The 288,358-nt window shown below is 43.9% G+C and overlaps 3 protein-coding genes and 1 long non-coding RNA gene across 6 annotated transcripts; all 4 read right to left on the bottom strand.

Moving 5' to 3' along the window:
• Nucleotides 1-61,066: 61,066 nt before the first annotated feature.
• LOC108493824 lies at nt 61,067-73,480 on the bottom strand. Its single transcript, XR_001873613.1, has 4 exons — nt 73,270-73,480; nt 71,960-72,082; nt 66,316-66,432; nt 61,067-66,227 (listed from the first exon to the last, which is right to left on the bottom strand). It is a non-coding gene; the product is annotated as an uncharacterized LOC108493824 (long non-coding RNA).
• Nucleotides 73,481-81,758: 8,278 nt separating this feature from the next.
• SYT16 (synaptotagmin 16) lies at nt 81,759-191,472 on the bottom strand. 2 transcript variants are annotated; one of them, XM_017807704.1, is made up of 7 exons: nt 191,405-191,472; nt 138,713-138,892; nt 126,915-127,451; nt 106,391-106,647; nt 101,996-102,439; nt 100,727-100,916; nt 81,759-89,141 (listed from the first exon to the last, which is right to left on the bottom strand). In XM_017807704.1, the coding sequence occupies exons 3-7, from the start codon at nt 127,378-127,380 to the stop codon at nt 88,828-88,830; spliced, it is 1,671 nt and encodes a 556-aa protein (XP_017663193.1). In that variant the 5' UTR covers nt 127,381-127,451; nt 138,713-138,892; nt 191,405-191,472; the 3' UTR covers nt 81,759-88,827. The 2 variants fall into 2 exon arrangements, with proteins under 2 accessions (XP_017663193.1, XP_017663194.1); XM_017807705.1 differs by lacking the exons at nt 138,713-138,892; nt 191,405-191,472 and adding an exon at nt 127,703-127,725.
• A 5,006-nt stretch (nt 191,473-196,478) lies between these two features.
• On the bottom strand, nt 196,479-205,525 carry SNAPC1 (small nuclear RNA activating complex polypeptide 1). Its single transcript, XM_017807689.1, has 10 exons — nt 205,324-205,525; nt 204,509-204,668; nt 203,320-203,460; nt 202,942-203,046; nt 201,886-202,044; nt 201,369-201,443; nt 200,636-200,698; nt 199,591-199,720; nt 198,852-198,932; nt 196,479-196,981 (listed from the first exon to the last, which is right to left on the bottom strand). Exons 1-10 carry the CDS (start codon nt 205,449-205,451, stop codon nt 196,947-196,949), a joined length of 1,077 nt encoding a protein of 358 aa, XP_017663178.1. The 5' UTR covers nt 205,452-205,525; the 3' UTR covers nt 196,479-196,946.
• A 3,802-nt stretch (nt 205,526-209,327) lies between these two features.
• HIF1A (hypoxia inducible factor 1 alpha subunit) lies at nt 209,328-243,728 on the bottom strand. 2 transcript variants are annotated; one of them, XM_017807587.1, is made up of 15 exons: nt 243,592-243,728; nt 228,894-229,084; nt 227,997-228,142; nt 227,811-227,895; nt 224,545-224,657; nt 223,238-223,440; nt 221,675-221,781; nt 221,341-221,488; nt 220,254-220,474; nt 219,788-220,068; nt 219,154-219,276; nt 218,531-218,925; nt 217,578-217,686; nt 214,705-214,831; nt 209,328-214,541 (listed from the first exon to the last, which is right to left on the bottom strand). In XM_017807587.1, exons 1-15 carry the CDS (start codon nt 243,624-243,626, stop codon nt 214,390-214,392), a joined length of 2,436 nt encoding a protein of 811 aa, XP_017663076.1. In that variant the 5' UTR covers nt 243,627-243,728; the 3' UTR covers nt 209,328-214,389. The 2 variants fall into 2 exon arrangements, 1 of the variants encoding a protein (XP_017663076.1); XR_001873605.1 differs by lacking the exon at nt 217,578-217,686.
• Between the last annotated feature and the right edge of the window lie 44,630 nt (nt 243,729-288,358).

Genomic DNA, 288,358 nt, shown 5'->3' with positions numbered 1-288,358 from the left:
TATTTGGTCAGGCAATGATCTGATTTGCATGTGAAAGCCAGTGTTTGTAGGAAAAGGCATAGGACCAAACATAGTTGTAGACTTCAAAAAACCAAAAGAAACTGTAAATATTTCTATTAATCCAACAACGAAGTTGAAAGGTTGAGAGGGACATTAAGACACAAATCAAAATCCAGAACAAACTGAAAACAACACCCTCAGATCCTACTTTTACTTTGAGGAGGGATACTGGATTTGTTTCAACTAGACCTTCAAGAAAATGATCCCAACTGTCTCGTGGTGGGATGGATATGGGAGGGAAGGGGATGCTGTGTTGTCAGAGGGCTGCAGGAGTACAACCCAGCATGTCACAACCCTTTACATCTTCCAGGGAGAGGAGATTCTTCTCTGAGTATATTCTGCTCTAGACTCTCTTCTCTCCAGTGAATGACTGCAGGGCAAACATAAAAAAATTCTTACTTGAGGTTTTTCAGTATCCTCAATGGTCTTGATGGTGTTTGTCGCTTCTGGGCTCTGAAGCACCAACACCGCTTCTCTCATCTGTATTTTATTCTCTGCAAAGCTGGGCATAGAAAAGAGGAAAAGAATGGCTTTGAGATCCTGATGTATTTCCAGATCTGACTTCCCGGTACTTGGCTGTGCATCCTGCAGCTAGGACAGTCACTGTTGTCCCTTCCCTGCAGCCCAGTCTCCTCATCCACTGGGCTCCTGTCTTCAGTACCTCTGCTTCCCAACTGGGTAGCAAGACATTTTCTTCGCCAAAATACACAGAAGCACAGTGCAGACACCTGAACATTTAGAGATGACCCCACAATTTCATCTTAAAATTCAGATCAAGCTGTCAAGACTGTCTGGAGTCAGCTCACCCCAGACAGCGCTGCGGGAACTTGGGAAAAGCACCACTAACATCAACCCATCCAATAAACGAAACCCTGGGAGTCAGCAGCAGCTGCTCCTGCAAGCTTCCAGCATCACCGTGGACCTGCTTGTGCATCTAAATGTTCCAGGGCTGCTTGGGAATGGAGAATGGGATAGCATCCACAAACAACTATACAGCCCCCCTTGGTGCTCTGAATGATGATGCACTTTGCTGGTGTGTTCAGCATCTTATTAGTGGTGCACTAGATTATCTCCTCAGGGGTAACATCCAGTCTGGTCAATAACACCAATAAATCCAAGGCTAATGTCCAGAAACTGAAAATTTAAATGCAATGGCTGGTATACAAATTCCCAGTGACACCTCATGATACTCGGTATGACAGACAGGCACAGATGAAAAAACAAACTCAGTGCTACCAAAAAAAAAAAAAAAATCATGATTAGGAAATGTCTTTCCACCCTGATCTATGGAGCATACATCACTTCTTAAGAAAGAGAGGGAAGATGCAGAAATTGTAAATACAGTTTTGGCTCAAAACAGAGCCTTTCCATCGGGTGTAATTGTATAGGATCAAACAAGCAAACAAATAAAAAAAGTACTTGGAGAACAAAAGCATAAGACAAAATCTAAAGAAAAAAAACTAAAAGAAATAATGAATCAATCCCGGAAAAATATCTGAAATACAAACTAAATAGATACAAAAACTGAATAGAAATCCTGAGCAGGAAAATGAAATCAATGTTATTTCATAAATGATTCTGGTTTTCATTAAATAATTTCTTACTTGAAAACTCTTTGTTATTAAGAAAAAATGTCTCATACATAGGTTTTTCTGCTACTAAGATTTAGACAAGACCTCTCTGTAGCTCTCTTACACACTAATTTCACTGTGTGCAACACCAGATTCAAGAGATTCAGATTCAGACCTATTTTTGTGTTGTGTGATGCAACAAGCAATGTCATCCTGTACAGCAGAAAAGGGAATTTAATCTCTTTTGATTTCCACTGCAGATCACTGAGTCATTACTGTTCTGTTATGTTTTCAGGACAGTAGATTAATAGAGTTTAAAGCCATTATATACTAAGTCCATGAAAACCAATCTGCTGTCTATGCCATTTCTTACTGTATTAAAAAGTCTCAAAAGGTAACTGAATGAAAGCTCACACTGAAGAGAAGAAAATAGATCGAGTTGTTTGCTTAACCCTGCTTCTGAGTTTCCAGTGGCTTTTCCATATTTATGATAGAAGCAGGTGACATAATGCACTATGTATTTCGAGTCCTCTGCTGTTACAGAACCAAAGGATCAGGCAACCCTTTCATCCACTGCCCCTGCTCAAGCAGGGCCAACATAAACAGCTGCCATGCTCAAGTAGTCTGTAATTTTGGCAAGTCCCTACACCCATCTTAAACCAATAAAATTGAAATAGTTCTAGAATAATTAAGGGTAAAATATCTTAGTGCAGAACTCTTACTTGCTGTCTCCATTTGAGACTCAGCCATGCAAAGTTCCACCACTGATCCCTGAAATCCTTCCTAACCTGCTATGGGACTTCACTTTCCCAAAATCCATGTCTGGGAGAACAGAACCAACCCTTCTCTGCAGTAGCAGGTGCCCTTGTCACTTCATGCCACATGAAGAAAACGTAATCTTGGAATATCACTGGTGCTGGCCTTCCTTACCCACAGGAAGATGAGCTTTAGAATCCATAAATTCTCAGCCAGGATAAAGAAGAATATTTCCTCTATGACAAACCATGCTCATATCTTTCTGGTTTTCCCAAAGCTCTCAGCTTCAATTTTTCGAGGTAAACTAGGAGACTCACATTGACTCATCAATTTCATAATAACTTCAGATGTATTTGTAAGAAAGAAATGCATTAACTCTCTTCGAAATGGATTAGGTAGACCTTGAACAAATTGCTAACACTCTTTAAGTAACTCTTTGCCATTGGTAAGAAGCCAAATACTCTCAGTCAAAAGCACCTTTACCTAGACCACTTTTTCCACTAAATGAGAAGTCTTACAAACCATTAGCTTCCATTTCAATTATTGGGCAATAGGAGACCTTCATTTAAAATCCACCTGCTCAGGAAGCGCCTAGCAGAACCACAGCACTGTATATGAATACAAAAGGAGTGAGTGAAAATAACAGAACTGAAGGATGGATCATACTATTGCTGTCCAAGAGTAACCTGTACCACTGTTCCACTCCATGTAACCTACACAGCATTCATGTGCTGTGAAAGTGAAATGAAAATCGATTAATGAAGTGAAAAATCACTACAAGTCTGCCCACGCCAATCTGACCTTTTGTTATCACAGATCTGGCTTCTATTCCTTGCATGATGGGATCCTAGAATTGGACCAAAAATCCGCAACCAGGTTTGAGATGCTGCAGGTCTTTTCAGAGCTGGCAATCAGCTTCTCCTTCTTTATAGGTAGGAGCCATTTGTCAGAAACATTATAGTTGATGTATATCAGAGTTTGAACTTCTAGTACAGCTGAAGCTTGAGGATATTCATAGCCAAAGTAAGGACTTTATTTGCAGGTGAACTGTTACCCTGGCATCTGTGGAGTTTTGATTGATGGAGTAAAGCACATACATGCAGTCACATTCTGCTGGCTGCGGGTTCTGAATTACTGACGCCACTTTTCTATTCCTGATGCATTCCAGATAGAGGCATGAAGGATGTGGCCACTGGGCTAGAGAGCGAGAAAAAGGCTGTGGTCCCTCTGATCCCTTTCCCTTCAAGTCATCTGCCTTCAACCGGGAACCTCATTTCAAAATTCCTGATGGGAACCAGGCAAGCAAAGTTCTGAATCCTTCTTCATTCCCACCCAAATCACTAGGTCCCTTAGGCAAGGGGCCCTTCACATCTCTTTGCTATGAAAGCTGCGTTACACCATCACAGCTACCACTTCCCTGGTGCCTTGCTACAATGTGTATCCCACAAAACAGTGCCAATTTTGTGCCAACTGTGGTCAGTACAGATTAGGGCTGGGGGATGGAGGGAAGGACTGATGAGCTCTGCTTTTTCCATGGTCATCCATTTTTTTCCTGCAGTCCTCATTGCAACACAAAAGGTATCAAGAGCTTTAACCACTACATCTTTAAACACACAAGTTAGTTCTTTCTCTCCTTCCAGACAGTAGATTAGTGCAGCCTGGCTGCCAAACATGATTAATAACTCTGCAAGGGCCTTTGTACTGCCTGCAGTAATTGCCAAAAATGGCAGAAATCAGAAAAGAGGAGGGTGTACTGCAATGACAGTTATTTCAGAACCAAATGACTGGTTTTTTGTGATTAAAGAACAAACTCAATTACATGAAGAAAACTCAGTGACATAAGCCCTCCTCTACTTCCCTCCTCCCCAGGCCCCATCACCCCTCCTTCTTTAAAGTGCTGCTTGGCATTCCTGAGATTAATTTCAGGGCCCTAAAATAAACACTTCCAAAAATAGTAAGAGGAAATGGTAATCTTGCAACGTGGAGTTTGTTAGCTTATTTTCCAGAAACCAGAAGCCCTGCCTGCTTGAAACCCTTATTGCTCTGCACAGCAAGACACAAGAAGATAAACGACTTTCTGTATCAGCAAAGACCAAACACGCTGCTGTGCTGGTGCAGAGGCTCAGACTTCAGGATGTGTGAAAAACCAGTGAGCAACACAGGGCTGGGGGGGCTGGGGCAAAACCCCAACACAAAAGACAGTCTCTAGTCTATGAAACCCCAGTTCTGCTTGATGAACAGGTTGGCTACTAGGAGCCCAATCTGTTTCTCAGAGGCATAGATGGTCTCTCAGAGCCATAGGTGTTCCTGTCAGAGTCAGCACCAACTTCACTGGAAACATCCCCAAGAAACCTTTTAGCTTAGTCTGTGAACACCAGTTATACAGGTTAATACTCTTCACAGTCACATGCACATCCTCATTCCCAACAATTTTTGACCATTTAAACTCTGCCTCTCTCTGTAATCAATATCCTAGCTCTGCCTGTCACCCACAATGTGAGTTCATTATGTCCAATGTGGGAAAAGGACTTCACCTGTGATGCCAGTCATTCTATCCTCCAGGATATCCAGCAAGAAGGCAGCAATCACTGCTACAAAGGAAAAAGGTGGAGTTGAAAAATATATGGTGACACTCCCTGGGAAAAGTGCAGCTTCCCGACTCCAGTGGTCAGCTGCCAAAGCCACTGTGCACCACACAATTCCTTCAATCTGAATAGTGGAGATCAAAAACAAACAAACAAATAAAAAGGCAAGGCTTTCTCGAGGCTGCAATTTCTAAATTGTCGTGTTTCTGCCTCGAAGTACACACACAGCAGAGCTCAGATAAGCTGGGATGATACTTGATAAGCATCAGTGTCTTTCGGGTGGGGGCTTACATTTTTGTCTGAAGTCAAAATAACTGTACAATTAATTCTTTATGACAATCTGAGACAGCAGAGAGGATCGGTTCTGTCAATGGAGCATCTCCATCTACTGTTGGAGAGTGGAAAAGGAGCAGCACACCCCCCACAGGGAAGCAAGATGAGGGATTTGCCAGCCAGCAGAATTGCCAGGAGCCCCATCCAGAGGCTGAGGGAGCATTTGGGACTTAGAGAGAAACTTTGCTTCCTACTCTGAACTCTATTCCAGTATTTATTAAGAAAAGAATTTTATAGAAGCCATCGTTTAAAAAAAACAAAATTTTAGGAATAAATTTGCATGTGAGCCAATAAAAAACCATTGCTTTCTTAATCTTGCCATCTCAAATAATTATCTAAGGAAATTAGAAGTCTCTAGGTGGGATATTTGAAGGTGACAGTTTAGATGCTAAAACAGATTTAAATCTTTCACTGATGACATGAAACATGCAATAGCCAATAAATTTTAAATAATTTTTTTACAATATTCATCAAGTTTCAGACATTTCTAAAATAATAAAAAAAAAGCCCTGTACTTAAGTTCCAAAGGGATTCCAAAAGATATCTAAATGGAGATAAAGGATTTCAAACTTTTCAGGGTTCTAAAGTTTACTGAATTCACACTCCTATCTTTGGTCATCTCCTAACTGAGAAGGAGAACATAATAGATGATCATACTCAGCACTGCACAGCAAGGTATGGATTTAGTAAGGGGCAATAGCAAAACTGAAATGAAGACATTAATAAACCTGCCTGTCAGAGAAGATGTGGAATGATTCCAGACTAAAAACTTCAACACAGCTTTCTAATTACAGATTATTCTTCATCATAGCAGCATGATGAAAACAATCTCGATAAAGTTACCTATTCATAAGCTAACTGTCATTTCCCCATAATAATAATCCTACTTCTACATAGAAAGCAAGAGCTCGATATCTATCACTGGTACAGAAACAGCTCCTGAAACTCGAGGGATGGATTAGAAGAAAGTGAGCTATTTGTCACTTTTATATGGCCTTTTTTTACTGTGCATGTGATGTAGAAGTGGGCTAAAAATTAATGAGACACGACTGCTCCCATGCTGCAGAATTTAAGCACCCACTTTAAACAGGGTCCAAAGAAGAAACGGAATTACTTGCACACCTGACAACATTTGCTAAATTCAATGTTTTAATGCTGAAGTATGACTGAAAGCAGCCCCAGAAGATGGCATATTTTCATGATTGATTTAATTCAGAAAATAATATTTTAATCTTGAAAGTGACCCACTGTGGTTCAAAGGCTGCAATTGCTGTGCATGTGTGCACAGCCCCAGCTTGCAAAGGAATGAGAAGGAGAAATCCAAACACCTTTTTTTACTGTATAGACAGCTCTTAACTTATTCCAAAACCATTTTGGACATCTGTGTTTGGATTAACATTTTTCTTCTCCTCATCCTTATCAGGCATTCTCCTAGTCAGAGCAGAAAAAAAAGGGAAAAGAAGAAAGTCAGACCTACCTAAGGCTATTCCAAGGTCAGAAGACGACAAAGACCAGCTTCTTCGCTCAATGTTCCCATCTCTCAAGGATGGAGGGTTTAACCAACTTTCTCAAAGTGACCAAGGAACTTCACTGTCACTCCTCTAGTAAACCAAAACCCAACTGGGATCTCCTTCCACGTGTAAAATAGGGAAATAATTACGTTTCAGCTCTCTCAAGAAAGAGCATTGAATCACAGTTTGTCTTTGGGCTAAAAAGATTGGAGGCCATCTACTCAGTCTGCTCTGGTTTGTCTCCTCTTGAATTCAGGGTTTCAGTGGAGGGAGATGAATCCTTGCACAGGCTCCACGGGTCATCCTCATTACAGCTCTTCCTCATCACAACCCCTTCAGGTCTCCGAGTTCATCCTTTGCAACTGATACCTCTCTATCTTAGAAATCCTCCTTGCTGCAAGGTGATAGAATCATTAAAGTTGGAAATGCCTCCAAGGGCATCAAGTCCAACTTTCAAACAAATATTACCATGCCCATTAAACCATGTGGTCTACTCAATCTTTGAACACTTGCTGACTCCACCACTTCCATAGGGAACCTGTTCCAATGCTTAACCACTCTTCGGTGAAGAACTTTCTCCTAATATCCAACGTGAACCTCCCCTGGTGAAACTTGAGGCCATTTCCCCTTTGTCCTATCTCTAGCTGCTTGGGAGACAAGGCCAATCCCCACCTTGCCACAACCTCATTTCAGGTAGCTGTAGAGAGCAACCAAGTCCCCCCTAGATCCTGACAGACAGCCCTAGCTTTAGTCATATGTGGTTTCTTCTGCTCCAGGAAGACTTCACCTCCTCCAGGTCCAAATTACTATTTTCATTCCAAGGATCATCCTCACATTCCTCGGGGATGGAAACACCTCCGCACACCACACAGGTTGCCCAGAGAAGTTGTGGATGCCCCATCCCTGGAAGCATTCAAGGCCAGGTTGGATGGGACTCTGAGCAACCTGGTCTAGTGGGAGGTGTCCCTGCCCATGAGAGGGGGGTTGGAGATAGATGATCTTTAAAGCCCCTTCCAACCCAAGCCATTCTATCATTCTCTGATTCTCTGATCTGTCAAGTTCCATGCACTGAGTTTCCCACAGCAGAATCCTCACACATTCCTCCTGGTCTTGTAAGTTATTGACTGGTAACTCTGGACTGCAGGAGCACAACACGAAGCCCCACATTCCTGGGTGGTCACCTGGAGAGCCAACAGTTCCACCTCTGCTCTCCAGGGAACATAAGACCGAGTCTCTTCAGACGTCCGCCTGTAGCAGACTTTAAACAGATCCTCTCCTTAAAGACATTATTAGATGACCTCGTAGTAGAGAGGATTTGAATGAAAGGAAGGACACAGCATCAGAAAGCCAGTTAAGGCTTTGATTCCTTGAAAGCTTACACAGGGACAGTCCCAATGAAATTAATTTGTAAAATTAAACACATGCATAAGCGCTCACAGAATTTACGCCTGAGAGACAGCAGGCTCTCACATAGCCTGGGAGAAGCATATCCAGCAAAGGATATCCTACTTTTGAGTCAAAATAGGTTTCAATAAACTTAACAGCTCCATATAAACATTCTTACAAGACCATATCCATTTACTGCTGGAAGGATATAAAAGCATCGAAATAGAATTGAAAATGATTATTACATCCTACACTGTAAAAGTGATTGTTAAGGGCATCCAAGAAGTTGAGAAAATATTAAGTTTTATTAAACCCTGAGGGGAATTCAGGAGACCAGAAAAGACCAGAACAACTGCACAAAGGTATTGACAAATTTCTAGAAACACAGAGGCTGGAAATCCAAATGAGTGAGTGTCAGGTTAAAATAATCTGATAATCTCTTTCCACTGGCAAATAACAAGGGGCAGGGGTAGAAATTCCAAGGTTTCCTGAAAACTGAAACCCTTTCCTCCTTTTATTTTGGGAAAAAAAAAGTAAAGATAAGCTTTTTGCTAGGTGGGGAAAATGGGACTTTGCTATAGAAACAACAAACCTCCAGCAGTGGCAGACCGAGAAAGCTACTAACACAGATGGTGAAACAACAGAAACTTTTCATTCAAAAAAGGAAAGATAGAATACATTGAACCTATAGTGGGCAATATATATACATAAATACATACATACATATCTATGTGACCATATATATATAAAATAAATATATATATATATATATATGGTCACCAATGGCAACCATCTAAGCTCCTGCAAGAGGACTGCAAACTAACACCATGCTTAGGCCAGCATGGTTTTGACAACCAGATGATATCACTTTAGCAAGAACAAGCCATAGTGAGAGTGGGGACCAGGGAGAAGAGCCCCAGACATAAGGCTGCTTACAGGGGTGTTATGAAGAATATCATTAAAACCAGACAACAGATGCTTCCAGCACCATGGGAGGTGCCTTATGCAGCACAAAAGTCTCAGCATGGAGGAGTTGCCTCTCTGACTTATGAACACTGCACAAATCAAAACCCTGAGCTCTCAGATATTAACCAGGATCAGATGCCTTTGCTTCGTGTGAGCATACGACCAGTAAAGCAGAAAGGAGACTTTTTTCTTTGCAGGAAACTACCTTACAGGCCACTTAAAATGTAAGATATCTGCAAAGAGCTCTGAGCAGCTGGGATGCATTTACCTCCAGGTAACTGCAGAAAACTGTGCAGACAGGTGACGATCTCCTTAGGGCAGCAATTTGACAGAGTGCTTAACTGAGAGTGCTACTTGATGACTTCACACATCGGTCCAAACCACAAACACTTTTTAAATCTAAGCAGTTTTACTAATGAATAATGAATTAATTTTCATCTTATTCTGAGTATTCTTAGGGGAATTCTTAATAAATCTGTAATTTATTAGACACACACTGCATTTCGTGATGAGAAACTCTGTCTCTCAAGGAAAAAAATGATGGTCCTACTCTCCCTTAAACCTGATTCAGGTCATGAACGGTCCCTACCAAAGCCTACACTCATCCCAGCTAATTTACATGTGAATTACAGTCGGGGGCACAGGTAACAGAATTTCTTTTGCTGTGGCAGCAGACTTATTTGATAAAATCTACCATTTTGATGAAAGCAATTTCCTTGTTGATGAGGATACTTTGCTGCCTTACACAGTTTTCCCCCATCTCCTACGAGGCAGAGAAGGAGAGTCAGAGCAATTAGAAGTACAGAGATGTCAGCATGAATTAAGTTGCCATCAATAACACTTGTCATGTTTGCCTTCTTATACATTTTCATCTAACTCGAGCCCCAAAAGAACAGAGCTACTGCTCCTCAGGGTTCATATATGAGAATAATGGCCAAAACAAAGCACATTTATTTTGGAATAGAGAGTGCTTTTAGGAATTGGATCAAAACTAGAGGATTATTTTTTCCAGCATCCTGTTGCTACCAACAGCAGGTACCAGCTGCTTCAACAGATGATACAACAGTGTTAAAGTCATAGAATAACCTATCTACAGAAAAAAAAAATTACTGTTTGATACATAAACAAGTACTATTCTATTATTTTTTGTCCTGCCTGCTGTAACACTGGTGGTCTCTACCAGTGATGTAGCTGTCCCCTATGACTCAGAAAAAGATTTAAAAATTATCTTGTCTGCATCCAAGGGTTATGTGGAGTTTGATATATTAGGTGCACTGTGTAATATAACTAGTATTCTCAACAACTACAGTATTGTGTCGAACATGATTTCTCTGTAGGTAATGAAAGCCTTGAAAACCAACAGCTACAGCAGCAGAGCAAGATTGGTTTTCTAAATTACCAGAAAGAAAAGGCTTTAGATTGTTATGGATTCTGTGGAGTAATTCACCTTTAGGGAGCTCTGCTGGGCACATTAAAATTCACAAACCACACAACCTATGGCATTACAAACATTAATATTTATTGCTGCAAAAGCAGTAACAATGCTCATATTTAATACAATGATAGTGGTTACTGTGACCTCCAACAATTGCCTCTGGCATTAGTGGGAGATGGAGGCTTTTCTTCTCCACATGGAGAAAGGACCAACACAGATCTTCCCGTTATTTTCACGGGAAAAAACTTTTATCAGCTGTGCTGTGGGAAACAGGGAGGGCAAGTTACAACAAAACCTAGATAGGTCATTACTCATGGCATGTAAGCCATGACATCAGTCTGCCAGGCAAAGCAAAACCTGCTTCTCCCTCCTGCATCCAGCCCCTCAAACACCACCACAGTATTCAAGGTAGGGATGCCAATTCTGGTGTATCCTAATGTAGGAACCCATCCAGAAAGGGTCATGGGATCCTGTCAATCCCATTGCTTCTTGATTTCAAGTGGCTTTCAGCAGCATTTAGCAGAGCAAGTTTACAATGTTCAGCAGCTGAGGTTCAGATTATTTGATTTATTTAGTGTGTTTTCACTGATACAGGCATGTCACCAACACGTTTTCATTCCAGCTGATGAATGTTTTTTTCTCTTGCCTGATCAGATCATCTTCTCCTTTTGAAAAGACATTGTTCCTCAATAGTGCAGGGACCACTCCAGCAGTTCTTTTTTTGTCCCTTACATCCCTATCTCCATCTCTTTTTTTTCCAAGACTGTCAGTCATCCCCAGTAATATTTTTAGGGGCCTGTAGACATTCTTCAACAAAACTAGGATCAGCGCAACTTCTACCACTCAGAGGTTTTAAAACAAGATTTCACCTCCCAGGTAAAAAATCACCCAAAGAGAAAAACAATCCTGCATTTAAAGACACGGTAACATTAAAAAAAGGTTCCTTAAATCCCTTGGGAATTGTCACTTAATATCAGCTGAGGAACCGACTCACTTCATCTGCAAACCTGACCTCAAAACAAGACAATTTTTTCATTTATTCCATTCAGGAATCTTAATGGTAACTCAGAGTCCACCCCGAGGCCCTTTCTATGACCAAACCACAGCTCAGGCCCAGCAGCTTCCACCCCTGAGCCAGTGCAGGGATGAGCCAGTGCAGGGATGAGCCAGTGCATCTTTACAAAACAATGCATGTTGTCCTTCATGAAGATTTTTAAGGTATGTACTACAGATAACACTGGCTTTTCATGAGGATTTACATACATGGATACAGTTGCATACTGAGATAGAGTTGCTTTTGATGTTCTCCTCCCTGGTTTCTTCTCTAGATTCTGCTTAGTATTTTGAGATTTCCGTTCACTAATTAAAATGTCTTGCCAAGCAAAAACACCTCCCAGCTGCTTTTCATTAGCTATGTTTCACAGGCTTATTATCCTGTACCAACAAAAACAACTGACTGTGTATTAATGCTTGTATGCAGAACAACCTCTGGACTGGATTTTTCCTAGTGCCCCACAATAAGTACATGTGAATAGTGGGTCAGCTTGAAAATCTTTTTGACCAACTTTTCTGACCAACAGAAGCATTTTCCTTGTCTGGGCACTCCAAGCAACACTTTCACTGTAATCAGAAGCAACAACAACAACAACAAAAAGGGGGGGTAAACTTTGGAAAGTGCAAGTGCTCAGTAAGTTGCCTGGTGGGGCACAGTTTCTGGGCAAGTTCACATGGAGGTGGCCTTGCAAGCAGTCATGAATTGCTGTTAGAATGGGATGTCCATTGTTAGGTACCTTAGATTTCCCTGGCCTCTGTTTTCCTGGTGTGATGGTGATTCCCTTCCTCAGTTCTGGTGAAGGTCATGGCTGTCTGACATGGTAATTTTGCATCCATTGGACAGTGACATGTAAAGAGGGAAAACCTTCAGAGAAATGTTGCAGGATCCAAATGCCTGACACTTGCCTAATACTTAGGTCAACAGCTTCTTCAAAGAGAGTGAGAGGAACACAGGCTGCCACCACTTCTCACTGAAATATTTGGCCCTACCTCAAAGGAATGAGGGATGCATGCAGTTAGAGATGGTCTGACAACCAAATATGTTTCCTTAACAAGCCAATTTCTGAGTGTTTTCCTGTGTCTGCTTTTCCTGTATTAAGTATATTTATTAAGTATAAATATACGATGCAAAAAGACGTATTTCTGCACATGCACATCTGTAAAACTCAGGATCATAATGTGGGAAAAGTGTCATATCTGTTAGTAACATTCTCACCACATCTAGAAACTGTGCTGTCATTAAATGGACATTTCAGCAGACAGCAATGGTTGTTTCTTTCCTTTTGAGCAGATATAAACATATCCATGTAGTTATTAGTGCACAGTAGAGCACAATCATATATTTGAGAGTTTATACATGCTGTAATATCAAAGTGCTCATAAATGTCAGGTTTAAGTTTTGCTTCATTTTTTGTTCCTAGAAAATTAAGAACACAGATATTATTTTATTTCATTAGCTATTGATAAAAGACAATCCTCATTTGGTCGTATCTCCAAGAATATTTGAATGACCATGCATTTTTTCCTCCAACAAGATCAGTTCATTTCTTGCTGAGTAGTTTGAGACACTGGAACATTAGATGGGGTCCCATCAACTTAAAATTTTTCAGTGCCTATTGTTGTCTCTGTAGGTGATGAGATTTCTTGTGCTCTCTCTGCTACACACTCTTCCACTCCTGCAGACATGTCCTTTTCAACACTTTCCACTTGAAATACTATTTCAGGATCTTCTCTGGCACTTTTCCCATCCATTTTCACTCCTGAAATATCTACTATTATATCTTTCAGCTTTGTTGCAGTATAAGCAGCACCTTCTGATCCCCTTCTTGTAGACTTCTTCACACCTAGGCCCTTTTTATAAACTTCCTTGCCTAACTTCTCCTATAATTTTAATTTCACCCATAAACTTTGCTATTTTAATAGCTTCCTCTTTAAATGTCCAGCTCTTCCTTTGGAAGCCAAACATAAAAATATTTTGTTTTCCACCTGCATTGATTTCAGCTAATGATCATTTAAATTCTACTGAATTGTCTAACTCGCTAAAGATTTCTACTTTGGAGATCTCTATATCCACTGGTTTAACTTTGTGCTATTGAAGAGTCAGAGAACATGGAAACTTTTGGTAAGATTGTTTTTTTGTCAGTTTTTGAACCCCTTATTTCTGGTTTCAGCAGCTCTGCTGAAGGCACAGTGAATTCTGAATTATGCAATCTTGTCCTTCAGCACCAGCCTTAACTATATCTCTACATATGGCTATATCTGGTTTTGCAATATTCACTCCCATCCTGTTCTCTTTGCAGGTAATGAAATATCTTCTCTCATCTTTGGCAAGCTTACACCAGAACTCCTCATACAATCTCCTAATTTTGAAATACCTCTTTTTCCGATCAAAATTTTGAAGCCGGCATAGGGAAGGTATTTTCAGGAATACTTGTTTCAATTTGTATTTTGGCAGAAGGAACGTCTACCTGAGACTTTTCCAGACTTCTTTCAACCTCAGCATCATCTTTTTTTTTCCTCCCTTTAAGGTTGTCCAGCCTAATGCAGGTATTCTGTATTTTGGCATATAAAAACATCTCTGGTTTGTCTTGGTCTCAACTTCTACACTTTTTATCTCATGTTCTCCTTTTAATTTGATTCCTTCTTCTCGGGATTCTCAACACCTCCTTCTCCTCCAGGATCTGACATATCAAATTTAAGTTCTGATGTTGGAACTTGCACAGAAGCGTCAGCAATTTCCAGTGACATTTTTAGCTGGGCTAGCTCTGCTTCTGGCTTTGGAGAGCAGATCTCAAGCTCTAGCCCTTTTGTTTTTCTTAGGGAGATGCCAAACTTTTGCTCCTGGAATATGGAGATTTTAATATTTCAATTTCTTCTCTCTTCCAACCACAAAAATGATCCTATGATTCCTATTTCAAAACTCCTTAGTTCAACTGAATCATCTCCTTCGGGTTTTAAAAAGATGTCTTCATCAGCAGATTTTTTTTCCTAGGCAGTTGCAGATTCCATTTTAGAACAAATGTCACTTTCTGACAGTTTTCCCTTAAAGCAAGAAATTCTAAATTTTGGGTTTCGAGTTTAATGTATTTTAATTGTACATTCTGTGTCACCTACAGGTATTTCAGGAGCTGATGTTTTCCCTCCTGGCTTCAGATTTTTTTGCTTCAAAGAATCGTCTTCATTTAAAATTTCAAAATCTCTTGCAGATTCATATCAGCAAGAGCTGGCATATTTGATTCAGATTCTGAAACATTCATTTGATATTTAGTGTTGCATTCCCTTTTGGTAATGCAGATTGCTGTTCTATTTTGGAAAAATGAGTATCAGTGTAGGGCAAACCCAAGCCAGCAATTCTAAATACAATATTTGTAGAGGCTCTATCTCCCTTGCAGACAGAAGGAATTTTAGATCCAACACTCTCTGAAGGAGTAATAGGAGTCTTCTCTCCTTCTGCATAAGAAAGATAGTCTGAAAAACTTCAGTTCCCAGCGTACTGGAAGGAGATGTGAAATGATGTTTGAACAATCTCAAATGTCCAGTATTTTCAGTTTAGAACTATTATCTGATGTGTAAGCAGGCTTCATGTCTTCTGGAACTTCCTCTAAAGATTCCTTCCTAACTTTTCATAGCTCCACAGGCGTTTTCCCCATCCCAAACATCCCAAATTTTGTTTTGCTGCTTGTTTTTCTCATTACCAGTGTGTCAGGTGACATATGTAATTCTTTTTTACCAGTGCCATTTTCAAACTTTCTACCTGTATGGATCCTCGTGCTGTGTGATCCATTACATCTATTTGGATTCTAGCTTCTCCTTTTCTTTTGTCTGCTGTTCATTTCTGCCTCTTTTGGGGGAATTCTGATGAGGCCTGTGGTGTTTGTTTATCTGGACTCTCTTTCAGATCAGGTATTTCTAAACTGAGCTTTGATATCTGTGTTGTTGTAGCTGGCACTTCTGGTGCAGTAAACTTTGATGTTGATTCCTCATCTTTGTTTTTTAATGCTTTTTTTCAACTTCAGGGTGGTTTTTTGCATGGGTGGGAATGCTGTTTTTCATTTCTTTCAAGTCTTTTGTTAAAGTTTCAGAACAGGGCTCGGACTGCTGAAGTGTTTACTTTTCTGTGCAGTACTTAAAGGCTAATTAGCACAGAATCTTAGTGGTTGGCACTAGTTCTGCAACTGGAAAGAAAATGAAGAAAGAATTACCTGGGAAGATTCTTGGGTTGGTTCTCTAGTGATTCTCTGGTTTTATTCTTGTGTATCTTCAGTGACAGATCTTCAGTCTAGATCTGGAGCAATGCAAATATGAGATGCTCCATTCTCAGGAGTGGAATGTTCTTGTGTGATTTGCGTGGTTGATTCATCTCACCATCCAGTGAGGCACAGCCTCTGTGTCTAGAATAGTGCAGCTATTCAGAATGTTGCAAGAAAGATAAAACTTTATAAACCATATCCTTTAATCAAAGGATAGTTACCTGCACTGGCATATGAAATTACCGTCATCTGTGTGCTTCAAAATCAAATTAAGAAAGATCAGAAACTGGAGTTGTTGTTAAAAAAAAAAAGAGGCTATAACATCTTTAATTAATCATTCTCTTTGCCTTGCTTACAAATTATATTCTTCTCTCTGTACTTCTTACTTTTGGCCTTCTAGGATTCAATACTGAAGATGCATATGAAGGTAGGGAATTTAAGTAGTCTGTCTTATCTTTAAGGATGTAAATTTTCATTCCATTACCAGGCCTTATCTTTCTGGCTAAAAGTTGTTCTGTTTCATTTTATTTTTATTTATTTTTCTATTTTTGAGGGATAGAGCTAAAACCCTGCTGTTGTTTTCCCTAGAATTTTGATGTAGATCAATTTAAATTGACAAGAGAAGCAATGGTTATACTTGCACATATTTTTGACAAAGATGCAGTCTAAGCATAGATCACACTCAGGCAGAGAGAATCTCTTCTCACCAGAATAGGTTTCCTCTTGCCATGTGCAGGCTGGAATGAACTATCTAATTTCACTTCAGCCATTTTTTTTTTAACAGACAGAAATTTGAGCTGCCATAGACCCATGTGAAAACTTGTGTGCTTTGCTCATGCTTTTATTATTGTTCGTTAATAATAGCAAGGCTACGAATTGTGTCTTTGCTTTACTAGGCTTCTGGTGTTTGCTACTTACCTTTTCTTAGTTATCACAGTCACAAAATCATAAAATGACAGAATGGTTTGGGTTGGCAGGGACAGAATCAGAGGATTACAGATATGCTGAGTTGAAAGGGACCCACAAAGATCATCAAGTCTAACTTCTGGCCCTGAACAGGACCATTCCCAAGGGTCACACCATGTGCCTGAGAGCATCATCCAAACACTTCTTGAGCTCTGTCAGGCTTGGTGCTGTGACAACTTCCCTGGGGGAGCTGTTAACTGAAAAATAAGTCAACAACACTTCTACATTTGATAAATCTGTCGTGTAAAGTAGATAAACATGTCAAAGCATACAGCTTTATCAGAACATCCGCCCTGCGTAAAGTAGTAGAGCTGTGAAGGGGAGAAATAACGTAGGTCAAGTTTAGCAAGAGATTATTTTATACAATTCTGAACCATTAAGAACAGATTATGACAACCCCGAGCGCACAGCCCGTGACAAGCACCATAGGAATTTCACAGTCTGTGTGCTCAGAAGGATGCAGTGACAGCTAATACTCCAGTATGTAAAATTATTGTTCATTTGAAAAAAAAAAAAAGGTCAAAAACCAAACAAATTGCTGGGAGGAATTAATTCCGTGCCCTGCTTGTTGAACAGAACTCTGGGAGTGGAAATGAGAACACAAAAGCATCCGTGGCTGCTCAGTTCCTGACAGTCATCGTGGCATTTATTTTTCACTCTCACATTAGGATCCCTCAGAAAAGGGAGTGAGAGGAATCTTCCATTTCAGTCTTTCCCTCAAAGCAAGGTGAACCAGCGAATAGCCCCAACTTCTGGCCAGCTGAGAACTGCAGTTTCAAGGGACTTAAATATAATTTGTTTCTCACTGAATTGCCTTTTGAAGACAGATATGCAGATAGCTTATACTCGTGCTTAAGTATGCTTATACTCATGCTTATACTCATGCTTCTTAAGCACAGCCAATTTTTTCTGGCTAAGGCAAACACCAGGAGAAATGCTAAATGCTTGAAAGTGTTTTTTATTCACAGGGTCTGATGTTCTGAATGGTGATAGCTTTGGAGAGAGCCCCAGACGACTCCCAGGTTTGACAGGGAGAGCTGATTAACAAGTATTGCAGGTTTGACTCAGAACAACTCCTGAGGATTTGTTCATCAAGGATCTGATTTCTCTGCTTATTTTCCTTTAACAAGTTATGCTCCAAAAATCATTTGCTGTTATTCCTTTGCTTCTGAAGGTATACAATCTGCTTGGAGACTTTTTTTATTGGTAGCACACTGTGCCACAGAGAATTAAGTACATTAGTGATTTTTCTTTCTTTTTCTAAATGCAGTTGGATTTTACCCCTCTTAATATCCAAATTCCGCACTCTATTCCCTTATTTACACATCTCTGCCACAGACTCTAAGGATTTGCTTTTATGAAAGTTTAAGGCTCAGCTAATCACAGAATCACAGAATATGCCAAATTGGGAGGGACCCACAAAATCACTGACCCAACTCCTGGCCCTGCACAAGACCATCCCCCAGAGTCACGCCGTGTGCCCAGCAGTATCATCCAAATGTTTCTTGCACTCTGTCAGGCTTGGTGCTGTGACCACTGCCCTGGAGAGCCTGTTCCAGTGTCCAACCACCCTCCGGTGAAGAACCCTTTCCTAATATCCAACCTAAATCTCCCCTGACAGAACTTCAGGCCATTCCCTGGGGTCCTGCCACTGATCACCACAGAGAAGAGATCAGTGACTTGCCTAAACTTGGAGCCTGAAATTAAGAGAGAAGTGACCTGACTTTTGCTGCCCCATCAGCCCTACTGAGACTTGCAGCCAGACAGCGGATCAGCAAAGCCCAGCAATGTGTACACAGCAAGGATGCAGATAGAACAGAGCACTGCAAAATTAATGTTTTCTAATAAGCTACCATGCCATTGCAAGGGACTTCCAGTTGGTCAGATGATTATTTCATTTATATAACTGGTATGGGACTAATTATCAAACAGAATTCAACCAACCTGCAAAATAAACAACTGCCTATCCAGGAGAAGGTAAAAAACCTTTTTGAGCAAGACTGGAACCCCAAATATTCCATAAATCTGGAAGATGAGAATGGACACAGAGACTAACTGAAGAGATAGACTCTGAAGTGAGTGGAAATACACATTTAAAACAAAATGTATATTTGAATATTTTTCCTCATGCAAAGCAAGAAACTTTAATTCCCATCTCACCACTGGGTGCCCAGTGCTCAATGCTCCACTCCCTGCTGGGGTGGTGGGACAGTTCCTGGCTGTTATGACCTACCTTGTCATTCTAGAGAGCTCTTAGCCTTCCCTGTGCCCTGACAATCCCCACAGTAACCTCCAAGTCAGTTTAAACAACCTGTTTTGGTCAAGGTCAAATCCAAACCGAAGTTAAGAATCCCCACCAAAAGAAATAGAAACAAATCTGTAGCCTTCTAGGCACTTTTCTGCTCTTTGATGGCAATTTAGTTTTTCTTTGAAGTAAAAAAGCTGAAAGAAAACCTTCTGACCAGATTTCTTAGAATGCAACTGAGTTCACATAAATTAGGGCTAAACTGGAAGTTTCCTTTTTTTTTTTTTTTTTTCAATCACAGAACAGCAGAATGGTTTGGGGACCATGAAGATCATCTTGTTCCTACCCCTCAGCCACAGCAGGGAACCTTCCACTAGACCAGGTTGCTCAGAGCTCCCCCCAGTCTGGCCTTGAACACTTCCAGGGATGGGGCAAACAGTTTGGGTTATATATATGGATTTGCATATATTTATTTATTTAATATTTGGATTATGTGTTTGGTTTTATACCAGTATGGGGGTTTTTTTTAAGGCCCTGTTTACAAGAGTATGTATGCAGACCTGCCCCAAACTCCTTCTTCCCAAAAAAGAATTTAAAATGATTTGTTAATTACTGAAGCTTTATCATTTGCATCACTCTCTACAACTCTCTGAAAGGAGGTTGTAGCCAGGTAGAGGTTGGTCTCTTCTCCCAGGCAACTATCAGCAAGAAAAGAGGGCATGGTCTTAAGCTGTGCCAGGGGAGGTTTAGGTTGGATATTAGGAATAAATTCTTTACAGAAAGAGTAATCAGGCATTGGAATGGGCTGGCCAGGGAAGTGGTGGATTCTCTGTCTCTGAAGGTTTTTAAGATAAGACTGGATGTGACACTCAGTGCCATGGTCTGGTAACCACAGTGGTAGTGGATCAAGGGTTGGACTTGATGATCTCTGAGGTCCCTTCCAACCTGGCTGATTCTGTGATTCTATGATTCCATGTTCACTTCAGACCTTCTTTACCCTGGCAACAAAGGGACCTTTGAGAAGCTGGGAATTTGCCCCACCGCATCTTGTTCTTTTACACCACACTTTCTACAGAAATCTGTTACAGAGGAGCCATCCTAAAATCTCCCAGGTTACATTTGTGCAGAAGTCAGCAGAACAAGTTATAGCAAAAAACTTGGCAACTCTTTCAGTTATAGATGGCATCTTTGCCAAGTGCCTCCCTGCTGCACAGAGCAGATTGTTGCTTCTCACTTCAGTTCCTTGTGCTTTGTCCCACAGCTTGATAAGCATTTCTGCAAGTGTTACAAGATGGGATCTAATCCCTTCAGACAGACATCTCTTTCACGTGCAGAGCAGGATGTGAAGCGGAGAAATCTCCACAGCGAGGACTGCCAGACTAAAAGCAGATGTTGAGTGAAATCTGGGGTTTTGGATACCACAGGAAACCACAGGTGCTCTTAGACCCTTGCTCAGCAAACAGAAAACAGGGATCAGAGGGAGAAGACACTAAGTTGTCAAACTTCATGCTTCTTGCTGCTGCCACTATCATGGCAACCAAAAGTTTTCCATGCACTAAGAACTAGATAGTCAAACTGCTGTACTATTTATATGGGTCCCTTGCTTCTTTTTCCTTTGTCCTTGGCAAAGCTTTCAGTGCCTGAAAAGGGTGCCTGATAGCGACAGCATTGGAGCAGAACAGCTTTAAATCAAAGGTTTTGCAGCTTTTCTCGTGGTTATTATATCACTGCCTCAGCTGCTCTCTACTTAAAGCTGGTTCCAGAGGTAAATCCAGGATAGCTTAAATCCCTTGCTCTCCTGTTCCAATTTGAACCCTGTCTGAGAAAACCTCCTTGTTTCTGCACAGTCCTAGTGAAATATGATCATTCCCCAAAAGAGGTCTCACTTTGTATGTGCCTGCCCTCTATGCAAAATCTTGATTCTCTGTTATTGTCACTGTCAGGTTTTTTTGTCCCTGCAGCAGGAGAGTGTTCTTTTTAGTTTCCTGCTTTAAACAGGTGAAGACAGAAGTGCTGCCTCCTAATGTGCCCAGAGAAAAGTCTTGGAGTTTGCTTGGTGATGGGGAAAAAATTGGAACAAAAGAGTCACAGGGGTTTGAATTCTGAAAGGGAAAAGTTGTTCATAAGCTTATAGAAATGTCACAGGAATTAATGGATTTGCACAAGGACAGACCAACTAAGAATAGAAATACTTCAGTGCTTGTCTGTAGGGGCTCAGCCCATCCTGCTTTTTGCATTCTCCCCATCTCAGCTTCCTCACTGCTTAAGCTTCAGTACCAGGGAAAACAGATGCTAACACCACAGACAGACTGACACTACAAAGTCAGGAGCAGACCAACACTTCTCCAGGCTAAAAAGCTGTTCCCATTGCCACTTTCTGAGACATGGAGAATTTTGAATCAAGCCTAATAGTGTGTGTGTTTAAAAAAAGGCACCTTCTACTTCAGTATCTGAAAACCCCTGGCACAGTGTGCCCCTGGGACCGTTTTTGGTACTTTGATAAAAAAAAATAATTCTCATCCTGTAGAGCTTCCAGTTCCTAACAAAGGAATTTGCTAACTCTCGGGGGAGAGATGCTGGAACATGTCCAGAAAAGAGGGCAATGGAGCTGGGGAAGGGTTCACAAGTTTTATAAGAAGTAGCTGAGGGAGCTAGGGGTGGTTAGTCTGGAGAAAAGAAGGCTCATGGGCACCTTAGTCCTTTCTACCACTGTCTGAAGTGAGGTTGCAGCAAGATGAGGATCAGTCTCTTTTCATAAGTAACAAGAGACAAGAGGAAACGGCCTGAAGTTGTGCCAGGGGAGGTTTAGATTGGATATTTGGGAAAAATTTCTTCATTGAAAGGGTGGTCAAGCATTGGAACAAACTGTCCAGGGAAGCAGTGGAATCACTGTCCCTGGAAGCATTCAAAAAACATGTAGATGTGGTGTTTAGTAATGTGGTTTACTGGTGGACGTGGTGGTGTTAGGTTGGTGGTGGGAATCAATTATTTTAGAGGTCTTTTCCAACTTTAATGATTCTATAATTCTATGGAAAGGAAGGGAACACCAGAAATTCAAGTGCAGTGCAACACTTCGCTGGTAAAAATTACCATGAACATCTTCAACACAGATTAGCAAGACTTGGATGCATAAACTCCATCAGGCAGCAGTTGTGTAGCTCCAGCCCAGGATTCAGCTGTGCTCATTTGCAACTGTGCTGAAGTAGTTCTTCTTCCCTGGAAAATTGTTGGTGAGCTCAAATAGTCTGCATGTTAATAGTGTGCAAGGAAAGGACGGGAGAGGGACACAGAAATTATGTTGCTGCAATGATAACAGTAACTCAAGCAAACAAAAATTGCCGACATGAGAAGGCATAAACCCTAAGGGCCGCACCAGGAGACAGAAATTGAGCAAGACCAGGGATCTACCATTCCAAAAAGCAGTACATTCCCACCTGACTGTCAGACTGCCTGGCCAGCAGAGACTCATCAGGGGGCTGCACATCTTCCTAGCACACCATGGATATACTGCCCGCAGAGTAAACAGTGCCATTTCACAACACAGACATGACCAGTGACATTTCTGGAGTGCCCAAGAGCAATACTGATGAGGAAACATGACTCAGGAGGGGCTGCAGTAACCAGGTAGATTGAAACAATTTTTCAAGGGAAGAGAAGTCAAAAATTTTAGGACAGCAATGAAGACAAATGTTGTCTCATTTTCTGAGCCAAAATAAATACTTTCTCCCCTGTAAGAACCTCAAGCATTATAAAGCCCTTTTTTTGCTGACGTGCAACCTGCTGCAGCGCGTAACTCCCTGCAGGGGCGTTGTGTCTCATGCAGGGGACTGTGCTTCCCAAAATGAAGCCAAACAGGTGCTAATTCCTCCAAACCTCTGTACTGCAAGACCAGCAGGCTGCACAGCATGGTACCAAAACGCCTGCCAAGGTCTCACCAGCACACACCTACCTTGGAGACACAAAGAAAGCCTTGGGCTTGTGTGAGTGTGTCCTTCTGCATTAGTTCCAGAGTGAGCTCTCTTCATTTTTTTTTTTTTTCTGAACTCTGTAAACATATTACTACAGGATTTCATCTAGTAAGTGTTGTCTGGGAGCTTTTTGTATTTGTGTGACATTGGTGATCCAAGATTTTGACAAGGGAAGGTTATTGCCTATTGCAGTCACAGGAAGGTTTCACGTGTGACTGTATCTCCACACGAGGGGCAGTAAGAGAAGAAATATTACTTGTCACTAAGAAAGTACAATCTGCCCTTTTCTCTGCAGGATAAAGATTACTGTCCTCACCTGGATATGCTAAGGTGCGTTAGAGAGTTATCCAAGGTAAGACAAAAAGACTGTCACAAAATCAAGATCATGTCTCCAGTCAATATAAAGTAATTTATTTCCACTTCTCTCTAAAGGAAGATTTAGACACTGTTTGCCAAAAATCAAAGGAAAACTCCAAAATTTACAGTTTCAAACTAAATAAATAAGTCCTTTGCTCAGCTGAAGGCTGTCATTTCAGAGCATGACCCCACCTAAATAGAGATTATTTGAGGAAGAACAAGGTAGCAAAGCTGAATCTCAGTCTTAAAGAGCAAAGGGAATACAGATATAAATACCTTGTTGCTCCCCTACCAACCAGCAAAAATAAGGCCAAGAAAAAAAAATTAAAATCTAACTCTGCCTCAGCCATCCTCAACTGATTTTGTTTGAAGATTTAGGGACAGGTTGAATAACAGAGGCTCCACCTTCTATTCCAGTTTTTTTGCTATACTTAGAGCCAAAATTCTTATGCTAATTTAAACCTCCCTTGTTTTAATTTAAATTCATTATTACTGATTCTACCCACCATGTACTTGAACAGATTATTCCCCCGCTCTTTGAAGCCACTTACACACTTAACACAATTAAGGACTGCTTCCCTTCTTCCTCAGTTTTCTCCATTTTCAGGAGACCCCATTCTTTCCATCTTCCTATACAAAAAGTTCACTTCCTACATCCATCAGCAGCACCAGCTTCCAGCTGAGACCATGTCTCACTGATCACATCCCTCTTGAATTGCAGTGCCCACTGGGTTTGTAGGGCTTCCCTGATTCCTACCTGCTTTCCCTCCCTTGTATTCATGTAGCTGAAGGGTCCTCATCTGAGTCTTTTACTTGGAGTCTTCTCTGCTGGTGTATCCCATGGACCCCACAGGACATCAGCATCAAGCTTTTGATGTCTTTGTTTCCCACCACACCAACACACCTCAGTAGTCCTGGCGGATCCGTTGTGTTCTTTAGTGGCCCACACGCAGGAACCTCCAGCCCTGCTGTGACTCCTTTGCACATTAATTGAGAGAGTGACAAGCAAAGTTACATGACCCCTTCGGTCCCTGTGCCAGCCCGGATGGGTGACATCCCCAGGGAAGGAGATGTGAGCATTTCAGACTCTGGATCGGTGCTTTAGGTAAAACTGGCTTCAATTCCAAAAGGTTGGCACACACGGGGATGCTGCGAATGCTCTCCAACTGTCAGTGCTTTGGCAGGGGCACCTCTTGGCTTTCAGTGCCAATCTGGCTTTAAACATCACAGTCTGCAAACCTGCAGATGGAGTTTTCCACAAGCAGAAGCTGACATGTCAGAAGCTTGACGGTGGGATCCACTGGCCACTATCCAGCAGCAGTGTCTCTCCCTGTCAGTGGGATGTGGGCTGAGCAAGCAGGCAGCTCAGGCCGCATCCTTTGAGGGTCTGGGCACACCTCAGCACTCCTTTTTTCCCTCTTCTCCAAGAGAGGAAACTTAGCAGGCACTTTGCAGGAAAAGTTAAGAGCACAGAGGTGTTTATTGGCATGCATTTATTGGTGCCATAGGCAAGATTACATCCTAGTCTGCAGACTCATTCCAGCCTGTTGCTTTACTACACTAGCTACTAAAACCAAGTGTCCTAGTTTCGGCTGAGATAGAGTTAACTTTCTTCCTAGTAGCTGATGCACTGCTGTATTTTGGATTTAGTATGACAATAATATTGATAACACACCGATGTTCTAGTTGTTGCTCAACAGTGCTTACTCTGAGTCAAGGATTTCCAGTTTCCCATGCTCTGCCAGCAAGGAGATACACAAGAAGCCAGGAGGGAACACAGTCAGGAAGCTGACCTGACCTGGTCAAAGGGATATTCCAAACCACAGAACATCATGCCCAGTGTATAAACTGGGGGAGTTGGCCAGGAGGTGCTGGTCACTGTTTGGGGACAGACTACGAATCAGTCAGTGGGTAGTGAGCAGTTGCACTGTGCATCACTTTCTCAGTTTATTTTCTCTCTCTTTTTTTCATTAAAATTATTATTATTATCATTAGTATTACGTTATTATATTTTATTTTTTTTTTCAATTATTAAACTGTTTTTGTCTCCATCCGTGAGTCTGGGGGTTTTTTTCTATTTTTCTCCTGATTCTCCTCCTCATCCAACCACAGCAGGGGGAATGAGCAGCAGCTGTGTGGTACTTAGTTGCCAGCCAGGGTTAAACCACAACACCAAATTCAGTGGGTTTATGTTTCTTTCAGTGGTGTTTTTTTTAATTAACTTTATACAAATTTGGCCTTAATACCTTCACTCTGCTCAGATCAAGAGCAACCATATCAGCTGCTGTGCACAGGTTGTGCGTTCCTGGTGGCAATCAGGTAGTGGTGTAAGTGCCTCATCAGCACAGCCTCGACATTAAACCTGATACAGAAAAGTAAACACAAGAGTTTTGAATAAAGTCAGCCTAGAAAATCCAAGACATTGAGACCTATCCTGAAAACTGGCAACAGGACAGGGACAGAGCAGCACATTTACCTTGCTCTCCTAGACTGCCTAATATTGAAGCCAAGCTTAGTACAGACCAAGCTGTAAAAAGGATTGCTGAGACATTTATCAATTTTATTCCAGACTGCAAGAAAATTAGTTTAGAAAATGCTTACAAGCATTCCTGCAAGAGTGTCTTATCCGTTTGACTTTTGAAAAAAGTCAGATACTCTGAAACACCTATATTGTAGCCAAGAAATAAAAACACCTAATAAGTATCACTACAATAATAGCATTTTGGAACACACATTTATATCTCTCCTTTCTAGTTACCAAATTTACACTCATGTCTAAATATTCAGCAGATAATTTGATGTCTCTGGATGTGACATTGTGAACAATATTCCTCTCAAAGTGGTGGGAATACATTATGACTCACACATGACATATGCCTTATGCCTAAGGAGTTATTTAAACAAGAGTATTTTATCAGGAGATTATTCATTTTGGAACCTAAATTAATGAGCATTAACCTGAGTGAATATCTAGAAAATATTACAAATGGGTAGGAGGGGAGAAAACCTACTTGATGACTCAGAGCAAAGTTTAAAATATCGCTTAAGGGGATATAATGAGTACAGTAATAATAATTTAAAAAATTGAATCAGATTATATCTGAGGTAAAATCTGACAAGGGTAGCAGCAGTGCCCCCCATCAGCACAAAGGGCCTTGTACCAAGTCACCACAAGCAAGGAACAAAAGCACCTATTTTCCATCAGCTCAAGTTTATTGTGATCTGAATGAGAGATAGACACAATGCAAACAATTTAAGGATACAGAAGCACTGAATTTGAGAGTTTGAGTCCATCAAAATGATTTCTTAGGTTTGAAGACAACACTTCCAACTGTAAAAGAAGTTTGACTCAGTTGTGTATCACTGCTGTAAACATTATACTGGAATGCACAAATGGGAGCACCGCCTGTAGGATGCAAATTATTTTTCCATTCCATTCACCAGTGTAAAGGCCATGCTGGGATTTTCCCATGTGCAGCACTACAGCACAGTTGGGATGTTGGCTGGCTGAAGAAAAGCTGGAGGAGACTGCAAGACTCAGATAGGTAGAAAATATTGACCTCTGAAGAAGCACAGAGAAAGTTTAGCCCAGAAAAGAGAAACCTAAGAGTACACAGAACCATATATAATGTATGTAAGGGCAGCAAACAAGACAGTGGAAATAAACTGTTCTCCACATTTGGGGGGAGGGCAAGGAGTAGTAAATTTAAATTATAACAGAAGAAAATTCAGGCTGTCACAGGTTTAACATTGTTAACACTCAGCAAAGCAGCTGAAGAAGAAATGTGGATGGATGGGGAAGACATATTAGGGTCCCTTTGAAGAAGGAATTTAAGCAATGTGTCAAATTTCATACTTGAGAAGGCTTTGAGGTGACCTAATTGCGGCCTTCCTGTACCTGAAGGGAGCTCATAGAAAGATGGAGATGGACTTTTTACAAGGCCATGTATTGACATGACAAAGGGAAATTACTTCAAATTGAAAGAGGGTAGGTTTAGATTAGATATTAGGAAGAAACTCTCTACTGTGAGAGTGGTGAGGCACTGGAACAGGTTGCCCAGAGAAGCTGTGGATGCTCCATCCCTGGAAGTGTTCAAGGTCAGGCTGGACAGGTCTTGGAGCAACCTGGTCTAGTGGAAGGTGTCCCTGCCAGCTGCAGGATGGTTGGAACTAGATGGTCTTTCAGGTCTCTTCCAACCCAAACCATTCTGTGATTCTATGACTTGATATGCCAGGAATGAGAAAAGCAGAATTGATAGACTTTGGGGGAGAAGGATGCCCTAGATAGCTGTTTGCTAATCTTGAGAGATAAGGACTTCGAGGAGCCATTTCCTATAATTAACCAATGGGCAGAATTCCATTCCTACTCATACCAAAATCATTTCAGTTGGCAGCATGAAGGGACCTAAAAGAGGACCTGGACTTAAGAATCAAATGTGCAGCTTGGCAGGTGGTAACAGGTAGCAAATATTTTCCACAGTCTCTAGAGAATTTATGAAGTACTCTGTCAGAGGGAGGTTATCTCTCTCAGATATGGGAATATGTCGCATTAGAAATGTTTAACTTTTCCATCTTACAGTTGGAATAGGCCACCCAGGGCTCAGAGCATAGGCACCATCTGACAAGCTTGTAATGGGAACCCAGTAAGCCCTCAGTTGTTTAGAAGCATGACTACTAATCTGAACTTCCCAACTGTATTTCTTGTCCTTTATGAAAAAATAATGAAGTTTTTCTCTGTGAGTATTTATAGTACTTCATGAATTTGGGATGAGTGCTAGCAAACAGTTTAACAGCCAGTGAAACAATAGTAAATAAATGCATAAAGGCTTGGACTTAAACTTTTGATGCCACGGTTTCTCCTTCTTTGGCTCTAATTAGCAAAGGGCAATTCACATGCCAGGCCTTGAAATGGGTGGTCTTTTACATGACACAACCATTCAGGGAATAAAAGGGAGCTCCCACTCAGTGTTTTGCCTGCCTTGATACTCACTGACTTATACAGCAGTAGCAACCACGTTGGTCATCCCATCTGACCTTCTGCTTAATGCATCTGGCACTAGAATCCCCAAAACTCAGAGGTGGTGGGGAGCACTAGTGACCACAGACCATGAGGGCCCTAAGCAAGGACATGATCTCAAGGGAGAAAGGGAGGAAGGAAGAAAGGGAGAAAGACAGCCCTGACAGGCAGAAGAGGGGTCATCACAGTCTTCTCCCACACAGAGTTGCAGCGACTGAGGAATGAGGTCTCACCCTTGTCCAACCCTTCCTCAGCATCACTGGTTTGAATCCCACCATGGAAGGAGGGCAGCAGCCCTGATCTGAACAACCCCAACCCAAAGCCTGCCCAAATCTCCACAGTGAGCACAACATCAGTCACAGGACACCTTTGCATAAGCACTTAGAGGAATGAAATTCATAACTTCAGCTGCAGTGTGCAAGACACTGATTTAGACTCCAAAATAGCCCATCTCAAGTAGAAGCAGACACAGGTGGTGCTTGCTGTGCCCTGTCCTCCTGAGTGCCTTCTTTATTGGCACAGAAAAAACAACAGCCTATTTGATTATTATAAACAAGATTTGTTTGCGATATCAATGGTGATGCCAAACTTCCACACAGCCTTGCTTCATTTATGAAAAAATATTGGTTTGATTTGGGCTTACTATTTTTTTTTTCTGTGAGTCATGTATTTGCAGCATGAGTAACAGCAAAGCCTTCTTAGATCAGGAAGAGGACAGGAACTAAAGTGCGAGGTTGTTGACTGAAGACAATTTTGATCTGATGATGCTTTGCCGAACACAATTATTCTATAAGAAAACAAGGCCTAAGAAAATATATTTTTAAAAAATAATACCCCAGCACTCTCATGACGGAAGCAATAAGTGCATGAAGAGGAAACATGCACAAACATCTTTCTCATACACTTTCAAGTATGTCAGAGTTCCTGGGGTAAATCTTCCTCTAAAAACACACAATTATTTTAACTGTGACAGTGTAATGATTAAAACCAAGATGAGGGCAGGATCCTTGTAACTACCTGTCATGCAAGGCTAAACACTCAAATTCCGTTCTGTAGATCAGCTGGTATAGAGGGAGAAGGAGAAACAAACTTCTGAGACCTGAGCCTTTCTCCAAAACAAGTAGCAGGAAGCACTGCCTGCATGCCTGGGACATCGCTGGGTCCCCTTATTCACTGAACAGTAAATCCTAAGATGGAAACATTCGAGGCCAGGCTGGGCAGGGCTCTGAGCAACCTGATCTAGTTGAAGATGTCCCTGTTCTTTGCAGGGGGGTTGGACTAGATGGTCCCTTCCAACCCAAATTGTTCTGTGATTCTATGGAAAATGTTGCTGTTTGAGTATAATACAAAGTAACTTTATCCAGGTTAAGGGACAATCAAGTCTGCACAAGAAGCATCTTGCGTACAGCATCGTATTCACGACTGGCATCCCAAAGGAGAAAAACACAAGTGTGTTCCATGATTAGAAGAAATTGATAGTATCTACAAGACTGACTCTAAGCACTGCTGGTATTTTGGTAGCTTTTCAGCCTCCTCTCCAACCTGTGGGCATTGTAGAAGTCACTCTCTGGTTTCAAAGTGCTGATGGTGGCAAGAAGGACTACTGACAGAGCTTTTCCTTGGTGAGAAGCGTTGGGTGTTGGGTAAAGCTCTATCTCTCCTTTTTGCAGAGCCATGGTTGGATGTTTTCACTGATAATTTTCAACCACTCGTTAATATTTTATCTGAAAGCTGTACAGCAACACTTTTTTAGCATTTCACAGCTTGAAAAATAGGAGGTGAGTGTGGAAGAATGGCTGAGTGCCAGGAGTTGCAGAGAGCTAGTGGGCAATGCCTTTTATTACCCTGACATCTTTAAGCAACCTCAGCAACCTGAGAAGGCTATGAAAACCCTGTGGCCAAGTCAAGTGCATTTTTGTGGCTTACAGGTATAAGAAAACTCTTGCCTCTCCTTAATGACCCGGGAGCAATCCATAACTAGCAGGGCCTGGGTTTGGTGTCAGGTTTTGAGAATCTTGATGGAAAACACATGAAAACTTAACAGCTCCAGTTAGGGCTCAGTATGCAACACTGTTTAGTCCTAAATGATCTGGAAAACTGAGGAGTTCAGGTAATAGAAGGAACAGGCAGAAAAAAAGATACTGTTATACGAAGGAGACTTTCCCCAAACACTGCATGCCACCAGTCTGATACTTCTGCCACAGCCAACTTCTATTAGTTTAAAGGAATAGTCCAGGCAAAACAAAGACAAGCAAAGCCAAGCTAAGCAAAGCAAATGGAGCTGGCAGAGCTGCTGACAGAGGCAGGTGAGTCCCAGCACTGTCAGCACAATGCTGTGCTGCAGTCCTTGCTTCCAGAGCAAGCGCTAAGCTTGCTCTAATTTTTATACCCTTTATTTTCCTTCCCTTCTCCTCGCCTGGCATGATTTGTTAAGTAGTGCCCCATCCAGAAGGAAGGGGAATTAATAAGGTGTCAGCTTTTCCAGACTCCTTTTTTGAGGCAGTCTAAATTGCAAAGCTCAGCCGAAGCCCTCCATCCCACCCACCTCCTCCCCTGCCCGGCTGATCCAGCTTACGAAAGCAGAGAAGCCTGCCTTCAGCCATTAGGCTGTTAAGAGCCCGGCACTAACACTATAAATATCTCATATTCAAACATTATCATTGAGCTCCCAGAGAAGAAACTACCTTGATTGAAGAATGGACTCATTAAGGGAGGGAAGTGACAGCTCTCTTTGCAGTTTCTAAATGCATCTGCTCTGATGGGATTAAAGATGCGTTTCCCACTGGGAGGAAAGAATGGCCTTAATGCCCAGTCTGCCTCTGGCTACATCATTAAGCAATAAGACGTGACAGGCAGTACATTTTCAGGGGATTTTTTGCATACTTAGGTATGCAGTGTGGTGTGACGGTCACGGCAGAGCAATCTTAGTCCCCAAGAGCTGCGTTCACTGCACCAGTACATGTTATACACACCCCTCAGCCAGCCAAGCCCTAGGTATTTCCAATGCAATAGTACTGGGAACCAATCAGAGAGCACCACTTTTTGCAACCCAAACCATTTTTGGGTGCAATTCATCCCTGCTGCCTAAAATCCAAGTAATCGGGCTTTAGACTAAATACACACGCGTCGCTGTATCTATGAAAAAGGATTTGTGAGCAATCATCATTAGAATTGCTAATAACAGGCCAAATCCTGGAGAATTCCCTGAGCCAGTGTCATGCCAAAATATTCACAGATGGATGTAGAGAGCCAGCACTGGTCCCACAGGTTTTTTGTCACTAAGCACAGCTGCAGGAAACCAAGGTGTATCCCCTGGTGCATGACTCTTCAAAGTGCCTGGGAGACTAGTACACATACTGGTGGGCAACTCCACATCATCTACTGCCACCTTGATGTAGGTTTGCTCTCAGTTAACACAATTTCTGTGTAAGTGTCCCTCCCACCTATTATCACTCAAGCAAATAAAATGGTATTAGAGCTGTTCACTTTCCACCACTGGATACAGTAAAAACATGATGAAAAAGCTTGATTTTTGTCCATGCAGGAGGTACAAGTGCCCTGCCTAATCACTGCAGAAGATAGCAAGCAAGCCCTACAACTAGGGAATACCTACATCTGACAAGACCAGGATTGCCAAATAGATCAAGGCAGATCCTAATGACTGACTTAAGGGTGATAAACCCACCTTAAAAAGAATAGAGTGGTCTTGAACCTCACAGATCCCAAATGATGGTGAAGAAATTAATGTAACAGGGTCCACCTATTACTGCTTCCACTGTTTCAGTACATCTCCATAAGCCAGGTCTTGCAGCTCTCCTTGCCTCTGGACTCTGAATTGCTGAAGTCACTACTGACAGAAGTTGCCTGAATGTACTCATAACCTATTGCTTACTCAAATAAATTTTTCAGAGAAGAAATCCTCTAAAAATCCCTCAAGCCTGACACCTTAAAATGAAGATGCCGAAAAATACCTGGAGATGCTTTCCAAAAGCATACACTCTTCCTTTCAGACTGCTGTGAATGCAAAATACAAGTTACATATTTCATATCTCCACAAACCAAAAAGCAAGTCTGCTCTACATGCAGTTTGGTTGTGTGGTTTATACGCACTATGTGAGCAATTCAGGAAAGAAACACTACACAAGAAAGACAGTCAATGTGGAAATTTTTCCTTGGCTCACAAAAGGCTAGTCATGTGATCAAAACACCATACACTGAAAGAGCCAGGTGCTCACAGCTGCTAAAATAATCTGACCACAGCAAATGTTCTCACCAAGAAAGCCCCCTTACTTCAAAGCAAGCTATGAAATATGTAGGGGTTCTCTTACAAATCTGGGGATTTTTCTAAGTTGCTTAAATGAATTCATGTGGATGGGCTTAGGGCTGGCCAGCCCAGCACAACTAGCAGTGGTCAGCTTTAGACTCATTTAATACAGGAAAAGACCACCTGCGCTATCTGGGGGCTTAGTACTCCATTCCTGAAAGAGGCTTAGCCAGAACACACAAAGATTATTTCTTTGCTGCATCTGAGATTTGTAACGAAAGTGTTTTCTATCAGTAAGATATCACATAAAATGGGAAAGAAAAACAAAAACGATGCATTAGCCCTTTCTCTTGGACGGAGCGAGAAAAGGGGCTCAGACCATCAGCATCATCTCTCATTGCTCTGCTCAAAAAGAAAATTTCACTCCAGTGTTTTAGTCAAAAGGTTTCTGTTTCTACCTTCTACCTGGAAAGGACATTTCCATCCACGCAGTTGATGAACTCAAATGACACCCTGGGAAGCCTCCCAGCCTTCCCCTCCTGTATGTTTTTATCAATTACCGGGGTTGGTGTTCAAGCTCCCAGCCTAATCCCCTGCCATAGTGCAGCCACAGCCTCACATTAAAGCATGAAAATTTAAACTCCTCATGTTTTGCAATATTTACAAATCTACGAAAGTAATGCAAGCAAATGGCAGTTGTCTGGGGCTGAGAAAAGGTGCTGAGCTGGGACACTTTCTTCTAGCAGATCTGTTCCCATCTTTTATTTACAGGAATTAAAGAGTTCATTAGTCATAGAACAATTCATATTTCAAGACAGGTGAGAGCCACACGAGTGTACTACACTCAGTATCTCACTAAATGCTCCCATGTTTTTGTAGGAAATGCAGATGCTGGAACTTTTCAGGCTAGAAAGCCCCAGTGAAGAAACCCAGCAAGTAAGTCTGCTGCTGTGGATCCCATCCAGGCTGTGCTATGCAAAACTCTGCCGAGTGGAAGGTGTCCTACTGTAGAGCCAGGAGCTGGCCCTGCAAAGGAATCTGCCTCTGCACCATCATCTTCTGAAAACTCTGACAGTCCCTTCTCCGACACACATTTCCTACAGGTCTATTCCAAGAGAGATACAGCCTGGCATGGGAACCACTTTGCTAAATTCATATCTGTCCAACCTTTTCAAGCCCACACAATACTGGATTATCTTTCAGGTTTCAACATCAGGTGGATTTTTAAAAAGCTGTTTAAATTCTGTGCCATTCAAACCTTTTTTACACATTTGCTGTAATGTTCCTAGAGACAGAAGGGCCACATTGCAAGAATATTCCCATTTCTTTTATTCATAGGTAGCTTTGTGCTACAGGTTCATTTGTCAAGAAACACCAGTAATATACTTCTATCCTGAAAATATTCAAGATCAGGTTGGATGGGTCTCTGAGGAACCTGATCTATTGGAAGGTGTCCCTGCTCATTGCAGTGGGCTTGGACTAGATGATCTTTAAAGGTCCCTTCCAACTCCAACTATTCTATGATTCTGTGCTGGGACAGATTCTCTACCACCAAACAGAAAAAGGATTTTCTTGGTAGCCATCACAACCCATCCCAACATCACTTTTTCTGTAAACATATACCCTTTAGAAACCAGGCAGTGGAGAGAATCTGTTTTATCCCACAGGCAAACTGCATTCCTGCAGATTGCCTTACTTGTCTGGATGACAGTTTGCTGTTAGATAGGATGAAGCACCCTTTGGGAAAAGGATGTTGATGAAGAGAACTACATAAGGAGCTAGATAAGTGTGTATTTACCAATAGCTTGTGATTATTCTGAAAATCTTTTTGTCTGAGAACATTTGTAAAGTCAGGCTATATAGACAAGGCAGATGATGGAAACTCAGGAAATCTCCTTAACTTCGGTTGACTTTAGCTTTCTTTCTAGAGTTACCAAGGCTACTCTTCTTCCTTCTTGTCTTCTACATCCTTTCTCTCTTGAGAACTCTTCAGGACTCTTCAGAAATGTCTTGAGAACCTAACACACAGTCTATACAATTCATAGCACAATGAGCCCTGTTCTTAGTTCACCCATAGATGTTACTGGAAGAAAACAAAATATAACATCCTCATTAGCGTATAAGTTATTCCTGGAAGGCTCAAAGATTTTCCCATCAAGCTTGGACTGTTTTGGTTTAAAAGGTTTCAGCAATGTTCTTCTGCCAGCTTTTCCCCAGCCCAGTCATAACTTATTAAATGAGACTGCAAATTTACTTTAATCACTGTTCCTTCCCCTCATCTACTCCTCCTTACGGGATTTCAGAATAATCATAAATTTAATATATTCCTGTTTAAAGGCTTAATGCTCTTTACTTTCCTGACATCAGAAATGCAGGTAAGCACAGTCAGCCTTCAGGAAACCATCTGAGATGGACACAACTCTCTCGGGTTGTCTTGAAGGATGTACAAAACAGTGCAAAATGTTACCTCCAAGGGATAGGAATTGCCCTCTTGTGTCCTTGGCATGTTAACATGAACAGATGGCAAGCACTGCCTCTGGTTACACCTTTAAAAAAATATTACCTTGTTTATCAAGGAGATGCCTTGAAAGCCCTTTGATATGGAACAGAGTTGCCCGAAACCTTTCCCTCCCCTCAAATAAAGATCAGTCTTGCAACATGGTGCACACAGGTCATAGGGCTGTTGAGAGTCCCATAACAGGGCTTAGAAAACAGTATCATACAAGGGGAAATAGTTGACTTACTCTAAGAATACAGTTGTGAATACAGCAGCAGACCTGAAACTCTGGTGGTGTTGTCATTGTTGCCTATTTCAATACTATGGGAGACTTTCTTCCAAAGCACAATCCAGTTGTTGTGTTTGATGTGAGTGGACATCCAAGCACTTGTGATTGTCACTAACACTACACTGGGGAGGCCTCAGACTCCAAATCAGGCTGGAAATTTCAAAAAAGGAACTATTTTGAGACTATTTTGAGATGCATCTGGACAGTGCTAGAAGACAGCCTCCTCTCTTCCCGTCTCTATGTACTGGTGGACTTCCACATGAAGGTCTCATTCCACCTTTGGATTTCCTGTGTTCAGGAAAATTCAGGGTTTCTACAGCTCTATTAGCTCCAGCCAAGTTGTCAGAAACCACATAAAGAAGAGTTCTGGCCAGCACTATTGTGCTTGAAAACTCACACACAGAGCCAAAATCTGGCACTCACAAAAGTCTGAAATTTAGAAGACTGGCAAATCTGGACTTGAAAACAGTCATGGTTAATTAAAAATGGAGACATGTTCCTGAGCCAAATACTGAGGTGGAGAGGCATTTCTGTTGGGTGCCTCATCCCTTCCTGCACCCAAAATGTTTCCACTTTATTGGTTGTAAAAGAAAAAAAATGTCATCCCTTTTCTCTCAGTTTACCATTAGTTCTTCAATTTGTTTACAAGGCAGCAAGTGAAAGACTTTTTCTATGAGGAGCTAAAATGCTTACAGATCACTGTGAGTTCAAAAGATGTGTCATGGAAATACGTTGGGGAGAATTACTATTTCTCATCAGTGGGATAATTGCAGCAATCCATCTGAAGGTTATAACACAATATTTGGAAGAAGTTATTGCTTCTACATTTCTTTATAGTCTGACATGAAAGATCTGAAACTTCTTCTGCATGTGACTCAAATATGAATAAAGCTCATAACAAAACATAATAGAGGAAAATGAAAAATTCCTGGCTGATATAGAGGCATCTGCACTGTGGTTAAATTATATTTCGATTTTCAGCTCATTTGTTCATTCCTCCAGACAGCTACTGACCATGTTCTAGAGGATCTTAACTTTGTTGAGGACCCCTTGACTTTGCTGACTTTTAATCATGCATCAGGGAGACTTTAGATAAATCAGGCACTGCTACTGGTCAATAATGAAAAACTTATTATACAAGCAGGATCTACAAATTGCTGAGGACACATACAGAGAGCTGTATTCACTATCCATGGGGCAGATAGTTCATCTGCAGAACCATAGGTTTTTACTGCTAAAACCAAGGGTCCTGGACTACTTAAACTGAGTTTGCCAGAAACTCTTACAATGTAGTGTGGGAGTTCCTACAGTGACTGAGCCAGCAGTAACATAAGCAGATTGTTGTTTTGCCAAACTCTTCATAACATAGGACCACAAACTGAACTTACCTGGGTAGAAGAGTAAGACAGTATTTCCTTCTCACGTCAAGAGATCATCTCTTACAGTTCAGGTTTGAAAGTCCCTTGCTGGAAATCTCTAAAAACAATTCTGTCACTCATCTGAGATTTCCATCCTTCCCTCTTCGAGCACGTGTAGGAAGTCTCTTCATCTTAAAACCCAGAGTGGTTTCTTTACTCAGACCTGGCCTCTGAGCACAGAAGTCCCCTTGAAGTTCACCATGTTTAGGAGTCAAAATGCCAGGCTGTAGAGAAAGGCCCAGAGGAGCTCTATTTCGCTCTCTGATGCCACGGTAAAGCTTGGGTGGCAAAGAACAGTCAATCGTCTCAGAAATGCTGACCAAGAATTTGGAGATCTCAACAAAAGCATGTCCAACACAACTGGTTTTGAGTAGATTTAAGCAATGTCACATCCTCCCCAATCTTTACTCCTCAGCATTTATTGCTCTTAATTGGTGCAGATTCTTGCCTTCAGCAATTTCTCACCCAAGCAGTGCAACTAAAGATACCGACTGTGTTGTGGGAGCACAGCACAGCCTTGGGCACTAAGTGCTTCCCAAGAACATCTCCTAGCAGATGGCATAAATTTAGTGAGCTGTGGATGGGAAAGGGAATCCCCAGGAGATGCAGTGACAGTGACACCGCAAAGCAGATATTATTTCTGTGTCCTCACAATTCATTTCCATACAGCTCCCTACTTTTCTCCGCGTAGCATCTGGGACCTGAGCATCTTTAATGAATCACACTTGACTGAGACAGGGATGAGGAAGAGAGGAATAAACAGCATTTTCTAATCTTGAAGAGAGATCACTGAGACACCCAGGGCCTATCTCTAAGATGTGGAGTGTGAGGTGCTGGCTCCATGTCAGTGTGTAGATGCACCAGCACAAATGTATTGGCAGCAGCAAGGAAATGCCCTAACTTCTGCTGCCTCCAGGCCTCTGTTGCCTCCCTGCTCATCTCTGAGCTCTGCAACAGAGATGCACCAGCTGTCTCTGAACTCCCCTGGGCCCTGCACACTGTGCTGCTCCAAGGGCTGAGACACCTCCAGCAATTATCACAAAGTACCTCTCAAGTACAAGATCACATAGCAGGATCACAGTCATGGAATAAAAAAGCTTTCTGGGCCCAAGAAACAACAGTTGGACTACATCAAACAAGTGAACTATGTTTAGAAGATGTTTGCTGTCCCCATATCCCCAAGCCACCTTCGCACATCTCCACGCACGTGAGCACAAAAGGCCCCAGGACATGAGATATGTAAGTCACTGGCTGGGTATTCACAGCACCAACACATCAGGCTATTGTATAACATACCTGGTCAGGTGTGACAAAGCATGAGGCAACCTAATAGCAAACAACACAGCCCTCAGGATTAAGAGAAGGAATTCTTTCCTGTACTAGAAATGTTCGTGGTTTGGTTACCAGACCACCTTGGTGAGTCATACCTTTCAGGAGGCTTTCACCTTAACCAAATCCTTAAGCATCCCACAGCACCAAAAATCTCATCCAAAGTGAAACCTGGATGAACGACCAAAAAAAAAAGTGCTGACACCAGAAGTGATACACTGCAGTGAGTCACTCAATTAGCAACCTCTGGGCAATGTTCAGTAGCCAGGGAAGGGCTGTCCTGTCCGGTAAGTGACTCACAACATGAAAGAATGTAACCCAGTGGTGATCAATCACAAAGGTGAATAAGCAGCAGCAGTTTCGTCCAGAGGCTGAGTAACATACACAGTTGCACATCAATGTGATCCATGCTCCTGCTTCTTTCCACTTAGTTAAATGAGCACTACTGAGTGTAAGCCGATTGAATCATGTGGTTTCTTATCTAAAGGGTGTAGATCAAAGAGCACCAGGGAGAGAGGTTTTCAGACACATAACTTTACTATTGCCAAACCCCCTATTGCAACAGTTGTCTGACTCCAGATATGTTTCAGAAGATCACAGGAAATGAACTGTACAAATTCTACCTGAATAGAGACTTGAATCTACTGGGAAAGCCAGTCAAACTTAACTTCAATTCAAGATAGCATTTCTTACCATCTTTTCTAGAGATAAACCCTGTGCTTTCTCCCGCCCCTGGATGCTCAGTCCTATCAGAGAATAACAGAATGGTTTGGGTTGGAAGGGACCTTAAAGACCATCTGATTCTCACCCCACTGCCACAGGCAAGGACACCTTCCACTAGACCATGTTGGTCAGGGCCTGATACAACCTGGTCTTGAGCACTTCCAGGGGCAAGGCATCCATAGTTTCTCTGGGTAACCTGTTCCAGTGCCTCACTGCCCTCACAGTCAAGAATTTCTACTTAATCTTTAATCTAAATCTACCTACCTACAGTTAAAAGCCATTACCCCTTGTCCTACCAATACATGCCTGTGTAAAAGTCTCTCTCCAGCTCTTTTGTAGCCCCCTTTTTAGGTACTGGAAGGTGCTCTCAGGTGTCCTTGGAGCCTTCTCTTCTCCAATCTGAATAGCCCCAGCTCTCTTAATCTGTCTTCATAGGAGGGGTGTACCAACCCTCTGAACACCTTCATGGCCTCCTGTGGACTTTTTCAGGTCCATATCCTGAAATAGTGTGGCTACATACTAAAGGGAGGATGTCAGGAGAAGACAAGCTTACAGGGGATCCAAAGAAAGGCTTGGGCCTTTTTCTTCTTTCCCATGGAGCACAGTCCTGAGTCCCTTTCCATCCACAGGCATTAGAAAGCACAAGGAGACAGCTGAGATGGTAAAATTCATCTCCTTCCAGCCTTTGCCCACTGTGAGTGACAACCTGTCTCTGCTACCTCTTACTGTAACTCAAGATCTGAGCAGCAACATGAACTTCAGAACAACATAACCAGAGTAAGTGGGGAAAGTGGTAGAGTTTTCTTACTTAAAAGGATAAAGCTGTCACACACCCTCCCACACTGTAGTTTTCTTAGTGGCCCTGAAAGCTGAGGACAGCTGGTGGATATTTGGAAGAGCTGGGTTTGCACAGCATCACATAGGAATTCACCAGGCAGACAGAAAGTTTGTGGTACCAGGGCACCCTCCAATTAAGCCATGAAATCATCCTCTTTCTCTCATGAAGAGCAGAAAGGCTTTAAGGATCACACAACATATCTGGAGAGGAGAGGGGTGTCTGGGCAGGTGGGCACTGCCATGAGCAGATACAAGTTCCCTCCATGGTGCTCAAATACTACACATTTATCATGGCTACATGCAACACAGAAAGACTTATCCACAGAACAGATACGGGGTCAGTGCAATGTTACCAAATTTCTGCTCTCTTCATAAAGGAAAACTCAGCATTCCATACCCCAGGCAAGCAACTTAAAAGAAAATAAAATGCAGAACACAGAGCCAAGTTCTTTAGTGCTAGAAGTTTGACTTGTACCTTTATTTCCTCCTTTTAAGACATGCAAATACAGACAAAAATATTCTAACAATGCTGATAAACCCTTTACAGTGCTGTATCTGGGGTGATCACATTATTCATAGTTTAGAAAGCCTTATATGAATAGTGCAGCTCATTTGGATGATTTTTTATTCAACTTTCATACAGTGGTACATAATGGCACAGCATGTCATAAACCCTCTAGAATTCTATTTTAATGTCTTCCCCAAATATTTCTAACTTAGCATTACGACAGTTGCTTTCAACTCTAGAGACAAATTCTTTGGAATGTATAAAGGCAAATGGGCAGAACTCGGGAACAGCCTCAAGATAAACTAAGAAGCAAGAAAAATCCCTTTTCACGCTTAAAGACTTTGTATTCACTCAGAATTTCCCAGGATAATGATGTTTTTCCCCCTTCAACGGCACACAGGGGCCAAATCCATCTGCAGAGACGGCATAATCCAGACCAGCTGATGTTGCAGCCTGGTGTTCTGGGGGAAACACCTCAAGGTCTCTTTTCCACTCCCCCGTCCCCATCCTGTAAATCCATTCTGATGTGAGGGCACAAAATAAGGGCTTATTAAGCTTTTTTTATCAATGCTGGAGGCAAGTGAGAGTCTGTAAATCCCGTCGTTTCGTTATTAATGCAGAAGTGTTTTCACATACAGCAGTATATTAGCTTGGAAGTTAGCCCAAGCTCTTCCATTCCACATCAGTGCCTTCAATTCATTAGACAGGAAGAACCCTAACTACTCTCCTTTATCCAGACAAGCTCTCACTTTGATAGATTTCTGAGCTAGCTTTAAAGAGTTGCACAAAAGACTGCTCCAAGTGAGGCTTCCTATCTGTCTCAAGAGTAGTGCCCAGTACGTATCTCACACAAAGATGCAGGCAAAAGACCGAACTCAGAAAGAGCTGCCACGACTTAGTTTCATGTCAACCTTCAAGAAACCCCAACATGTGCATTATTTTTACATTCTTGCTTAATTCAGAGAAATCCAACAGTTTACTTCTAACCCAAGCTTAAAGGCCGAGGCAGTTTTGGGTTATGCCCTCACGCTAGAAGGTACCGCAATATAATCTCCCTGTTAAATGATGATTTGGGTTCAAAAGACACCGGCTTTAGGGCAGTCTTTCTTTTCGTGAGCGCAGAAGGAATCGTGTCTATAACACTACAAACTCTCCTAGGCCTGTTCTGCTCAAACTCAGATCACATTCAGCCTTTGGAAAAATCAAGTTGTCTTCTGACCTTCTGCAATGTAATGAAATCAAGCCCAGAGATTTTTAGCAGACCGTGCCTGAAGAAGACCTATGTCAGATCAGGATCTCCAGAGTTAAAATATTCTAACTATATTTTGTCTTCTCTCTTGTTAGTAGCACCATCTCAACTCTTCTGCATAACAAAACACAAAAGCACTATTCAGTCAATTATTTCAGGACAATAAGGCAGGTTAACAGAGAGCATATCTAAGCAGGTTATCCTCAGATAGGAAGAGTTTCACTGTATTCAGTTTTTGTTGGCAAAAGCAACAATCTGTAGACTTATGAAGCACCCCCTCCCAATTCTTCCTACTAGGAACATGATCATTTGGATCCCATATACCATTAGTCTGAGAAGCAACAATCCCAAAAGAAGTCAAAGGGAGCATAATACTTGTGAAATAGCAGTCAGACCCATCATGTATCAGTTGCTCATTCAGCATGAGACAAAAATATTTGAGTCTTTAATGCTTTGGTTATGTTAATTCTGCCTTCAAAAGATCCTTAAGCTACAGGGGAGAACACAGGATACTCGCATAATGTTGTAGCTTAAATCTTTTAATCTCTTGCTTAACACAGGCAACATAATCACCAAAATGCAGTGCCATGTCCAAAAAAAACCCCAAAAAAACAGTTTGGAGAAAAACCTTTCCAGAAAATTTTAGTGACCTTCACACAAGTATTTACGTTTTATAGGAAAAGATCTGATTAAATAATTTTTTGCTTAGCCTGCCCCGAAGAACACAAGTTTACAGATCCACTTAAACAACCATTTCAGTCCTTATATCCTTATACCTCTGATCTAACAGAAACTTCTCGTAATTTCTCTTCCTTTTTTAAAAAATTAGATAGTGAAAATAAGCATCAAAGTGTGAAGACTAGTCTAAATGTATTTTAGCAGTGGTATAGGAGGAAGAAATATAGAGAGGACCGTGAGCTTGTGCATCTCAGAAATAATCTGCCAGTTTAAAAGTCACCATTACCTCGGCCACAGACCTCCTGGGGTTTCCACCCTTTTCTGAATTGTTGCTTTTCCCTTGTTCATTCATTAGAACCAGATCTCTGAGTCAGCTAAGAAAGAAAGAAAGAAAGAAAATGTGAGTTTCAGCTTTCTGCAAATCTGATTGCTGAATATTTTCAGCTGATCGCATTATCCCCTGGCCTAAGCCGACTAATTGCTTTGGCTCAATTGAACGATAATTGGATTGTTCCCTATAGTTGTGGTTCAATGCCGCAGCATTGTGCTATCGATAATACAGTAAAAAGCCTATTAAATCCATGGCCTTGTTGTGGAGAATGGTACTTTTAAAATAGATATTTGCTCATATTGTGCATATTAATTCTAGTTTTCTTCTTACTTAAATCGTTGTAAGGGCATTAAAAATATATTGCAAGCTGCAGCAGAGTGAAAGAGCAGAAACTGGCCCTGAGTTTCCTACCAGGCAATAACTTCAGAAGACTCTTTTCTGGGATGTATCTACCAAAAAGTTTCAAAACCATATTTTAGATCCTTTGCCTGGAAAACTCACATTTAAGGAGTTGCATTCCAAAATTTTTCCAGTTTCCCGAGATAACTCTGATAATTACAAGAAAGGCAAGTCTCCACAGCTTCAACTCCAGCACTCTCTTCGATGTTTACCAAGACAGTGGATTTCCCTGAGTGCTCTGCAGCATGCAGCCATGTCCAGAGGGTAAACTGTGCAGGTGAATGCTGCTAATGGAGACCTTTCTGTAACAAAGGAGCAGAAACTGACCCTCAAATGACAGCGATTCCAGCAGCTGCACAGCCCAGGTGCTCTGCTGAACGCTGTCCTCACCGAGGTGTGATGAGCAGGAGAGCTCTCTGCTCCTGTGGGTGAAGGTGAAGCACCCCTTGAGAAGATGAGCTGTAGCTCGAGTTGAAGAGCCAAAAGGCTGGGTGGGAATTCACAGCCCACATTCAGCAGAAAAGCCACTTGCCGCTTTTCCACCCTTTACCCACAGGCAGCTTCTCCTTAACGAAATGCTAAAATGGTCAAAATGGGGCTGAAGCACACGTTCAGCTCACAGCTGTACTTGGTCCTAACAAGGAAACATTAATTTGGGCAAAAGAGTTCTCAAATACAGACAATTTGAATCAGAAAGAGTTATAGATATCTGTAAGTCAGGAGGTGGCCTGGGACAGCCTTTGTCATCAAGTTTAATATAAGTTAACCTCAAAAAAAGTCTCTAATGTTTCATAATTTTTAGGAATCATCCCAAGGCAAACGTGCCTGGGTTCGTATCATGGCTGAGAAGAGTCTGCCTTTGTAATAAATGAGAACTTCAAACCTCCTGCACCACCTGAGATGAAAACTACATCCTCTCTGAATTTCTCTTGCCTCCTGTTAGCGTGCTGTGGCACAACTGTGCTTAGACCTACGCCTTTTCCAAGAGCAGGGACTGAAGGGTTCTAAAACCCCTGCATGAGGTGATTAATTAGATGATTATTCACACACAGAGCTTAATCCCAAACCCAGGGAGACCTGTGGGAGTTCACTGACTAACAACCTGCAAGTTGCTACCCAGAGACTCCCCAAAGATTAATTATGTGCCAGATCTGCTTAGATTATAGGCCTGATTTACAACACCGTTTGGTATTAAGCTTGCCCAACTCTTTTTATTTTTCAGTTTAACATTAAGTGTTTGTGCTGAAGTGTTGGTATTGTAGCTTCAGGGAGCACTTTTGGAGAACATTCAAAGCCAAACAGCTTAGTGGCTTCCAAGGAGGAAAAAAAAAAAAGAAAATAACATAAAGACATTGGTTTGGTTTGTGCCAGACCTGGGGAGAGAGGAAGGGATTTTTAGGCTTTTATTTGAAAACCTCCAGCACACTAATGCTGTGGGATGTCAGCAAAGAGAAAGGGGTTAGCAGTCACCAACAGCCTGTTCTTTCTTTCACCACATGAAGACCCACATTTGTTATTTTTGTTATTTCAACTCTTAAAATACCCAAGGACCCTTCTCAGCTCCCACGGAAGATGATCATTTCCCTGCCAGTTCAAGTGGACATCACTGTGGGCAGTTCTGGGTCTGATGGGAGTGATGGACCCATTCATAGCATCTCCTGCTGGGCCTTGCCATGCTGGAGGAAAAGGGTGCACCTCATCCTCCTTCACATGTGTAAGTGGCAAGAGATAAGTGGGGAAAAGTGAGGGATTAACATGCAAAGGGACAAATTACAGACAGGGATGTAAACTGGTTGGGAAATATGAAGACTGAAACCAGGAGGCAGAGAAGATGAGGAATGAACTGGAGAGAGAGGTAGGAGATCAGGTGGGGATATGAGGGAACTTAACACTTGACATCTTTAACACAAGAACCCAGAAATCCAAATATCTCTCACCATTTTGCTATTTGATATTATAAATGAATGTGCAGAATAATTAGCTTCAATGTTTGCCCTGTAGTTCTGTCTTCCAAACTCTCTGTTCAAAAAGTCTTACTATGTTAGCTACTGTCCTCTTTCACCTGCAGAAGAAGGGTGAGGATCTTCAACAAAAGACAGACAAACAGATGGTTTGTGCTTGTATCCATGACCCACATCAGAACTGTCCTTCTGCCTGCATGGTGTGGCAGGAAAGAAGGTAAAGCTACCCATGAAGGCCAAGGTAACACATCAGGACAATGGCACCCGGTGTCACACAGATGTGGAAGGAAGGACGTAGGGAGATGGGCTGGAGCAGTGAGCCTCCTATACACAAATGAGGTTCTGGGTGTATAGACCACTGGAAGGGTTTTCATATGAGAATTTCTGAGTGAGTTTAACTCCCTAACTCGCCTTAATTGGGTCAATACACCAGGATCAGGATCAAGGCATTTGCTTGTTTGTACCAGGCATTGGGGCATGGGTTCATTGCTGAGTGGTTTCTGCTTCAGCCTGTGCTTGGCTTGGGTCCACACACTGGTCCATAAAATACTTGCAGGGGGAGGACAGTCCAAGCTGTTAGAGTCGTCCCTTGGGCTGGAACCTGTAAGTGAAGGTTACCTTTCTTTGGAAAGGTAAGATAGCATCTGTAGAACAGAGACTGCTTCACTAATAGCATGGATTACAGACTGTGGTGGCAGTCATTTATCACTTAGGAGTTAGGAGTCTGCAGTACGGAGCAGTCTGGAAAGCCAGACACAGATGTCAGGGATTTCCCTAATAACGGGGTTACTCATCAAAACAGCACAAAGGAACTGAGCTGCCTATCTTCTCCCAGGCAGAAAAAAAGGAAGAGTGACAATGAGGTAGTAAGCGTGCACAGGTACAAAACTGGGGCTTCACCAAAGATGCTCTTTCCAGTTTCTGGGGGATTTTTCTGGACCTCTGCTTGCACTGTTTAACCACAGCATCCACCTCTGCAGAGCTAAGGAAGGCAAGAGGAGGAATATCTAGGAGACAGACCCTCTGTTATTCCCAAGTAAGTCAAATTCTATCTGCAGTGCAAGGCAGAGATAAAGGTCTTCCTACAGAAGACCATTTAGTCTGTGAACAGGATTCCTTCAGTTGTACAGGATGGTCATATTGAGTCTACATGCTGCCACCAGCCCCAGAAGACACAAGCCAAAGTACTGAAATTAGTAAATAGAGCTGTGGTTATTCCTGCAGTTCACATGAGATACAGCAAGCAAACACAAGGACCCTCAATTCCTTTGCTCTTCAGCCTAAATTATTCGCAAATCCCTTTGGTCACCAAGGACTGTTTTCCAAAAATATGCTGCAGCATTACTCACTCAAGTGTTTTTTTTCTGATGTCATTTTTCAGACTCTGTAGTGGGCAGGTCACAGGACTGGGCAGAGTCCTCACCCAGCAATAGGCACCAACTCCTGCACAGGCTTCAAATTTGCAAGTTAGAAACTGATTTGAGGGGAAAGTGGCTTTACTAGATTGTCTTGCTGATGATCTCCCCGACTTCAAAGCTCACATCTGTCTCGTGAGGTGAGGATGGTTTCTAACTTTAGTTGACCCAAATTACTTCCAGCCCTCCTCTGCAGCACACAGCAACACTGAATCTTTGTATTATGCCTTTGATCACTTCATCTGCAACATAAACTGGTCTGTGTGATTCTGCAAAGAAAGCTTTACAGGCAAAAGGCATTTAGGTGAAGCCCATCAGTGATTCAGCAATGATTCGCTGTTTTGGAGAGGCAGCAGGGGTGACCTGAGCACAAAACACACTTGACCTGCAAGGTGCTGAGCTTTTGTGCACTGCCATCACATCTAAGGGTGATTCCACACCCAAGGGGAAGAGTCACAGAATCACAGAATGTGCCAAGTCGGAAGGGACCCACAAGGATCATCGAGTCCAACTCCTGGCCCTGCACAGAACCATTCCCAAGAGTTGCACCATGTGCCTCAGAATGTCATACAAATGCTTCTTGAACTCTGCCAGCCTTGGTGCTGTGACCACTGCCCTGGGGAGCCTGTCCAGCATCCAACCACCCTCTGGATGAAGAACCTCTTCCTAATATCTATCCTCATGCTCTAGTTTTCCATAAGGTGGTCCTGCAGGTAGCAGAAACAAGCTTTTCTGAAGCCTAAGTTAGTAAAAAATGATGCAGTGACCTATAGCCTGTCTCAGTCCCCAGCTTACTTTTACCTTCATCAGGGATGGGAAACTGGGACTGCACAAGAAATTTCCTTTGCATCCTGAAATCTTTCCCATTCCTCCTTGTCTCAATCCCCTCAACGAACACACACGCTCTGTAAATGCTGAATTAACATCAAGTTACATATGAAAAAGATCCTTAGAAGTAGAGAATTTATATCAGAATTTTTATTACTCATATTTTTCTCTCAAATTAATTTCTAGTGTATTTTGCAGTTGTATTCCTGCTGGGCAGAGTGATTGGGGTTGTTGTCCTTCAGTACTGGGATGATTTTTGGTCATCCTCTATACTTACAACTCCACTGATTTAGCTGCAATGGCAGCAAAATAGTTAAAATTCTCAGGGATATCTGTGACTTTCACTTCTGTTGTTTCAAAGAAAAATCAGACTCAAGCAAAAAAACACAGCATCTTAGAAAAGGGCAAGGCCATTTTTAAACACTACGAATTAGCAGAACATAGCAAAACTCAGGCTTTTGCCTATTCATAGATGTGACCCTTCTAAAAAGTGAGAAAAGGGAGAAGAGAATTTTTTGTTTAAAAAAAAATGTTTAAACCCTTAAACAGCAGGATATTATGTACCTGCTATTAAACTCCATCTGGCACAAACCATGCAGGCAAGTGACAAAGATAACCTTTTTTTCTGGGGGGGGAGGTGAGTGGGTGGGGGCAAAGACTGATTTTAGCAAAAGCTGTAGAAGAAAAATTTGTTTGAACTGTTTTTTGCACATCTTTTCATCATGCACTTGCAATTCTTGAAACTATTTTAAAATAGAGTGGTAAATGTGTTAAATAGGTCACTTTCTGTGTCCAGCACAGAGATACGAGGCTGTTTATAACTCCAACTGCAGAACTTTGGCTTTTGAGCTCAACTGGTAACTGCTTACATGGCAGGTCCCCAGTGCTTGCCCAGAAGCAAATGTTACAGTCAGAGAAAATAAATAAATCTGACTGCTCTCATGTTTAGCCTTGCTCCAGCACACCAATACTTCTATATATGGCAGCCCTGGAGCTCTGGTGCACAGACATCACAGAGCAGCACATGATGAGTTGGAGAAGCAGTCCAAAAAAGTTAAAGCATTAGGCAAGGAGGCAAACTGGATGGTTCTGCAAGAATAAGATGAGAGAAAGTAGGTGACGTGCCTGCCAAAGAGGACTTGGGTCCTGCAGCTGCTCCCAGAAGTGACACGCAGTGACAGTGTTTGTTTGATTCAAAAAGGAGAAGCTACAGGAAGGGTCTGAAGGAGAAGAGAGACACCCAGGAGACACATGAAGCAACGTCAGCGTTGATCCAGCACTGCCTAGGCCGTGACAAAACTGAAGTCAAGAGCTATGTGACACATAACAAGGGTGTATATTGGGATAGGCACAACCTCGGGAAATATTCTGGCCGATGCACGTGATGAAGGAGCTGGCAGGGAGGGTAAATATGTTAAATGGGTTGTTCTCTGTGCCCAGTACAGAGATAAGAGGTTCATTATAACTCTAACTGCAGAACTTTGGAGCCCAGAGCCACATTTCAGGAGGGTCTACTATCCTGCATAAGAGCTTTTACATCCCCTTGGGATTACTCCTAAGTTGTACTAAAGCCTCACAAAGACTGACTGAGACCTGTAGAGAGAGAATTATAAAACAAGGTCTCTGCTTTCTCTCTCCTTGTGCCTCCTGGAGGCACTATTTAAAACAAGAGCCCTAAGTCCAGGTCTGGCCATGAAGCACCCATGACTCTCAAGGCTTTACAAATTTCCAAGACTTTCTCAATATTGGTACCACTTAGTAGTAGACCAGTAGTGCATCAGCCTGTCTGTGGACTACACTGCACCTTGTTTGTCATTCAAGAGGAGGGGTTAAATCAACTCTCTGATTGCGCAGAGATTAGCTAAACCACTACCTGCCTCCTGTGTGGGCTAGTTGTACCCAGAGGAAGAAAGGAATCCAGGAAGCTGTGTTGCACCGAAGCTCTAAACACGATCTCTGGTCCAGAAATACCTTGTTTAACAAATAAATTCTGTTAGAGGTTGGAGAGTTATTGGGGAGCAAGGGCAGAAATACTTCAGATACTGAAAATGAAAAGTTTCAGCTGATGGCTGAAATAAGCTTGTGAGACATGTTTTGGAGAAGCAGGAGACCAAAGGATACGGTGACTACGCAGAAACAAGGAATTAGAGCCATAAATCCTCTCGTCACATGCAGCCCTCCCTGACATAAAAATATTATGAAAAATACCCAAAAGTAAGGCCTGTGGGTGGTGAATGATCTGGGTCTTCACATTTCTGCTGCTCCTCTGCCCTTTTGTTCCTGCTTTTGGGCACAGCAAAAGGAGTGTGGAAACAAATCAAGAATCAGTCGTACTCAGGAGGAGCAAAATCTCAGACAGCAGCTAACGGGAAGCAGAACATATGTTTACTGTCATCATTTCTCCCCACATTTGAAAAGTTACCTTACTTCCAAGGGGGAAAAAAATCCTTTTGCAAGTCTCTTGGAAGTGAGCAGAGCACCTCATCAGCCGGCTGCTGGCTCAGCTCTCAGCGGTGGCTCATTTTCCTTCATCTGTGCCACCCTCCCCAGCGCTCTGATGGAGCCTGTGATTAATTCAGCTCTTTACTCTAGTTTAATGCTGTTCCACAGTCGTTTTGTGGAAGTCATTTCTCTCCCGTGGCAGAGAGCGTGACATTTTCATGCGCGTCTGTGGGTTGTTGTTTCAGATTGATGGCTCGTACTGCTGTCACTCGCAGAAACATCCCTTCCACATTCCACGTCCTGCTACAGGGCAGGGGATGGCTCAGTTCCCATCCTACAGAAGGGTCAAGAGCCCATCAGAGGAATGGCACTGACCCAGGCTGGTGTGGGGCAGCACAGCCTCCTGAACTCAGGCTACACAAACCAGAGCACAGCTTGCAAGCACAAACCAACCTGCACATTGCTACCTGGGGAGAGAGGGGTGGGGGGAAGGAGGAATAAATAGGAAAAGTAACAATTTTTGCTTCTGACACTCTCATTTAAGCGCAGAGGCTGCCATATAATCTTTTCATTCCACAATCAAACCTTATCAATAACCCTCAATTTATCCCACAGAGGTGACCTCTCCTACCCAATTGCAGTATGTGCATCTGGGTCACCTGCACAACCAGCTTACTGGGAGACCACAGAGTTGTTCAGATCTGGAACTGGACTCAACTGGAATTCATTACAGGCTGCAGGACAGGGAGGATTAAAACTGGACCATGCACAAACTATGACAAATAACACTGCTGGGGCTCCTGTGTATAACACAGCACTAGACACACATACAAAGCGAAGAGCACATTTATGTACTTTATTCCTTCACCAAAAGCATAATAAACAGACTCTCTAGGTTTTTACCACTTGATTCTCTGCTTTGTTTCATTTTTTCCCCAAAGGGTTCACTTGGCCCCAAGCTGAACTTATCTGTGGAATTAATTACCTTGGGTGTGACAGCAGCACAAAGAAACAGAAGTGTAGAGTCCTAAAGTGCTTCAAAGATAAGTAAAATTAAACGAATTTAAAAACTGTCAGACTATTTATCACATATTACATATTAAGATGAGGGTCACTGTCATGCAACAATCACCTCAGAGAAGAACTTACTCCCATGAATTACAGATGCCAATCTTTCCCAAATGTAGTCCATCCGTGTTTTCTCCTGTCTGCTTCAAAAGAGCATGAAGGTTTCAGTTTTTAGTTGAGTAGTTCTTAATTTGTGTTCTGGGTACTACTGTCTGCTGGACAGTCCCATTTAGCAGCTCCACAGCACTGCCATGGTCATTTCTGTGTGAGATCAGAACAGAAAGTACAAGGAATACTCAGCACCATCAGGATGAAATAAACTTGCACACCTGGAAATTTATCTCCGGTGATGGTTTCAGCTGGGTTATGAACAACAGGGTCATCGGGTCATCTTTTTGCACTTGCAGGTAGATTTCATGGCATGACTTTCTGAAAAAGCTTTCTTTTCTACAGGCTGAGATTGGAGAGGTACTTAAAAGTTCCTCAGAGAGAGCAAGAATAGAGAATTACAAAAAAAAAAACCAAAACACCTTGAGCTGATAAATTAGTGAAAGTGTATGAGACAGAAAGAAAAACAATGTTTAATGAGTTGTTATGGGACATTCTGTTTCGCACAACATTCATGGCCACATGATAACCGTGACCTGTCACAGCCAAAGCATTCACTTGCTATAAATGTTTGACTTCATCTGCTCACCAGAAAGATGGAAGGTGCTCTCATTAGAAGGACCATCACTAGGAAATCAAAGCTTACTAATTGATATAACTCATGAAGAGATGATGAGTTAGTAGTGAACAGTGATATTTATACATTTATTTTTGAAGTGCTCAATTTCATAATTTTTATTATTTCCTTTGTCTCCAGAAAGCAAGCTCTCCATTTTATTGATCCTTTCAGAGAGGGGAAGCATACCTGACTTCCTACTGGTAATTATGCAGCTGTACATGCTTCCTTTCCCCTCAAAAAAGCAATGACAGTGCCCTTGGCTTCATTTGTAGTCTTCATATTTCTGGGTTTTATCATTCAGTCCTTGACCTCTCCTTAATTTGGACCCTGAAAAATAAGTTGGAAGACACAGATTGTTTGATGGCTTTTCTCTCCCACACAAGGAAATTTTGAGAGTTTATCTTTTTTGTTCCAGAGGAAGGCAGAGGGGTTACTAGGAAAAAAAAAAAAGAGGCTTTGCCTGTTCTGTTTTTGATACAGTTATGAAAAATCTTGGAGCTTTTTTTTACAGTTTATAAAAGATAAACAGCAATATAAACCAGTAACTAATTGGAATGAAAAAAAACCTTCCTGGTTATAAGAGGAAATGTGACATGCTTCCTTGAATGCTTAGATACTGTCAAGAGCATAACTAGACATACACCACATGTGTATGCATATTATGTACCACCATAATTCTTATTGCACAGGGCAATATTCTGCTTTTCCTCCCTCCCTGCATTTCCCCTTCATCCTCATGAATGAATTAGCCAGCAACAAACCCATCTGCACAAACTGATCATGTGACAAGTTGCCATTAAACCGGTTTCTGGTCTTCCCTTGCTCATGCTTTCCCACGACACATCCCAGTCTCCATCCCACCACTTGCACTCTAAGTCTGAGCTGTGTCAGTGGAAATTTGCCCCAAAAGAAAAAAAGGATCCAACATGCCTCAATAGCTACTTGAAGTCATCTGAGTTTTACACACAGGAGGTTTTCAACATGGGGATTTTCAAATATGGGCATGTTCTGGGCAGCATTATTACAGGTCATTCTGTGGGGAGCAGATCCAGCTCCTGCAACAGGAATCCGAATAAATTTTAAGTATTAATGTTAAGGCAGATTGTCTTCTCAGCAGTCATAGCACTATAAATATTAACGTAAAGTTGATTTAACAGGAATTGCTCCTGTTCTTGATCTGTTCTTGATCTGCAGTAGCAGCTTCTAGCACTGGCTACAGAAGCGCTCAAGAGTTTCTGAGGTTCATATTACAGGGAGAGAGTAAGATTTCCCAGGCTTGGGATTTCCTGATTAACACTGATCCATAACACCTTGGTGGTCTCAGAGTGCCCTGTGCTGACTGTGAGGTCTGAGGCTTTTGGGACTTGCATGATCCACTGAGCTCTAATGCTCTCAAGACACCGCAGGATGGATTACAGACAACAGCTTGAGCAACACTCAAGGGGACAACGCAGGCTATTTCTCCTGCTTTTTTTCATTCCTTTGTTGTCCATGTTTTTTTAACTGGCTTTTCCCCCTTTTTCTTTTGATATGCAGTAATTTTTTTATACCTTTGGGTTAGAGGGAGAAACAGATATCTGTGGAGAATTTCATGTCAGAAATTCTATGCTAGGAAAACGTCATGTAAGGCAATGAGGCACCATTATGAACCCCCATGGGGAGTCAATACAACCCTTGTCTGGTACCTCCTGTCCTGTAGCCATCACACTGGCACTTGCAGCAAACTAAGCATTGGGCTTTCCTGAGTTCCAAACTTGCACTCTCAATTTCTTTGTCTCCCAGCCCCCTGCCAGCAGACGTGTCTTCACCTTCTTTCTCCTGTGCGATCTGGAATTAATGAGAACAGGTAATATTCTTGTCTTGACACAGGGATGTGCACCCCAAGCCAACAAATTTGTCTGCTGGCACTCTAGGGTGATATATATCCAGAATCAATTTTGCATCTTAGAGTCCAAACCACTGAAACAAACATAAAAAGGCAAGAGTCAAGAAACTGGATAAAAAAAGACTACACTCTGTGTAGGCCAAGAAATCCTTAATGCTTCATATCATACTTTAGAAAATCACTTTAGTCCAAGACTCACTTAGTGATTATGGTCCTATTTCAACCACAGATATCCAAGTGAAGCTCTGATGGAAGGTTTAGAAAAGGCCTTTTAGCCACAGACAAGGAGATCAATCTGTTTAGTCTCAAAAGAGAGAGAGTGGGAGGCAACTTCATTACACTGTCTTCACATGGAGAAGATAACAGAGAACTTAAAAAGGATTCTTAATCTAGGAGACTGGATTAACAAAACGCTCCTGGCTAGAAGCTGAGTCCAGACCAGTTCCAATTAGAAGCAAGAAACTTTAAAAAAAGAACTGAAAATTATGAGTCACCTATTTAAGTGGTTTTGACCACTGGGAGAGGAAAGGACAGTCTGCTAACCAAGACTGGATACTTTCTGGGAGTTGTCCTGCAGTCACCACATAAGGAGCCCAAGAGGGAACTCAGTTAGAATTAACCAATTCTAATTTACCAATTCTAATTTACTCACTACCAGCTCCTTCTGAGCTTATCTAAGCCTCCAAAATAGCTGCATTAAAAGAGATAAAATATCCCTTCCTAACAAGGACAGTGCAGTGCTGTTTTGGTCCACATTCACCTGGACTTTAGCAGTGTTTGTGCCTCTACCAAAACTATCCTTCAGATGAAGAGACCACCCAAAACAGACAGTCCAATGCCTTTTTCACTGTGATAATACCTTATCCCAGCTGGTTCTTATCTGCTGTCATCCCTTTCTGTGTGTGTTTGAACTGGAAGAGAAGCTGCCTTTTGTAGAAAAGCAATACATTTACAGACATTTACAGAAGGCTACAGTACAGCCTTCTGCACTTCTCTCCTGCACCCACCATCCCATAGGCAGGAAGGGCAAAAGTGTATTGACTGGACACATGCATGATGGAAAGACTTGTATTTCACTCCATTTATGTAAATTCATAGAATCACAGAATTGTTAAGGTTGGAAAAGATCTCTGAGACCACTGAGTCCAACCATTAAGCTAACACTGACAGGTGCATCACTAAACCTTGTCCCAAAGTACCACACCACACATTTTTTTAACACTTCCAGGGACAGTGATTCCACCACGTTCTTAAGCAGACTATTCCAATGCCTGATCATCCTTCAGTGAAGAAATTTTTCCTAATATCCCATCTAAACCTTCCCTGGCACAACTTGAGGCTGTTTCCTCTTGTCCTCTCACTTGCTAGGTGGGAGTAGAGACTGACCCCCAGCTGGCTACAACCTCCCTTCAGGTAATTGTAGAAGTGATAAGGTCTCCTCTCAGCCTCCTTTTCTCCAGGCTAAGCATCCTCAGTTCTCTCAGCTGCTCCTTATAAGACTTGTGCTCTGGAACCTTCACCATTCATTCCTACTTCTTAAATAGCAAGCACTGCTGGCATTCCTCATACCAGTGTCCATCATTATGCAGTATGGAGAGAGATTCTACCACCAGTCACAGGTCTATAAAAGCTCTAAGTGATGCAGAAGTGGTTCAACAGAAACCAACAGGGCTGCATGGCTCTTTCTCCTGGCACATTCGTATCCAGCTTCTCTATACTGAAAAGAAAATGGGTTCCCAGAGAAATGAAATGGCTTACAGAATCTCAGAATGGTTTTAGTTGAAAGGGACCTTAAAGACCATCTAGTTCTGAACCCCTGCCATGGGCAGGGACACCTTCCACTAGACCAGGTTGTTCAAATCCCCATCCAACCTGGCCTTGAACACTTCCAAGGATGGGGCATCCACAACTTCACTTGGCAGCCTGCTTCACTCCAGAAATATAAATGACAGGAGGACACAAGATATCTCATACAACTGGTTCCCTTTCTGCGAGAGTTTCAAGTGGAATAGTTTGCTGGCTGACCAGTGTCAGATTCCATTAGTGATTCTGAAGCACAATGCTGTTTGATTTATTTATCAAAGCTGTTATTTTCAAAGGCATTTAAAGGGAACATGGTCATCTGGGAGGGGAGGGAGAGAGACAGAAAGATGCAGCACAAAGAGCTGTCATCTGAAAAGGCCTTTTAAAAAATTTGAAGTTCCGTGAAAGATTTCTCTAAGAACTCCCCAAAAGTTTTTATTGAAGCAGTTACACACTTCCATGCCCAGCACCTAGAAAGAAGCAGAAACACCAAGGTGCAAAGGGGTTTATATGCACATGCAACCCCTGCAAGCAATGCAAAAGACTTTATCTGTGGGTGGTTTTAACCCCAGCCCTTCCTTTCTTGCTTCTCTCACTTTTCGGGGGAGAGCACATACCTATATGGGGTGGAGAGGGGGGGCCGGAAATCAACACTTTAAATATCACACTGTAATCCGGAAAAGACAAAGCACAATTTTCCACCCCAGGTAGTTTTTACTGGCAAACATGTTTCCTCAGGAGTTTGTGGAGTAGAGCAAAGGTACACACCAGCCACCATCAGCAAGGAGGGAGGCCCCAGCTGCTCTGCCCACGCTGGCTGTTTCTTGGTCCCTGCAGAGGAGCCCCACTCTCAGCTGCAGGGAACTTCTCCAACAGAGCTGCAGCTGCTAAAATTAGTATGGGATTAAGTCTATTGAATTCTGAACGATCTGCTGCCCTCTGTAGTCCAAGAAGAGCTTTATTCAATCCATGGCAGGAACATTACTGCTTTTAACTGAATTCCTCCACCAACCCTTGGAAGCGTGAGCCCAAGATGGCATGAGAAAGAGGTGGCAAGTCCAACTGGGCAAGCAACAAAGTCACTCTGGTAAGTGTGAGTCGCCACTGAGGCAGTCATCCCAAGGGAAACACTTCCCAAGAGTCAATCACCAAACTTCACAGACACCACCCTGCAGCTAAAAGGGGACAGACATAGCTTGAGGCAATACCTCGCTTGCTGCTCTCATGTTTCTAGCAGCAATGCTGTGTCTCCAAGCTATAGAAATTCAAAGCTGGAATAGAAATCTGCAAAGTCTGTGTGAAGCTGGAAAATAAAACCCCACAACAGCCTGAGCAGAGACCCCTGGAGAGACACAGCTCCTCAGCACACTGTAATACATCTGCAGATAAGACATTTCACTTGTCAAGCTCTTGGTGCTCAACTGCACACTTTGCTCCTCTGAGTTAACCAGAAAAAGGGAGCTCAGCCCATTGTGTGGGCTCTGCACGAACCTGCTGAGCCAAAGGGGACCAAGAAGGGCTTGAGTTTGGAGACCAGAGGGGCTGAGCCACAGGGTACCACTGTCCAGTTCAGGCACAACAGAGAAATAAATGGCTTGGGGCATGTTCAGGAGATCAAGGACCTTTTTGACTCCAATGGCATATGGCCCTAATATTTAATTTATGAAAGAGGGAACACAGTTCAAAACAAACTAACGCTCCTATTTTCACAGCCTGACTATCCTGAAGCAATATCCCTCTCTCCCTCCCAACCCACTGCCTTTTTTAGAACTATCCACAAAGCTTCCAACAGGGAAAAAAGCACTTTCACTGCAAACCAATGAAGTCTACAGTCAGATTTTTTCCCCAAAGAAAACAGTTCCTGCTTTTCAGCCTTCCCCAATTACGTTAGTACAAGATATCTCACAAGGTGACAGGTGCTGTGGGTTTAATGTAACCTAAATAGAGTCTGCAGGTAGATGCAGCCCTCCAGTGGTCAAGATAAAGACAAACAGCTATGAATTTTTATTGTGTGTGCATAGAGGCAGTCATAGTAATGGGCAAAGAATGCTGCTGCTTCTCTCTCTTGCTGCCGTTTGGGGGTGCCAGTGTACAGAAAACAGTAAATCCAGACCCACCCCGAGTGGGCAAGTGGGCTCCATCCCACAAGGACTGCGGCTCAGGGGCTGAGGACAGGCAGACCTCAGCACAAAGCTGAGGCACAGAAAGCTTTAAGAGGAGCAAGGCTTCTCCATTTTCACCCACATCTGACCCGGGATGGTGTCCTTCTGCCCAGGAGCCCTTCAAACCAATTGCAGGGTGTGCATCAGGACACCCTTCCATCCTAATTCAGTCCCAACCCTGCCTGCTTGGTCTCTTGGCATGCAGGTAATGCCCAAACCACCAAGCTCAGGTTGGATGCTGCCTTTAGGCTACTTCATGTTTACGATCCCTAGAAGACATCACTGCCACTTCAACCTGATTGCAATCAGTCTCCCATCACCTTTGCAATGAAACAGAGCCAGTGTTGATGGTCAGACAATAGATCTGGGACACCTTGGGCATCCAGGGGCCAGTGGGGGTCATCATTTCGTCACTCTATGGTCTAATTCTTACCTGCACAACACAGGGATTATTTGCTGCTACATCAAATTGTTCAAGAAGAGAAGGAGAGAGGGAGCAGGACATGAGCATAGAAAAGACAGCTTCGTTTACACCTTGTGGCTCTGACCACCCCTGTTTTACTTGAAATGAGCACCTGGGCAGAGCCTGGGTCACACTCCCATCCGCCTTCTTACCACCAGGACAAGAAGGGAATCATCCCTCATGAATAACTCAGAGCAGCTCCCTGCATTTTGTCATGCTCCCATCAGACCTCTGTAGAACTCAGCAACCAATACACACCCTACAACTTCTTAAGAGAGCAGAGGAGAGAGTTTACACCAAACTAGCAAGATTTGGACGCTGTCAGGGGACAAATGCTAGGAACGCTAAGGAAAAACTCAAAATATTTCAAACAGGTACAGAGAGAGCCTTGGTTTGGGGCTGCTGTCATGGGAAACGGGGTCCTTCGAGTTCAGACCCAGACAGCGCCGACCGCTGCACCCATCCCTGAGCTCGCCTCAGCAGCTCTGGTTTTACGTGCAGCTCCATCACAGCAATTTTCCTGAAATCCTTCAATACAGCAGTGCCATCTTCAGGCACAAAGCCTGCCCTGCACCCCTCGGGAGGAGTAGGAAGGACAAGATGTGCTGCAGGGTTGACTCAGTCACCAGGGGTATCAGCATTTGACTTGCTATTGCCCCTTGTTAGCCGCAGCTTGCCCTCACTTTCCAGGTGATCCCAGCCTTGAGAACTGCAAATGCAAGATGCATGTGAGCTTTTTCAGCCTTGTGGCAAGTCTCCCTCCCAACGCTCACAGCACTGATTTTTTTATCTCAAGTGGAACTAGAGCAGACACCGTTGAGCTGGTCCATCAGCCCCTGGTCACTGCTTCACTCAGACCCATTTCCCAAGACACAAAAGGTAAAACAATTCCAGGAGGAGAGTAACTCCTTGGTAGCAAGTGCAAGGCTGCTGAGACCTTCCACCTCTTCCAGCACAGCTTTTTTTGTTTTAATTCAAGTGGTGCCACAACAGCCTTTCCATTCTGCAGCCCACCTGTCTATGTAGCAACCAGAGACAGTCTCTGGTTCTCCTCCAGAGCAGACACGTCTTCACCTCATCTATCTGCATATGGACCTGTGCCCCCAAAGGGTACCAAGATGCCCACTGGCCTTAGACTCAAAATTTTGCAGAAAAATAGCTATTTACATTAATGCTGTAAAAAAGGACCCAACTCATTGGGATCATCAGGAACAGCACTCTGATTCCATGAACCAAAGGCTGCAGTTGTGGTGGGGCATCACCCTCTAGAACTGGCCATGCAGGACCTGAAATGTCTGCATGGTCCTGAGCTTCAAAGGACAACATGGGAGAGCAATAACAGTTCCCCACTATGATCAGAGGATTCTGGCACCTTACAGGGAGAAAGACCTTTCCCTTTCCAGCCATTCTTCCTCTACCCTGACAGCAGATGTTACACACAAACCTCCTTGCAGCAGATTGGCAACAATTTCCACTAAGTTTGTGTCAGGAAAAGCCACCTTCCACCAGTAAGAGCTACAATTTGGCACCACTCAGCCCAAGTGGGGATAGTTTCCCATCAATGGCACATCAGCAAGGCAGAGCAGGACTCCCAGCAGGACTAGGAGAGCTGGGATGCTGCAGGGCTTTGCAGCACTCTGCAGTCAGGACCTCAAAGCATCGCCTAGTTTGACTGTCGGCACTACTTAGCTTAGGGCCTGAATTAATTAAGCCCTGACATGCACGGAGTGTGGGATGTAATGGTGAGTTACAGCTCTCAGATGGGTTCTCTGGGTCCTGTGTCAGCTGTTCCATGAGTCTGGGCTGGCAGTGCCGAGGCAGGACAGCCCAAAAGCCGCTTCTGTTCAAAGTGGCTGCAAATGGCTGTAAAGAGCTAAATAAGAAAATACAGCTGAGAGCAAAGCAAGCCCGTGGTGGTCTGAGCACCACCTCCTTTAGCAGCAGAATAATTGGCATAGAACACCCCACCTTCAGTCTGCAGCTGAATTTGCCTTGTAGCAGGATGATTCCTAGGACTTTGAAAATACCCATGGTGGGAAAGGACTTCGAAAATACCCACGGTGGGAAAGGACTTTGAAAATACCCACAATGGGAAAGTATTTGCATGTGTTGGACAACATGGTATGTCTGTGCTGGGAGGTGTGAAGCTGCTCCACTGTCTTTTATTTCCACACTAAAGCAGTTCTTTCCGTGGTTGAACCAAGCAAGGCCCAGTATCTCCTACCAGTGTGGTGAATCCTCAGAGGTGGCTGCTCCCACCCAGGATCTAGGAGGAATTTTGCCCATTTGAATATATTTCTCTGTGACAGGGATATGTCACTCCAGAGACTCTTGGTCATTAACACACAATATGGGGAGAAAACAGGCTAAACCTGTTGGCATGGAGCAAGAAGTCCATTCCTCTAAGTCATATACATCCCCATGCCAAGGTCTAGATGCAGCTCTTTGGTTTAAAAGAAGAGCAGTTCAGAGACAGGAAACATCTCAGGATTTGGGTGGTGGCTGCTAATCCTGGTAACACTACATTCAGATGAGGTATGTAGGGGACTCAGGATCAGTGATTTCAGAGCTGTCCTCAGGTTGACAACACCCAGCTGTTGTCTCCTAATGCAACACCATCATGGGAGGTGACTGGTGTACTGCTGTGCCTATGGCACCTGGTTGCAAAGCTTTGTCCTTAAAAAACTTGGACCTGCAGCCCCAAGTGGTACCCAAGTCCTGGCTGGAGATGGGAGCTAAAGCACTTACTTGGCCCTGGAAAATGTCTCCCTGTGATTGCTTCAAGAGGCTCCTGCCCACAGGGGAAAGTTCCTTTTGTAAATATTTCTCCTTTTCAGTATCTCTTTAATATTTTCAGTGTTTCATTTCAGCTTCTTCAAGAAAACAACTCTAAAGAAAATCCCTGAGGAGGAGGAAGATGGTGATCTTTCCATTATATTCAGGATTTTTAATAAAAATACCATTTTCCTGAACTGCTTTGATAGCTAACTATGTTTTTCTTTCACCCTCTGACAGCATCTGAAAGATGCCCTGCAGAATATCATTAGAAAAATGGTTTCTTGCAGATTTTTAAATTAAATAAATAAACAAGGAAAAGAGGAAGGGCTTTGTAAACCCATAGGCAAGTTGGGATGCAGACAGTGGGATCAGGACAGGACAAGTGATTGCCAGAGTTTGCAGAGCATCCAAAGGAGTAGCCCCAGATTCACCCTCAAAGAATCTGCAGCTTATGAGTTTTTCAGGGGATTAATGGTGTTAGAAACCTTTCTTTAGTAACATTACATGTTAACTTCTAAACCAAACAACATACATTCAACAAGAGTCCATCTTGTTCAATAGAAATAGATCTTTATTAATAACATGCACATCATACGTATATTTAAAATACATATACATTTTTCTACTATTCACTTTAGAAAACAATTTCATAAAAACCTTCAATCAGGTCCCAGGTAATTTTAAACATTAAAAAGCTGTTTTTTGTTACAGAACCAGTAGGTGTTATTCCAATTACTTGGTGCATAATCACCATGTATTTAACATTATGCAGGCTCATGCGTTTCAATAGAAATAGGTGTTCCCTTTTCTGCTCTGTTAATCATGTCAAATATATGATGATATACTTGACAACACCTGCCACAGTTGTTATATGCAGCTGTGATTCCCTCCTGAGAGCACGCCCACAGGTGGCATTTAAAAGCTGGAGACAACTTTTTTTTACAAATTTCTGAGTTCCTGCAAGCGGCTCCTGGTGCTGTAGGTGACCCAGAACCCAGCTATGACAGAAACCAGAAAAACAGAATTTCATGAACAGCGAAGAGGAAAGCAATCTGAAAGAAAAAAAAAAAAAAAAGAAGAGGAGAGGGAATTGGCATATCCCCTCTGTGTTCACGGCAAACTGAGGTCAGGGTTGGGTTTCCCAAGGTCCTGCCAAGTACCAAATCAGATCTGTATAGAGTGCACAGAGTCATCAGCGATAGGCGGTTTGCAGATTTACAGAACATTTACAAAGGCTCGCATGAGGATGGGACTTTAAGGCACAATAGTCCATATACTCAACACATTCATTGAAAACAAAAGTTCAATTTACAGTGCAATATAAATGTAGTCAAGAACTCAAGCGGCAGCTCAATAATCACTTTCACTGATAATGAGGCAATTGAGGAGAACCAGCAGCCCCAGCCCTGCTCAGGCTCATAGACATGCTGAGCATCAAGCACACGAGGAGCCTCTTGGGCTTAGGCAAGAGGGTCTGTGCAAGGACACTGGATGAAAACTGAAGCATTTACAGGATCAGGGCCCTAATATCATGGAATCATAGAATCATGGAATGGTTTGGGTTGGAAGAGACCTTAAAGACCATCCAGTTCCAACACCCCTACCGTAGGCAGGGACACCTTCCACTAGACCAGGTTGCTCAAGCAATATATTGGGGTTCATCACTGGGTTGTACAGGCAGAGACATGACACCCACACTGTGCCTGCCACGGAGCCACCCCACTATCAATCAACATGTCCAGTCAGGTAGGGAAAAGCAACACAAAGAAAACTCACAGAAACACTAATTACAGCCCAGTGTGCTGCTATTCCAAGGTGAAAATGAATCGTCCTAAGCCAGTCATTTTCTAAATGATCAGCTCTCATCACCAAGTCTGTCCTTGTCACCCAGCTCATTTATATTCTCTCCGATGAATATTCTATCTCCAAGGCAACTGAGTCAAAGGGAAGGAAGGACTTTCTTTACATCCAGTGCAAACATAGCCCATATGTAGGAGTTCCTAATGCAGTCATAATAGAACATATATATATATATATATCTCACTGAAAGTTGACCACCTACAGACAGATTCACACATCAGAAGCCAGAAGAGCTGAATTGTAGCTACATACCCCATAAAGAAAAATCACTGTATGTAGCTGTATTAAAGTGCTGGTACCCAGTAACTTGGTAACTAAATGTTAAAATCAGTATACAGTTCAAAAGCTGTACAATTAAATATTTTGGGAGTCACCTGCAATGTTATTGCACCTCTGTACTTCTTTATCACCCCATAAACTATGTTTTTTAAGCACTAAAGTAGAATCTTTCAAATCCACTTTTCAACAGGACCAATCACTGGGCAAAGTGGAAGGCAGTAAAAACTAAAGTAGACTAAAACCATTTAGAATTGGGGACCTTTGACTCAATTTAATATCAATAAGTCAACCAAACAAAACCAATTTGTTCTCTAGAAAGAAATAATCCATTTGAACAGCTCCAAGAGCAAGTAAAAGTTAAGAAATCGAACAATATTTTTTGTTCAAGAAAACAACACATGAGAGAAACAAGAGTAAAATATCATCCTTTGTCCTAGGAGTTTTGTGATCCGATGCAGATTTTTTGTCTATTGTGTGTGTTCAGTTATTTTAACACCTCATCAAAGAAGCTTTCAATAGGCAAGAAAGTATCTGCCTCTTCCAGCAGGCAAAGAACCTTTTCAAAGATGAATCTGACAGGGCCAGTGTTTGTTTTCCAAGTGAGGTTAAAGACTTTGATCCTACTGAGCTTTTTTCATTTCACTGAAACATTACTAATTTTAATTAAAAGTTTTGTTTATTCAAGCCAGAACCATCCTACAAATATAATAAAGTCAGTCAGTGAGAGAAAAGAAGCATTTTAGCATTTCATGTAACTGCTAAATCATCATGAGTTCAAGTGAAATGGACATAAGGAGAAAAAAAATGCATAAATCGGATCAATTCGGAGTGGAAAATTACATGGTTTGAAAAATCAGAAGACAGGAGCAATTTTCCTCTGCCACCATCCCAGCCCTAAAGGCAGCACGAGGCGTGTGAGGTGCCCCCAGAGGCCAGAGATCTCCCTGGGGGATAATGGCAGCTCTCACAACAGCCTTCCTCTCGCCAGCCCACAGCCCACGCAGCAGATGGGCTTCTCTGCCAGCTCCTACTGGTGGTACTGGGGCTGCTCCACACACCTGATCATTAGCCCAGCCTCTCTCAGTCCCCTGTTGAGGTGGGCACGGCTGCCTTCAACTGGAGATTTCTCAAAGCACACCAAATGAAAGCTTAACCATTCACATGATCTGGGGCTGCTGCAAGCCCAGGGGCGGCAGGAATCAACCACACACAGCCAGGCACCTCTGATGGTGAATTGCACTGACCAAGGATTTAAAGATACCCTCTTGTACAAGACAAGCAAATATGCCTTGTCTCAAAATAAAAACTAAAACCTGAACATTCATCATGACTAACAGCACCTCCCAAACAGCACAGCCCTGTTTTTCCAGCCTTCCCACAATATCTGTGCTGTTTATGTTCTCCAGTTTGCAGGTTATCCTTATTTTGAATTGCACTGCTGCCTTTTTTTAATTATTATTTAAAAAAAAAAAAATCCGGATTTTACTGCTTTCTTCTATCTCTTATACCTCTACCGGCTTCTAACCACTGATATCAGAGTTGACTTTGTTCTTCACACCTCTTGCTTTTGCCTTCCTGCCTTTTCTCCTGCACTAACACGTGCCTGAGAGCTGTGATGATATGTGCAACTCACACAACTAGGATGCTCTAAGCAGGGTGACAGGAGGAATCTGACACAAAGCACGTTCCTGGCAAGCCATGGTATTTGTTCATACTGTATAATGCTTCAGAAATAGCATCAGCCACATCTGCACGAGCAAAGCCTTTCAAAATAATAATAAAAAAAATTAGTTTCTTTTATATATATATATATATATATGTATATCTGCCTCCAGCTGAGTGTGCGCTATTATTTACTTTGCTTTAAAGCTTTAAAGTGGTGATAGCCAGCGAGGCAAAGCCAGTTTCTTTGCCGTAAGCCAACAGACCTGCAGGACTTTGTCAGGCTTTGAATCATCTTGTATATTTGTTCAGCAATTCTGGGATGCAGGTCACCCGTGGGTGAACTGCAGGTGTATCGCTAACAGCTAATTTACAGGCTCATTAATCACATTTCCCCAGATTATAGTGCAATCTTTGCTTTTGACCCCATTGCTGGAGCATCATCTTTTCCCTTATGTTACTCTTTGGTATTTTCATGACGTAGCTTTGGCAGCTATAAAACTTTCCACTTGTAGTCATTCCATTTGCTGAACATCTCGCATGTCGTAGCTTGTGAAATATATATTTACATCTTCTAAAGTTAATTCCCAGATTGAAATTAGACATTTCACTTAACCTGAAACATTATTACTAATGCTGAGCAGTTTCATCAGAACCTCTGAGGTCTTATCAGCATCTGTCAGATACATTCATTCTCTATCTACGAGGGTTATCATTGCTTTTCTGCCTTTTATATTCCACATAAAAAGAAATTGCTGTCTATTCCCTAGCACCAGTGTGAACCTCGGGCCAAACAGCAAATTAGCATGCAAAGAAGTATCAGGGAAACAGCTAGGGAAAGAGGCAAATGAAGTTAAGGGAACACCAATGATGGGCTGAAGAAACAATCTTTCCTGTGAGTCATTCTGGTTCTTATTAAAATAGCAAAGTAGATACCAGCTAAGAGATAATATAAGTAAAAGGTGATGCAATTATTTTAAAAAAACCCAACCCACAAACCCTTGCAAATCTCAGTATAGAGTGTCTTGTAAGTAGCAAGTGAGTTCAGTCTCTGAAAATCCTAAACTAAAGGCTGATTCCTTTGGCACTGACTCCTTCATGGTCAAAGCATTTCTCAAACAAACTTTCTATCTGTATCTTTACAGTAGATAACTTGTGTTTTACTCCTCACTGTTAGACTACTCCACAGCTTTGGGCAGTTCCCCTTTCACCAGGGATGGCATAATTTAACTGTAAAAGTGATTTGGAACATCTGTATCTACACACAGGGAACTTAAAAATGCAGCTTTGTTTCTACAAAGCGTGCTGCACGCAGTCTCTGCGGGTAAGGACCTCCGTATTGCACCAGCTCTCTGTGTACAGCAAGGTACTTCACAACCGGGGGGTTTAACAGCGGGGGCTGCAGAGCATTATCCAAAGTACCTTCCACTCAGCTCCCAACGCATCCGCCTTTGATCTGCAATTAGTACCTCACCTTAACACCTCAGTAAGCAGTTCAAGCATTCAGAAACAAACATCAGTGGGTCTAACAGCTACTTTTAATTCATTTTATAAATAAGCAACTGAGAATTTTGCTCCAGGTGGCTGCCCGTGTAGCCCATTCCGTAAACGGCGTTCTCTGCAGAGTAAGGCACGATGCGATACGAGTGCAGCTCTTCATAATAGAGCGACTGGGAACAGCACTCCTGCACCATAAACTTCAGCCGTTTTCGTGCGTCAGAGTAAGCAGTCCTATAGCACGGAGCCTCCTTAAAGTATTCATAGCTCTCCCTCTCTGTCTCTAGGTGAATCTTCCTCAACAGATTGTTAATTAATACAGACCTACGGAGATAGGCTTCGGGGTCGTCCAGGAAGCGGAGTTTCTGGAGGGATAGTTTTAGGATACAAGTCCGGTCCTCTGGTAATATCAAGTGCTGGGGAGTAAAGAGCAAGTGAATGGGTCTTTAGCAGCAAGGAGTGAAACTGGGGGAGGATGGGGTCTGGAATCAGAGAGATACTCACTTTTGGACAATACTCATGGTAATCTTGATGTAAATGTTCTTCTTCTGCATATTTTCTCTTAAAGTAGGCTACTTTCGACGTCGTTAATGTCTTTGGTAGGCCCTGATCAGACCAGCTCTGCACAAAAGAAGAAGAAAAAGAAGGTCAGTACTGCTTGCTGCCCTGGTGGCTGTAACGTCACAGTCTGGGGTGTGTAGGGGAAGGAGGGGTCCGGAGGGGGGATGCAGCCAGGGCGACACTCAGCCTCGACCTGCAGTCTTCAACACACTGGAAAAACAACTGAGAGGCTGGCAAATGTGAAGGCATTTCCGAAACACCCACCCTGAGGCTTATCAGCACAGCAAGCCCCTCTCTGGACTGACCACCACAGCACCAGGCACAGGCCGAGTGGGCTGTCCTGGCCAGCCAGAGCATCACGGAGCAGGCGAGAGATGCCCAAGGCGGGAAGGTCACCATAAGGAGTGACTGGGATGGGACCATCCGTCTGCAGGACAGGACCGTGTCCCATGCTGTGGGGTGTGCAGGCCAAGGGATGGGTTTTGATTTCCACACACCATGCACAGAAGCTCCGTGGCTTCCCTGGAAAACCAATACAGAGCATATTCACTAGATGGTGGTATCGTCTCAGAGAAGCAGCAGAGCCTCAGTTCAGTGGGAGGGTGATGGAGTTGGTTTGTTCTCTGTATTGCTTCAGTTTTTCAGGGCACAGAGGATGAAGACTCAACCTTTGGACTAAGAGAAGGACCTACTGGGCTTTTCTTTTGTCCAGTGAAAAGATCCCAGTGGAGGTCTGGTTCCTCACAGCAGAGGCCTGCAGAGGACTAGGGCACCCTGTACTCCTGCAGGCAGGCCTGGCTGGCCGTTCTGAGCTCTCTCATCTCTATGGAAATGTGTCATGCTGTTAATTCAGCATCTTAATGAAGTCCATAACTCCGGTGGTACTGTCTGGTGAACACTGGGTCCCTGTGAGAGCCAGGATTGGTCTTTGCTTTGCTATTGACCAGAAAATAAGAGGGGGCACGTGCACTTGCGAGAGGCATCAATTCCCACAGTCTCTCTTTTATAAGAAAATTGTGTTGTTTACTTTTAAATGTACCATTTTTTAAAACTTATTATGTTGATATCTAAAGTCAATTCAGGGAAAGTATCCAGACCCGCTTCATAGAATAACTCAAAGTCAGGTCCTACAGGAAATGTTTTCTTCCCCAAATTGAGATCTCTTTATTACAGCATTTGAAACTTTTCTGAGAAAACAAAGGATTTGGTTCTGGACAGCTTCCCTGTCACAGCAGAAAAGCCAAAGGATATTGCACAGCTAGAACACAGACCTCACATCATTAGAAGGATCCTACCATGGGGTATGAAGGACTCCTTGAGTCATAGCTGCAGGTGGGAGTAATAAGATACCCACACAACCATTTCAAGGACTGACAGAACCTCTCCTTCACTAGCAGGAAGGATCAATGTGCTCTTCCTTCCTCTACATCAAAAACCCACAAGAAGGGGCTGAAGAAGAAATTCCCTCACACGAGACTCTTCTTGTGCTTTCTCACTGAATTTCAAGTCCATGAGGAGGGAGGTTTCTCATAAAGTATGTTACAAATCTTTACAGAAAACTCCTGACTGGTGGATTAACAGCCCATTTGGAGTGGAGACCCCTCAGCCCTGCTCTGGAACCCATCCCAACATGGATTGAACAAAACAGTAGCATTTCTCTGGGTGATGGACTATCGCTCTTGCAGTGGAACAACACTACATTCTCATCACCCTGCACAACCACATACACCAGGGATGCTCCCTGCATCCACCTCAGCTCTCCAGGGCAAGGGCACAGTTGTGGTCTTCACCACTCCATTGGCATTGAGCAGCTGCAAACACTGGTTTAAATTCATATGCAGCAACCTTCACTGCTTGCAGGTTTTATTCCAGTATTTGAGTTGCACCAGAGCCCTGACAGCCTGGACATTTAATTACGCTGATATTAGGTTCCCTTAGGTGGAAACCCCACTGCTGTCTTATCTGAGCACAACAACAAATGCGTTTATCTCCCAGTGCCATGGGATGGGAGAATTCTACAGTTTTCCTCACACTTCTCCGAGACAGACAAAGGTACAGACAGATGAAGTGACAGTCCTGTAGCCACCCAGGCTGTCAGGGCTGGGAATGGAGCCAAACCCAGCACACAGGTAGATGAGTCAACCATGGACCCATCCTTTCCCTCAAACCAAGACTTTAAGTGCTCTAACTTGCTCCCTAGAGCTTCTCAGGGAAAAAGCTGGGAGTGTGGCCCTAGTACTGCCTGTGTGAAGCATAAACAGAAAATCAGCCTGAGTGCAGGGGCAGCACAGACAATCACAGTGCACAGAGCACTGTTGCTCAGTTCCGCAGCTCCGCTAGCTCCGTACAAACCTCTACTTTGCTGCTCCATGCCACAGGAATTTCTCTCCCTGCCCTAGAGAATGGAGGGTGACAGTGTGAAACTCAACATCCCCTGAGCACAGGTGGTCCTATAGATACCAGCAAAGAGCAGAGAACAGGGACAAAGGAAGGAGCACTGGCACCCTGACCCTGGGAGGGAGAGAGAGTGAGGGAAGGCTGTGTTTAAGCACATGCCACAGGATGGGGACTGTTGCTGGCTGGCAGGAGCAGACAGAAAAATTGTATTTTGCTGAGGGATATATATGACCATCCTGGCAGTGAGTTCATTGAGCATCCAGCTGGCACCCCTTTTGTGGGGTTATGTTCAGCACCAGCCTGGGATGTACCCACTGGGTGCAAAGTGGTTGACTGTATTTAAACTCCTAAAGATCTTACATAAGCTAAAGCAGCAGAGTTGTAACAACCTCCTCACAACTTGGTTTAGGAGCAGGGAAGGGAAACAACGACCAAGCAAACACCAAGAGCATCTCTAGGCTGTAAATTCGCCTTTAAATGTATTCCCCCTTTTAAATGAAAGACTACACTCTAGGAGCAAAGTACCCTCAAGCTGCTTGACAACACACCAGCTGTTAGCAAATTCCAGCAGTTCCAAATCTGCAGTGCCTGGAGCACTCAATTCCCCACACCAGCTCAGCTGCTCCCTTCCTCTCTCCAGGAGGGAAGGGGTGCTGCCTGCACACCTGCAGCTTTAGGGTGAGAAAGTGAGCTGAAGGCAAACAAGTCCCATCCCAGGGCTGCTCCACAGAAGTTTGAGGTCTGCTTTTGTGCTCAGTGTAGCTACCATCCCACCACCAATCTCATTGTCACCATCATGTTTTGTGGCTGCTGGTGATGCCCACACACCTGTCTGCAGGTGCAGGGAATGAGAGCATGAACTGTGCCTTGCACTGTGCCCTCAACACCAGCACGGATGCTAAAGCCTTCCAGGGGCCCCTCTCCCTGCAGGATGCTCTCAAGGACCAAGCCTTTCTCTAACACTTATTGAAAGTCAGCGTGCACTGGGTCTGTGCGTGCCTGGGAGCTGCTTGGCTGGGGTTACAGGCTGTAGTAATGCCGCAGTGAATCAGACCCTTAGTGTTTTGTTTAAATATAAACATATTGAATCAGTGCTTTTTGTGTAGAAGGCTATTCTCGCGAGCCAAGTGTTTTGACAGCTACAGCAAGGTGGTATGAGTCACTGCCTCTGCCTCACTCAAGCTCAGAGACAGATACATCTTAATCACATTACGTTTTTTCTCAGCGCTACACCACAAGTCAAGGCACGGGGCCAAATTTCCCCGCGGGGAGACTAACCAGCGGAGCGCTGAGTCCTGAGCCTGGGCTTTGTCCTTCCAGGCTGGACGAACCTTGGAAAAGCGCATTCAGCGTCCCGGCAGCGTTCAGCCGCAAGCCCTCTGCTGCTCACCAAGGACTCGGTGCAATTTGCAACAGCGGGAAGTGCTGCCGAGGGCTCGGGAGCCCCAGGGCAGGCGCTGCTGCTCACGCTGCCCGGTGTTTACACCCCGCCGGTGCCGTGCCTGCTCTGCATGCGCGGCACATCAGCACATCGGAGCACGGCGGCTGCAGCTGCCATTAGCGCTAATGGAAGTTTGAAATATAAATCCCATGCGCGGCAGTGAGGACGGAATAGGCGCCTCTGTCTCGAGCTTTGTAGCTCTCAAACACAGCTTCGCATGGGGCTTTAATTGTACTTTCAAAAGAGCAGAATATGTCCGTTCCTATTTGTTTCTCAGGGAATAATTATGGTGCTCGATGGCGTGGTACTCACAGAGTTATTAGGCATGTTTGGACAGAGGGTTATCTTATCTAAATTGGGTTGGAAATAGATTTATAGCATGGCAACTTCCCAGTTGAACTGCAAATTGCAAGAGATTTACTTCATCTGGCCCCTGTGCTCCTGCATTGCCCCAGTGACAGGAACCCCTCTTTGGCACGAATTAATGCCGGGTGATTTCCACAGGGCTGCAACCCTGCCGAGACAGGAGCTAAGACAGGGTTTAATAAATGATTGAACAGCCAGGAAAAAAAACCAACCAAATCTCGTGCTTTTTCATCTCAGGCAATGGAGAGGAATCTGGAAGCCCCGGTCTGCACAGCAGCTCTGTCCCAGAACTTGTACGTGAGCCCTTGGGAGCATCCCCACACCTGCCTGTGCCTCCACCTCCCCTACCTTTTCTCTGGAAGAAAATTCATCCCTGCCTGCTCAGTGCTGCAGTGAAAGGGGTTGTACGAGTCGATACTATTTGGTGTTGATGCAGACATCTGCAGGGGGTAAGCACAGAGCCGGCTGGCCGAGCCAGACCTGCCGCCGCTGCGCACGGAGGTGGTGACTCAAATGTGCCGGTGCCCTGCAGGGTTCCTATCGCAGCCTAAGGAGGGTAATCAATATACAAGCTAAAGCTGGCTGAGACGGAAACCATTTCTGAGCATCTCTTGCATGCACAAATAGAAAACCTCAGGCTTCTGAGCACACAGAAATTGGCCTTTATTTATTGGCGGGAGATGTGACTTGGACATGGCAGGACGTATCATCATGTCCTTGCGACTGCTGTCAAACTGCCGTGATAAATTTCCCCGTCTCTAACCTTCAGAGCACTTGCAATTAGGGGGTGCTCAGCTGAAACCTGCCTCTGAATTTGCGCGCTCCTGCTGCAGCTTTTCCCCCTCTTCAGGGGAAGCATAAGCAGCTGGTCCCACTGTGGGATTCCCAGTTGATAACGCAAAGCTACCAGACCACAGGCAGATGAACATGTGGATTGAAAACACATGCCAGCCCTAGGATTTCACACGGACTGCCAATCGATTGCAGTCCTTCCAGCGTATCGAGCCTTATCCCTTTCTCAGACAGAGTAAGCCCCTTTCATTGACTCACGGAAAGGTGGGGACCCACAGCCGTACTGTTGTCTGCTGGCTTTGCACTTTAAAACTACCTTTTAGTTGGCTAATTGCTTTGCAGATCTCCCTAATTGCAGATTCTCCCTCGGCACACGTGTGTACAAGGCACAAGCATCTGAATAGCTCTCATGAGGGCATGAAGGCACGAGACTTAATGGCTGAGTGACTATTCCTGTCTCGATTCCTACACTCCCACTACTTTTATCAGTAGAACAAAATAATAATTCCAGGTTCACCCCCTTTCAACACTAATCTCAGTAAATTCCCTCACTCAGCTCGACCAGCTGAAGTCTGCAAACTTGTTAGTTACCTGAGGATGCGGAGTCAATCTGCAAAGGGTCTTTCTGGGATAATCTCAGCAGTTCTGGTAAGATTTCCCCCTCGCACGGGCTCAGCGAGCATTTCTGGCAGAACGGCACTGCTGAACGGTTACCTGGGGTGGTGCATCAAGGAGAAACACACATAGCTCAGGTGGCAAAGTCAGGACAAACACGGCAAGTAGCTGGACCACACGAGAAGAAAGTGCGATTTCAGCATCCCCACAGGGCTTAGTAGCAGGAATAAATAAGGGTTCTGATGTCACACCCGATTCTCTAACTTTGACCTTGCTTCCTGGAATCCCTTTCAAACATCATCATAAAACATTAAGAAAAAACATTTCAGTCCCTCAGTGGTATATCCTCTCAGAGCAAATGCTGCAAAAATACAGCTTGCTCCTCTAAATATCCAGACATTTCCAGACCTAGAACATGAATTCTGCCCTGACCACCTCTTAAATTGGCACATTATTTTCTCCATTAATTCTTGTCATCCTCGGAGGACAGCTAAAAGGCTACTATGAACCAACACCATTATTTTGAGTAGTAGCATTAATTTCCTATCATACACACACTGCCTGCAGAGCAATACAGGTCCGGGGAAAGTCATATTCCCGTTTCTCTTCAACAGAATTATTGCAGGATGCATGTTTCAGTGTTTGCCTGACATACAGTGCAGCTTCCAGGCTGATGCCTTCTCGGGGAAGTATCTGGCATGTAAGAATATCTCCCACTCTGGGGCAAAAATTATCACAGATATGTGGGAGTTTACCTAAACTCTGCACTTTCATATGTGTGTGAAGAGACACTCACGCTTGTTTATGCACATGAATGAAATTAGACTTGTCTAAATCCTACAAGAAAGAAAGAGCATGTATGTGTGCATATTCATGCCTCGCAGCTATAAGACAACTATATTTAGACAGTTGTGTCATCCCAGAGATGACACCATTAACAGGCAATGAAAGAAGAGCTATGGTTACTTTTCAGAGTTCAGCTCTGACCGTAAAAAGAGGACTCTGATTGAAATGACCTTTCGTGGAGCACGCTACAGCCCGGCAGAGCAGCAGCACCTCTGCCCGTAGCCCATAGCACTGCGGGACGTGCGTGAGCCTCCCTCTCAGCTCTCTGCCCTCTTTCACGATGCAGCAAAGCCGAGAGCTCACAAACAAACACAAAACTTACTCCTCGTCAACAGCCACCTGCTAAACCCGCTGGGACAGATCCCACCAGCAAAGCCCCGCGCCACTTCACTGCCTCGGACAACCCCGCACTTGCTCTCCCCCGGCTCAGCGCCACTCACCCAGCGAGCCCCGGCTCCAGAGGGAGGGCTGCTCCGTCCTTCCCTCGCTGCTCCTGGAGGAGGTGGTGGCGGTGGAGGTGGTGGTAGCGGTGGTGGCGGTGGTGGCAGCTCCTGCGGGTCCCTGCAGCCACTGAGGAGCGCATCACCTCCCGGCCGCAGCCCGCGGAGGTGGGTGCCCAGATGTTCCCTGCGCGGATTGGTCCAGCGGGAGCAGATGTTGCCCGGTTGCTAGGAGCGTTGCTAGGAGCGCTGCTAGGAGACGGTGACGCTCTCTCCATCACTGGCGCGACTCGAGGCCGCGGGGAGGGAGGAGGAACGGGGAAGGAGGGAGGAGGGAGGGGGAGGTCCCGCCACCGGGATGCTCCGTGCTGCGCCGAGCCAAGCCGAGCCGTGCCGTGCCGTGCCGGGTGGGCCGCCGGGTTGCGGGGTGAGCCGGAGGATGGAGCAGATGCCGCGGCTCAGAGCTGGACAGGCGGTGAGGAGCTGCCTGAGACTCGCGGCAGAGGATGGGGATGTGAAACACCAAAACTGGGAGGGGGGTAGCAGCCCGAGGGAGTGGGAAGGGGGGGCATAAAACCTCCCTTTGGGGCGGACTGAAGGAGGCACGGAGAGGGTCGCCAGCCAGGGAGGTGCTGAGTGCCCGTTGCGGCACTGAGAGGGCGAGAGCTCTGCTTGCTTCAGGGCAAGACTGGGAAAAACACAAGTCAGTGCCTAGAAAGGCTGGAGGGAGAGGTGAGTCCAATTTGGTAGTGCTGGCAGAGAGCCGAGCTCTTCTGCTCTCTCGCTGGGTCACGCTTCTCTTCCCTCCCGACTTACATTGCTCCCTTCTTCCTCCATTCCCACATCAGATCCTCACACACTCTTTTTCCCCTGAGCTTTCGGGATGTTCCACCACTGTGCTCCGGGTCTCACCCTGGCAAATACACCCGTGATCCCAAAGCGGCACTACGGCACTCTGCAATCCCATGAGCAGAAATTGGATTGCTGCAGGAATAAAAGCTGCAGAGGAAAACAACCCAAATCTCCTCCCGAACAAAACGGCAGGTCACTGTGGGGTGGGACAACTACTGTGCCTCACTCAGACAGCAGGATTTTACTGCTGAGCACAATCCTTGTGGCAATAGGTAGGATATCAGGCTCAGCCTACCCTCATAACCGAGGGTCCAGCCAGCAAGGCCCAGAAAAAGTTTAAAAGGAATAAATACAATCTGAAATGTGTAAGTGAACAGAGGGGAAATCCCTTTCCCGAAAATACTGGCAGATAGAAGAATATGAAAAATATTTTTTTTAAAAAATTCTTTTTTAAAAAACAGTACAGCCAACTATGCATAGGGAACTTCCCTGGAAGAAGTGAGACATTCCCAGAGGAGTTGTACAAGTTGAAAAGGAGGTGTACAAGATGAGTTTTTCTGGAAAGCCAGATTGGTGCCAATGGCTGCAGTGAAGTTACCAGCACAATACTGTCTTAGATCAGTCCCAGCACCAAGCCTGGGCTTTGCTCAGGACTTTTCTCCAAGAGGAAATCTTCTTAGACAATAAATTTTCTTCTGTGCTTCCCAGTTGTGTCCTTTTCCACACAACTAGCATGGATGACACCGTAGCTCCTGAGAGGCTCATGCTAATACCACAGCCATCCCCATCACTCCATCCAGCCCATAAATTGTGGAATGGTTGGGGTTGGAAGGCACCTTAAAGATCATCTTGTTCTAACCTCCCTACCATGGGCAGGGACACCTCCCACTAGACCAGGTTGTTCAAAGCCCCATCCAAATTGGCCTTGAACACTTCCAAGGATGGGGCATCCACAACTTCTCTGGGCAGTTATGTTCCATCTTGTTACTGAAAGTGACTCAAAGTCCCAGACAGTGCCTAAACCAAGGCAAGGTGCTATGGGAAAACATTCATTTTAGCAGCATCTGAAGGTCCTGGGCAATCCCCTGTGCTCTTCTGATCTGTAAAATGGTGTCCCACACACGTTGTAACTTGGCATATCACTGCTGGTGGGACACATGGACTTCCCCTCCCTCTGGTTGCTCCAGGGTCTCCATGAAGGCCCTGCAGAGGAGCATGCACCAGCCTTAGTCCTCCTCCCTCTTACATGGTAGGAATGGAAGCACACTTCGACTGGCATTCCCCTGGATCAATATCTCATCCAAATTTTAACAAACTGAGTCTTGGCAGGCCTGAGTCCCAGCTAACACATGTCAATGCCACAGACTCAAACCAGTTACTCCCTTGACTCTGAGCATCTGGCTGTGTTTGGTACTCAGCATGCATGAATGTGTGAATGCACTCAGCTCTCCTGGTCTTTGCAGTTTGAGGAAAGATCACTCACAGCCATATACTTACTTCAAATTATCCCCGAAGCTCTGCTTCTTTTATTGAGAAGTCAAATGAACTCCAACTAATTTCAAATTTGAATTTTCTAGGACAATAGGAAGGCACTGGAATTTAATTGATTTTGATTACCTACCTTATTATTATGCTGCCAGTAGCAGTAGTTCAGGTTGGTGTAATTTTAAATTTACTGTGAGATGAACCTGACATTTCTCTACCGCTGAATAGAGGACTTGAGCGATTCGTCAGCTCTTCACAAAGATGTCATAATTAATTCAGTAATATCACTTCTGTAAGCAGAGACAGAAAAGGAAGACACAGAAGCACCTACTCCGTGCCTAAGAGCTGAATGAACGACAGCCCCACTTACTCCAATCTTTGTGAAAATTAGTCTTTTTTTTTTAACATTCAACACAACTTCTGCTGCAAAGATACATCTTCCCCTCTCCTCTCAGCACACAAGCAGGACTTATTAGCAGGCAATAATTTACAGCCAAAAGGTCAGCTATGTTTCCTCAGCTGGCTCCAAGAAGTATTTCCAACTCCTCATCAGCCCGGAAGAAGTTCTTCCGCAATCCAGATGTAGCTGCTTTTCTTTGTCCGCTTTCCCAGGGGGCAGAGAGTGCGGGGAAACAGATCCCTGCCAGTGTAAACCAGCATTGCTCTGCTGGCTGAAAGGCATCTCCACCAAGATGAACAGCAGATGCTCCATCTCAAACCATCCCATCCCCTCCCTCCTGCCATGGGAGCATGAGAGATCACCTCCCCTCCTTGTCCGAAGAGGAGTTTTCCCCTCTGCCAGGGATGCCTGGTTGGGAATCACTGTCCAGCTGAATTGCACAATGTTTCAATGCAAGGGAAATTAAACAGACCTGTGAACTGGGATCAAAGTCCCTATTGACAGTGATATTATTTGAGAAGATAAGAGTTTAAATGTGTACTGCATAAGATAAAACCCAGACAGGCAGACAACAGAAGAGCAGCTTTTTTCTTTTAGTTTAGTCTTTTAAAAGCAAGATTGCCTGGCATAGTCAGTGTTATAACATATGTATATTTTAAAATGGTTTAGAGCAATTGGGAATATAAAAGCCCAGAACATTAGCATCTACTTTACTTTAACTGTCTCACAAAATTAAAAAAAAATCAGTTCCTTCATTTCAAAACAGTTGTCTCCCCATGTCAAGTGTTAAAGAAAAGGTGAATTAAAGTAATGAATTCAAGCACCAAACATTCAAAAGATGTGTGTACAAAAGCACCAGTCCTCTCAGGCAGCATATGCCTACACAGGTACCATATTTCTAAACACAGCATGCAGAAGTTATTTTCAAAAGATAAAATATACCCAAAATGTTCAGCATTTGTATCTGAAAACTTTCAGATGTGAGGAGCTACATCCTGGACCAGGTTTTATCCCTGGCCTGGCATGCTCAGCTGCCTCCAGCAGACATAGACTCTCAAAAGCTTTCCCAGTCATTGGCTTGTCACAGCAAATGAAGATGAGTAGCTCCAGTTTCTGGACCCTGTTTATGCCTCCCAACAGTTGGCCAACCTCACAGGGACTGGATGCCTAGGGAGGCTAATTCTGCCTGAATCTAAAATGAAGCCTTTGCATTTCATTTTAAAATACTAGCTCTTTCTCTTTCAACTCTTCCAGTACTAGAACTCTATTTTTTATCTCTATCTCCCAGTTCATTGTACAAGAAAATTTGTTGGTATTTTAAAATTTGAAAACTTATTTTTTACCTCCTTACATTTTAAAAAAACTTAGAAAAACCTTCTGAAACAAGCTGGGGAAGAGCAGAACTAATGAAGTTCATTTTCCTACTTATTTGTGCTCTTTATCCCCTACATCCTCCCCACCACCCCCAAACAAATTCCACTGTGTCCGCTTGGACACCCACAGCTCAACCAGAGACAGGACCAAAGTCAGCACATGCTGAAGCTTGTCTGGAGCTTTACACTGTCATGATGGACCAGCTGACCAACCCTTGGCCATCAAACCTACTTCTTTCTGCTTCCCTGTAAACGATCCTCTGCCAGCTGACAAAATTTGCAGAAGCAAAACTGCCTTTGAGACAGTTACCCTTCGCTCAAATGTGATTGAAATTGGCCAACCTGTTAAAAAGTGATGATGGTGGAAGAGAGACTGGCGAGGAGACAGATGGCAGACAGCTCAGCTTTAGCCTCCACTGAGCTGATTGAGAAGTGGGAATGCTTTCACCCTCTCGTGAAAAATGATATCACTCTTTCGCTGAAATTCAAAACTTAGTTTCCTGACATTAAAAATGTGACTTTTCCAACTGGTCAAAATTAGGATGAAAAAAGGGACGAAAAAAACATTACTTGGTGCTTTGCCAAGGAACGAAGTCATTCTAAGCAAGGAATTAAAATGCAGCTGGAGGAAGAATGGGATAATGAGAGCGATAAAACATAACACAGCCGGGAGCCGGGAGCCCAGCGAGACCCACACGAGCTGATGCTGAGCAGGGCCGTCCCAGCAGGAGCAGCAAGTGGATTGCTAAGCCCATTGCACTTGCACTAGTTGTCCACCAAGCACATAGAAATCCTGAGTCTTTTATTCCCAAATTTATGGGCAGCCTCACTAAGGCCAAGCTAACCAAGTGTTGGCACCAAGACATACCCCCTCTCTCCCCGAGTTCAATGCCAGCAGCTTCATCATCACATGTGCCGAGCTTGCACAGGGACACAGGCAAGTCTGCCCAGAGGGGTGAAACAAACCCCATGCTGGTTAGCCCTGCACTGGGAACCAGCCTGAGAAAACCCGCCCTGAGGCTGGGGACATTCCCAAAAGGACATGGTGAGGCTGCAGGAACAGCAACACAAGTGTGGTCCCCCCCCCAGTGCTCGAGTCATCCAGAGCAATTGCTGGCACCCCTCAGTGCTGGGTTTACACGGGAGGAATAGGGTGAGTTGGTGGGAGGATTGAGGCTGGTTGATTGGGCAGGGAGAAGTTTAAGTGGTTTTCAGAAAATGCGTGGGGTGAAGCAGTGTTATGAATAATCAAGCCAGAAAAACTCTGTGCTGGTACCGACTCAGACCATGTCACCACCTTGGCAGCAGTGCCCACCTGAGCTCCCAAACCCCTGAGCAGCTTGCAGATGGTGCCTGATTCTGTAGATCCTCCTCTGTGTCTGGGGGAGCTGCTGGCTGCCACTCCAGAGCAAACCCCCAGCCTGCCCTGCAGCCCCACCCAAGCACTCTCAGCTGAGCCTGGTCACCCATGAACATCAACAAAACACGTTTTTCATCCCCAATTTACACCAAGGAGGGTGAGTTTTCCCAAAATCCCTTGTTTTTCTCTTAGCCTCCCAGCATAACCCACTTCCCCACTGTCTTTCAGATGAAGGGCTCTGGGCTGGGTTTTCTGTGTCCCCAGACATGTCTCGTACTGGCCGCCTTTCCTGGGCTTTCCAGGGACTGAAGCTACCAACAGTTGCCAGAAAAAGAAACTCTATTTCTGGGCTGGTCCTGGAAAGCCAACCCTGTGGATGCCAGCAGGGATGCAGAAATCGTGGTTTCTCATGTCTCCCTCAAAGGTGGCACTGCTATTCTGAGAGGAACAAACTAACCCCAGTTCAAAATCACCAGTTTGGAAAGTTTTTTTAGCTTCTGTCTTTTTCTGTCTTAACGTAGGCATGGACTACAACTTCAACCTGCCAGAAGTAAACCACTCACACAAATAGATCACGATCAAAGGTAGATGTAAGCAAAAGTACTCACCAGATACAGACATATCCCTCATGCTTGGCTTCATGTCAGCCCAGTTTCAGCTCTCCAGCTCATCACTTGAGCACTTACTTCTGTTTCCACCCTGTGGCCAGCCTAACTGCTATGGGGGCATCCCTCAGTGTCCCAGGATGTCAACAAGGCTGGTATCTACACACAGGAGACACAATGGTGACATTGACCCCCGCATGCCCTGGTGCAGATGCCAACATGTCATTGGTGTATACGAGAAACCCGGTGATTGGGGAACCACCATGGAGAGAGTGGGAGGGACTTCTCCCCCAAATCCTGGTGGTGCTGGATGGCAGAGTGGGGAAGAGCAGGCATCAAAGGCATAGCCAGCACTTCTCCTTCCCCACACAGAGCTGGCTGAAAGGAGGTGTGCAGGGGGAAGCAGATACACAGTGGTACATGGGACCCTCTCCAATCCCCCAAAGCCCCCCCAGCCTGCTGCCACAGGGCCCCTCTGTCAGTGTGGATGGACATGGGGACCGGGTGGGGGGCAGATACTTTCCATTCCTCCCAGTTATGCATTATGCACCAGGCACCTGCATCCCAGTTCCGAACAAAACACATCCACCTCTCCTAGATGCATATTCACTCCGTTCAGCCACAATGGGAACAAAAAGGAAGATACGTCGGTTTTGCATGTCTACATGAGCCATCTGCTTCTATTTTATTGATAAAAACCTGCAACAGCAGAGTTCGCCGTAACAAAATAAGACTGTTTCTAAGGTGTGGATGGCTGTATGTGTGTGTGGGTAATTTCAGCCCAGAATTTTGCAGAAGCTGGGTTTGATGCGTTTTGGGTTTTTTCCCCCAGTCAGATATCATCTAGACATTAGTATTCCTAACACAGCATATAATTAGCGAGAGGCAATATATTGTATGATCATGCACGTTAGCACTTAAATAGAATAAAAATGTTTCATTGTCAGCTGCATGAAAAGCTAAGAATAAACCCGTACCACTCTTCCTGATGAATATCCAAACATCTTTTCATCATATATTTCATCATTTTGTCACAGTTTTGCACTGCAGATATCTCCTTCAATCACGTACCCAGCAAGTGAAACAACAGTCAAACCACCCTGGTGGCCTTACCAGTCAATACCAGCTGTTTATTAACTAGATTGAAGGTACAATTTTCAGTGCAAATCTTTGAGCTTTACAAAAGTGAAAAGAATATACGAATTCGTTTCTTATAAACTTTATGAACAGTTCTCCCTCTATAGATTTATTTATCATAAAAATAATTCAACAATAAATGCAAGCTCTAGAAGCCTTGCTTTTGAAACACCAGAAGTTAGAGACCTGGCCTTTTTTGCTAATTTTTCTGTATTGTTATTATTTAAAGTGATTAATTTATAGATAAATATTGTGTTTGCCCAGAGAATCTGTGGATGCTCATCCATGGAAGTGTTCAAGGCCAGGTAAGATGGGGCTTTGAGCAACCTGGTCTAGTGGAAGGTGCTCCTTGCTACGGCAGGAGGTTGGAACTAGATGATCCTTAAGATTCCTCCCATCCCAAAACCATTCTGTGATTCTATGAGACATTTTTGTTTCTCTGGGAATTCATGGTAACATTTTCTTTTCAATATGTGAAAGCTGGATACAACCGTGGCAGGAGAAACAGCAATGCAGCCTGTTGGTTCCTGTTGAAGCACTGCTGGATCATCTAGAGCTTTTATAGACCTGTAACTGGTGGGAGCATCTCTCTATACTGAGTAATGATGGATGCTGGTATGAGGAATGCCAGCAGTGCTCACTATTTAGCAGTAGGAATGGATAGTGTGTCCTCCTGTTGTTTATACTTTGGGAGTTGGCTGCACTGGTTGCTCAGAGAAGCTGTGGATGGCCAGGTTGGACTGGGCTCTGAGCAACCTGCCCTAGCAGAAGGTGTCCCTGCCCATGGCAGGGACTTTGGAACAAGTGTGTCTTTAAGGCCCCTTCCAACCCAAACCATTCTGTGATTCTGTGACCTCAGGCTGCAAAAGGGGAGCTGAGATTTCTATTACTCCTGATGCAGCCTCATCCAGAGGGCTGAATCACTCTGAATACCAACTGGCTCACTACACACCCATGGGATGTACTTAGGAGACTACAGCAAAGAAAGGAAAAATCTTCAAGGCAGATTATTCTACTAAACTCCAGGAGGGAAATGCAGTAAGAGGCTTACAACACTGTCCTGTGTCAACACACCCCAGGAGTTATATCTGTGTACTCACAAAGCTGCTGGGGGGGGAAAGACTCCCACATCACAGGGCACACAGAGGAAAGAGGAGAGGGACACCTCAGTCTCCGCATCACCAATGTCCAGCTGTGACTGCGACAGCGAGACAACAAAAGCCTGCCAGAGGTGGTATATTGTTCCAATATAGAAAGAAGTCGATACACACTAAAAATAACTTATTATATACAGTATATTTAAATCAACAGTCAAATATACATTGAGATGTGCTTCATGCAAATGCCTTGCGGCACTCTACCATAAAAAACATTTTTATATATACACATATAAATGTCACGCAGTATTTAAATGCTAAGTCTACCGAATGATTACCTCATTTACTCTTCTTGACAAACAAAACTCTCTGCTGGGAAAAAGTCAATGAAGTTACAGCTGAGAATACAGCCCAGCAAAACACAAAACATGGCAACGTCAGCAGAAGAATACAGGAGAGATGTGGTACCAGTTTAATTGGAAAACTTGTGCTTGAGGTGCCACGTAGTGACAGCAAGAGATCAGAGGATAGGTTTTATCCTGAGCACCATGAACATAAAATATTGCTACCAGGTACAGACCTGTGTTGGAGCAGACCTCTGTAGATATTAATGAGAGGATGGGAAACACAGTGATGGAGACAGCATGAAGGAAAAGCACCTGGAAAGTGTTAACAAGACACAGGGATGAGGAAAGCTGGCAAAATTATATTATTTATTTCCTGGCTGCTAATGAAGAGAAAATTTTGCAATGTTATCCTAAGTTTGAGAAATTAAGGGAAAGGGAGGTATTTGGCACAACAAAATGCCTTCCCTGGAGGTCACAGCTCATTAATGGTTGTGGAGCTCAGGAAGAATCTAGCTTTTGTCTGGATCCTGAATCTTTGTTCTTCACCCATGGCCAATATCAGCTTTCTGTCTCTTATTACTCAATAAGATCAGCCCAGGTTGGGTATGATGGTACAGAGGACAGACACCTCTGGAGTATTTGATGTTTATTTTATGTCACCCATTACAGCCAGAGGAAATGCAAGAGCCAGGAGGAAACATCCTTACTTCCTCACACCTGCAGCTGCCCAAGCAGCTGTGATTTCTGTTAAACCACTTCTGTTAAGTAAAACCCAACAATTTGCTTTCCAATTTTCTACAGAGATGAGCAAGTAACAGGTCTAAATGGAGCTTCACAGCTCCCATCTGGTTTTTGTGTTTCTTCTTCAACTTTTTCCAACCCCAGCCTGCCTAATGTTCACTGGATGTAACACGGTGACCGTATAGGTTTTTGGTGAGATCATATAGACTACCACAGCCCATCTGCACTGCTGCCAAGCAGCAGTCTTCCTTCTGCCTTATCAGTAGTGATAACTTGTAGGATTCAGGATTTTATGTTCCTGTGATGGGCAATACTCAATTCCCACACAGGTTCCCAAATTAGGATTGAATAAAGCATCAATATTGGACTTTTTTCTGCCTTCTACAAGCATTAGGTTTTTTCTGCTCTGTGTACAAAACCTGTCTAGTGACAGAGCTTTTCTCAAGCTGTTCAATTCTGCAGTAAAATCTCAAAATTCATCCTCCCATGACAAACTCAGGAGCAGAGGGGAGGGAAAAAAATTTCACCTTCAACCTTCTGTTTTGAGGGAGCAGCTCAGGGAGAGCCCAGCCTGCAGCTCTCCTCTTACTAATTTGTACAGATGGCTTGTGTGGAGAGGAGAGGGATTGTAATGCCAAAAGAGATGAATGGTATCTACCAAGTTCTTTATCCAGGCTACAGTATTGACCTATATCTGCTCCATAAAGGTGAAAAAACATGGATAGCTGTGTGGGTTGAGCGGGAACATCTTCCTGCTGCCAGCTGGCAAATAGCTTGGGGATTACAGCATGAGGATTAATAGCCTTTGTCATTTGTAAGTGCAGATGCTAACCTTACTCCTATGACAGACTGATCTTCTTTGGATTCTGTGCCTGTTTGCTGTTCCAGAAAGATGACCTTGGGCTGCTGCGAGAGACAAAATACTTACACATTCATTTCTTTGGGCCCACAGTGTAGGCTGCAGGAAGACACAAGCTCACCCTGCACTGAAAAAAAAGGCTGTATGCCTTCAGCAGATCTGGAGCTCAGGAATCACGCAGAGAAACTGGGTTTCAGCTCAGGTTTGATGCCACTGCAGCCCAGCTGTGCTGCTTTCTGGAGTAGAGAGTGAGCAGACTCCCAGTTTTACAGCAGCATGAGCACACTGAGAGCCTTCCCTGACTCCCTCCCTCCTCACCACCTTCCCACCGCTGCTTGGGGTTTTCATTTTTTGCACGACATCTTGTTAAATCTGCACCAGATCCCAAATAAACACCCAAAACAGCTATGTGGAATTATCCTGGATGTCTTTCCAAGCTTTAGGATCTGTCAGCTTCTGGCTGCTTGTATCACAGAAGCAGATGAGCTGAGAGCCAGCACCGCTTCCTGGGATATGAGAACGTATTTGTTGGGGTAGCACATGCTGAAGGGGAAAACGTGCCTCATTCGATGTGTGAGCTTTTCTACAAACCCTGGATGCTTTGTTTTTCCCCCTCAAACCATAGCTGCAAACATCACAGTACATTTTAAATGGAAAGCGGATGTTCCTGCATACTAATTCCTTCAGGCTCTGTTGTCCTTTCACAGAACACAATGCCCATGAGAAAGAAGAAAGCAAACACAGAACAGGTTGTTTCTTCTGTCATTAACTTGGTCCACACTGAGGTGAACAGGTGTCACTACTTTGTAAATATTAAAGTATCACAGCCCAACTAACAACCTTCAAAGTCCACAAGTGGATTAGACAGCAGGGATGCATCGTCTTGATCATGAGCATCAAGACTTTAAGACAACCCCTCTAGGAGTCAGCTTCCCTCAGGCCCAGGGATAACGTGATGGAGAAGGCCATATTCTCTGCTCAGCCTTTTTGTCCACCTTTCGTGCTGAAGGGCAGAAGGCAGCTGAGAGGCAGAGAGATGAAGCGCTGTGATCACACAGATTAAAGATGATGATAAATATGGGAGTGGAAAGCAAGCTCTGCAGGCACGCCAGCTCCAAGGTCATCGCCAGCTCCAACTGAAGGGGAAAACGAACTGCCACCAGAGGAAACGCCTGCTCCTCTGCCAAGCTGCCACCTCCGGCTTTATGCTGGAAAAATGATCAATAGCAGCTGGCAGCTTTTGGTTCTGCGCATCCAGGAACATCTAAAGACATTCATGACTGAAGATCAGTCGACTATGTAAAGCACCAAACAACTCCTCGGGATCTGCAGCCGCTAAAAATATATCTGAGTATTGTCCATGTACCCCAGGAGCCACACAACCCACATTATCTCCAAAGGGAAGCACAGGCAAGGCAGAGCGACAGGAACGAGCAGGCCACAGCAGGGTCCAGCTAATTAAAGACACTGGTAAAAAGGAAACCCAAACAAATCAAAGGATGCAGAAGACCATCCAGACAAAGCTTTTGCAAATGGACACTTCAGGGAGCCAGCACTGCAGCTCAGTGGGCTAAAAGAGGTACTCATTTCTGTGGGCATCAGCTGAAGATCACATCATGGGGAATATAAACATGGTGAGATCATTCTGTTCTGTTGTCGACACACATTAAAACCAGGAGATAAAACAACAGCAGAGCTTAGCAGGACAGAGCAGGACAGCTCCAGCTGGCTGGAGAGAGACCAAGGAAGGAACAGACTGCAACCAGCTGAACGATGCTGTTCAAGATACAGAGCTGTATGCAGGGCACTTGCCCACAATATTCCGGGCCTATGCCAGTGCAGTTAAGTTCCTTCCCACACAATGGTTTTGTGGGTTTTCATTTTTTTTTTATTTTCTGATCCTGATCCTTGAACTTCCCATGGCCCTCCCACGGGAAGCTCCTCTCCCCACCTTGGAACCCCAGAGAAACAGAGAGGAAGCATCAGCATCCACATGGAGGAAGGCCAGTGAAGCACAGGGCCCAGCCTACCACCCATCACCAACTGTGAGCCAAGGGAGAGTCAAACTTCCCAAGGAATGGAAACCTTTCTGCAAATTCAGTCTTGTCAGCCACTTCCAAAGGAAACAAGGGGTTAAAACACCGACTGAAAGGGCAATGGTATTTACATAAGAAAGACCAGGAGTACAAGCCAAGCCTGTATCAATATTAGCAATGACTAATTCAATCTGTCAATGGGAAGAATTAGAGGAGCTTTGGAATATGCCAGGGCTGGTACAAATCCTTCATTTCACAGTCAACACCGAAAAGAAAAATAAACCACGAAAGCAGCAAAAATATCAAAATACAACTAGCAAGCACAAGCACCTCCAGCACCTTGTTCATCCCAAGATTCAAAAAATTCCTCCATTGCTTTAGTAGGAACATAATGAACCCCACGAATGCACTGCTCAAGGCATGGATATGCCAACAGTTTTGGCAGTAGCTCCAAAACCCCAATGGTCCATTTGCTGCATCCCTTTTTACCCCCACTCCAAAATTTTCCGGTAAAATATAAGGCCAAAAGATTGCAGCAAGAATGCATCAACCTGCTTCCCTTGGACAACTAAGTTTTAATACATGCTCAGATATTAACTTACTCTAAGTAAGCTGTTTTCTCTTGCTTTCCTCTAACTCCCAATACTCTACACTGAAATTATATATTAAAATTCAATTCCCATAATGCTGTATCTTTGGAAAAGATCTTACTGTGAAAACAGCATGGAAGTCCAAAACCAGTTTATTACATTGCTTTTTAAAATGATCTTTTTCAATAGTTTTTTTTTAATCATACTGTTATAAATCTGGGTTATCTCCAGTTCACCGCTGAAACACATTATCAACTTACAGTTTTCCCTTAGCTAATCATGAAGCATAAGCAACACTTCGCAGGTTCAAGAAGTTATGGAGAAAATCTCAGTGAGTTTATCATATATTCACATTCCAGGTAATAAAATTAATTATAAACACTTGCACATACATTTTATGCAGTTCAGGGAAATAAAGATGCCGAGATTGGAAAGCAACTGGAATCAGCAAATGTACCTTTTCAATTGGGTTGTTTCCTCTACTTTTTTTTCCCCAGAAGAAAAGTGTGTGATAAAAAAAAAAATCTATTCTGCTGGTTACCACTCAAATGTCCTTTTTTTTTTTTTTTGCATTGGTAATACAGCAGCATTAGCAGTGCAGTCAAAAATATATTTGTTTGCTGAGCTGAATTTAGATTGTATCCTGTTTTGTGACAGAAAGCCCCAGTAGTGCAAAGCAGATATGTCAGCTTATCTAGACAGGAGAGGAGAACACTCCTGCATATGATACCCAGAAGTCTCCCTGAAAAAATGATACTCAGACAGGTGATAAGAATATACAAAAGCAGGGTCTGTAGAATAACTTGTATCACCTGTACCAGAAGCCCTCCTACATGCAGATTATTCTGTCTGCCTCATGAGGACAGACAGAGCCTGTGTGTATGACACCAAGTGATAACCTGTGACTGTCACAGCAGTGCCCTCAGGGCCTGGCTGGCCTGGATGTGAGCCAAACCAGCAGAGAGGCCCAATTTTGGTCAAACAGCCAGTGCCAAAATTTGCATTAGTTAGATTTGCACAGCACCATTGAAGGAAGGAGATGGCTGCAGTGCAGTAGGAGGCAGAATTTGGTGCCAGATCTCAGCAAATGACAAAACCAAAACACGAAGTGACTCAGTACAGACAAACCTTTTCAGCAAAATATTTCCTGTGTCTTGCTGTCATCAGCAGGAATGGAGAAATGCCAGTCCTCTCCTAGAGAGCGGGGGGAATGGGAGATTGGGTAGCTGATAGCATTTGAAGATCTCAGCACCTCACTGCCTACATACCATCACTGCACTTGAAGATGAACATCCTCCTTTGTGTCACACACGGCACTGCAAAAACAACCACTTAGTCAAGCAGGAGACCGAGACACGTCCCCTATCCATCATCTCCATGGCTTCAACTTGCAAAGACAGGGAAAAAGAACAGAGCGGAAAAGGACAATATAGTCTGAAAAGTTACTACGTGAAAGTGTCATCACCTCATCCAGCAAGCCTGCTCCTTGCATTGTTTTCAGTGAGAGGCAGGAAGCACAATACTTTTCTCCGGTGCTAGTTCAGCAGAGCCCCTCTGGGGGGTCCCCTGGATCCTATTCCTTACCTGCAGGAGAGCTTGCCCCCAAGATGAGGTGACATGGTCTGGCATCCTCTATGGCTCAGTATGCCAAAACTAGTCCCCTGTCATATCCCAAGAAGATATTAAAGGATAGCCCTCAGCAAACTGAGTAGTGCTCAGCTGAATCACAGAGAAACCACAGATCTGAAGCCTTCACCTGTAATGCTCACAGAAATGCTTTTCTGAATGAACCTTGCTTCTAAAAACCAAATTAACACATTGGCAAAACAGTGATGCAGAAAAGAGTGATTCAGGCACAAAGGTGGATGTGCAGCTTTTTCTGGTCTTTTTTTTGGTATTTGTGATGACAGAAGCCATAACTTCAAGTAAACATCTAAACATGCATTGTATAATGCAATAGAAAACTGATGCTCATTATCTCTTGTGCAAACCTATGGCAATGCAGGCTAACAAGTGCGCAGGGTGCCTAATTAAAAATATCAATAGTGTTAAGTCCTAATATCAACTGTTAGTACAGGAGAACAGTAGTAATGTCTAGGCACTTTAAAGTTGACAGAGAATTCAAGAGTGCTTTCTCATGCTGCTTGAAAAATATATCATCCAGTCTACAGTGGTATCAAATGCTTATTTCTAGGACTTAGAAACACGATAATAAAAGGGAGAGGATGTGATCTGCATGCAGGTTAGCCTTTCTGTGAGCTATCTGCGTGTGAAGAATATTTGCAAACTTCATTAATATAAATAAGGGGAGGGAGAGAAGAGAGAGTTTAACCCAGAAGAAAACAGCATCAGAATCAGCCTGTGATGATTAAGCCTATGACAAAATCAGCAAGACAACGACCAAGGAAAGGATTTTGTAGGTATTCCCACCGCTTCTCGCCAGGGTTAATTATTTGGATGTAGAAAATGCAGGACAACCTGGAAAGACAAGAACTGAATGTGCTTCCAAGGCCTTGCCACCTTTAATACCCATGACTGCTGACACCAAGCAGCCAGGTTAAAGCACACATGCCCCGTCAGAGCACAGGGCTTGCCACGGGATAGCTGTTTTCTGCTGGCTGAGAACAAGGTAAGACAGCCCTTTGTCCCAGGATCTGCAAGTTGCCCTGGTAACCACTAGGACTCCAGCAGCGTGTGCCACCTGCAGACCTGCGTCCCCTGCGATTCCTTCATTTCCTGCCAGTGGCTTTGCTCCTCCTCTCCGCTGCTGTTCTGACCCATGGAAATCCAGCCGATCATCTCCTTGCGCTTCATGCTGCGCCTGTTGTATATGGAGATCATCAGGGTGACATCAGAGAGCTGGAAGAGGGCAACCTGGAAGATGAAGGTTTCCTTGTAGACAGGGTTGGGCTGTCCTCGGCGGATGGAGGTCTTGCAGCGAGACATCTCCTGACCCACAGAGTTGCGCAGGCAGAGCTTTCCATAGGTATCTAGGACAGAATAAAAGAGGAGACAATACCTCTGGCACAGGTAACAGACCCAAGTGGTCAAAAAACACCCAAAACCCCTCCAAGTAGAGCAGCTTTGTCTGCAGTGAATAACAGACAAGGGCTGGACATCTCTCAGCCATGGTAAAATCCATGGGATGAGAAGCAGCAGATGAAAGCACCTCTTGGATTTTCTCATATTAAGCTGTGGAGAAAAGGAAACTGATGTGTGTTTCAGCCCTACTCTCTTGGAAAGAGCAGGGTACCTGGTATCCAGTCCTAACAAACCTGTCTACGATTAACTGAACCTATGAGCATCTCTATGGATTCTCCACATCAAATGGTGTGTTTCCATCTTCCCTTCCTCTCCCTCACAATCAAGCTTCATTTGGGCTCTCTTACCCAGGTTTCCTTTGGCTGCCCTTGTCTCTCCACCACTCTCTTTTGGAAGAATGCCTCTGTGACCTATTGTTTGAGATACCAAGCAAAAGGATGTTGAAAGACAGGGAAAAGAAACCTGCATACACAGTGGAATGATTTATCTCCCATGATAATTTCAAGTTTTTTCCAAATTCTCCTATTACTTTTTTGGTGGACTCAGGGTCAATTTTATTCACTATCTAAATCAATACAAGGAGTAAACATGCCTAGGAAGGAATGGTCCAATTTAGTGTTCCTGTAAATCTGTTCATTAAACTCTTGCTGCCTCCTGTATTAATTAGTTCACCTCTGTTATGTGCTTGTTAATATTGTGGTCTCAGAGCTCCCAATGCTCCACAGATCCAGCTCAGTGTAAGTTTTCACCTTGCTCTGCACGTGACAGCGACAGATTGCTTGGCTAGACAAGTCCTCTGCTAACCCCTTCATAATCTGTGCCTGGGTTCCTGCAAGTGAGTATTATTTCAGAGTGTGCTGAAGATAGGAAATAAATAACAAGCCTCCGTCTCTTGTCTACAGCATTTCTATCCTCTTCTGTTCCCGTTTGATGTGCTATTTTACGCACTTATCTACTGAGCAACACAAGGTGTGAAACTACACTTCAGGTGTGAAAACACTTCTATGTCTCCAAAGCAGGGCTTTCCACTCCTCTCAAACTGTTCCACTGAAAAAGCTGTCAGGAGACTGACAATCAAGGAGCAAATTGTGAGCCTGCACAGCTGTACAGCTATCGAGTTACTGCGGGGAAAGTTCAGCCCAGTCATTAACTGGGGGGGCCAGCTTGGCTCCCCTCGTAACACTGGCGATGAATTAGATCTTGCCAACAAAGACCTACTTGTTGCACAGAAAAGCAGAGCTTTGATTTAATTTCCTGATGGTATCTGGAAATTAAAAAAAAAGGGCAAAAAAAAAGCTTTAAGAGGTGGACTAATTTCCACCTTACTATTCAGTGTTGGTGGTGCTGAGGGACTGAAATCTGTAACAACTTCAGATCCATCAAAAGCACAAAGCCCAAGAGAGGACTCTCTCTTCTACCTCAACTCAATGTGGAACTCTGCAAGACAACTACCAGACACAACTCTTGCAGTGTTTGTAGAGATGTCACTTTGTTTTGGACTGACAAACCACAACGTGCACTGAAGCATTCCTCATGTGTGAGTCCTGGCTGCTGGTCTAGGCTGCAAGGAACTCCCTGGAAATAAAGATAAGTGAGGAGAAGAGGTTTTATAGATGGGGGTTTTTTTATGTACTCATCCTCTTCTTCTGAGAAGGGGATTTCCAAATAGTAAAAGATCTCCACCAGGCTAATTTTTAAATACAAACAAACAACTAACTAGTACAGTTCCCTGTTTGAACTTTAAAATTTTTCTTTCTTTCGAATTAAAAGCTCACATCTTCACATAATTTTATTTTTTTTTCCAAACCAATTCCATTTACAGGCAGAAAGATGAAGTATCTCACTTCTGCTGGAAGAGAAGTTAGTGCTGAGGCCTAAGAATTCACAGAGATGAGACCCCCTCTCTTTGCTCCTGGCCCAGTTCTTCCATTATTCTCTGGATATGTCCTTGGTGTCACATTGCTTTTCCCTCTACCCTCTGAAAACTGCTTAGTTGAGGCCATTTGATTGGGATCACAGTAGGAGCTGGGAACAGGCAGGGCAGAGCTGGGGCATGGAGCAGCACTGGAATGATCCTGCCGCTGGATCCCTTGGCAGTTCCTGGGTGTGTTTCCCTGCCTATGCTGGGGTAGGGAGTGGGCAGAGTGGAGAAGCTGTATGCAGCCAAGAACTGCTACCAACACCCTCACTGCTATCCCACCTGAGCATGGCAATGTACCACATAACCAACAGCAAATAAAAAATTTTTTAGATTATTTTCCCATGTTACTTGAGGGAAAGGTCACCCACAAATGCCTGTATCTCTTGTAAGAAGACAGGGAGAGGACTGAGGTCTAGAATTCACTCCTAGTGTGCCTTCATATCATCCCTCCTTCTGAGTTTCACCAGTACCAGTGGCTCAGGTGGGATTCATCACACCTAACTGCAGCACACTCATTTGAACAGCCCCCAAAGGAGTCAACCCATTTATAATCAAAGAAGCATATGGCATAATTCAGCATCGATCTAGTAGGCAGTGCTGCCATTATAGATGATTTAGTTTTTAACACTAAAGCAAGTGCCACAGCTAAAGAGCCCCATAGGATACTGTTTCAGGATGCCCTGCTTAATTCTCGAGGCTATGAATGGAGGAGTTTCTTACTAGGATGTTACATCCCCGACTGAGGCCTCAGCTTTTGCACGTGTGGGGTAATATAGCTGGCTTTGAAGAAAACTGAGCAGTACACCAACAGTGACTTAAACCAAAGTCAGAAAATGTGGCTTTTTCTTTAATACACATCAGATTTTCTACATACTTCTGCACCAAGACCCTGCCTGTACAGTACCAAGGGTGGTGGAGACCCTGCACGTATCGTCTGGATCAGGCAGGGACATGAAGGCTGGAAGGAGACTGTGCTCAGCATAGAGATAATATCAGGAGCCCTATTCATGCCCATGAAAGCACAGGCACAAAAACAGTGCAAGTGACAACTAAATCAGGCTGCTAATTCTCCTAAAATTTATTCCACTGAGTGCATTTTACGAGGCAAAAGAATCAAGATTGCCCGAACAGAAATAAAAGAGTAGGTGTGTATCATATATTTAGCATCTGAAATTTGCTTTGCAGAGTTGGTACATATGAGACTGAGCTGTTATTTTGCTTCACTAACTACATTTAAAGATTGTAGTTTGCCCTTTCTGCATTGCACTCCTTGCAGCATCTTTTTAGGAGTCTCATCAGAAAACATTTCCTAGTCCTCCTTGTGGTCCGGTCTGGTCCTCTCTCCCCTCCTGTCGACTTTGCCAAAGAAAATCCATCCCCAGATACACAGTGAAATTATTGAAACTACAGAAAGGATGAACTTGACAATTTACTGAGGAATGTATGCGTAAGAGCATCTATTCATTATGAAGGCAAACATTTTCCATCTAATTACATGCTTAGATTCAGTAATGGCCTCATTACAGTGGTGTCTCAGCACTCTACACTCTTCAAAGTGTTTATTTTCATGCCACCTCTGTCAAGCACAAAGGGAGAAAAGAGATTAGGGCTCACATTCTTTAAAATGCCTAAGTGCTCACCTATTTGGGCACCCATCTCACTGACATGAAGAAGAGCAAGACCTCTTAATATCTGGGAGTGTCTGAGACTGCAGCTTGCCCATGGTTACACAAAAGTCTGTGAAGATTCAAGAACGAAGTCTAATTTTGCCAAGACCAATTTTAGCACTGCATCTACCAGACTCTCCCTTCCATGCAGCTTTTGGAACAGAAGTTCTTGCTGCAAATCATTTTCACCCTAAACTTATCTTTCATCTCTGGTATGAGTAGATTGAACAATGTTCATGTATACATAAAATATCAACACCTCTACATTTAATACCGGTGTGAAAAGAGCTAAATCAAGGAATGCTGCAAGGAGCCAGACACATTTCGGGCTAGCACTGCATCATCTTGCTCCAGAGGTCTGGGCAAATCTCTCCTTGTGCAGACTGCTCTGTCTCTATCAACACTGCCCCAACCATAAAACACCTCTTGAGAGCTCATCTGCAAAGGCAATCACTTTATCCACGATTCTTCTAATGACCCATTTCTGTCATGATCCTTCTCAGGGAACTAACTGATAATGACAACTCAGGGGAATAATCAGCTCTAATTTATGCATTCCCGCTTTTGGAGCAGGGACCATAGCATGCATTCTGCTTTCATTTACCCTAAGCACTACCATTATTAATAAAGCTGACCTGTGAGCAAAAACACTACCAGTACAAAAGCATCTAACCCCCCTGCTTGAATTTATATTTAGAAAGGAAATAAACAACCAAAGACTCCTGACCCCTCACGTCTGTGGACTGCAGGGTACCCCACGGTGCCGCATGGACTTTCCCACCCGCGCTCCAGGCAAGCTAGCTCATTTCCAAAAGCAGTATAACCATGTCAGCATGCTGCAATCCAGACTAATAACAGCCGCAGCAGAATAAAGCCTTAGGCCTGGAGCTTAATTTCCCCCAGCTGGCGTGCCCACGCTCCCAGCCTACATAATAAACGGCAGCACCGCGCGGCGAAGCAGCCCCAGAGCTCAACTCTGTGCTACTCTGTACTGGCAGCTCCATGCCAGGTCTCAGTTTGAGACCCAGAAGACCATTAGTCCTGGCTTTACCTCCCCGTTAAACCAGCAGTGGGGCAGAAATACTCTGAACTGGGCTCACTGCAGTTGGATCAGTAAAAGAGCAGGGAGAAGAATTAGACCCAAGCTTTTGGTCCCAACCCCACATTGTGAAAGTCTGGATTTTAGGCAGCTTGTGGCCTACTCTATAAATCATACAAGAGCTGAGAACTGCCTACTATGTTGCTGAGAAGCCAACTTTCCTTCCCCTATTTCACCAAGTCTCTGCTGCTCAAGTCTCCTCTCCTGGGGCTTACAGCTCTCACACAAGGGAGAGGCTGGAATCTGGCAACCTTCACAACATGTGAGTCATCAGAGAACAGACCAGCAGCACCTCTAATTTAAAATGCAGCAGAAAGGAATGCACTGCTCCCTGGAAGCACTTCTTGGCCTGAGGGAGGGAATTGCAAGCAGCAGTGACATGCAAGAGGGGCAGGAGATGAGGGCTCCCTGAAAGCAAGGTCCAGGTCTCTCAGGAAAGAAAGCTGTTTCCAGAGACACCTTAGAATCACAGAATCATAGAATCTGCTAGGTTGGAAGGGACCTGCAAGATCATCAAGTCTAACCCTTGATCCACTACTGCTGTGGTTACCAGACCATGGCACTAAATGCCACATCCAGTCTTACCTTAAAAACCTCCAGGGACGGAGAATCCACCACTTCCCTGGGCAGCCCATTCCAATGCCTGATTACCCTTTCTGTAAAGAATTTCTTTCTAATATCTAACCTAAACCTCCCCTGGCACAGCTTAAGACCATGCCCTGTTGTCTTGCTGATAGCTGCCTGGGAGAAGAGACCAACCCCCACCCGGCTACAACCTCCTTTCAGAGAGTTGTAGAGAGTGATGAGGTCTCCCCTGAGCCTCCTCTTCTCCAGGCTGAACAATCCCAGTTCCCTCAGCTTCTCCTCATAGGACTTGTGTTCGAGTCTTTTCACCAGCCTTGTTGCTCTTCTCTGGACCTGCTCCAGCACCTCAACATCCTCCCCCTTGGAGCTCAGTTCCTCTGTGATCCTTCTCTGCCGCCTCAGCACCCCATGTCCACCCCATTTTACAGCACCAGCCCTCACCTGGGACACCTGTTAGGCTACAGAGCCAGCTTACCATCTGCCTGCACTACCCAGCCCTGAGGAGGTGCAGCTTTAGTGCAGGGTGACCCAGCTAAAAGAGAACACAATCATCTCTCCAGATGCACAAGGTGACTCTCCTCTAACAAGGGCATTTCAAAACTTCCCACATTTATGCATTGCTGCTGCCTCAGAGAGGAGATGGAGAACTCTAAGAGCAAGCTTATCAGGAAGAATGGTTACACACCTCAGCAACAGCAACGGCAATGGTAGGGGCATGATGTAAGGATGCTTAAGCCCGGCTTTTGTCACCTCCAGCAGCGGTGCCCACAGGCATGGCTTTATTACACATCCTGTCATCAGATCTCCTGCAAACACTGCTCTGTAAAGTCACTGCAGATTTGCACTTAACATTCAGCTCCAACTGAAACTTGGAATGAGGAGAGTTCTACTCCGGTAGCAATGGCTTTTTCTTCTGCTTGTTTTAGGAGGGGGGAAAAAAACGTTTTTTTTTCTTGTTTACAGCTATGGGAGTGGGAGAGCACCGCCATACATCCACTTCAAATGCACTCCTTTGATTCAGAAATATCTTCATTTTTATATCCTGTAACATAGATTATACTTTTCATATACCTTTTATAAATATAAAGCTATTGAAAACATTACTGGATAACCATGTGCTATCCTTGGATGTCTAAGTATCATAGAATATCCCCCACAAAAATCTCACAATTGCTCCTTGGAAGTCCATTGTTCTGACACTTGTCTTTCTAAGCCTAATCAGGTCTCACATGTGGTGGGAAGAGCTGTGCCCAGCCAGTTCATCCAGCCAACAGTACCCCAGTACACACACCTTAGTAAAGCTATAAAAATACGGCATATGCTGGTTCCCTCCCAAATACTCCCCCAGTATCCAGCAATTTGTGACTCAAGAACTTCCTCAGTCAGAGGCAGTGTCTTTGTACTTAGTGATCCTCTGTGGAACTTTGAGAACTTCCCCTGTGTTGCACAGAACTCAAGTAGATTTCCACCATCCATGACGTTCTGCAGTGAGGAATTCAACAGTGTAGGTGAAGAGCTGTCTCCTCTTCAGAACCCACTACCTCCTCGCTTCCTTTTATGATCCTTTGGTTTTGTATCAGGAGAAGACAATGAGTAAGTGCTGTCAATTCACTTTCTCAATGACACTTGTAGACCTCCGTGAAATCTCCCCCCATCTCCCTTTGTTGTAACATCGTAGGAGGCACAGTCTATTCAGCTACAGCTCGTTGGAAGCTGTTCCCATACCCCTGATTGTCTCCAACACTCCTCACCACATCTTTTCAGTTCTATCATATGCTATTTAAACAGAGGGAGCCAGCACTGCACACAGTATTCATTAGACCACTGACTGTGTATTTACAATCAAATATCAATTTTTCATTTTGTCCACATTTGTTTTGGGTTTTTTTCACTGCTGTTGCTGATCCTTGAATTGACATTTTCCTAGAGCTATTTACTGTAAGACTAATATTTCACTCCTAAGTGAAATATTGAGTCCATCCAGATTAAGTTTGAATTCCACATGTGCTCCCATGCAATACTTTACATTCATCCACACTTCATCTTCTGCCTCACTGCCTGGCTGCTCATTACTAAGACATCCTTCTGGGGCTGCTTGCATCTGGCCTCATCTTTCTCACCCAGAACAAAGCTTTCTCAGCTGTTCTTATTGTAAGCTTATTTTAGCTGTTCAAGGATGGGCAAAAAGAAGGTGCAGAAGGAGAAGTGACTTTCCTACAATTTTACTGTGACTGACTGGCAAGCACTTGGCAGCAAGAAGCTTCCCAGAAAATCCCAACTCTGTTAACCAAGCTCTCTGGAGGACTGAATCCACCCCATCTTGCCCTGGCGAGGTCCCCCTTCTATTACCAATGACATGGAAGCATGAATCACAAAGCTTTAGGAGCTCAAGCAAGTTCCTTGTTCAGAGCAAGATATGCAGGTTAAACGTTAATTTTTTTATTCAGCTTCTTGGTCTGATTTGGAGTAATTAAAGGAATTAACCTGTGCCTTAGTTCTCCAGGAATGTAACATGGTTAATAACTTTAATTCTCTCACAAATAATCTGATAAAATAAAATCCACTAATGCCTTTCAAGCACCCTGATACCAGAGCAATGCAGATCCTAATGTAAGGATCTTAAATTTTCTGTGGGAGCATTTTCTGTGTTTCCTGGATATTGTTACCTGTGGCTCAGGTAAATGTTTGTTTTCAGAAAAGTCTTTAATTCAAGAACTTTCTCCTGTTACCAACAGAAATCCTGATAGCTTGTTCTCTCCCTCCTGTCTTTTCCAGCATTAATGCTATTGTATTTGTTTAATGGGGTTAATATGCTGCTGGTATAATAATGATCATGTACGGATGTAATTATAATGTGTGATTAATTCTGCAGCTGTTGAAAACCTTGGAGGACTTTTCTTAGGCGATGGAATAACTTTACAATAGTTCTTCTCAAATTGCACTACACACAGACATAAACCCCAAAAGAAATGCAGAAGGGAAAAGAAGGAAGGCTGGATTAGAGGAGAGAGAGCTGCACCCAGCAGAGCAGCAGATGAAGGTTTAACATCACATGGGCAGGCATCTCTCTGTTTTGTGTTTATACACTGACTAGTTCAAATGATTCCTGTTCCATCACTGTGATCCCAAGGTATTACTACCATGCACATAGTATGTAACTGGTTATAAATTTTTAAAGATGTCTCTGACAGTGGTGTAGGTTTCTCTTGTTACATTTTTTATAATAAACACCCTTTAAGAGAACATGCTGTGTTTTGTTCTAAGATACAAGACCACAGAACAAAATATGAACTCCTACAAAATGTTAGCACAGGTTAATGTTTTTTTTACAAGAACCAAATAGAATGAGGTGCACAGCACACAAGCCATTAGCACTAAAATACCAACAGTGTCCACATCTGACAAAACTGTAGATGCTTTCCTGCATGAGGCTTTTTGGCACACGGATAATTTACGGTCCGATGCTGCAGCCATACTCTTGAGTGCTCTTAAGTGCTCTGAATTATAATGGATCTATTTATGTGATCAGGGATTGTAGGCTTAGGCCTATAACTCAGCATGTTACCCAGAACAATACCTGGACACTTATCCTTGCCCAAACTATCCTTAAATCGCACAAATGTGACCCGAAGAGAAGACACAGATTTAAGTTTCTGTAAGATGTCCAGCTGTTTTCTAACCTGGTTATTACTCACGTAAGCACCCATGACTTTGATATTTACCTGACTCAGTTTAAAGGTGAAGGAGATGATGTGCCCAGGAAAAACTGAAACATGCACTATCCTCCTTTTCTTCTCCAGAAAACCAACTCTTTCAGCCTCTGCAGCCTTTAACACCTAAAATCACCAGTGCCCCAGTCCAGTTCCTTCTCCTGCTCACAGTGAAATCCCTGTGCCAGGATGCCAAGAAGGAAGCATGCATGCTATAAGAGTACAGGTGGCAGAGAAAAGGATAAAGGTGGGCAAAAAACACAGCTGGAGACTTTGCTGTTATTCAAGACTCTCCTGCCATTCTCCACAGCTGCAGCTGGCAGCAGCAGCAGCCAGTACTAAAGCCACTGGGCTGCAACAGGACTACATATGGGTCCTGTGTAGAGTCTGTGCTTGCAGGGCTGGGAATAGAGATGGATTCTGTCCATTGCCTTCTCCTGGTCCTACCATAAATGGCTGCCCTGAATAGCAGTTTGAGCTTGGTATTTAAGTGCCCCAAAGCACTATTATATCTGAAATTTCCATGATACTTTACAGAAATCACTCCCTTTGAGCCTCAAACGACAGAACCAAAAATAGGACCTATTTAAGAAAATGCAAGGGCTCTTTCCTCACCCTCCAGAAAGCGGGATACCACCTTTAGTTTTCACCTCTTGAAGGACTTATTGAGCATCTCATTCAGCCACCAGCATGTTTCAGACAGTAACGATCGGACCTCACAGCACTCCCCTGCAGTGCCTGAGGAGTTATCAGTGAAATGCTGCTCCAGCATCTGAGACAAGTGCTGGTTTTCTTCCTTCTTTTTAATTTCCTTCAGTTTCTGCTTCACTGGGTTTTCCTTTTCTCACCACACCGCTGGGAACTTTGTAGGCACAGAAGAACAATTAAGAAAGCAGAAGCAACAATGCAACTTGGAATAAAAGAAGCAGATTGTGATAGGTTCAGAATTTGCCTATAATCATTTATGGATCTCTGTGTTTCACCTAAAAGCTGATCTAACACTGAGAGACACTGGTCTGACAATGTTAAAGTTCTTTTGGATACAGAAAGGATGAGAAGAAACAACTCGAGATAGTCTTAACAGCAAACATGAAAGAACTGCTATGAAACAATGTATGCACTGTTAGTTTGGCTGACAGAAGACTTTGCCCACCTCATCAAACAGAATAAATTAGATTTATCTGAAGCCCCACAAACATAGAAATGGAAAATTCAGTCAGAATTTAAAATAAAAAGTCCCTCAAGGAATGCCTCCTTTGCCCATATCCTGCTTCTGTTCTTTTGTCATCAACAAACACAAAATGTTTTTAATAAAACATGTAAATGTTAACAAGAACATGCCTTTAAGTAACTCACATAGAGACCTATGTTGCTACAGATAATAAAAGATGAGCTAGGACTACACAGACTGGGGTCAGGTGTTTTACTGCTGCACAGGCTTGCCCTTAATTCTCGAGGGACTAAATGATGACACATTATTTTTGTAATATACTCCAGTATAGTTTAGTAGAAACTCGAGTTTTCACATCCATACACTGAAATATTACATAAATATTTTGCTAGATCTGGGCCAAAGAGCAGAGTATCTTGCAAAAGCAATCTTAGCATTTTGCAGCTACAGATATTATGTCAAATCCAGCGAAGGCAAGGAACCGTCAAAGGTTATTATCTTTGACAAGTAGGCAAACATCACGAAAAGCAAACACACCAACAGACAAACAAAAAACACACATTATTTCACATTGCCATCAGTTGCTGGTGTCAGACAGGAGGCAAAAGGACAACACAGGATGAATACAGTGCTGCCATTCAACCCCTGAATGAGGCATCCCAGTGGCAAAGCAAAGATCAGGTGCTATGGCTTTGTGACTCCATCTATATCATGGACAGCAGCACTATCCATGTCAAGGACTAACTACAGCTCAGGCACTAACTAAACCTACTGTAAGGCAATTTCCATTTTTTCCTGTAGGACTGGAGGAAAGGAACTCAACTATTGTGACCCTGTTGTGACAACTTTCCAATTTTCCTTCTGCAGAAGATTTTCTTGTGCAGCAGCCGAGAATTCACAGCAGGAGGATCCCCAAAGGGCCCAAAGCACCAGGTCACCCAGCACTCAGCAGCACAGCAAGGGGACTAAACAAAGTATAGCCCTGGGAAACACTTAATGGCATGAGGCAGGGCCCCTGTGGGTCACATGGTAACATATAAACACTTGGAAAGTGCTTCTTTCTTTTTATGGATCTGCTGAGAATTACCCTGTGCTTTGGGTATAATGACACTTTTGCCTTAATCTGATGTTGTAAAGGTATATGCAATAAAACAGACATTCAGGTATTACCATCCCATCAGCTGTGTCTTCATATGATTGCCTCCAATTACCCTGTAACATTTACCAACACGCGCATCTGAAATAAAGGCTTTTAATTTTTCATCAGGTGCTCTGCAAGGAAACCCGGCTCAGAAAAGGCATAATTGAGTATCTCGAGGAAGAAAATAAGAAGCAAATTTTGACTCAATGGTGTTATTTAATAGCAGTGAGAGTACTTACCAGGTGGCCTATTAATTGCGAGGTTTCGGAAATGACTGCCTTTGATCATCTCCACCGACAGCCGCCCCGTAGTGGCATTGTATGACAATCCCACGAGCAGCTCTGGCACCCCTCCATGCGACAGGGACTGTGTTGAAGAAGCACTATCACTGTGAGAGATTGCTGACAGACTAAGCTGAGAATCTGCACTCTGCAGGGAAAGAGCACCGAGAGAATCATCAGGACATTCACCACCACCCTCCCCCAATTTATATCTTCTAGTCTCATTTGGTAACAGCTCTCTTAAGAAATTACAATAACTAAGAATTAATTATGCTGGGGCACCAGGAGAATCAGAGCGTCACTTTTACAAAAACACATCTCTGAACTTTCTCTTTAAAGATGAGGAACTCTGCATAATGTGTTATCACTACTGTAAATCAAAGCCTCTGAGATAACCAAACATCCTACTACATTAATGCTCAGTCAATCTCCCTGATAATGGCTTTTGGATGGAATACAGTTTGCAGTTTGGGGTTTTTTGGTCTGTGCATTTTCTTACTTTCTTTCCTTGCTCCCACAATGCTCTCTCTATTCCCTCTTCACCTGGAGTTCGATGTTTTATTCATTTTGTGTGCACAGCCTCTCACTGAGCTTTTTGTAGACAATGAATCATGACAGAGCTCATCTACACAAATTGATTGGCATAGCCAGAGCTGGATACAACTGTGATGTGCTTGGGAAATTAGGAAGCAGCACAGCCAGTTCCTCTTCCCGTGACCCACCTCTCCAATTCCATCTGTCATGTAAAGGAACATTACTAAGCATTTCTGGCAACATGGAAACTGCACCATGTGGAGATACACAAGCTAGTAGCTAGGGCCAAATGAGGTAGCTCCTGCACTGGCAGTAGTACAGGTCCACCAACACAAGAATCACAATGGTGCACAAGAATCACTGTCCTTATTGAAATTAAGACATAATTAGCCTTGGTGGTTCCTGGATCAACCTACTATTTCTGAATGGCACAGCATGTGATGATTCGTGTAGATGTAGTACATACACATGGTTTGGTGTCAGCTTGCTAGCTGATCTGTTGTTAATAAAGCACAGCTTTGCATAGGGAACAAATATCCTGTGCTTCCCCTTACTGATAACTTTTTAAGTGACAGCAGGACAGATCCACCAGTCACATGCTAACAGCCCTGAATGAAAGACGTCAGGTAAGGCTGGTCCCCGCTCACCAGACAAACAATTTTATGGATCCCATATGTCTTTCATCAAACTTACACTCAAGTTACTTCTGGGCTCCAAGACCAGTGTCACCTTCACTTCCTCTTCCTGGCTGATGTTGCTCAGGTAGAACAGCTGCTCTCCCATCATCTTCTCTCCAATCATCTTGTGCACCGCGTAGAGGCGGAAGCGAACGGCGTGGCTGCTTAACTCCTGTGGTTCCAGCTTACCGAAGGCAATTTTATCCTTGAAGATGGGGATGGGTCCTCTCTGAACGCTCGTTTTACCCCTCTGTTTCTTGCCTGGCATCAGAACTGTGTGCACTTGCCAGGTGTTCACACCGCTGCGGTCTTTGTCTGGGATATCCCTGGCCTCCAAGATAGTAACCACCAGCTTTTGACTCGAGGGTTTATAGTTGAAGATGACATCTAGATCACCACATTTGCAGATGGGCTCATGAGTGCCATGATGAGCTGGTACACTGTTCACTTCATTATGTTCCTGCAAAGAGAAGGAAGAAATAACACCTCCACTGGAGTTCAACTGTCTCTGTGATCTGAACTCCATTTAAAAAAGATTGTTCTTCCTCGTGCCTGCAAGTGTAGGCAGTTCCTGTGCAAAATAAAGACCCCACTGTTTCTTGAAAGGGCAATGATTGTTAATTGCCTGATTTTGTGTAATATTCCCCATGCACTCTAGTAAGCAATAGCACTTGTTGAAACATTTCCAACAAAAAGTTTCATCAATATCTACATGTTTTGCAGGAGACAGTTAATTTGGAAAACATTCCTCATAGGAAAAACTCAACAAAGGTTTTTTTACATTTCATTCACAGCAATTTTGAGGCATCAACAAAATGTTTTGACCAACTTACTTATGTAAGTAAGTTTGACCAACTTAAATGTTTTTACTAACTTACAATGTTACTTTGAACGTACATTGGAATTTTTTGTCAAGACATATTTTTTGCATTAGCAAAATCAAACAATTCAGCCAAACCTGCTAACTTTTTAGATATTTTGTTCTGCTATAAATTAAAAAAATTAAGCACTGTGGCTCAGTTTGATGGGAGAGGAAATCACCATATCAGAATTTCTTGCAAAATTGAAATTCCATTTCTAGATGCTACCCTATATTTCAATACTTTTCCTACAGCTAAGGCAATGATAATGGAGAAAAACAGTCTGAGTAAATACATACTGACTCTTTATACCCTTTTTAAATCTCCCAAGAGAAGCATCTGTTCCTTCTGTTCTGTTTGGATACTAATACATTCAGAATAAAAATTCAAAATAAACAAGCACAACATGTGCAGACCAATCCACACACAATCTTTTACCTACTTTTAAAACAAAAATCATCTTGATAAAACAAGATAAAAACATGGATGCTCACCTTACCTTTTGCTGAGTGGGCGTGTGCATTTCTGTTCAAAAGTGCTTTTTTATCTCAGAGCTAGAATGTGCTTCATGTGATAAAGGGGTTGCTATAGTGATCAATGATTTGTATTTAAACATGAGTATACACTGTACTAGGGAAAGATTTTCAGTTAATAGCCAGAAGGTGAATTAAGGCCTGTCACCAGAATCTGAGTCACCCTCCTCCTCAAACATTTCTCTTCTTTCGCATTTCAAGTAACACTTCTTTTCAACACAGGAATCTTATTGTTCAGAGAACAGATGATGGGCCTTGGGATGTCTGATGTAATTCCCTTCAGAAGTGCCTAGGGTGGTACGTGTCTCAAACAAGGCCTCAGATAAACATCAAAATTTGTGTTTACTTCCTGCCAATCTACTTTTCCTAGTGCTCAGATTAATCTGCCATGACGTGCAAAGCTCCAGCTCTCCATATTTTCAGAGGTGTTTAAGACTTGTGCACGTGAATACAAAAGTTCAAGTGTGCAGACTGAGGCTGGAGACCTGCTGTCAGACGTCTTGCAGAAGTAATGTCAAAGGGAGAAAAAAACACCGCTTGGGCAACACCTAAAATGACTTGGTTGGCCACAAAAATACCTTTCTGTATGAACAGCAGGCTGCAAAAAAACAAAAATGCAAGGTAGGCCAGGTTGCCTGGAGAGAGCGTGGTGTTATGCAAATGTTAAGTGCTGCTCTCTGTAGCTGTCAAGTTATTTCTGTCTGGTTGATGAAATAATATTTAAGAAGGAAACGTAATGGGATTGTGCTTGACTCATATTTCCCTCCACATTTTCATCCCTTCACACTTTTATCTGTGCATTTGCTACTGAGGAGATGGAATCAAAGCACATTCAAGGGCTGCTGCTAAGGTGTGGAGACAACTGTGCTTGCAGCATAACTTTGCTTTCATCCACATGCCTGAGCTGGAGAAGGTGAACTCCTGGGCACCATCATAAACCCACAGGCACGAAGATCCAAGAGGCAATTTCCCATCCCAGCAGGGCTAAGTATCTCACCTTCTGGCAGCGTGTAGGGCAGGCTGAAGGTCAGAGATCTGGTTTTTGACTGAAGAGCTAGATAGGATTTGGATTTCAGGAAATGTCAAATCGTGCTACTGGAGCTGCAGTCACATCCACTGCAGAGAAAAACTACGTGAACTGGAGGCAGAGAGGGAAAGAGAACTGCCACACTCCGTGGCAGTAACCTTTCCATGGGCAACCAAGCTTTAGAGACCTCACAGGGTGGCCCTTTCTGTGCTATCCAGGACTCAGCCCTGTACAGGTTTGCTTCACACACAGTAATCTCCCTTCCGTGGAAGTCATTGACAGAACTCCCCTCAGCTCTCAAAGCTCAGCTGGGCTACAAGTGCATTGTGAACATATTGATTATACAGACACTTAAATTGGAATCCAAGGAATGACTGGGGTTTAGATATTTCATCTGAATTTCTTTCCCTCTGCCCAGCACAGTTGTTGTGAAGTCAAGCCAAATATACTGATTGATACTGCATGTCTAACCTGGTCATTCAGGACAGCCAATATCCACTTCACTAAGTAAAATAAGTCCATTTCTGCCAGAGAAACCTGAAAGAACAGCTAATCATGGATAAGGATTGAAACGGTACTTGTGGTTCCACTGCAGGGGCATAAAATTACCATTTCCGTCTCTAAAGAGAGGTCCTTTGAGTGGAGCATAATAGCACTTGGACATTTCTGGCATGTCAGAACATTTAGTTCCTGCAATAAAAAGTCTTTCATTAATGCACACAATACCTTCAGATGAGAAGCTGCTTGTAGCAGATAAACTGGGTCTTGGGTATATTTGCCCCCTGATGCTAGAATCATTCTTTGCATTTGGAAAATGTAGATACCAGGAGCAAAACAAGAGATGTATTCCAAAGAAATACAAGAGGACACTGGAGACACTGAGGCACATGTGAACCACAGAAATGCACATCAAATTTGGAAAAGGATAAATGAGCCTCAGATGGGCAGACAAACAGCAAAAAGAGGGCAGAGCTGCTGCCACACAGAGTTTGCATGTGATGAGCAGTGTTTTGTGGGACTGGATTGTTCAGCAAACAAAAATGCTGCTCCAAACACCCCTTAGGGCTTGAGCATATGCCCCAAGGAGCTGCCTTCCATCTCTTTAACTGGCTGCAGGCAGCCTGCAGTGAGGATAGGAACCTTTCCCTCAAAGCCTTGTTGCTCAGAATGTGATGGAAGTATTAATTTCCACAGCTGAAGAGCAGTCTCTTTTAACTCAGGCAAGTGTGACCTTTGTGCTGTTCTTTTAATATGTCTGATGCAGGCTGATATTTTTTCAGACATTTTACCCTGTGGTAAAATAATGAAAATCAACACATCAGGCAGAGAGATTAGGAGAGAAAAGGGAGATGCTAAGTAATCAAGTGTTTACAATGCCTTAAAATCCAAAATGTTTTCTTGAGGCTTCAAAATAAAGCTGCAGAACTAAGGGAAAGCAGCCTTGGGTTCCCTCCTTCCCTAAACAGTTGCCTGGTATCAGTGGGGACCAGAGTGATGGTCACTTGGCCAAGTCACAGGCCACCCCCACCAGCTGTGTCCAGCTTTCCAGATGCTTCCCATTGTCTAAATCATAGAAAACACCTGGAAAAAGAGGCACAGATCTGACCCAGTGACCACATACCACGTCCCGAGACGCACACCTTGCATGTAGAGCCAGTGACAAAGCCCTGGGCCACCACAGAGTGCTCTTTGCTAAATGACAGTAAATGCTGTCAGGCAGCTAATGGCTCCAATTTCAGCTCAGAGACTGCAGTCAGAAAGCAGGCAATAAAAGAGCTTCTGTGAATTAGTGTTAGTAGCAAGAGGTAAAATACCAGAAAGAGGGGAAACACAAAGGGAGGGGTGTATGTTCACGCACACATGCACACAGGAGTACCATTATCTTGGGCTGCGCTGATCAATTTTTCACTTCATTTCTCCTCTAACACTTTTTGGCCCCCAATATCCTCCGAAAGCTTACACCATGTGTGATAAATGACAATTCACCGTACCTCAGGGCTCCAAGCCGATGAGCTGTCAGTAGCATCATTTACTTCCAATCCCTGGTTGGCAGGTGCTGTCTCCATTTCCAAGTGTCCTTCCGTGGCTGCTCGGCTAATGCCATCCCCGATGCTGGGCTCCATCCTGGGCCCTTTATTCTGCCCAGTGCCCCTATTCCCAGTTGTTGTTCTTGAATCAACAGATACATGGTCATCTCCACGATAGGATAGGTTGTCTTGGTAACTCAGTTGGCTTAGTCCATCCAGATCTAACAATTTTCAGCAAGAAAATAATTTCAGAGGGATTAGAACAAATTCCTCCCCCTATAACTTTCAAAATGTGCCTTTCTCTCCTTTCTTTTCTTTTTTTTTTCCTTTTTTTTTCTCTCGTTTCAGTTTCTGAGTACTGCAGCGCTGAATCTATAAAATAACAAATACTGTTTAAATCAGCATTTGATGGAGGGGACAGGGCTGAACTGAGAAACCAGTTGCCTTTACTTGACAAAGTTAACCGCCAAATGCAATTATCAATGGAGTATCTGGGATATTCAAGTGCCTTGGAGCTGCTTTGCAGTCCCAAAGCAATCTCTTCCATGAAAACACAGGTCAGACAAACTACAGAAAAGCACAGCATAGGCCTGATGAATGGGTATCACAGTCTCCTTCCATGCAGGAGGAGAAGGAGGAGGAAAAGAGAGCAGTTGGCATTGTCCTCAAGGGCATAGTGCTGGTGAGGAAAGGACTTTCACAGAGATAACAGAGTGCCACCATGAACCTATCACCCCTCTGAGAGCTTGGGTGAGCGTGACCAGCCCCACAAGCCAAGCAGGAATCTCCAAATCCCATGTTTGAGCAAAATTGCCCAAAAGACAACTGAGAGGAGATGTGTTCTGTTCCCTAATTTCCTGCCTGCTTTTATTAGTTTTAATTCATCTGTTCCTACACACTTACTCCATGGGCTAAAGTTAGGCTCATTAATGAGAACAAAATAATCTTCTCTGGTTCACACCACAGATTCATTTTCTACTACCATTGATATCTCTATTTTGAACACAGGGATCTTTTCTCCACTTGAAAGCACCGCTGAGAGCTCTCTGGATGGAGCAGCACAGATAATTACATGTCCAGGGACAGAGATGGAAACAACATCATGATTTGGCCTTGGATGTGGCCTGCAAGCACCTTCAGGAAAAAAACAAGGTCCTTCCTTCTCCTAATGCATCTCCTGATGGGCCTTGCTTTAGGAGCACAAAGAGCAAGATTCTGCCTCCATCTCTTTCAAAGAGGCAAGGAGCAGTTACAGTGAAAGAAAACAAGTTGTGCTTCCAGACAGCTGATGACAGCAATGAAAACAGAATTACCTCCTTTGCAGGCACAGCTATTTGGGGTTTAGACTCACAGAAGGAGTTGAGGTTGGAAGGGACCTCCAGAGGTCATCTTGTCCACTCCCCTGCTCAAGTAGAGACACCTCCTTGTCATTATTACAGAACAATCTTTTTCTTTCAAATTTGGTCTCCAATTTAAATCTTAAAAAAATAATATTAATTACTGTGTTTAATAGAAAACTATTAGTTTACTTTTGTTTAGATGAATCAACGGTTTTATTCCCTGACAAATTAGACAGGGACCCTGGTGACAGCTGGCATGGAGAAGGCTGAGGTACCCAACAACTTTTTTTTGTCTCAGTTTTCACTCTCAGTTGCTTGTCCCACACCTCTCAAGTCTCTGAACATCAAGGCAGGGACTAGAGGAATGAAGCCCCACCCATCTCAGGAGAAGATCAGGTTTGAGACCTTCTGAGGGACCTGAACACAAACCCATGGGACCTGATGACATACACTCCAGGATCCTGAGGAACAGGCTCATGCAGTTGCTAAGCTGCTCTCCCTCATATTTGAGAAGTCACAGGAGTCAGGTGAAGTCCCTGGTGACCAAAGGAAGGCAAACTTCACACCCATCCTTTGAAAGGGCAGCAAGGAGGACCCTGGGAACTTCCAAACTGTCAGTCTCACCTCTGTGCCCAGAAAGATCGTGGAATAGATCTTCCCAGAAGATATGTCAATGCACATGAATGTCAGGAATGTGACAGAAATGTGACAGGAATGTGACAATCAATATGGCTTCACAAAGGGCAAACCTGCCTGACCAAACTGGTGGTTGCTGTGATGGAGTGATTGCATTGGTGGATACGGGAAGAGCAACAGATGCCATCTAATTTGACTTCTCTAAGGCTTTTGAGATGGTCCTACACAACATCCTTGTCTCTAAGTTAGAGAGATATGGATTTGATGGATGAACCAAAAAGCCAACTGCATTCTGGACTGCAACAAAAGCAGTGTGGCCAGCAGGTTGAGGAAGGGGATACTGCCCCTCTACTCCACTCTCATGAGACCCCACCTGGAGTTCTGAGTCCAGCTCTGGGGTCCCTACCACAGGAAAAACATGGACCTGTTAGAGCAGGTCCATAGGAGGGTCATGAAAATGGTCAGGGGGTTTTGTATGCACCTTTTGTATGAAGAAAGGCTGAGAGAGCCTGGACAACAGAAAGTATCAGAAAGACCTCATTGCTGCTTTTTGATACTTAGAAAGAACTTATAAGAAAGAGGGAGAAAGACTTTTTACCACAGTCTGTAGTGACAGTAAAGGGGGTAATGGTTTTAAACTGAAAGAGGGTAGATTGAGATCGGATATAAGGAAGAAATTCTTTACTATGAGGTGGTGAGACCGCTAGAACAGGTTGCCCAGAGAAGCTGTAGATGACCCACCACTGGAAGTGTTTAAGGCCAGGCTGGATGGGACTTTGAGCACCCTGATCACAGCAGGGGCATTGGACTAAATGAACTTTAAAGGTCCCTTCCAACCTGAACCATTTTATGATTCTCTACACATTCCTCTGTCCAGAACAAAAAGCCCAAATCTTTCTGAGAAAAAAATTCTGTGTTTGGCCTTAGCAGCAAATGTGGTGTTCTTAATGCATATCTGCTACACACACACACAAAATCCAACAAGGGGAATGGGGATTATACTCAGGAAACATTTCCTGGAGGTGTACAGAAGTCCTTGCCCCTCTCCTTGGCTGCCCTTTCAATTTAACAGCTCAGAAATTAGGAGAATAACTTCATCCCCTTTCTTCAACTATGAATGGTCTCACACTCTCCCTCCCAGTAAAATGCTTCCAGAACAAGCACTTCAACAGAGGAGTATGAGAGCATCTCACAGCTTTGTAATTATCTCCTCTTCCTCATGGGAGATGGTCCTTCAGGAGCAAAGAGGGATCCAAATTCATATCTCTCAAATCCCAGGTGAGTGCTCTTCTCACTCCCTTCTGAAATGCAAACCCTGTTTCTTCTCCTCCTCATCCTCCCATCTGGCAGACCTAGTCCCGAGCCCAAAAGCCTTCATTGTTTTGCCTCTGCCCTAAGCTGAAAGTCTTGAGTGAGGGTAGAAAGTAATTTGACTTTTTGCTATTCTTCTCTACAAAGTCAGAAAACAGGAAGAAGTAAACATAAGAGCGTAAGCAAGAAATAAAAGAACAGAAATTCCACACATTTACTGAGACTGAATGGATACCAGCGCTCCTTAAGGCATTTAATTAGCAAGCCAATGCCTAACACACATTTTAAACAGTGGGTCATCCATCAAAGCACACACCACACAGCAGGCTTTCAGAATAAAATGCTTCTGTAGTAAGAAATTATCCTCACACAATTGTCTTGTGGGTTTGACTCCTGCTGGGATAATATCTAGATCAATAATAGAGGAATTTTCAAAAACTACATTAAAGCCATAAAAGTCTATTCATAACAGGAGAACTCCAGAAATATATTAATAGAGCAAGCCATCTTCCTAAGACTCAGGCACAAAATGCAAAATGAATGTGTTAGGAAAGCAAATGTAGCATTCAGGGAAAGGAAGGGAAAAGGTGATTCACCAAAACCATTCAGAGAAGCAGTCTGGCTTTTTCTTTAAATTTAAAGTAATTTGGTAAGAGATAATCACGTATAAATACCAGTATTAGAGGATCATTACAGGTAATAGCCCAACTATACAGGCTAGAACAACTACACCTCTCCAATTACATCCGTTCTAACATTATATTCACAAAATAAACGGTGAAAACAAAAGTTCTTCCTGTAAAGGAAAAGGTCAGAGCAGTAAAATGCCTGTAATTTACCTGAGAGATCTTTAAGGAAGAAAATGTCAACTGTCTTATGAATACCTGACATGAATAAACAGCACAGCATCAGGGATATAGGTTGAGACAGCATTATCTAACCATCTGAACTTTAATTAGCCAAGAGTCCCCATAGAGAAGAGCAGCCAATTCTAAGATCAAGGGCAGATAGTACTGTACATCAGAAGAGTGTGACTTTTCTTAAGAATCCGGTCCCCCAAACTTTCCCTGTCGTGTCATATGTGTCCACAAGAAAGGAGCAAGGGGAATGACTGGGGAACAGAAATTACCAATAAATCAGAAAAGTCTGTATTTAAGGTTGGAGAACTGGCCATGAAGAAACTGTGACTTTTGTCAGATGAAAGAATGAACGTCGCCTCCTAATCAAGCTGTAACAGGAACTGGGATATCTCCAAAGACAGAGGGAAATACTGGCGCATCAAACACTGAAAATCAGGCTAGAAAATACTGTGAAGTCCACCCTCACATTGGCAGGTAAATGTTCTGGCTAATCTACAGCATCTTTCTTTTTTTTAAATGACACAATCTCTCAGTTTTATGAAGCATTACAGTGTGCCAAAGAAATGTCCTGAGAGGTCTCATCACTTCCTAAAACACACTGCCAGAGCTAAAATACAGAGCCTGGTAGATCTTACTAAATTGACACCACATAGGTCATCGACCAACAAGAAACACATATGAAGAGCTTATGTGTCCCTATTACCTGTGCTGACCGAGGCCATGTTTCTCTGTGAAATCTTGGGAAATCCTGTCCTTTCACACACACAAAAATAATAAAAGTATGTCTTTTCTTTGTGATTTTCCAAAGTGAAAGAAAAACTCGTGATGAAAGGTAAGAACTTGTTTAAATATGGTCCAGAGGAGAAAAGGATTTCAGTATGGATCTAGGTACTTCTGGACTTGAAGTACTCCTAGCTCCCAGCTTCAACCCTTCACTTCCTGAAAGACACTAACAGCAGCAGAGACACAAATTAGTGAGACTGAGGCATATTTGTCCTCATACAGCAGCAGTCCTCTTGCCTGGCCCCTGCTACAGCCCCAGTTCCAAATGACTGCAGTACCCTTTGCACCAGGTGCCCCCTTGCACTGAGACAAAACAAACCTGATGCAGGGAGACCAAGCAGTGCTCCTGCTCCTGGTTATTTTGAGATGAGCCACCATTAAAGTGCTAAAAAACTTCCTAGAAGAGCCTCGAAGGAGCAGAATCATTATCTAATTACAATAAATCTAAACAAAAATGGCTTGTAAATTTTAGGGGTTAAAGAGAAAAAGGATCTTAAATTTCAAGTGACATTATGCAATCAGGCCAAGATTGTTTAATTTACCACACGCTGGGTAATAGCCTGAGAAGACTCCATGTTTCCAGAACTAAAATAGGCTCTTTATTAACAGGGTGATTTGCAGAGAGGCTGTGGGCAGAGCTGGCATTCACGCCGTTCATCTCCCCAGAGCATCCTACAAACATTTCCTTCCTGCAGCGTGCACTCCTCTTTCCAAGATCTATTCAGGTTACTACAAAGATTTTTTTTTAACAGGTGAAAAGTTAAAGGCAAATGAGACCAAAGTGCAGACTGTCACGACATCGATAACAGACACAGAGGGTCAAGGAAAATCTCCTGTAAGAACATGATGTGAGAAGACTTTGCCGTATGTCAAGGCTGAGTGGGAGAGAAGCTATTCAGGGCTCTCCAAGATGCTCAACTTCACTCTGTGCCTAAGTTTGCTATAGATTTCTGCTTCTGTAAGAAATTAAAACTACCAGCAATACGTCTAAAAGGTCTGTTAAAAGAATATGAGGAGAAGAGAAGTCTCAGGCAGAGTCTGAATATGCCATGATCCCAGTCTGGACTCAGCACTTTCCAAAGATCCTTCATCCCTCCAACCCCAGACAGGCCAGAGAATCTGCTCCCCTGGGACGGTGTTTGATACACCCTTGGGGCACAATGATGGCTTTATTCCCACAAGTCTTTATGTTTTGTGATCACAGCACCAGCCAGGGGGCAACATGGACTCTCACACATATGAAGTTCTCAGATCAGTAACTGGAGGGCAGCAGGATGTCGGGTTATCTAGGATTTACCCCAACCACTTTTCTCCCAAAGGAAGGTCTCATATCAGGAGCTGTAGGTGTGTGCACATATCACTCTACACGCAGTAACAGCAGCTCTACATGCTCAGAAGCCTCTCTGGATTTGAGGGTGACTTGGCACGCCCAAGGATTAGTTTATAGGCATTTGTCTGTAATGAAAGGACTAATCTTGAGCTTAGTGAGGAATGGGTGAGAGTACCAAATCTCTCAGTGAAAGCAGGCTTCAATACCTGGTTTCATCGAGTTACTGAACAGCTATTTAACTAGTATTAATATTACTTCCAAAAAGAAAAGTAAGAGCAACCCTGCACCATGTTGTACCAGAGGAAGAGTTTGATGGAGAGACATATCTTCAAATGATCGCTCCAATCAAGCAATTATAATTCAAAATTAAAACATTTTATGGAAATAAAAACAAAGGGCACTTTCATGGCCCTTGCCTCTAATGAACTTCTCCAGATTTTAGAATGTGTTGAGGCCAATTTTCTAAATGGCTATGTTTTTAAATGCATTTCATCTCTGTTTGTATAAAAGAGTCATTACATTAATCCATGGAAGATCATAAAACTCCTCCCTTCTGTGCCATAAATTTTTAGTTTCTGTCATTGCCTGACATTTGGCGTATGCACTGGCAAATTATACAGCATAATTCATTCACTGTTCACCTTGTGTTTGTAAAGTTGTTACAAAAGAGGCATTTAACTTCTGCTAAAAAGCTTTCTAAAGAGATGGTGGTATAGATGAAAAATAATTAGAACCAAGTCCTGCAGTCTTTACTCTGCTAAAATTTCCAGTAAAAATCCATGAAAATCCCTGTGGGTTAAGGAGACAGAATTCGATAACTGTATACAATTAATGGAAAGATCTTCGTGGACCTCAGCAAGCCTTTGATTCAGACTCTTCCCTCTAAGTATTTTAGCTGCAGGTTTCCAATCGGGAAACCAAGTTTAGCAAGAGAGAAAGCAAGAACCAGGACTTGTTCTCTGCAAGAAAAGAACCTCCCTGTGTTGAGGCTACAGATCTTAGAGTCCAAGTTCTTCAGCCTTTTTCATGCAAACAATACCTTTGCATTCAGATACCTCTGTACTGTTCCCTTGTGGCTGGAGGGCAAGTGCCTGAACTTGAGTCTACACTCCACTCCTGCTGGTGTTGCTTTTTCAGACAGTTCTGATCGAAAACGTTGTGAGCGTGACACAGAGAACTCAAACTGCTTAATCACCTCATCGTTGTTGCCTGAAGATGCTGACTGTTCTTCATCCTCCCTGTAACTGGTCACTGGGAGAAAAACACAACTCAGGCTTTGGACAGTCTGCTGCCCTCGGCTAAGAAGCCAGAGGACATGGCAGACTTTTGGCTCTCAGGTGAACTTTCTGGGGAGAAAAATGGGACCAAAGGCTTAGGGAGGTTTGCGGAATGAACCTGAGAATCAGCTACTTCTTCAAACCTCTGGAAAGTCTGTGAATGTCATATTGTGTACATATTATTAGACCTCGCCCAACTCTGTATGTTAAACTATTTTTTTTTTTTTAATGAATGAAGACATACACAGAGACAAACACAAAGACACAACACACAGAAAACCACTTGTAAAATAACTGGCAGGTGCAAAGACAAAGTAGCAAGCAAAGGACTTGAAAACTTTTCCACACTTCCATTCCCCTGCAGCTCCTGCTAAGGTGGAGAGCGAAACTTCTTTCGCGCAGAAAAAGCAGCTCAGATGTAACCTGCTCAGGGTAGTACCACGAACACACAAATGTGGCACGTGGCTAACAGGCACCGCCGACTCCATCTGCCAGCAGCAGACGAACTCGGGAGACCAATGTAAATTATAACCTTTAAAAGTGAAGATACGCATTTGAGCACGTCCCTGTGATGCCCTTCCCCTCCTGCTGCCAACACGTGCTCTGCATAGGAGATGACTGTACCCTCATTAGTGTGTGAATACCCGCCAGATGGGGGAAGGAGGGTTCAGTACTTACTATATATACACTTGGCCTTGCTCTGTCAGGATGGAAACACAGAGGCATTTTGCTGATCTCCCTGCCAGCAGCATCAGGGGCGCACAACAGCAGGACATTTTGACCCACCAACGCATGGGGAAGGGAGCAGTGGGGTGTTTGTCATGTTTGTGGGCATGTGAGTTAACAAGCCAGCTGTCAAGTGTGGTCAGGCCACTGCTTGGTCTTGAGCATGGAGTGTAGGATATGGTTGCCAAGACCCGCTTTGATAATCACCACGGCAAACCCCAGCAGCTGAACAAACGGGCGCTGCAGGCAAAGGGGTGGAGGGCACCTGTGTCAGGGACAATGCCTGGTTTGGGAGGGAAAGCAGCTTTTTCCACCTCGAACCTCACATCAACCACACAGCTACAGGCGGGGAAACTGGATCCTGGTTTTACACACTGCGTTGGGTCTGTTAAAAATCTGCAGCATAAACTTAATGACAAATGCTGTCACAGCTCCACAAATTTTCCTGCTGCTGCAGAGAGGACAGCACTCCCTGGGCAGAGAGGACAGAGCAAGGATGCTGGGAGCACCAAAGCCAACTGCTCCCAGCACCAGGCTGGTACATCTGACCCTCTGGTCTGGTTTGCCAGTCTGACAATAAGCCTGCTGTTCCTTCTAAGAAATTGTCCTCAATTGAAGGAAAAAGCTAAGTGTTCCTATTCTGATAGAAAGGAAAAACATTTTAGACATTAGTTTGTAAATGGTCAGTGAACAGCTACCATAAAAAATGATTATTTTTATGTAGGTTGTTAAAAATAAGCTTCTTTGAAATTTTCTTAAATAAAAGTTATTTCAAGGTGTAACAACCCTGTGGCCTAAATGTGCTATGATCTATTCAAATAACCAAAGCACATAAAACTGAGCATTCCTTTTCAGCCAACTACGTGCATTTCACTACCTGAGGCTCATGCAAGCTCTACAAAACTTATTTAAATGCCTGGTAAAAGCGGTTAAGTTCTATTTATATGTGCACCTTTGGGGTGGTTAAGATAAAAAAAATAAAAATTATTCTAGTTTAAACCAAAGTATGCTTTTCACTTAAACAGCTTGGCAAAGATCCTGAGTAAAATAGCATCTTTAGTAATTAAATCACATCTTTCACCATTTTCTAAACAACTGTAGCATTAAAATCCTGGGTCCATGGGCACGAGGCTGTATAGTTAAATAAATGTGCCTTAACATGGTGCACAATTTTGACTATTATAGGAAATTTTGGAAAGGCCACATGGATACAGCACCCTTGGACTGCTCATGTAAGGGCACTGACCCAATTGCAACTCCCTGCAAGACACAGCAGAGGCTTTTCCCTAGGACAGACAGGTAAGGGTGAAGGGGTGGAGTAGAGGAGCTTGGCCTGGTTTGATATATTATTGGCTGCTTGACTTTGACTTCAACTTTACCAATCCCCAAAGCACGACTGCATCACATGTTATGAGAGTGGCTGCTATTTCTCACAAACATTTGGAAGCATCCAGGCTAATTAAACGGTGGCACTGGGGAATCTGTAGCAAATCCTTGATACGTCTGCTACTGATTCGGTGCCTGAGCAGCAGACAGCTCCGTGTCAACTTAATATCTCTGTATTAATAAAAGTAACTTTACCCAGGGGAGAGGAAAACGATCACCGTTCAAATACACAAGTGTCCTGATTAGCAAAGGACAAGGGGGAAACATTTTCTGTATCACCATGGAAACTTAAATAAAGGACCCATCATTATGATCTAAATTCTGGAAAGATAATGAATACATCTTGAGATCTGCAGATGTTGTGTAGCATATACATATTTCTAGCAACTTCAACTCAATTACTTCTATGCAGCATCTGTTTTATAAATCAACTTCCCACTGCTCATAAGGAGGCATGTGGGATTATTTTTTTTCCCCCCAGAGGAGACAGTGGGGGAGGAAGGAGGGTGACCTCTTTTTCTGGTAAGGTATTTCCAACTACCACTATTTATTCAGAAATTTCAAACACCCAAGCAGTTACAAAGTTAGCTTACAGGCATCCAGATACACTAAGCTAAAATGCATGAAATAAATAATTCAAGATTTCTCTGCAGTGTTCCAAGTAAAAAGAATAACTTATCATTTGCTCCAAGCTTACCTAAGGAAAAAAAATTACTGAATAAAATACATAGTGTAGGTGTGAAGTATAGATGTACTGCATACATCCTGTGTGCTTGTATGGTAAAAAAAAACAAACCAGCAACAAACAACAGTCATTTTGGCTGAACAATGAAAACTGTGCAAATGCCAAATTTCTGTATTTCCTATACATTTAACACTGCCCTTGTGTGTCCACTTCAGTCTTAAAGGTTTTGATTCTGCTCTACGGAAGTCAGTGAGAGTTTCAATGGGAACATCACCAAGCCCTGAAGGAAACAGAAATACTGTACAAAAGAAATGTATTTGATCACATAACCAGACAATATCTGTGCATCTATGCATAATGCATACACTCAGGGCATCCCAGGAGCACTCATTGCCATGTTCTTTCCTGTTCGAGAACAGTCACAAAGGCCTGGCCTTAAAATTTTCATTATCAGGATGACAGAGAGAAAAAGTGATCTGTCACAGCTCCCACTTCAGCAAAACCCAGAACCACACAAAGAAAGAAAAGGGCTTTCCTTCTGGAAAACTGGAAAGGTCTGCTGCAAACTAGGGGTTTGTTAAAGCTTCTCAGAAAAAGAAGGAACATTTTGTACAGGGAACATGCAGCAACACAAGTGGAGTTGCTCCTACCAATTCCTGTGCAACTACAAGTCTGTAGTTGTTGTCAGTTCGGAGTCTTCTTTTCTTGCTATTGCTGTCACAGCCACATGAACTGGGAGTCCAAACTGAAGAACGAAGTAATGCAACTACCTGATTTACAGGCTTGACTGAGGAGAGCACCCAATCCAAACCATTCCCCTAGACTCCAAATTTATTTAAAATTTATGGAGTAGACCCATGCCTCTATACACATGCCATTATGGCCAAAGAGACTGAGCACAGTGACCAGGCACCACTGAATAAAACCTACCGATTATTCATTAACAAGGAGAAGACAGTCTTCAGATGAGCTTTCTCCTTGCACCCACCACTACGTGTTTTTGTCCCTTCCTGCTAAGTATAACAACTAGGGAACCATTTGGTGTCCAGTGTTACAGGTGAGGTTTGCCCCTCTCTGCTGAGTGTCAAACTGACAGTGCCCTGCTTTCTGCAACACCTCTTCATTTGTCTTCACCCCATGACCAAACCAACTGGGAAGCCCTTTGAGGCAAATGCATTCAGGTGTTTGCATGCAATGCAGGCAGAGAGAATCACAACTTGGAAGCCTTCAAACCAGGGGATATTTCCAACAAAAATAATTTTAAAAAAAAGAACAAAACAACAAAAAAGTCAGAGAGGAATCAGAAAGAAGAAGACATTATTTCTCTCTGACCATCAAGCACCTCTATAGCGGAACAACACACCAGTCAGAGCAACACGCTCCAATTCTGTGCACTGCTGTGCAAAGAAATAGAGAACTGCCCACAGAAAACAGCATGAAAACCAACATATTTTCCTGTTGTTTTTTTCCTACTTCCAAATTTGGACTTCAAAATTAGGCACATGGGATTCAACTTCAAACTGTGCTGTCTAAGGTTCTTCTGTGGCTATAGGAAATGGCAGCCAGGAGGCTGAACCACAATCGTCCCTGATATTCCCAATCACCTACTTTACATTTTACATGTGGAGTAAGTATGAGTCAGGCTTCATTTATGCTACTAGGTTCTATTAGCACAGGCGCAGGATTTGTGGAGAAGTGGAAGAAAAAAGAGATTACACACTATAGGAGACACAGCTAAGCCAGGAAACCCCCTGGTGTGGATGCAGTTACATCCATGAGTCAGCCTACACCTCTTTGACAGCACAGGTTAGGTTGTTTGTAGAAAACATGCAGCTGCAGAGGCAGAAAAGCACCTTCTGTCAGCAGATGTCACGTCTACACCGGGGACACTGCAGGGCACAGGTGTAGCTGTGTCTGCTCTGGGGTGTGGGGCAGTAAATGCTCATGGACTTGGAAACTAAACAAACTGCTGGATGCCAATGGCTGATGAAGTAGAAAACACTGTCCTTTCTTTCCAACAAAAGAAATAACTTTCACTTTTATCAATATTATTTTTATGACAGTTTTCCAGGCAGCTTTTGCACCACAATGGGTTGAATCTTTTCAGGTTCCCCATCCATCACCTCTTCTATTTGTTTGCTTGACTTCTTATAATGCAAGGGAGTCATTTTGTAAGCTTCCTCCAATACATTTAAGGAAGTTTCTCTGAATGGGCACTAGGTCCTTTCATCTAGCAGGAATCAAACTGGCCAAGGAAACGTTTAGGAAACACAGGTCTTGTTCCTCTGTAAAGCTGTTTCACTACTCCACACTCACAACCTGTGAGACTCAAGCGTATGCACATACCATTCATAGCACCCAACCACCAGCTTCACACCCACAAGCCTTTGCTGGCTGACTAACAGGGTGGAAATGAACTCCCTCGAAAGGATATCTGTTTGGATTTGCTACAGATAACAACTGCATTGCAACAAAGCAGATATTTATTTTCCCACTGATTTTTCTAATTGAAACTTTGTTTCCTGCCAGAGGGTTGATTCAGCACAGTCCCCCTTTACCACTGCTGTAACACCTCTGATACCACAGCACTCCTGGGAAAATCACCAACTTTGGGAGCAGCAGAGGGTGAGGATGTGGTGCAACAAGACTCACATGCCTTCAGGACCAAGGCAGTCATCCAAAAGCGACAACCCTGTCCTGCTCCCCTTCCCCTCTTCCTCTTGTTTCAGTTTTAGCAATCATAGGGCCAACTCACCTGATTCAAAAGTAATAGGGAAGGGGTTGGTAACTCTCGGCTGGTCCAGTTCACCACACAGTGGCTTGTTCATGGGGCCGGGCATGGGAAGCAACGCTACTGTGTGATAGGGGAAGGACATTGTATCTCAGCTGCAGTTTTACATCAGTTACTGGCAATTGTAAAACTCAGGCCCAAGGGTTTTATAGCTACATTATTTACGGCAATAAGTCTAGACCCCAAAACTGACCCTGCAACATGAAGTTTCAACAAACCTCAGTGCTCTCATTAATCCAAATTCAGGGCTTTCTCGTCAGCAGCACCACCACTCTCATACTATTTGCTGGAAAATACTCCCACACAGATTATGCTGCTGCTGTATAGACAGTATGGGCTTGAATCTCTCCCAGCCTGAGGAGAGAAATGCCTCCAAGTGCTCAGCTTGGGGTGGGGCAAATTCTCAGGCACAGTCCAATGAGTCTCTCCAGGGATGCTTTATCTCACATGGGTACTGAGCTCTCTAGATAGGGGAGCACCTGCCTGGACATTAGGGAACTTTTAGGCAGGGCGATGATGCCATGAGACCTATTTTCATTAGAAGGGATTTTCTACAGATTTTGCTATAGACTGACCCAAGATTCAACCAAAGTCATTCATGTTGGTCCACAAATAGGTACTGATGAAGCCTCCCTAAGTAAATCTGTGAAAACTGCATGAGAATCACACAAATACCATCTGCAGAGGTACAGTCCAAACACACCTTCCTCATTACCTGGAAGGCCCCCACAGCCCAACAAGAACATCTACTGTCTTTAAAACTGCACAGTTTTACCTTCATGACTGAAATCTCCCCATTTTCTTTCATTGCAGTCTTCCCCCTGGGTTACTAAACCTATTTCAGGAGCCTATGAGGCCATACAAAATGATGGCTGCTACCACCAGGTCCTCACAACAGCCAAAGATTAACTGGGCACAAGAAAGTCATATCCACACTCCAATCTGGCAAAAAGTGGAGGTCGACACCACCTCACCTTTTGGCAGAGTGATCCTATCTCATCTAAGCTTACATTAGTGGCTTTTGTGCTGTTAAGCAATGCAAAGAGGTCAGGAGGGAACGGGAGATGAATTATCCATGCTTTCACTAAGCACATGCAGGCCAAACTAGCAACAACTGCAATGCCAAAAAACCCCACACACACATTAAAAAAAAAAAAAAGACAACCAGTACTACTGTTTGTATCAGCACACAGAAATACTATGTCCCAGCTCTGCACAGAATGCTGCTAGTATGCCTGCACGTAACCACAACACAATGAGATCATTCACACCTGCCTCGTCTGTAGTAGGAGATGGAAGGTGAGGAGGTAGGGTTTCTAGGAGAGAGGCAGCATTTCCCAGATGCTGCCAAGATGCTGTTTATTGGTAAATGAAGCCTCTTGAGTCCTAAACAACCTTCCCAGAGGAAGATAGAGTCGCAACTGCCATATGGGGAGTGGGAAGAGGATGTCACTTAGCAAGAGTGGATCAGAAAATACATGCACAAACACACACACGCTCACACACACAATTTGTTCTGTAACTGCTCTGAACAGCAAAATCCATTTCATCCTCCCAAATACATCCTTCTCCATACAGCTTATGCAACCTTCTAGATGACAAGAGGAGATGACAAGTACTCCTGAACAGATCATCCCTTCTCATGCCCCTAGGGAGATAAGCAAGAGAAACCTCTGCCCACCAAGCAAGGAACTTGGTGAAAGCCCATACTACTGATCTACTGTAGGCTGACAGAAGTACTGTGTCCAAAATCCCTGACTGAGGATGAACAGCAATGCTGACAGGCCCAAGACAGAGCTGGCAATGGTACCACCTTTGAAAATTTGTGGTTTGAACCACTCTTTGGCTTCGTTTCCCCAGCTGTAAAGCTGACACACTGCAACCCACCCTCCTTTCAGGGCTGTTGTGTAGTCTCATCACCACTCACTTCTGGTGTCATGGATGAAGATCCCTTATACTTTGAAACACTGAAGAGACAGAACGGCAAAGGAGTACTTCAAATATAAATAGGAACACTGTACCACCTTCACAAGGACAAAAGTCTGTGCACAAACACTTTGAATGGTTCTGAATTTCCCAGAGAGAAGGCATTGAATGCAAACTCACGTCTGCACTTCACTTCATAAAGCTGCAGACTTGTACCGCATTCTTCAGAGACCAGATGCATGTCCCTAGTCACATTTGTGCTTCACCCCACTCGAGCTGCCAGGAGTATCTTCTGTGAAGTTTTTTTTTCTCCACTGTCTGCCTTTGCCTTCCTTCACTCAGTCCTTGTGGTGCTATTGACTCAGTGTAGCCTCTTTAAGTGTCCTGCTTGGAGTACAGGCACTGATTTTTATAGGGCTACATTCTGGCTAGAACACTGGCTGGCTCCATACCCAGACAGGTGATAAAATCCATAAACATTTCACTTCTTTACATGGAGATTGGTCATCTACCTATTTTAGTCTCAAGTACAAGCAGAAATTTAATTTATCACATAATCAGTATCTTTTTTTGTGGGTTTATTTTGCTATATGGGCTTATAGGACCTAATGAAAATTCACTTCTTGCCTAGGATTTCCTGCCCACATGGAAAGGTCATTTACTGAGGTCGGGAGTGTTCATATAGAGCAGAAAGAATAATTTCCTTTACCACAGCAATTAGTGGCAAAAATCAATGACCCCTGTGAAGCTGGAGGCCAAGGTAACTAGATGCAATAGTGCTTTCTAGTTTTAAAAACTTCTAGGGCCTCAGAGGTGTGCCTCTCCTTGCACATGTATTGAGGAGCACTATCCAACCATCTAGGTAAGATTCCTATTAGGATGTCAGACTTCTTAGCATTCCAAGGTCACAAAAATTATTTTAGTGCAACTAAAATGCCATCTTTGGCTAGCATTGAGATTGTCTAGTTGATGGGGGAAAATCTCCAAGGACTTCTTGCAGTTGAAGTGTCGTGCTCACCTATATATTACACCAGTGTTTACGAACACAGTGTCAGACAGCTCGGGAGACTCTTCCATCACAGAACTTGCTAGGCAAAAATAGTTCAGCTCTGATTCAGAAAACTCAGCTCTGCTGCTGTGTCTGTCCCCATGCCTTTTCAGGGCAGTGTCTGCTGAAATTCCTAACTTATTGGTCACTTTGGCTTTTTCTTTGCAAAGGACATGGGCCCTGAGGAAGAAGTGGGCTAAATCCATTTATTTCATGGCACAGTTAGTGCTGTTCTTCACCTTTCTCATTATTACTGTTTTTTTCCCCATAGATTCATGCTGGGAAGAGGATGGACTGGCCACATCTACCCCTCTACTTGCAGTGCACTACTTTTTGATGTGGTTTATTGCTCTGCTGTTGTGCTTTTTTTTTTTCTCTCAATTTTTTAAGCCAAATGTGAAATGATGGATTTGGCAGCCACACTCTTGCCAGCCACCCCCAGTCAGCTGAGCAGCAGGATTTAAGCCACAGGGGGATGCAAAGGCTGGTCTCTCTCTGCTCTGCAATGTGAGACAGTTTATCAGAAACACTGAGGTCAGACAACGGACACGGTCTGCAAGAGCAAGTTCATCTGTATTTGCAAAATTCAGAACTACGTAATTTGCAAGTGGTGGCAGGGATCTGCACGCACTGCCTTCCCATCACTAACTTCTTAAAACGAACACCAGGCATTGCAATATTTCCTGAACTCCCTTCATTAATAAGCTGTGAATCAAAAGCACCCGAAGGTAAAAACTTTTCCTGCGTTTGTTGGAAACCTTGCTACAACTTTACTAACATCATTTAATTACAGACCAGGGCTCAGTAGCAGCCAAACCCGCACCCTGTGATTAGCATGCCTCACAGTGTCTGACAGAAGTTTTACTCAAGAACCCAAAAATTTCATTGCTCAAACACTTTATTAAATCCCTAAGACTAAAAATGGTTTTCAACAATGTGCATGCTGCTTTAGAGCCTAAGAAAATCTACTCTGGGAGTTAGGAAACATTTCCTGGGAGGCAAAAATATGATCAAAAACATATTTGGTAAAAAGGAGAAGGGGTAATGATGGTTTTTAGCTACAACTTTATTTTATTTCATCTCAGAAGTATGCTGTCAGTTTAACAGAAGGGAACATCTATTGGATTTTGGTTTGCATCTCTTTTAAAAGAAAATTATTCTCATCTAGAGCTGTGGGGTTTTTTTCCCTAAACCCAATAAACTATATATTGGAATGACCTTGTAACAAGTTTCTGTGGCTCTTTAATCACCAGTGGCTGCTAAATGAAGCATATCTATTTTCTCTGTTACATTACTATTGGCAACCAGGTCTTCAGTAAGTGCCCAGAAATATTTCCATGGCAACAAAAAGCATTGAGTTTTGCTACTGTTTTGTGCCAATTTAGCTTTAAAATATTCTATTGTGGAGAGAAATGTGGTACATTAAGTGAAATAAAGTCAAGATGCAATGTTCTGAAAAGAATATAAGGATAAACAAGAAACATGTATTTTGCAGAAATGAAGGGGGGGAACCACCAAATGAAAGGGAAAATGTTCAAAGCTCGTTCTGATGCTACTAAATGGCTTTGCTGAATGTCAGCAAGTCCATACACTTGCTTACATTGTCACTCAGGGTTAGGTAACAAAGCTAACAGAAATAAGGATACCTCAAATATCTTCTCTTGATCATTTTAATCCATGACTGAAATTTTAAGTTGCCAGGGTATTACAGTCCCTCTGCATGTCTAGGTTACCATCAGAAGAGTTCACACTCTTGATGTTAGAGAATGAATCTAAAGGGAAAAGAGGAAATAAAGAGTTGAAAAATAAAATATAAAGAGCATGTGTGTTTTGGAAGTGAAAGTTCACTTAGAAGAGCAAAACGAGTTCTTTCACATCAAAGAGTTTGTGGAAGACATTTTCAAATCACAGTTCAGCACTTTCTCTCCCATTATACAACTTAGTTCTGAGAAAAAAAAGCAACAGTTCCCAGCCCTCTAACCCTCAAACAACCAACTTTATGACTATGAAGTATTAAAACCATTGGATGGTGTTTTGTGCAGCGCATGGCAGAGATTAAAAGATTAAAGCCTTTTTCAGAGCATTTGGAATGATGTTCCTTCTGGTGTAACAAGCTATGCAATGCTCCCTAATGGAGCTATGCAATGCTCTGTGTGGAAGCAGAGAGCTCTAGGAAGCAGCAAGGTAGGTGCTGGGGAGCTCTGAAAGGCCAGCCTTCCAGTCCACAGTGGCTCCAGAGAGCTTACTGAGAAGGAAAACCAATAAGTATTTAGAGGGACTTCAACAGCAACTCAATCAGTACCTGCTCTCATTTGGGAGAGAGGTCCAGGGAGGCCCTTCCCTTTAGCTGCAGTGATGGGTTACTCTGGCATCTGTCTGTCACTCTAAATCTCTCTCACCAGGAAACTTCATCTGGTCCATCACACACTCCTAAGGACCCTCTTTCTCAGATGTCCCTGCAGACAAGCCTGCAGGTGACAACCAGCTCTGACAGTGACAGCAGCACATTCCTGGCTCCCGTTTCCCTAAGAGCTCACCTCCTTTCCTCCCATCCACTGGCAGCAAGGGTGTAGTCCAGAGATAGGACAAAGATATGGAGGCTACCACTGGAATTATGCATTTGGCACCTGGCTGAGCCCCAGGATTTGCTGTGAATTGCTCTAACAGCCCCTCTTGAGAGTGTACAGACTCTGCAGCAGGAAGGTATGCCCAGGATAGCACTTGTCAAGATTATCCCTGGCCCCAGCATTGCCTGAAAGGACACTATTTGCCCTGCTCCATGACTTCTGTGCACACACTAGGCACATAATCCAAGCAGACACAGTAAATCCAGCCCTGCAGCAGCATTGACTCAATCCCTATGAACAAACCCTGGAGTAGGATATCAGACAGGAGATGTATAAGGATACCAGAAGGTAGGGGTTGGACTCCAAGAGATACAGCTCCGAGGTACTTAACCTGAGAACTGGCAATGGTTCATCTGGAATATTAAACAAGCAGTCCCAGTTCGGGAGACAGAACAACAAGACCAAAAGCTCTTTTTAATTATTTACTCCATGGCCATAACATTGTGAGAAATAGTAATAAAGAAAAGAGCTAATTTTAACATTCATTAAAGAACACCGTCAAGGTTTATACCCTCTCAGTCTGATATTCCTATTAAATTCAAAAACAAACAGGCTGATCTTCCACAGTCTGCATAGAAAAGGTTAAATATGTAAGACTTTCCTAGAAGCCAAGAGTGATGAAAAGCTCCTGGTCATAATAAAACACACATTTTCAAGAGCATCTACTGCCTGCTTAAAAAAAAAAAAAAAAAAAAAAAAAATTAGATATTTGAAGCCAAATTCTGAAAATTCTCAGTGAGTCAAGTTCTTCATCAGCTCCATATTGCAGACCCAGTCCCCCCACTCCCCTTTCCTCCCTTATCCCCATTCCTGGGATGTTTGTAAAGAGCAACTTTATCCCAGCAAGACCCAAGGATGGTGCCAGCAGGACTGCAGCTTTCCTGTGTGTAGTCAGGACATAAATCTCCATCAGACCTCTGTGACTCAGGAAACTTTCAGCATCACTAATGGTGATATAGAGGGAGTACAAGTCACAAGGCTGAACTCAGCCCTGAACGCCATCGTCTGAAAAGCTGTTCCTGTCACTTAATGATCAGAAGTCATAGTTAGGCCTATTTTAAACTGAAAATATGAAACTCAGTTCTCCTTTCCATAATCTCCTGCCTGCTGTCCTCTTCAGTCTTATTTGAAAAGCCTGTGGGGGTGGTGGGAGGGGAGGAAAGCGATTTGGGAGCCTTTCATCCATAAAATCATGAGATATGTCTGGTTTTTTAGTACAGCATTTCACAGCACATGGCACAGTAACATCTTGAGATTGCTGGCACAAAGAAACAAGGTTTGAGATTATATATATCTTTAATAGCAATGACGCAAAGGCAGATGGTTCTCAAAGCAAAGGCTTAAGGCTAAACATTCCCTTTGAAGGGTCCTTCTACAAGAAACTAAACGAGGGGGAGCAAAACACTCCTTGCTGCAGCAACAGGGCCTGATTGCCTTCTAATACGCAGCCTTTCACCCTGGAGATTTCCACTTACTTCAATGAAATTAGTCTCACGAATGAGAGAAAAACTGGAAAGGTTAGATTTTTCTTTGGGATTTGGGGAGTTTTATTTTAGCTGTGGGGAACCAAAGACAACACAGAACATAATGAGCAGATTAGCAACTAAATCAAATCAATACCAGGAAAAGAACGGTCTGGGTAATACTGTCAGGGTGCATGCTGGCTGCTTACCTGCAAAACTTGCCTTGTCATTATTACTTTTTAAGGAGCCACCCAAGCTGAGGTTGTGCTCATGACCTCCCGTCCTCATAGAGGGCTCACCTTCTTCCTCAGCGATGGGAGGAAGCCGATCAAGTGGCTGGAGGTCTTCACTTGTCCAGTAGGATCCATTGGCTGTCAAAGACCTGGTGTTTTCAACACAGTGCTCTGGCAAGGTGCTGGTATTTTTAACCCGTTTTTGCCTCTGTGGACCCAAGTCAGAGCCGTGAGGGAGGTTTTGCGAAGCAAGATCAGGACCCCCAGTGTAACCATCTTCTCTAGGATATAAATATTCCTCATCCCAGAGGTCCAGGTCTTGTTCATCCTCTGATTCCTCAGAATAATCCTCATAAACTCCTCCATTATTCTCCATGTCCTGCTTCCTCTCTTCTTCTGACTTACGGCCCACTCCACTCAAATTCAGCAGTGAAGCAGATATAGAGTCTCCTGCTTGTTGGAGAGCTTCATATATTTGAGACATCCAAGAAGATAGTGGCTGAAGGAAATTCTGAGCAGCCTCAGAAGCCATGTTTAATACTATGCCAGTATCTGGTGATCAGTTGTTCAGCTTTGCCAGCATGTCACTTATAATTCAGGGAGCTACAGAATAAGCACCATAAGAGATTACTGTAAATTGCTTGTCCATCAACACCTGTCGACACACTATCTACGTAAGATGTCTAGAACTGAGAGGGAAAAATGGAAAAAGCACTTCTACCCATTGAGAATACCACTACAAATCCAGAAATGATGGACAAATTACATATATTCCTGCAGAGATCTGGAAGGCTTTTATTCAATTTCTAAACCTTATAAAGAAATAAAAACACAGAACATTGGAACACAAGTACCTTTTTGAAGTGCACACATTCTGGTTACAGCTGTCAACAGACCTGGTAAAAAAAAAAAAAAGTACAAAACAACCTGCAATCAAAAATCTCAAATAGTATCCTGGTCCCAACTACTACCACATCCTTGGTATTAGCCAGTCCAGGTAAGAAAATTGAAGGGAGGACAATTTGGGGAGAATTATGTTTTGAGTGAATAAAGCGAGAGGCCCAAAGGATACAGTACCAGCTCATGGCAGACAACTATCTCAAATGCATTGCTGAAGAAAGGCTCTGAAAAAGCTCTCTCTGCCCACAGAGAAACACAACACAGAGTTGTTTCACCCTTCATAGAAGTGAAAAAAGAAACAAAACAGAGGAGGTGGAATATTGTAGGTATGAAATGACTGGGAACAGAAGCAAGTTAACAAAAGCACTGGTGTCATGTCAATATGATGTTTTCTCAAAATTCATCTAAACTCTAAATAAAAACATAACTTGCAGAAAGTTAACATGCCTTTTTGCCCGATATACATCTTCCCACATTATCACAAGACAGATATTCTTTTAGGAACTCTGAGAAGAAGGAGAAACCTACAAATAGGATGATGGCTTTAGGAAGAAAGAATTAAATAGTTGCAGATTTTAGACTAAGAGACAACCAAAAAGAAGCAAAAAGAAGTTTCAAAAAGTAATACCAGTGTCTTGCTGAATCAATAGGTCTAAAAGCAATCAAATCATAAAAGGGTAAATACAATGTAAGCTGCAAGAAAATAAGCTCAGCAGCAATGTGTATTACCTGTGAAATGGTCTCCAGAGAAATGTAGTGGGAATTCCAGTATTTTGGATTTTGAAATGGAGCAAGGACTAAGGAAAACCCACCTTGCTTGGTGAGCAGCTTTTTTACAGATGAGATCAGTGACTTAATAGGACTTTACTTTTTAAAACACCTGTGCCAAATAATTTTGTTCAGTGAAGTTGACTTATGCTGCAGACACTTCCAACAGGTTTATTAGCAGCTTCAGCATGTGCTAAGAATTACAGTCCTTGCAAGGGCAGTGAATGAATGTAGGTTACTAAAGCCATTTTAAAAGCTGATGGCTGTTACAAACTCTGTGCTCAGGGCACAGACTGTTCCAGGATCCGTCTGTCAGCCGCCGGCCTCTGGCTCAGCCGCTGGGACCCGGGTACAGCTCCCTGCCATGCATTAAATCTTTGGCAAGGAACAGACAGTGTCATAGCCCAACCTCCCAGGTGAGCTGTTCCCTTCACTGACTCTCCTCTTTCCAACCCTGCCCTTGGCAAAGCCACTCTGCTTTGTGCAACTTATTTTCTCATAGACCTGAAGAAATTACATGCTCCCAACAACACGTTTTCAGCACACTGCAGATTTGCTACTGGTAAATCACAGCACCAGAGAAGCCACTGAGAGGAGACTTCTTGTAACTACTTGTAACAGTGGGGGTCTCCCAGACGTGGAAGGAGATAAACTCAGATGGGTAAGTACTGGATACTAGATAAATCTTCAACCTGCCATTTATTTACAGGCAACAGCAAATGAATCTCTGACTTCTAATGAAATCGGCCTCCATCTCAGGAGCAAGACTCATGGCAATAGTAGCCCTCAGAGGGATGCAGGTATCCAGGAGTGATAGCTAACCAACACAGATAAAACATATGGGTGCTAAAATGAAGTGCTGATCTGTTCTAAAAATCAACAGAACGTAGCCTTGTGATATTTGCATAGGGAATAATTAGCTCCTCTTGTTATTAGATTTACGAGCTAACACCTAATTGGTCCAACAGAGCCATCCCACTGCTCCTGGATGCTGTGGCTGACTGCACCATGCTCAGGCAAACATCGTGGTCCTGCACAAGAGACTGACACAGACAGGTTGGTAATCACAACCATAAAGATGGAGGAAGTTTTCAAAGCAAGATTTTACTTTGGCGAGGGAATTAATGCAGTGATTAGCAGCCACCTGCAGGGCTTGGCTGTGGTCACCCAGTCATCCAAAGTGGCAGATAAAACCTGAACATGAACTTTCACGCACCAAGTAATTGCCTGGATCACACCTTGCTATAAGTAGGTTGGGGGAAAACACAATGCAAACACATTCGAATATTCACATTCACAATTCTACCCGAGACCTGGATATTTGTCTGGATTAAAGCCAGACAACCCCTACAAGTGCTTTGATTTCAGTTTATAGACAATGGATAGACACTGAACTACATTTCACCCAAAAATTCCTAACCATTTTGCAGTAACACCTGCAACTCACTCATGCAACTTGCAACTCAGTACCTATACAATCCCTACAGCCAAAAGCAATGCCTTTTCCAGGGTGCCTGACTCCATTTAGCCTTTGCTTGGCTTTTCCTCCTCTCTTCTCCCTCTTATTGAAGACTCCACAGTCAGTGATACGTGGAACAACTGGAGTTCAACTGAATTATAAATCATTTATTTTTGTTCTTGCAGCAGATGGATAAAATGTGTAACAAGCTGCAGACAAGTTTAGGCAGGCAATGATTTTAAAAACTCAACAGAGGATCAAAGGGGGCTGAGCTGTGTCACAGGCTCGCTGTTTCCCAGGAGCTCTCTCCCTTAATTAGGAGACACTGCTCTAACAGGGTGTTTATGATATATTTCACAACATGGCCTTTTCAACATAACAGATTTTTGCTTTTGAATTCTCTAACAGTTTTGACTTGCATTAGAAGGGGAAAAAAAGTAAAATAACTGAGAAAAACATAAACTGTGTGGGAAATAAAAATCCATTTCTTTTCAAAAGTATTCATCCAAAAAAAAAAAAAAAGAGAGAGAAAAAAAGTTTAGCAAATTCACTTTGAGTTCCATCTTCTAAAACTAATCATCAGAATTTTCACACCAAATCACATGCCTAACTCAAAGTTGTTATGCTTTTTTCCCCTTCCTGGAAAATCAGATAGCTAAAAGGATCAATGTTAAGCTTCTCACAGAAACCATCATAACCTTTACTATAATCTATATTCCCTTGTCTTGATAGGATCGTTATTCCTGAGTAGCATTCCCATTGAGAGGTGCAATTACTGTATGGCTAAAAAAAGAAGACTATGAGCAGAATTTCAAACACTACCACAATGCAGAGGTTTGTAATATTACCAAAGCGTCTTTCAGTCTTCTTGATATGTAGGTTCCTAAAAAAGTGCCATCAGATGTGCATTTCTTACAATTTCCCTTATTCAAGCTGTTGCAGAGCACGGGCACAGACTTCCTTGGCTTCAGTCACTTTTTGTGTGGCCCCTGCAAAAGTTTTCTAGCAAGCTCCTCCCTTGCAGAGAGTCTTATGGAGCACAGGTTGAACATAGTGTCCCAAAATATAATAACTGAACAATTTTTAAGTGAGTTCTATTATTTCTGAAACACCAGATGAGGAAGAAATGCACAGACTCAACTCTCTGCCTGGGAATGCACCATCCCCCTATAGAGACACAGAAAGATGAAACCAGCTCCCAGCTTCCAACGATCAGGAGACATCTTTGTCACACCACTGTTTTAGAACAATGTACTTCTTTTACCACTACCAACAAAACCGTACCAAGAAGTTTTTTTAGCAGTTTGGGCAAGTTGCTGAATCCACTTGTTCACAACTGGAACTTTGAGCACTGTGCTGAGTCTCTGCTTTCAACAGCCACACTACATGTGCCTACATTCCCAGAGGAAAGATTCCTGCCTTCCCCACCTCTCAGGACTTTTAATAAGGACATTGATAATGATTTACACCTTTATTTCCCGATCTCATACAAAGAGCATCATGCCCACCTGGCCTGTCACAGATCAGATCCATGGACAGAAGCTTTATTTGTGTGGGCATCGAGGAACAGCAGTGTGACAGACCCACCATGAAGCCCTGCTCCAAGCTTAGGGGGGAAAATCTAAACCAAGGTGTGAATCTAAGCTGATACCCAGAACATCAAGGGTCTGTGCAAAAGGTAAGGCCATTTTGCTGTTCATGAAAGGAGGAAGTAAGGAAGGCTTGGAGGGCTAAGATTATTTAATAACTCTTTTTGAGCTACTGAAAACTATTAATGAGCCTGGTCCTCCTTTTGGACTAGAACCCAATTAGAACACATTTAAAATAGCAGAGGGGAGATTAGAAATGTACTCAGATGAAGGCAGGCAATAGCAACACTGGGCCAAGAAATCCTCTGTCCTAGTTCTGGGACCAATCTGGACTCTTTGCTCCTCTTGTAGTTGCCAGAATTATATCTAACAAGATGCTAGCAAAGCCCTTCCACCCTCACAGTGAAGGATAACCAAACATTGCTGTGATGAAAATGTATTTCCAGTCAAAATTGTCACAATGCCAACCCCAGCCTGTGCACTTGGAGCTGTTCAGTTGATTGGAGCCTCTTGCAGAAGTGTTATGAGGCAAGTTCACAGACAGTGCCCAAGGTTCACATCAACTGTGAGCGCCACTACTGACCAAGCTTCCCTAAGGTAAAAACAAAACTGAAATACAGAACATCTTGATATCTTTTTGGCCTTTGTGCTATAAAAATGCTATTTATGTAGCTGAATTTAACACACACAAAAAAAAAAGATAAGACAGAGGCACTTTCCAAGTGATTATGTGCTCTGTAATAATAGTTTTCAGCTGGTGAATCAGAAACTCCGGGGCATTCAAGGAAAATCCAATGTTTTATGCCAATAAATTAGAAACATCTCATTGGAAACATTCACGGGTTACAAATTAACACGGCAATAAACCCACTGCTGCAGTGCACTGGTCCTGCAAGCCCCAAAAGGGTGAAGTGGAAACAAAGATGAGATCAGACAGACAGCAACATACCCGGCTGCACGGGGTTCAGCCTACGCAGAGGAAGCCTGCAGACCTATTTCTCACTCCCAAATCATCTCATGTCTTTGCAGGCAGTTCTCTAGTGATGCTGTGCCAAATTAGCTGTACAAATTGATACCCAAATGACAGAAGTGGTTTTGATCAGGATATTTAGCTCCATGGTGTCTCCTCCTTTCTTCCCATTCCTTTGTTCATGTTCTTCTTTTGTCAATAATAATGGCAACAATTACTGATCCTCACAGTTTCAGTGGGACAGGGAGAAGAGGAAAGGGATAGAAGAAAAAAGGAATTATGCAAATGTGACATTAAACATTCAAAATTGTGGAGCCTTTTTCAAAAAATCCAGGTCTCTTCACCATACAGAGTATATAATGATAAATTCAAGGAAAAAAAATGTTCCTTGAAGACCAATATCCAAATATTGTGCTCAGGAATTCCACCAGCAGTGGGGCTGAGGAGCTGATGGTGCTTTCCTATGCTGACCACTTCACACCTTTGGTTTTGCCCAGTCTGTAAGACCTCCTGAACTCAGAGGTGTGTTGATTTCATGTAGGTCCAGTGTGCCCAAAAAAAACAGAGGATCTGTGAATGTACAGATAGATATTGTTGCCACCAAAATATTAATACAAAACTTGATCAAATTTTCAGGAGAGAGAAAATAGAAACACATTTCTTGACCATAATATTTGGCCTGGATATATGAGAGAGCCAGATTTTGACTTGGCACTGCTGTTAACTCCAGAGTCACTCCACTGAACATCCTTCAAATCAAAATAAAGCCCTTTGCATTTAAAGAGCCATTTGTCACCATAGGCACAAAAAACTAACAGCTCTGTGCCAAGTGGTAGTACAAAAAGCAGCAATGAATAACATTATTTATACTTCTCCAACTGAGGGTTGCAAAAAGGGCATAAAGAAACCCACAAACCATTGGTGTATTAGAAAAGTGGTGTTAGTGGAGGCAACTGTGCTCTTTCAGGGTAAAGGAGCGAGGAACATCTGTAATTACTGGATTAGGGGAATGAAAGAGGAAACCTGCAGTCAGAAATTACAGCACATTCTGTAATTGAGCTGCTGTCATTCATTGGCTTGCATGCAGACAGAAGAGCCAAAAGGAAATCACAAGTTCAAAAGGCTGGAGAAACACCAATTTACACCACCACTCGAACCCACCCACCTGTGCTGTCAAGCTGTTCCGTAGAGCAGACCCCGTGGACCGAGTCTCCTCCCCGCCTGAAATCACACTAGCCAGTCTGCGGCAAGTGAACAAGCCAGGGTCAATCAGAGCAATTACTTGCATGGAAATTAGCAGTGGGAGAGCATGTCTAGCTGTTTAACACAATGAAGATATTTTAGAAACATTTTGAGGAGTCCCTCAGTTACTGTTACTCCTTCCCCCACGCACACACTCCATCCTTACAGAGCCTGCGGGAATTGCTCTGTAGGGACCACCATCGAGCAGTGCAGGCAGAGCTGTCTGGGAACCAAAAATGCAGTGGATGATTCCTGGTTATCCACCTCTGTGTGCACACATGTGTCTGTAGTTTCCATCTCCTTCCACTTCTACTAAGTCAACCACCAGTCCAGCTGGACACGCTGGGAGGCTGAGGGGTCACAGGCAAAACCAGACCTAGGTTGAAAGGATTTAAAGGAATTTGGAGCCATAGATCTGATTAGGCAGTTGTCCCTACCAGCTTAGGAACTGTTCTCTCAGCTATCTCTTATCCTTCATTTACTTCAGGTTCTCTAACTTCTAGGGCAGGCATCAGTGGCAACAGTCACACTCTCCCATGTCCAGCCACTCTTCCTGTGTGCCTCAGTAGAAGCAACTGAGAGAAAAAGCACTCTGAAGAGTGGCTTCATTTGGGCACTGAGAAACTTTCCTTTCACAAGCTTCTCTCCACTCCTGCCACTGGCTGGTCAAGGAACCGAACACCCTGGCTGAGCTACATATCTCAATTAGGTGATGTGGATAACTCCAGGCTCATTTTCAATCTGCACTTGCCAAGGATAGTGGAGCTACTGGGTACCCAGCATCAGAGTTACAAAGATTAACCACGACTGTATTTCTTTGGAGAAGTACATTCCTGGGTTTTCCACAGCTTACCATTGTTTTGGAGGAAGCCAGCACACTGTGCATGCCAGACTGGTGCTGTCACACTCCCCCACATTATTTGTTCCTAAACATGAAGCTTTGCCTCTGCTGTCATATGACAGTCCCAAACACTGCATGTGACTGGTCGCCAGGGCAGTACTGACAATGAAGGTCAGCACCCAGGCAGCACTGCTAACATTCCTGCCCTTGGTGAGTGTTACAGGTGTTGATGCTTTCCTTGCAGCCTCAGCTATGGGAGATGAGTGGTTTATATAAGAACTGCAGCTCCGTTTATTTATTTAAAGTGTGCTGCTAGCCCCAGAGGCTGGAGCAGTGGCTGAGCAGAACAGCTTGAGAACGTGAACTGAAAGCACTCTCTAGGTTGCCAAAACAGAAGGAAAAATGGAAAAACTGTTCCTTCGAACCTCATGATGTTTATGCTGTTTTCACATATCAGGAGTACATCCTTAACATCACAAGTGTTCAAGGCAAGGCACAACTGGAATATTTTTGCATAAAGCACAGTCAGGAAACTACGATTTCTTTCCCAGCCTCAGGTCACATCATTAAAAAAGATGACTGTATAGAACAAAGAGGGCCCTTTAGTTTTTCGAGTCTTGGCACTGAAGCATATGGTTAGATACAGCTTTTGCACGAGGGTTTGCACAGTATTGTCACATGTTTCTGTGAAAATTATTGCACCTGTGAACTTTTGAAGCAAAGGGCTCCCCAACATTATAAACACTGTATGTAAGAACATAATCACCATTTCTTGGTCCTGAAATTCACACTACAGAAAGGGATACCAGACCATCACAGCATCAAAAGGTCCCACATGAGAGCTCACTGACCTCTGCCAAGCCTTTGCTCAAGGGTAGGTCTTCCTTCCTTGTGCGGAGACATGATTCAAGGGGAAATTTCACATAAGCACATTCTCCCACTGACAGAAAGATCACCAATGCTGTGGGCAACCACTCCAGCTGACTATTAAGGTGTGGTATTTAATTTTTCCCTCACTTAGGAGTTCGGCACATGACCTACCTCAAGGCTCTACATCACTCCAGGCAAGCCAGGACTGCTTCATGCCATGCCATCATCACTTCCCCCTGCACATGCTTGGACACAGACAAGCAAGCTTGGTATGCTCTGTGCTACTCTCCTGTTGGTTATGTTGTTACCAGCTTCTCTACCAAGATTTGCAGCCTGCTCTGAGCTCTACTTTGCAGTGCCAAGTGCATCCTAAATGCTGGCTGTGTCCGGATGAGCTCCAGCCCTCCCAGTGAATGGACTCCTGCAGCTGAGTGAGAAGCAATCAGGGCAGCACATCCCTGCTCAAGAGATGGACTTACCACTAATGTCAAGGAACCAGTCAAGAATAGGATCCACAAAAGCCTCAAGTACCAAAAATCTGCTATCCATTGTGTTCCAGCAATTAAGAGTCTTTGTCCTGAAGTCTCTTGAAAGTTTTTCAATGAAATCTTCATTTTCGTAACAATCTTTTCCTTATCTCATTCCTTTCATAAGGACACAAATTGTGCAATTAGAATTAAATTAGGAACAAATCAGCCAGATGTATCCTAGAGCCATGACGATGGAAACACCTATTTCATTCTGTTACTTGCCTTGTTCTGAGGTCAGGCTCTATACAGAAAAGCAAAAACAACAACAAAAAAGGCTTTGACATTTAACAGCACATTTTCTGAATGTCAGCCTGTGCACCTGCAAAGTGCAGAGTAGACAGGTTTGCTTATGCTTCTCTACCAACTCTCCACCAATAGGTAACTCAAAACTTAACTGGATCCAAGGACAAGAGAAGCAGCTCATGCACAGAACACATACACAACTTCTCAGGCCACAGCCTTCAGTTACCTCTGCTGTTGCAAGTTGGGATTTATCCTACAGCAGATGTTACAGTCATGCCAGAGGGATCAAAATTCAAAACGCCTTCTTTCCTATTTAAACAGTTGTGAAGCTGATAGCCATAGCAGACAGATATGTTCTAACCACTCTTAATTCCAGATGTGGAGAATCAAAAAGCTTTCCCCAGTCTGAGAGCTTAGAACTGGGAAGAGCAACCATTAGTGGGATTAGTGGTAGAGAACAGCAGAGTCCTTGGAATCGGGATCTCCTCGTAACATACACAGCTCACCAGAAGAAGTTGAGAAGAGGAAAAGCGAATAAGTTACCAATAAGTTACATGTTACAAACCCTCCCGTCCTGCTCCTTTCTACCCAGCAAAGTCAGATTGCGAACGTGAAGCAAACTATTTCTTGTCAACACTGCTCTTGGGAGAGCTCCCTCACCAGGCAACTGCCGTGCTAGAAACAGCCCTCCCTGGCTTTGCAGCCCCAGCTCAGCCTCCAGGTTTCTACATTCGCCATATGACACTCACTGTGTTAGCCCAGGGTTTAATATATTCTCTCATGCTGCTGTCCTTTAAAAGCACTGGCATTTCCTACACACATATTCCATATTGGCTTTACAAGTATCAAAACGCTACGGTGAAATTTAAACTAAATATAGAGATGATATTTTTAAATAACTCTTTGCTCCAACCCGCGGAGCTGATTTTATTTGAACAGAAAAAGCAGACTCCAACTTTAAGCTCCAATTGTAATTAATGATTACAACACATTCCTCTGCCGTATCAGATTTAGCACCTCATTAATGTATGTGGTATTTTGCTAGCATGGCACAGCTGTAGTTAAAGTTGAATTAGTGTTTCCATTATAAACCCATGTTTTCAAAGGTTTATTACTCAGACACATGAGATTTAGTCTGAAATGAAAATTGCTATTGAGAGTGTCAGCTGGAAAGCAATTTCTTGTCCTTTAAAATCTGGTAGCAACAAAATAAAAAAAAATAATAAAAAAAAGCAAGCCACCCTGTTTATTAATAATTCACATTTTAAAAAGTATTGCAAATACATGTTTACATGATAGTCTGTGACAGCTCCATAGAATGTCAACACCCACACGCTCCTAGGAGATGTGTCATCTTACAAACCGAAATAAAAGCCACATTTTTACACCACTTGATGGGAGGCGAAGAGAAGGGGAAAAAGATTTAAAAATAATATTGACAAAGGAAACTTATAAAAAAAAAAAAACCATATAGACTTTGTTTAGAAACATTGAAGTTAGGATTTTCAGTGGAGAGGGGGTAGGTGGAAATCATTTCAAGTGCCATTGGTATTTGTACCTTTTTGGGTAATAAATTTAACAAGACTTAGTCCCACTGAGTTCCTATCACATGTGACATCCAGGCCTTTGACATGTCCATAAAGCCTGGAGCCTTAAGGTATGACCAGATCATGCTCTTTGCAACAGCCACGCTGAGGCACAGGGCAAAATGTACAGCAAAACAACCTTCCAGGGGCTCCACGCTTTGGGATTGTGTCCTTCTCCAATAGCTTTAAGACTGAACCACTGAGAAGGAGAACTTTTAGTTGGGAGGCTTCTGAGGTCTCTTCTTGGCTGATTATTTCAGTGGTTATAAGCTTATGACACGCAAATTTACATAGAAAGACATAAAGAAATTACCAAATTCCCAGTTACCATCATTACCAGAATGGATCCGCTTTTGATGGCTGAGAAAAATTAAAATGTTATTTTTGTAACACGGTAAAATTCCCAGTTATTTTGACTCCAGGACTCATGGGTTTACCCGAGACATGTTTCCAGAAAACAAGAAACACATGAAGGAGTGTGTAATAGCTACTACAAGAAAATCGGGACATGCAAACCCTTTGCGAGCAGAAAGGCACTGTCGTTACTCAAAAATGTTCACATTTTGCTCTTCACTAGATAAACAAAACACTCCCACAACAGACAGAGCAGGGAGTGTGCTTTTTTCCCCCCAGTGTTGCCTTCTATTTTTCAAGAGATTACTCCAGACAACAAAGATAATGGGAGCATGGTAGCAATTGCATATCCATATGATCGACTCCGGGAGGTTACTATGGACTATCCAAAATCCTGCTGTTTTCCACAAACAACCTGAGAAAGAGCAAATGGGTCTGTCTCTGTCCTCCCAGCGATCAAAGCCTCAAGAAGATTCTGTACATCAAAGGCAGTAAAATACTGTGATACTTACCAAGGCCTTCACAAGCTCTGGACATCCCTTTGTAGTGTTTTCTTTGCCCTCGTTCCAGGCATGGGAGCCCACCACCTCTCTTTTCAAAGCAGAGCTTCTTGTTGATGAAGTGGAAGAGGACTGCAGGGAGGATAATGAAGGCTCCAACTGCAGACAAAAACCCAGTGGCCCCAGGAGTAACTAAGAACAGAAAGTCAGAAAGAAAACATCAGCACAAGCGGGAAAACTACCCAGAGAAAGATGTGGTTTAACCACAGCTGTATCCATGGCTCTGCTTTCCCATCCTCTCCACAGAAGAAATAGAAATGAAATCCAGCAGGACTTGGCTTTGTGTGAAATGGATGCAACATCTGCATTGGTTGAGTCTGTTGAGAACATCAACAACAAGGTAGATAACATATCAGACTTCTTTCCAGTTAAGGTCTTGATTTCTGCTACATGATGAACTGTAACACAGGAAAGACACTAATTTTAATAAACTTTAGTATGAATGCAGAATTCCACCAGCTTCAACAGTGACACTCTCCCTCTATACTGCAAAAAGGATGCAGCTGAGAAAGGGCAGTTGGTCATTAAATATTTCTACACAGCTAGAGGCAAATTCTCAGGGGAGACTGCAGGGAGGATTAGCTTGGGAAGGCGAAGGCCCCAACACCTCCATTTCAGTTTGTGTATTTTCTTTAAAACCATCAGGTTGCACATAATGGTAATCACTAACTTCATTACATTAAGAACAAGGTTAATGTATAGCCTACGATCTTCATTCAACTGTTACTTTACCCTTAAGTAAGAAGTATATTACCATACTACATAATTACCATTATTTTCTGCAAAAAACCCAGCCTCCAGCTCAGGTAATTCAGTTGAGCTCCCTGAGTGTCAGATTTGGCCACAGGTAACGAGCACAGCAGTTTTGCACTAGCTGGTGCCCTAGCCCTGTACATCAACATCCCTATGTCAAACTGTAAAGAAACAATCTGATTTCAATTTATCATGTTCTGCCTGTGCCACTGGGTCTGCAACAAACCGCAGGCGCCAGCAAAAAGCTTTTAAAGCCATTTCACCTCTCTCACACATATCAAAATGCCAAAACAAGGGACAAACACTACATACATCATCTGATGTGGGTGGCAAGGGCGCACGTGTCAAAAACTTTCAGTGCCATCTGCAAAAAAAAAAATAAAAAAATTGGCTTGTTATTCTGATAATTACTTCACCAGGGAAGGGGTGAAGTTCAGCTGTTCAATTCAAGTCAGAGACCCCATAAAAATGAAACATCAGCAGCATCAGTGGCACACCAGGGATGCCTGTGATTACAAAGCTACAGCTCAGATGAGATGAGCGGGATGAAAGGATGTAAACAGCGCCAGACCTGCCTGTGAAACATCCCACTGGGAATTTATAAGACTTGACTCAGCGAAAGACTTAGGCTAGAAGAGCTACACTGTCTCCAGTTACAGCCTTGATAGTGCACAGTAGGACGACAATCTAGGGGATTTTAAAAAACTAAATTAATACCAGCCAGCGTGTCTCAATTGGAAACAAAAATCACCAATGCATAGCAGCGGCCCACATGAAAAACGGATGAGTGGTTGGGACTGAACCCAGAGGAATATGTGTTACACAAACTCTGGAGGTGGCTGTGACCTTTCTCACTCCAGCCTAAGGGAGGAACAGAAATATGCACTGAATTGCAGCAGCTTAAATGACAACAAGATCAAGTCTGCATTTCCATTGCTCTCTTCTGCATGGGCACAGACACTTCACAGAATCAAAGAATGGTTTGGGGTGGAAGGGACCTTAAAGACCATCTCATTCCAACCCCCCTACCATGGGCAGGGACACCTTCCACTAGACCAGGTTGCTCAAAGCCCCATCCAACCTGGCCTTGAACACTTACCCGGCCATTACTTCTCTGACCTCCTTGTGCCTCACCAGCACTAAGCAGGGTCCATGAAGGCAGTGGATCTCCTTGCCAGCACTGAAATTTGATGGCACATCTCCCCTGGATAATTTGGCAGGCACATATCAGACCTATTTTCCCCTCACACATCAACCCAGGGAGCAGGGCTGGGGATGTGAGAGTGGCTGAGTGATACATCAACTCTGGCTATTTTCAGCTGCTGAAGTCACCATAAAGTGGCTGCTGGAGCCAAGTATAAATCAGAGGAGATGAGTGTAAATTAAAGTAGACATAACTTCAGAATATACATTAAAGCCTGGCTGGGTCCCATCACTGACTTGTCCTATTTTTGAGCATAGCATATGTAGGAATAAGGATTATTATGCTCTACCTTGCATAGAAAACACATGGATCACCACATGTCTTGTGAGTGCAGATGCTCACATGTGTGTCTTGTGTGTTTCTGTGTGTGAAGCTGCAGCAGGGATGTTGCAAACTGACATTCATGTGTTGAAGGTTCTATGTGTGTGATTTCACTGCAGAGGGTGTGATATGGAGGGGTGGCAAGGATGCCACTGTTATTGTTTATTAAACCCTTCCATGAAAATCTCAGTGAGCCCAAGGAGGCACCAGGGTTTCCCCTTCTCAGACAGAGCACATGCAAGCCACTAGTCTTCTTAAGCACAAATTATTCAACACATGCTCTGAAATGCTACACAACCCCCAGCTACAGAAATCCTCAAAGTGTCCCTTTCCCCAACAGATCTTTACAATTCCTTGCAAAATCCCAGAGGAAAAAGCAGATCTTTGACTAGATCAGGCATCCTGAAAGAAAGTTTGGAGACAAATTATCACCAGCTATCTACCAGCTCTAAAGGAACTCAGAGTGGCACAACAGTGTTATTGCCTGTCTAATTCTCGTTTCCTGGTCAGCTACAGAGGAACAAGAAGGCAGCAGCTCAGTGGTGCAGGACCTGGGACAACCCTTCAGCCTTCCCCTACTTCTTGGGGCAAAAATTTAAAAGGCATCTCCTGTCAGAGCTCACAAAAGGTCCAGCATCAAATTCCAGCAGGAAGCTTCCAAAGCCAAATACTAACAACTGTCCACACAGAGGCAGAGTTTTTGGGAGCACAGACTATGCTGTACAGCATAGACCCTCGCTGTACAGCAAAGACAATCAGCCTGCTACCAACAAGGGCTGGGATCCCTCACTCACCTCCTTTCAGTGTAGGCACCAAGCAAAGGGGAAAGGTGCCCCAGGAGGACCACATCAGCTCTGCCAGGAAGTGACATCTCCTGCAGAGATGGCTCCTGCAGCAAAACCATAGTGTCCCTCTCCTAAAGATGGTCTGTCTGACTGTGAGGAGGTGGCTGGGACTTCTGCAGCACAAGGCATAGGAGCTCGTACATCCTATACCACAGCTTTATGGAGAAGTTTCCTTTTCTCTCACTCACATTATCCGTGCCAGATACTAGAAGTTTGTTCCACACTGTCTCTGAAGGAGGGCTGTGAGTTTGCACCTGAGCACTGTGTCATGTACGTGGGTAGAAACACTAAAGTCTGTGCACCTGGCTCCAGCTGGAAGCTCATATCCCTCAGAGGGGAGTCATGCTGGCTCTCTGCTCCTGCATCATCAAGAGGAAAACATGCTGCACCTGCACACAGTCCTGACCATTCTCAGCTCTCTTCTCAGTCCTCAGCTGAAGGGCTTTCTCTGCAGAATTGAAACTCTAGGATAAGTCTACGCCTGGGAAATAACTGTAAATTTGATCTGGAGTAGAGCTCTGTTTTGGCTTGGGATGTCTGGGCCTGAGAAAGTGTTGAGGAAGAAAAGCAGCAGAAATGCGCACATGTAACACGTGTCCCTTGTGTTACATGTTACTCCAGCATTGCTGGAGTGTGTCAGAGTTTCTCACACACGTGAAATGTCCATCCTTACAGCAGTGGATGTACCTGAGAGCATGAAAATGAGACAATAACGTATTCAGCTCTTCGTTCAAACCCTGGGTACTCAAGTCCAGTGAAGGAGCCAGCCACCACATGCCTTGGGACATAAACAGTCCATTCAGCCAGAACCCTCTCCCACTTATCCATTTTGAAGCTAAAAAATTAATGCCATAGACACCTTTGTGCAATGCCATAGAGGGTCCACACATTCTGCTGCTCCAGGTGAGAGCACAAGCCAAGAAACAGTTTTTGTGCTCCTGGCAAGTTGAGGGCACAGACTTCTGTGTGTACACTGCTCAAGAACAAACTAGATGCACACTGTCAAGGGCCCCAAGGTAGAAAAGAGAAGATCAGAAAGGGAAGTGAGGTCAGCAGATCTGACAGAGGACACTGGGAGCACAAGGCATCACAATGCTGTTCCTGCTCCAACCTCTCCCTCAAAACTACCTCCACACTATGAGATTGCCTCAGGGAGAGTCTGTCTGGAAGAGCAGGAGGGAAGTACTGGCCACACCATCACATGCATTGAATCCATCTGGGTTTTTGGCTCGTAGCAGCTTTCACAGCAATTCTGCTACCAGACCTTGCCCCTTCAGACAGACCAGGACCAGGGGAATGAATGCAAGAGGCATCACAGTAGATTCGCTTGGGGAGCACGCAACTAGCAAGACCTTAATCCATTCTGCTGTACAAGGGTTAAATTTTGCATAAAATCCTATTCCAGACAATAGTTCTTTAATTTCATTTGATACCAAACTTCCTGAAAAATGAATGTTTACTGGTACTTTTTAATTATGAAAAAAACAAACAAACAAAAAAAAAACAACAAAAAAACCCCCCACCAAACCAAACCAAACCATAAATTGTCTGTTTTGCTGTCTGTACTAATTACATTTCATTATATATTTGGAGTAAGCTATGATTTTCCTGCTGGTTCCCATGACATTTTTCATTATCAGCCGCTAATTGTCTAGCATGCTCACTGCATTGTGAACCAAGTAGGCTGATGCGTGGGCAGAAGTTCTAGCAAAAGCTGCAAGGCAGTACAAGTGTACGTTATTATTATTATTATTATTATTATTACTATTATGATGTATTAGAAAGTTTCCACCTACTTGCATACCTACCCATCCTCATCCCTATCAGCAGTGCCACAGCGCAGCAAAGCCCAGGAGTCCATCTGTAACCATCCTTGTGCTTAGCCAGGCTCAGCAACTACTGAAGGAAAGTTATGAGGGATGAAATGGTGACAGCAGCCCCACTGCAAGGACAAGTTCCCCGCTGGCTGCAATGGAAACACCAGGCAGGTTTCTCAGTCACTTCCTCTACTCCGTGCCCAAAGCATGTGGGTATCAGAATCTTGTCACTTTGCCCACTCACAAGCTGAGGCCAAGGTTATAAAGGAAAACAGTGCCATATGTGGATTCCTAAAGCAACAGTATAGCTAATGGAATCTTTCTGAGAGAGCAAGACAGAATAAAAGGTAAAGGTTTTCAGGAGCCACAGCTAACACTGTATCCATCATCACAAAACCTCTGACAAATCTATATCTGTGCAAGCTCAGAGAGTGCCACGAATGGCGAAGTTACTCCTTGTGTGCAGCATTTCATAAACTCAGAGGGAACCTGTAGGTGCCGATCCCTCGCACAGCAAACTGCCGGAACAAGGAGCGCATGACCACTGCTCGTCCTTATCAGCCTCGGACAGGTGGCAATTCTATTCATGTGCACCACACACACAATACACAAACACTTCAGAAATAAATGTGTGTTTTCACAGGATTGCAGCTCTCTCCTGATATCTATTTCGAAGGAGACAAAGCCCGACCCTTCCTAACAGCACTGTGAGGGAACAGTTGTATAACTCCCCCTCTTCTCAAGGTGATCCACAAATACATTATCAGAAACGCAATCAGACCAACATTCAGTGCTGTAGCAGAAGTGAAATTCCCATCCAAGGCAGGAGGATTTGTCCTGAAACGAGGCTGAGTTTCACACACTTTATTTTTATGTGCTGATTTACAGATAGCAGGAATGAGGAGGTTCTCCAGACCTTTTATATAAGGAACATGAAGAACTGAAAGGCACTTATGACCTGACTATACCTCTATTTACTTTGATTGCAAATTTTATCTGATCAAAGGGTGGAAGAACGGTCTCACTTGTATCTGCTGCTGGTGTATTTGTAGGTCATCTTGAGAGACTTAAGCTCCCCATACGCCCTATGACATAGGCATGCATTTTCAAAGGTCTCAGAGACACCACAGCAACTTCTTCTCCCTTTCTTCTACAACCCACAGAACCACAGTACCCAAACATCTTACAGGCTGCAATCCATTTATCCCCCCAGCAAAACAGAGGAGGAGGGAATTGCTAACACAAATGCTCCACAGAAGGAGAGCTATTGCACAAACTCAACCCGAAATGGTGGAAGTTAGACACAAAAGAACAATCAAGAAAAGTCACATCCATCTACACAGTCACTTCAGTGTTTAGAAATATCTCACTTTTTGCCCCAAAGCTGAGGCTACTGAATAGAACATCCACGGTACCTTCCTAGAGGTGGCACCATGGTGACAGTCATGGGACTATAGGCATCTCTCCTCAGTCACATTGGGACACCTGAAAGCATTTTTTTTCCTAAAAGCCTTAGGGATGCAATCCAGTAGAGGTGTTTGACACCTCCAGGCTACACTGAGTTCAAGGGAAGGCACATCAGACACGTCAGGGCACTCAGAGTCAGTGGCATTTGGCAAGTGGTCTCACCTAAGAAATGAGAGCCCTGAGATAAATTATCCCTTAGACCCACATTTTCCTTTTCCCAGTATCATGTCTAAGGTGCACAACTAGAGGAGGGCACCCTCCACCCTTCAGGCTCAGCTTAGCTTCCCCTTATGCAGCCTGTTTTGGGGCCAGCAGTAGTAGTAGTAGACTTAATTTTTCTCAGCCTGCTCACTGAGGCTCAAAAAAGTCAGACTCAGACTTGAATTCTCAGGATGTATTCTGGGCTTCACAGAGAACCTGTTATAGATAAACGACCAAGACATAAACACTGGAAGGGCAAACCTCAGAGCATCCAGCAGCATATCTATGAGCCACAAGCCAGCAACAAGGAGGGCCAGTTTCCAGAAAGCTTTCCCTGAGGCCAGATATTCCACCTTACAAAGGCTGCTCTGTACTTTACTCTGTACAGCCCTGTGGCAGCACTGTGTTCTCAGCAGCAGAAATGCTATCCTGGCCTTGAGCAATGCTCTTGGTGACATTTGTAACCAAGCAGACACAGCTCTGAAATATTCTGCCTTCAACAAAAGGTATTTTCCAATTAGAGAAGATGAATTATTAGTTTTGCTGGATGCTTTTCAAACAAGTGTGGAGCACTAGTTCAAGTCAACAGCAAGAACACAGTGTTTGCAAACAATGACACCTAATGTCCTGCATCCAGAAGAGTCCTGGCTCTCTCCCCATTTCTCCATCTGTAAGGACACACACCACAAATATAGATGGAACAAGGGAACAGAAATGTGTCACTCTGTCTAATGGAGGTCATTCTAAAGGGTGATCCAGAGGCTCATTATCAATCTTAGTAATAACATTAGAAATGGCTCCAGTTCAGCACGGTATTCAAAATTCATTGAAGTTAACAGGGCCAGAGAGACAGAATTTGAGCAGCACAGCACTTGAATTGCTGTTCATGAACTGAAAGCTGGTTCCCTTCATGTCAGGGCTGAATAGATTCAGTGCACAAGGAACGTCACACCTTTCCAGGCCTTGGTCCTCTTGTACCAGCACTGGTCCCTGCCAGGATTGTTCTCAGTGTTGGGTCCACAGCTGAAACAATCACAGTGAAAGCTGCAGCCTCACAACTGTTTCTGTCAGTTCTTCTCCAGAGCAGTGGAGAAAAATTAGAACGAGGCCGGAAATTACTTTCCTATTCCACAATCCATGAGATACCCTTACACTCAAGTTTGCTGTCATTTCTTCTCTGTCTCAGTGTCCACCCTAATCTCTGAGCTATGCTCAAATTCTCAGTTTTGTACACTGGAACTATTTTCTGTTGTAAAAACAGGCGTCACACAAAGCAGTGAGGTGACTAACTTGGAGGTGAAAACTTTCACCTATGATGTAGGAAAGCAAGAAAGAGGCAGTAGTAACAACAAAAAACACAATTTGAATTAGATCAAATGAAAGAAAGAATCTAGTCCCTAAAAGCCAATCTCCTGCTGCTTAGGGCTCTCATGTTAGAGGTGAGACCTGTATTTAAATGCAAGTCTGAATCAAGCAAGACAGAGACTTGAATTTCCCCTTCCATGTGTCCTTTGATTTGGTGTCCAACCTCCAGAAAAACTACTGCAGTAGAAAGGAATAGCTGTTTTTTCTCACCACTGCCACGCTCTACTCAGAGAGGAATTCCGTCCTGAAAAAGGACACAACTTGGGTCTAGGAAAGTTTTTTTCAGGATGATCCATTTCTTAGAAAAAGTTATAGCTTAAACAGAATTTAATTGTCCGACAAGAGCTCATTTTCTCTGAAGATTCTCATCCTGCTCTCCCCATAGTAGATCATGTTCCAGGCTTGTTTTCAGCCATGGTACAACACAAAGCTCATAACCTGATACCCTTTTGTCACAGCTGACACTAACACTGCCTTACTGATAGAAAGGGAAGACTAGGGCTGTCAGTCTGCCACCTTTCTTGAACACTGAAGTCATGGGTTTTTTTCTCCCTTTTCCTTAAAGACAACTTTTTTGTTGCCATGGTACCACTAATGCAGTATTTTGAGACAGGGAAAGAAGATAACTGTGCATCAGCACAGTGACACATCTATCAACTGCCATTCTCTCAGGAAGGGTAAATAAGTAAAGATGCCAATGCAGACTTTTAAAGGCTTCCCCACCCATTTAAATTTTTCCCTCTCACATACAATTCACTGTCTATAAAGTTCATGCCTTGGTTTTATTACAGAGAAGGTCAAAATTTATATCACAGCAAGCAGTGTCTAGAGTTATTTTTTAATTCCTTCTCTTCTCCCTGTGCTACATGACACCAGCTGAGGTGCACACTCACAAGAGAACAGCACCTGCATGTTCAGAAAATGCCAGCCAGGCTCCCCATGTTAAACCACACAGTGACTGCTTTGCAATTCTTGCTTGTACAGTGATTTCTTCCCGAACTAACAAGGTACCCAGTGCTGAGCACAACCCACATTCATCTCAACAGCAAGAGAAACAAAAAGGGGCGTTCCGATGGTGTCTCCCATACACCACCTTCAGCTCACCAGGTGTGATACTGTTAGCCTTGCAGCCTTGGAGTCCTCCCTATCACTGCCAGAATTACTTTAAAAAAAAACCTTTACTAACTTAGCAAGTCAAGGCTTGGACTCAGTACAATGGCATTTCCCTCCTTGACTGTGCATACAGGAACATTGAATCAGGTCCCTTCCAAAATTTCAAAGAAGGCTCTGCACACTGCTGGTTCAATTTTGTTATGTCAGTAAATTCAGGGAACAGTCATAGTGAGAGATGCCCATATCCCAGTACACTCCCTGACTTTGGGTCCAGATCAATGAATAGGCAACGACAGACACAATGACTCTCAGCACAAGCCACTGCCACAGTGGCATTCACAGTGCTGACAGGATGAGATTTTTCATCCCCCCAGAGGGTACAAAAGGAGGAATAATGTGATGAAATGAAAACTTGTATAAGCTGAATTTACCAAGCTTTCTGCAACAGAGAAGAGAGCAAAGAGCGACAAGCAAAGCAGTGACAAAAGGTCAAACTGAAAGGATCTCTGGTATGAGTCAAGAATTAAACAGTGAGCACAGAGTCCTCTAGCAAATAAAAGTATTTTACATTTGGGAGAGAGAGGAAAGGGGAGAAGAGGGAGGAGAAAGGAGGATCTCAGCTGCTGTTTCTCTTATTTGGGGACATAACAAAGAATAAGTTGTCTCCACTCAGCACTGAAGAGCTCTCACCTCTTCAAAGAGGAATCTAATCGGGATCTTTATGCTCTCATGTACTTATTTTTCTCATCCACAAAACCTTGTTCTTAGTTTCACCAGGTTGACCCAAGGCACAATGACTCACCACAACAAAAGGCTGGACAGCAGCTCTGGTTTTTTGGGTTTTTTTTCAAAGACCTAAATAAACCCTACTCCATCAATTGACCAAGGACGATGCAACAGCAAACCTCTCACTGAAGGCTGTGCGTTGCCTTGGCAACCTGTCTGATCTCCACTGCTCCAGGGACTGGAAATGTTCTGCCAACAGGAGGTTTTAGCTAATCAAACCAAATCTCTTAATACTTAGGCGATTTCCCATCTGTGGAGAGCAGGCCATGTGCCCATGGAAAGCAGGGCACCCTCTGAACACAGCCCTGGCTCCTCCTTGACCTGTAACTCGTTGGCTCTTTGTAGGCCCCAGACATCTCCAGACAGGTTCCAAAGGAGATGAGGGAGCGGCAAGAGGCCACAAGGTGCTCTCTGTCTGCACAGCAGCTCACGCCTGCACTCAGCACATACCTGGCTGTATGCAGGGAAGACAGGCAGCAGGACACTGGGCAGCAGGACCCTCACAGGGGCCACACCCCAACCCCTGACCTTCGAAAGAAAACTAAGTTTCCAATATTGGCATCACACACTCCCTACAATCCTGGTGCTGCTTGTTTTGAGCCTTCCGGAGCCACTGCGTCCCTTTTTCAGCTCCCATTTAACACGTCCAGATAACAGCAGTGGCAAACTGCTGATCGAAGAGAAAAAGTGGGACAAGTGTGTATCCCTCGACCTTCCTAGATCAGGGGCTGCTGTCAAACGTCAGCGCAGAACACCTGCTTTATTCTAAAACTTCTAACTGGCAATGCTAAAAGGGCAGCTTTAGTGCCTAATTTTGCCTTGAAAGCACAACCAGTAATTGATTTTTTTTTTTTCAAGTAAAAGCCAGACCAACCTTTATACATTCCACTAAAGGTTTCCAGCCCCTGCATTTAAGCCCAGCCACAAACACAGACGATCTGTCTGGCATTTAGCAAACCAAGGGGCCATAAAAAGAGGCATGAACATCAGCGGGGAGAGAGTAATGTTCTACAGCCCTGCTGCTGCTGAGGCAAGAAGTTCTGTGTGGTGGTGATCAGATTCACATCTGTGAAAAGCCCACAGTTACCATCTAACAACCGTGAGAGCTACATCCCCTAAAATGGCTGTGGCTATGCCCTTTCCATGTCATTGCCAAAGGAAATCAGGGTGTTAGAGCAGTAGACTCAACTTTGGCATTCAGGCTCTACTTCCCCTCCTGGATCATTCTTTACTGCGTCTCAGAGGACACCAATTCACCACTCTCTGAACCTAAAAGCCACAAGTCCTACACTGAGTTTCATTCCACACAAGTGGTTTGTTGCCAGATTAACTTCTGGTATTGCCACAATTGATAAGAGGGATCCTTAGGTATCTTTCGTCCTGATACAAAGGATGTCTGCACAGGAGATGCTGCTCCACCACTCAGCTTCCTGGGAGCTGGGCTAGCCCGCAGCCTTAGGCTCCAGCTCTTGAGGAACAGGATGGAGGAATTGTTGGTATATAACAGGGAGCCCTGAAGCGGAAGGCTGCTGCTCATAAAGCAGGGTGTGGTTTCAAAGAAAGAGCGTATTGTGGAAGATTTCTAGGCCTCTGGTATCGACCAAGTGACCCACGCCCTGGGAAAATATGTTCTAACAACAACCAAAGCCATTAAAACAAATGCTTGGGGGAAAAAAAATGTCAGTGGTTTCTAGAGTCGTGCATTTAACCGAGTGAAGAGCTTAGCAAGTACTGCCACTTCCTCCCATGGTACTGTGAACATTTCTCTATCCACATTAGTGTAACAAAGCAGTTAACCAGTTACTAGGGCTGCATGGAGAACGGTGTGAACTGAAGTCATCGTTCAGATAACCCAGGGCTCTGTGAAGGGAAAAGCAATGAAGTCCTGCAGGCATAAGGAAGAGGGAACCAGAGCTGGTTTTAAATGGCCAGGAGACCAACTGACTACCTGTGTGTGCTTTCCCAGTTTATTCTTTCCTATATCATGCCGCCTTCTATTCCAGGCACTCCTCAGTCTTCCTTAATCTCACCTCAGCCAGAAACTGAAAAGTTCAGCGGAACTGAATCAAAGATTGGTACTTATGCCCAAAATATCTGCCTCTACAGGCCATGGAAAGTCAAAAGCAGAGTGGTCACTGATTTGATGGGGAGCAGGAGTGGTCTCAGAGAAAACAAACGTTTATGATGTAATCCGCCCTCAGTAATTCTTTTGTAAAAGCAACGTGCAGGGCAGGATCCCAGCACTACAAAACCTGCAAGAAGGGCCTTCTCCAGACGAACGCGACCACAGCACTGTCTCAGAGGATTTATTTGCGTTAACAAGTTTCAAAGCATCTACCCAGAGCTTCTTTCAAGCTGTGACATCTGACTGTTCTCAGGGATAAATGGAGAGCCATGCCACTTCACAGCCAGAAGAAGAGAAGGGGGGGAGGCAGATAGAGGCGAGTGTTAGCCAAAACAGATGCAATGGAGACAGACTAAAATAGATTCCATGTACTTCAAGGGCTTCTGCAGTGCTGATGCTCCAGCCCAGCCCACGTGTGCAAACATTCTGCAAAACACTTGACATAAAAGACCACAAGAATAAAGTTCAGCATGTTCCTGGGATGTTTTCAGACACACTGAAGTCAAGCTATGAAGTCTATTTACTACTTTATTTTGATTCCTTCAGCTGTTTTCTCCCACAGCCATCACACTGAGTTCCCTTTTTTTTTGAACCAACCTCAGTCACAAATACGTGCAAGCACCCGTGGCTTCCCTTGCACAGTGATCAGATGTGCCCTCTGCTTAATAGGAATGCAAATACTTTGCACTTTTGTAACTCATTATGGATCCAGAATTATGGTCTTACTACTGCTTTACAATAAAATCTGATATTATAGCAGCAAACAAAACAATGTAAAAGCAGAAAAGAGAAGACTAACTCCTATTTCGTTCCTCTCGATTTCCAAGACCTTTATATTTCAAGAAAACCAAAGAAGCCTGCAAATCCAAGTAAGAAGTGAGGGTCACACAGGGTTTGCTTTTCAAACTGTAATTGTCACCAAAGTAACAAAACAGGAAAGCTATCTTCTCACCAAGAAATAGCCCCAAAGCATTCCAAACATGAGACTTACCTAATCACACCTACACAAAGCAGCAAAACGAGTCAAACCAGCAATGAAATTTCCCAAGAACACTTTTCTCACAAATAACACATTTCAAAACTTTCTTCCTGGGACAGATTGCTAAATCCCCGGACTCTGTGGTGATCACACAAGCTGGGCAAAGCTGTACAAAGACACAGTCCTGAGTTTGAAAAACAGGAGTGGTGCAGGTGCTCTTGCCCTTTTCTCTGCATGTGCTTGTTGATTTAATATCCCAAGGAAGAAGGAACCCCTCTGGTTGGTAAACATGTGACAGCCACCGAAGGAATGCTAGCCAGGGAAACAAGATAAAGCTGCCTATGCCACTTCCAATGGTGCTGATTTAAAAACTACTGCCTCACCTGTAGCTTTCCTACTGCTCTCACCTTAGGAGAGCTAGTCTTCATTCAAACAATTATCTTGCTGTCAAATTTGCCTAAAAAAAATTTGCCATTCATTTATCAGGAAGTTGTAAGTTATTTTCTCTCCTGTACAGATGTATAATTTATTGCTCAGCTTAAATCCACAAGGTCCTAAGTATTTTGGATCCACTTTAGAGATGTACATTTTCCATCAAATTTCCACAAATTTGCAGTGAAAAAGTAAGGATCACAGCAGGCATTCAGTCTAAAACAAAGTTGTTTCCTCTCCAAGGAGCACTTGCCATGCCTCAGCCAGTCATTACCTCCCTGAATCACTGCTCACCCTCTAGCCAGGCCCTGCTCCACCACTGCAGGTTCCCAGGCTGGAAGGGCAAAGCTGTGCCAGCAGCAGCTCTGTGCTTGCTGATGGGAGTTGTGTTACACAGAGGTAACAGCTGTTCTTAGAGCAGAAGGTGTAAGCACAGCACTGATCCGAATGCATACCAGGTCATAGACCTTCTACACACCCATGAACAGCTGGAGATTTCATCTTGGAGACTGGCTCTTATCAAGTCACACTTCACTGCAAAAATGTACCAAAAAAAAAAAAAAGTAGAGAATGGACTTCAAGTTTGTTTTTATTTTCTTTTTTAATTCATTTTAACCTTAATGTATATTTTAAGGAAGGCTCTGTGATACTTACTGTGAGATCACATGCTCTTTTCACCATCCACACAAGTGCTGCTTTGAATGTGCATTTTGGATGTAGTTTTGAATCCCAGTTGAAGAAGGGCTATTTTCCCTCAGCATTCAGGGCAAATCCATCCCCACTGTCTCTGCCTGCAAAAGGTCTCTCTTCTGTAAAGCTGAAGCTCCTCCCAGCAATTTACTAATTAGTGGAAAAAAATTGTTTCCAGCTTCTAGAGTACCTGGTGTTCCTCAAAAACAACATGGAAAGATTGTAAAATAAAAATCACACAGCTACTCACAATGCTCAAAACGTGAGAGAGAATGGGGAAGGTAGATAGAAAATGGGAGGAAGGGAGTACACAGACCAGGCTGCTCACAGCCAAAAGAGCTTTGGCCCCACTGCCTGCAGCAATTTGTAAACTGGCTCTAATCTGCTCTCAGCAGTATCTTGCCTCTCTCTAAGGCAAACTGCTCCCTGAGGCAATTTTCTGCAGGTGTTCCTAATGCAACTCTTTTTTTCCCCCTCCAAAAAAAAAGGTGTCCTCATGATCCTGTTTATAAAAGCTGCTACCTGGCAGATCCCTGAAGAGTAGTCCAGACTGGCATCTTCAAAATAAAAGCTACTTAGAAAGAGCTCAAGGGGGGGGGGGGTGAAAATCCTTCTTGAGCAGACATCAAGGCCCTTGACTTACATGAGTCTTGCCACAGCAGAATCCCCATGGATCAGGCAGCTGGAGAGGGTGTCTGGTTCCCTGGGCTGGGTGATGGCTGCAGGCAAGTGGGATGGGCAGAGCCTTGGTGAAAAGCCACTGCTGGGGACACATGCCTTTCAGCAAGGCTCTTTCCAGACTCACAGCCTCTCCCCTGTCCCCGTGATGCCAACATCAGGCACGGCTGAGCAGTCCTGCTGACGAGCCGTGCGAGGTCCCAGAGCAGGAGGCGTCAGCTGTGAAACTATGCTAAAAATATGCAAGAGCACAGCAGGGCAACAGGGGAAAGGCGAAGCCTGGTTATGTCAGACTAGTCACTGAAACCAACTGATTGAGCAGCTTCCATCCATTGCCCAGGAGACTTCTGCTAAGCCAGTGTGGGAAATTTCCCTGCTAATTTTGAAGGGAGCACCAGCCCGTTGAAGATTTGCAGAGATGGGCTGCCAGGAATGGGCCGGGGCAGTTGGGCACACAGGTCTGTGGGTGCATCATTCCCTGTACATACAATTAGTTCCAATGTTGCATGATTGAAAATAAATGTCCAGCTAGCAACTCCAGAAGGGAGGCTGTGAAATGAGTTGCCAAAGAGAAAATAAGGTCTCAGGTTCGGTGCAGTTCACCCAGGAAACCCACTCTCCTTCAAGCCACTGCCACTGAGTTACTGTTGCACCTGAGAAGCTGCTTACTCCAAACTTCTTCCCGATTATTCTTCTGTTTTTCCCTTACTTTTGAACTCTTCCCTTTGTAACTTTCACTGTAGCTCCTAACTACTTTATTCACTTTCATTCAAATTTCTCCACAATTCATCAGGACTGTCATATTTATGGAGGAAAATGGGAGTCCCTACAAGTCATCCACTCTCATTCCCATGCACTCAGCTGCTTTACTTTGTCTCCCATGTTAAGTTCTTACTCTAAACTTTAGTCTTGAATCCACTATTTATGAAGTCACCATGGAAAAAAGTAATCCAGAAATAATAGCACAATAATGTTAAGATAATAAACTCTCCTCCTTGTCAACTCAATGCTGCCCTTTTTCTGGTTGTTTTTTCCAGAACTGTTGTGCTAAAAGAGCTAGAGCACAATTGGCAGAAATTCAAATACATTTTCAGATGTAGTCAGTTTTTATTATTATTTGTCAACCACCAGCTAAACTGTAGATATATTCTGTTTATGTCCCACTAAATGTCAAGCTGGTATTTTTAAAACCCAGACAATGCATCTCACATGAACCTTTACACCACTATTTTAAAGATCAAGCATCCTTTCACCTGGGAGCCACAGCATGGCTGTTCCCCCAGCAATGGGACGTGCTTCCAGCTTGGCCAAGCCTCAGGATCACTTTCAGTCATCTGCTGCCAAACTGGTGCCTGGCAGGCAACACTCTTCTTCAAAACTCCATCAGCAGCCTTTTGCCATGAAGCAGCTCTGAGAGCCCCCTTCATAAACTGATTTTTAATTCTTGCTTTTAAGGTGCACCAGGCTCCCATCTGTCAGAGAGAGGGTGAAAGGGTATTTCAGCCAAGCTTCTTCATTGGTCTGAATTTACCTTTTTAATTTAAAGCCACACAAAGTCCTCGCTGCCTTCACATGTGACACGTCTTCCTCCCCAGACAGGCAGTGTCTCACCACACTGAGCCAAACCAAGACAAGAGTTGTTCAGACCCACTCTTCTCTCATTTGAATCACAAACCCTGTTATCAAGTGGCGAGGGAAAGGGACAAATGAGGCTTTGCAAACCCTGGGAGAAGGAGGGAGCCAGGGGGTACCCCAGGACCTTAGAGGGTTCCTGAGAGCTCCAGTCCTGCCACCAGCTGTCCTGTTGCCCTCACAGACCCTTAATCACCTCCGTGCCCTGTGTCTTCTCATATCTTCATGGAGAGAGAAGGACAGAGAGGGATCCTGACAACATGAGTGCCCTGGGTCTGGATGTGAGATCAACCCCAGCATGGCCCAGTTACACCAAGGAAAAGAGGCTTTACACTGGTATGGCTTATTTCATTCCCTTGCAGAGCAGCAGCCATGGGATATCTGCCATGACACTCCACCAGTATTTAGCATACACCACTCTCATTGCAGTTCCTTGCAAAACAATTATCACTGCACACAGCATTTGCTGGAGGGAAACTTGGCTGAACGAAGCCATTAAAGTGCAGGGAAGGCAGGACAGCAATAAAACTGCACACAGACAGCAATGGCTCACGCTTTCACTTTGCTCACTACATGAAGCCTTTCTCAACATTCTCTAGATTTGCAAAAACAAATACATCTCCCATTTCTTGGGCTTAAAGTCAAATTATTCTTCCCCCTCTGCGCCAAGCCCTATTCAAGAGAAATATAAGACAAAAGAGCAAACTGCATGCAACAGTCAGGTCGCTGAGTCAAGAGCCCCAAAGCTGGAAAAGCTTATGAAAAGACTTCAGGGCAGTCTTACCAGGGTATGAATACATGAGTGAAACATCTCTGGCATGTCCTGGTGAACTTACCCAGTGTCTCCCAGTACTCCACTCCTGTGGGCTAACAGAGTTCAGGAGCAGGCTACACTGAAAGGAATGTGCCTGTGCCAGACAAGCGTGAAGTCAGAAATATTTACACCACACATTTCTGCCTAAGTCATGTTCACCTGCTGTTTGCTGACAGGTATAGATGACAAGGTCCCGAACTCATGAGGAGGAAACTGTCTTAGCAGAAGCAGTGTTTCAATTAAACACGTGTCTGGACTCCGCAGCATTTCCTTGCAAAAATTTCTATGAGGCAGCACAGACCAAATGCCTTGTTTACCTAAAAACACACTCGAAAACTAACTGAAATGAAACTGTGAGCCATTAGGCACAAACAAGGTAAGCTGAGCCTGTAGTCCAAAATATCAACGAAATCCACATGCCCCCTAAGCCTGTAGTAGAGAAATCTGACCTGGTTTGCTGAAGTATGCAAAGAGAGAAGTTGTGTCTGTAGATTATTAAGTAAGCAGTAATTTGATCAAACCATTTTCCCTGTGGCTATTCCAGTGTGTGCTGCTTGATGGCCAGGCTCGCTACAGTCAGTTCCTGAACATTTCACAGATGGGTTTTTGGATCCAATTCTAACTTCCACCCCAAGCTTGAACCCCAGGGCTCACTTATTCCATTCAGTTTTCCACTAATTTAGCAGCATCCAAAGTGACTCTGAGCAGTCCAGTTCACAGGAACCTGTAGAAGTTTCAGGGAAAACCCAGTGTCTCTGTTGCAACCTACATTTATTCTGCTGGGACAGTGATGGTGGGAAGAAGGAAAGGCTGGAGCAGCACTCAGTTTAATGGGATGCCCAGCAATTACAAGCCAGCAGGCAAATCAACACCTAAAAATAAAGCAAGCAGACAGGCCAACTCAAACTCCACATGAGGTGGATTTCCAAAGGGTAGTTCAAGTCTACTTAGATACCTGAAAATCAGTGGCAAGGATTTTCTCTTTCTAATTAAAGCTGAGTGATTTCTTTTATATATTAAAAAAATAGTTCAACATTGAAAGAGACTGTTTCCAGAAATACAACCCAAACCATTAAAATTGCAGATGAGATGAAGGGAGGCTGGAAATCCTCAGAAAAAAAATGTCAGATTTTGATCAGAAATCAAGAAAGAAATGATCAGAGTTCTTCACCTTGCAACTGAATGCACAAAGTTCTTTGGAAACATCAGATTAAATAGAGAACTTGTGGGTTACACAACTCCAGCTTGCAAGCAAGAGTATGGACAAGAGCAGATCTAAATCTCCAAAAATGCAAGCAGAGTCACAGGCAATGACTCTGTCCAGGGAAGGAACAAAAACACAGGTACCAAGGCAGCACATAGGCTATGTAGCTTGGACAAACGAGACAGACCTGGAATACAGGCAAAAGCAAACACTCCACCATGGAAAGTGATATGAGAGGTAGAGAGGGAAATACTCACCCTAACAGATATTTTGAGAGAGATGAGGGAGACAGAACCATACACCAGGAAATAAAAAAAAAAAAAAGAAAGAAGAACCAGCAAACAGCAACACATGCACCGACTGAGAACAGTGCCAAATAAGAAGAAAATGCCTTCAGAGTTACTTTAGCTAATTAAAACACTTGTCATGTACAAACAATACAGTCCAATCCCAGTGACACTGATAAGCAGCAGTATCAGACTGGAGGAAAGGGACCAGCTGCTTACGATGCGCAGTAAAACCATTTGGAGATCCATGAGCAGGCAGCCAATAAGGAGCCAATAAGGAGCTCAAAACACCAGGAATGTTATCAGAAAACCTTCACAGTACTCACACAGCACAAGCACTGTCATCTGTCCATGCTCAGCACACATGAATGACAGCCAGGGATCTGCCTGGAGCATCCCCTGGAGCACAGGGGAAAGGAGGAAGCCAGGGCTGTGCTGCCAACCCAGCCCAGCTCCAGCCGTGCTCTGAAACAAGACAGGAAGAGGGAGAAAGTGAATACTTTAACAATGGATATCACAAAAATGGTCCTCCAAAACTTTCAGGAACTCTGAACAGAAATTCAATATTCATGTTCCAGAACATGCAGGGAATCCTCACTTAAAAGAGATCAACTGTGTTTCCAAGGTAAATGCAACTCCACTTGAATGCAATATAATTATCTAACAGCACTGTAAAGAAAATAAAACAGTGAAAAAATAGCTATGAGACTTACAATGCAGGAAAATGTACAGGAGGAGATTTACTATCAGTAAAGGCTCAGTTGCAAGGGTAGTTCAGCTCAGGATTTAACTTGAGGGCAAAAAAAGTATTGTGCTTTCAGCGTTAACAACATGCTTTAAGTCATAGAAATGACCAAAAGGACACAAAAGTCATTAAGAGAAAGTCAAGCAAAGCAGGCAACTTCAACCATACAGGCACCAAGGACCATAACACAGCAGAGGTGAGTTTGTCTGGGCTCCACATGTCAGTCATCTGTGGGATGCACTGGAAAAAGTCAGTAGAAGACCTCCAGGGCTCAGGATTGTGAGAAGATGAACCAAAAGCAAGTTGGAGTACACTAAGAGGCAACCTACATAATTGCCCACAGCAATTTAGTTTATTTAATTAAGTGCATTAACATTGGTAAATAGAGATTTGGATATTTGTTACCAGAAAGGGAACAAATGTGATTTTCTGTAGCATCATAGTTAAACTCAACAGCAACAAAACAAGCAAAGTACAGTTTGCTTACCCTCTTCCTGCAGAAAAATGAGGCCCAGTTGGGGCTCAGTGGACCACCTAGGAGTTCATAAATAGGCTGGGGAAAAATTAAGAAAAAAAAATAACCTCTCATGTCATTCTTGATGAGGATGTCACCAGTGGCTGGCTGCCCTCAGGACAGTGCCACAGCCTCCAACTCTATCCCTTCACTGCCCTTTGCTTCTGTCCCTGCACAGACTGCACTAACTTAAATGAGTTTGGGCAAAGAGTAAGTGTCTGTAGACATTTCTTCTGCTTTAATTTCATCTTATTTTACAGTGCATCTTCAGCTGAAAACTCCTAATAGATAACAGTTAACATCACTGAATGATTATTGCAGCTTGGTAAATGCAGACCTTAACTCAGAAGTCAGGTTCTACATTTCAACAGTGTCAAACGTTAACTTCAGAAGTTATCTAGGTTAAAATTAAGAGCTTTGAAAAAAAAACTACTTTTAAGCCCTAAAGAGTAAGTTTGGACGCTATTGCTTAGCCAACTGGTTTTCAATGTATTTAAGAGATACAGGGAGAGATGACAAATTCAGCTAAGTTTTAATACTGTGGTTAAAATACTGAGTAGAATTAGTTAAAGTACTTACAGAATTTTGTTTTTAAATTCCCACTTAAGGTAGCTAAATAAAGCAACTTCTATAATGTTTCAGAGCTTATAATAATTAAAGTTTACAGTAAATCCATGGAGTTCAGTAGAACTGACTGGCTATAAATCTCAGAGCATAAAACTGGCTTGCAGAGGTAGCATGTAAGTGATTCCCAATCTTTCTGCAAGGTGCCAGCCATTGAGAGAGCTAATTAGTCAGTCTTTGATTAATTGCAGGCAATATAAGAGCCAGGGTCAATCTACTCAATTAGGTGAAGGTCTGCTGGAGATCAGAGATGTAAATCAAAACCTGCAGCAAAAGCCTCAGCACAAGATGAGAACGTGCCAGCAGTTTTTATTCTCTGCAAGGACCTCTCTCCCACAAGCAGCCTGTTCTCCAATCACAGCTGTTACGTGGATCATAAAATCACAGAATGGTTTGGGTTGGAAATAACCTTAAAGATCATCCAGTTCCAACCCTCCTGCCATGAGCAGGGACACCTTCCACTAGACAGGTTGCTCAGAGCCCCATCCAGCCTGGCCTTGAACAGTTCCAGGGATGGGGCATCCACAGCTTCTCTGGGGCAACCTGTGCCAGGGCCTTACCACCCTCACAGTCAATAGTTTATTCTTAACATTTAATCTAAACCTTCTTTCAGTTTGAAGCCATTCTCCCCTTTTCCTATCACTGCGTGCATGGCTGCACCCACCGTGGTCCCAGCTCCAAACAGGCAAGGCTCATGCCGGTGTGGGATAGGAGGAAGGGCACATAAGGGGGGCACAGCAAAATAAGGCTCAATGGAAGACAAAACCCAGTGGGAAGCTGTGACTCCTAGAATATGAAAAATAGGAGAACATCAGAGCAAGCGAGGTCAGTGGGGAAATGATGAGAAGTGTTAAAAACCCACAGATTAAGATTAGTTTAAAACCTACCAGATTGTGACGCTGTCCTCAGGGTTACAGGAGACTGGGTACACAGACAGAAAAGAGGAATGATTTGAAACTGCAGTTATACCACACAGACTGGGAAACTATCTTGACAGGGTGCTGAAAACACTGTATTTTTAGACATTATAAATAACTAGTTAAAAACCTGTAATAGAAAAGCAGCTCATCCCCAGCAACACACAAGAATGGCTATTCTTCGACACTCTACAGAAAAAAAAAAGCCCACAGAAATCTAAGCAATAAACTTGGATTTGGAAAAGGAGAACTACGTAAAAATCAGCATAGCAGTATAAAGAAATAGCTGGAAAGCCAGAAACACTTTCAGGAGACCATGTACAGGTACTATAGGAAAGAAGTAGGATACTTATATCTTTAATTCAAAATACTTTAAAAAGAACCAAAAAAATCAATTATTGTTGTTTGGGGTTGAGCAGCAGATTAAGGCAATTACTGGCAGTAAAGCCAAAAAGGGAAAAAACCAACATCCTTCAGAATGTGAATATCATGTTCAGAGGAGGAAAAGAAAAACAGATCATGAACTTCTGGCAAGTTCAGTGAGGAATCATAGGAGGGCAGACCCAAAAACAACTGTGGTAAGCAACTTCCTAATGGCATAAAAATTTAATTAAAACTCCTTTTCAAGTGTTGCAGAAATAGGACACCTTCCTGAGAGCTGGTGGGGTCATTAATGATGAAGGTGTACAAGGAACACTCATGATGATAAGCCTAGAGTAGGAAAGACAAATTTTGCACCGGTGTTACCTGCAGAGAAGCTGAAGGATGTAATTCAGGACTATTTTCACCCAGAAGAGGGATCTCGGTGACTGTCCAAATAGTTCTTTGAAAATAGCTCGGTGTTCAGGAACAAGGCAAATAAAGAACTATCATGAAAACTAGTAAGACCACAAAAACAGTATTGCCATTAGGAATCCATACTGCACCCCCTTTCTTCATTACTGTGTAGAAGTCTTAGAAGGTTATAATAGTACCACCCTGAGACAGGCAGCTTGGATAATGAGTGGTCTGCAAGGGCTTCTAGCCAAGGAAAAATCCCAATTTTGTGAGATAGAGGAAAGATCAGGGCAGGGATCGGAGGGGTAATAGAACAGTAAGTGGTATGGAGGTGGCAAATAAGGAATGAATTGTAACTGCACCTTTCCAGAAAACAACTAGAGGGCACACAACAAAATGAGCAGCTATCAGGTACAAATCACAGTGCACAGGAATAGTGTTTTATGCAACACAAAACTGTGGAACTCACTGCTGCAGGATGTTTCAGGGCCTGAAAGCATAGCTATTTCAAAAACCAAACAGATAAATCGAGTATGGGTTCAACACAGGCTACCAAACATAACCTCTGGGTTAGAAAGTCCCCAGACTGCTGATTGTCAGAAACTGGGAATACATATCCAAATTCTGTTCTAAAATATTCTCCCCAGGTACTTGCTACCACCCAGCATCAGGGATCTTTGCTTTGACACAGCACAACCATTACTCTGGCACTGCACCACAGATTGCTTTTTTTTGTTTATGTTTTAAAATTATTTTTAAATTTAAAAATAGTTTGGACCCTAAGACTGCAAGCTGTTAACAAAGTATGAAAAATTAACTGCTTGGTTTGCAGCTTTCACTCAGTAAATCAAACAAACAACCTGCTCCAGTAATTTTACCTGTCAAATAAACCTTTCTGATCATTTGCTTTAGGCTCAGGGGCAGGAATGGTATCTGAAAGCTAATTCCCAGTGCTAATCACCAAGCAACTAACAGCATACCATGCCAGTCCAACTGGTGTGCTATGTACAAACCAGTCAATACCAGTCTCCTGGTCCTGCAACTCAGTTGTTCAAAACTATGGATATTGCATAATCCCAGCTCACCCCTAAACAAGGGTGAGGCATTAATTTGGAGTGTTATCTTTATTCGTGTTTGTTTTACTGAGGTGCTCTCAACTTATGCCAAGCAGCACAGGGAAAGGTCACCACTCTGGAAATGAATCCCCTACCAGGAGAGCAGAGTCCGGCTCTGGTCTCCTCAGTACAAGAGGGACATGGAGCTCCTGGAGCAGGTCCGGTGGTGGACTGTGAAGATGATTAAGAAACTGGAGCATCTCTCTTATGAGGAAAGATTGAGAGAGTTGGGCCTGTTCAGTCTCGAGCAGATACAACTGTGAGGGGACCTCATCAATGTATACAAATGTGTTTAGGGTGGGTGTCAAAAGGGTGGATCCAGGTTCTTCTTGGTGATGCCAAGCGACAGGAGAAGAGGGAACAGGCAGAAACTGGTGCACAGGAAGTTCCACCTGAGTATGAGGAATAACTTGTTTACTGTGCAGGTGGCCACACACTGGAACAGGCTGCCCAGAGAGGTGATGGAGTCTCCCTCACTGGAGATATTCCAGAACCATCTGGATGCAATCCTGTGCCATGTGCTCTGGAATGGCCCTGCTTGAGCAGTTGGACCAGATGACCCACTGTGGTCCCTTCCAACCTTACCCACTCTGTGACTCTGTGATTCCATTTACCAGGATACCAGAATCCTCTCCTCCAGCCTGGACTCTCCTCCTCCACAAAGATAAACACTTACAACTGGTAGTTTTCTTTCTCAGGTAATGTTGTTACAACAATGGCAAAACAACATCCTTCTTTTAGCCTTCATCATGTGCATGCAAGCAGTGGGATACTCAAGAGGCACAGAGAGTTCCATGGATTAATTCTGCTGCCTGCAGGAGAGATCTGGGAACCAGCACACAGAGCACCAGCCCAGCTCTGCCCCACTGGCTGTTGCTTTCCCTGATGGGCAAAGAAACCAGAGAAGCCTTAGACCATCTTTAATGATCCTTGTAGGATTCTTCCAACTCGTGATATCCTATGATTCTGTCTGAAGCAGAAACCTGCCCAGAAATAACCATTACATTTTGGGGGAAGGGAGATTTTAATTCAAAAACTAATCGGATGTTTTTCAAACACAGCCCTGAGAGAAATCTCCACATCAGCCTAGATTCCCTTGACCTTTCTGGTAGTTTTTATACAGCCAAGTAGGGTAAAAAAGAGATGGGGAGGGGGAGCGGAGATGGAAGGAAAAAGAGAGAGAAGGTAAACTAGAAAAGGAAAAAGCAATTGGCAATGTGTTCCCTCTCAACTGGGTGACAACAGTTCAGTTTCCAACTCTGAAATGAGAATTTCTCACAGAAAAATGACAGTATCTTTTTATTTATCTTTTTCTTTGCTGCTGCCAAGCTTGGCTGCCAGCAAAATAAGTTTTGAATAAAAGTGTTTTGACCAGCTTTGCCTGAAACACTCAATTAGTGGTGAAGGGCAGAGCAGTAACGGGAGGGGAAAGAAAAGAGGCCAGCAGCTGGGCAGCAAACAAAACCAGGCTGACAGAGAAGCTGGCAGCACCCAGTCCACCAGGCACCTGACAAATCTATGTTCAAGCTAACAAATCCAGCCCTTTTTCTCAAGCAAGGCTTATCCTTTGAAGGATGTCCTGTACCATCTTCTCCAGAGAACTCCACCAGGCTGCTCAGGTCCCTTGGACCCTGCCATGCCCTGCCAAGGTCTGCAGGGCCTCCCAGGTGCCTGGATCTAGCAACAGGGATGGCCAGCCCTGAAAATAAATCAAGAGCTCCTTAGGAACCAGTCACCACACTGACAGTCACCAGGCTGGGTTAATATGACTCCAACCGGGCTTCACGCACTCGAGTAACTGCTCAGACACAGCTGGGTAGGTCAGTCTCCTTTCAGTCCTCAGATTCACACTTCCTTTCCTTTTCTCTCTTTCATTATATAGTACATCTCTCTGTGTGTTGGCTGGCTGACAGGTCTCAAAAAAGCACATCTTTCCGCTTCCAGTGCAATTCTGTTTAATCTTGCATGAAGAAGGTGTATTACTTAAGTAACTTTTTCTAGCCCTCATTTTCTGCAGGAAAAAGAAGTTCAAAAGAAGAATGTCAGAAATGTTTCAACCTAAACGGGAGCAATTTGCATGCAAATCAGATTTTTCAGGTGCCACAAAAGCTGTGGGGGCCCTGCCAATCTGGAGAGAAGGAATAAAAAAAGGGTGAATATGACACAAACACTGTGAAGTGATGAACCCTCAACTTTTGGCTTCCTCACTAGGGCAAAGTGTCCTGGAAAGAGAGTCTCTTCTGTAGTACTTGCATATTTATTTTCATTCTCATTGACACTACCATTATAAGACAAAGAACCTATTTCTTCTTTTATTTATACGCCTTCACAAAGCTCCTTCCGTGCAAGAGCTAGAAATGTAGTCAACATGTGAGTAGGTGCAGCTGGATGTAAACCCAAGTGGGAAGCGGTTTCCTTACAGAACTTGATGAGAAAATGAGTTATACAATCAATAAAGTAGCACCAGACTGCAGAGAAAGAGAGAGTCATGAGATGTACTAAACAGCACCCAGACATTATCACCAATAAATCACAATACTATGGGAGTCAGCAGGGGCACAACAGGGATGCTAAAGCTGCTGAACACAGAGGAGCCTCAGGAAAGGCAGCAATCTGCCACCAGCACTTCAGCTCAACCAGTTCCTCCCAACAGTGCTTCTCCCAGCAGTAAGCATTTGTTATGCATACAGAAAAAACTTTATGCTCCAGAGCTGTCACTTCTTGTTGTAAATAGGGTTATTTGTACCTCTCAGAGAAAGACCTTTCAGAGACTGATTCCCATGGATATTTATGTTTTTCTGGCATCACCGAAGAGATCTTTTTGGGAACCTGAAAGCACTAAGCCCAGTGACAGGGGATACCACAGCACTCCACACTCAGGACCACTGCAACGCACCCCAAGGCAGCAACATAGTCATAGAATCATAGAATGGGTTGGATTGGAAGGGAACTTAAGGATCATGTAGTTGCATCCCCTCTTCCATTAGACCAGCTTACTCACAGCCCCATCCAGCCTGGTCTTGAACACTTCCAGGGATGGGGAGTCCACAAGTTCCCTGGAAAACCTGTCCCAGTGCCTCACCACCCATATAGTAAAGAATTTCTTCCTAATATTTAATCTAAACCTACTCTCCTTCTGTTAAAATCCATTCCCCTTTGTCCTTTCACTCCATGCCCTTGTGAAAAGTCCTTCTCCAGCCTTCTTGTATCCCCCTTAGGTACTTGAAGATGCTCTAAGGTCTCTCCAGAGCCTTCTCTTCTCCAGACTGAACAGCTCCCACTCTCTCAGCCTGTTTTCATAGGAGAGGTGTTCCAGCCCTGTGATCAACTTTGTGGCCTCCTCTGGACTTCTTCCAACAGGTAAACGTCTTTCTTATGTTGGGGATCGTTCAAACTTGATCAATAGCACTGCCATACACAGACAGTCAACATTTCTACTAAATCCTCAACACCAAATTCACCAGTTTTTTTCTTATACTTGAAAACACAGAGAGAGCAACTGAGGAAAACACCCTGCCCTTGCCTTCTAGTGAATTCTGCACAACGTACCTGCCATACCAGAAGACAGTCTCCAGCCACCAGGTTAACAAACAAGCCACAGCTACAGTTTACTAACACAGACACACACCTAGTCTTGGAAAACTTGCACTGAGCACAAGTTTTGCAAATGTTCACTTTTCCACATTCTACCTCTACGTTCCTGGCATGCTGGCGTAACTTACCACCACTGCTCTTGCTCTCACAAAAGTGTTACACCCTTTCTAAAATAAACCAGGGCTATGTGACGGATCTAAAACAGTGAAATGCATCAGAGCAATTAGTGGTTCTTCTGCTTTTATGGCTCTGGAATTCTGATCTCCAGTGAGAAAACACTCTGCATACGGGCTCCACCTGCCGGCACGCTGCTCTCCTGGCTCTGCTCAGCACATAGTAAACTGAAACAAAACCTACACAGCCATCAATTACATTTTTCTTCCCTCAGCCTATGAATTTCAATAAATACACCATCTGTTCATCTTCTGTGTGGGAGTTCAGTCATCTTCTTGGCAGCAATATTATTCTAGAGCAATTACCTGTGTCTTTATCACCTATCATTGTGCTTCATCATCTTTTCATCATGTGTAAAAACCAACCACTTTATTACTACAATTTCTGTAGGCAGCCCGGTCCTGTTAGTTACCATGGAGATGATCTGTCAAAAGAAGTCTACATTTAAAGAAGTAAAAGCTGCGAAAAGGAGGAGGAGAGAAACACAAAGAGCCTGAAATGAACTTGTTTCTCTTAAGTCAGAGTTTAAATACAAAAGGCACATCTCAGGCAGCAACACTGAGATGCCACTAACAACCTAGTTAGGAATCCATCAACCTGCCAATACAGACGATGAGTCAACAGCTCACAAGCATTACAATATGCTCAGAGGTCAGACACTTGGCTTTAATCCCTCGGCTGAGTCTCATGACCTGCTCTTAGGAAGGCCAATTTCTTATTGCGATAAATCAAAAGATAAAAGAGGGGGAGGGAGGACAGGCTGGACTGACAGGCAGGCAGCAATGGCAATTTCCTCTCCCTGGCAGTCACTGGCAAGACAGTGAATCTTACATCATTTGCACTACAGTTTATATCCATTCTGGAAAATCTCTTTGAATTTTCCTCTTTCTTCCCCAGATTCACTCTGGTTTTGCTCCACTTTCTCTCACCCCTTCCACGGATTCCTGCTTAGCTCTGCTATTTTGCTCCTTCCCTCCCAAGCTGCACATTGCTCTCTCCTTTCCGTAAACCATATGCACACTTGCAGTTGTTCCACCTCTCTCTTTCCAGATTCCCATACATTTCAAAAGCAGCTGTCGGTGCCAACTATTTACAGATGCTTGCTCCCTCACCCACACACATAGGCTCCCTGCCTTCACTTCATGAAGTCCTGTTTTTCCCTTTGAATTTTTTCATCTCCTCCAGCCTTCCAACTTCCATCCTTCCAAGTTGTAATTGCTCTCGTGTTACTGCAGGAAAAATATTAGTAAAGTACAAAGGACTTGCTGATGCTCCGTGTTTCTAGGGTGCTTCATTAGCAGCCTTGAGCTGAGACACACTGGGCTGCAAACTGCTTTGGCTCAATTCATCCTTGTATCCCTGGAAGAAATAAGCAATCTCAGAGCTATCCAATTTATTTAATATCAAGTACACATGCATTGAGTTTTAATGATGTGGATTGTCGTTCTGAATTGCAAGAGTACAAAAAGTGATGACCACCTATTCGCTGTGTTCACAGCTACCTTCCATGGTTGAATTACCACAATCTTGCAAATGATAGAAAGATATCTAGAGAGGGAAGAAACATTTTCGAGTTCTCCAGACCTAAAAGCATTTTAATTTCTGTCTGTCCTCCTTGAGACTCAATTTTTGTACCTTCTAAGTGCCAATGCTTCCCATGGATTCCTACCTGCAGAAAACTTTCTACGTTAAATAGCTAAAGAGCCTCAAATTTAGGTACTGCAAAATAGGAGGGGTGATTACTATAAAACATTAAACAGGAAAGAAGAGAGAATGATGAAAATTTAAAAAATAGAAATAGAAAAACTCAAGGATTTATCAGGAGTGCACTGCCAGAGTTCAAAACAGAAATCTCATGGACAAAATCAAAAATATCAAATCTGAAACAGTCAGCATGTGCTGACAAAATATGAACTAAACAAGAAAAAACCCCACACTCTGATCTCATATCTGATCTCCCTTGAAAGTCTATTATGGAGAAAAAGTTCTTCGCAACTGTCCCTTTAGCAGAAGTGCTGTTGAAGAGAGACAAAACCCACAGATAGATCAGACATTGCAGCAGCTTCATTTGCTGAGGAAATGGCACCCACACACCCTTCTTTATCTCTAAAGATGTTTCCTCTCTCTCTTTAGATACTTTTTGCAGTCAGGTTGAGCCATCAGCTTCCATATGGTGCTTTACCTTCTACAAGACAGGTCCAGGGAAAGTCACATTCCTGCTCTTTAGCATGGTGGGTTTCTGCACAGATTGGATGGAGATGGAGAAGTGCCCAGGCTAAAAAGTGGTTTCCAACATCCTGGGCCAACTTGAGCCGTCACTTGGTAGGCATGCTGTAGAAACTTCTGTTTCTGCTAACCTCATTTCCTCCAGACAGGCTCAGTGGTTGCTGACTCCCTGCACAGGATCTCTGTGCCCTTCCAAGGCAGATGCCCTCAACCAGCAGCATCTGTGCTGCCTCTGCCCTTGGCAGGTGCTGGCAGCCAACCGGGACAGACGCTGGTTCCGCTTCCTCCCCCGCTTTCCCGACAGGTCTGCAAAGACAGCCAGGATTGCTGTCCCCACAGGGAATGCTTCCTGCCCTGCCTGCTGCTGCTGGAGCTGCTCTGCCTGGGGCAGCCACGCCCCGGTGCACAGCACCACACACAGCCCACCACTTGGGCGTGGATGGCAGAGTCCTCATCCATCACTCCTGTTCTCTCAAACCCTCAGCAGCTTTGCAAAAATTATTATTTCTGCTTATTCTTTTGCTTGAACAGATGTTCCCAGTCAGTGCTGTGTGCTTGCACAGTGATTCTCCCTCTCTGGGGCTCTTACAAGGGCATGCAGGAGAGGGAGAAGGGAAAGCACTACCATGCTTTTGGTTTGCCCCAGCCTTGCAAAAGACATGAGGAGTGAGCAGCAGATGATGACAGACAGGCAAGAATAAAAATGGAGTATAGGATAAAGAAGAATTTCTTCCTCTCTTCCCATTAAATCAAATACACATGAGTCAACCCAATGCACACACCCCTCCATAAAATGGTCAAAGCATTCTCCAGAAATGGGCCTTCCAGCTCCCTTGATGGGGCAGAAAAGGAGGAACCAGTATGTCCCCTCTTGCTCCACTCCACAGAGCCAAACCCACATTTTCCCAGTGGTACCCAGGAGCTGCTACAGCAGTGACACACCAGATTACTGGTCAGATCAGGTAGGAATTGTTCCCCAGGCCAGGGTGGCACAAAACAGGCAGGCTTGCCAAGGGGACATGTTGACACCTACAGCAACCCCAATAACATCAGCAGGCCCTGTACATTCCCAGAGCAGACTGCAACAGCCTGGAGCACTGCAGAGCCCACACCACTCCTCCTGCCAAGGATCTGTACTTGGACACTGGGCAGAAGGCATCTGCTCGTCCCTCAGTAGCATCACACATCTACACTTTTCCTAATAGTCAAAATGACCTTTCAGCTGCAGGCACAGCCATCACCTTCCTAGTCTTGAACTGTCTGGGATGGGAGTAGACAGAACATGGGGTTTGGCTGCCTTTGGATGACACCTGCAACCCGTCAGTGCCATGGTCCTGTATGATCGTCCCTTGGCCTGATAATTAACATGTGGACTCAGCACACATGTTCATAAACTGGACTGGCATTTGGCAATCCAAGTGTAAAACAAGCAATGGCTAAACAGAGCAGGCTGGGATAGCTCCTGGTATGCCAGATGCCCGTGCAGAACAAGGTCATTATTGCCTGATTTTACCTCACCAGTGGCAACCTTACCAGACTGTCATAAATTTATTCCACCCAGTGATCCAGCATCACTCTTTGCCAAAACACAAGGTAGCAATGGGAAAGGCACAGGAGGAGAAGCAACACTGAGGAAGGAGAAAAATAGATTTAATCACTTAACAAAAGGCATTATCAATGGTTTGTTCAAAATTGCTTTTTGCCCATGCATCTTTCGTGGTTTTGGTGATGTAGACAAGTCAACACAACTAATCCAGTCATCCTGTCTGCAGGAGTAATCCAGAAACCAGAGCCCCACAACAGTACAGGCAGCCCTAGGTAAGAGTCAGGTAGCCAAAAGGGTCCCTTACAGAGGAGGCAGCATTGTCACTGATAGATTCACTTCACTTACCAGGAGTTCTGTGACAAATGAATGCAAATACTTTAAATAAACTCAATTTTGCTAAAATGATAACCACAGGTGTGGGTGTTACATGGAGTCCCTTATAGCACCTTCCTCTGCCTGTGTGCAGGGGAGCTTGCAGGCACAATGGGGAAGGGGTAGAACTCAGACCACACACCAGCACTGATGGTAGGGACAGAAACCAGGAGCTAATTTGCCAATCTGAAGGATTAGATTAATGAAGAGGAATCATTAACACCTTTCACTCTTTCCCGGAACTCTGTATAAAGCCTTAGACAAAACAATCTGTATTTCTGTGATCAAAGCAGTGTTAATTATTTCAGTTCTATGCTGAAATAATTATGTTATTTCATGTTTCTATGCTCAGTTCAGCAGTAGACTTGACTTGTTCCTTAAAAACTTTAGTACTCTTGGCCTCACCCTAGGGCAGCAGTTTACTGGCAGTGCTGGATAGTGTACAGTCAGCACCACCCACACCAGTCTGCCTGGCAGAGGAGCTGGGCTGGACTGGATTCAAAGGCAGCCATGGCTGAGGAGATGGCGAGACAGAAATCATCGATTCTGACAACAACCAGGGGGAAAAACAGGAGCTCCTGCAGAGATTTTGAGGAAAAAAGGTCAGAAGATCTCAGGTGACCACATCTCCTATTGTTTTCATGTCACTTCAGGAACACACATGCTTTTTTAATTTTCCTTATATGTTACTGATTTACTGGCTGTTCCACAGGTTTCTTACAGCTTTTTCATTAAACAGCAATTAAAGCAGGCAGCCAAAGTCAAACTAGGCCTGTGCACTGAAGAGGCAGAAAGTCCTGAACAAACAGTTTTTCCTTCCTGGTTTTGGATTTGAGGAAGAAAGTGACACTAGGTCTAGCTGACATTTTAGCTTGTGTCTGCAGGTAGCTACATGCAATCATAGTGCAAATTCTTAAAAATATCATTGACAACTCCCTTCAGGTGGTTTTCTGCCCTTGTTACTTCCAGATATTTCAAGAACAGAGTAAAGCTCTGTGCTGTCTTTTGTTAATATTGAGGCACAATGACAGTATAAGATTTCAGGGACATCCTGCTTTGTACTCCTCACATAAATGCAAGCACGCAGCATCTGACTTTCAAATAAACAGACCAGCAATCCATTTGCATACTTCATCGTGTGGCCTCCTGCTCCAGGCAAATCTGGAATCCTTCATCCTAAATTTGCCATTTTTTCTTCTACTTTAAAGCCCAAACTCAAGTTGAGATTCTCAGACAAGGGGCTGCAAGTCCTCAGGAAGCTCAGAGCATTTATCCCCTCCAGGGAACAGCTCATCACACACGTTGCTGCCAGCAATGAAAGGCATTTAGGATTTTCCTGATTAATACAAAAATACCTTATAATACCTCCATCAAAAAACATCGAGTCTACTTCTCAAGCTCTAGAGGAATCAAACTCACTCATATGAAAAAAAGGTGGATGTGAAAGCATCACCATAAAAAAAACGGATAATCCTCAAGATGATTATACTTGCAACAGGATTGGGAGCCTCTTGTGTAGAGTGAAAACATTTGTCTTGGGGCAGCACTGGGAATCAAGCACTCTTCTAAGCAAGAACCTTCAGCTGCAGCAGAGCTCTAACAAGGGAAGCCTGCCCTGATGTGGAACAATCTCTGCAAGAGAGGATCAAGAGATTGCCCTGCTGTCTGTCTGCTTCACGCGGGGCACTGCATCTGGTGATGCAGCAGAGAGTTCAGCTGCCTTCAAGCCAGTTTGCACAAGTAGTGGAGGCAGTCTTGCCCTGGCAGAAATGCCCAGCTAAGAATTCTTGCCGAGGATTAGTTTGCAGGGCAGCACAGAAAAGCCTGTAAGCTTCTCTGGAATCCTGCCCGTTCACCCATAAAGAGTCCTCTGCAACTACAGTGCCACTGACAGCTGAGGGACACCAGTCTCATGTCCAGCTGGCACTGCTGGGCTGCACATTCTTCCTCTTCCACTGAGGTGAAATTTTGCATGGGGCCATCCCATACAGTTGGTTGCCTTTGCCTTTGGCAGTATGGAGCTGTGACCATCCCTGCATGAGGCACAAGAAGCAATTCTTCCTCTTTTCTCAGTACTGCTGCATACTGCAGTGTCTGGTAGCTTACTGGGAGTAAAGAAAGGGACCCATTTAAATGCCCATTAGAAAAACCACACACACAAAGGGGTGTGGAAAACATGATGCACAAGGAGATATAAAGAAAGGGGAAATAAAAAATCACTATGGATAGAAGGGGGACTATCTGATCTCTATATCGATTGGATACAACGCTCAAACTGCAGCAAGAAAACCTGTCAGGAGTGAGTTAGATACTGTACATCTGGATGTGGGGCAAGGGAATGGACCCATGGCCCTATCCAGCTTTATTTTCTATGACTATCTGTGCTCCTCAGCACTCACAGGTCAAAACACCCTCCTACTGCTTAGTGTACAAAGCCAGCCAAAATAGGATTTGGTTCCCGGTTTGCTCAAGCCAGAGAGTTTCCTCACAAAACAATAATGTCTCTGCTTAGCCTGGGGTCCTAAACATCTGGACAAATAAGAGTGACAAATAACCACAAGTGAACAACAAAAAAAGAGAGAGGAGAGTCAGTATTAAAATCCATTAGGCAGAGAAACACAGGTTCTATTAAATTTATTGCTTGGGTTCAGGACTTGGGAAGAGTCTCTTCATTTCCTCTACCTCTTGAGTATTTACCACGTCCCCTATGAAATAAGTCTCCCAGAGTCATTTTAATGTCATGTTCTAAGCACTTCAGTGCTGTAAATCATCGATTTTTATCTCCTTCTCCCAATCAATGCAAAGATATTTATGCTGAACACATAAAAGCACTTGACACTATAGAGAAACCAATTACACCCTGCGAGACGTTTGCTTTTGGTCGTTGACATCATGGAATTATCCATTACACTTTGCACATGCCTGCCATTTACAGGAAAGCTGTGTGACCTTGCCTGCCTGAAGTTTGCAGCAGATACACCCATCCCTTGGCTGGGGATGGGACCTGAACTGCAAATTGTGAAAGCTGGGAGAAATCATGAAAAGAGAAGCAGCTCTCATGCCAGTCCTGCTTCTGTGCTCCTACCAGACACTGCTTGCTGCCACAGACAAGATGCTGGATAGACAGATCTTACTTCTAACCACTGCAGTCATGCTTCCCCCTGGAGCCCCAGGGACAGACTGGAAAACTTCATTATCTCTCTGTGTCTACCAGTGCTTCAAGGATAGGTCCTACATCCACCTTCTGCCACCTTCTGCCAGGCTGGTCCTTCTGTCTCTTCCCACTCCCACACACCAGGCTAGCAATGACTACATTAAACTGCAGGGCAGGCGCACACTGAACTACCTGCAAGCTCCTGTTATAGCAATTGTCTAGACCACACCACGATCCCCTGTGGCTCCCATACTCCATGCTCCTGGCAGACAGGTTCAGGGGGTGAGCCAGGAACCAGCCCTTTTATCTTGGCAAAACTGCAACAGACTTGTCAAGTCTCCGAATGATTTACGTTTCGTGACGCCCGCCAGTCCCTGTCTTGCACTTTCTACTTGTAGCAACAGCAATTCACACCATCCCAGCAGAGCACGGAGGAGTCTGTGCTCCCTGGAAAAGGACCCACTACCCAAGGACCAGTCTTCCCAACCTCAGCATCACATTCTCTCTCTCTCTCCCCTGTCACCAGCTCAGCAATGAAAAGGAGTTTTCCTGCCACATGGATGTGCTCGTCTGCCACAGGGCTTGATGCTTGTTTCCTCACAAATAAGAGAGAAAAGAGTTTCACTCAGCACTAAAATAGGCAGCATCATTTGAGGAACAAGTGTGTTGAACAAAACCACACAGGAGAGTGCTGCACCTTCCCTAGCACTGCTGTCAACTTTGCCTTTCCATTTCAGGTGTTTGTCCAGATGTCCAGATTTTATCTGAAGCTGACACATTCCTGTAGCCCCAGCAGCTGAGGAACAGCCCTCACAGCTAGCTCAAGGGAACTGCATTTTGTTTTAAAACCTGGGTAAGATCTTGCAGTGTAGAACCTAATTCCAGTGAAGGTAGCTGTGATGGTTACATCAGACCCAGCCTGTAAGCCATGAGCACACCTTTAATAAGACTATACAAAGAGAGAGAATATTAAACTCCAAATGGTCATCACTGTCTCTGCTGGTTGCAAGAGCAAAAATTACAAAAGCAGTGACACCAGAAGAAGCTTTAGGGCCCAGAGTCATCATCTATGATTCTCTAAGTTCCCAACTGACCCAGCTGAGTGAAGCAGAACTATCTCTCATTAGTAGAACAATTAACTTTTTCGTGTGCCCAGGCACTGCTTATACTGAATCTATTTTAAGATTCCAAACTTTTCCTTAGAGGGTGTTGGGGTTTTTATCTCTTGTTGTCAAAGCAGGCAAAATTCAGCCAAGTTCACTGCAGATCACCCCCATTAATAGGAGACCAAATCACACAGAGAAAAAGGGGAAATAAAAAACATCACTGTGTTTAAAAACTGACAACCATATTTTGACTCTCAAATTTTAGGAAAAAAATCCCCCCCCTATTATTAATCCACTTCTGAACACCTGGAGCATCAGGCAGTCATAGGAACTGTGTGAGAACACCAAGTAGTGTGTACAGAAAAGAGATCCCTTATTTTAAAGAGGTTGTCAGAGTGTGCACACAAAAGAAATGCTGAAGACAAGAACTTGCAGCATATCAGTTCAATGACATTAAGCCCTTTGGCTATCTCTCTTCTTCAAAAATCAAAGCAGCCTTAAGTAATAACAGTATGAAATTAAGCTGATTTCATACTCTTTAATCTAAATCAAGTAAGACAGCACACACGGCTCAGTTTTAAACCATATAGGAAATAAAAAGGCTCATTCGGAAGCCGACTGTGTAGACAGGGATTTGGCATCATTCTGTGAATCCACTTTACAGTGATACCTTATTTAATTAGGGAACACACAGGGAAATTAATTGGTTCAAACATAAATTAACAGTAAACTCTACTACAGTAATACCTATGCAACGTTCATCAGGCAGCAGTCGATCTGATCTACAAAGTCTGGTACCAATAGGTCTCCTACTCGACAATGCTACGTTTTGGTGTCTGAAAACCAGGGTGGTCTGACAGGCAGTTTGTTCAATTCACCTGGACAAACAACACCACCAGCAGCCCTGAAAAATGCTCCACACATCCTAGGGGGGTGAATCAATCCAAATGCTGCACACCTACTCTTCACAGCAGGAGCTCAGGGCCAGAGACACATCATCACCTGGTGGCTGGAGCCAAGGCTTCTGCTCTGACCACTCTCTGTTGACACTGCATGGCCCTTTGAAGGCCAGAGGAGCAGGAGAGCCCCCTTAAATAGTCTGTGATCCCTCCACTATAACAGCCCCCTTTTACAACAAGATGCTTCCAGCCTTAAGGCACTAGTAGCTTCCAAAAACTGGAGAGAGGGCAAGTGGGTATTGATGCAATAAGAGAAATAAGTCATGGCAGAAGTGTGGCATTTATAGGCTCAAATACTTTTTTTTTTTTTAAAGGCAAAACTGAAGAAATAAAGAAAGCAGATAGAAGTGAGAGGGGAAACACTGCTCTATTTTAAAAAAAAAATATTATTATGGAAGTATGTATAAGCAATTTTCCTTCTGTCAGGTTGAAATGAGAGCATGTTGCATCTTATTTTTCCACCTCAGTTATGTAAAGTCCTATCTCTGTTATGCCCAGCTCTCCTTTCCTATCATCATCTCTAATTTGCACAGATGAACAAGATGTACTCTACTTAGAAAACAAACAAATATATCTTTCAAAAGTATGAGTTGTTAAATGCTGAGCCCACATACAGAATTTTGCATGCACCCAGAGCAACTATTTGGGGTAATCTTCTCTTTCCTGCTGTGAAAGGCAGTCAATTTTAATTTGGAAGAAGCATTGCTACTGTGAAAGTTAATAGAAATCTGTCATGCACTGGCTTACAGAGGGGTGTTGGTAGCACAATCCTTGCTCAAGCATCTCTCTCTTGGATTTCAGCACTGATTCCTCAGTGCCCATCAGTGAAGGTGATGTGAGTGGAGGCAACGTGAACGACCTCCTGACTGTGCACACCCCCACTGTGTGCACCTTCCTCTGGAAGGACAGCAAAGACAAAGCCAGGACTGATGGCTGTAAACAGCAGATGTTACTTTTATGTGCCTGTTAATTGCTTCAGAGCTGTCAGGGGAAGAGGGTCGCGCAAGCCAAACACCCCCTTCAGAGCACCCTTGGAGATAAGTGAGCGCATGTGTGCACATATGCACAGGCACGTGCACCTTTCCAAAGTGGAGGCATCTGAGTGCAATTCCTCAACTTTACTCACAGCAAGTAACTGCTCAGAGGACAACAGGCTCTGCAGATCTGGGGTTTGGTTCACTTTACAGGGACGTGTAAGGTCAGAGACAGGAGACTTGAACTCTCTCATAAAGCAAAAACCCATGCCAAATGCTCATTAGATAATCAGCCAGCTGCACATAAGCTGTTTGTTGGGTAGCAAGGAGCTACCGACCCCTCCTGACAGCACAGGCAGCCTCCAGGTTGTGGCTCGACATCCTGAAGAGCAGGTTGACACACTGAATCACCACCCTGTCAGTCTGAATGCAGCCCTGCAACGTTAACAGTAGACGTGTGTGTATGGCACATCTGAGCTCCCACCTAAAATTAATTCAAAACCTTCCAGCACGGGGAAATTTTGCTTCAAGCTGTGCTCTGCTGACACAATGATTTATTGATTTATCTCTCTACAAGGGAAACAGGAGCACCTCCAGTCAGAGGATATGTTACATTAAAAGAGTGTCCTGGAGGAGGGGGGAAACAATGCACAAACGAGTAGTTCTTTTGTGGACCCTGCTAGATGAACAGGAAGGGTGAGTTTTGGTTTGTTTGTTTCCTTAAATCATACACAAATATCATAAAAGTTTTTCAAGATATTAAAACCTTTTCAACACGAGTACACCAATCTAATGCCCAAAGCTCCTCCAAAAAGAAGGCCAAGTTTTCTTAGTACAAAAGATTTTCACCAGTCAAAACTTGTTGTGAAATAACAGAAAACTTCTACTTAATTCTTTATTATTTTTAACTATTTTAAGCAATCATCCTGCAGAGTAAGATTCCTGTGAAAGAACCCTGAAGGCACTCCCATCACAGGGATGCTGCAGTGCCCTCTAGAGCCTCTCTCACTGTCTCATTCCAGCATCTAGACACAAATTCTTACAAAATTGGCTATAAAGAAACCACAGAGGGGATTACTGTCTACCAGATATGATGCATGGCCAATAATTAAGACAAGAACTCAAATTCAGACTCTTCAAGTGGTTGTTGTGTTACTTTGACAGTATCTCACCTGACCACAGCACTATTTATAAAGGCACATCTATGAATAAGGTATTGCATTTTAGGAAGGACTTTCAAGAACATCAGTATCTCTATCTTCCACAGAAATAAAGATGCTAGCAAAAAAAAATAAATAAATATTGTATTTTTCTCTTGCTTGCTTCTTTCCCAAGAGCCACTATTCCTGTAACTCAGATCCCAGGATGAAGAATCTACCTGGCTCCTTTCAAGATGGAAAATTGCTGCACTCAGACCTGCTGCATTGAAACTTCACGTAGCGCTAGAGAAAGATGCATATTGCTCCTATGAGTGCCTTGATTTGATTTGAAGTTGGTTTTAGTTCCTTTCTCTCAAATTCATAATGAAAGATCCTCCAACACAGCTCACTACCATACATACATATCCACCTTCATGGGGGCTAACCAGTATTGTTTTTCCCCAAGGAGAGGACGGAACACACCTTAGCCCTAAAATACCAAAACTACAGCGAGTGTCTTCCATCAGTGTTACATTCCAACAACCATATGGACACATTTGCATTGCCCTTGTAGCAGGAGGTGGGCTGATACATTTCATCCCTGCGCACTGGGATTGGTGGAACATCTTCTACACATCATCCCAGACCTCTTGCTTCACCCCTATTAGTTATGCACCCGAGCAGCCCGTGTACTGTGCCAACAAGTGATGTCTACCTCGCTGTTTTGAAATACATAATTTTGCTCACAAAAAGGGGATGAAATAAGGATAGAACCTGTTTTGTTTGATTTGTCACTGCCCACATCAAACCGCTGTGGGAGATGATTCATTTCAAATACGTAACAGATCCGTGCCTGAAGGTGCACACACACAAAGTACCCTTGGAAGAACACAGAGACGTGGCTGAGCCAGCCTCCTGCTGTCCATAAGCAGCTGGCCTGCTGACCCACTCAGCATCACAGAAGAAATAGTGAGATCAGGTCTGGAGAAGAAGGTCTCAGCTTCGTGATCCATATGGGGAGAGTAGAGCAGGAATAAGGAGCTCTGGGGAAAAAGAAATAAAAGAAAAGAATGACTGCCTGGTTGCTAAAAGACATGCTGAGAATTACGAAACCAGAGCTGTCAGGACCCTCTCAAAGAGCTTTGAATTTGTTATTCAGTCTTATACAGTCATGGGAAATGAAGCATCTCTGGACACTGCCCAGACCAACTGCTGGATGACAGTGGGAACATCAAGAACTGCACTTTGTGCATCCCATTTCTAGTCACAGAAGATAAGGGAACAGAACATGGCTCTTAAGAGTTTTTCTGGCTATGTGCCAGTGTCTGGAAGAGGACTGAGGTCTCAAGGAGACATCATGATGTCTTAGACTCCAGCAAATATCATTAGAGAGTCAAGAAGTTGGGGGTTTAGGGTTATTCTCTGAAGTTTGTCTATTTTCCCAAGCTCCACATCATCTCTGCTGTACTCTATCCCACAAGGTTTGAGTTTGCACAGAGATTACAGCACATTAAACTCATTCCATGGCCCAACTAAAGCACCTTGTGTGACAACTGGGCCTGCTCAGAGGATCTTATATCACCTTTTCTATTGAAGTCAGAAATCTGACTTATCTGCTAAAAGGCACATTATCCTGGATGTCACAAACACAATCCTGAAGTCTTTAGTTTAGCAAGGCTCAGTGTAACCAAGTCTCTGCTCCGTCTCATGACATGAGATAGGGACTTCCCAAAGGCAAACTTACTCTACAATTTTCTCTCTGCCTCTCTCCTTCAGACTGGGTCCCCATGACTGCCTTTAGCTGTCTCTTGGTTTGGATTTGAACGTGGCAAGTTCATCTGAAGCCTCGTGGGTGGAAACAGGAAGGAGCTTACAGTTTAGTAGTGATGACAAAGACCTCACTGTCAGGAACAAGACGTGAATGGACAAACATGTCCTGGTGTTCTAAATGCTTCCCAGTCCTTCTGCAAGTATTACGTTCCTTTGGCTTGTCCATCTTCACCCACACTCTCTTTGCTGCAACTGTGTCCCCAGAGGTGTCTGGACACGCTGAATTTTGTATCTCCAGCAGCAGCTCCTTGGAGCTACAGGCACTCAGCTGGCACATGGATGTCACAGCAAGGACGAACCTCAGTTCAAGGTGGAGACACTAAAATCCAGTCTCCTGCAGGTAGGAGGGCACTGGGCATCCCAGCTCCCATCACAGCCAGTGGATCAGCACTCAGTACAGCCAGGGAGCTCAGAGAGCCACTCACCTGAGCACTCACTGTGAGTCTGCTTCAGAGCTGGGTCACTCCCCAGGCTTCGTGGACTTGTCTTACCTAGATGTCCATTAACTGCAATGAGGGCTCAGATGCTTTTCACACACCTTTATGTTTCCTTAATCTCACACTGAATCTCACCTCTGTTCTCAGACCCACACAATGACAAACAGGTGTGTGCTCCTTGGGAAACCACACACCTTGCACAACATGGCACCTGGATGGACACAGTTCAGTGGTGGACTGGGCAGTGTTAGGTTTAAAGTTGGACTCAATGACCTTAAAGCTCTTTTCCAACCTAAATGTTTCTATTGCTACCTAATTTATTCCATTACTAGCATAATTATTTATAGCATAATAAAGTGCAAGTTTTATGCCTGCATATGTCATGAGTATAGATTCCCTGTTTATGTTGTTCTAAAAACATGGGGGATTTTTGTTTTCTGCTTTTGGTTTGTTGGGGTTTTTTGTTGGGTTTTTTTTGGTTGGTTTTTTTTTTTACAAAGGCTTGTGTTTCCTACACTAATTCAGTAGCCTCCCCTCAATGTTTCATTACTCCTTAGACAATGTTTTTGGGAACCACGGAGTGAATTGCAAACACTGAGATACTGTTACCTCTACCCCAGATGAAGTTGGAAAGCTTTAAGTTGGCCAAATGTACATCACATTGAATCACACTCAATTAACCTAATCAAGTATTCCTCTAATCAAAACACACGTTTATGAGCTGGCAGTTTCTGACTCAACCACAATTCATTCAATCTTCAGGAAAAAATCATTAGAAAAACCATCTGTTCTCTTTAAATAGACAAGCTATTTTTATGTTCACCATGAGCTCAAGTAATTATAAAACAAGTGGAGTGGGTTTCAAAAGAAAAATAGAGAGGGTAAGACAACTGCTACCTTGTGATTATCATGGTACAAACACTTTACATGCAAGCCATGTAAAGTTCAGGCCTTACACTCCTCACCCTATTATGCATCATGTAACCAATTGTCACCTGATTAGCTGAAGTTACACAGTAAATGCTACAGGGAGGCCCTGGGGTGAGACTTGGTGAATGAATATTTACATGCTAGAATTGAACACCAACAGAATCCCAAAGTTAAAGTTCTCAGAAAATGGTTGATTCTCAAAGAAAATCAGTGTCAAAGTCCCACGCACCTGCTATATTTAGGTGCCAAATTCAAGACTGCATTCCTCAAAATCATCAGTCGTTTGACACCTAATCCTAGGGGATCTGACATTTTTTGCAATAAAATTCCCCAGGCACCCACCTGCTCACAGAAAGCATGACAGCATTAACCAAAACAGCAGAACTCTTTTGTACCTAATCCTTCCCATAACCCACAGCACAGGAACTTCTGCCTACGTTTCCTGATGAGCTCATCTATTACCAAAGAGATGAAGCACCATGTAAGATCAAGTGGACAACACCTTTCCCCCAACAGTTGCGTGGCTACAGGACGGGACAGCCCTAGTGGAAGTCCTGGCTTTGCCTAGAAGGATCTGAGCCCCAGCATCCACACTGCCCTGGCCTGTGGAATCATCCTGAGGAATTAACTCTCAGTACACCCTGCTGAAGCTGCTCCAGTTAAATGATCAATGGACCAAAGAGAAGCACCAAAGGAGCACAAGTCCATTGTGAACTCCAAGGTGCACTAATGAGAGAGTTTCCTAACACAAGGCAATCTTCTTGCTCATGCTCCAGTGGTTCCTGATGCTAAACACTGAGAACATGGGCAGCAGTTCAGGAATCTGAAGGCTCCTCTTTCCAGTGTCAGAAAGGGGCACATCTCCACTCTATGCTACTCCACGTTTTAGATTGACTGACTTAGAGCAATTCCCACAGGCTGCTGATTGCAAGGCTTCCCATGGAGACACCTGGCTGATCTGTGTGACTCTTCTGTTTATTGTCTGACAAGAGCTCATCATGGATCTTGCTGCAGTGCCTGGGAAGGAAACATTCCTTCAGTGCCTCCAACTCTTAAGTGAGTATGCCAAGCTCAACTCCCAGTTTTCCATTACCTCAGCTCTGGAACTATCTAGTCATGGATTTAATGCTCCAAAAGAACTCGAGAACTCCTGGACTGCCTATGATTAATCTACTGGTTTTGGCAAGGAACACTCATAAATGGGGTTCAGTGACTCCCAGCAGGCGAGGGCTGCTGAGCAACACTATATGAGAAAGTGCTCCTGAAGGATGTAATTCTTGACAGGACAAGAGGTGATGACTTTAAACTGAAAGAGAGTAGATTTAGATGAGATATTAAGAAGAAATTCTTTATTGTGAGGGTGGTGAGGCACTGGAATAAGTTGCCCGGAGAAGCTGTGGATGCCCCATCCCTGGAAGTGTTGGATGGGCTTTGAGCAACCTGGTCTAGTGGAAGGTGTCCCTACCCATGGCAAGAGAGTTGGAACAAGACCATTTTCAAAGTCTCTTCCAGCTCAAACCATTCCGTGATTCAGACACACCTAAACCAACTTTCAGTGTGGCAGAGAACAGCACATCTCCTGCCTTCTTTGCCCCTTCTGACTTCCACAGCACAGAATGCATAACAGCATGCCCCAGTGACAAAGAGGAAATCCATGAGCAGCACAAAACCAGGACACATTGAGTTGTACCAGCATGGCCAGTACAATCATCAGTTTGAGAACTCCTCCTTCAGGGCAGCACTTTCCATTTGTCATTACTAAATTACAACTCTTTGGTCATTTTGCCATTTTGGACAGACCAGATAATGTGGCCAGCTACAGGGTTCCTGGGTAATGAAAAAGGTGGGAGGTTGCCAGTATTTGGGCTAAAATGAGGAGATCATCAGACACAGTCAAGACTGTGAGAGGTGCAATCATTATCTTCCCACCCACTAAGGCTCTCCATGACGTTAGGTGCACATCATATGGTTCAGTTGCACAACAACACTGGCACATGGCTCTTGGAACCAGGCAGGTTGACCACCTTTATGCACAGCATCACGAATAGCATAGAGTGCAGGCTGTCAACCCTCTCACTGTGGACTGCCTTAAAAAACATGGCAGAACTTCCCAACACAAATTATGGTAATAGAAATACACCTTAAGTTGTTTACGGAATGTTTTTTGACTTCAGCATGAAGTGCACTCTGCTTCCATTGAAAAGCCTGTAATACACCCTGTGCAACCATATAAAATTCAGATTAAGGGAGGGGAGCAGTTGCTACTGTTATATGAAATGCAGGTAGCAAATCAAGTAATTCAAACTGCAGAACAAACCCCAAAGCACTGCTGCAGAATGCTGTGAGCATTTGTACATCTCATCTATTACACCTCCAGTGAAACCTTAGCAACCATTTACTTTGAAGTACAGCACCAGAACCTCCTGGACCAATTTCTTAGCAGGGCTCCCCACACAGTTATATCATCCCCATGAGGACTGATGGATAGAGTTAAGTGCCAGTACTACCGAAATTCTAAAGTAATTTTTGCAACTGGAAAATAAAATAACTTGTAACTGTACACATGCTTCATGGAGCATGCATGGTTTTTTAGGACTAATTTAAACACAACCATAACAATTTCACCAAATAAAATCTACACCTTCATCAAACAGCAGTAGGTATTTTACTTAAATGCATAGATCTGAAGTAAATTACAAGGTGAGAATCTCAGCTGCTATATCAAATAACCTTCTAGTCCTCGTGGCAATGAAAAAAAATGCTTTCTTTCCTTTCATCTACTCCTCTGAAAAGAAGTTCAGAAGATTTCAAGCGCTGCAAAACAAGAAAGAGGATAAAACCCTCCCACACATGAAACATTTTGTGTGTGATTTTTGTGGTGATTGTGTTGTTCTTCAGGGTTGACTCAAAGTTTTTAAGCACAAAGCATAACCACGGCATGTTATGCAAAACAGATTTCAGACAACAAAACTTCTTAAGTGTTTTCAACAAAAGTTGTTGATGGAAAACATTGGTTCCAAAGAGCCACTAGGAAATGAGAAGAAATACCCACTCCAAAACAGACAATGCTTCATGACCCCCTGCCATTGTCTGATAAATACATTATAAATCCTTTGCTGCAGACCACGATCTGAAGATCCCAACAATTACCATTAAGCAGTGGCCCAAATGCTTATCTTCTGATAAAATCCACATTACCAGCAGGAATCAGCACTGTGCAGATGCCTTCTACCTGCAGAAACCCTCTCCCCACACTTGAAGAATTAATGCTTAGGAAAAGAGAAATTACCACACCAAAGAACAATAAATTCTTTTAGAAAGCTCTCTTCTTTCAATTGCAGCAAGATACATCTGTGTTAAAATTACTGGGTTTTGGTTCAATCACTGAACATTTTTGTTTCAACTGTGCAAGCACTTGGTTCTCAGGATGATGCAATGGGAAATGTTCAGGACAATTTTCTTAAAATTTATATGCATTATCTGAATATGCTCTCTAAACACTTCTGAGATGTAAACCACATTCTGATTTTCCATTTCTGATTTTTGTAAGAAGTGCTTAAGTGTTTCAAAACTCCAGTTTTGACCAAAATAACTAGTTTTGGCATCTGCAAACCTGTATTTTTAAAGAATGACAGTGATCTTAAAACCTGTCTGCCAGCTCTAGGAATAAGCACTATCTGCAAGTTCCCAGATGATTTCAAACCTTATCAAAGTCAATGAAGGCTAATTAAGACTGGCCTCCCACTCCTTGGAGGCACCTGATATCTTTGTACATTTGTACACGAAAGTTCAATAAAATTAATAAGGCTAATAATAATATCTAGCTTATATATAACACATTTCATGACAGAAACAGCGCGGGCAAACAGGGAGGGGAAGCAAAATGCCAGTCTCAAAGTCAGCACCAGAGCAAGGACTGGTCTAGTGGAAAATGTCCCTGCCTGTGGCAGGGCAGTTGGAATTAGATGATCTTTAAGGCCCCTTGTAATCCAAACCGTTCTGTCATTCTATAACTGGTATCCAACAAAGTCCCAGCCCTAAAGGCCTCCTAAGAGAGGGGACCAAGAGAAACATGAAAGGTACTTGTGAAACAGAGGGGTCAGAATGGTGTAAGGTACCCAAAGGAAGAAAGTAAACCAGCCCCGTTCCATCTCTGCTCCTCCCCAGTGCTGCTTGGAGACCCTGCACTGCTCTCATGAGGAGCTTTCACCAGGGAACATCGTACAAGTTATTCCAAGGCAGAAATCAGGACTGTGTTAATGAAGAAATGCCACCCAACTGCTCCACACAGGCATTCAAGGCAGCTGTGATCTCACAAGAAGAAGGAACAAAGGTAATTTTGTGGATTTATATGGAAAGAGGGCTCTGTGATACCCTTCCAATACCCCTTCTTTGTCCAACACTGTCTACGTCCTCCTCCACCTGTCAGTTGGTTCTGGTGCAATCACACACTTTGTTCTTGAAATTATCTCCTCTTGGCTTCCCATCTTCCTCTATGCCCTCCCCATCTCCCTGAGCTTCCTTGGAGACCTGTTCTTTCTTCTCTCCCTTCCTTCCCTTCTCAGTCTCAATTTTTTGTTCATGATTCACAGTTCTGCATGGATCTCAAGGCTTATCTTTCTGTTCACACCAGATCTTGCCGCCCCTTTCCAGTTGTTCTTGTACATCTTGTGAATCAGCTGAAACTTCAGCATGGTTAAAAGCACAGCTCCTAATTTTGTTTGGCCCAAAACGAGGACGTAACTTGTCTCAGAACTTGCTCTGAGGTTTCAGAGAGAGGAATCATCCTAGTTTTTGTACAGTATCTGAATGGTTATGCAGTTTGCAATTTACCATTACTCTTTCAGCTCCCCTCCTAGTCCTTTCCGTCTTGATTCCTGTGAGCTGCTCTTCTTGGGACTTCACAAATGGCATTTTGTCTTTCTCATACCCACTGAGAAGGCTGCCACAAAGGTCACTTTTCATAGGTTTAACCAAGTTCTGCAGCCGCTGACAGACAACATTGCTATTTACAATTTTAACCAGCTGTTTACCCACTCATTTAACCCTCTAACGCAAAATCAATCTATCTTACACATAAAAAGGACGATATCCAAGAATTCCACTCCAGACAACACAGATAACACAGTATATCCACGTCTAATTAAAACATATCTAATCACATTTTTTTATAGCCACCATCATAACCTGGGTATACACACATCAGATATATGGTTGATAACTGTGTTCTCCTCTGGTTGGAAATTCACCTCCCAAAACTACATGAAGAACAGTCTGTGCAAAGTCTGAGTACCTAAATAGCAACCAGCTGCACCAGTTTGTAGAGTTAGTGGCTTCCCAGCTTTGAGACAGATTAGACTCAAGCCCTTGCTGAATAATTGATCAAACTTCCTCAGTGCACAACCAGAGCCATCAACAATAGATCATACAAATGGGACGTGAACAAAAGCTCTCCTTAATGACTACTCAAACCCTCCAGTCATAACCTCAACATACCTAAGGCACATAAGAGGCTGCTTTTCAAAATAAAGCCTCTGATGTTTTAGATATTCTCCCCTGATAATTATGACTACTCCTGTTTACATAAGAGTCATCTCTACAGCTGAATAGCACCATGGAAGGACTTAACCAGGCCAGATGGAACACACTTGTTTCCCACGTGTGCAGGAACTAAAAGAACACTCCAAGAAGGCAATAAACATTACAGACTCCTGCAGATGGGTCCCTCAGGAAGTGCTGGCATCATTACTTAGAGCAGAGGCAAGCCACAGAGCTGCGTTTCACAAACCCTGACACAGCTCACAGCACTATCGCTGCCGCAGCGCTTCCAGCACGGGGCCTGCACATCCACAGCCACACCACCACACTCACAAGACTTCCTCCATAATTGCCTGCCTGCACTGAACGGGACCCACCTCATGGCGACCTAAGCATATTAAATCAGTGCTACAGCCATCAGCAGCAAGGCTCCAGGGGCAGACTTGACTTAAGGTGTCCTGCAAGCCCAAAAATGTTTGGTTTGGCAATTCACTTTTGTCTTCAAACCTCTATTTTTAAAAGCCCAGTGGCCCCTTAGCTCTTTTTTTTTTTTTTTGTCAAAGAAGGAATGCTGCCTGCACCTCTGCAACTGCATCCCAGTTCTTCAGTGAAGTACTCCCCACCCTCTCCTCCAAGGCATATGTAGTTGCCTGTCTTTGCAAAAAACAAACTCTCCTCAGAGGCAGCATCCCAGGAGAATACCCTGCACTTGAATCAAAACAGGAAGGAAACAGATTTAAAATGTTCTCCAATTTACTTTGAAGTCTGACTGAGTATCTGAACGGTTTCTCATGGGGGCAGGTGCATAAGCACAAACACAAGCTCTTTACAGAAGTAGCAGCGTTTCACATATTTGGAAAAGAACATACAATTGCAATCAATATTTTCCACAAAGCAGGCATTTTGTTTTTGAAAGATTTGCTTTTAACACAGCCAGATGTGCAGGTCTATTATTAGCAAGAATTTGAGCAATGTTACATCAAAATGAAACAAGAGAGGAAAACCAAAACCAAGATACAATGATATGAACTTTCAAATGAAAGCAAATATATTTCCAGTATTTAAAAACTGCTTTAAACAGTCACATGTATTTCTCCTCTTTTAAATATATTCTCTTGGGAGGTTTTTGATTTTAAAATGTATGGGGTGGTCTTAATATTATGACAATACCATAGAATCAAAATCATTCAGATTGGAAAAGACCTCTGAGATCATCAAGCCCAACCAGCACTGCCAAGCCCACCACTAAACCACATCCCCAAGTGCCACATCTTTTAAATCCCTTCAGGGATGGTGACTCCACCACTGCCCTGGGCAGCCTGTTCCAGGGCTTGACAACCCTTTCTGTGATGAAATTTTTCCTAATATCCAGTCCAAACCTCTCGTGAGACAACTTGACATTTCCTCTTGTTTCCTCTTCCACTTCCTCTTCTTCTCACTTGTTACCTGGGAGAAGAAACTGCCCTCCACCTGGCTACAACCTCCTGTCAGGGAGCTGTAGAGAGTGAGAAGGTCACCCCTGAGCCTCCTTTTCTCTGAGATGAGCCCCCTTCAGGTCCCTCAGCTGCTCCTAATCAGACGTGCTCCAGACCCTTCCCCAGCTCCATTCCCTTCTCTGCACACGCTCCAGCACCTCAATGTCTTTCTTGTCATGAGGGGCCCAGAACTGAACCCAGGATTCAAGGTTAGGCCTCACCAATGCCAAGTACAGAGGGATGGTCACTGCCTTGGTCCTTATGGCCACACTATTTTTGATACAGGCCAGGATGCCCTTGGCCCTCTTGGCCGCCTGGGCACACTCTGGCTCAGGTTCAGCTGCTGTCGACCATCACCCCCACGTCCTTTTCTGCCAGGCACTTTTCAGCCATTCTGCCCCCAGGCTGTAGCACCACATGGGGTTGTTGTGACTCAGGTGCAGGATCTGGCACATGGCCTTGTTGAATCCCATACAATTGGCCTCGACTCATTGATCCAGCCTGTCCATATCCCTCTGCAGAGCCTTCCTGCCCTCCAGTAGATCAACACACCACCCAACTTGATGTTGTCTCCAACTTTCTGAGGGTGCACTTGATCCCCTCATCCAGATCATCAATAAAGACACTAAACAGGACTGGGCCCAGTCCTGAGCGCTGTGGGACACCACTTGTGACCAGCTGCCATCTGGTTGCAGTACCATCCACCACCACTCCCTGGGCCCAGCCAACCAGGGAGTTTTTTAGCCACCAAAGAGTGCACCTGTCCAAGCCATGAACTGACAGTTTCTCCAGGAGAAAGCTGTGAGAAATGGTGTCAAAGGCTTTACAGAAGCCCAGGTAGACAACATCCACAGCCTTTTCCTTATCCACCAGGTGAGTCGGCTCGCCATAGAAGGAGATCAGGTTAGTTAAGCATGGCCTGCCTGTCAGACCCACACTGGCTGTCCTGTACGTGCCATGTGATGGCACTCAAGGTGATTTGCTCCCTGACCTTCCCTGACACCGAGGTCAGACCGACAGGCCTGTAGTTTTCCAGATACTCCTTCCAGCCCTTCTTGTAGGTGGGCATCACATTTACTGACTTCCAGTCACCTGGGACCTCCTGGGTTAGCCAGAACTGCAGGTGAATGATGGAAAGTGGCTCAGTGAGCATTTCCACCAGCTCCCTCATCACCTTTGATGTAATCTCATCTGGCCCCATAGACTTGTGTGTGTCTGAGTGGTGTAGCAGGTTGCTGACTATTTCCCCTTGGATTATGGGGGCTTCATTCTGCTCCTCATCCCTGTCAGCCAGCTCAGGGGATGTGTACCCCGAGAACAACTGATCTTACTATTAAAGACTGAAATAAAGAAGGAATTAAGTACTTCAGCCTTTTCTTCAACATTTTTTACTATTTTTCCCCACACCCAAAGGATGGAGGATTGAGGATGGAGATTGACTTTAGCTCTCCTTTTTTTTTGCTGGTGTATTTATAGAAACGTTATTTACTGTCTTTTACAGCAGTAGCCAGATTAAGTTCTAATTGGGTTTTAGCCCCTCTAATTTTCCCCTTGCATAACCTCAAAACATCCTTGTAGTCCTCTTGAGTTTCCTGTCCCTACTTCCAAAGGTTTATCTCTCTTTTTATCCTGGAGTTCCAACCAAAGCCCTCTGTTCACCCAGGCCAGTCTTCTTCCCTTCTGGTTTGTCTCTCAGCACATGGGAACAGCCTGCTCCCAGGCCTTTAATTAAAATCATTAGAAGTGTATTCAAATCATCCACAGTTCTCTTTAGCACTGACCTGAACTGTGTCCAAGCCATACTCAATTCCAATTGAGCTGAAGCCACAGTTACTGGAAACCAAACTTCCCTCACTTTATCCTCGAGCCAACAGGAGCAATGAATTATTTAGCAATAAAAATCAGAGCAGACAGCTGTAACACATATCTCTGATCACCTTAAGTCATCACTGCCACCTCTTCTGGCAGCCCAGAATCACAGAGGAAGAGAGAGTCTCTGGCTTTTTTGCCCTTCTATGAGGAACAGCTCTGACACAAGAACAGAAGATAACACTACCTGAGCTATCAGGATGCCCCTGCTCCTCCCAAAGCTCCCCAGTCAAGAAAAACCCCCAGTTCTGCCGATGGTCCACTGCTCTGTGCAAGTACAGAAAAGACTGGCATCTGCTGAGGTGTATGTTGGATATAATCCTAAAAAGAACAATGCAGATTTTCCCACTTCAGTAAAAATCATAGTTTATATATCTAAGTGGACTTTAATACAAGTACACCAAGTCCAAGGAATGCCACCTTACTCATTTTAACGTTAGGCTTCCCTCCAGTCTTCTTTATTTCAGGTTATTGTTTATGAATCAAAACATTCAGTAATTTTCAAACAGATGAGGAATCAACTGATAGATGTGGATCCTTGCTTTGAGGATGTAACTCATGAAAGGACAGGTTCTGCTAGGTAACCGTGTACTATTACTCTGAACAAATCAGGTTAGTTCCTAATTCTCCTAAGGCCACATTGAAGCACCAAACAATTCCACATTGTGGAGAATTCATGACTCCACCCATCAGCCTGAGATGACCCTTTCTTGGGGACACAGCCTTGAAAGAAAATGATGAACAGTAAACACAAATGAACATCACTAAGTTATAAAAGGAAAAGAGGAACTGGACTCCCCATTAAGCCCAATCATTTTAATAAAAAGCTCAAGCCTAGAATTTTGTTCCTGAGAGCTTGTTCGTGAGATGCTATGTGCATGTCTTAAAGACTCATGTGATTATTTTCCCTAAACCTGGCAAAAGATACAGCAAAATCAACCTGGCAATCTCCAAGAAGTATCGAAGTTGTCATTTTTATAGTAAATCGGGAGGAGACTCTCAGGACCTCGGCTTACAGCAGCAATTCAGGTTTTAACTCACTGGTGCTGTGATCTGAAATATTAAGGGAAATACCTGGCCTCTGTGCAGCAGCACCACTGCCACATCCAAGAGCTCAGCCAAGGTGGGTCAACGACACCATCAGTCAAAACAACAATCAATCAATCAATCAGTCCAAAATCGGCATGCAATCATCCCTAAAGTCATTTGTATTATAGCATGGTCAGAAACCCCAACAATTCCGAGGCTCCTAGACCCAGACAAGTCTCCCATGGTTACAAGAACACTTGTTCTCCATTAATATCTCAGAAGTAGGCTTTCCTATTCCTTTATTCTCCCTGAAATCCATGTGCATGTGCACCCATCCTTTCCGCGTGGAGCACACGAGCAACACACCGCGCCACCATCCCCTGGGAGACCCGCCGGCGGCGGGGTCGAGGGGGCACCGCCCGCCGCCGGCCCGGGGGAGGACAGGGACCCTCGAACCTCCTTTTGCCACCGGAGAGTCCCCGCCGGTCCCAGGGGTCAGGCCACTGGAGCGGGGCCCGGTTTCCCCCACTGTCCCCCGCGGCGCTCAGCACCCCTCTCCCTGCAGCATCCCGCTCCCTTCAGCACCCCTCTCCCTGCAGCATCCCGCTCCCTTCAGCATCCCGCTTCTTTCAGCATCCCGCTTCTTTCAGCATCCTTCTCCCCTCAGCATCCTTCTCCCCTCAGCATCCCGCTTCCCTCAGCATCCCTCTCCCCTCAGCATCCCTCTCCCCTCAGCATCCCGCTTCCCTCAGCATCCCTCTCCCCTCAGCATCCCTCTCCCCTCAGCATCCCTCTCCCCTCAGGATCCCGGTCCAGCGCGGGGCGCGGCCGGTGGCAGGTGTCCGAGCCTCCCTTCCCCGGGGATGCCGCCCCCGCCCCGCACTCACCGTCCGTGGCCATGGCCGCGGCCCGGCCTCCCTCGCTCGCTGCCCGGGGCGGCGGCGGAGCGGGCGGGGGGGCGGCCCGGGCCCCGCCGGCAGCGCGGAGGGTGCGCGCCGGCCCCGCACGGCGCATCCGCGCCCGGCGCGGGCAGCGGGGGGAGCGGGCGCGGCCGCGGGGGTCCCGCGGGGCTGCGGGAGGGAGCGGCGCTGCCTCTCCCCGGGGCATTCCTGCGACGTTTCACACCCCCACCTCCCCAAATCTGACTTGGGAGGGGTAAGAGCTTCGCCACGCTCGTCCAAAATCTTGCGCCGTCTCCTTTCACGAGGCGCCGGGACCTTACTGCCCTGCAGGTAGCAACCGCAACCTCGCTGGGATGGGCACTGACAACTCTCAGCCCTCTGCCAGGAACTCACCTGCTCGGCGGGCTGCATGGAGCCCGTCTCTCGGATTTAATTGCCACCTCACTTTTCAACAGCCATGCAAAACTCATTTCTAAAGATGCTTCTCCCCATCCCCAGTAACCCTTAGTTGGGTTATGGCCAGCCCTTACATCCTCCACTATTGTCCATATCCAGGTTTACATTTCTATGGCTAAAGAAGCAGCAGTTTGGTCTCTGTTACAGAAAGCTCAAGCTGTAGCAGGATAACGTTTCTTTGCATGTTTCTACTGCAGTCAAACTGTGGTGCAGCATAAAGACTGACCCAAGGGCTATGAAGATGGTGAAGGGCCTTGAGGGGAGTCCATATGAGGAGCAGCTGAGGTTACTTGGTCTGTTCAGTCTGGAGGAGACTGAGGGGAGACCTCATTGCAGTTACAACTTCCTCGTGAGGGGAAGAGGAGGGGCAGGCATTGATCTCTTCTCTGTGGTGACCAGTGACAGGACCCAAGGGAATGGCCTGAAGTTGTCAGGGGAGGTTTAGGTTGGATATTAGAAAAGGTTCTTCACCCAGAGGGTGGTTGGGTATTGGAACAGGCTTCCCAGGGAAGTGGTCACAGCACCAAGGCTTACAGAGTTGCAGGAGCATTTGGGCAACGCTCTCAGGCACATGGTGGGATTCTTGGGGTTGTCCTGTGCCAGGAGTTGGACCTCAATGATCCTTGTGGGTCGCTTCCAACTCAGGATATTCTATGATTTTAAGTCCTAAGTGCTAGGAGCAAGACAGAGCTTAACACATCTGTCAGCTTCTTGTAACTGCTGAAGTTCCTGCAGTCCCATTTCCAAGTGTTGGGCTGCATACAGATGGAGGAGGGAAGCATTCCATTACCTGGCTTAATCAGGTGCCCAGATTCGAGAATAAAGATGAAAAGGGGGTGAGGAAGCCACGCCCATGTAGCAAGCTTTGTAAAACGTGAATGGGCCACCTCAGAAGTAGAATGAATTTCAAAATGAAACATTCCAGAAAAGAAGGGATAAAATATCAGTGTCATTTGAAGAATTTGCTACCCATGTGTGTTGAGAATACAAACACTCAGCATAGGGACCTGTTATGTAAGACATGCAATATAATACTGAAATAAACCTTAAGGTTTCCTGTAGTCCTTTAGGATCAGGTCTGCCTCAGACAACCATGACCAATGTTTATCCCACATTGTTTTGAACTCCTAAATTGATTTTGCTGTTTGTTATAAGGCCAAATTGTTTACTTAACCGTGAAATTCTCTTATTAAGCAAATTCATAGTGGTGCAAATTGTACGTCTCTACCTCAGTGAACACGGAGAACAATTAATTAATCACCATTTGCATAAATGCATATTACAAAGCTCTAAAGACTGTTACCAGGAAGACTGGTACATTCACTCTCAAACCCTTTATTTTTCAGACTAAACTCTCTTGCAGTCTCCTTTCTTTTTGTTGCCTTTTTTTTAGGATTCTCCAGTTATTCTAGAGGTGATACCTACATCAACACCAAGCTATATACACCACAGATCTTCACTGTCTTCCATGGCATTTGGAATTTTTCACATCATCCCCATATTGCTAATCCACCTTCGGTTTGAGGGCTGGAAAAACATCCGGATTGAGCACAGCTGTTACAGGAGCATTCCCAAGTTTTGGTATTTGAATTTAATTTGCCCAAGTGCAGCCTTTTGTACTTACTTTGACTTAACTATACCTTGTTGATGTCTTAAATTAAAATAATAAAAATTATATTGTAAAATGACTCCCACTTAAACAGTTTCTTGGCGTTCAAGAAAAGACTGCAAGTGGCACTTAGTGCTCTGGTTTATTTGAGAAGGTGGTGATCAGTCAAAGGTTGTACTTGATGACCTCAGAGGTCTTTTTCAACCTAATTGATTCTGTGGTTCTGTAAACTCATGTCACCTGTAAGTGTTTTAGGTTTATTCTGCTTTTCATCCCCCACATTATACTTGTAAACACTGCACAGCACTGGCTCAAACCTCCCCTTAGAAGATCTTTCAGCTTTGAAAGCTAAAAGAAACGGTGATTACTATTGCGTGAATGTAGCTCTTCAGTCAGTTGTGTATCCACCTCAGAGGAGCTTCGATCAAAACATATTTAATTTATGAAAACTGCAACAACATCCAGATACACACTGTCATGTTGTCTGACTCCTATCCATCAGCACAACTGGAAGTTAGGCTGGTGTTACAGAGATGAAGTTTCCTTTCAGCCTTTAACTACTGTAGCAGCTGAGGCTACAACCAGGAAAGAATGTAGATACTAGAAAGTCTAATACCATTATTTGGAAGTCCAGAACTCCTGCTGTTGTGTTTCTTTTAATGACAGCTGCTTGCTTCAATGAAGCACTTTAGGAAGTCCCTCTCCTGTTTTTCAAAGCCTGTAATTGCCCATCAGAGTGCAGCAAGGGATTCTTTCATTTTTTTACTTTTTTCTTTTTTAAAGATTACACCAGCATTATGAAACTCTGCTCACAGCTGCCTCTTGAATTCTCAGGATTACTGTTTTGAAACATAACCATGCATATAGTCAGCAGTTCTAAGTTTATCCTTAATCATAACTTCCATTTTACATCTGTGCAATTTTATAAACAAATTACAGAACATTTGTTTTCATTATTACAATATTAAAATAACTGCTAGTTGAATGCACCCATCTTTGTGCCTAGTCAAGCCTTTGCATGCTTCCAATGCAGACCTGCAAATCATTTTCAGAGGTGTATGCAGGGAAGATTCATGTCACAGAATGTTAAAAATCCTGACAAATTCCACCCCCTTGCTCAGCTCTTGGGACAGTTCAAAGATATAAGAAGAGGCAAATAAGATGGTTATGAAAAAGTGCCACTGCAGGGAACAGTATTAAAAATACTCCTTCAACATGTTAAAATAAACTTACGCATAACACATGGAAAAATAATAACTCAGCTGAAAAGAGCCCGTCAAGAAAGTGAAAAGTAAGTTTCTGTAGCTGTGTTTAATTTTTAGGTTTATTGAGAAAGATAGCTGCAAGTTGGAGGGAAACAGAAAAGAGAAATCACTTTCAAGTTTCCATTCAAGGGATGAACCCAATGCCATGTAGCTGGAAGACCTAACTTAACCTCTGTGCCTAGAAACAGCAGAAGAGGATTGGTGGTGCTCTAAAGTTCATCCTTAAGCAACTTCCTAAGTGAAGAAACTCTTTAAGAAAGTAGGAATTTGAAGTGGTAGTCCCACTATCTGCTAGAAAGAACTCTCCTTCTTCATTACATCTACACTGCTGTCCATCAGTCCACACACCTGCCTCCAAAGCACCAGCTGGAGCTGACACACCTGACAAATGCAGTATTACCAACAGGATCCTAACTGACCCAAAAAAGTCTGACTAAGTTTCTCTTGAGAATCTCCTCATGTCTCTTGAACCTGCTCACCAAAAATTAGGAGCAGAAATGCATAGAGACTGTGGGTTTCTGCTGGTAAGAGAAAAGCACAAGTCAGAAAACCCAAGTAAAAACCAAACTGTTCAAACTTTCCAGAAATGATACCTCCAAAACCTTTTATATCTACAGAGGGGTCCTTTTAAGAAGATGACATGTTCTATCCACAGACTGAGCCTAACCACCTTAAGACCAGAAGAGCAGTGGAAGAGTGAACAGTACACCAGAAAAAAAGGGTAGAATGTAAGTGCATGTAAGATAAATGTAACTGTATTATTACCACTATAGGGATTTTTTTCTCTGTGTAGAAGTATTCTTTTCCTGTAACAATTAGATCTGGACTAATAATGACTTTGGGACTAGACTGTAAAGATTTTGGTTATTCAACTGAATATTCAATTGTTCAGTTTACAATACAGTAAGGTTTGACTTTATTACAAAGTGTTTTCTCTTTTTTCATTAACAAGGTCGAGTGCAACACTGGTACTTAATTAACAGCTTTTTCAGTGTTCAACCTGTTTGTCATTTAGGCCCATTCCTCCTTGCCAACCAGTGCATTTAATATGGACCCCTTTTATGGTAAAACCATTTATATTCCATTTAAATGTTTTTTCTTCTAGGCAACAGCAACTCAATTCCTTTGGCCTTTGAGAGTCACACTAGCAAACTAATTCATTCAGCTTAGGCTCCTTTTATATTCAAATTTTTTCAAATTTCTATTTTATGTTTTTTCTTGTAGAAAAAGACACCTCAACTCCTCTGGCCTTTCTTGATAGTAGAGGTGAAAAAATTCCACATTCTTCTTGAATTGTTGTGGTCAGATGGGGGTATTTAAGGTTGTAGCCTTTCAGGGCTGAGCGACACAAATTTTATTGCTTTTTATTGTTTACAGAAAATACTCTAGCTGATTATTCTGTTTGTTTGTTTTTTCTGCCATACTGTTGCCCAGCAATCATTTCCCCATCCTGTGCCTGTTCTCAGCACTGAGCTCCATGTTTATATCCACACCCACTTCTCCAACTCTCTCCCAATTCATAAAGATCATTTTGAACTCCAGTCCTGCCCTTGTACATCTTTGGGTCATCTGCAGAATCAATAAGCTCACTTTACATCTCTTCATTCAAATAGAGAACAATTCCAGATGATCTGCTGGAGACAGGGTACAACAAAAGGCTTGTCATCAAGTTCATTTCCACTTGTGTGGGATCAAACCATGATCAACAGTGAAGTTACACACTATAAAATGGAGCAAGTAAACCATGAAAAATAATTTATTGCACTAATCATCAGCAGTCAGTAACCTTGGTTTTATGTTCAGAGATAAAAGATTACAAGCATGGCTTATATGGGCAAATGTTTTGTGAGCTGTTCTTTTAACAGTCTCAGCTAAAACCATCAACACGAGTTCCAAGTGACAACTCTCGTGTACAAGCTAAACATGACAAGCCACCACCTTCTCTTTCCATCTCAGACAGGACACAGCTACTTTGTCTCACAAAAGAAGCATTCACCAGATGAATAAAGGCACCAGGTGCTGTACCATGAGACACCTAAAGCATCCCAGTCAGTACCAGTATTCCAGCATCACCTGTAGTTCTGGTCCCAGACACTTCTTGTATGTTCAAAGGCATCCAAAACAAGCACTTGGTGTTACCTCTGACATTTACATTTTGTCATTAAAATCAACATTAGTGCTTCTCCAACTGGATCCTCTAACATCTTCTTTTCCTCTTGGGGAGAGACACTTCTGAAATGATATAGAGAGAGGGGTTTTTTTTAAAAGCTTTTCAATCTGTCCTCCCTCATGCAAATTGTTCAAAGAGAATTCATTTTATCTAGCAGTGGAAATTAATTAGATGAGCTCTTGAGATCCCCCCCCCAATTCCTCTACCAATGTTCTTTTTAATTATTAAAAAAAAAACTTTCTAGATTCTACAGCAAACTATCATTCAAAATATCAATTAAAATTCCATTGATGAATACTGTACTTCAAAACTTATTCAGTCTTGAGAGCTCTCTGCTCCTCATGAACCCACTTTGAGACTTTGCTATGAAGTTGACAGATGGAATACTCACAAAAATTAAGCACAAAGTATCTGAAGAGACTGCTTATGGGTATTTTTAATGCTTTAGAATTTACTGGAAAATTCTGAGAAATGCAGGATGTCCCTGATTTAGAAAGAAACCTTTTGTCCACAACAAGTGGACAAGTGAAGGAAAAGTAAATAAAGTACAATATTAAAAGCACCACTAAGTCTTCAATATGATCATTTAAAATTGAATGAATTCTGACAACTAAAAGTGATTAGTCTAGAACTAAAAGTGATCAGAGAATGTAAAGTCCCTTCAGCACTACAAGATGCTCTTTTGAATTTAAAAAGAGCAAATATAAACATGCTACCTCATCACAAATGTATTTTAATAGTTATTATGCTCACTTGTACAAAATATCCTTCCATTACATACAATTTTGGATAGTAAATTAACTCAAAAAGATACACTCCTCACGCTCATCTATGTCATTAAAGCTTTCCAGAAGTTGTACTTAACCCTTTACTCCCCCTTTTTAAGCAACCTAATTAAATCCTCCTCTTTCAGGTTAAGAACCAGTACCTCTGGTCTACCAGGTCTGCCTTCCACTGTGTAAGCAAGACCCATCAGCCTTAGAGTTGCTAGGACTGCCAGTGGAAATCTTGCCTTTGGCTGGCCAGCTCCTCCCCCAGGAGCATTTCCTGTGTTTGAGACATGGCAGCCAAGCAGTTCCCTGGGCTCTTCCCTGAGCACAGCTAAATAAGGTGCCTCTGGATAAAGAGGATGCAATTTTCTTTGTACTGTGCCTGTTCCATGGTGCTTAAGTTCTCCTCAAGCAACAGAGAACAGACCCTGAAGCTTCTGAGTTGCAGAGCAGTCCAAGATCATCCAGCAGCTCAATCTGATGCTTCTGTAGAGCAACTCCAGCTTTGAGCAATCTGCTTTATCACTGCTTCCAAATTAAAATTACATTATTTCCAGCAACCTGAGTCATCCACTCCTCCGCTGCAGTTCTGAGTCCTCCCTCAACGATGTCAGACAACTTCCAGTACAGCAGAGGATGCTATTACTGTACGTGTGTACTGGAACTCAATCTCTGAAACATTGTCCAGCTGAAACTAGGGCTAGAGGGGAACCTTCTGTGTCCCCTCAACGGAAGTGAAGGCAGCAAGGGCTGTTCTTACCTCATCTTACCTCCCAGATCTACTAAAACAAGCATCTTCTGTAAGTGGGTGAGTGACCAAAAAAAAAAAAAAATCACTTTTCCCTACACAAGGGAACTCTCCAAGCCGGATTTGTATTACAGAAGAGTGAGATTCCTTTTAACTGGACCAATTTTAACTCTGAACACACTGCAACAAAATAGTGCAGAAAGACATGACTCTGTATTTTGCCACGGTGTGCTCTTAAGAAAGCTCCAAATCAAAGTTTTAATTTCCTTACAACAATTAACAGGCTGAAAACTAATCTTAGCCTTTTCAAGGCAACAAGGTATGATCTGAAATATCAGCTTCAGTTTCAGAAAAATACAGCAGAGAGCTATTAAAAAACAAGCCACTAGTTTGTTAGAATTCCAGTTGTTGTACCTTCTTCATCTGAGTTCTCCTCTATGATTACTGGCATCCCAACGTGCCGAGTAACAGTTTCCTCTGCCACTTCCATTTCACCTGCAGACAGATTTTGAGGAAAAACTTTTTGTCAGCTTTTTTTTTTTTTTTTTGCTTCTACATCCCTGGTCCAGCAGCTGAAAGACTGTTCACTTGCTGCTCTCTTCACATCCTAGTCAGATGCTGTAGAGAAACCTACATTTCACAGCACCTTCAGAATGGCTCACTAAAGAAATCTCCAATAACAAGTGATTAACACTACCAATTTAAAACAAATTAATCAGCAACTCAGTCCAGTGTGATAATTCAAAGTGCCCTTATTCCTCCTCAACACTTCATCTACCCTTTTAAAGTCGAGCAAAGGCAACACTGCCTAATGCTCATCTCTGAAGAGGGGTTAATTTTGTCAGTGACCTTTTTTCTAGCAGAAGCAAGTCAGAAAACAGAGCTTGGAACTTTGAAATTAGATTCCTGTCTTCGAAATAAAGATAATTCAAAACTATTTCGCTGTTTTATTCCACTTAACAAATAACGAGTAAACAAAAATCTTAGATGGCAAAGCAACTTCTATAATTTTAAAAGCTGGATATCAGAAAGACAATTCCCTCAGGAAAAGTAATTTCCCATGTGTTCCACTGACCCACAGCTGCCTCTGCTAGCACAACAATGGACAAAATTTTGCAGTCTCTCCAGGTTCATGGATGCAATGGAGAAATACCTCTGACTTCTGGAGAATCTCCTCTCCTTGCTGGCTGTGGTCTCCTACTGGTTTTTCTACTTCGGCTCGGAGACTTCCCCGATTCAGAAGATTCTAACCTCACTTGACGGTGTCTTCTGGATTTGGAAGCCTAGAACCCAAACATACGAATGACACAAAGATACAGATATTGCTGTATGTCACTTAAAAACCAGCAAGGACCAAAGCACCAACTTCCATGTGAGGGTGGAGAAGGGATAGAAGGGGAGAGAAAGAGGGAGGGAGGATTCTCACTAGTTGCTGTTCTTCAGTTTTAACAGGGCAAGGCCCTTTTTTGATTTAATGGGTGTATAACTTAAAATGCAGATAATGAAACACTCATTAATTCCCAAACCATCCTCTGTTGCTACCAAACTACACTAGGTCACTGCTGCACTGTAAAGCCTCCTTACCATCATATTTTACTTAGATGCCTACAAAACACTATCACTATTCATTAAAGTCTGGACTGCTGTTCAATCCAGAGCTCTGTTTCATTTAATAACACATTTTTCAATATGAGATTTTAATAAACAGAGGAAGTTGCAATGTTTCTCCTAGGCCTGCTAAAAAATGCCAAATCAACAATTTATTTTAAAGTAGCAGTTATTCAAACAGTGTTTCCAAGAACTTGCAACTGACTTTAAACTCCCAAGTTCCATTTTCACAAGCACCTTCTGAGATTCCAGTATCTAAGATCCAAGGAATCTGAGCAATTAAACCCGCAAGTGTTTTTATTCCATCTCCTTAAAATTCCATCTACTTAAACAGTGCATAGACATTAAAAGATATCTTGTAAATGAAAATCCCCCAAGCACAGGCCTTATCTGCACTCTTCCATAAACCTAAAAAGAATAATAAGAGCCTCGAGTTTCCCCAGTGTGTCAGGAAAACCAGAACATTCAAAGGTTGAATTACAGAGTGCAATTTTAACTCGTTCCTTTCTGACCCAGCATTTACATTAAAGTGGTACTTAAAACTGTCCTATAAAAATAAATACATCCCTATCATCGAATTTCATACCTACCTCAGCAACTGCAGAGTAAGACCTGTATTTGATTCTGGCCAGGGCACTTGCTCTTTCAGAACCCTGCAAAGAAACAAGAGTCCAGTCACCCAAAATTTTCTTATTCTCTCATGGCAGTACTGAAATGCAATATCATATCAGACAATCACTTGAGCAATATCTCACTACAGCTGTAACTCTAGAATTAGTTTTACATAATTACAATGCTGCCAAACTGTTACTTAAAGAAAAAAAAGTTAAAATTCCATTAAAAAGGCGGAGCATAATTTTTGTTGCCTTCACTGTTACAAAGCCCAGGAGGAGAAAATCAAATTTGAAACTTCACATCTTAATCAAATTCAAAGTGGAAATAAGCAGACAAGTATAACATGAGACAATTTTGGAGCATAAAAAAATGAATATTGCAAATTTAGTTGAAATTCCAGGAGGAAGCATTAAGGAGTTTAGCTCGGAAAATACAGCTCTTTTCCTTCCTTATCTGAGAGAGACTTTTTATTATGAGCATTTAAGAGCTATGGTAGCAATAAATGCTCACAAGCTCATCAGAAAACATTGTGATTTAAAATCAAAACCAAACAAGCAAACAAGAAAAACCAACCAGCCCCACCAGCTGTCCTTAGAACTTACTATGACACTATCAAGCCTTGACCTACACTGCTTAGCCTGTGATCTGAAGTCAAAAAATGAACAGATTCAGCCTGTGCAACACAGCAAACTAGTTGAGCTTTCTTACCTCTGATTGCAGCAAAGTCTCATCTTTCTTTTTATTTTCTGTTTCATCAGTTTCTTTAGCATTTAGGAATAATTTCTGGGTGGGAAAAAAAATATTTTTCTTTAAACATCTGTCATACACAAGGCAGCTAAAATACAAGAACTGTAAAAACCAAAACAATTATTTACACACATGCACGTTTTCTTCATCGATCTTACACTGTGGCCTTCCTTTAATCCAAGAATAAGTGTTACAGAGGTATTTCATGAGGTCAGTCTAACACTGCCCATGAGTCACACCTTCAGGGATTCCCTCTCAGCAATGGTTATGGTGCCACAGAGGCAGCACCATGTACAAGTCCTTTCCTCCACACCACACCTCTGCCTCAGGTTTTACACATTCCACGTCTCCAGTGTTAAGTTCCTTCTACTTCAGTCTGAGATTTACAAGTTCAGAGGTAATCACACCAAGAAAGCCAGTTCTGACATGTTCACATAACCTGCTAAGTTGCCACAGCACAATAGTTGATATCACCCACCATTCTGTTCTGCTGCCATTCCTGATGTTCCAAGGTTATGTCTTTAAGAGTGACTACAAAGTCATCTTTTATCAAGCTCAGGGCCTTGTCTGGCTGGGATTTGTCAGCTGAAATGGCACACTTCATTTTCTGATAGTGGTCATGAATATTCATCAGTTCCTAAAACAGATTTCAAAAAAGAGTCTTTTCGAGAAAAAAAAAATTATTCCAGCAATAAGGCAATATCAGTCCTCAATGTACAAAACCAGGGCTACACAAACCATCCAAACTGAACCAGGAAGAGTGATAGAAACAGATTCTGTTTAGATCAGTTGAGTTTTAGGGAGCCAAGTAATCCTGCTACCTAGCACTGACCCATCAAATAAGCAAAAGAAGAAAGAGTATTTTGCATTATTTAAACTAAGAAGGTTACTCAGGATCAGTATTCACAGAGGTTTCATTCTGATATGATGGTTTATTTTCATCTCTTCGGAGGAAGCATTTTACTTCACACACAGATTTTTGTAACACTGTATTCAACCTTCCTGATGATACACATTTGCCAGCCAACACAAGAACCTATACCTGGCTTGAATTACTGCATTTTTAATAAAATTTATTATATATTACACAAAACCAAGTTTTGAAAAGGAGAAATGAAGGTTAGAGAAGCCTATGAACTTTCAGGATAGGTAAATTCATATTACCACAAGTATCAAGTCTCCAACTGCAACCTGCAGACATATCAAACCAAACATGCTTCCCCCCCATTTTCCATTTTTCTTTAAGTGACAATTAACCATTTACACCCTTCCCCTTCTACACCTTACCAAGGCAAACCCACAAAACATTAGAGCATATTTCAGTATTGAAAAAAGGTACCACAATTCTGCCGAACTAAATGCCACATTTCTGAGTGTTCAGTAAAATTACAGGCTATTACCCTAGTCTGCATTCCATAAGAGACTTAAAAAGGACAAGACTGTGCTGATTAGAGAAGTTACAGCTCTTGGACAGCAGCAGAATTAAAACAAAAGAAACCCCCGTGGTTAATCTGTAGTTTAAAAGTTACTGTACCTCCAATACATCATTAGTGATGAGGCTGTTTACTCTGTTACTTGGGTCCTTAAACTCTTCTTTAAATTCATTTTCCTCAATCTTCTTCTTAGTTCTGTAGTTCAGCTAAAGCAAGAGACAATGTTTGTAACCTAAAAGCAAACTTAAAATGGCACCTCCTCTTGAGAATTCCTACTGAATATCCAACAGTCAGGAGATGCTGAAAGGCATAAAACCATTTCGACAGCAACAGCACAGAGCTTTGCTATCACAGTGCTCAGAGTCAGCACTTCTCACAAATTATTCCCTAGACAAGAATTTAAGTGCTGTTGAACTGTTAGCCACTGAAAGATAGGGATATTTTATTTTAAAATGTAAGTCTTCAATGTAGTAACTCACTAGCTTTGGCATTGCTGTGAAATGGAATGCTCTGGCAAGTCGCAGTTTCCTGAAGATATATGCTGCATCGTAATGCTGGGAGTCTATCAGATCCTGCTGAAATTTCTGGATTTCAGGCCAGTCCTTGAGGGCAATTCTGATCTGCATATTTCAACAAACAAAAATTAATTCAGCTGGCTACTGCGATCACGTTCTACTACAGACAATACTTGGACGTGTAGGGTGTAGCATGTCACATGACCACAGAACTACAGAAGGATCCTATAACTTTTGTTACTACTATCAACACTTTATGCAGATGAGCTCATTATGCTGTTGGGTTAAATCTTCTCACTACGGCTTTCTTTGACAGTGACGTGGAACACAAGTCCTTTCTGACATTTGAAAACATTAATTCTTCACATTCTGAAGAATTCTGTGAAATAGTCTACAACAAGGAGACTCCATTCACTAGTGATCAGGAAACTACTTGTACCAGGATGTGCTGCCAGTGAAATGCTCATAAAAGTATCATTCCTTTACTTTTTCCTTTCTCTCCTGTCACATCTACTCTGCCACCTCATCTTCTCTCTACCCAAGTTAACTTCCTTGATAACTCATGTACTCTCTTACAGTTGCTCTATAAGCAGTGGCTTTAAAATTGCCTAAATTTGTTTCTATAAAAGGCAGTAATTTCTCTGAGCTCAAGATATGAGACATCATGGCATCATTGTAGACTACTCCAAATGCAGTTTGTTATTTAAAGAATTTGGACTCCTCTGTGCATATGCACACAACACACATCACACAGTTCCCAAGTAAACCCCTTCTCCTTGCACTGAGTTTCCAACTCCTTTAGATACTGGTCTCTGATCCTAAAGGCAGCCAGGAGGCAGGTCATTCAGGCATGCACCCTCCCAACCTATTTATGAATTTCACTTCTGGTTAATGGGAACTGGACATAATTCAGCCACTATTCATTCTGTTGGAATTCTAAAGACTAACTGAGGGTACAATGTAGCTCACCCTACAGCTGATGAGCACATTGTCTGTCCCTACCTTTTCCAATGGGACCATCTGGTTTGAAGTACTTTTATTTTAAGAAAACGAGAGGAAATGCCCTAAACATTTATGATGACAGAGTAGACAGCAGTATACCACACATCTTACATCTGGTATCTGCTGAGAATAGAACCTCAAGAACAATTACCTTTTGTTTTGGCTGACAAAGCTGGGTATTATAGAGCCCATACAAAAGGTACAGAGCACCAACTCGGATCTGGAAGGCATATGGGGGCAAGAAGTACTGCTGGGCCAGTTCTAAAGTCTTCTTTGTGAGCTTGTTCCTCTCCAAGGCTCTCATTCTGCCACTAAAGCAAACAAACAAACAAACAAACAAAAAAAGCAGTATGTTAAAGCAAGTAAATATAAAACTGCAGGCTTTACAAAATCCATAATGCAGAAACAAGCCTTAGGTATTTTAATTGTATAGAATCATTGAATGTTCTGAGTTGAGAGGGACCCATAAGGATCATCGAGTCCAACTCCTGCCCCTGCACAGGACATCCCCAAGATCACAACATGGGCATATGGTCATAGGGCCCAAGTCCTGGGGAGCCTTCAAGGACAGCCAGACCTTAAGCTTTCACATATTAAATTCTCTGTATTAAATTATGCTCAAAGCAAAAAATGCAATGTCCTTCAGTCACGTTTTTTAACCTCATGAGAACTGCATCCAGCTCCCGGAGGAGTCAGCTCTCACATCACACGCATTACTAATGCACGAAATAGATTGAACTAATAACTGTTTTCCAGTATTAGACAGGGACCGACGCACCCCGCCATTCACTCAGACCCCAGGCAGGCAAACCTCTCCCAGAGTTAGGTAGGCCTGAGGGGGAACACGGCTCACCCACACCCCCCTTTACGGCGGGGGAAGCCCAGCAGCGGGGGGCTGCGGGCTTTGGGAGGGGACGGGGGGATGCGGGAGGATGCGGGGGGATGCAGGGGGGCGGCATCACTCACTAGAACACCGTGTGGAAGCGGCGCTCCCGCCACAGCTCGGCGAAGCGCTCGAAGCGGACGGTGTCGGCCTGCTGGAAGGCGCCGAGCAGCTCCTCGCAGTCCGCCTGCAGCCCCGGCACGGCGCTCATCCCGCCGCCGCCACCGCGCTCACCCCGCCGCGCTCATCCCATCGCGCCCATCCCGCCGCCCCACACCATTCCCGCACATCCGCTCCACGACATCCCAGCGGCGCCTGCGCTGCGCCTGCGCACCGCCCGTGCCGGGAGGAGCCGGGAAGTACCGGGAGGAGCCGCCGGAGCTGCTCCGGGAGGGAGCGGGGCTGGGGCAGTGGGGCTGCCCTGACCCCCCGCGCTCCCACGCGGTCCGGTCCCCGCGCCCCGTGTGGGGCGAGTCCCGTCGGTGCTGAGCGCTCTCTCCCCCCGCCCCGGCCTCTGCCCCGCTCGCCCCCGCCGTGGAGGGTGAGCCCGGTCCGCAGGCACAAAACCCCTCCGAGCAGCGCATCCCTGGACGCTCCCGGGGAGCAGGAGATGGTTCGGGCGGGAGGGAGCGGCGGAGGGTCCGCTCGGGCAGGCGCTGCTGTACCACAGCCCCGGGGACCCCGGGGATGCTCCTGAGCCGCGGGGCTTCAGCGCCTCCCGTTTCAGTCCCCGCAGGAGCCCCCAACACCGAGCCCGGCGGGCTGCGACCCGACGGGCTCGGGAGCAGCGGGTTCCCCACGGAAAAGGCTCCCGGAGCCGCGGTGCCGTGGGGACGTGACTCGCCGCCACGCTCCGGCCGGCGGTGCCCGCCAAGGGCCACCGGTCCCTGCGCTGCCCCCCCGCCACCCCCCGGCTCTCGGGCGGGGGGATGCTCGGCGGCCGCCCCCTCCCAAAACCCCTCCGGGGAGCGGGGCCCGGCGGCTGCGGGAAAGCCCCGTTTCCACCTGAGCGAGCGCGACAGGCAGAGGGGACGAGCCGGCTGCCGCCCCCCCGAGCGGAGGGATGTGATGCCGTGCCCTGCCCTGCCGTGCCGTGCCGGGCGCTCCCCGCATGCACGGCCACACGTAGGCGGCCGGGGCAGCGGGGCGGGCGGGGAGGGGGCCGCGGCTGCCGAGCCGCACGTAGGGTGGGTGGGTGCGGCCTCGCCGGCGGCGCGGAGCGGGCGGAGGGGGCTCCGCTGCCCGCGCTCCCCCGCGCACCGAGGGGCTGAGCGGACACTCAGAGGAGCCCCGGCGTCGGAGAGAGCCCCGAGCCTCCGTGAGTACGGACCCGGCGAGCAGCGGGCACTGCTCGGGCGGTGGTGGGGTGGCTCCTGCGGGAGCCGCGGTTGGTGCCCGGGATGCTCCGCAGCCCTCTGGAGGCTCCCAGGAGGGTTTTTAGGGACGAGGCTCGTGTTTCAAGGCGGCGTTGCGGTGATTGCCCCTGCGGTCGGGGCTGGGCTGCGGGCAGCCTGCGGGTTGTGGGAGCGGGGATGGGCAGCGGCACCTGCGCCGGGAGCGGTCCCCAGGCTTGGCAGGAGAGCATCCAAGTGCCTCTGCACCCTGAGGGCTACGGGGATGTGGTCTCGGCTGGTGGGAGATCGCCCCTGCGCAAGGGGATCCTTAACGGGTGAGAAACAGCATGTAGGGAAAGTGTGGAATAAGCATGGGATGGAGCGCGTTACGCGTGCGGTGCCTTTGGGATATTTAAAACCTGCAGGAGTTTTGCCCAGCGACCAGATTAAAAATTCACATTTCGCTTTCTCAAACAGCAAAATGACTGTTAAATTCTGCTGGCTGCGGTGCCGTGGTTTTTCCAGTTCACCATTAGCATCAACTAATTGATCCAAAGGTCGCTCCTTATGGCAGGGCACATCAAGCTGTCAGCTCCTACAGTGACAGGAGCTTCCACACAGTGCTTCAGGCACGCAAGCATATTTATTGTATGTCCCAAGAGGTTGCTGGAATCTAACCTTTAGCAGCCGTTTTTAGGAGACGAATGGCCATCGGGTGAACAGCTGTTGCCTGTGAGCACCACTGGTTGCCAATGTCATTGATTATAGGAACAGGAGCATTCACAGAGCTTTTGCATATGAACTGGACAGGTTTTATCAGCTGCAGGAGGAGAGCTGCACCTGCTGAGGTTTAGTTTGTGGGGGGTTTTTGGTGGGTTTTTTTGGGGTTTTTTTGTTTTTTTTTTTTTTTTTTTGTGGGTTTTTTTTTTTTTGGTTGGTTGTTTTTTTTTATTCCCGAAAAGGCATTTTCATCTTATCATTTGGATTCACGTTTAGGGATGTAGGGAAGTGACCTCCTTCATCCAGTACATGACCCTGACTTCAACAGATTGTACTGATTTTAGAACAGAATGACAGCACTGTTGGGAAAACAGATATAATGTGCTCCCCCCTCAGTGGACTTAAGGATTCAAAGCACAAGTAAGTTAAAATTGACACATCGTGGAGTGAGTTCATCCTTACACACAGCTCAAGCCAAGCCCTGTTTAGGTACAGGAGTTACCCTTAATTTGATGGGAGCAGAGGAGCCTGGCTCTGGAGTGATGCTGAATTTGTAAAGCTTGAGTGTGTTTTCTGATTTTTGTATTTTAAGCACGCAGTGAGTGGGGTGATTTCTCGGGGATGGTGTTTCAAGAAACACTATATGGAATTTTTACTTTTTTTCCTAAGGCAGCTGGGGCTGTGTGTTGTCACACTTTGATCGTGTCAGATGATGCAAGATGTAGTGAGGATGAGGCTATTGTGCCCATGTTAACATGTGCTAAGTCTTCCCTTGCAGAAAGTTTGGGTACAGTGTAAAGAATGAAAATGCAGAGGAATAAAACCAAGTAACGGGGTCTCTTAGTGTAATTCCCCTTATGTGGTATAGAAAGTTAAATACAGTATCAATACAGTATCAATACTCTTTTTCATAAACTGTGTGTTTTCAGTGCTCCTTCAGATTTTTCATTACTACATTTCAATTCTTAATTGATGCCTTCCAAACTAAAGAAAAAAATTTTTAAAAACTTAGATGAGGTAAGGAAGAGTGTGCTGGTTACTGTATCTTCTTCATATTCTTATTTAATTCCTAAACAAAAGGGTAAAATCCTGTTTGACCTATTAATTCCTAGTTTCTAACTTGCAAGTTAAAAACTATTTATCCTGCATAGATATAAATAACGGGGTTTTACAGGTGTACATGGCACAAGACAATTCCTTTTTTTAATATCTTATATGTTGTATTAGAACACATTTTCAAATTGAAAACATGAAAATAAATCATATTTTAATCCATTTTCATGAAAATAAATCATAGATATATTTTATTAAATAGCATATTCCAACTTCTGTATGTGCAAATACACTAATAACATAACAAGATCATACTCTACTGTGACAGCACTCGCACATGCCTTCTGCTTTCAGACTTGTCAACCAAGCAAAAGCATTGCAAAATCTTTTTAGTCTGTGCAGTAGGACGTGGTATTGATTTAACAGGACAGCAGGAGTCATAAGTCCTTGCCAAGTTATTTGCATGTACCAACAGCAGCTGAAATCACCTGTAGACACGATGGCGGATTCAAGAGGGTTTCTGTTTTGTTACTAAGGGTGTTCTTGATGTGATTACTCAAAGAGGTCTCATAAAACATTCTCTGGCTCCGTATCTGTTGCTTGCTCACTCGCTTGCTCTCTTTGGCTTTCCACAGGAAAACCTACACAATCCCTATATCCGACTTGTTAAATTGTATGTTTGGCCTCTTTTGTCTGCTTAATACAGGTGGGATAACCACCTAAGGTGAACAGGATTCAGCTTTTATATAAATATAATGTTTATATTATATTTAATATCAAATATATGAATGCTTTTGGGAAAGTGACCACATGTCTGTCTGGTGCCCAAGTTTCTGACAGCAGTCAGTAAGATCTCGAATCTGCAAGGAGTTTCAGTTATTTATGCACAGTGGTTATTTAGTTCACTTTAAGGTGGGCTGCCACCTCCATCTTTTACTGCAAGGAAACGGGATGAACAGAAGGATCACAGGTGTCACAAATTAGAAACAAACCCTCTCTTTTATTGAATTTTATACTGTTACACAATCAAAAAGAAATACAGTCACAAGTACGTCAAAATGTTTCAAGAGAAATATCAATTGCAATACGTTGTACTTGGTTCCAAAAAAGAATTCCATTAAAATATACCACTTCTTCATGAGAGAATACTGCTATTATTCACAAAATCTACTGTACTGTATAAATCCAGTAGCAAACTCTTTAACTTTTTGGTAACTTGTTCAAGGTAAACAGGGAAGCAGAAGGTAAATGACAACTCATTTCTAGAATTTGGATCAAAAATCACTATTCCTCCAGAATGGAGCTTTCCAGGGAGTCAAGTGCCTAATAGCTAATAGTATTTTTAATGAAAGCTGAATACTCAATCATGTGAATTCCTATGAAAAAATGGCCTTCCTACAAAGTATTCCTGGCCTGTGAAGTGTTTATTTTCATGCTGAACAATTACAGTTTGAATAATGTGCTTAAGTGCAGTGACATTTGAGTGAGATGTGTGCTCTGCTCAGGAGCAGCTCATCAGTGGGAATGGGAACAGATGGCTGACCTGGGGCATGTCCAGCCTGGCTGACAGTGGCAGGATGCTCCCAGCTCCCACTGCAAAAGGTTTACTCAGCAGTGTAACAGCAGAGAACACTTGCCAACAGATACTGGTGGAACAACCCACAGTTCTGCCTTTAGCTACAATCATTTAGCCGTTTAATTAAAGAGCTCTTTAAATAATGAAAAATTACTATTAAATATGCAATAGTTTAACCTGTAATCACCGGACTTTTTTGACCCTACAGTTGTATTTCGTTGCAAGCAGAGCTGATAATTTCATCCAAAATAAGCTCTGAAGTCTTTAAATTGTCACTAGTGTTATGTGTAAATTGTTCTTTTTGGCCCTAATCTGTGATTCTTTAATTCAGTATTACTTTGTGAGACTTTAATGTGCGTACACAGACACTGAAGGAAGGAAACTTAATAGTAAGTTGCTTCCATTTCACTCAGAGGTTTTCAAAGATCATCAAGGTCCAAGCCAGTTGCACCAGGTGAGAGGAAAGTATGTTGGAAAGGTGTATATTGGACTACAGGTGACCTTAATTTACCCAATATACTATACCAAAGATAAGTTACTGGAAAGCAGATTTAAGTGACTTCTGGGAAGCCACAGTTGCTACTGCAACTATGTTTGGGTAAAGGAATGAACAATATCATCATAAATACTAGTTTAAAAATTCCTTTACCTTTTAGCAAAATCATCACTGTTGATGATTAAAACATCAGTTAGAATTCATATTTAAAAAGAATAATTGTGCTGTGCCCTGAAGAAACCCTGGTTTGACTATTGCTGTAGTCAGGAAAACCTGACAGGAAGCTAACTTTGTTATTCTCCTCAGTTTATCATTTCCACATAATCTAGCATGTTCTATATGCAGGAGGAAACACTGTATTTACCCACAGTTTCTTCTTAACTTCTAATGGCAAAGGATAAATCATAGAACCACAGAATGGTCTGGGTGGGAAGGGATCTTAAAACCCACTTAGTTCCAAGCCCGTGCCATAGGCAGGGGCACCTTCCACTAGACCAGGTTGCTCCAAGCCCTGTTCAACCTGACCTTGGACAATACCAGTGATGGGGCACCCACAGCTTCCTTGGGAAACCTGTGCCTGTACCTCACCACCCTTGTGGTCATGAATTTCCTCCTAATTTCTAACATAGTGCCTCTACATTTAAAAAAGGCAGCAAGGCAGTAAAGAAAGTATTCAAAATCAATAAAAAAACATTAAGGAAGCAATTTATTCTAGAAGCTTGTCCTCCAAAGTACGTTTAGAATCAGGCTGTGTATTCCTGGAGTCTAAGGGGGAAAAAAAAAGGTAGTTTAACAGGGAAAAAAAAAAGCTAGTAAAACAGAAACAAACAAACAAAAACCAGCAACTGAAAGGTGTACTTCTAGCTTTGCAAACTGGCATCTGCATTTACCAAAGCTCATGCAAGGCCAGAGCAATTACTATTACTTTTCCATGCCTTCTTCATTGTCTCTAGGAGGTCTGGTAAGTTTTTGTTAGGTTGTTTTTTTTTTCCCTAGAGTAAATCAAAACAGCTAGTGCAGTTCATCCCAGTAAACAAAATGCTGTGCCTTGTTACTATGCATAGTAAAAATAAAAAACTCGAGAGTTGAAAAGATTCTGGCTCTCTTAAATCCACAGCTGCTGTCACTAAAATCAGAGATGATCAAGGCAAGGTTTGATGGGATTCTGAACATCTTGGTCTAGTGGAAGGTGTCCCTGTCCATGACAGTACTGTTGGAATGAGGTTATCTTTAAGGTCCCTTCCAAGCTACACCATTCTGTGATTCCAGCAGGCTCACAACCACAGATCACGTGGGTCACTTCAGTTTTCCTCCTCTTTTTAGCATGGACTTTTCTCTATGAAAACTTAACTGCCCTTTTAAAGTACACTGAAGAGGAACTGACAGATCCAAACAGGTCAGGTTCCTCCAAAATACGGTCAAGAGGGCAGCAGAACACCATCAAGCAGGATGGTGTGGCATTTCCCTTGGGAGATGCAAAGGGATAACCCAATGGGGGCAGTACAAAAAGCAGAACCCAGCTGCACTTCTCACCTGCCTGCAAGACCCTCCCCACTATCTCTCCACAGGATCACGTCAATCCATGCAGAGCTAGGCAGGAGGGATGCCCCAACAGCGGGGGCTTTAGCTGACTTCACTCTTTAAACCTTTTAACTGCTGACAGAGAAAGAAATGCCATGGAAAGAATGCCAGCCCCGAGACCTTGCACACCAGGCAGGCGGGAGCTCTGCTGCTTTCAGCCAGAGAACTTTGTAAGCTGTATAGGCTGCATTAAAAATCTTTACTATTCAGTGGCAGGTGTATACAGTGAAAACGTTCTCTGCACGAAGCTTCAGCTCCAGCTGAGTGCCCCTGCCCACTTTATCCTCTCTGTGCAACTTCTACGCAAAACTGTGACAAGTGTGTAACCACCTGCTGCCAATGCCTTATCTTGCTCATAGTGTCCTTTTGGCTTAATACAGTTGTGGCAGTTTGGATAGTGCATCTTTCAGTGAAACAGTCATTTTAGAGAACAAGTTAAGCTTATGCACTATTATACTGATTGCACTATTATACTGATTTCAAAGCAGTGCAATGAAACCAAAGTTTACAGCGTTAAACCAAAGTGATTCCTGTGAGACTCCACAGTTGATTACTTACAGAGAGATAAGGGGTTTTTTTAAATAGTTTGGAGAATGCACAGAATATCTTGACCATATTTACACAATACAGGGTTATACCAGTAGCATCATGTTTTATGACACCAAACTAAGAAAAGTCACTGAGTCGACAGGACAAGAATGTAGAACAAGTTTTATCAAGTACCAGCTTAAATTTTCAATCACGGAGTTTTGTGATAAAAACCCATCTTAGATCGACCGCTCCCGTGAATTTGATTTTTTCCTGCTTTCCTGTGTTACCTTGATAAAGCTTCCAGAGACAAGCCTTTAAGCTGTTCGTAAAGGTGAACCTTTCTGCTCTAAAGTAACACAAATATGCTGCCTCCTCACTTTCAGGTTTGCTCACTGGTGTGATAACAGACTGAGAAGTGTAACGTCTTTGGCGAGTGGTAGTACAACACTGTCTAGGAGCACTGAATAGGCTCAAATAATTAACGCAGAGATGTTACAATCAAAACAAGGAAGCAGTGATTTCCAATCAACTCTAAGTTAAAAAGGGAACACGGATGAACAATAACCACTAACAAAAATATAAATTATCTCATTTCTCTCAGATAACACACTCCCCAAGGGGGCCTGGTCCACATATAGTTTATTGATGTAAGAAAACAATACAGTTAGTGTTAGATCCAACCACAAAGAGCAAAAGAATGAGTGAATGAAGGTTTTGTACAGTACATATAGGAAAATAAGATGTTTGTGACAACTATATATTTCTAAATAAAAAGGCTTCTAAATATATTCAAGTTATTGAAATCTACATGAAAACATATGGATGTTAATAGCAACAAGGTGCATAAAACCAAAACATCAAAATATTGAGCAACTCAATGTTGTACTAGATAAAAGTTTGCTAACAATGCAAGATGTTTTACAATCTGCTTGAAATATCACCTATACCACACAGGGTAAGCTGAACATTTAGATTTAAGATCATACACAATATTAGCATTAACTTCAACAACTACAGGCAGGGATTTTTTTTTTTTTTTTAAGCTGGCAAAGTGACTACTTTAAGAACATCAAACTTTCTCTAAATTGAGAACGTATCCAAATAAAATGCTGCTAGCCCTTTCCAGATAAACCCTTTCCTTTGACTAATTGACCACACTCATTGAAGTCAAAAGCGTAAGACAGCATTTAAGAACAATTTATATTACAACGTGACTAAAATAATGACATAATCCAGGTTTAAACATGTTTTCATAGGCAAACAAAAGATTCTTCTTAAAAACTAGTTTTTATAAATGCAGAATATATTGCATGAGGAACTGCTGGTATTTTTTAAGAAAATATATTGTGCGATTGTGGCTACAATGCACTGCTGCAAAGCATTGTTGTTTCTTATAAAAACTATTAAAATAAAAAACTTACTTGAACATAAAGAGTAAGAGAGCACAAGTCTTCCAACTACCTATGAAAAGCAGCATGGAAGTATTGCCAGTTTTTCCTGTGTTGACATTTTACTAATGGTAAGTTTTGGTGACCAACTCCCCAGCCAAAAAATAAATATTTTTTTTTAAAATTAGGTGCATATTTCAAAGCTGCTATTGCAAGTGTGTTTTAAATGTAATGGACTTAAAAGTGTATGTACCAAAGAATTATAAAAATGCACTATAGTTTGAGTTATTGTTACATAAAGAACATATTAAAAAGACTGTCAAAATAAGTAGAAAGGGGATCAAAACTGAACTAACTGAATTAGTGCAGTACTGTAGCCAGGCTTCTAAAATCAGATATAGAAAATATAAATAGACTGCTTTAGGTGATGATTCACCAGTGTCCAAAAAAGGAACAAGTTTTGTGAAAGCTCAGTTAACTTGATCCAGAGCTCTGAGCAGTTCTTCACCCTGTAGCAGGTTTCTGTTGCCTTGTATGGGAGCGTTTACTTCGCAGTCGTAACTCGTGAGTTGGGGGAGTCCACTCTCATCCATCGACTGCCCTAGAAGTTTACTTGCTATGTCTAAAGAGGGAGGGGAAGGAGAAAAAGTGCACTTTATTCACCATGCTTAACCTCTCCTCCAGAGCTGTTCTTAAGGAGCTAAGTTTGGATAGTTTTGGCCTGACTCAGTTCTCTTTCACACAGTCCCCTCCACCCCCGCTGCCTATTAAAGGAAGATACCAACCAGTTGATAGTAGAATGATTGTCTTTTGCTCCACTCCATTATGACCATTTGTTTTGCATCCCTTTACACGTTTCCAAGCAAGTGATGCATTTCCTCCACGGTCTCCTGTCTGCTGGAATAAAGACCCCTAGAAAGAAATAAAATGAATCTTCTTTATTGAATACTGTATCTTTCCATCCCTCCACATCCCTCTTCCAAATTAACAGTTCCCATCACTAGTTACTAATGTAGGCACTGATACAATTTAAAGTGGCCTTTGTTCAGAACTTGGGGAGAAATGTATTTACAAGTCCACTAACCTTGAAAATTACTTAAATGAAAACTGAATCAGATTTCCAGACCTTACTTCCCTTACAGAAAACAATTACTAAATCCTGGTTATCACCAGTTACCACAGTTGAGATTAGCGTGTACATGTACACATACACACCCATTTAATTAGCACTGCTCTGGTGTGAGTAAGCATCAGGTCTACACTGGAGTCTCTAATGGTTTTCTGCACTGGAATTAACAGTGTATAGACAGGAGATTCAGGAACCTCAGTGGGTCGATTCTATCTAAATTTAAGATGTGAATTCTGCTTGCGCTCCAGTTATTGCCTTGTGGGGAATGCAGTCCTAAGCCAGTCTACTGCAGATATGGCTCCTTAGCATATTGTTTTGACAGCAGCACAGAAGATATGGGGATTAGGAAGCTGTAAGGGCTTCATGTAATTAGGATAAGGAAGAAGCAGCTGCCACTGAAACAGATGGAAGGAAAAACAGTGGTCTTAGTATCAAGTTTCCTGGCAGAAACAGTTGAATCTGCAAAGTTTAGTCTTGTTAGTACTACTGACTGCTGCAACAAGAGAAGGTATTTCAGAACCCTGCCACTATAGCCAACACTTAAAACAGTAAAGAGCATGTTTTCAGATTATGAAACACCCATGCAAGTCAAAAGAACAGATGTATAATAGAAGGTACAGTTTACTCAGAAGCTGCAGTTCATACTGAGGTCAGTAGTCACCTACATTGTTGCTGGTTCACTTTTTTATTGTGAATGCAATCCAGCCCTTCATTTTAAGAAAAGTATGGCTCATAACTGTTCCAGTGTAATGATTTAGAACATTATTTTATAATCAGACTACGACACATCTTGCCCTCGCCTAATTCTCCTGTTTCCTAGGAAGCTAAAGGAGTACTTTACTTTGGTCTTCACTTATTTTCACTCCTTGCAAAATACGTTCTGCTTCCCTAAAGCTAATAAATTGTGCCAAGTGTTTGTACAATTCGAGAATAGCGTGTATCCCAAGCCTGGATTTAACATCATTTTTCTTCTGCGTGTGTGAAAGGCCTGTGTATCCCCCTCAGAAATCCATTCTGGAGAAAGAAGCCAAACAGCAAAAGCACTTTCTTAAAATAACATCAGTAAGACCCAGCTTCATGGAAATTGAGCTTCTGATTCTGAGAAACCATCAAAATATTTACAACACTTTTGTCAGATACAGAAAAAAGAAAAAGGTTTAGCAAAGGATGAAGTCTGAACCTGTAAGCATTAAACTGGCACTAAGCACAGAAGACTGAAAACTGTTAAAGCAGTTAATACTGAACTGCTTGTGTTTTGTGTATTTAATGACATCCCAAGCTATTTTGAATATTTTGTCAGCAACACTGCAACAGCTGTAGCACCACTACATGAGCAAAGGGCAATGGAAGGCAACAAAATTTCTTGCAGAGCTATGAATTCTAATATGGCTTCTGGAAGCAACAGAACAACATGCAAAGCATTTAGCAAATGAGAACAATGGCATAATTATGATTTAAAGAAAAAATAAAGTGTTTGCCTCATAGAAAAACTGGACATATAAAATCTTTCACAGCTCTTTTAGCGGACAGCAACGATAAAGACAACAAACAGTGATTTATCTCATGCCCAAAGCAGAATACTAGCACAGGAATAATGCATAGTTCAGAGGAAAAATAATCCTGCACTGTAAGACATGATAGGTGACTACAATTAGGAGATGGACCACTAGAGAAACAAAGAATCTCAAAGGCTACATTGCAGCAGAGGAAGTAAGACTTAACTGTGCAAAACTTAAGAAGTGAAAATTTGCAATGAAGGCAAGAAGAGAGGGAACAGTGTACAATGGCAAAGCTCAAGGGCTCAAAAGACTAAGAACTGACAGCAAGAGACAAAGATTATGGAGACAAAAATACCCCTGCAGAAAATAACAAGCTGGACAACCCCCAATTAAGTGACACAAATATAAGAATATCTAAAAAGTTTCTTTTGAATAGTTAGGACAGATGATGACAACCTACTCCAAAATCACACACACTAATACTAGACAGAGTGTGCATGGAAGAGGGTGGTAGTAATAGACATTTGCTAAGTTATTATAGGACTTCTATTCCCTCATGGTTCAGATGGTCTTGTTATCTCATTAAGTAAAGGAACCTCAGACTTCATGGAAAAATGAAAACACAGAAAGAAGCATAAGAACACTATCTCTGGTATCGACAAATATGAAAACTGAGTTTCAATTAAAAAATGAAATAAATACAGCAATTACACATTTCAGTGTGATGTCTTACATTTGTGCATATCCTACTGAAGAACGTGTATGTTCAGAGAAGAGTATCTTCTACCTAATCAAGAAATGTGCTTGAGTGTAGAGGGCACTTTTGAAACAGCTGACAGTAAAAGAGAACTAAAATTGGAGTATCTGCATAGATATATAAATATAAATTTCACTATCAAACAATTAATTATTTCTGATCCCAAGATTCCATTGCTTATCAACAGCTCAACTCAGGAGTCTGCAGTGATGCCTCATTTCAGAAATTGCAAGGTTAAAAGGGAATATTTTAAAATGGTAAAACAAAACTCACAATTCCAACTGCCTGAAAAAGTGAACCATCATGTTCCATTTTTCGTTTTCTCTGAGCATTATGCAAAGCTAGCATCTTTGGATTTAGTTCTTCATCCAGTGCAGTAGATCTAAGAAAAATTGATTCAGGCTGTTAAGACGTTTCTACTCTCCTCAAGCCATTCTTCTTTCGTGGACACTTATATATACACATCATCACAGAACTGAATTTATGAACTCTACTACTTTTCGTTCATAAATTGACTCATTTCAACAATCATTGTCTATGAGCATAGCAAATGTTAGCTTTTAATCTTGCTGTGAAGCTCAGAATGAGTTTTAACAAAAATTTTTAAATCTGCAGGAAAAAAAGCATAAAAGTTCAGCAATTTACTTTCGAAAGAAGGGAGAGAAGGGTGAGGGAAAGTCTTTTCTGAACATTTCTATGTACGGATAAATCTTTTATGCATCATAAAGCTGACGTTTGACTTTACGTAGTTTTCTATTGTGGTAAATGTCTACTACGTACACCACAGTCCATCATCATAAAATACGGCTCATTTTGAAAGCAATAAATGTAGCTCAGACTGTAGCTGCCCCTTACTTCTAACAAAGTGGACAAGGAAAGCACCACAAATACTGTGTGGGTGCAACTACCTGTAAATTGCCTACTGCCTTCTTGTCCAAAGGCTGCACGTCAGGTACAAGGCAGATCAAAGTCTGAACACAGTCTGCATACGGTAGCTGCCTGTTACATAAGGCGCTTATGTAAAAGCTACCGTAAAATTAACTTCAGGGAGGTTTACTATAAAAAAAAAAAAAACAGACTTGTTTGAAGTGTCCAATTTAAATGTACCAATTCCTACTCTGAAGCAGAATGCTGAAGACAACATACAACACATGGCAGAATTTATAGGTGTATTTTATCTAGCTCCGTGAACTGACACTAGGGCTTAAGCTGCGCTTTCGAAATACCTTTTATTCAGAGTTACTGTTAGCAAGCTGGGTGCTCCTGGAGAAGGTTTTTCCGTCTGATCCACTGTTCCTTTTCCTGCTCTGATTGGAGAGGCGGTTCGACTCCTGTTCCCACCGTAAGGCGACGCCGGGGCACTACTCGTTTCGCTGCCCACGTGCACAGGAGACGAGGGGACGATTATTGTCTTCACATCGTCCGCACGTTCCGCCGCCGGCTTTATCTCCTCAGCAGGACTTGACGGCGTCTGAGTCTGCTGAAATATGGTAATGGTGGCTGCACTCTGAGAGCTGGAAGAGCTGCTTTCCAGCGGAGAGAGCTGATCAAAGGATCGCAGCTGGAAGTCATCATCCATCGGGATGTAAGGAGCCAACATCTCCAAATCTAAATCGGTTTCCTGGAAAAGACGAGACGTAAAACTTATAAATACGGAAGAAATCCCAGCTAGGACTTCATGGCTTCATCAAGGCTCTTCCTTTTACCAAATCTTTAACTATTTTTTTGCACTTTAATAAAAATGTTACATAAAGAATGAAGGAAGCTCCTAAAGACGTCCTAAGAAAAAGAGAAGCACATTCAGAATAAGTATGGTGATGATGAAGACTTTTAAGTTACTGGACTTTACCTGAGTAGAGAACGGATTTTTTGCTTCTGTATCTATGGCAAAGAGTTTCTCCACTAATTCCAGTTTGAATTCATTCGCCATATCATTATCCACGTCAAAGCAGTAGTCGTTGGGACTACTGGGCTGTGAAGACATTTTGAGCACAGTTTTAGGTTTCCCTCATTACACCGTTTTGCACTGTTATCTATAGATTCTCTGAAATACATTCTAATTTAATTTCAAACTTAGTTGCATGAAATTCAAATGGGAAGGGAAAACACACTTGCCTGTATACATTCAAATTTACCCCACTTGGGAAGCACTTGCCTATCTGGAACCTGGAAGTAGCCCCTACAGTAACTTATTACAACTACTTTGCTGTTTAAGGAAGTTGTGTCTGAATCATTCTTTTCTAAAAAGACCAATCCCAAGCTCTCCTCATTTCTATCAGATGGTATTGCATGTGTTTGCAAGACTCGCTTTAATGAAAAGATATGAAAATATATCTGTTTCCTCAGATCATGGCGTGAGCCTAAGTCACAAGGTAGAAATAATTCCCAATTCCTGTCCTGGCTGCATCCTTAACCAGATTTGCCCCACAAGCCCCAACAGCACATACATTTTAATGACAGCATATCCAAATTACAAAACTAACCTCAGGTGAACTTTGGCTGGTACTTGCATCAGAAGGGCTGGTTGGTTGCTCTTGCACCTGAGGCATGGTAAAAGAAAGTTCGAGTGGCTCTGTGTTTGGCTCCAGCTTTAATACAACTTCTCTATTGAGTGCAGGATCAGCATTGCTACGAAGTGGCTTTGTAGTTTCAGAGGCAGGTAGTGGGGACATTGCCATATTTATATTCTGCAATTTCTCACTGGATGAGGGGAGCATTACATCGTTATACAAAGGAACTTCATCACATTGTTGTTCATCAGACTCTATAAAAATTAAAAGAAACCATCAACCTAAGTAACAGCACTGTGCGTGTCTATGGACCTCAATAAAGTTAAACAGCAGCTGAAATACCACTGGGCAAGTGGTACTGGGAGGTTATTTTTTGAAATCTACTTTAAAATACTAACTTTGCTAATTAGCATGCTTTCCAATTTAAACACAGACCCACCATTACTGCTGAAATCTAGAGAGATAATTGTGTCTCCAGCAGCTGGGGCCAGCACAGTTAAAGCATCTGGTTCCTGTTTAAGTTTTTCAAAGAGGCTGTTGGTATCATCCAGGTCATCTTTACTGAATATTTTGGTCATTTTCATATCAGGAGACTCCACTGGTTTCAGCATACACTCAGTTTGTCCAAGGGAAAAAATTAAGTCCTTCTGAACAATTCCACTGTCAGACAGAGAGGAAGATGACTGTTAAAGAACAGCTAAAAGAAATAAATTTTGGCTTAACAGTTTTGTAAGTTGAAACCCAGTCCCCTTCCCTAAACAAAACAAAAAACCCCACCACACACATCCCACAAAATTACCAGGATAAGGGCTTTAAAAATTCTTTTTTTCTTACTCGTTCTTTCCTCAAAAGTAACAGACAAAGCAAGTACTGACTGTAGGGCCATCAAAAAAAAGTAACAAAAATAAACATGCTTTTCTGAAAGCATTAAGGAAGACAGAAAAAAAAAGGGAAAAAAGGTTAGATATTTCCTAAACTATGTATGTACATGCAATATCTTGACAGATTTATACTGGTACATTCACTAAAGTTTTGAAAAGCTAATTTAGGACTATTATACAATTGCAGAAAAACAGTCAGGAAGTCTGCTTTGAGTTGAAGCTTTCAATTAAAAGAGGAATTCTAAGGAAGAAAAAGATAAATGGGATTATAAAAGGCACCATTACTGCTGCTCTGACTCCATGACTACAAGTTATTGGTGGAATTAACTGCTCAGACAAAGATTAGAGAGTTTTTTGAGCACACAAATGCTCAAATGCTTATAGTGAGACAGTATAGAAGAGGCTGGTCCTACACTCATCACTACATCCAAAATGTGTTTTGTTTTCAAATATAATTTCTTATCCTAGGACTGGCAGTATTCTAAGCAAAAATTCAATTCATTTGTAGGGAACAGTAATATCATAACATTCAACAGGGGATGGCATTCTCAGGAAGATGAAAAAAAAAAGATGTAGTTCCATCAGAACCTGACTTTGTCTTCAGTAAAGATGATGACAAAGAACATCGAAGTCCACTCAACTTACCTCAACACATAGTTTACACACACTATGCACTGTGGCTGAGAATTCTTAGTGTTGTATATAACAGTTGCTTGAGTTTCAACCCAGACATAGCCACCTTGTTTTGCCAGCATTCTGTACTGCCCTGTTGTCACCTGCCCTTTTGTGAACACTAAAAACAGAAAGGACACCAGCTTTAATTACGTGCAGAAAAAAACAAAATTATTTAACGTAAACATCCATTGCAGATTCATATATGCACTTAAAAAAAAAAAAGCTCTTGTTCTGCTGCTGCTTTCTCCCAGTGCTGTCTCTCATCCCCTGTAGTTGGAGGACTTTAAATTCACTTTTCACTTACTGTCATGGTGTGTTTTGGTCAGATGATCAGAATCCAGTGCGTGATAGTACTCATAGATTGAGCGGCCCAGGAGCTCCTCTGGCTCATACCCCATCAACTCTGTAATTCTTTAAAACAAGGGAGAAGATGACTATGTAAAAGCAGACACGGACAAGCACAAATACTAGAGCATGTGGATGCTTGCAGATCTAAAAAATCCCTAAGAGTCACTTCCACGCACACCAGCAGCAACTGCGTTTTACCAGGACCTTTCATTTTGAAATAAATTGCTATTTTTATGCTTCTTTAAAAGAGAAATTTCAGCAGGCATAGGATTCTGCTTCTCACTGAGTATTTATAGTGGGATAGGATTAAGCAAATCCCTGCTTTCTAGACACTTGTAATTTTTTTGCTTCTAGGTGGACCAGCTACTTACAGACCAGCTTAGGCAAATATGAGAATTTAATAAAATAACAACGACACACTTCAACAGTTTTAAACCTGCAACTAAGAGAAATGAGAAATCAGATTTACTCTTCCCCCTGAAACACTGCCTGCTTTTAAGGAAAATGGGATTTCTTCAGTCTCTAGAGGGCAGTGCTAACAAGGGCAGAGCTTGCATTTTGCCCCATTATAGATGCAGAATAAGTACCTTTTATGTGACACCATCAGTCCTAGAAAGGTAATTCCTGCAGAGGAGAGAAATAACCTGCACTAACCTCCTTTTGTATCTAATTGCAGCAACTAACTAGAAGTTCATTTATATTCTAAAGAAAAGGAAATGGGCAGTAACAAATAACACCAAATTAAAACAAATGAAACAAACAAGCCCCAAACAACAAAAAACCTCAGGGCTGATTATTTTCTTCACTCAGGTTTATCAAATTTGTCAAGCTAAGTGTCCAGAGGATAGCAAAATCAGTCTTTTGTGTTTGCTTAACACACCTGATTTGTACCAAAACACAAAAATCTCATTTTTCAACAGCAGATGTATTGCATTAAAAATACAGCTGAACTTTTGGATTTTTTTTTGACTGAAGAAAGCAAACACTGATCTCCTGAGGAAGGGAGAGGGGAAGCAATAGCAGTAAAACACATCTGACAAGTATTACATACACACTCTTTTCAGTCACCAAAATGTCCCATATTTGAGAAACCTAAAACCTTCCTGTTTTTTCAGTGTCTGGAAGAATCTTCTCATTTCAATTTAGTCACTGTCACTGTCGTAAAGACCAGTTTGAACAGACAGTTAACTGCAGGCAAAGGATTTATTCACAGAATGGTTTGGTCTGGAAGGGACCTTAAAAATCACCTTGTTCCAACATCTCTGCCATGGGCAGGACACCTTCCACTAGACTAGGTTGCTCCAAGTCCCATCCAATCTGGCTTTGAATAAACCCTTCATCTTCCTTAGATCTAAAAATATGGCTTTGAAGGTATCCTGATCATTCAGTAAAAAACAAAGTATCCCACCAATGATTCCACTGGGGAGACGAATCAAGTTATCAAGAAAGACTATGTAAATGTACAAGGCAAACATTAGCCAAATTAACTATTTTTTAGAGTATAAATTATATATATTACCTTTCATCACAATAGGAAAATTTCATGTCAAGACTGTGACGACTGAGGAACGTTTTACTGTCCAAGGGGACCTCAATGTTTGATGGGTGAGGAATAGGTTCACAGATCAACACCAGACACGTCATGGGAGGCTTTTTGTAGCCGCAGTGAGTTTGGTTACCACACGTGTCGTACACACGGATGTGTCCAGTGCAGTGCAGCACCTACGGGGAAGTTGTATTTTAAAGAGAGACGAGGTTCTCTCCGCCAGACAACACACTCACATTGCCATTAGCACACCAGAGCAAAGTCCTTCCCTCCCCACCCCTCCATGTGGTAGCAGCCAGAGGAAGGAGCAGTGCTGTGGGATGGATGGAGGGACGGATGGAAGGATGGAGGGATGGCTACAGGAGAGCAGTTGTTCTCCACCCTGTGATGGGCACACAGGCTGTCAGCTCCTTCCCCTCAGTGCTGCGTGAGGCAACACCACAAATTGCTGCATTTCTGTGAACTGCTGCTCTTTGAAAGTTACAGTAATGACACTGATAAGCAACTGCCTCAGCAAAAAGTATCTTGCTGTTTAAATTTGAATGTTACGGTAACAGCAGCAACCTCCATTTTAGATCTTCTGCAGAAGTGATGTTAGGGATCCAATATTTCCTTCAAAAGACAAGAAGTTTTGCATTTTGTGGGGTTTTCTTTTAACCATTCTGAAACAGAAATTGTTCACAGACAGCAGCAAAGAAGTTGTTTGATCCAGAGTAATGAAATTCAAGTTATAAAAGAGAACTGTGAGCCATAATCCACTCGATACAGTAAAAGGTTACTTTTTGTGCAGAGGAGAAAATGCATTCACTGCAGAAAGTTATCAGGCTGGCCTCTTTTTGTTCCAACTGTTACAAAAGGGAGAGCCAGCAGCTTGAAAAGAATGGCATTGAAGTCCTTCAGAGAGACCTCAACTGTCACATTTTCAGTGTCAAATCAAAAGAAATCAGGGATCAGCATAAGTGGTGTCAAGTATTTTTTTTCCCAGAGAAGGCTTTATGCAAACATATTTAGTAATTACAATTGTTTGTAAGTAAATTACCTCTAACTTAAAATGGAAAATTCATTAGAAGAGTCTTGAAAAACTAATTTTAAAACATTGTTTCAGTTACCTCTGTGATGTATTCAGCATTAAAATTCAGCATATTGAAGCACAGTCATTAAATTATAAAGAACTTAGTGAAACTCAAGCTCGTTACATGAAGTAAAAATGTTGAAATACAGCGTTATGACATCTGAAGAGGAAGCTGCCAAATTATGTAAATACTCCGTTGGTTAGTTACCTTCCAGGTAGCAGACTTTATATTCACTGTTCTTCCCCTGCTAGTCAGTGTACACTTCATTCTGAGAAAAAAGCTGCGCTCCGTGTTTTGCTCTTTGCCCTTTTTCACAGGACCTGGCAAAAGCAGACAGCAAACCAGTTCTTAAGCTCTTGGATCGTCATGGTGCAAAAAATCCCCCAGCATGTCAGAGATCTCTCAGTCTAGGAGAGGACTCAAAAAATAAACTAAAAAGATTGATAAGCCTAACAGCATTTTTGATAATAATACTTTTCAGAACAAGTTTTACTATCGTGGAGACAAAAACCTGAAGTTTCATAGAATTAGAGATTGGTTTGGGTTGGAAGAGATCAAAGATCATCTAGTTTCAACATTCATGCCACTAGACCAGGTTGCTCCAAGCCCCATCCAACCTGGCCTTGAACACTTCCAGGGATGGGGCAGCTACAGCTTCTCTGGGCAACCTGTGCCAGGACCTCACCACCCTCATATGGAAGAATTTCTTCCTAATATCCAGTCTAACCCTGCCCTTTGTCAGTTAGAAGCCATTCCTCCTTGTCCTGTCACTCCGTGACCTTGTTCAAAGTCTTTCTCCAGCTCTCTTGGAGCCCCTCTCAGCATGTCCTCATAGGAGAGGCTTTTGCAGCCCAGTTTCAATGTTTTAAGATCAGTATTGTTTTTGTAGCCAACTCCACACTCACAGATTTCAGGAAAAAGGGATGGGGGGGAAAAGACTGACTGAAAATTTAATATTTTTTAATGTTGTGGCAGTGGACAAGAAAAGCACATGCAGAATGAGAAGCCCTGTTGAGTTGGTGTCCATGGAAATGCATCAGGTTCAAACCAAATACCTTTGGGCCTGTAGCTCTCCAGGACTGCAGTAGCTTTAAATTTTTCAATTCAGAATTAACAATTCTGCTGTTTACATGCATCCAAATACTTCCACAGCAATTTACACTCTTGGAGTAAACAGGGACCAAGTTTTTAAACACATTATTATCATTCTTGGGCAGAAAAAAAAAAAATCGAGAAACCCTAATACAAATCAAGGTTAGCAGCAGTAACTTTTTAGCTTTACTTGCTACCAGCAGGCTTTAAGTTAAGATTTTGCTTTTACAGGGGAGATCCTTTCAGAGTCAATTACTAGTTACGCTGTTGTGGGCAAAGAAAATGTAACTGATGGTATCAGCAGAGCTGCAAGCAGCTCACAATGGGTGGGAGAAGGAAATAAAGCACCCAGGAGAAGGAGCAGTGGGAGAGCCAGTTTGCTGAGGCTTGCCAAGGAGCAAGGACCGAATTGTGGCAGAGGGGAAAGTTTACAACTTATGACCTTGCTTCTGGTACAAGTTTATATGGTAATTTGCTCTCATCCTCCACAGATAATAGTAGCTATGAAATTCTTCAGGGTGGCTTGCACTGCAGCTACTAGTATGACAAAATTCATTAGAAAAACATTAAAACCCCAATACCTACATTGTCTATGGCTTCTAGTGGAGGCAAAGACTAACGGGGTCAAGCCCATTTTAGGCCACATCAAAATATCCTCAATAACGGGGCAGGGGAACTAAAGCAGAGTTCACAGAAGCAACTAAAACTTCTTTAATTCAATATGTTTTAAAAGAGTTAAACCAATCTAGAAATCGATAGTTGAAGGTCACACAACATTATTGTTACCAAGCCCTGATGCTTAAGGCTCTGCTTTACAAAGCAACTGTAAAAGATGGAGCAACTTTCTCAAGTCTGATTCAGCACTGGGGATTAGTTTTAAAGATCACCAGCTTTGAAAGTTTAAAAAGCAGCTTCATAAAACGAGAACGCAGTTCTGTTTCTGCCAATCACATTCATATTCACTTACACTCATACAATCCCAAAGGGGAATATTTAATACCCAATTCAAAACCAAAATAATTCCACTGATGTAAGAGCTGCAGTAGAATGCAACCTGGGAATACTAATAAATATAAAAATGTACTACTATTACTGTAATTCAGACTTTTGTCTGCCAACTTCATTTGCAAAACAGCTTTTGTAATAATGCTTTCCAGACATCTTATTCCAGTCTGGCCAATTTAGACATGCTAGAGCTGGGTTTGTATGAAACTCAGCGAGATGACATTTTTTAAGAATAAGCTTTTGCAACAAAACCAGTTTTTTTAAACTGCTTTAGGGAAGTTGTTTCCCCAGCCCTAAGACTGCATTACTGTATTCCAAAAGTGGGGGCTGGGGGGAATCTAATCTAGCCTTAGAAATATATTTCAGTACTAAAGGCAGACAAGTTTACAAAATGCTTACAAAACCGAAGTCAGGGCCCTTAGTGCTATGTTATCTTATCAGGTCTCTTCCACTCAATTAGTAGGATGACAACATAAGACTTCTGATTTACAGTGCTACCTGAAAGCAGAGGTCAGGTTTAGTAAGTCATCACTATCTGGATTCAGAGTCCATATAACCCCTGTTTGATGAAACAGAAATTATAGAGGTTGGATTTTAGACTTCTAACTACTGAGTAAAGCAGAATTGTTTGGAGGCAGATGGGCTGCCAAGTCTTTATAGTCATTATCAGATCTTTAGAAGACATAAAAGCAGTAATTCATGGGCAATTGTTAAATCCAAAAGCATACAGAACATGTGAACACGGTGTTCTGCTCCTTCAGACAGAGAAAAGGAGAGTCAGAAGTCTGTGAAAAGATACCAATTTCATGCACCAACTAAAGGGTGCACAGAAGCATCAATCCCAAAGCTCTTTTTGGGGTTGTTCAAGTCTTCCCCAGTTTGTTTTTTGGTGTCCTAAAATTCAAATACAGTATCTTTTCTTGTGTCTTAAGTATACCACCACACTTTTCTGGAAGAAAGCATTTGCTTTTCAGTTGTCCTGTAAAGGCAAGCCCAGACCAAGACAAATGCACCAACTGAACCTCTCCATGTCCTTCTGCAGTAATTGCTTAAAATCATTCTCATTCAACCTACCCTTAATTTTATTCCTGTAGGCACTTGAATTCTTTCAACCCTCAAGAACTCCATTTCAGTCATTAATTTTGTTAGATTAAAGAGTAATAATGAAGTCTCATTTTTCCTATAATTAGGATATTGCCAAAACATTTTGGTCATTTCTGTTATTAGTATCTCTCAACAAGGTTTACTTTGAGATTTAAGCAGAAAGCACAGTAGTTTGTTCACTCAAAACCATTTTCTGGCAGATATCCAACTGTATTAAAGCCAACAGGAACTAACCATAAGTAAATTAAATTGATTTTTTTCTTTTTTCTCACCATTTCTGTGTGTAAGCATTTCTCTCAGCTCTTCATGGTCACATGGATGAGTGAAATCAAATACACTGTGCCCCGTCAACTCAAACTGCAAGAAATAGGAGGTATATGGGTGTTTAACTTCACATATACAAAAATGGAACAGCTTTTACAGATTTGAAACAGTCTTAGGAAATGTCAGTATTTCACCTGAGTGAGTCCCATGCACTTGTTCACATTTTCAGACATGTAAATCATGTCCCCATCTTCGGACAGAACCATGACAAATCCATCAAGAGCCTTCAAGTAGAAACAGTTCAGTTCCTTCTCCATTTTGGCTTCTGTCTCCAGCTCACCTGCAAGCAGTCACACATTTCTGTTTAAGTAAACACCACCCATTCTTCACTTACCATCAGAAATTACATCTGGCACCACTCTGCAAGAAGCCAATCTTGCAGGACCATTCAAACCCAGTATAATTCATTTAGATAAGTGATCAGTTCTTCAAGCTCCAGTAATGGTATCACAAATCACAGAAAACCAGAGTGAAGTTAACCCTCTGTGCTTTTATGCATCAAGCAATAAACCTTCCACCTTAAGGAGAAAGTCTACATGGCAAAAATATTACCATTTATGTCAAAAAGGCATTATCTCAAAAAGGCACTACAAACTTCACTCATGGGCTTGCTGGGAGAGATTTCAGAGTCTGGCTACTGAACTTACTCCTCTGTACTTTAAAGGTAGATGTGCAAATAACCAGTACAGCACTCACAGCACTGGTTCATAACCTAACTCAGATACTCCTGTAGTTGCATGGGCAGGTGTCACTGCAGAGACAACACATCCTCAGCTAACTCCACCTTCAGTGGGGCACAAATTACAAAAATATTTCTTGCAGTTCATATTAAGGGGATACATCCACAGTCAGCTCAGCCAGCCTTGCACCAACTGCCTACAGCTGAGTAAAGCACAGCTGGAACAAACAAGTGCAGGAAGGAAATTAACTTTGGGAGAAGCGCCAAATGTGACTGAAAACGGCACTACAGCTGTGATGAGCCAACCGGGATCACTAGAACAGGATGGGATTCTGCCCCACCATTCCCTTACCAGCATCCAGCAGCTTCCTCATGCGCAGGTAGCTGATGGTCAGCCTCATGATGGACGCCTTGTCCAGGTGTGCGCTCACGGTGTGGGGCAGAGGCAGCTGGTGGGCGAGTTCATAGAACACTTCGGACTCCTTGCTCCTTCGGCACCGGGCCGCATCCCTTGACTTCTCTTTTCTGCGTTCAGAGCTAATCCTAAACAAACAAACAAACCTGGGGTTAGCATAGGAAGCAAGAGTTCTCTGTGGGAGTTAAATTTGAAACTAAGCTGTCCAATTAAGCAGTTATCGAAGTTGAATAATTTAAAACCTCAGTTTAAAAGGGCAATTGTATCAAGTTCTGCCACGGCTGGGCTCTGCCAGGACTGAATTCAAACCTACAGAGTCTTCCAGCAGGATCAGTTCTTCAAACAGACATGTGCGTACTCAGAACTGTTCCTGCTTATCTCAGACCTTGACTGTTGCCTCTCCAGCCTTCAAATCCTGTTTCCCAGCCCCTCAGGTCCATTCAACATACTACAGAGTAGGTTATTTCCAGCTCATGTACACTCTCCAAGTTCATGCTTTTTTTACCGTCCTTACAAAGCCCACCTCACAAGTCAGATGAACAGGGATACTGATTTAGTATGAGATATCCTGCTTTTCAAGCGATCCAGAAAGTACCTTCCCCAGCTCTTTCCCAACCTAAACTATTCTATGATTCTATGATGATTCTAGGATTCACTCTTTCTCCAGCCCCTTTCATAGTCTCCCCTATACTGGAAAACTCAGAAAATGCCTCATTCTCTTTCCATGGCCTCTGTAGACTTGCCTCCCCCACAACACATGAGGTAAAGAAGAGCTCACTGAGAGCAAGCACCGAAAAAACTCAGACTGTCCATCGGTAACATGGATAATTCCCCCTTTTCCCAGCACCCACATCTCCCTCACGCGTCTGTCACATGAGTTTTGAACTAAACATTTTGAGATTGGAGCTCCAAGTTTTTCTTGTTCATTTTTCTTTTTATACATTTATGTCTTCTGAATGCACCCTATCTCCATTTTGCACACACCTGATTCAAAAGACAACTGCAGTTTACAAATTACTTTTTCAAATTTCAATAGACTTGAAAGCCATGTACTATCACTGCCAAATTCACACAGCTAGGTCTGCAGATCTGTGCTAAAGCACTTTTTAGTTAGCACATATGTTGTGAGAGCACACAAATTATAGAGCAAGGCGATTCATGGGCTAATATCGCCTGGGACATAATGAACCAGGCATAGTATCACAGAGTGGTCTGAGATGGAAGTGACCTTAAAAATCATCTTGTTCCAATCCCCTGCCATGGGCAGGAACACCTTCCATTAGACCAGGACACTCCAAGTGTTACCCAACCTGGCCGTGAACACTTCCAGGGACGGGGCAGCCACAGCTCCCCTGGGCACCCTGTGCGAGGGCCTCACCACCCTCACAGTCAAGATTTTCTTCCTAATATCTAATATAAATCTCCCCTCTTCAATGTAAGTAGTCAAATACATACCCAAAAGAACACGTTTTCAGACCTTTACCCGATGTCCTACCCACAACAGCCAAAAACTTTCTTAGTTTGTGCAGAAACACGGAAGCGACAATACTGTTAAAACAGACGTTGGAAGCACAGAACACAAAAGAATCGTTTTAATTGAAACATGAAAGAAGCTTAATAATCCATGATAAAGACAGAGTAAACCATAAGAATCTCTTCTACAATTACCTTAATTTTTTCCAGCTTCATAAAACTGTACGGCATCCCCACCCATTCCCAATCCCACTGTCCTCTCCTTCTGCCTCCTGCCCCTGCCAGCAGAAGGAAGCACTAGCGGCTTGATTTTCATAGTCATAAGTTTTATAACAGCAAAGAACAGGATGTTTTCTCCTTTAGTGGCAAAATCAGGCCATTAGATTACAGAAATACTATTTTTGTGTAATAAGAAATATTATTAAACATAATAATAACAAAGATCTTTGGAAAACTAACTTATGGGAATTATAGCTGGAAAAAACTCTGGACATACAATAGTTCTGTTGGTTGCTGTGTATATAAGCTCAAGTCCTTCAGAAGGGTAGCTTAAAATATCTGACTGTATTTCCCCATCTTGCAGATTTCTTCACATTCAATTTCCTTGTGACAACAGATGTTCCTGCTCTAGTCATGGATATCTTGGTCTGAGAAGCTTGAGGCTCCTGACATACAGGTATATCCAGAAAGAGCCATTACGAAAAGTCTGACCTTTAACAATACTGAAAAAATATTTTAGCTATTTAACCTCACTGATTAAACATTTCTTACTGAAGCCAGGCCTCAAGTACCTTTTCTCATGATGGAAGACTAAGGGTGGAGGTGAAAAAACATCTGAATTCTCTTTTTCCTCTTTCTTGGACCACAGATTTCACTGTAAACTCAATTTTGTCAAAGGTATTTCAAGTTAACTGTCGTGGTTGAACCCCAGCCCACAACTAAGTACCACAAAGCTGTCTGCTCACTACCTGTCCTGCCCTGGTGGGAGGGGGAGGAGGACTGGAAAAAGGTAAAACCCATGGACTGACATAAGAACAGTTTAATAATTTTAATAAAATAATAATTGTAATGATAAGGGAGACAACAAAAAGAGAGAGAGGAACAAAACCCAAGACAGACAAGTGGTGCACAGTGCAATTGCTCACCACCCACTGAGCGATGTCCAGCCCATCCCAAAGCAGAGGCTGGCGCCTCCCGGCCAACTCTCCCAGTTTATACACTGGGCATGACATTCTGTGGTTTGGAATATCTCTTTGGTCAGCTCAGGTCAACTGTCCTGGCTGTGTCTCCTCCTGGCTCCTTGTGCATCTCTCCTCACTGGCAGAGCATGGGAAACTGGAAAGTCCTTGCTTGACTCAGAGTAAGCACTGCTCAGCAACAACTAGAACATCGGTGTGTTATCAACATTATTCTCATCCAGTGCTCATACACAGCACTGCACCAGCTACTAGGAAGAAAATTAACTCTATCCCAGCTGAAACCATGACAGTAGCCCAAGCAATTCTGCTGCCTTAGACAGATTCACCTTTATACCTCTGATATTTCTTTGTTAGCCACTCATTCGAGATCCCATCACCTGCAGAAAGTTCATCCTACAACAGAAACTCAAGGGAGAATTACTGAAGTAACTGGTTTCTCTTCACTCAGATGCCTGCAGTTTTGTCATGACTTCCTTTTCAGCTGCAGACACTTTTAAGCTAAACCCCCCTCCTTGCTTTGGCAGTGAGTGCACTCCAAGGCCACAGGTTTGTCAGGCTTGTGTGAATCACACAAGGCACGTAGAGAAGGACAACGCAAGAGATGAAAATAGATGGTAACCTCACAAGCTGAGCTTTCAGCCCTTGTATTTTCTTTCTGACAGCCTGATGTTCTTGAAAGTATTTTGGGTAGTTTCTACATTTTTGCAAGGTTTTAGCACAGTTAACAGCAGCCTTCAACAGGAAGAGTTAAAGCTTCTCACAACAGCGGAATCACTAATTACCGACCAAAACGCGGGTTAAATCAAGCTCATAGTGCTTCTGTTAAAAATTAATCCTGGAGTAAGATCCTCAAGTGCCACCGGCTGGAGAGCTGCCTGACTGTGAGAAGGGCAAAATCCAAGGAAAAGGACGATGCTGGTCCCAACCAGCGCTGTCCGAGCGGCAGCGTCTCCTCTCCCTTTTACTACGTGTTTCCTTTCTAGAAAGGCTACTACTATAGATAGATGTTTAAACTGTACAGCACAACAGTTTCCTATTTTTAGCTGCTATTTAAACCAAAGCTGTAACCAATCTGAGTAAAACCCAGCCATTTAAATAGGAAGATTAACTACCAGCTTCAAAGAGCATTTCTTTAATGGATCAAATTAATAGGGAAAAGGTCTTTCACAAATGAGGTTTAATTACCAAATGAAGTCATTGTTGCCTCAACACTGAATGCCACCAAATTAAAAAAAAAAAAAGGAAAAAAAAATCCTTTACTGTTGCAACTACTCTGAGCTTTGTTACTTACAGTTGCATAAAGTAAATGAAAAAACACACTTCAGCATATGTAGCTGCCCAAAAATTTCTGTGTAGCCAATTAAATGATGCTGAATTCCTGTAAAGAAAATGTATTGCCAAAGTGAGCACTTTCTCAACTAGGGGAGAAAAAGGAAGCTCAAGGGAGAGGACTTTACACAGCAAGATGTGAGCTGCCACAAAATCAGTTTAAATAAATCCTATCACTTCTCTTATCAGGTTTTTTCAGAACTGCCCCTGTGTACAATTCATGATCTTCACAACAGAAATACCATTCTGTAGAAATGGAACCAAGTCCACTTAAAACAACCCCCAAGCTTGAGAACTGTATTAGAACCTTCTGGTGTCAGTCTTGCACAGAACGAAAACACCTGAAGAAAATCTCAGCTGAAGAGTGACTGTACATGCAGTGAAAATATCAGAAGCGCCAGTGCTGGACAGGAAATTGCACAAATTTGCAGGTATGATTTGTCCTGCACAATTCCAGTGCCAGACATCCATTTCCATTTTGTATTTCTGCCACCAGAATACAGAAGCAGAGAGCAATCCTAAGCACATTATCCCTATAACTCACAGAAAGCAGTGTTTCACTGACCCCTTTAAACTCAGTACCAGGCACTTTCCATATATAAGAGAAGTTTACATGCAATAGCTGAATAAAATCTGAGTTCCAGAAGTTATTTGAGTTAGAGACTCAGAGCAAAAGGGTATTTCATGACCAGGATTCACTGCTGCTGAACCAAGAGCTCAAGCTGAAGGATATAACCCAGACCTTCACTATGGTGAATAGAAACAAAGTCTTACAGCAAGAATTACCCAAACATCCTTCAGAGCAAAGCACACCAGCAGCAATCCCATGCACACCAGTAACAGATGTTAATGTGGCCTTTCTACTTGACTGTGCAACTCCTGTCATTATGGTCATAGGAACCATTTGGGCCAGAGCATCTCCCAGATAATACATACTTTTCCATACCATCCCAAAGACCCCTCTGCCCACCATGGCATATTCCTACAAGTGAGTCCCCAAGTGTCTGAATACAGCCCCCAGTTTCCATTTCCCTGAGTGTAAAACGAATCAATGGCCATGTATATACTGATTAATTTCTGCTTATTTACCACTGGCAAATAGGTTTTAAAAAAAAAAAAACAACAAACAAACTGGAAAATATCACCAGGAACTGATAAACTTCAATTAAAAATAACTAGATAACAGACCACTTTGTTTACTTCTACCTTTTTTTATCACCACTCAGTGTTAAGGAAATTTTTACATTGTGTACACAATATTAGATTAACACAAAAATCAATGAGTTTCCTGTATGTTGCTTTACTACTGTTATATATTTTCTAGCTTTTCTCCTGTTCTAACTTTCTCTAACTGGGTAGATTTTGCCCTATAGGTCTTCAATTCCCCTGTAAAATAACTATTGTGAACGTATTAATTAATCCAGGCACACCTTTCCCGATCCAGGTTTTGAGAACATTTTAAAAGATTATAAACATCTGATACCAATTCAAATTGTTCTATTTAGAACTGTTTTCTAGTATCAAGTTTCTTTGTATTCATTGTATTATCTGTTCCTCAAGTTTCACAGAAATATACCATGTGGAAACAATGTAAACCAAATGAATAACGTGCCTCAAAAATGTTAACATCTCCTTATTGAGCTTTAACTAGCTTTCAGTTATACCATTAATTCCCATCATTTGCCAGTACAAGATTCACAGAATCATTCACTGTTGGGTACAACCTCTCCTCAGATTGTAAAACTAGAATGGGAAATACCTGGCTTAGAAATGGGAGTCACAGAGACCACATCCACTACATCATAGCTTCATTTTTAATTCATTACACAAAAAGAGATGCAGCTATTACAATACAATAATGTATTAACAGTTTATGACATCGAGATGGTATTGGAACTTTAAAAAGTTCCAAAGACCTGGAATGGGTCTTGTATTTCGCTTTTAAGGTTGAACTTGTTCCTGCATTTGGTATAAAACTCGGTCCTCTTTTCAGGCCCAGCTTAATCCAGGTATTTCTGCCAGCACAGCTGTACAGGGCAGAGGTGCAGCTCCCAGTCTGCAGCTGTACCCCAGCAGAACACCCAGAGCAACCAGCTGTGTTCATGTGGATTGGGCATGCCCATGATGACCACTCTCACCTACAGCCAGAGTGTGTTACAAGAGAGCTCCACTCTCTCAACTGTGCTGAATATGCAGCCACTCATTTTTCTTCGCTGTTTTAGAACTTCGTTTTGTCCAGAGCTGGACTAAACTATTCCACCATGGAAAGAAATCCCAGGCAAAGCCCTGTGCTTAGCACAGAGAAACTAAAACAGTGGAACTGCCCTATAGACAACTTCATACGAAAAATGAGTTTATAATGAAAGAGAATACTATTCAAATACAATTATTTGGATATATGGGGAGCTAATGCTGCAAGTATTCTTCCAAAGGAAAAAAAACACCAAGAGAACCCACCCAAAAGTCCCTCATCTTCCACCTGGCATAGATGAAGAACATGCCAGTTAGTCCTCTTATCCCCTTAAAAATACTTTTTAATTGAAGCTGATCAACTTCAATGAAGGGTGACAGAACTGGAGCATTAACACCATAGAGTTTTGAGATGGACCTACACAAACATTGCCCAGAGTCTTGCTTTGACACGATTTCCTTTTTTAAGTACTATTGCTTTCACCATTATGATCAATTTTATTTACCAATTCTTCTTATTTTACTGGCTGTGTAGATACTTCTTGTGAGAAAAATACCAAACAAAAGAAACAAAACAAAAAAACCCCAAACAAACAAACAAAAAACTGACACAAAAGAAAATAAAGCCCACACCCAAATGTCATGTGTAATCACAAGCATGTGATTGCACAGAAGAAAGTCTTGCTCTTCATGAATCAATGAACATCACAGTCCACTAATCCAGCTCAGGAAAAGAACTCAGAAATTCCTTACATACAGTAAGAATGATTTAAAAGAAATTTAACTGCAGGAACTAACACAGTATCCAAGCAGAGACAACACCTCTGTATGTAAACTATTAAAATTCATTCATATGTATATTACCTTCTAACTGCAATTTAAACCATTTTCTTTACATGAGGGTAGTTACAGCCATTTACCACAGCTTGACTACCACCAAAAAAACTCTAACTAATAAAACCCTAACAAATCAGGAGAGCAAGCAGGCAGTTCAGCCTGAATCAGCTACAACAGCACAAACACTCCAAAACCCACTGCCGTCTGCAAAATGATAGTGGGGAGAGGCAGCAAGAGCAGAGTCCACTGGGCTACACATCAACTGCCCCAGTAAAGTGTTACTACCAAGGCCATGAAGTCCATATAAACACCCCTTTTAAAGACAGGTAAATTATGGCCTAAGAGGCAGCAGCAGAGCCTGAAAGTCCTGAAGTCAGCACAGGACCACACTGACAAGATTATCCATCATGTGGATTTGGCCTTGAATTGACCTGAAACTCCAAACAGCTCCCCATTTATAAAGTGTGAGCAAGTAGGTAGAAGCTTCCAAGATCATAATTTCTATTGCACATTGTGGTGAAGTGATTCTGCTGTGTCTTAATACACAGTGTAACCCACTGATAAGTTTACCTTTGCATGGTAATTTACTGTTTTAAAATAACCACGTGGCATAAGTGGTGGTTTGTAAGCAAATTCCTTTTTTTTTTTTCTAGCTAGGTTATTTGGCTTTTTCCTTGAATATATCATTTTTTTCTTACCTAATTAGTTGTGCTTTGTCCTTCGAGATCAAAGATACATGGTAGTTAAATTGTGTTTATTATTACAGAAAAACCAGAGCTATTCAAAAGAGATATCTGAGCAGGCGTTTGACAGACGCTTAAGTGCTCTCCTCCCTTCAGCCCTCCTGCTTTTGCCGCTACCGAGCTCACAAAAAGTGATGCAAAACATATCCCCAAGATATCTGTCAGGCTCTCAGTTAACAGTGTTTCAGCTACAAACTGGTCTGTCTTCAGACAGATGCAGACTCTTGATAAAGTAACTAGTTTTAGTCTAAATCATGGCTTTAAAACATATTTTATTCGCTGCATTTGGTTTTCTAGACGGGAGGTTGGACATTTTCCCTTACAGCTGCCATCCAAGTTCTCATCCCTTCACTCAAGTTCCTCAAGTGCTTTCAGTTAACAGGGTATTTTGTGATCAAAGGTTTTAAGAACAAAAGAAAACAAAACAAAAAAAAAAGGAGCAAAAATAAGAGAGATCAACTTTTATTTTTCTGTATGAATAAAGAACAAACAGTCCCACTAAGCAATCAAGAAAAACACAACAATAGCTAGGACAGAAAGCCTGCAGCAATGTCAGTTCAGCATCCAGTAGATTCAATAGGGTGCAAGGAAAAAAGTCCTTTCTGAAGGACTGAGTACCAAATATTCACATCCCCAGTTAAACCACTCCCTTCTTTAGTTTAGCTGGTAGAGGCTGCAGCTTTTATATTTGATGTGGATTACTTCAAGCCTTCTGTTCCTTGGAGCATATGTTCTTCCAAAGGAGCTGAGCAGGAAACAAATGGAAGGAGGTAAGCCTCTAGTAACTCCCTTTCTAACATAACAGTCCATTTACTATTCTCTTTTGTGAGCAAAAACAGGAGACTTGGCCTCAAATTCTTTTGCTTCTTGAAATGCACAAGTTTCCATGAAGTGGCATCACTCTAGTTTTGGTTTAGAACTGACACAGAAAGAACTCATTCTAGTAAACAAAATGGGTCATCTTTTTCAGGTTACACTTCCAGGATTATTACAAATCGAGTCAAAAAAGGCATTAAATAAATTACCTGCTAAAACCTTCCACTGCTGTAAATATAATCAGTGCTGTTGATTCAGTATCCTCAATTCTGTGCTTGAAGTTCAGGCTCTATTTTAATGTAGTGAGTTACAAGACTTCTTGTAACATTTCTCCTCAAAACACTTAAGGAGCATTCATTCACACCAAATTAAACAGAAGCTGCACAGCTTCTCTCCTAACACACAGTTTGCATTGGATATCTTTAAGGAATGACTGATGGATCATCTTGAAGCACCAGTTCTCCAGTGCCAGTGGAGCCATTTTGCATGTCTTGGTACTAAAATATCTCAAGGTTTTTTTAAAAAGCTACATTTCTGCACAAGTCCCAGTATTATCAGACTTCAACAGGAAGAAACGACAGATCATGCACACAGTGAAGCTCTTCTTTATCAATGCACTTACTCTGAGATCTCAGACCCAGCCCCCAGGCTGCTGTGAACAGGCACAGCTTCAACTGAGGCTGTGGCTCCACATCAAAGAGCCCCGAAGTGTTCATCACCTACATAAACTGTACTTAAAAAAATACATATGCTGACATGCATTCACTTGATTTCATGTTCCAAAAAATTTCAGAACTTAATTTTCATAGAGACTTTTATTCTAAGCTAAATAGCAGAGATCTCAGTAGAGGAAAACCTAATAGCCTTCATATCCAATGGTAATTTGGAAACCCGTATCTTCCCTGAATTTCCAGTCATTAGCTAAAGTACAAAGGCTCACCTTCTCTCCTGAGCCATTTTTGTAATCCTCCATGTCATAAAACCCCCATGTGCCTCCCATTTCAGAGCAGTACTCCATGGAAAACTCTGATTTTCCCACATGCTTTCCTCTAATACAAAGGAGGTTTCTCAAGAGAGGCTCAAACTTTCTCGAATTCAAAAGAGAAAGGTCTGTTATAACATGAAAAGATGATTAAGGTCCAAGTTCTTTCCATGCATTACCTAGGTGGTTTTTCTGCGGCATGTAAACACCTGCCCATGTAACTGTGTATGTGAAGATAAAAGGAGCAGTTAGAGCTGATGACTTGTAATCTGGAACATTCCTTCCTTTTGGACATCAGCTTGCTAGGAATAGGTACAGGTTACCTTACAGGTACCTTCTTGTAAGGCTCTGGCAAGATTTGTTTTTGTTTTGAAGCTGTTTGTTTTTTAAAGAACACATCTTGTAATCAGATTGGTATTTGCATCTCCTTGGAAGAGCAGTATCATCAGGAAAAGCCTGATGCTCTTGTATGCCACCACTGATCCATGCAGGACTTCCCTCCTGGGTTTACTTAGCAATGCACCCTATTATTCTGTTGGCATATCATACCACCAAGCTCTTCAGGAATAAATAGAGTTAATACTGCCAAATTCTCTTCTGCAGCACCAAAAAAAAAAAACAAAACCAAAAAACTCAAAACCCAGCAGCTTCTGTCATTCAATGTCCCCTTTAGTATCAAAAATCTTAGGCAAGCCTACTTGAAATCCAGCACTCTGACATAAATTGGTGCACTATTACTATTGAACAACATGAACACACTTAAGAATTCAATCCACTGTGTTACATAGGCTCAGCAAGAGTCCTTGAGGCTTCCAGGCTGGAAGCACACCAAAGGGAATGTGTGCAATCTTAAGAACCCCAGAAGAGTTTGGGCTTACACTGCAACGCTGCTGACATTTGCCAGTGTTATTAATATTTATTGACTAATTTTTTTTTTTCCACTTCACCATCAGCAATCAGAGTCTTAGAACCAGCCTTATAAACTCCAGGCATTATAGTTCAAGGATAGGGAGGAACAAAGGTCTGTGTGCAGAGGAGGAAGCACAAGCACCTGTAAGTAAATGCATGTGTTACACTGCTGACTGAGGTGTTACCCATGACAGCAGGATGGTCTTCTCTGGCCTCTCTTCTGGTGTCAGTAGAAAGACAGCACATAACTATGTTTCTCACCTCCTCAAGGCTTACAAAGGACGTAGGATCTTAGCCTAACCTAAGTAAGCTCTTGATGGACATTTCGGATAAGAGAGAAACCAACCAGAAGATGGGGTTGGCAATTAAATGAGAGAATAAAACGGATTATCCACTTCACACCTCCACCTTTAAACCAATAGTTGACTTAACTGCCCTATTTAAGCTGATAACAGTTTGCAGCTACATTTGTTCCCCCTCCCACCTTCCAAAAATGGTCCAGGCTGTGCCTCCAGAGACAACAGAAAGGAAAATGGCAGGGCAGAGTTGCTAAAAAACCTTGAAAGTACTTGAAATAAAAACCTCTTACTATCCCATCGCCCTTCTACAGACCACTTGACAACCTGGACCGTCTGATCCCAACTGCACCAGCCCTCTTGGCTAAGTGTGGACTGTCTGTTGATATTTCAGGCATCCCAACCAAGAGACCCAGACTGCAGCCTGGAGACACTGTGTTTTAAAGGGCAAAGCAAGCATGACTGTAAACAAAAACCAGAAAGCCTCCCGCTGCTTCCATCAGCATACTGCCAAATTATCAGACCTCCACTTGATAGAAGGAAACCAAAGCACCAACAGAGAAAAATTATGGAAAGTTTCTGCAGCAGGGAAATCCTTCTCAGCTGCTCTTCCCTGATTTTCAGTGCCTTGATGCTGAGGAGGAAGGGCAGAGCACTGTGCTGTCCCCCTTCACCTTTAGTGGGCAATGGAAAGCCATTTCTGAGCACTTTTATTGAAGCAATTTGCAGAACTGTTTCGTGTTTGAGGAAGTGCAAAGAACAGACAACACAGGCACTACTGTCAGGTAAGCCCTATGGCAAGGCAAACAATTCAGAAAAACCCAGAAAGCAGTAAAACCACTGTTTTGAAAGCCAGAAACCACTCAGCCTCCCCCATACCTGCGGGGAGACTCCACAGATTTACTGAAAGATTTCTCCTCTTCTTACAACTCGGAGAGACACAGTTAGAGTATATACAAAAGGGTTTTGTGTTCACTTTCGATTCCAGTAATGGTGGCTCAGTTCCACCAGCGCTGAAAGAAATTACCAGACAAAAGCAATGGCACATACAATCCTGAAGACCTCACACAGGTTTAAGAAAAACCAGCAGTAGCCACTGCCCCTCAAAGCCAGCAGCACAAGATACAGGCTCCTCAAGCAGATTCTGGAGCTGGACTTCGGTAGCAAAGATCTATCAGGAAAAAAAACAGTCTTCCAGAACATCCCCCTTAGCCACCAAAAAAATAAGTTTCAAGGCCCAACTCTGAGAAATTGAAAAGCTTAAGTTCTTCTGCAAGGCACTCAATCCTGTTCTATACCATCTTAAGATTGAGAATGAGCACTCCAGAAATCATTTCTCAGTTTTATTTAGCGCACGTACCATTAAAAATAACTATTTTATGCTATAAGGACTTAAAACACACTAGAATAAATGAATCTTGGATTATCTACCAGCTGCAAGCCACTACCAAAGTAACTAGTAACCCTAAATGGCTCATTTACTTAAAAAGGTCCAAGAATTCCTCTGTTAATAGTGAAGTGTCACACCACAGACCTGAGAAAAAAACTTCTCATTGCATCAGCCATCTGCACAGGAGTTTTTTAAAGGAATAATGAGGAAATCTCATACATCTCAGCAAAAGCCCTAAATTTGGCTCAAACTGGAGTCGATAAACAAAGCTCCCAACAACACTGGTTCACCCAGTCCATGCACTGACAGGAGCTCCCTGTAGCACCTGGGGGAAAATCCAGGAGCACATCAAAGTGATACAACTACTAAGGAATGGCTAAAACCCAAATAGCTCAGTATCTAATCATGATGCTCATACTTGATTTCTTATGGAATCCTGACCCCTGTAAATACATAAGAAGCCTGGAACTACATCAAAGAATGGATTCAACAGACCAGTATAAAAATCCACACCTCCAGATACTGTAATGACTAAATTTCACGTATGTAAGGCTGAGACACAAACTTGATCAAATTCCATAATTTCTGCCATCTCACAGCATGAAATTAAATAAACAACAAGCTTCACCTTAACTACCAAGAGATAAACACTATCCAAATACAAGCAGAGGGAGAGGCAAGGAATAAAAGGATCTCAACCAATGCCAAAATTGAGGTGTACTTTATATACAATCAGCCAAAGTTTTACCATCAAAGATGATAAATAACAGGACCCAAATGCCTTCTCTCTTCAAGGTATTCTGAATATGGACACCATCAAACCTAAGCCCTTCTAAAACAACCCAGTTTCTTGATAAATGTTTGAGATTTCCAATAAGTTCTCTGCTGAGTTCATATCCTTCCCTTTTTCTAAGCCATCTTAGCTCAACTGCACATCCACAGCCCCCAGGATGAACGTACCATAAACACAGCTTTATGTTTTCCATTAAAACCCCTACAACGGGACTAATCTGAATATTCTTTGCTGCTTTATAAGAAACATCCCCAACTTTGAACTCGGTCTACGGGAAACAGAAAACAACAAATTCTCTCTCTTAAGCCCTGCCTTTAGGAAGGAAGGATAAGCTTTGCATACTGATTCTTACATTCTGAAGAAAGCAGATTACATCCAGGATAAGGAAATTGAGAAAAAAAAAAAAAAAAGTACTCGAGCGGGGCAGAATGGTAAGTAAAAAATAACAAATGCTCAAGGGCAAAAGGGAAAAAAAGTAGGGAAACAAAAAAAAAACCCAGTAAACCAACCAACCAAACGAAAAAGGATCAGAGAACAACTTGAGTCTCAACCCCCCTTTCTAGACCTGCCACTAAATTACGGCAGCAGAGCAAATCATTTTGGTTGCAACATTTTCTCAAGAGCCACCAGCTTCGAGCAGAGAGAAACCAAAGGTTAGGGAACCAGTGCCACCTCAAGTGCTCCCCTCTACGTATTTCACTAAAAGCTGCTTCTCCCCCATCCGACCCCTCGCACCCCCGTGACTGCTCCAAAGGCGCTGGGAGCCGGTGCTGTCCGGGCGCTCCCGATCCCTCCCAGCTCAGCACAAAGCTCACCATCCATTTTACAAGCCGGCCGGGCTCCTTCCCGGCACAACTTACACGCTGAAACACTTACGGCGCTTAACCTGCTCGGATGACCCTCGGATATAAAAGCAGACAAAACCCATCCCGAATAATAAAAAAAACAAGGAGAGGTATCGATATCCATTATAAACAAGCCTTTCCGCAGATGGCCATCACGGCAATTAAACCCCCCCCACAACACCGGCATCACCGCCCGGACCTGCTCGCCCGAGCCCCCCGGCTCCTTAAACTTCACCGCCTAACAAAGGCTTTTAAGGCTTTTATTCCCCCCACCCCCCAATTTGCGCCAACAATCCTCGGTGAATTATTCATACTCCTCAGCTCACACCGTCCGCTCGCCATCCCCCCCTTAACAACCCCCCCCCCCGGCCCCATCCCCACGCGGGTTTGAGGGATTTAATTTTTTTTTTTTAAGCTTAATATCTCCAGATTGCGAACCGGCCCTTTCCCGCACAAAGCCAGAGCCACCGCGGGCTCGCTGCGCGCCGGGACCACGGGACAATCAATCCCTGCCCGCCCATTTCCAGGAGCGGGGCAGCCCCCGGGTCGCTCCCCGGCCCCGCGGCCGACACCGGGCGCTGCCCCCCCGGCCCCGCCGCCGGCCCCGAGCCCCGGCCCGCTCCCCCCGCCGACAAAATGGCGACGTGGACGGCGGCGAGGAGGAGGAGGAGAAGGAAAAGGAGGAGGAGGAGGAGGAATGGAAGAGCGGAGCGCTCCGCGGGCCGGGGGAGGGCGGGGAGGCAAGCGGGGAAGGGGCCGGGGAGGGGGCGGCGGTAACAAAGCGGGGGACGGCGGGCGCCGGCAGCGGCGAGCGGGCGGCGCGGCACCGGTACCTCTTCTTGTCGGTGACACCGCCGGGGCTGTCCATGGCGGCCGGGACGGCTTCTCCTCCCGCCGGCTTCCCTGTGGGTGCGAGGCGGCCGCGGGCTCCGATGGCCGCCGCGGGGGCGCGGGGGAGATGGCGGCACGGCCGGGGAAGGGGCCGGGTCTGGGGCCGCGCGGGCTCAGAGCATCGGGGCAGAGGCTGCGGGGAGGTGCGGGCGCCGGCGGGCGCGGCGGCGACGGCGGCGGGCGGTGGGCGGGGGCGGGGGCGGCGCGGGCCCCGCGCTGCGCCAGTGAGGAGCGGCGGCGCGGCCCGGCCCCTGCGCGGGGTCAGCTGAGCGCTCAGCTGGGCGGGGGACGGCGCCTCACGTGCGGCGCTGTGTGCGGGGCGGCGCCGCCGCTGCCGCCGCTGCCGCCGCCACGGCCGCCCCCGGACCCTGCCCGCCCTTCCCGGGGCCTCCCGGCGGCTCCCGGGGCCTCCCGCCCGCCCTCGGCCCTTGCCGGGGCCTCCCGGCGGCTCCCGGAGTGGAGCCCCCGCGGAGCGCCCGGCGGCGGGCGCTCGTCCCAGCCGGGGCCGGCTCGGTTCCACCCGGTGCAGATCTGTAACAGATCGCACCCCCGTAGGCTTATTCCCCTTCTTTTGTTTTGTTGTTGGTTGTTTTTTTTTGGGGGGGGGGAATGGTGTCTTTTTTGCTTTTGGCTTTTTTGCCTCACATAACTTAGTTCAGTGATTGACTCCACACTTCCTTTCCCGAAGGTTTCGTAGCACAAAAAACCCCCAGGACATTCAGAGCCATAGCATCATAAAATTTGGAACAGGCCCTTAAGCTCTAGTCCATCTGTCCACCAAGCACTGCCACTGTAAGCCATAAACCACATCACCCAGCATCAGGTCCAGATGCCCCTTAAACACCTCCAGTGATGGTGACTCCGCCACCTCCCTGGGCAACCTATTCCAATGCCTGACCACCTGAACAGTGAATTTTTTTTTTCTAATATTTAATCTGAATCTCCCCTGTCTCAGTTTAAGGCTGTTTCCTCTAGTCCTCTCACTGCAGGCATGGCAGAAGAGACCGGCCTCCACCTCACTACAGCTTCCTTTAAGGTAGTTGTGGAGAGCAATGAGGTCCCCCCTGAGCCTCCTTTCCTTGAGACTAAACAAACCCAGCTCCCTCAGCCGTTCCTCACAAGACATGTTTTCTAGACAATTTCCAGTTAAAGAGTTCAGAACCTCACATTAATTAAAGGGAACAGACAGCTCCATGGCTGGGCGGCCTAGAAGGAGAACACGGGGGTAATTAAGCACATTTCGAGCAAGTTTTACAACTTCCCAAACCCCAAGCAACACCCAATGGCAGAGCCAGGAGGCTCCACCAGGGCTGCGCCTCACACCATGACCCCGCTGCCTTCCCTGCTACCCATCCAGGCCAGCCCAAACCTAACCCTAACGCCAGTTTTCCTCTCCCTGCTCCCCCATGGCAAAGGCATCCTCAGGAATTGCTCAGCCGAGGGCTCTGGGGTCTCCTGCAAACCTTGACTGGCCCTGGAGGCTTGGCAGGAGTGGCTGTACAGGGGTCAGGGGCTTAACGGGACACCTGGTACTGGCACAACCTCACAGGCACTCACAAGTGGCCCCTTGGATCGGGAACCAGGCCATAGCCATGGGGGAGCAGGGAGAAGAAAACTGGGGGCAGAGCCCATGCAATTAAAATTAAAATTCTAACCTATGTACCCTTAGCTCAGGGTCATATGTATCTGAGCACTGTGGGGAGGCAGAAAACGTACAGTTCCAGGTAGAGTGACCCCATGGAGCTCAGCAATTCCTTTACATCTTGCAGGCTCCCTCCAGCAGGGACTGTAAGTGATCATCTGGAGCTGAACCTTACGAGACTACTCAGTTTGCAGCTCAGAGGTAATGATACCTTTAAAAAAAAGCAGCTTTGACAGGCATAAGTGACATTCTTGTGCTTCTGTGTGCACGTGTGGTGATGTAAGAAACACCTGCAGGGCAAAGTGATGGTGTTTCAGGTACTGCACCTTCCTAACACTCCTGCTGTGGGTTCCCAACTGTCAGGTATCAAGCAGTCGTTTTTGCATACAGCCATGGGTGTTCCGTGTTTGGGATTTTTGTTTGTTTGTTTGTTTGTTTTGAAGAAAAAGCAGTGACCGTGACATTTGATAGCAATCACAAGGAGTTTCTGTATGGATTGCTTCTGCCCACGGCAGTCAGATATACAAAAGAGGCACAGGTGCTATAGACTCCTTTTATTCCTTTAAGGTTTTCCATCTAAACACTGACAAAGCCCATCTTTAGTTTGCATGTTAGCTGTGACAACACAATAGCCCATGGCAGTGTGGCTGTGAACTACTGATATTTCTGTTGTTCTGTGCTCACTGGAGCCTCGAGAAGAAAAATAATCAAAGCGAGACTCAACCTCGACTGTCTTGCATAAGTACCAAGAAGCCCTACCCAAGGGCTCAGACAACTTTATCTTTCAAAATGAGGTTTAGGCAGCGTAAACATACGAAGAAATTCAGTCACGCACAGCAGCCATGCAGTATTTTAGTCCAGTCACAGAGTCACCATAACAACCCCTAAGGAATTTCCGTGGTGAAATGGGGGGATCTCCTGGCAGGTGCAGAAATGACAAGCCCAGCTCACTGACATCTTCCCCATCAGAGCGCCTGGAAACGCATCTGGGGGAGTTTCGGTAGTGAAGTGGTGCTACCAGAGGTACTTCCTGTGCCTTAGAGGAGGCTGGCGCAACTCAGAGCAGCCATTGCAACTTCTCTAATCTGAGTGTGAGGCTGAAGAGGTTCCTGGTTAGGTCTGGCATGCTTAAAAGTGAAAGCCTCTTCTGCACTTCAAAGACCAAGTGACACTGATGCAGTCTGGACCAGGGACTGCCCAGCTGCAGCCTACAGAACCTGCCTTATCCTATCCAGTAAGCTCTCGTTTTCAATCCTATCACTCTTTGAATGACAATTTTGGTGCCCATAAGCACGGATGTCTTAGCATCCACTTGTGCACCTTTATTACCATTGTGCAAATTCACATAATGTGCTATATATGGAAAGGGTTCCTCATTGAGTATTCTCACACTAGGTTCTGATCACTTTAAATCACTCGGAGGCTTAAGATGTGTTAGTGATCCCCGAGTAAAAAACACTGCAGAAAAATCCCAGTCTACGCATTGCTAACACTGTTCAAATGATTGTTCAAAGATATCAGACTTCCCAGCATGAACTGGCTGGGGAGCTGTGAGTAAGTGTTGTGGTCTCCTTACGAGACACATTTCTTTCATGCCAAACATGCTTACTCTGAGCTCATAATAAAGAATAATGCTTCAAAACCCAGCTGTGTTTTCAGAAGTGTGTTAGTGGAAACTTGTTCTGCAATTAAGCATTTCGTACTATAGCAGCTCTTGAGAGATGTTAAGCAAACGCTCTCCCCCCACACACATCCTCCCCTTTATTAAACTTTTGCGTCACTCCACTAAAATTCAGCATAGACATTTTCTTTCCCGCTTTCTCAGTGGCTGATAACAGAAACTTATTGCAGTATATGATGCCTTAGTCACTTTTTTTGACCTTTATTCCTGCACTAAGTTCATACTCCAGCTTACGTTTACAGAACTTCCTGAATACAATGGTGTTTGCATATGACTAATTAAGGCAAATGCACAAAGCTGATGAGTCAGCAATCGGCCCGGTGAGGACAGCGGGAGGGATTCGGCAGCAGAACAAGTCCTCCTGAAGGTGTGAGATGTGCTTCTGCCTGTGGCTTCAGATGTGTTTGCTGATGGGTCGAATGTCTATGGGATGGGCTCCGTAAGCATCTCAGGAGACAAACGCATCCCCATCAATAATGAGTGACAAAACTTCTGACTTCAGCGGGAAGAAATTCGGGGGTTTAATTGTCTCAGGCACCTTCCCTCCGGAGGGTGTCAAGGAGAAGCAAGGATCCTTCTGTTTATCCCACTGGAGCTGGCAACTCACATCACATGGGATGTCACTAAAAACCTGCCCACAGCACTGGCTTTCCTGGGCTTTTTCTTCATAGTACAGCCCCTTACATTTAGGGAATTAACACTCATTGGTTCAATAATTAAGCTATAATGAAGGGTACATGCTAGTCTATCAATATTTGACCACAAAACCTGTCTTACAGCACCGCTGTGGAGCGCTGACTTGACAGAGAAGTGCCACGAGGTCTCTAATGTGTGCAGACCCGGGGCTCTGAGGCACAGGCTGTAATGATCTAATGGTTGTTACTACAACTTACTGTGCTTAACAGTGCAAGAACCTGAGATCTCTGGTGGTTAACTCTTCACAGTAGAAAAATGAATTGAAATTTGAATCGAATTCAAACCAAACCATTGGCAGCGGAAACCTAATGCTGCTGTTTCTCAAATATGAAATATAGTCTGAAACAAGAGTACGTGATGGGAGACACAATCTCTCTTTGGCAACTCTTTTTTCCTCTGGTCTTTTCTAACCTCAATGCTTCTTCTCTCCTTCTTGTGCCAGGATTTTATTTGTTTTTTTTTCACATTTGCACAATTCACATTTTTTAAACCATGACCACCTCTTAAAGCTTGCTTGGGTCAGTGCACATTTTAGGCATTTGGAAATACTCTCTGAACTGTGATTTCCACACAGAGACATACCCCAGTGTGGTAACAAATTCTGCAGTATAATAAAAGCACTGCGTCCAATTCACTGCAATTAGATTTGGGGAAGGATTTTCTACCCATGAAAGGAATTTAACAGATGAAAGCGTAAGGCAAGCAGACACTCATCAGGCTACACTGTACAGTTTCACCAATCTACTGCATCCTGCCTATCCTGGCCCCTCCTGAGCAGATATTGCCAATTGTACGGTGGTTTCCCCGATGTGGACAAAAAGCAGGATGGAATTTTAATAGTGTCCTTACAGAAAAGATGGGTTTGTGGTCAAAGCCCTGAACAAAGGCTCTGGGAGCTGAGGTTTGGTTCCAGGCTTCCTGTAGGACTCTACACAACTCACTTAGAGAAAAGCTTTCGGATTTTAGTGCTACAATCCTTTGCCAAAGGGCTTAGCAGAGGGGTTCACTGTGTGTCGGGCACTAAGTCCAGCTCTTCATGAAGTGCACCAGAAGATCTGGGGCCTGGCACAGAAACCAGCTGAGGAGGGAGCAACTGAGACAACCACAATGTAAACACTGAAAAAAAAAAAGGAGTGCTGCTTGATCCCATGGTCTTGCCAAAGCTGGGTCCAGGTTTTGGTTTACAAGATATTTCTGTGCTCAGGATCCTCAGCTGGTAACTCCACCCTGCAGCTAGGCACAGCAATAGGATTTGGAAAGAGTAGCCAAAGTCTGGGGGGTAAAGTGCTCTCTGGGAGGTCAAAGATGCTTGTTCAGCATCTGTCCTGTCCAGTTCAGAACAAGGTTTGGCAACCACTTGGGCAAAACTTCCCTTTTTCTCTCCTCTGGGAGCTGTTTTGCCTTAGCCCCCTAACTGATGTTTCCAGAGAGACACTTAGGGACATGAGGCAGCTCGGTTTAAATCTTGTTGCCAAACCAGGCAAAAGAGATTTGGGCAGAGGTTTTCCCCCTCTGAGTGCCTAAACAGCGCGTTTGGTGTTACTGGGCTTGGTCCTGAGTACTCTGGAGCACACCAAGAGCTGCTTTCTTGGCCATCGGTCTTAGCTGTGTAAGGTGGAGACACAAACACTTTCTTTCCTCCCTCTGTGCTCACACACTCTGAGCACTCTGACTTTCCCGTGAGGCCACGGTGACCAGAACATAGTCTGTCATCACACTGGTAAGCAGGGCACCGGCTGGTTCTCCTTCTGACCAACACAGTGATTTTAACCCACATCTCTGGAGCCAGCAAGACACTCCCAATATGCCAATCAGCCCGTAACACCTCAGACCTACCGGGCTAGTTTTACTTTCTTCTTTGCACAGCTTCCCTTTTGAAGGTACTATAAACACAAGTGAAACGCTTTGAGGACACGTAAGGGAAACCGGAGGAGCCGTCAGCAGGAGCAGCATGAATGGTGCGACAGCCTTTGCATAAGTTATAACCCAGAGCAGAGGGAAAATGCGTTTCTCAGGAGGAGATGTGGTTTCAATTTCATGCAGATTTCTGACTCCTACAGCTAGTTATGATCAGGAGGAACATTCTGAATGAGGTTTCTTTTTCCCTCTTTTGATCCTTCTCATCCCTCCTACCAAGCCCTTTGTTATTTTACAGCCTGGACCACAAGCTTCTCACACAGAGCAAGAAAGAGTCCAAAATAAATTGAAAGATGAAATTAAATGGGCTGCACTTGTAATGAAAATGTAAAGGTGACCTAATGCTTTTACCTGACCCAACATCGTGAATTTTCAAGTTCTGATTTCTTTTTCCTCTTTTGACATTAAAAAACACTTTCTTTCCAATGATACGGTTTCTTAAGTGTTTCTACTTAACATTTCCCCAACTTGGATCTAGCTAAAAGACAAAGGGCTTGAGGTTTTATTTGTTTGTTTGTTTGTTTTCCCAGCAACACATTAGAAAATGCAGTGCAAGCTTTAATGACTATGTCTGTTTTAACATGCCTTTTGGAAGACTGTAGGCATTTATGGGGGAATGAGGTAATTAACATATTACTTAGGCATGCAAAGACAAGTTGGAAGCAGCTGTCTTTCTTCTCTTGATATGGCAACACAATCATTAAAACAATGGCTTGTTATACCTTTTTTTTTTTCCTCTCTATGTTCATAGACCACTCAAGTGACTTGGTTAAGTCAAAGCTTTAAGAGCTCACCAAATTTTCAGGACCTATAATTTCTCTCTCAAACACACTGTTCCCTCTTACTTATTTGAAGTAACAAAATGAAAATCAAAATCTCGATCCCTTTGGGGAAATGTTGATATTCAAGTAAACTCAAGAGCTCCCATGTTCTCATTTCAGATTCTAAATGACTTTTACAGTACATCGATTTTTCCTTCAGATTCAGATTTTCCACCTATTAATCTAGAACCACAGACTTCACGGATATGGTGAAATGTGGGTTTAGCTGATCCAGCCTGCTGTGAGAAGAGTCAAGAACCCCTGAAGAGTCTGGGATCCATAGACAGATGAAGGAAGCATCAGGTTGGGTTGCTTCCTACCTTGCAGAAAACCAGGTGGGTAGGTGAGGGGGGATGCCTAAAACAGTGTTTCTAAATTGCAGGGTCAAGGAACCAATCGTTGCTCCAGGCAGAAATAAGCACTTTGCCAGCTTGATAACAACAGAGCTGAGACACAGATTACAGTTCCTTTAATTTCCTTCCAGTTAATTAAATGATCAATTGCAAAGTTGGCTTTCAGCCATGGCAGTGCCAGCTGAAATGAGCTCTCCAGTTTATGAGAGGCTAATTAATAGATATCATTTTCAGGAGTGATAAGGGTTTTTATTTTAAAGACAAATGTCAAAGGGCATTTATACTGCTCTTATTCACAGCAAATTGGGATCTTCTCCTGCCCCCTCAAAAAGCCCAGTGAAGAGAAGAATGGCACAAGTAGTTGCTTGGGTTGTGTTTTCACTTCTCTGCTTACCATAGACTTCCTGCATGACCACAGACAAAACACTTAGGTCCAGATATGCAAAGGTATTCAGGCAACTGAGATAAAAATCAGTTGGACCTAGATACATAAATAGTCTGTGAATCTGCTCCTTTGGAAGGGAGACTGAGTTCTCCACCCAAGAAAGGTATAATAGGTATTTTCCAGCAGAACTGCAACAACTCCTGTCAGAAAAAGCAAAGGCCAAGTAAGAGCTGAGGAATGGCAGCAACTGAACATCTCTAGGTATTTGACCATAAAGCAGCATCTGAGCATTCTGCCTGGTGTCTTCTCATTAGTGCTACCCACCTCAGCCAGCAGCAACAGAGACCAGCATCCCCTTTGATCGCTTTTCAGATGTTTCTTCGTTCAAACTCTTCATTCCTGGAGTGCAGGAAGGGTGAAGTGCGGGGCAATGAAAGAAGGACCACCAGTGCTGCGTTGTCAGAGAACTTTGGCAGGGGGGAAAATAAGAAAAAAGTGAGATAACTGAGGCATAGAATGAGCTGGGGGCATTCTTATATTGTTAATGAAGAATTTGGCAAGGTTCTGGCAGAAGCTAATGAGCCCAGCATTTCAGAGCCCAGGAAAACCCTGGGCTTGTATGTCAAAATATGTCAACACAGGATGGAAGGAGTTTGGCAAGGAACTGACTAAGCACAATTCAGAACCATAATGACAAAGTTGGTGCATCAAACCTCACTTTGCTATCTAAGATCACATGCTAAGTAATGAAACTGTTCATCAGTAAGAGGCAAGTCATGAGCGTGGGAAACAAAGATCCCGTAGGAACTTGATCTAGATAAGAATGACCACAGACCTCACCATTTTCAGAACCAAGTGAAAATTTGTTTATGCTGGCAGCTTTTGCTCACGGCAAGCCTTTAGTACATATAGGTATTCAGTCTTAGAAAGAAGAAAAAAAGTAGGTTTTGGATGTAATTTTCATTTTTAGTCAGTTGAGGAGCCTTCGGTTCATGATGAAAAAAACATGTCATCAAAAAACTGGACAGCAACATCAGAAACTAGTCAAATTTCACCACCATTTCATGACTTTATTTTAAAAAATGCAAGAGGATTGTAGCAATAGCATCTCTACTAGTCATTTATTTTACTGGAACTGTTACGCAAAACTGAGAGAAGACAGTACTGCCCGCAATCTCCCCTAGGTAAAAGCAAGCGTAGGCCTGAGTACAGCAACTCGTGGATTATTGATAGGACCAGCAGCTGAACAACTTCTCCCAAAGCAGCAGAAAAGAAATCTAATTGCAGGAGCAGAGCGTGTTTTTTTGAGAAGGAAGAATCTGCTCTGGTGAAACAGGAACACTTTTGAAGGGTTTTAAATCGATATGAATTTGAAAATAAACAAACAAAAATCAATTCCTTAGGTACCAAGATCCATAGGAGATATAACTGAGGTGAACTGGGCTGGGAATTCACAGGCCAAAGGGTCTCAGTAGCTGTTAGGGGCACATGTGTCACTAGAACTGAGTTAGTAGCAGGAACACACGCCCAGCTCACCTGTACTCTCAGTCTGACGTGCCCAGAGCACTGCACAATGAAGGCCTACAACTGGTAGGGTAAGGGGGAAAGAAACACCTCAGTGACATCTCAGGCTCCTCTTTAGCCAGCCTGGCTGGCTGAGCAGTGCCCCTTATGTGGCATCTTGGTGTGACCTTCCTTCCCCACAGGTGTGTGCAGAGGAGGGGGCAGAGCCTGCCTGAGGTGTCCCCACTGCATCAGGCTGCAGGAAAGGCAGGGATAGGAAGGCTGCTCTAACTCTGTGGCTTCTCAGTGGAAAATCAGAGACGCAGAAACACAGCCACAAAAATAGAACCCAACAAAAACCATCCCCTTTTCCCTCAAAATAGAGACACCCAGGCTTGTCCCAACCCAAAGGTCAGCTCATTGCCAGCCCGTTGACCGACAATGTCAAGATCATGTAGACAACCAGTCAGCTTCTCAGGGATACGTCCCAAATTTCCAAATTCACAGATCTGGGTGACAACCACTAATCTCTTAGCAGGGACTTTTATAGAAAAAAAGTCCCTCACATGTTTTTGCCCCATCAAGAAAAGACAAGCAGCTTGCATCACACAATTTTTATTATTTTTCCCTGCAGAGCAAACTCATCTTAAAAAAAATGGGCCGAAAGTGACTTAAATGAGCTGAAAACTACCCAGGAGCAATGTTTATTTTTCAAAACACAGTCATGTCCAGGAGCCCTCATTAGTTTGAAAAGTTTCCGCATGACCTCAGTGTTTCTGTAGCATGTGTGAGCATCCTGCAGCCTCTGCTGTGCATGGTGGTAAAATTGCTGCTGCAGCCCCGTGGAGAGAGTAATGAAATTCTGTCTATCATGTCTGAGACAGCACAAGCAGTTTATTTTTAAAAAGAAATTATAAAACTGCACATCTCAGTGCAAGTACTTAAATGGTGCATATGGATGCTCACCTGAAAAATGCTGCTAAGCAGAGGCAGCTGCTGGTCTTGGGGCTATGGCCAGTGCCAGACACAGCTACGCTTCCTGAGGTTGGATGTGGCCAGCTTCAAAGTGCTGGCTGTCCGTGAAATCAGGTAGGCTTATAGGAGGGGCATGAGGAAAATATAATTTCCTGGAGTTAGCCAACACATCAGACCAGAGAAAGTCCATTGTCTCGTTGATTAGTATCTCTTCTTCTGTTGGCCCTCTCTAATCTCTCCTGTCTGAGCAACTCCTCCCAAACGCCTAATTGCTAAATAGCAATTAAAGCATAAATGCATTAGCAATTCCATATTATAAACTCACTAGCAAGCCACATGGTGCTGCCAAGCCTGGCCGTGGCAGTGGGGCTCTGCCTCACCTCTGGCTGCTTTCCCACGCCAGGAGTATTGATCCGTCACTCTGAAACAACATCAGAGTTCACGTCCCGCTGTAACATGATTTTGACACTTAGGAAGTGACTGCAGCCTCTGCAGGGCATGAAGTGTTAAATGGGGCTGCGTGCAGGTCACTGGCCCTGTTCCCTGCTCCCAGGCAGCTCCTGCTCCAGCAAGTGCTTTCTTCTCCATTTGACCAGGCCAGAACTTGTCCTTTCTCCTTTCAGGTGACAGGAAGTGTTTGTAGTCACTCATACATGCAATGGCATCTTGCAGCTCTCTGGTCAGTGCTCACTGCAGCACCCACACAGACACTGTACCCCCAGTGCCCAGCAGGACAGGGAAACCCAGGGCCTTTCCCTTCAATATTCAGCTCATCTCCAGGAACACAGGGACGAGCCGTGGAAACATGTGTCTCCATTTACCTCGCTGGGTGTGCAGCGGTTTAGGGCGGGGGTTTTGTGAAGCTGAGTCAAAGGGGTTTTGATGGGAAACCGTTGCCTGTGGCACCTGGGGAGGGAACTAGGTGTGATAACCCCTGCAGAGAGGGCTCTGTCTCACTGCCGAGTAGAGGGGATGCACATGGAAAAGGGAGGACAGGCAGCAGGAAGGCACTGACTCCATAATCCCTCTCACACACAGTCTCTGCTTTCCCAAGTCACCTCTGTAATGTTTTGCTGTGGCAGGTCATGAGCAGCAGTTCCCCAGGAATGAAATGGGACACTGCTCCAAAGCATGTTGGGTTTGACTCGGTTTGCTAATGCTGCTGGGCACACGAGCTTCCAGGCAAGCAGTTGCCCCTCTGCTGCACCATTTCTTCTGCATATCTGCATGTCCATGTTAATTTCCCTTGTGGTAAAACAAGGAGATAAGGAGTTATTTTAGAGTCCTGGAGACTTGTGTGAGAGCAGAGTGATGGCTTCCTCGCTTGTTTACACACCATTTTGGTTGAAAAGCAAAGAGCCAAGCCTGGGAAGAGGGAGGTTTTCCCAGGACATCTTGCTGGGGTGTCCTTGGAGGTCCCTGAGCTCCTAAAGCCCACAGGGGACAGGTAAAAGAATGGAGGTGTCCGAAGAGCACAGGGATGGTGAATACATGACTCAGGCATGAAGTGGTTTCAGCAGACGGATGGTAATGCACAAGCAGTAAGATGGGAGCTACCAGCACGACATTTCCTGTTAACCACATTCCTGACTCGCTTGGCTTTCCAAAGAGAAGACACCAGGGAGAAGAAAGAGGGATCTACTGAGGAGACATGGCTCAATCCATGCTAAAACATTACCTTAGACATAAAAGACAAGAAACCCCATCACAGCCCAGAGAGGCCTGGGTACAGGCAAGAAAAAATAAATAAGGGTAGAAACGGGGTCAGCGCTGGAGAGAGGCAGGTGAGCGCCTGCAGCTGTGCTGGGGAAACGACCCACCAACCCTGCACAGAGCCTGAGTCTGAGCTGGGGCTTTCCCAGGTGGGCTTTGCTTGTTTTTCCTCTCTAGCAAAGAGAATTTTTGTCAGCACAGGGATCTGGACCTGCTCGTCATGCAACGCTGGTTTTGGAGCAGCGCTGCCACCGCTGCCACAGGCGAGCCGAGCCGGCGTTGCAGGCTGCTCTAATAAATGCTCTCTGCCAGCAGCCTTTTAATGGGAGCTTTGCCTCTGGAGGATGTGACGTGTGGTAACAGCCTGTCTGCAGAAACACTTGCCCGTCTGTCTGCAGAAACAGGCCAAACACAGAGTTTTCTCCCCATTCACACCAAAAAAATAAAGTGGTTTTTTTAACTTAAAAACTCGCGTTGCCTCGCGGAGCGCGGACACGGTGCTGTCAGACACTGGGGAGAGTTTTTCTCTCCACTGCACACAGCAGGATCTGCTGCCAGGCTACCCTATAGTAGCTGTTCTGAGTGCCCCTCTTCATCCTGGTGAAATATACTTTATGCCTCCCAACGCTTGGATTTACTGAAGTCCAGCACTTATGGAAAGCCATCGGATATTAAAAAAAGGCACCAGGATTAAAACTGCAAAAATGTACAATATTAACAGCAGCACTGATTTTTAAAAGAGTTAACATATGGAGAAAATATAGCTGACTGTGTTTCATAAATATTTAAAGGATGAATGGTATTTTGTGGCAAAATACTTCTCTCTGACAGAAGTGGAGGGAGTATCTGAGGCAGAGGGACTAAATGACATAAATTTATCTTCCTGTGTGTTTTGGAACATGATTTATTTGTGTCCATGGACATGACAGCTTTTTTGGTAATTTCTTCCTTTCCCAGCAAAGAAGCCTTAATCTCCTTACTGGAAATTGTACTATTTATGCAGAAAATCCTGCCTCTGAGATTGCTTGAGATCAGGAGTTATGTAACCCAAACAGATGGAGCTGGAACTTCTTTTTTTTTTTTGAATGTCAATTCATATTATAATCCCAACAGGCTGCAATCATTTATCAGCTCATTTGTAGCGCAGAAAAAAAATAGATTGAGGATTTTAAATGGGCATTTAATATACACTTACATAGGAACCCTTGTGCCAGTGAGAAATACCGTTGCTAAATACCAATAGTAATAACATTTATTGAGGACTTTCTTCATTCTTATGAGCATGAGGATTCTGTGTGATACACATAATAGTATGGACATGATATTATGACCGTCACGTTGCCAAGGCATGTCTGTGGCTGTATTTACACGCTGGATAGATAAGGTTATCTGCAGCACTGGGGACATCAAACCGATGAATAAGTGGGAAGGGAGAGCCACAGGAGAGCTGGAAAGAAGCAGTTCAGGGCAGGGCAATCAGTGTGAAGAACCTGATTAATGCTGCCGTGTTCAACTCTTGAGCAATACTGGGTCTCGTAACCATGAATCACCCACCCAGCTCCCAGTCGATCACGTGTATGCACTGCAGAAGCCAATATATCATATACAATGCCTGGTTTAAAATTTCACATTCACTTAATAGCCCTTCTGCTAACACAGTCAGGAAGATAAAATCATAAAAGGCTCAATTACACTCTCAGAGACTTTATCCTTTTTTTTTTTTTTACCAATGTGGCTGTTTTTATTTCATGTAAGTTTAAGCCAAAGTGGCTCAAGACCATAGTAAAAAGAGGATGAAAAGGGATGGGAGGGAAAAGTAACAAGCAAAGATTTTTCCAAAATAAAATGAATATAAGTGGAGTATCTAGGTGTCCTGAAAGCTGATGAGAGCTCGAGCAGATGAATTTGGGAGGAAGAAAAAAAAAAAAAAAGAATACTTTCAACCCAAATCTAATTTTCTATCAAGCTGAAGTTCAACCACTGTGTTTAAATACAAACTTAGGCAAATTACACTACTTTTATTCCATTCTGTGGGAATCCCCATGTGACATACTTGCATATTTAGGTCCAAACTGTAATCTAAAGCTCAAACCAGGACAAAGAGCTTTCCTCGAGGACAGCTTTCAGTACAACCACAGAAAGCTGAAGCAGAGCTCCTGGTATGAGACACAGTACTTTCTGCAAGAGCAAAACCAAAACAGAGGCACAATGCAGCTGCCAAGGCTGGGTTTGGGGGTCTGTGCACTGAGGTTGACCCCCGGGGACCTGCCTGTGTGGTGAGTTTAGTTGTTGTTGCACAACCACCGCTCTGTTCCAGCACACCACCGTGTATAAGGGTGGCTGGAATGGGCTCTGGTCCAGGGAATGTAAAAGAGACCTCAAAATCTGGTCCATCTCCAGCACCCTCTGCTACCTTTCCACACATCTGTGGTGGCATTTTTTCCGCCTCTTTGGGACTGTCGTGGTGCTTGCCCTCTAGGTCGTAATTCCCAAGGTCATGCCTGTTCGAGGTGCTGTGAGCAAGAGCTGCCATCTGTGCTGCGATCTGGCTTGATGGCAACAGCTAGACCAAACCTTACCTTTTGATCCCATCTTTCCTTTTGCTAAAGCTCAAGCACTTCCTCTGGCAAAAGCTTTCAGGGGACCAACCTAGAAAACTGAACCAGAGAGCTGCTGTCAGCCAGGCACGGCACCATCAGCCCCTTTCAGGTCCCACCACTTGATCTTTCACCAAAAATGTTTCTGAACAGGACAGTAAAAGCCAAGACAGCAGGAGTGAAATGTTTAAACCCAGACATGCTCATAGCCTCTAAATTCCCCTGTCTGTTCAAACTTCATTTTTTTTTTCCCTTCTCATATTGCATTCAAGCCTGCAGAGAGAACAACATATTTTAGCAAAGCATCAAGTGATGGAGATTGTTAAAAGATGATCTGACAATAGAAGGAATTACAGCATTTCAAAGATAGACCCAATATAGCCAGGGAAGTGCCATTTCTTAAACACAATGCTAAGCAACACCTTGATCTCCTTTCTTCTGGATTGGGGGCTTTACCTCCTTAGTACTACTAATGTGAGAAAAATTGTAATGGGTTTTTAATTCATTCTGGACCTTGGCCAGTGATTAATTTAGCCTGATGTTTTTCTACTAGCCAAAAACTTCAAAGATCCCATTTTTCTTTTTTCACAAGGGAAGAAATGAGCTTCTGCTTGTTAATATATGTAAATGTTTACCTGAGCAGGATTTTGCACAGGCTTATAAAGCGTGAGCTTTCTTTAGAATAGCTTTTCCCTGGATGATGTAATTTACTTGACTGGGTATTTTCTACCCTTGCACTACTGTGTTAGTCAATCTAAGCAGATTAACCTAAGCACCAACCTGGCATTTGCTTTGCCAAACAGTTATTCAGAGCCCTGCAGAAAGGGGTTGTTATTTTGGGAGGCAAAAGGATCACTTCTGTGTGCCCGAGATGACTTTCAGATGGATGTTAGTCTGTTTGTGTGTAAATAGGTCTGAAAGCCCCAAGGACCAATGGACTAGACGAGCCAGATACTGTATTAGCAGTTATGTAACAGAAGCAGCACTAAGAGAAGAAAAAATGCTGGTTTTTCCTCATTGTTACAATGACAGTTGAGAGTCAGATGACCCAAAGGGCACAGAGATGATTTTAAAGGGAAGCATCCACAGCAGTGGCTATGCTTCCTAAACCTTCAGCTTCACAGAGCTCTTGATATTAGTCTGGATTTGTGGAGGATGGGGGGGAAGAAAGAGGGAGACTAGAAATAAGAAGGTTTATTTTTAGCAGAAATGAAAGATGACAGACCAATGGCTTTCAGGAAACATTTTGTTTAAACTGAAAGCACCGGCTACGGGAAACAGATTCAAGTAATCTCCATAACACACTCCAAAATGCTTCAACATCACCCGGTCAGTCTGCCCTTAAGGGCAAGATAATTACGGCTGCGCTGTCTGAATGAAGGATTTTTTGGTTCACCGATCAAAAATTTATTTTGAATCAACTTGAAATGAAAATTTGACTCCTTGTTTTGTTAGGGTTTTGGGAAGGTAGACATTTTCCCTCTTCACTCAAAATTCTTCATGTAATTCAGGCGATGTTCAAGAAAACACCATTTTTCATCAGGACTAAGGAGACTTTAAGGAAAAAAAATCACCATGGATGATTTTGCTATCGTAAAAGTACTTCCAAAATTCAGCTCAGGTGCTTGGTCGCCTCAAAGCTTCAGGTCCTGTGGTGAAATTTCTTCCTGAGCTTCTCATGAGCTCTGAATTAATATTCCATTCCTTGATATTTCTACTTATTAAAGAAATAGATTTGGTACATCCAATCACATCTCCCTCTTGCGGCTACTTCCCAGGAGTAAAAGGACCTGCTATTTACTCGGCGTTCTGTAGGATTGTATAGGTTCCTTCTTTCACTAGCACTCCGTTTTCCAGCCTCAAGCCCTGCTGATGACAACACATGGGTGTTCAAGGGGCTACACCATCGTCTCTTGCCTTGTGCTTCCCAAGTAAGATGTCACTGACTGCCCCTCTGAACCTGGGGACACCAAGATCAAACTGGAGGGTCCCCCCAGCCCCACACCAACCAGCTCGTCCTTTAGACAAGCCAAGAGATTTGCTAGGAAAGAAAATACTTCTGTATCTGCATGATGGACAGCTGAACAATTGCCTGTTTCATCAGAGAATCCCAGTGAAAGTTGGGCTTTATAAGAAGTTTTGCCCTCCAGAGCCCTTGTGGAGATTTCCCCCTAAATTACAGCATTTAACTCCTCCCCACTTGGGTTTTACAAATAGCTGCTTTTATAACTACATTTATCCTCCTGCTAACGGTTTCACAGCAAATGATATTTCATTTTGATGAGAAGGCTTTTGAGCTGAAGCCAAATCGCTCCGGGCAAAGCAGATTTTGTTTTCCTATGGTTTAATCAGTAGGAAATTAAGAGGCCAATATTGCGCTGCCACAGACATGGAGGCGAGCAGCTGCCTTTGCTCGGGTGAGTTTTTCCTCTCCTGCTCTCCCTGGAACACAACGAGGAGGCAAAAGTCACACTGTCTAACATAAATCCAACATTCTCAATCCCCAGTCCATGTCACTCCATCGGGAGCAGGTTTACAGCCTTCATCAGTCAGCAGGTAAACAGCACCCATTGCAGAATAGCCCATGATCAGCCAATCTCTCTGATTTGTTAAAAGTCAATTTTACCTTTTAAGAGAAAATTGAGCACATAATACAGATTCCTGTTTGTGTCCTTGCCTCGAGGGAAGGCAGCTCCTAAGCAGCTGCTGGCAGCTGGTCAGAGAGTGTGAAAAGCCACTGAAACTATATATATAGATATTTTCATGCTGTCTGAAAGGGTCAAGGCTGGCTGCTCCAAGGGAAGGTGTTTCAAGGCAAACACTAATGCAACACTCTGTTTACAAGGGGTGACTCAGCCACAGAAATATGTGCCTTTTATCACACATTTCTAACTCTGTTAAAAAAAAAAAACCAAAAACCAAACAAGTTTAGGGGACTTCAGTCTGCTTATTCCACAGCAGAATTCAGCTCAAATTCTCCATCCAAAAGATGTTTATCTCACAGATTTTACCTAATGTCAAACTGTATAGACTAATTGCTTTCTGAGGGGTATTTTAGGTAGGGAATACAACACCTGTGTTGCTTTAAAAAGTACTCAATACCATTATCTAGGTGATGGTTTTACAGGACATGCCTGGAAGGTGACGAGGGACCTGCAAATTCTGCAAAGATTTATCCCCACAAAGTCTCACTTTACAGCAAAAGCATATCCAGTGCCCCATCCTCAGGAGTGAAAACGCCTCGCTGGGACCCAGAGTCTTTCCAGAGGAGTTTTATGAGATCCGTACCCAGGAATGCCGGCGGTTCCTGCGGCTGCAGGGCTTTAGCGCTCGGACTTCTACACGGGGTCATCTGAGGTTAAGAGCAACGGGGGCCACGTTGGCTCAGGCTCCTCCTGCCTTCCTCTAATCAGGATCAAACCAAAACTCATTTCAGTGCTGGGCCTGGCCCCCCTACTTCAGCCCCGGGGCGGGGGATTTCCACCCGATTTGCCGGGTTTTTAAGGGGAGACATCTGCAAACTCCGGCTCTCGCCCCGGCTCTCCGCGCGGAGCGTGTTCGTGTTGGAGCAGGCTCAGCCTGTGAGACCCGGCAGGCTGGAGCCAGGAGGGAGGGAGCAGCCTGGAGATGCTCGCTCCGGAAGGGCTGGATGTGAATAAACCCTCTTCAGATGGTGGGACCGGGCTGCGGCACTAAACAAACCCAGCTGAGCTGCCTCCGACCCCAAACGGGTCACCCCATGCTGACAGAGCTCCTCCACTCTGCAGCATCCAGAGCCCGTGGGGGGGATGATCCGTGCATTCAATAGGGAAGGAGCGCCTTCCATCACTGCCTCGGCGCTGAGTAGCTTTTCTGGGAAGGCAGCTGCCGATAGCTCATTGCAGGAGAGGAAAGGGGAAGGTGGTGGCATGGAAAACCCTGTCACCTTTCTCAAGGCTTTGCCATCTCGCGAGTCAGCACTTTATCATATCGCTAGTGGAAACTATTTAAGGGCTCCTTAATTAGCCTGTGGTCTCGGGCAGTTCCTGTGCCAACGGCTGGATGGTTCTGGGTGATACCACAAGGCTTCGTTTTGTCACATGGAAAACGTTTTCATGTAAACCACAGCAAAACCGTGTGTTTGCCTGACTACCAGGCAGGCTGGGGGGCAGAGGGTGGAGGTGGAGAGGAGGCACTCATGTCACACAGGATTCGTTTGTGTGATGTCCTCTAGATGAGCCGGATTTCAGCAGGTCTCACCTCTGAAATGCTTTCTGCTCTCAGCTCCCTGTGCCCTGTGCCACAGCTGGTGGGAGGAGAAGGGGAATTTCTGCTTGAAGAAAAGTTGCTCAGCATCTGAAACAACCATTCCATGTTTTGCCCACCACATCCTGCTGCACAGCTCATGGCCAGCGTAGATAAGAGTTTTCCACTTTCTTTATTGACCTGAAGTCTCACAAAAGCCTTTTGTTGTAAGACTCCCCCAGTCCTGTGCCTCAGGTACCACCACCATGGCAGCTTTGCCTCATCCTCCTGCCTGCACCAGAGCTCGCATCCATGGCACTGGGGAAGTAAGGGTGGGAAACGGACCTTTTATACATTTCATGCCAAAAGTAGAGGCTGAGTTAAAGATTTTAATCGCTTGCTAATATTATTGTTAAATTAGGTAGCTAACTCAGATGTTTACTCAGCCAAGAAATCTGCTTTCCATCTAGGAAACCTACCTGCTTCCACCAATGTTTGGGCTAAGCCAAGCAAAGCCAAGCTACAGCTCCCCAGTTAGAAAGAGCTTCAAAACTAGAGGCTCAGAGACTTCTCCTTACTGCTCCCCCTACTCAGGGGTGTAACCCCCATTCCTTGTTCAACCCCCTCATTTGTTCTTCATCCCCCAATAGGCCTGGCTCCCAGAGCTGCTGATCCTGCCTGTGGCAGGGCTTCCACCTTCTCCACTTCCCAGTCCTCAGAACATCTCCCTCCCATCCCCCCGAAATCATTCCCCTGGCATGAATATGCATCATGCTGCTTGGGGCTTTTCCTTATACACAGGGGTGCCCCTGAGTGCACCCACATCTGCTGTTCCATATATAAAAGCAGTTGTACAGGCACATATGCACGCATGTGAATATGGTCATATATCACAGGGAATTGTTTCTCCCAAAAGTATCCAGAAAACAGTGATCTGAGATGGCCTGTTGCTGATTTTTCTCATCTATACCTCCACACGTGCAGGGAAGGTTTTCACAGGCAATAACAACTGGAAATAAATTCCTGATGAAGTCAAAATTAAGAATATTTTCCCCTGCTTAGGCAGGTATTTGACAGTGTAATTCTTAAATAGACTTTATTGCTATTAAATTTAATACCCGTGAAGGATTACATATCTGCTTCATTGCAAGTCTGACAGGATTAGGAGAGTGATGTCTGCTTAGTGTTTTTAAAATGCCAAACACTAACAAAGCCCTGAGCAAGAAACCTTTTCTATGGGCTGCAAAATGCCAAGGGTCCGGGGAACTGCACCGTGCCAGGAAATTGGATGGTGTGCCCTTTGAGGAGCTCTGCATTCCAGCTGCTGAAGCACGTGGCAACAGAGAGACAGCCACTGTGTCTGCACCCAAATACTCCAAATTCTGCTCCCTGGCAGCACAAAACCACTGGCTTCAAACCAGGCAGCCAGCTGGAGGAGCAGGAAATCACACCCCTTCTCCGCAGGCTGAAAAACTCTGGGATTTGGGGTGAGAATACTATTTGCAATGTTCAGGTTGCAAGTGATTGTTTACAGTTGTTTGTAATGATCTCCCTCTCTCTCAGAGATATATATAGAAAGAAAGTCAGTTTCTCTAGTCCTGACACTACAGATTTGTAGTGGGGATGTTAAATCCTTGTTAGAGTGGGAGGTGCAGGCCAGGATAGGATGAGCCAGGCTGGCTCAGAACTTCCTGGAATGGCAAGGGATTGGCACAAGGCCCTTTTGGGGATCTGTCTCTTTAAAATGATCCTCAGTTTCTCAAAAGAGGCTTGAAGTCAATATTGTTTGCTCTAATTAATGGCCTCTCCAGCTCAGGCACCAGCCCTAGGCAAATCCACCCCAAAAATCCCCTGGAATAAACACCACCACTTTGATGATAGCTAGGAGGTGACTTGCCTTTCGTTACAGTAAATTGGCATGTGGGAAGAGCAAAACAGCCTTGCTGCTTCCCTGCTCCCTCCAGAAAGCTCCTGAGCAGGCATGGGATCCTCCACCCTCCATCTTCAAGGAACCTGGGACAGTGTCCTGCCAGGCAAAGCCATCATCACCAGGCTCTGAAGGGCCCATAAGCTCCACATATAGGTACGAAGTAAGAGCAGAGAAGCCTATTTTTGATTCAGCTGCTGTTAGGGTGACTCTGGTGTCTATAAAGATGGATTAGCTCTGGATATTTCCAGGGGTAAGGGTTTGGCACTGGAACCCATAGAAAAAAAACCCGCTTGAGCTACAGCAATGGCAGGATTTTTTTTGTATATTAATATTATTATTCTGTTTTCCTTTTTACAGCTAATGAGTATTTTCCCTGGGGAAGGGAGCATTCATGGCAGGATGGCTGTGGGCACTACAGGCACCTTTGCAGGCAGAGCTGATCTGCAGAAAGTGAATGACAGCAAAGCAGCAACTCCTGATGGACACAGAGGATTCACCCATCTCCAGCAAGATGTGATGACCAGGAATCCCCAGAAAGCTCATTTTCTGCTACAAAGGAGAAAGAAAGAAGATAGTAGAAAAGAAATACTCTAACAGTCGCCTTCAAAACTGCAGTAGCAGGTTTAAATGTGATCTCTGATTACTTCTTCACCTCCACAGCTGAGCTCAAATTCCTCCTAACTGTTTCCTTTACATCAAAGACACACAAACTTGAAAAAAGAAATAATCAAAGCAGCAAACAAATCATGAAGGAAACAGGGCTTCTTAAAGCAGAGAGCGAGCCAGGTCTCTCTTCATTTGCCTAAGGAGAGCCCACAGACTGAGTCTTGCAGTTGCTTACTAAAAGATGGGGTCACATGGGAAGGTTCTTGGCCAAATCCTCCACCCCAAAACCCACAGCTCGGCTCAGGCAAGCCTCATTTAAAGGCCAACTTCCAAACCGAGCTGCTTGCACTGAAAAAGAGCTGGGGGCACAGTAGAAAATCCAGGTGATTGCCAGCAGCCGGGAAAGGGGTCAGACACCTCGCCAGGGATCCCCAGCGGCTGAACCTCACCCAGACTTACCCAGCCCTAATAAGCCTGATGGGAAACATGAGTTTTCATGAACAGAGTCCAGGGTGAGGGGGTGCCACTGTGTATCTCTGATACCGGTTTGAACCATCTGCTTGAAACAAGATTGCAGCATCAGTCAACAATAAATATTTCCCCTCGGCTCAGATTTGTTGTCATCCAAGGCTGAAGTGAGTGCACAAGGCCTTACCCATGGGCATCTGATATAGAATCATAGAAACAGAGAACACTTTAGGTTGGAAGGGACCTTAAAGACCACCCAGTTCCAACCCCCCTGCCATGAACAGGGACATCTGCCACTAGACCAGGCTGCTCAAAGCTCCATCCAACCTGGCCTTGAACACTTACAGGGATGGGCCAGCCACAACCTCTCTGGGAAACCTGTGCCAGGACCTCACCACCTTCACAGTCAAGAATTTCTTCCTAATATGTAATCTAAACCTGAACTACTTCAGTTTAAGGCCATTCCCCCATCTCCTATCAACATATGCACCCCTTGTCAAAAGTCCCTCTCCAGCCCTCTTGGAGCCCCTTCAGGCACTCCAAGGCCCCCTTTTTAGGGGCTCTAAGGTCTCCCCGAAGCCTTCTCTTCTCCAGGTTGAACAACCCCAGCCGTCTCAGCCTGTCAATATGGGGCAGAGCAGCCTTTTCACAGATGGCCTAGTGGGAAGCAGACCTCAGAATCCGTGGTAATTAATTACCCAGCCCGCAGTAGTAAATGCCGCACGGCGTATACGCTCCCGACGCAAGACTGATGGATCTGGCAGCGAGCGGTGCACTCCTGGGAAGTCTCCTTTGCATTAAGTGCTTTTGACACTAATGTTGGTGCCTAAGCAAACACATTAGGATGACTAAAACACCCGGGCTGCTTGGAATCACAGAGCACACACACTGGAATTGCATCTGCAGACCTGGAACGAGAGGAAAGTAATGTGCTTTTGTTTTTAGGGCTGGTCTCTCCCGCCTTTTCACGGGTGTGTTGGGTTCCATGAGGTGCCAATGGCTGAGCTGATACTTCCTCGCAACACTCCATTGCTATTTATGAAGCAGACCTAAATATTCTGCATTAAAAAGTCACATGTGTGGATTATGCTCATGTGAAGAGTAATTGGATTTGATTGTGCTCTTTACAGATACGGGAAGTAAACCCAGAGCCTGCACTCAGCAGAATTAGTGTTGCAAAGACAGCTGAAGTGAGAACTAATTCGGGTTCATTGCCCATATTTCTCAGTGCTGCCACACAGCCCTAAAGGTTTTGTTGCACAGATCTGCAGCCCAGCTACTTCCATATGGAGGAACCTGAGATTCAGGGGATTATAAAGGATGTGTGGGAGTATTAGGCAGATCTCCATGCTGAAGATGAAAAAGACTCTCATAGAAATACTTAATGGCCTTTGAAACAAGAATAAAGCACGCAGGATATTTTTAGAATCCCGCCTGCACTTGCCAACACCTGCATCTGCTGATGGCAGAGGCTCCCCAGTGTCAACACCCAGCACCTCTTGTTGCCACACTGCTCCAGACAGGGATGCAAGAAAAGGGGGAGCGTGGAACACACATGCTTGGCTGAAGCAGGGAGTGTACCCCAACTAAAGCATCCCTGAAAAATCACCTCTGAAAAACTTCAAGGACCTTAGTTCCCCTTCTGCCAACCAAGAACCTGTTTGGGCTTTGAAGATGCCACCCTGGAGCACCACACGCTGCATGGTGGGAATATTCCACAGTGCATGAGAAGGACCAAGGTGGACTTATCCAGTAAGACTTCACGCGCTCCTTCCTTTGCCCATCTCTTCTCTTGATTAAGGACACAGTATCTCCAACTAGGTCCTCTGTTTTGGACTTCTTTCTGGAAAGCCAAATGGTGGCTGTTGCCCAAAACCACTAGCACTGCTCAGTCATGGAAATGCTGAAGTGATGCGAGTTAAAATTTTTTTGGAGCTCACACTTCAACGCATCATAAAAATACAGAGTGGTTCAGCATTTTGCATGTTTGCCTACCACTCCAAAGAATGGTTAGAAGCAGGTTGATAAGTGGGGCTTTGTAATTATCCTGTGTGTTTTTCCTTTCACCCTATTTGCCATTAGTTTCCTTAGAAACAGACACACACACACTGGAACGAAGCATTTTCCCATGAAAGACTACCAACACCAGATTGTGTATGTTCTTAGGAAATTACTTGTTTTTACTTGTTTGGTTTTTGACATTAAAAATTTTTAGTGTCTGAATTTTCCAGCAAGAGAAACTTAATCTTATTGTATAAGAATTATCCCAGGCCAGTAATAACATTTCTGAAGGAACCAGTCATGGAAAACATGTTTCTCAGAACTGTTCTCAGGACGAGAAATTTCCTAGGCAAATCTAAAACTCCAAAAAAAAAAAAAAGGGGGGGGGTGGTGGAAATTGAAGCCAAGGGATTTGGTATAGAGGGATGACTGGAATTGCTGTTTAGGAGTGGTACGTGGGAATTTAACATGTTACTGCTGCTACTAAGAGGGTTTTTCTCCTTCACCAGGATGGTCAACTGTTGTGTTTTAGATTACAAAGGGTCATCTCACATGGGAATAACAGTAAAACTATCAGTTTATAGGGGTTGAGCAATAGGAGTCCAAACACCACTATCCCATCACCCCTTGGGCTTGGTGAGAAAGTCCAGAATGGTTTAGTCCTTGCATGGTCTCCTCTCCAGCTTTGACCGGGGCTTTGGAGAATTCACCTCTCCATCCCAGTGGAAAGGTGGGCAGAGGTGGCCCTGTCAGTGGCGACATCTCCTCAGAAAGTTAACAGGACATGTCATCAGCTTAGCACTTAGGGGTGCTCTGGTTTTAGGGGTACAACCAGGTATCTCTGCAAGAGAGTAGGTTTAGATTGGATATTAGGAAGAAATGCTTGACTGTGAGCATGGTGAGGCACTGGCACAGGTTGCCCAGAGAAGCTGTGGCTGCCCCATCCCCAGAAGTGTTCAAGGCCAGGTTGGACGGGGCTTTGAGCAGCCTGGTCTAGTGGAAGGTGTCCCTGCCCTTGGAGGGGGTTTGGTACTGGGTCTTTAAGGTCCCTTCCAACCCAAGCCCCTCTATCATTCTATGACATCCAGCAGGCTGGCTGTGCCTTGTTGTGAGGGCATCGACCTGGCTCCTGTCCTCAGGACCTCCCCTTGCTTGCTAAGTGGATTACAGGGAAAGGCTCTTCTCCTACCCAGAGCCTTGCATGGAAAACACATTTTGCTGACAGTGCCATATCTATCAATTCTCCTCTTAGAAGAGGAGACGTGAGTTTTGTCTCTGCTAAGGCTTGTGTGTGCAGTAAAAGCCCTTCTATCAACAGAGGCACCAAGGAAACGAGGGTTGGCTACAACCCAATTAAACTGTACAAGATCCTATCTGCCATCTCACAGCCTGTTGGATTGTTGCCTGCCTGAGCTGAGGGCATTCAGCTGGAGCAGGGTCAGGGACCTGGGGTCAGGGAAGAAAGGAGCCACACTGTCCTCGAGCCCTCTTTGGGTTTTGCCTTTGCATCTCTCATCAGGCTGTGCTTTGTACTCACTGGGCTCCTCTCCACAGAGGGAGGGCAATCCCTCCTCTCCATCAGGGAGATGCACCCTGATGATCCAGAGAAAGCTTGGAAAAAAATTAAATAAAAAGAGTATTTCATCCCTACCAAGGACTGTAAAGAGCAGCATCAACTGATAAATACTACCCAGTAGTAGCAATAATGATTTATTTGGGAAACAGATTGATTTGGAGCCAGTTTGACACAGATCTTTCTTTTCCCCTATATTTATTGTTACTGCTCAAAAAGGGCATGTTGCAGAGCTGAACACTGCAATAAGCATGGCAGTTTTGGATTATTTGCATACTGAGCCAACAGGGAGGATTTTTGTAACAGGAGGCCAAGGGCAATTCCAATTTCATTCTGAAAAGCTGCATTTCATTCAGGCATCCTTTGAGGATCGGAGTTGCTCCATCATCTGAAGCTATTGCCTTAATCTAAATTGTTGGTTCAATTGCTTTCCACGAATTTAGCACTTAAAGGGATTAGGGCAAAAACCGCTTTAATTTTCCTTCTGACCTTTTAACATCATCAAATGGAAGTTGGGACATCAGTAAAGGGATTTTAAGTCAATAATTGTTTTGTAGTGAGTGTATGTTTGTGAGCCATATACTATCCCTGCCCTAATCCTCATTCTCTGTACGGAGCAGAATTATCTGCCGTCCTCTTCTGGGTTTGGCTTCACAGCAGCCTTGCCAACAGGACAGAACTTGCAAACAAGGCAAGAGAGCAGTGATCCAAATAAAAATTGGAGAGATGAGGCTGCTCTGCTGGAGCCCCAGCAAGTTCTCTAAATGGGCTGTTGCTGAAATTCTGACCTTGTTTGCTCTTGGGTTGCCTGAGCTGCTGCCTACCCTGTAGCCAACATTAATTAATTCTCGTATTGATGTGTCGAGCAACTGCCATGAAGTCATAAAACAAGCAGAAAGCTGTCGGCATCCTGTAAAACTTGAGGAGGAGACAGGGAATCAACACATAGGGATTTACAGCACAGCGTACCAAGCTAGCACAGCTTTAATCTCAGGTTGTGTTGCCTGAAAAGAGGCAGATCAGGTACCTTATTCTGTGCTGTTACCTTGGGCAAGGGTTAATGGATTTACACGGGCACAGGGGAAGGGGCAGTAGCCAAGGAAGCCAGACCCTTATTCCTCTGATGTTTCTTCCCTTACACTGGGTAAGAAGCTGAACTGAGAAGCAGAGCTGAGAAGCCTGCTTTTGGCAGACAGGTTTAGTTACAGCAGTGAGATGGAGGTTTAGATTTCCTTTTGGCCCTCAGTCTCCTCCCTGGCCCTGTGTTGGCTCCTGTTGCAGCCACTTCATGCAGCTGCAACGATGTTGCTGGAGTTAGAACAACTATTTTAGAGGTGTGGTTCAAACTCATGGAGGGGACGGAGGGGAAAACAAAGCAGATGTGAAAACCCTTAATGACCATAAGAAACACCAAGGCTGGAAAGAGAGCTGGAAGGAGGAGTAACCTGTGGCAGGAGCCTCTCATCTCCAGCCCCCTGAAGAAGGTCCACGGGTGGTTTGTGCAGCACTTGGCTGTGCTGGGGCACATGGGGTTGGGGTAGGTGGCTCCAACCACAGTGTGTCTGTGGGGCTGGAATGAGGACCCAGGTCCAGGGCAGCATGGATTTGCATCAGGCTGCACAGGAGGCCAACTCCACTTCCTTCTTTCTGCTTTTGCAGGTCTTTTCTCTGCCTCCCTGGGAGGGAACCGGCTCTTGCAACATCTCTGCACTTTCCAGCACAATGAGCCCCTGTCTTCACTCGCTCCTGTACCAAAGCACCGGGGAACCACAAACAAGAACCGTAGTGTTGCAACACCATTGTGCTGTCACAAGTCATCTCGGCTAAAAATAAACTGCCGCTAAACAACTTGCAGACTTGCTTTCACCAAATGCCGTAAGGAAGACGCCCATCAAGAGCACAAACTCAGGCAGGGCACAAACAGCTTCAAAAACTCTGATGAGTTTACCTTTTTGCCTCTCTTCTGAGGGTAAGTCCCCCCAAGCCCTCTCCTGCTCCTCTATCCTGACCAAGTACCCTGGATCACCTGTGGCTTCTCCATGAGCTCTTCCATGCAAAGATTTTTTCCCCGCTCTCCCCACTTCAGGGTATTCGTGGAGCCCCAGGAGGCTAAATCCCCATGTGGGGACAGGAACAACCCTCACCTTTGCTCTGAGCCGAGTTCAAGTGACCTGTGAGCTCTTAGCTCACCCTGTCATGTTTTGTGGGGATATGCAAGTTTTGCACAGCTTTACAGGGAGTGGGGAACCAGCCTTGCGTAAAACTGCCGCCCGCAGACAAAAGCCGGCAACAAAGCCCAGCGGGCTGTTTTGTCTGAGCCGGGACTGCCCCGTCTCCGGCTTTTGCCGGTACTGGCAGCAGTGGAAAGCCAGGGTAGTTTTCTCAGCTGATCTTGCTTTAGTCTTAGCAGGCTATCTGAAGTTCAGCTCTTTCCCCACTGCCTCTGTGCGAGCTTAATGTTCTGTGACACCTGCCCTGAATCGCAGCCACACACCGTGCTGTTGCTTGAAGAGCTGGGCTAGACAGGCTCCGATCAGCTCCTCACCTTTCAAAACAAGCTGGAGAGAGTAAAAGCGTCCCATGATGCTCCATGAGGACACTTTTGCCAAGCTGCTCAGTGTACATCAGACCCAGGCCCGTTGCAGCAGCAGCTTCCCATGAGACCGAGACATCATCTCTCAGTTTCAGAGGTGACGCTGTGTCTCACTTATACAAGATTTTCCTTCCCTCTCCCCCACACTTTCTTTTCATATTTTCCAGCCCTGAGAGAAAGCCAAAGAGGCTGGAAACAGAAAGCTAGATCTTTTTCCCTCCCTCTCTCCCAAATGCAGAGGTGGGCTGCAGCCTCACAAGACCCACTAGCTCTCCACAAAGCTGCCACTGGGCTCAGTGGGAAGTCTATGATCCACCTCCAGTACCTCTTCAGTCTTGCTATCCTACACACCTACCTAAGGCACCAGGATGCGACCTGGAAAGTTTTGGGATTTCACCAATCTAAAATTGCTGAGGGAGACAGCACAGTCCCTGCATCAACCCCAGCTCCAGAGCATCCCCATGAACTCCATCGATGGCAGCAGAGACCCCTTTACCTCTCACCCTGTCTCCTTGGTTTCCAAAATAGCTGCATTCAGGCACTTAACCCACAGCATCACTGAGCCATGCCCAGGAGGAAATTCCCCACCCTTGATCCTCCTGCCTTTTGGCCTTTTAAGGAGACTTGGACTAAGCAAGGGAACAGGATGCTGGCAAGTGGAGATAAAAGCAGGCTGCAGGTGGCAAGGGGACAATACTTTTTTTCCCCTGGCATCAAGCAGGCACAGAGCTGGAGGGCAGGTCAGGTTGCCTTCACCTCTCCATGGAGAGGTGACATTCACTTCTCAGCTGGACCCTGCAGTGGGTGTCTTGTCCTCAAAGCTGGCTGCAGGAGCTGGGCTGGCTTGTGCTGGTATGACATGTGGGAAGCTGGAAGAGAAAATGCCCCCTGGCTCTTCATCTGCCCTCGTGCAACTTGTCCCTGTTACCAGTGCAGAGCTGTGGGAGATACAGTGGTGGGAGGTGTCCATGGTTCAGCATAGACACCCAGTTGTTAGGTGTTAGTTATTAGGAAGATTTACTCAATGTGCCCAGTTTCAAGTGGGACCAAGTCGTGGAAAGGTTTTGATTCAGAGATACAAAACTAATTCCGAGTTAGAGCAAATGTATCTTCAATGCTCCTTCATCCAAGGGTTAAATTTTTAGCTTGGCTCAGCATAACACCTCACTGGGACACTGCTGACTAAGGGCAAAGGCTTTTCTAATGAACAGATCTCTGATGCAAGGCTTTGGAGCTGCTGGTGGGGTCATCTGCAGCTTTGCCAAAACAGTTCATCACCAGAGTTCCTCTCAGGACTGCTTAGCAGGAAGCAGCGCTGGGCTGAGGAGCGTGGGGTGCCACAATGGGGCCAGACAACCTCCAAACCCTGCTCCCACCTGAATCCCAGTCGGAGCAGGCACAAGCACAAGCTGGGCTCACGTTAACCAAATGAAAAAGAGTTTTGACTGGGGCCTACTGGACTGTGAGCACAGGATGCGCTCCAGCTCCTTGTAACAAATCATTTCAGCTTCAACCCCATGGAAAGGTTTGTGCTCAGAAATTGCTTAAAACCCCTAGACACAGAAATCTCTGGGCAGGGCCATCTGTGACCAGCATGCTTTGAGTCTCATTTCCTCAAGTTATTAACAGATATAATGAGAACATTAAAAATACCTCAGTGCTGGCAGGGCGGATTTGGGACTGAAGCCGTGCCCTGTCTCAATCAAACCCTGGGAAAGGCAGAGGCTGGGAGGGTGCAGGAGGAGGCTCCCCTCTCCCTGTGCATGGCTCCAGCTGCAGCCAGCCTGAAAGACAGAGCAGGCTGTAAAGCCACACACAGCTGATTATGTCTTTCACTTGCCTTCATTTGCTGATTGCAAGGCCTGGGAGGAGGGAAGTAGACAGTATAATTAAAGCAGCTGCAGGTTGTCAGAGATGCAAAGCAGGGATGCAGTTCCCCAGCCTCCCAGCTGGCCTGACACCCCAGTCCTCTGGGGACAGACTGAAATCACCAAGGCCTGGGCAGCCCTTGGTCTCTACGAGACAACAGAGACCAGGATGTGCCTTTTGCAAAGATCCTGGAAGAAAGCTAAGCAATAGCTGGAGGTGAAGCCCCTGCCATGGGATAAATTATGCCCTGCCAGAGAGGGGTCAATGCTCACAGAATGTTAATTCACACTAAATAGGAATTTGGCCCCATGGCCTCTGTACCAAGTCCCTCACCATGGGCTGCAGATGTATCAGCAGATAATTGGAACCAAGGGGTGAGGCGGGGTCTGGCCTTGAGCGAAGCTCCATCAGCGTTGAGGGGAGCAATGGGCTGAGCTCAGCACCTCCCAGATTGCCTACAGAAACACTGTGGTACTGCAAACACTCATAGAATCATAGAATGGTTTGGCTTGGAAGAGACCTTAAAGACCACCTAGTTCCAAACCCTTGCCAAGCACAGGAAAAATCTTCCACTAGACCAGGTTGCTCAAAGCCCCAGCTAACCTGGCCTTGAACACTTCCAGGGATAGGGAAGCCACAGCTTCTCTGGGCACCCTGTGCCAGCGCCTCACTACCCTCATGGGGAAGAATTTCTTCCCAATATCCAAGCTAAACCTACTCTTCTTCAGCTAAAGGCTTGGGGGTTTTTGTATTTTTTCAATCAGCCTGACTTTTCCCTGTTTCTGCATATATGCTTAAAATTCTCCTGAAATGGCCTTTTAAAATTTTCCATTTTGAATCTGGAGGGTAAAAGAAAAAATAAAAGCTACATGTAGCCAAGACAGACAATACTGCCTGGGTATAGGATTTATGCTGCATCATTGTTATATTTGGCTCTTCCTAATGTCAATACCTCCTGTGCTTTTAAGGCTGCATTAGAAAGATAAAAAAGGACCAGATAAGGACAGCTCAGGCCAAACTTTGGTACCACTGAATTGGTCAAATATACAAAGCAGCTGCTTTAAAGTCCAGAATCAATATTTTCACATCAGAGCGCTGCACAAAACACAAACCAGAGAAACTGTGGAGGTTTTGACAAGATTTTTTTTGGAAAGCCCTGGCTGGGCTCAGTCAGCCTGGGAGGCTGGGCTGGCGAGGAGTCAAGGCTGCAGGAAGCCTTTACAGGAGCTTTGTGCAGGGAAACATCCAGGTGTTTTACGGCTTTGCAGCTGTATGGACCAAAGAGGAATTCGCTGGGCTACAATTATTTTCCACTGGATCTACTGGGAGCTGTAGCTGGTATTCTGTGGGGCAAATTTGGTTAATGTGGTGACTTGAATTTCCTCACACGAAGAAAAACACTTCCCCGCTAGTTTATGTGTCCTAAAATACACCAAGAAGGGGAAAGTCATGCCAGATGGTGCAGAGCAGATAGCAACCCCACGGCTTGCATCCCACATTGTCCTCCCGGCTGAGTGCGCTGCTGAATAAACGGTGCTGGGGGGATGATAAGTTGGGATATCGCTTCTTGGAGAGTAAATTACTGCTTTGTGAGTGAAAGCAGCAAGGTTTGTTCATCAGATACAACTTGTTCCTGTTAGGACGGAAAAGCTCAAGCCAAGGAGCTTCTCTCCACAAAAGAGAAAATTTGCGAAGCAATTCATGCCAGGGGAGTCATTACTTTTCTGATCAAAGCGTGTTTAACATTAATAGAGGATCTCTGCATATACAACATGCATATGCACATAAATACCATGTCTCAACCTCTGTCTAGCTCCAGGAGATGGGAAGGTGGGGGAGCAATAAGAAAAGCTGGATTCATCCAGAAGGCACACAGGCAACTGGTTTCTGAGGAGGAAAGAAAGAAAGAAAGAAAGAAAATGCTTAAAAGAGAATGCTTCGGGTACAGAGCCACTGGCACAGGTTGCCCAGAGAAGCTGTGGCTGCCCCATCCCTGGAAGTGTTCAAAGCCAGTTTGAATGGAGCTCTAATCAACCTGGTCTAGCGGAAGGTGTTCCTGCCCATGGCAAGAGGGTTGGAATGAGATGATCTTTAAGGTCCCTTCCAAACCAAAGCATTCTGTGATTCTATGAAAACTCCATATAAAACCAATATCAAAAAAGAAAAGAAGCCCTGAGATGTGAGAGGGATGCTCAATGCTACAGTGACAAGCTGGGTTTATCTATCCTTGTTAGAGAATATATTTCATTAGTTCAAATTGAGAAAAGTCCTTGAAAATGAAACTGGAGTGAACTCTAAGAGCAAAGCCCACTTGGCTGTGGCTTTCCAGGGTCTAATTTTCCCTGGACACATAGGGCCAGGCTCTCCAGCTGCTTCAATTCTCCTTGCCAGGGAGGGAAGACACTGCTATGTCAGGGACAAAACAAATCCCTTCAGGCCACTGCTGACCACCCTGAACCACTACTGGAAATCACCATCCCGTGAAGGTGATCCAGTGGCTCAGGCTGGGTATGAGGCAGTGTGAGGAAGGCACAGAAGCGAGCCACAAATACACTCCTAGATACTCTCCAACAAGACTGAGGACCTTGTCTCCCCAAACTGTGACATCCTAGCACATCCTACATCCCGTAATTGCCTCGCTTGAAGCTTTAATCAGCTGGAGCATAAACACATGGGCACAGTGAACTGATGCCACAGGTAGGGAGCCTCACCCTGCTCAGGCTCCCTCATGGCTGTGGAGGGTAGCCAACACTGCGGTGTGGGGCAGGGGGGAAGAGTTGTGACCTCCTGTCAGACCCAAGCCCTGAAGGCAGCTCTTGGATGCTCCTGGGGTGTGTTCATGGCTCTGGAAAGATCTGCTCCACACACCAGCCTTGGCAGTGCACAGGAATAGCTGCACCCACCTGCCATCCCCAAGGGCAGCTGGAAGCTCCCTGTGTGGTATCACCTGGGTTAGGGTCACATCCAAAATCTGGGCACGGTCCTGCTGGGATGGCCTGTGAACCTGAGGAGGGCAGCCATGAATCATCCTCCTGAGGACCCCATCCCTCTTGACCTGAGGAAAATGAGGCACCAAGCATGCCCAGATGAATGGTGTTTAGGCTCATTTCAGGACAGGTTGGGCCTCTGGGATGCTCTCACCTCACACCCCAGACACCAGAGCACACTGAGGAGCTTTCAGGATGCTGTGGAGGGAAGAATTGTCCTGGGAGAGATATAACTGGGGTGGGCAGGTAGCAGAAATGTGCTGAGTGCTGCAGCTAAATTGCCCTGGGACAGTGAGGCAGAGCCCTTAGTCAGCCCTGACACATGCCTAGGAAGGCAGTGGGGATACTGAGCCCGCCCAGCTCAGAGGGATGGGATGGAAACCCTGGAAGTCTGCAAACAGAGCTTGGAATGCTGATGGGTCAGGACATGAACCCTGGTCTGCCAGGAAGTGGAAGGGTGAAATAGTAAAAAGCTCTGATAAGAAGGGCCATAAAGACAGAACAAATATTGAGTGATTCAACAGCAGCTGACCCAGGAAGGAGTAGAGGGACCTCCTTGCAATGTTTGACTTGCTGGCTGTGATGGCGCAACAGCCTCAGATGAAGATGAGCAGCAAACCCATCAATAAGGAGGCTCCCACCATCACCGTGGCACCTGCTCAGCTGCTGTAGCCCCAAAAGCAGCCTCTGGGCTTCCTTCAGCTGAAAAGATACCTCCTCCTGTGGTAGGTGTGGGTCCCCATCCCACAGGGATGGCAGCAGTGCTCGGCACCGGCTGCCGGGCAGGACTCCAGGACTAACAGTCAGGTTGTTTGCTGCGTGTGCCGGTGGACAAACTGTGTCACAGCCCATATTACTGCACCAGGGAACACTGCAAAAAACACAAGTTCCCTCCTAGATGAGCCCTGTAATAGGCAAACAGCCAAAAGGCAACTGAATGTCCCCACAGCCTGTGTTACTTGCTCACACAGGGCAGGTCTGCCTTTTGCCCTCATGTCACAGTGCTCACACCACCTTGGCTCTGGGCTCAGTGGCTGGGTCAGTGCCCAGCATGACTACTGCCTTCTGTTTCCCTCCAAATCCCTGCACCAGGTAGTCAGGAGAGGGCTCTCTCTCTCTCTCTCTCTCTCTTCCCTTGGGATGCACTGGGAGGTATCACACAATGGTCCACATATGGCTTTGCTGGGCTTAGGCTTTGGAAAGCCAGTGGTGTTTAAGGTCACAGGAAGGTTTTCCATCACCATCACTAGGAACACAGGCTTGGAGCCAGGCTAAGCACCCCCCTTCAGAAATTCAGACCTCTTGAATAAGACCTAGAGCTGCAATGGAAGAAAACAAACAGGAAAATACCAACCCAACCCCAGCATCTCCCAAAACCGTGACCCAGAGTTTACTTCTGAAAATTCAGGCTCACACTCCATATCTAACCCACAGGTGTGCTTCCCGTTGGCTCCACCCTCTTACTCCCGGCACAGCCGTTGTTTCACAATACCCTCTCTGGCAAAGAAATCTTCATCTTTCTAAGCAGGGACAGATGCCAGCTGGGGGTCTCTGATGTGCAGGACCCCCACACATTCAGCCCCTTTGCTCTTGGATATCACAGATGGGCCATGGCTCAGAGAAAGGCTGGTGGGACACCTCTGGTGCCTACAGGAAACCAGCAAAGTTCAAGGGGAAAAACAACCAGCAAAAAGGGTGGTGGATCATATGGACCCCCACACCCTGACATGTTGGAGACTGAGGAGGTTCCTTGGTTTCACACATGCTCCCTGCACCCTTCCCATTGTGCCAGTGCAGGTGACTGGGAGAGCCCAGCAGAGAGGTCCTGGAGTGGGGCTGGGCTGAACACCCAGTGGAGCTGAGAGGTGCTCTGACAGAGCAACGTGGGGAAGAGTTGGAAAAACTCCCTGTGCTGAGAGTGCCTGTCTCCTACCGTGGGAAAAGGTGAGCACCTCTGGCCCTGCTATGATGCTGAGCGATGGGAAGCACCCGCCCTCCCCACCGGTGATGGAGGGGGCTCTGGCCATGCCATCACCAAAGCTGGCATTCAAGCCCATGGCAACACTGCTCATACAGCATGGACCCACAGCAAAGACATCCCTACCCAGATGGGCAAATTTGTGCTTATTTACACCACTTTCAAGTGCAGACTGAGCACAGGAGTAGCTCGGCAAGCTGGGCAAATAACAACAAACAACGCCCCCAAAACAAAACACAGGCACAAACAGTGATAAAAATCAACTTTTCACAGGTCACATTTCTACTTTCTCCTTGGTACAATGCTGCTCGTCCCCAAACAAGGACCTGAAATGGCACTGGAGGGTCACAAATCTGCAAAAACACAAAAGGAAGAGATTAAATGAGACAATCATGTAGGTATGGAGTGAAGCATGTCTGAGGGCTCGCGTGGCTGAACATGGATTTGCAAAGACTTGTCTAGTGATTGACCAACCTGCAAGTGTGGAGGTGCAGAGAATGTGATCTGCTAACCAGACTAGATGGAAAGTCCCTCCAAGATCTGCAGTCATTGTCTAAGAATTAGGGGGGGGGAATCAAGCAGAGGATTTTACCTGCTCTGGAGAGCACAGTTCATGGGACAAAAATGCTCCCCCATCAGCATAAGTGAAATATCGTTGGGGTTAGAGCAGCCATCACTGACTGCAGTTCCTGTGCTGGCGATGCTGCTGCAGCTTTGTGGCTGAGGTTCATCCCTGCTGCTCCACCCCTCCTCCTCCCACCCCACTGTACCTCCCCAGCCACCCTTGGCAGCTTTGGCAGTGAAAAGGGAGAGCAGTGAGTGGGTCATGCTGTGAGTCCAGGAATGTGTTACCAACACACCAGTCTGCACATGTGGAGCACCTCTCCTGTGAGCACAGGCTGAGAGAGTTGGGGTGTTCAGCCTGGAGAAGCAAATATTCCAGGGAGACCTTAGAGCCCCTTCCAGTACCTAAAGGGGCTACAAGAGAGCTGGAGAGGGACTTTGGACGTGGGCATGTAGTGATAGGACATGGGGGAATGGCTTCAAACTGAAAGAGGGGATGTTTAGGTTGGATATTGGGAAGAAATTCTTCACTGGGAGGGTGGTGAGGCCCTGGCACAGGTTGCCCAGAGAAGCTGTGGATGTCCCATCCCTGGAAGTGTCCAAGGACAGGTTGGAGGGGGCTTGAAGCAACCTGGTCTAGTGGAAGGTGCCCCTGCCCTTGGCAGGAGGGTGGAATTAGATGATCTTTAAGGCACCTTCCAACACAAAACATTTTAGCACTCTATGATTCTATGAAAACATGAAATGTTTGTCACAGGCTTCTTGCTACATCTGCTTGCTGCTCAATCAAAATTCTCTGCTCCACCTACAGCACCCATGGAATAGCAGCTAACCAAACACTGAGGACTTGACAAGAAAGCCAATAGCTCTGGCAGCCCCCCCAAAGCCCAGTGAAGAGCTGCTGCCATGTTACACACCACCCTGACCACCCAGTGCTGGCTCTGGCCACCACGGACACTTTCCCTGCTCACCCTGGCTCCAGTGGTGCAAGAGCCATGGTTCATTGCATCATCCTTGCTCCACCCCTCTGGGGCAGGTCTCCATCAGCCCCAAAACTGGCAGCTTCCCCAGGGGGATCTTCACCAGCTGGCCCCAGCCAGCTGAGAGGAGCTGGGGCAACACTTGCCCCATCTCCAATAAAATACCCAGTGTTTCAAATCATTTTCTGGTCCCAGGGCATGCCAAGGTTGAGACCTTTCCCAGTTCTGGGTGAGCAGCACCAGTTCCTCTCTTGAGACAGGGAACCCCACCTCCAAGCCCTCCATGCCAGCTCCTGCCTGCTTGCAAAGACTTGCCCTGGAGGGATGGAGTTGATGGGTTTAGAAATGCCAGGAAATAGCTCTTATGGGCCCATATTCAGCTTTACCATTGCAGGGAAGACAGCTTTACTCAGATTCCTGGGAGACCAGAAATGAAGGCAGAAATGGAGCAATTAGCCTCTCAAGAAAGGATGGAGAGGAGAAGGTTTAAGGGCAGGGCTGTTGTTTCTCAGCCCCAATCCTGCCAGAGCTCAAGGAGCATTTGGATAACGCTCTCAGGCACATAGTGTGATTCTTGAGGTTGTCCTGCGCAGGGCCAGGAGCTGGACTTTGATGATCCTCGTGGGTCCCTTCCAACTCAGGATATTCTATGATTTTATGAAAGTGGGGCCTGGGTACTCCCAGGAATGCCTTGGTAATACTGTGAGAGAGAAGCTGCTCCAAAAAAGTAGCTGCCCTTGGGCTGGAGAGCACACAGAGACAGTGCACTCCCTTCTCCCTGGGCATCCCCTGCCTTTCTCCTGGGCTGGGAGGCACTGGAAAGCTCCCTGTTCTCCTGACCACCTGCAGCAGGGTGGCTTGTGGCTCTGCCATCAGCCTGACACAGCAAAGTCCTAAAAGCAGATTCAAATGCCCTTCATACTAAAATAAAGTCACAGGAGCTTTTGGCCTGAGGGATCCGTGAACTCTGTGGTGAAGGGGCTGGTACTGGAGTCGGCTGAGGACCTTGGACACCACCTGTGTCTCAGGGCACATGGAGGGAGGGAGTGAAGCCATCACTGGGCATCACTGCAACGCACCCACAATTTTTTAGGCCTTCCTTTGTGGGCTTTTCTATTTTTGACCTTCTGCCTAATCGCATAAGCTGCTTTCCAGAGTAACTACAGCATTTGCAGCTTTCATTGACTTCCTCTGAAAACATGAGTGAGGATTGCCAGGAGGGAGATGACAGGGCCACGCTCGCTTGGACATGGTTTATTCACCTGGATAGTTCATGGGCTTCAAATAATGCCAGACAGGCAGCTGGGCAAGTGAAGGGCTCGCAGTGCCCAGCTGGCATCTTGCAACTCAGAAGCAAAGTATGCGCTAAAGCAAGAGCTGTTTGTTTACAACTCTCTCCACGCAGCAGAGGCTGAACTGGAAAGCCAAATCCACCCTCCACTCCACGATAAACAGTGGGTGTTGGGTTTTAAGGAGCATCACACCGTGACCTCGATGGCCCATTTTATGTGTGGTGGCATGGAAGGGAGCCCAAAGGTGAAAAGGCTTAATTAGTAATACTCGAAGCTGATTACCATGGCCCATATATAGGGTGACCTGCATCTACTATCACTTAGCATGGTAATGACTAAGTACAGTATGTGGTTTAAATATCTCCCTAACGCTGAAGCTAAATACATCTATAGCCCTAACCCTCTAATTGACTGATTCTAAATATGATAGATTAGCTTTCCATCTCATTATATGTATCTAATCAGGGGATGAGTGACCCTTGGATACTTGGTTTTTCATCTCTACTGTCCTACAACAGCAACTAAAAGAAAATCACTTCTCTACTCAGGTTTGTTGCAGGCTTATCTTCTACCCTGTCTTGGAAAGCTGCTGGAGTCACTTCACGTTGATCATAAAAACAAGCTGCAGAATCCTGCTTTTATGTGGACACCAAGATTTAGACATGTAGGTTTAACCTCTGTGACCTTTTCCTGATGACCTTAAATCATCGTGGGGCTCTTGCTGCCTGTGGTCATCACTCTGTAAACAACTGGCTCAGGGGCAGCAGTGCCCAGTGGGAAAGGCTGAGAGAAAGGAGCAGGGAAGGCTCTTGGCACAAGCAACAGCTTAGGCTTAAATCACCCTTTCTCAAGTAGGATGCTTATTTACATATTGTCTAAATAAGGGTGGTCCTGTGGAGAGCCAGGAGAGATCAGGACTCCATGATCCTTGGGGGTCCCTCCAACTCAGGATATTCCATGGTTCTATTCTTAAAAGAAGTTTCCTGATTCCAATTCCAGCTGTACAGGTGCTTTTTCCCCCGCATTGCTCAAGCCCAGCTGTGAGGTCCTGCACACCAGGCAGGCTCCACTCCCTCAGGAGCTGCTCACCATGGCCCCAGCCTGAGTGCACAGGTGGGTGGAGGACTAGGGCAAAGTCCCTGAGTGACCTCACGTGCCTCTTCCAGCCCAGCTGAGCACTAATAAGCTTGCTGCATTAAGGCTTTCACTCCAGGCCTGGGTAGCTCCAGGCAACTCCTTGCTCCTGCTTTGTCTCTGCCTAGGAACCAGTCTCCAAAGCAGGATGCTATGGGCCACCTGCCTGGTGTTGAAATCCAGGCGCTGCTGGGGGCTCCAAAGCCATTTGTTAGTGCTCAGGAGTCCCTGGGATACACTCATGCTCCACCAAAACTGAGAGACACCTACATGAGGTCACCCTCAAAATCTGGCCACCACCGACAGGCTCCCTGGTACCTCCCTCTGGCCCAGGAGACACATCCCCTCTTGCTGAGAGGAGAGACCATCAATCCATTCCTCCCAGTCCCTCTGCCTAGGCCTGGCTAAACAGGACAGAAAGGGAGGTCAATGGCTTTATGCACAAGATGCTTTCAGAGGAACTGAGGATCACCCACGTCTAACAAACCCCCACTGCCAGCACAGCCATGGGTGCTGTGTTTCCCTCTATGTTTAACACAATACAGAGGCCATAGAGCCAAAACAAAGGCTGGATACCTTTACAGTCTCACTGGCTGGTCCAGGCAACCCCAACACATCCGTATGTAGGCACAGAGTAATTGACCATGGGGACATGAGCCATGGTATAATTTTGTCATTTTCCACTCAAGCGTCCAGGGCACTGATTGCAGTTTGGGGATTTTCCATGTCAGACAAATTACCAGACTCCACCAAAATAGCTGAGAGACAACCCCATTTTGGGTTACAACATCTTCACCAGATGGGCACCGGCAGAACTCCCCTCTGTGTGTGCAGGAGACTCGGGGCCATGGTAAATTGGTGCAGTGGAAGGAAAATTAAAGGAGTCAGGGTAACAGATGAGAGAAGGCATCCCGAGCTGGCAGGGGAAACTCTTGCTCATTGTAAGCAAAAACAAAAGAGCCTTCAGTTGCCAGGGTGTAATTTAGACACAGGCTCTACGTGGCAATTTCCATAGGTCTGCAGGGAGCCCTGGTGAAACTTGGGGATGAAGGTTCCCACAAGTGGAGGGATCTTGTTAAAGTCCAGGCCTAGCTGAGCATACTTAAAGGTCACTCTTGCCTTTTTCCCTCCAGTTAAAACTGAGTTTTAAGCTACAGATATTAGCATTTGAAAGAGAATGTTATCCTGTGACAGAAGGCTCACTTGACCCGTTTCCTTAGGCAGCTGGAGGCAGGTTTTCCCCACTGTCCAGGGAGGTGGCAGAAGCACTGAACTGAACAAAACCACTACCCTTGGAGAAAGGGCTGGAGTGAGGGAGAATAAAGGGCCTGAGGAGTGGCAAGCAGAAAGGCTGCCCCAAGGAGAGCTACATGTCCAGATATGTCTATCAGATAACAATAGCTTAAGCTCAAGTCCCCAGAGTGCATTCACAGAGCTTGAAAATAATGGTGACTCAGCTCCAGTTGAAATACTCACCTGTAATACTGCCCTCCTGCCTTGAGTCAGAAGGTTTGAGCTACTGATGGCACTGCCTTTGCTCCAAGTTTGGGAGACACCAACATCCCAGAAGCTAGAGGAAACACTGGCCAGAGTCATTTAAAAACCCAACAAGGCATTTCTTGGGGTGAAAGCGACACTGAGTCTCAGTTCAGAAGAAAACTGTGGTTAGCACCAATCTCTAACAAAACCCTTAACATCCCATTTCTTTTAGACTGCATTTGGGAAAAGAAAGCCACACTTTTCTGGGCAGCAGAACAAGCCTGTCATGACGAGGAGGTTTGAAACTGCTTCCTGTCTGAGTCTAGAAGCAGATAAGATGGAGATACATAGAATTGCCTCTTACTCCCAGCCCAACCACAGCACACCTTGGCCAGTCTCCAAAAGGGCTCATTAACAACCCTTGCAATGTTCCTCTCCTGGCAGATGTGGTGGCTATAGTGGTGGTGATGCAGTTGTTGCAGTGGCTTGAAGATCTGGAGATCTTGTTCCTAGAATCAAGTGAACTAAAGGTGAAACAGGTTCCCTTTAAGAAGAAACACAGTTTCAGTTGTCACTGTTGTAGAAAAACTGAGGCTGACCCCAGTCCACGTTGAACTTTTGAAAATGAGAGACCAGGTGATGAATAAACCCCTCATTTGAAGGAGGGGGAAGGAGGCCCTGGAGAAACTGAGTCATTAGTTTTGAGCAATCCTGAACTCACTGCTAAAATCTCTCAGCTCCACTTATATAAGACCTGTTGCCAACAACAGCCGTGGGAGCTCAGAGCTGGGGCGGGAGAGCCGACTCCGTGGGCAAGTTAAAACTGTTTCAGGGCTAAAACCTTCACACCGACATGTTACCTGTGAGAGCCCACGCAGAGAAGTCTTTGTCTTTGTCTGACCAAAGCTCATTTCGAGCTTCCTTCTTGAGATGAAAGGGTCTGGGGATGTTCCTCGGCATTTCTGCCCAGTAACCTTTTGCCAACTCCCACCATCCCTGAGACCTGTGGTCCCCAAGTCTCCTCGATCACACCGCCCTCATGGAGGCAAAGACAACTGCCTTTGACAGCGTGGATGGGGCAGAGATGAAAGGATGATTCTTGCCTTCATAAGTTGCCTGCAAGTGGCCTAAGGCCCTTCTAAAATATACTGCACCCTCTCAGTCACAACCCAGAGTCGTGATCCCATTTCTTAGAGGACACCCTCCTGCCCCCTCTCTTTTCTAGCTTCTACTACAAAGTGTGAGAGGGGAGACAGCCTGGCCTTCTCCCACAGCTTCCAGTCATATATAGGGATGTCACTGGGACACTGGTTGCACCAAAGTCCCCACCAGGACCAGAAGACACCCAGGTAGCCGAACACCAACACTACTCCCTTTCTTCCACGCTTTTTGACCTCCTGCTCTTCCTTCAGGCTTGGCTGCATCAGCAGGACGCTTCCAGAGGATGGCAGCCCGAGAGGTGATGCCAAGCACTGTGACCAGGGGAAGCAGGATGGGCTGCAGAAGGCAAAAGGTGACAGGCTTGTGCAAGGCCTGATGCACGAGTCCAGAAATGCTGCTGGACAAGCCCGACACACAGCCACTGTACAGCACCTAAATGCCCTCCCCAGCCTTCCTCTTCTTTCTTCACTCCCGTGCCTCCTGAGGGCCGCATGCCCTGCTTTGTGGGTTTTGAGACAGCGAGGCAAGGGACCACACTGTGGTGACTGTACATAAAGAATAGGAAGAGATGGAAAAATACTTAAACCCCATGCCCTCTGTTCTCACAGTTTTATCACCCATCTCTTGGTGTTTGCTATTTTTCTCCATGCTCCAATGCCTGGCTTCACATCAATTCACAGACCCCAGCTTTCATCTAATAAAATTATAATTACATGACATTCCAGGTCCTGTTGATGTGGAGAAGTGCAAGTCAGGATCCAAAATATTCATAATACAGATGTTAAAAAAAAAAAAAAACAAAAAAAAAAAGAAAGAAAGGAGAGGACTTTGACATTTATTATTTTGGAAAGCTCGTGGTTCCTGAGTGAGCCGTGATTTTCAGACAACCTGACTCATCATTTCTGAATGCTTTGGTTTGGCAGCCCTGTATATATTTAGTAATACAAACCCTGACTTGCAGCTTCCAATGAGAATCCTAATGGCATGATAAGACAGATTTTCATCTCATTCACGTCATTTCCAAATATCAGGACATTTACTTAGCAGGAAGAGTTGTAAATGCTGTGAAATGGTCTCCCTGGGGAGAAGCAGAGACCTTCTGGCTACACGCTTGAGCAGCTGAGCAAACCAAGGGAGAGCAGGCAGCAGTGAACAGCTCTTTACTTTCTGGCCAAAGGACAGAGCAGATGATCCCAGACACGTTTTCCTCTTCATTGCTCCTGGCTCTGGGCATTGCTAATCGAGTCCTCATACCACAGCCACTGGAGCCTCTCTCAAATCCAACTGGAGAAAGAGCAGCTTCTGCAGGAGGAGCACACAGCTCCAAGGGAAAATACTGCTGCAAACCATATAGGACTTCACAAGGAGTGAGGAACCTGTGCCAGTCCTTGTGAATGCATTCAAAGCATCCTCAGCCAGCAGTCAGAACTGCATTTTTTTACTTTAAAAACCCTTAGGCAGTGGGAGTCTGTGGGATTTTTTTTTTCCATTGCCTATCAAGCAGCGGTATTAAAAATGATGTCTTTGGCAGCACAGCCAGCCTGAGTAGACGTGAGATGATTTTCATCTATTCATCCTGGACCATCTGCTTCTTACCATCAACTTTCAAAGGCCTCGAAGGAGACGTAGGCCACTGAATTTTATAGCTAAATTTCACGTACCTCTTTGAAAATGAAAGGATTGCACAGAACACAAATTTAGAGACATCAAAGGGATCTTCTCTTTTCATGCAAGCACTAAAAGCAGTGCAAAGGGAACTAATTACAATTTGCTCAATTGCCAGATTTCACACTGGAGCGAATACAAGCATTTTATGCTTTAAACCTTACAAACCCACGGCTGCCAGCTTAATATACTTCTAAAGCCAGGACCAAATTAATAGACTAAAACCATCTTGCATCCACCACTGAGGCAAGCAACAAAGCCAAAACAGTTGGCAGGGTAGCTAATGGAAAACTTCTTCTTTTTTGTATTCCTGCTTTTTTTCTCCCTTTTTTTTTTTTTTGATTAATCAGTATTTATTCACATATCAAATGCCAATGCAAACACTAATTCAGCTTTTTCAAAAGCAAAGCTATTGCATAGATACTTTTTATTGAGCTGATCTTCATCCCTGCTGCTGACAGAGTCTGAGGAAACATAATTGAAATGGCAGCTCCTCATAAAAAGTATGAGAAAGTTCAGGGATGTTGGCCAAATGTGGCTGACTCAGGATCTGCTGACTCGAGCAGCTCAAATCATTACAGAGACATGTGAGTTCCAGGCAGGCAATGAAGGGGAAGAGATGCCCTAAATTATAAAGGAAGATCCAGGGGAAATTGTGAAAACCAAGAAAACTCCTGTATAGCGGAACCTTCGGCTTCTAAGTCCATCCACAGACCTGTCCATGAGTTTGCAGTGAGAATGATGGCAAGGTGGAGTGATCCTGACACCACTTGAAATCTATGAAAAGTAAAGCTGGGGAAGAAACTCCCTTTGGCATTTCATTTCCATCAAGCCAAGCCCTGGGCCAAAGCAAGTACTGGCTGGCCAGAGCAGGAGCTTTTCCCGCTCCCCAGGGTAGCCTTAGACACCATTTTATATCCTCCAGACATCTACAAACTTTCTGATTTACAGTTCTCAACAATCCCAACAGAGCACCTACAGAGGTGATTTAGTTTCCACTCCCCAAGCTTTCAGGATGCAGATTAGTGGGTATTGATACGATATGACATGATATGATATTCCCACACCAATAAAGGTCTCCAGAGATGACTACTGCACATTCTTCAGTGGTGTAAATACTCAGATCCTGGGGCCATGGAGATGGGATCACATTTTGATGCTGAAGGCAACATGTGGCACTAGCTTCTCCAGCAGGACATGATTCCATAAGCCAGAAGCCCCAAGGAATAACACAAGCAATGAAACCCTAGGGTGATACCATTGTGCTGGCAAAAAAGGTTACAAAAAAAGAACTTACTGTTCTCCAGCACTGAACTCTAAGGAAGGATGGATTGTTCATAATCCTTGACAGTGGGAGAGTCAGAAAGCCATCAACACAAAATTCAGTTTTGGGGCTCCTACTCTCAGTGTCCAGCTTTGCTGCATGCACTTACCCCTTGCCAAGCAAGCACTGCTGCAGTCCTAACACCGGGAAAACAAGTGGGAAACGGAGTGAGGAGTTGCCAAAGTCATGTCTGCACCAGGTGGGTGAACACCACGCATAATTCACATGTGAATAACATGCCACAAGTGGGCCCCTCATGCAAATGCATCCATCCCTGTACTGTTTCTTCCTATATGGGAAAACAATTCAAGCTAGCCTGCATGACTGGTTCTCGGATCATTTTTACGGATATCCACTCTTCTTTCTCCTGCTTATATGACACAACTGTTTTTCCTCCTCTCTTGCCCCACTTTGAAGGAGCTGGGTATCTACAGACCAGCAAAGGGATGGGCTGCAATGTGGCCACAGGATGCCCATGGAAGGGAAGGGAGATCAGAGGATGAAGCTGTGCTTACGTGACAGAGGAGATGCAGGAAAGAAAAAGGGAGAACGGGGGCAACACACAAGCACAAAGGCATGAAGAGTCCAAGGGTAACTG

Source organism: Lepidothrix coronata, unplaced genomic scaffold (genome assembly GCF_001604755.1).
Source record: "Lepidothrix coronata isolate B3197 unplaced genomic scaffold, Lepidothrix_coronata-1.0 Scaffold19, whole genome shotgun sequence".
NCBI classification, from domain to species: Eukaryota; Metazoa; Chordata; class Aves; order Passeriformes; family Pipridae; genus Lepidothrix; species Lepidothrix coronata.
This window is presented reverse-complemented; position numbering and strand designations above follow the sequence as displayed.

What these genes read in the sequence shown, in the direction of transcription:
- SYT16 (XM_017807704.1), bottom strand. Translation starts at nt 127,380, where the DNA reads ATGGCTTCTGAGGCTGCTCAGAATTTCCTTCAGCCACTATCTTCTTGG. An exon ending in TCCCATCGCTGAGGAAGAAG is followed by an intron (nt 106,648 to 126,914) that starts GTGAGCCCTCTA and finishes GAAAATTGTTAG; the next exon opens with ATCTGGATGGACTAAGCCAA. An exon ending in AGCCCAGAAGTAACTTGAGT is followed by an intron (nt 100,917 to 101,995) that starts GTAAGTTTGATG and finishes CTTTCCCTGCAG; the next exon opens with AGTGCAGATTCTCAGCTTAG.
- SNAPC1 (XM_017807689.1), bottom strand. Translation starts at nt 205,451, where the DNA reads ATGAGCGCCGTGCCGGGGCTGCAGGCGGACTGCGAGGAGCTGCTCGGC. An exon ending in TTTGTCAGCCAAAACAAAAG is followed by an intron (nt 203,461 to 204,508) that starts GTAATTGTTCTT and finishes TGAAATATGCAG; the next exon opens with ATCAGAATTGCCCTCAAGGA. An exon ending in AATGGCAGCAGAACAGAATG is followed by an intron (nt 201,444 to 201,885) that starts GTGGGTGATATC and finishes TTTCCCACCCAG; the next exon opens with AAATTATTCCTAAATGCTAA.
- HIF1A (XM_017807587.1), bottom strand. Translation starts at nt 243,626, where the DNA reads ATGGACAGCCCCGGCGGTGTCACCGACAAGAAGAG. An exon ending in AGTGCATGGGACTCACTCAG is followed by an intron (nt 227,896 to 227,996) that starts GTGAAATACTGA and finishes TATTTCTTGCAG; the next exon opens with TTTGAGTTGACGGGGCACAG. An exon ending in TTTTTCAGGCAGTTGGAATT is followed by an intron (nt 214,832 to 217,577) that starts GTGAGTTTTGTT and finishes ATTTCTTTCTAG; the next exon opens with GGGTCTTTATTCCAGCAGAC.